This window comes from Corvus moneduloides, chromosome 2 (assembly GCF_009650955.1).
Source record: "Corvus moneduloides isolate bCorMon1 chromosome 2, bCorMon1.pri, whole genome shotgun sequence".
Taxonomy (NCBI): domain Eukaryota; kingdom Metazoa; phylum Chordata; class Aves; order Passeriformes; family Corvidae; genus Corvus; species Corvus moneduloides.
The window spans coordinates 17,325,101-17,594,156 of NC_045477.1; the positions used below are offsets into that span (position 1 = coordinate 17,325,101).

The 269,056-nt window shown below is 55.9% G+C and overlaps 13 protein-coding genes across 34 annotated transcripts; 6 read left to right on the forward strand and 7 right to left on the reverse strand.

Moving 5' to 3' along the window:
- The first annotated feature begins 155 nt into the window (after nt 1-155).
- Nucleotides 156-6,122, forward strand: WDR73 (WD repeat domain 73). 4 transcript variants are annotated; one of them, XM_032097911.1, is made up of 8 exons: nt 156-226; nt 303-370; nt 744-832; nt 1,507-1,595; nt 2,735-2,802; nt 3,483-3,647; nt 4,780-5,154; nt 5,720-6,122. In XM_032097911.1, exons 1-8 carry the CDS (start codon nt 186-188, stop codon nt 5,956-5,958), a joined length of 1,134 nt encoding a protein of 377 aa, XP_031953802.1. In that variant the 5' UTR covers nt 156-185; the 3' UTR covers nt 5,959-6,122. The 4 variants fall into 4 exon arrangements, with proteins under 4 accessions (XP_031953802.1, XP_031953811.1, XP_031953821.1 ...); XM_032097930.1 differs by lacking the exons at nt 156-226; nt 744-832 and adding exons at nt 892-981; nt 1,073-1,199 and having other exon boundaries at nt 1,693-2,802; XM_032097920.1 differs by lacking the exons at nt 156-226; nt 744-832 and adding exons at nt 892-981; nt 1,073-1,199 and having other exon boundaries at nt 292-370; nt 1,507-2,802.
- A 3,524-nt stretch (nt 6,123-9,646) lies between these two features.
- Nucleotides 9,647-22,740, reverse strand: ARRB1 (arrestin beta 1). 5 transcript variants are annotated; one of them, XR_004237966.1, is made up of 18 exons: nt 22,651-22,740; nt 17,516-17,546; nt 16,853-16,913; nt 16,356-16,400; nt 15,795-15,991; nt 15,145-15,204; nt 14,957-15,024; nt 14,377-14,512; nt 14,211-14,295; nt 14,041-14,113; nt 13,560-13,697; nt 13,281-13,364; nt 13,060-13,083; nt 12,123-12,193; nt 11,698-11,749; nt 11,464-11,474; nt 10,958-11,065; nt 9,647-10,856 (listed from the first exon to the last, which is right to left on the reverse strand). XR_004237966.1 is itself a non-coding variant. In XM_032097881.1 (17 exons), the coding sequence occupies exons 1-17, from the start codon at nt 22,668-22,670 to the stop codon at nt 10,817-10,819; spliced, it is 1,293 nt and encodes a 430-aa protein (XP_031953772.1). In that variant the 5' UTR covers nt 22,671-22,740; the 3' UTR covers nt 9,647-10,816. The 5 variants fall into 5 exon arrangements, 4 of the variants coding, with proteins under 4 accessions (XP_031953772.1, XP_031953778.1, XP_031953789.1 ...); XM_032097881.1 differs by lacking the exon at nt 11,464-11,474; XM_032097898.1 differs by having other exon boundaries at nt 10,810-11,065.
- A 2,397-nt stretch (nt 22,741-25,137) lies between these two features.
- PDE2A (phosphodiesterase 2A) lies at nt 25,138-66,833 on the reverse strand. The gene is made up of 31 exons (XM_032097870.1): nt 66,599-66,833; nt 48,113-48,164; nt 37,121-37,210; nt 36,474-36,562; nt 35,884-35,993; nt 35,380-35,435; nt 35,239-35,298; nt 34,980-35,139; nt 34,840-34,892; nt 34,277-34,351; nt 34,125-34,166; nt 33,970-34,038; nt 33,720-33,850; nt 33,480-33,591; nt 33,356-33,395; nt 32,832-32,895; nt 32,661-32,739; nt 32,400-32,577; nt 31,468-31,580; nt 31,138-31,215; nt 30,813-30,935; nt 30,518-30,588; nt 30,004-30,126; nt 29,813-29,900; nt 29,647-29,694; nt 29,465-29,539; nt 29,208-29,307; nt 28,865-28,977; nt 28,563-28,601; nt 28,315-28,421; nt 25,138-28,105 (listed from the first exon to the last, which is right to left on the reverse strand). Exons 1-31 carry the CDS (start codon nt 66,664-66,666, stop codon nt 27,880-27,882), a joined length of 2,832 nt encoding a protein of 943 aa, XP_031953761.1. The 5' UTR covers nt 66,667-66,833; the 3' UTR covers nt 25,138-27,879.
- Nucleotides 66,834-76,702: 9,869 nt separating this feature from the next.
- Nucleotides 76,703-115,246, reverse strand: ARAP1 (ArfGAP with RhoGAP domain, ankyrin repeat and PH domain 1). 12 transcript variants are annotated; one of them, XR_004237984.1, is made up of 35 exons: nt 114,911-115,245; nt 107,086-107,837; nt 100,762-100,910; nt 99,205-99,272; nt 98,205-98,308; nt 97,495-97,665; nt 95,905-95,974; nt 95,545-95,665; nt 95,224-95,429; nt 94,745-94,851; nt 94,463-94,662; nt 94,281-94,366; nt 92,935-93,117; nt 91,822-91,996; nt 90,246-90,380; nt 89,849-89,984; nt 89,255-89,357; nt 88,972-89,167; nt 88,615-88,660; nt 88,242-88,405; nt 87,726-87,938; nt 86,723-86,828; nt 86,353-86,500; nt 86,066-86,149; nt 85,839-85,907; nt 85,559-85,676; nt 84,626-84,739; nt 84,062-84,204; nt 83,500-83,532; nt 82,536-82,618; nt 82,028-82,078; nt 81,581-81,644; nt 80,849-81,389; nt 80,263-80,300; nt 76,703-80,081 (listed from the first exon to the last, which is right to left on the reverse strand). XR_004237984.1 is itself a non-coding variant. In XM_032097974.1 (35 exons), the coding sequence occupies exons 2-34, from the start codon at nt 107,757-107,759 to the stop codon at nt 80,270-80,272; spliced, it is 4,419 nt and encodes a 1,472-aa protein (XP_031953865.1). In that variant the 5' UTR covers nt 107,760-107,837; nt 114,911-115,245; the 3' UTR covers nt 76,703-80,081; nt 80,263-80,269. The 12 variants fall into 12 exon arrangements, 4 of the variants coding, with proteins under 4 accessions (XP_031953865.1, XP_031953854.1, XP_031953873.1 ...); XM_032097974.1 differs by having other exon boundaries at nt 81,322-81,389; XM_032097963.1 differs by having other exon boundaries at nt 81,234-81,389.
- A 1,586-nt stretch (nt 115,247-116,832) lies between these two features.
- Nucleotides 116,833-123,937, reverse strand: STARD10 (StAR related lipid transfer domain containing 10). Its single transcript, XM_032097998.1, has 6 exons — nt 123,654-123,937; nt 119,695-119,842; nt 119,370-119,473; nt 119,066-119,183; nt 118,278-118,330; nt 116,833-118,200 (listed from the first exon to the last, which is right to left on the reverse strand). Exons 1-6 carry the CDS (start codon nt 123,834-123,836, stop codon nt 117,973-117,975), a joined length of 834 nt encoding a protein of 277 aa, XP_031953889.1. The 5' UTR covers nt 123,837-123,937; the 3' UTR covers nt 116,833-117,972.
- Nucleotides 123,938-127,003: 3,066 nt separating this feature from the next.
- CLPB (caseinolytic mitochondrial matrix peptidase chaperone subunit B) lies at nt 127,004-200,426 on the forward strand. Of its 3 annotated transcripts, none has more exons than XM_032098020.1 (16): nt 127,009-127,752; nt 128,631-128,682; nt 142,378-142,464; nt 154,430-154,533; nt 158,716-158,844; nt 172,436-172,527; nt 178,673-178,787; nt 185,620-185,697; nt 187,891-187,946; nt 190,945-190,989; nt 192,829-192,990; nt 194,704-194,860; nt 197,737-197,810; nt 198,303-198,422; nt 198,845-198,949; nt 199,721-200,426. In XM_032098020.1, exons 1-16 carry the CDS (start codon nt 127,077-127,079, stop codon nt 199,970-199,972), a joined length of 2,304 nt encoding a protein of 767 aa, XP_031953911.1. In that variant the 5' UTR covers nt 127,009-127,076; the 3' UTR covers nt 199,973-200,426. The 3 variants fall into 3 exon arrangements, with proteins under 3 accessions (XP_031953917.1, XP_031953911.1, XP_031953902.1); XM_032098011.1 differs by having other exon boundaries at nt 127,010-127,752; nt 172,436-172,533; XM_032098026.1 differs by lacking the exons at nt 198,303-198,422; nt 198,845-198,949; nt 199,721-200,426 and adding an exon at nt 196,451-196,610 and having other exon boundaries at nt 127,004-127,752; nt 172,436-172,533.
- Nucleotides 200,427-204,103: 3,677 nt separating this feature from the next.
- On the forward strand, nt 204,104-209,088 carry PHOX2A (paired like homeobox 2A). The gene is made up of 3 exons (XM_032098050.1): nt 204,104-204,333; nt 206,431-206,618; nt 207,571-209,088. Exons 1-3 carry the CDS (start codon nt 204,126-204,128, stop codon nt 207,997-207,999), a joined length of 825 nt encoding a protein of 274 aa, XP_031953941.1. The 5' UTR covers nt 204,104-204,125; the 3' UTR covers nt 208,000-209,088.
- A 531-nt stretch (nt 209,089-209,619) lies between these two features.
- INPPL1 (inositol polyphosphate phosphatase like 1) lies at nt 209,620-225,707 on the reverse strand. Its single transcript, XM_032098038.1, is given in 27 exon segments — nt 209,620-211,801; nt 212,269-212,387; nt 212,479-213,202; nt 213,274-213,423; nt 213,804-213,888; nt 213,959-214,114; nt 214,207-214,294; nt 214,392-214,480; nt 214,593-214,706; nt 214,819-214,908; nt 215,002-215,083; nt 215,163-215,251; nt 215,335-215,434; nt 215,509-215,647; nt 215,739-215,835; nt 216,388-216,505; nt 216,867-217,063; nt 217,142-217,244; nt 217,496-217,602; nt 217,814-217,964; nt 218,150-218,248; nt 218,590-218,679; nt 218,887-218,977; nt 219,052-219,397; nt 219,482-219,632; nt 220,315-220,378; nt 225,515-225,707. Coding segments are annotated over 27 exon segments (3,912 nt in total). The 5' UTR covers nt 225,697-225,707; the 3' UTR covers nt 209,620-211,710.
- Nucleotides 225,708-226,886: 1,179 nt separating this feature from the next.
- On the reverse strand, nt 226,887-229,544 carry LOC116439008 (folate receptor alpha-like). Of its 2 annotated transcripts, none has more exons than XM_032098069.1 (5): nt 228,605-229,544; nt 228,281-228,434; nt 227,876-228,064; nt 227,666-227,801; nt 226,887-227,300 (listed from the first exon to the last, which is right to left on the reverse strand). In XM_032098069.1, the coding sequence occupies exons 1-5, from the start codon at nt 228,649-228,651 to the stop codon at nt 227,026-227,028; spliced, it is 801 nt and encodes a 266-aa protein (XP_031953960.1). In that variant the 5' UTR covers nt 228,652-229,544; the 3' UTR covers nt 226,887-227,025. The 2 variants fall into 2 exon arrangements, with proteins under 2 accessions (XP_031953960.1, XP_031953953.1); XM_032098062.1 differs by having other exon boundaries at nt 228,281-228,467; nt 228,605-229,543.
- Nucleotides 229,545-229,667: 123 nt separating this feature from the next.
- ANAPC15 (anaphase promoting complex subunit 15) lies at nt 229,668-231,550 on the forward strand. The gene is made up of 4 exons (XM_032098096.1): nt 229,668-229,862; nt 230,877-230,936; nt 231,017-231,154; nt 231,290-231,550. Exons 1-4 carry the CDS (start codon nt 229,743-229,745, stop codon nt 231,335-231,337), a joined length of 366 nt encoding a protein of 121 aa, XP_031953987.1. The 5' UTR covers nt 229,668-229,742; the 3' UTR covers nt 231,338-231,550.
- Nucleotides 231,551-231,567: 17 nt separating this feature from the next.
- On the reverse strand, nt 231,568-233,330 carry LOC116439022 (transmembrane O-methyltransferase homolog). Its single transcript, XM_032098081.1, has 3 exons — nt 232,986-233,330; nt 232,350-232,546; nt 231,568-232,156 (listed from the first exon to the last, which is right to left on the reverse strand). Exons 1-3 carry the CDS (start codon nt 233,245-233,247, stop codon nt 231,836-231,838), a joined length of 780 nt encoding a protein of 259 aa, XP_031953972.1. The 5' UTR covers nt 233,248-233,330; the 3' UTR covers nt 231,568-231,835.
- Nucleotides 233,331-237,560: 4,230 nt separating this feature from the next.
- LAMTOR1 (late endosomal/lysosomal adaptor, MAPK and MTOR activator 1) lies at nt 237,561-242,039 on the forward strand. Its single transcript, XM_032098108.1, has 5 exons — nt 237,561-237,717; nt 239,450-239,595; nt 240,559-240,636; nt 241,027-241,153; nt 241,444-242,039. Exons 1-5 carry the CDS (start codon nt 237,676-237,678, stop codon nt 241,534-241,536), a joined length of 486 nt encoding a protein of 161 aa, XP_031953999.1. The 5' UTR covers nt 237,561-237,675; the 3' UTR covers nt 241,537-242,039.
- A 6,037-nt stretch (nt 242,040-248,076) lies between these two features.
- NUMA1 (nuclear mitotic apparatus protein 1) lies at nt 248,077-268,670 on the forward strand. The gene is made up of 21 exons (XM_032098122.1): nt 248,077-248,133; nt 249,088-249,176; nt 250,901-250,980; nt 251,699-251,781; nt 251,870-251,950; nt 252,230-252,314; nt 252,713-252,839; nt 254,237-254,391; nt 258,419-258,536; nt 259,989-260,106; nt 260,451-260,591; nt 260,929-261,051; nt 262,426-264,531; nt 265,295-265,336; nt 266,286-266,354; nt 266,457-266,567; nt 266,649-266,867; nt 266,968-267,113; nt 267,209-267,452; nt 268,166-268,435; nt 268,540-268,670. Exons 1-20 carry the CDS (start codon nt 248,092-248,094, stop codon nt 268,244-268,246), a joined length of 4,260 nt encoding a protein of 1,419 aa, XP_031954013.1. The 5' UTR covers nt 248,077-248,091; the 3' UTR covers nt 268,247-268,435; nt 268,540-268,670.
- The last annotated feature ends 386 nt before the right edge of the window (nt 268,671-269,056 follow it).

Consider the following 269,056-nt stretch of genomic DNA (forward strand, 5'->3'; position numbering starts at 1 on the left):
CCTTCCCACGGCAGGGGAATGGAACTGGATAAGCTTTGAGGCCCTGCCCAGCCCACCCCGCCATGCGGGGTTCCCGCACTGTCACACACCGCCCTTTTCGCGCATGGCGGCGCCTCAGCCCCGGTGACGTCACTGCCGCGCGTCGGCAGGTGACGCCACGAGCGCGCCGGCGGGCGGGCGTTGCTATGGAGGCGGCGGACGAGTGGCTGCTGCAGTCGCTGCGACTGTGAGGGACCCCCGGACCCCCGGCACCCGGCACTGACCTGGGCACCGCCGACCTCATACCCGCCCTCTCCCTGCAGGTACCGCGACCTGCACACCTTCGAGCTCCAGGCGCCTACCCGGATCATCGAATGGGCCCGCGGGAGCCGTGAGTGCGAGGCGGGGAGTGCTGAGGGGAGGAGAGGGACTGGGCTGGGGTCTGTCGGGGAGGGGTGGCTGGGCCTGGTCGGAGAAAAGAAGGAGGCCCTGGGGCCGGCCTGGGGCGCGTGTAGAGGGAGAAGGGGGAAAGGAGGATGTAGGGTTGGGCCAGGCTGGGGTCCCGGAAGGGAGGCCAAGGTGCAGGGCCAGGACCCCAAAAATGGGGCTAAGTGGCTGGAGCTGTACCGGTTTCGGCCCGGGCTCGAGTTCTGGGTCTGGGAGTCCATGGACTGTGCGGTAACTCAGGTTTGCCCCAGGGACGGTGGGCTGGGCAGGGGGGTAGCCCTCACCGTGTTTCTGGCTCTTCACGCCCTCCCCCCAAGGTGTCTGTGTAGCTGGCTATGGACAGTCTGACGGGAACGAGATCCTGCAGCTGATCCCACCACCAACGCTGCTGACAAAAGAGACCCAGGTGGGTGTTGCAGCCATGGTGGCACCCAACCTCTGACCTCCTTGGCCTGATATTTTCAGAGACCAGGTCAGGGCTTGGTGGCCTTCATGAGGTGTTACCTGTTGCTGTGACAAGGACATGGCCAGGGACTGAGCAGCTTTGGTTGAAAGGTAAAGCACATAAGTCACCTGGTTGTTGTCCAGTCATGTTATCTTGCAGCTGCTCTGCAGACAGTTTGGGTTGTGGACACTTCATTTCTAGGTGTGTGAATGAAAGCATTTCATGGGGAAAGAGGACACATGAGAACAGTAAGGCAAGTGAAGAAGGGACTTGCTGAGCAACCCAGGCCTGGGGGACCACCCTGCAGAGCACCAAGGCTGGCCCTCGGGTGCGTGACCCCTGCACTAGAGTAGAAGGTGGTGTTTGGTCACTGGGTAAGCAGAAAGCTCCTGAGCCAGATGTGCACAGATGGCAACAAACACAGACAGAGCTCTTGGCAGCAGCTTTCTCCAGATTTTTGTTCTGACTATTTTGGGATCCTTCAGTCCTCTATCTCCTGTTGCAAAAGGCAACACTGGATGGGGAAGAGCTATACCAAGCAAGACTGTGCCTTGTGTCTCTGTCATTTTTTTGTGCTAACTGCGCACAAGTTGTGCACCATTGTGTGAAGAAATTACTTTGCCTCTGATTTCTAGGGTCTATGTCCAGAGAGAGATTTCAAGGTAGAATGTGGTGGATTTTCACAGCGCCCAGTATACAGCCTGAAATATGTGCCGGACACCAGGTATGACCACAAGGCCCTTCCCAGGGTGTATTGGAGATGGAGAGAGGACTTACCCACTGAGAGAAAACTCCTTTTCCATACCTGCTTCCCAACCCAGCTGGTCAATCCTGCCAGCTCTGAGACCAGTGTGAGTCTGGGCCAGTGACACACCAAGAACTTCTGCTGCCTCACCAGTGATCCCTCCCTACCCCACTTCTGAGCAGCAGGGGCTGGTAGAGTTTTCCTGCTCTACCCTTCTGCATTTGGCACTGTGTGGAAGTGCTCTCCAGCAGAGTAGGACACTGGTGGCTGGTGCCACTGCTCTGCAAGACTCTATGTATGCAGGTTCAGAAGGTTTTTTTCCTGCTCTGGATTTAGACCAAACAAACACCTCTGGCTGATTTATATCCCTTGTTCAGTCTCTCCTACACAAGTCCCCATTGACTACTTTTGGGGCTGTCTGCATCATTCTTAATCTAGTCCTTCTGGAAAATGTGATAACTAAATCACAGAATCACGGAATCATTTAGGTTGGAAAAGCCCTCTGAGACCACTGATTCTAGCCATTCCCCCAGCACTGTCAAGCCCACCACTAACCTATGTCCCCAAGTACCACACATGACTTCTAAATCCCTCCAGGGATGACTTCTAAATCCCTCCAGGTGACTCCACTCCTGCCCTGGGTAGCCTGTGCCAAGGCTGGACAACACTTTCAGGGAAGGAATTTTCCAATATCCAACCTAAACATCCCCTGGTGCAACTTGAGGCCATTTCCTCTTATCCTGTGCCTTGTTCTTTGGGAGCGGAGCCCAGTCCCCACCTGGCTGCACTCTCCTGTTAGGCAGTCATAGAGAGCAAAAAGGTGGCCCCTGGGCCTTCTTTTCTTCAGGCTGAGCCCCCCAACTCCCTCAGCCACTCCTCATCAGATCCTCATAAAATATCGTCATAAATGCCGTTGCCTGGGACTGTGTTTGTATCGGCTGTGTGGAGCATCCCTGCACAAGGAGTTCTGGGATTATGGTCCTTCCAGCCACCACTCTGCTCCAAGCAGAGGCAGGAGCTCTGCTTACAGAAGCAGCAGAGCATTTTGTCCCAGGCTGGGGAAAACAAGAATGTTCTCTGTTCTTGAGAAGTTCTGTGAGACTCTTCTGTTTCCTCAGCTTGCTGGTAACGAGTGGCCCACCTGACAGCTCCCTCCAGGTCTGGCAGGTGTCAGCAGAAGACTCTGGTAAGGGTTTCTGAGCTCAAGTGGTTTCTCAATGTAGTTGTTGCATCACACATTTCTAGCTTCCCCTTCTACCTTTGTTTCAAATGGGGCGAGGAGTGCCACTTCCATGTCCTGAGTGACCAGCCTTGTGTGGCACAGGCTGAAAAAGGGTACAAGACAAGGATCTACACCAGTTTTGGTGGTTTGGACTTAAGAGCACAAACCTCGTCAGGAAATCAGTATGTTTAGGCCTGTCACAGCAGCCTTGTACTGCATGTAGTTGGCACAGTGTCCCCCTAGTAACACCAATGGTTAGAAATAAAGGAGCTCCATCCATTGCTTTTTGTGATAGACCGTGATCCACCTTACTTCTTTCAAAAAGGATCACCATTGTTGAGGCTGCTACTGGGAAATACTTGTAAACCACCAGAAAGGAAGTCATTAGAAGAAAAAAACTTCTTCATTGAACATAAACATCTTGATTCACAAATTTTCATGTATTTTGCTGGGCTTTTTGTCAGTCCTCGTTGAATGGGTTGGAAAGGGGTTTTATCCTGGAGAGGGGGTTAGGCATAATTAGATTTCTTACTGGTTTTGTAGGTCAGTTTTAGCTTTGTGAGGCATTGTTGTGAAATGGCTTAATCTGATGGATTGCTTGGCTCTCAGTGTGTTTTACAGCTGTTTCTGTCTCTTCCTAATAGATATTATCAAATCTGTAAGCCCCATAGAAACAGAAAATGACACTGGGCAATCCTGGGCTAAAATTGCCACCATTTCAGCCAGAGCCCCATGGGTCCTTCACGGCTCAAGACTTGACAGAGTCCAGATTACAGAGGTTGAATCAAGGAAAAATGTCTACACAGCAGGTATTTGAGGCAAGCCTAATGTCTGATTTATGGAAAGGTGGGGTTTGGGTAAAGCAATGCTAATTGCTTGGGTAGCAAACATTTCACTGAGCAGGTACTTTCAGACATGTGCAAGTGGTTATAAAGATATTTGCCACAAGTATATTGTCTTGAGGAAAGAGGTGACAATGGTCAGGTCCATCTCCAGCTGCTTACCACTTGCATTACACTGATTTATCACGATTCTGCCCCAAATCTTGGCACTACCAGAGTGCTGCAGATAGTTTCAGTATGGAGAACTGGGTTCACAGAGGGCTGCTGTGTGTGCTATCCCAAACAAGGGGGGTGACAGCCTGGTTATGACAGGTGGTGGGTGCAGGTCTGGTTTCCTTGGGGATCTGAGGACTCTCTGCCTTCACCTACACAGTGAGACTCAGTCCCCACAGAGCTCATCCCTGGGGAGGGAAGAGGGGATGTGTGTGTCCAGTGGCAGTATCACAGTGCTGAGGAAAAAGAATGTCTGTTTGTCATTGTCCCTGTGCCAGAGGGACTCACAGAAATCTTGGGAGTGGTTTTGGCTTGGAAAGAGACATTTAAAGCTCATCTCATTCCAACCCCCTGCCATGAGCAGAGACATCTTCCACTAGACGAGGTTGCTCCAAGCCCCAACCAACTTGCAGGCATGGGGCAGCCACAGCTTCTCTGGACAACCTGTGTCAGGGCCTCACCACCCTCACAGCCAAGAATTTCTGCCCAATATCCCATTTAACCCTGCCCTCTGTCAGTGTGAACCCATACTCCCACGTCCTGTCACTCCAGGCCCTTGTCCAAAGACCTTCTCCAGCTCTCTTGGAGCCCTGTTAGGCACTGGAAGGGGCTGCTTCTCTTCTCTCTGTAGCCTTCTCTTCTCTAGGCTGAACACCCCAAGCTCTCCCAGTCTGTGACCAGGGCAGAGGGGCTGTAGCCCTCAGAGCTTCTCCATGGCCTCCTCTGAACTCATTCCAGCAGCTCCATGTCCTTCTGATGCTGAGGGCCCTGGAGCTGGATGTATTACTCCTGAGCATACATCCTGCTTTCTTTCTCAGGCAATACTGCAGCACAGAAATCCTGAAAATGCTCCTCATTTGACCTGTGACCTGCCTCTCTTTTCCAGCTTTCGGAGGCAGCGAGGAGCTCAGCAGCCTGGCCTTCCTGGACTGCAACACACTGCTTCTGTGCTGCACCACAGGCCGGCTGTGCCTGGCCGACGTCCGGCAGCCTCAGAGTCTCGTGGAGGCCGTGTCAGTGCCCTCAGCGCCATGCAGCGAGCAGTGGTGCATGGGCACCAGGCATGGAGCTCAGGGCTTGGAGCCAAGCTCCCAGCCTGTAGCTTGCCTCTCGAACAGGGGGCTCCTAACCCTGACAGACCTCAGGAAAACATCTGAGTTCTTGGCCTTGGCAAAGGCCAGAGTCCCCTCTCCTGGCTCAGGTGCAGAGTTCCTGTGCGTCTCCTGGGCTCCTGCTCTGGAAGGCTGCCTTGCCATTTCAGGTAGGTGCTTAGGGCAGATCTCCTTTTCCGGGTGCTTTTTGATTTATATTTTTGTCAAGGCCCAGTTCACTCCACCTAAAACCCCCATGACAGGGTGGCTTTTCAGAGCTGCCCCTGGAGCCAGTGGAAATGCCAGCTAATCGTCCTCTGCAGCTGCCTCTTTCCAACAGCTCCGGAAGGGGCCTGCGGGTGGGTTCTGAGAGATGCCTGCTGCCCTTCTGTGAGATCAAAGGCCCCAGGCTGACCATAAGCACTGCCATGATAGTGCCAGTGACAGCATGGCTGCAGGCTACAGCATTGATAACGCCAGCTGGGCAGCTAGGCTGCCTCTTGACCAGAGCCTTGCAAGTTCACACTCATAAATCCACAAACTTTAGGGATTTGGTCCGGGCTCTCCCCAGCAGCTGTTTCCTTGAGACATGCTCCTCAGAGGCAGACCTGCTCTCTTCTCACAGGCTTCTAGTGGGGCCATTTCTCCTTGTTCCTGCTGGGAGATGATCCGGAGCCCAGCTGAACTAGAGCAAAGCAATTAATTTCTGCACTCTCTAATTCCATTTTATCCAAGGTTTTGATGGCACCGTGCATGTGTATGACACACAGAGCTGGGACAGCTCTGGCAGGGAAGCAGAGCCCATCTTCGTTCACAAAGGCCATGCATTTGGCGGAGCAGGTGGCAGCGGGGACCCTCCTCTGGTCACTGTGCACACGTGGCATCTGCAGAAACCCAGAACTTTGTTGTCAGCAGCAAGTGATGGTTCCCTGCATGTCCTGGACTGGGTTCAGCCCTGTGGGAAGGGTGGGTAGATGTGTTTTGGGTGAGATGAGGCATTTCCTGCCTCTGCTCTAGTTTGTGTTGGCTGCAGGGTGTCTGTTTGCCTGCAGATACTGTTTGGAGACTGTTGCAGTGAGCAGAACCAATTGTAAAGTTTCTATTTTAATAATAGTAAAAATTTTGGCTGTTACTTGTTCTCCTGTGTGCCAGCCTTCAGATGAGAGCTGTGCCTGTGGTTCTGACTGTGGCTGCTGGCAGAGAACATCCTGCTGTTGTTTGATCATAGGCTTGTGTCATGTCTGCAGAAAGGGAGAGGGTCAAAAAGGAGACTTGACAAGGGCCGGGAGTGACAGGACAAGGAATGGCTTCCCACTGACAAAGGGCAGAGTTAGATGGAATATTGGGAAGAAATTCTTCCCTGTGAGGGTGGTGAGGCCCTGGCACAGGCTGCCCAGAGAAGCTGCTGCTGCCTCATCCCTGGATGTGTCCAAGGCCAGGTTGGATGGATCTTTCAGCAACCTGATCTAGTGGAAGGTGTCCCTGCCCATGGCATGGAGTTGGAACTGGATGAGCTTTGCGGTCCCTTCAAAACCAAACCATTCTCCGATTTCATGAAAAAAACAGGAGTTTGAGGAAACAGGCTCTTCTGTGGGATACCCACTGTATTCCAGGCCCAGAGCACGAAGGGGAAGCTGCACCCCCCGCGGGTTGTTGACATTTATCACATGCACGTGTGTCACAAGCAGCAGCCTGGCCGCTACTCAGGAAGTCTCAGTGTAACCACTTGTGTTCCTGCTTGCAGCCTTCGGAAGGAACAGGAACAACTTTTCCAGCCCCAGCCTGCTCCAAGCTCTGCCCCTCCCCCTCTAGATCCTGAGAGCACCTGATCTGAGACAAGGCATTGGTGTCCTTTGGCTCTTTTCCCACCAACTGCAAGTTTAGATTTGATGGAACTGATGTGATTTTCTGGGCTGAGGAAGGAAGCGATGACTCCTGCAACACCCATGCTGTCACCAAGGTGTTGAGAAGTAAAACCCTGCCTGCAAAGGGTTCCCTTCTGCTCTGGGTGTCAGCTGAGGTGAGGAGGGGTTGAAGACAGGTGAGGTGGGGTGAAGGCTGTACTTCAAGAGTACCTGGGGAAACTTTACACTGGGAATGTGCTGTACTGACTCACTCTGTGCCATGGCAACAGCTTTCTGCCTGGCAGCTGAGCCTGGAACCTGCTCCATTCTTCTCCCAGGACAAGCCATGTGAGTGCTTCCACTCATCCCAAAACTCTGCCCAGCAGCAGATGAAGCAGGGGCAGTATGTCCTGCCCAAGACTGGGGATGTTGATGCTTTGTCACTTACTAAAGCCATGGGTCTGTGTCACCACCATCAGTTAAGGCAAAAGCCTGTTTGAGTCCTGGAGGAGCTGAGCTCTCCTGCGGGAGTGCCTGAGCATCCTTTCCACTGCCCAGGGCCCACAGCCAAACCAATCCAGCTGAGCCAGAGCCGAACTGGGGGAAATGGGTTCTGACCAAGAGCCTGGGAGCATTTCTGCCCCAGTGCAGGCAGCAGGGAGGGCTCCTGGCTCTCTAGTCTCTCCATCTGTTATTGAGTCAGTTCCTTCCGGTTGTGGTAAAGCTGAGTGTGCCCTTCCCCTGCACCAGGACCTGCAGGTTATTGCATTTAGGAGGTGGCCTTTCTGCCCCATGACTGGGACCTGTAACAGCCCCAGGAAGGGCAGTATAGTACACAGACATGAAGGGTTCCTAGGGAGGGATCCTGGAGCTCAGTGAGTTTTCAAGCACCCTGGGAGCAGGCAATTTGGCAATCTGGTGCAGACTCAGATTGTGCGGCTTCTCCTTCCTGGGGGAAACACCCCCCAGAGGGAGGGTCTCACCTTGGAGGAGGTGGGCTCTGAGGAGGAGAGAAGACCACTGGAGCCTTCCCAGTACCCCAGCTACCTCTTCCTCACTGCTTCCTTCGCTGGGACATGTGGAGAAGCTGACCCCCTCCCACATCACAGTGATGCAGATAGTGTAACCAGGACAGGGAACTGAATTTGCTTGGCTTTCAAAACAGGGCTTAAGCAATAGCTCAGTTTGTATCCATCTGAACTTCCCTTTTTTTTCCTGAAATAACTTAAGCCTTCTTGTTCAGCTTGAACCAGATTTGACAGGGGACTGGAGATATCAAAAATATTAAGAACTCACAGATGCTGTGGGAAGGGATTATGCACACAGGAGGGATCTGAAAAGTTGCAGCAGGCAATAGGGACATTGCTCCCAGGAATGCACCGCATGGAGCCTCTGTCAATGCCCGTGTGGGATCAGAGTCTGGTTGTGTGACTGTAGGGACTTTGGCTTTGCTGGAGCCAGGTTTGTCTTTGGTGGGGAAGGTTGGGACAGCCTGTGGCACAAATGCTGACACCCATGAAGTGGACCAACTTAAGGACAGTCTCTCCCTCCCCACAGCATCAGCATAGCAAGGGGAGCTCAAGCTGCAGGGGACACAAATGTGTCCAACCTCTGCTCTCCCTGGGACCACAGAAAGGTCCTCCAGAAGGCCTGTCTTCACTGAGACCACAGAGTTTTAACCCCTGGGCAAGGTAACACAGCTGGGGACATAGACTCATGGAATCATTCATGTTGGAAAAGCTCGTTAAGATCATAGAGACCAATCTTTACCCACACACAGCCAAGCCCACCACTAAACCATGTATGTCCTCAATTGCCACATCTACACATCTCTTAAAATCCCTGCAGGGATGGGGACTCCACCACTGCCCTGGGCAGCCTGTCCCAAGGCTGGACAATCCTTTCAAGGAAGGAATTCTCCCTAATACCCAATCTAAACCTCCCCTGGCACAACTTGAGGCAGGGCTTCTCCTTCCTTGCCTGTGAGGGAACAAGCCAAAGCCCTTCCGTGAAGGTCTCCGAATTCAGGCCCATAAATAAATGGAGGTGTTATTTGGCTCATCCCCCAGTCCTGGCTCCTGCTGCACTCAAAGAGGATGAGAGCAGCATTAACAGATGTTTGGATGTGGCTCTTGGAGACATGGCTCAGTGGCCGTGGCAGAGCTGGGGGAACCATTGGACTCTATGGTCTTAGGGGGTTTTTCCAACCTCCATGATTCTGTGATCCTTAAAACAATCAGCCCTGAGCAGTTCCTCAGCAAGACACACGCTGACATGGCTTGTTTAACAAGCAGCTCATTAGTGCCCTGTGCTCATCAGGTACTGCATGGCCATGCATTTTCATTTCCAAAATAATGCCCAGTCCCTGCTGCAGACTACAGAATCCTTCATCTCCTCCTAGGCTCCTCTCTACATGTCTCTGCATGCCAGGGAACTGTCCATCAGTGGGAGGGATGGGGTGGCATGAAGCGGGACAGGTGCTGCTGCTCCTGGTCCTTGTGCAGGAGGGAAAAAATTCCCCTGTGAGGGTGGTGAGGCCCTGGCACAGTTGAGAAGCTGTGGCTGTCCCATCCCTGGAAGTGTTCAAGGCCAGGTTGGATGGGGCTTGGAGCTACCTGGTCTAGTGGAAGGTGTCCCTGCCCATGGCAGGGAGGTTGGAACTGGATAAGCTTCAAGGTCCCTTCCACCTCAAACCATTCCATGGTTCTGTGACTTTCTGCCTGTGCCGGCTCCCCTGTCCTTAGCCAGCAGAAGTGTCCAGGCATTGGGACTGTATTTTACTATTTTTTCTTTTTTTCTTTTTTTTTTTTTTTCTGAGTTTAATAAACTAGAATAATTTATTTGACAGAACACAGAAACATCACAGACAGGGTGGAGAAACCAAAGCAGCAGGTATCAATGATCAGTACAAAGGAACCACTTTACAAAAAGAAGTACCACGCTGCCCATCAGCTTTACCCAAAAATTACGGGGAAGGGGGGTGGGCTCAGCTTAGCACCCCATAAACTGGGTGTGGGGGATGGAGCTATCCCCACAAAATGCTCTCGGATGACAACGCTGACTGCAACAGCACAATAAATAGTGGGAATGGCCTCTCAGTGGGTGGTGAGGGACCAGAGACCCTTGGAGGGGGGGAGGGAGTCCAAGCACCACCAACCTGGGAGGTACAAGCATCTGATCAAACACTGATTAGGGTGGCAAATGGCCTGCTTCTCCCCCACCCCCAAACAGGTGCTAGATCCCATGCAGGCAGAGAGAAACATCAACCAGGAGGGCTTTGCAGCTTGGCAGGACAGAAGTATCCCTGGCAACATCCTGGTGGGGAGAAGGCTATTCCATCATGACCCTGCCATGACTGCGAAGAGGCATTTGAGGCCTCTCCCAGAGCAAGCAGTGTGTGGCCAATGGCACAGACCCACAGAATCCCCTCTGCCACCTTAACCTGGCCCCAGCAGCTCTCAGCTCTGAGCTGGTTTCCTCCAGGATGATTATACTGGTGTGATAATGAATGCAGCTGGGAGGACCCCTGGGGTGGCCACTTTGGGGGTACTTGGGGGAAGAGAAGGGTGGGTGCTGCCCACCCGCTTTGGAGCAGCTGGGGCAGGGGCCAAAGTCAAAGCCAGGCTCGTGCATCCCAGGGAGGGAACACATGCAGCAGGGCCGGACAGAGGGGGACTGGCCGTGGGTGAAAGGAGGGGACACCGAGGTGCACAGGTGCCTTTTCCCATGAGAAGGCTGCCTAAAAAAGACACCCCCCCTATTCTGATGCAGCCCCCCTCCCTGTAGCAAACTGGTGTTGAGACTGGGCTTATATAAAACACATAAAAGAGGCAGCTCATAGGAAAGGGCTCTGGTAAGTGGCAGGGGGCTGGACAGGGACGGGGTTATAGTGAGCCCCACTGCCTCCAGTGCCCCCCTGGCTGTGCCCTGCACGGGAAACAGCAGCTCTGGCAGCTGGATGAAGAGACAACACGGCACAGCTGGACGGTTATAGGTCCTGTGGCCATCGGGTGATCCGTAGGCTCCCAGTACAGGTAGAAAACAAAATTAATTAATTATAGAAAAGAGAAGCAGCCTAATGTAGGGGTGTCCCTGGGCCGGGGCAGCGAGCAGGGTGGGGCTCGCTTATCTGTCATTGAGCTGCGGGGAATTTGTCCGCTCCTCCTCATCCTCCTTGTCATCCTTCATGCCTTTGAGTCGCTGGCGGGCGAAGTCTTCAAACACAATGTCATCATCACTAGTGGGGACACAAGGGAGAGGGGTTTTAGGTGGGGTGCAAGGTGAAACACCCCCTGCCCCGCAAAGCTGTCCCAGCTTGCCTGGTGAACTCAACCTGCACCGCCACGACATTCCAGCAGCTCAGGGGGCCCCAAAACCCTGCACCCCTCAGCAAGCAGCCTCAGTTTTCACAGCCTTATTAATACTTGCCCAATGCACCCAAAAAAGAGCCCTCAAGCTCTCCAGCAGGTGCAGCATTACCAGGGCCATTGGCATTTGCCCCACTCCGGGGGAACCGCAGACCTGCAGGGAGTAGCTGGGTGGATAAAAAACCTCCCAAACATATCACCAGCCTGGGGAACACTGTGGTGACAACCTCCCCCCCCCCCCCCCAACACGATCCCAGCAGGCTCTTACTGCAGTTTCTCCTGTTTTTTGGAAAGCCATGCAGGGAAGGGCAAAGGAGGAGAGAAGAGAGAGGGGAACAGCACGCGTCATGCATTACAGGTGACATGTGTGGGGTTAATCACACGTGTCAATCCCATGGCACAGCGGGTGTTAGCAGGTTGGGGGGGTGCCATGCAACCGCCACGCTTCCCATTCCCACATGGAATGTGGGAATTGGGGGAGAAGTGTATTTTAGTCTCTTACTTTGTATCGAGTTCTATCAGATTTGTATCTATGGGCACTTCATTCTCTGGAACTGAACAAAGGGATGACACAGGGTTAGTCACAGGGTGGTGACTGCCATCCCACCGAGGTGGGTGACACCTTCCCCAGGATCATCTCTGCCCTCCTAGCAGGGTGGGTGAGACCCCCCTGCAGTCATCACTGCCATCCCATTGGGGTGGCTGAGATTCCCCTGGGGTTGTCAGCACTGTTCCAGTGTGTGGATGCAACCCCCCAGAGTTTGGCTGCATTGGGGTGATGGGGGCACCCCCATGGTTTTAACACTGAGGCCCTGTGAACAGGGTCAACGGAAACCAAGAATCTCCCTCCCCACAGCCTCACTGGCCCCTTTTGCCCCCACCCACCCCCAGGGATGCTGGCCCTGTTACCCAGGCCTGGACACTCACTGTCCCGGTGTACTGGTTCCTCCCTGGGTTTGGGATGCATCAGCGTGAAGGGCAGCTCCACTGCAACGTCGCTGCAAGAGACACCAGGGTAAAGCATGGGCCTGCCTGCACTTTACATGCAGAGCAAGGCAAATTTGCAGGGGAGGAGTAGAGCAGCACCCCTCATTACAGCTGCTGTAGGAGACCATAAAGCTGGGCAAACCCCTGTGTTATCCTCCATGGAGCTGCTCAGCAGCTCTCATGGCTCTTGGCTGAGCTTGGACCCCAGGGTGGGGGATCAGCACAGGCCCCCTGGAAAGTAGAGGGGCATCAGGAGGGAGAGCAGCACGGCAAAAATCTTGTCTTTAGAAGCTATGGAAGGGATCCAAATCCCTTGTCCTTAGGCTGCAGCCAGCAGTGCCATGGGAATGGCAGGAGGTGCACCAAGTTTCCCAGTGCTCGGTGGGCATGGTGACATCAGGACACGACAGCCTGAGCACAGCCCCGAGCTGCCCCGGGGCAGGTAGGACAGAACTCAGACAAAGAAGTGCCCCAAGGGAGGACGAGTGGTCCTGTGGTCCCCATAGGACCCTGTGGGAGGGGAGTGATGTGAGGATGAAGACCTGGAAAGCCCCAGAGACTCATGTAACCACATCCAGAGATGCTCAGCCCTATGAAGCCACCTCTGTGCCCTGCTCACTCTCCCCAGCAGCACCCACAGGCCTCTCACTCCAGTACAAGGAGGAGGATGCAGGATTCAAACCCTGCCAACATTCCCAGCCTCACTAGCCCAGCCCCACCTCTGCCAGGCTTTTCGCTTTGGGTGAGACAGCATCCCCAACACAGTGGAATCCCAAGGACAGGCATGGGGTCAGAGTGGTAGCACCCTGAAGGGCTGAGGGGTGCAATGCGGGGCTGCAGTGAGGATTGGGGGGTGCTGGGGGGAGTGGAGTGTTACCTGGAGGCGAGGTCTCCCAGCAGGCTGGCATGAGTCAAAGGATACAACACATTAGTCACTGTCCCCTCCCAAGGACACACAGCCCCCACACACATTTTGTCCCGCCTGTGCTGCTTAGTCCCAGGGGAGCTTTAAGGGTGATGGGGCCCCACCTGCAGCACAGACCAGTCCCAAGGTTAGAGAGAAGGTGCAGCACGGTGTGGGGGGTGCCCAACACTCACCCTCCTCGTGACACCACCAGCTTCACCTTCACCTTGTAGGAGACAATGATGCCCAGGATCTCCTTGTTGGCTCCATCTCTTAACCTGGAGGAAGGGGCAGGTGGGCATCAGTGAGGGACTGGCCATGGGGACCAGCCCCCTGTCCTCCTGAAGGTCCCCCCCCGGGGTCTCCTCCACCCCAAGCATCACCCCTGGAGCAGGGGCTGGATGCCCACCAGGGCCAGGTCCTGCCCCCCCACTGCAGGGGGGACAGGAGCCCTGGGGGGTGGAGGGGCTCACAGCGTGCTGGAGGCCAGGTTGGTGTCCTCGTGCTTGAGCTTCCCATCCAGCGCCAGCCCCCGCTTCTCCCGGTTGTTGGCAAGGAAGGGGGTCAGGGTGTAGACTTTGCAGAATGTCGAGCTCGGGGCCACCATGTCACTAGAGATGACAGCCACCATCAGCCAGAGCCCCAGCTACCCACAGCTCCCACAGCCCCACAGGTCACCCCAGACATCTCGATCTTAGCCTGGTGAACTTCTCCACATATTCCCATCCCTGCCCCAACCTGATGAACATCTCCTTCCCAGGGGACGCAGAGCGTGGCATCCCCAAGACGCCACCAGAAAAAAGGTCTCCATCTCCCTGTTCCTCCCACCATTCCCTGCTTGCCAAGTGCAATATCCCACTGGGGCTGCACTGGGGCAGGAGACCTCCAAGGTTCCTCCAAGACCACCCCCCGAGGTCTCCAGGGCTCCTCATGATGTCCCCAAGGAGTACTCACTCAGCATCCTCCACAGCCACAGGGCACTTGTACTGGGCAGTGTTGAAGAGGCAGATGTCGGCATACTGGCGCACTGGGGTGAGACACAGAGAGATAGGGATCAGGGTGGGCCCCCAAAGGGATGGGGACAGGGACACCAATGGAGTGGGGGACATGGCCCTGCTCCTCACCTGAGATCTTGATCTTCTTCACGGTCTTGTTGGTGTTGTTGGTGACATGCACGTTGACACTGATGGGCTCCCCATGGTAGTAGATCTGCAGGGGAGCAGGGCAGGGGGGATGGTGAGATCCCCAGGGTCACCCCACCAGTGTGCCCCCCCCCCAGTCCTTGCCCACCTCCTTGTCCAGGGATGCCTCAAGGTGCAGTGGCTTATCTGACATGAGGAACTGCCGGGTGGTCTCTGCCATGGGCTGGGGGCCGGGTCTCTCTGGTGCGTACTGGACCTTACGGATCACCAGGCGCACTGAGTTCCTGGGGGAAGACAGTGAGAGAACTCAGGCTGCCCACAGGCTACCCTCTTTCTTGGCCCATTCTGAGTCAAATCCTTCTTCTGGTCTGCTGGGTCAGAAGGATGCCATGGAAGGTCTCGTCTGGATGCCCACCAGGGCTACAAGTGGGAAGCCCAATGGCTGGGCCAGGTTGCCCACAGCAAGTGTTGGGCTCCTTGCACAGTGGTGTTTATCTCCATCCCAGCCCCAAGATGTTCTCTGACCCATCCCTACCCTGAAGAACACTTCCATCCCAGCCCCATCCTGGAGAGCACCCCCATTCCAGCCCCATCTTGGAAGACAACTCTATCTCATCCTGGAAAACATTCTCATCCAAGCTGGGTAGCAAACTGGGGTGCCCCTTTCCTGCTGCCAGCCCCAGGAGCATGCCGGTTCCATCCAGGCTGGATGGATCCTCTCTGCTTACCTCTTGTGGATCTTCTCCTCCAGGTTCTCGGCACAGAAAGCTTTGACCTCGTAGTCCACCCCACAGGCCTGAAAACCAGGAAGGGAGGAGAAGGAGGCAGGGAAACCTCTTTGCATTCCCCAAAGAGGTGACCCCAGCAGTGCCCACTCATCACAGCCTGGTGGCACGGGAACATGGAGGGATCTTACCTTCCCTGTGTCCTCTGGGCCTGGCTGCAGTGTGACGGAGCAAGGCAAGTTGGGGGGGATCTGGAGGGGAAAGGGGGGTGAGGAGCTTTTTGAGAGGCTACCAGCACTTCCCTTTCCTGTCCACAATGAAAACAAGTAAATCCAGGAAGGATTTCCTCATTTTACTATTGCATTTCCCAAATCCCAAAGTGTTACAAAAATACATTATTTTAGAGGGCTTTAATTAATCAGGGGAATTTTGAGAAATCAGGGCCATTTTTGAGGCCATAGGATTGAGCCCTGTAAAATGTCATAGAGCTCCAGAGTGGGTGGTCACTACTGCCAAAGCTGCGCCGGGGAAATTGAAGGAGCAGGTGCATGAAGCAGGGGGTCTACCCCCCAGCCATTCCCTGCCAGAGCTGTCCAGTGCTGGCATGGATCCCCAGTGCCAGCATGAACCCCCCAGTGCTGACATGGACTGGCAGCTTCCCTACTGATGGCTGCTCTCTGCTCACCAGTTTGAAGATCCACCACCAAAAGTTGTGTCTTGATCACAGATAGCAGCATCTCACCCCCAACCACAACCCCACAGGGCTAGATGGGACCCTGATGTCCCCATCGCAGGGCTCACTGTCCCTTCAAGCACGCCAGAGCACCCGCTGTCACCCTACCTCAAAGGTGAAGGGGTAGGCGTGCTCGCCCAGCTTCTTGATAAGCCGCTCCTGCAGCCGCGTCAGGGGCTTTTTGTCCTCGGGGACCGGGGGGAAGGCCTGGGAGTTGGCCACAAACAGGTCCTTGCGGAAGGTCAGCCCCAGAACATCCAAGTCCTCACGGCCATAGCGGAAGGCGCAGGTCAATGTCACAAAGACTGGAGAGGGTAACAAGGGGAAGTTGGTAGCAGGCTGTGGGTCATGGAAGGGACCATGGGGACACGAAGGCAAGGTGGCATTCTGGCTCATGCCAGTCCCACCAGCACTGGGAAGTAGTGGTGGCTTGAGGACATGCCATGTTGAGAATATGGGGATTCAGCAGCCAGCTGTGCCTTGGGATGCCCATCACAGCACCCCCATTCTCCACAGGACAGGGAACCTGCCGTGGGGACAGGGGGGCTGGAAAATGTCACCAAAGGGCCCAGAGATGCCAGTGCCTGGGTAGGACTACATGGAGATGCCAGCATCGCCCTGTGGCAGTGCCACTTCTGTGGCCCCAGGGATCCCAAAGGTAGACATTACCTTTTCTCTCCTTCAGGTATTCAGGATCCACCAGCACTACTCCATCTGCAAGGGAACGGCCGGGACAGAAATGCGTCACAGGAATAGGGTGACGCACTGGCAGGATCAGGGAATGCAATGGCAAGGTTAGGGGACACAATGGCAGGGTCAGGGGACATGCTACTGGGATGGGGGGACACCACTGGCAGGGGGACACACACTGTCAGGGTCAGAGGATGTGCTGGTAGGGTTAGGGGGGAATGTACAGGCAGGGTTTGGGGTGACACCAGCACAGCTGAGGGGGGCACATGTTCCCCCTTTACACTGAGAGTCATCACCTCCAAGCTGCCAGCCAGTCTGTACCTACCACACCCAGGGCATATGCAAAGCCACAGCGAGACATGAATATTATCCCAAATCGGCAGTTTTCTGCTCCCCAAAATCTTTCTTCCCAGACAGCCCAGCCCACTTGGCATGCGTCTCCCTGCAACTGAGGTCCCTCTCCTGCCACCACATACCCACGGGGTCCACTACATCGATGTGGTCCACGAAATCCCTCTTCCCAAGGTAGACAGTGAGCTGCAGGGAGGAACAGTGTGTCAGGGGTGCACAGAGCAGAACCCCAGGGCCCCCATGTTGTCACCACCCAGTGAGGTCCATATTCCTCATCATCCCCAGTGTCACCCTGTACCTGTGGTACCCAAAAGTCAACCCCACCCCATTCCAGGCAAAGCCTGGAACCTTTCCAGATGTCCCCAGACCTGGAGGCACTTAACATCTGGGGACCCTTGGGTGTCGCCCCAGGGGTTTGTACCCCACTGTGGAGCAGGGATGAGCCCCCCAGTGTCACCCTCTCATCTCTCTCCTGATGGGGAAACTGAGGCACGGGGCAGGCAGCTGCCTGGCGGAAGGTTTTCTGCCTCAGCTCCTGCTGCCAGACCCAAAACCCCCCCAGGCAGGGTCACCTGCACCCCAGCACTCCAAAACCTGTCTGCTTGACCCCTGACCTTGGGAAAGCCCCACCCAGCCCCACTGTGCCTCAGTTTCCCTTCCCGCTGCTGTGGCAGGATGCTGAGGCAGGCAGCAGTGCGCAGGGTGGATCTGGGGTTCAGGGACATGCCCATCCCCCACTCCCAGCCATGCTTGTGACCCCATGGTTTCCACCACCACGTCCCCCTTACCTTCCCATTAGGACTGGCTTTCTTAAACACCCTGCAAAACAGCAAAGGGGGGTGAGTGCTGGAGCAGGGGGCACCCTCCACTCCTGAACCCCCCACTCCGCTCCTGGCTCCCTGCCCATGGAGCTGTCCAGCTTCCCCCCAGGAAGGATCCCTGGGGGAAGAAGCACCCACTGGCACAGTCCTGTTGGGTGCCAGGTGCATCCAACCCTCAGCACCCAATGCCAGGACCCAGCTTTGGATAAGGGAGGCATCGGGACCCCAGCCCACCCCTTCACATGAGGATGGTGCCCAGAGACTACTGTGAAGGGCAGCAGCACCCCAGCACCCAGCTTGCCCTGGGGACCAGAGTGTGGGACCATGGGGTCAAGGCACACAGGATGGGAGCATCCCCTGGGGTGAACCCACCTTAACATCACCTCACATTGATGCATCCCAAAGCCACTGGAGAGGCAAGAAAAGTCTGGGGTGCTCCTGTCCCCAGAGCTTTTCATTCCCATTCCAAAACATGGGACTAGCCCCCAGACACCACTCTCAGCTCCCAAAATCCCTCTGGAAGACTCCACAGAGGAATGGGAGAAAGGGTGTGGGTCCAACATGCCACTGCTGGGAAATGCATGTCTGCGGCAGGCAGGGAGCAAGCAGAGGCAAGTAGGGTGCCTGGCGCTGCCAGATTTTTTGGAGCCTGCCCTGGCACAAAGCCACCCATAATGGGTTCTCCTCAGATAATCCCTCCTTGCCTTTAAATTCCATTAAAACCATCCGGGAAGATTAGTAGTGGTTTCAGCTGGTAAAAAAAAAAACAATTTCCCAGGGCAGCTGCTTGGCTCTGCCAAAGTGCCCCAGGCTGCTACGGGGTGATGGACCCTCAGCCACACTAGGAGTAGCCCTCAGTCACCTTGGTGCCTGCAGCTGCCCACACCCAGCCAAGGGGCAGGCAGGGAAGGCAGCAGCCAGTGAGTGCCAGCTTGGGGGTGACCACCACCCTGGCAATGGGGTAAGATGGATCAGGAGATGTGTGGGCACACCCCTCACTCCCATATCCCTGAAATCCTGTGTCCCCACCTCCCTGTGTCCCTGCATCTCCATATCCCTGCCTATGTGTGTTCCTGCACCCCAAAGTCTCCACATCCCACTCTCTTGCAAGCCATGGGGACCAGCACAGCCTGGCCAAGCTCTGCTCAGGAAGCAGGATATAATCTGGATAAGGGGCTGAAGCCCCTCATTCCCTTGTCCCCAGACAAGCCCCAGGAACCCTCTGCCAGGCACATAAAATATTTGGGACATCCTTCTGGGTGTCCCAAGCCACTGGGAACATCAGGAACATCCTGCTGACCCTTCCTGGGTGGCTTTTCCCTGTGGGGGTTGTGGGATTGATTTTTCCCAGTCAAAATGGGAAAGCACTTCTGCAGGTGGATGTTTGTCATGAGGGTTTGCTGGTGAGGGTGTGATCCCGCACTGGTGCAAGGAAAGATGGAATTAATGGGAATGCTGCTCCAATTAAATAACTGGGGGAAATAAAGGCCTCAACGTGCCATGGAAGGGCATCAGCATGCCACAATTTTTGGGGTTTGAAAGCCATGGCAGGATCAGTCTCCAGAGTCAGGAATGGAGAGGCAATGGATGCATCCTCCTGAGAGCCCAGAGCAACTAACAGCAGGATTTTCATGCGTAATTATTGAAGTGTTACATAAAAGCAGGATGAGGAGCATCCCCTGCCAGCCTGTCACCCCCTTGTCACCCTGCGTCCCACAGACCAGCTCCCAAGGGAGACCCCAAAGAGGGTCCAGCATGCTGGATCACAACCTGAGGCGTGCTGGGAAGCCCCAGCACGCCTCAGGCAAGGCAGCCAAGGCGGTGATGTTCCTGCCCAGCCCTGGGGACACTAACAGAGCCGCTAATGAACCCAGTGCAAGCGAGATCGATGGCAGGCGATGGCAGGCGCTGCGGGAAGCCATTTCTCACCACTCTGCCTGGCACACACTCATGCTGGCCCCACACTGGGGCAGGAGCCCCACAGGGCCTGAGACCTGCCCAGCCCCACACTGCAGGTGCAGAAGCCCCACGTTATGGGTGCAGAAGCTCCACAGAATTCGAGACCCACACAGCCCCACACTGTGCATGCAGGAGCCCAGGCTGGCTCCACACTGTGTATGCATGAGCACAGGGTGCCCCCTCATCCTGTGGGTGCAGCAGCCCTGCCTGGCCCCACACCATGGGTGCAGGAGCTCACATCTCCCCAGATGTACGTGCTGGGGGCCAGCTCTCTCCGGAAGCACCAGTGGGGGAAGGGAAGGGGCACATGGGGACACGGTAGCCTGTTGCTGCCAGTGGGGTGACCCTCACCCGCCACCGGATCTAGAGGGAGGAAAGGAGGAAGTGTGAAGCCTTCCCTCCCCCTCCAGCCCTTCCTGGTGTCGAAACACAGGAGACACAAGGCAGGAAGTGGCCTCCGCTGCTGCCCATCAGGAGCTTGGGGCCTCATGCCGTGGGCTGGCAGCCCCAGTGCTCCCCGAGCCCCTGTCATGCTGCTGCACAGCCGGATCCCATTTCTCCTGCTCTCTCCCTGCCAGGGATCCCATCCCTTAATGAACTTGTTAGGCACCCAGCCAGGGCTAATGATGGCTTTATTGGGTGGCCAATAATTGAATGGGGTCCACTGGATCTTGGTTGGGAAGATTTATGAGGATTTGATTCCCCTGGGCATTGGAACAGGATCTGACAGCAATGCCATTGATTGCCTTTGAACCCAGGGCAGAGAATCCAGGGGTTTTGCCAGCTCTCACACTAACAAGGCTGGATGGCGGATCTAATTAGCTAGAGCCACGTTAGAAGGGACCTCCGGGGATAATGGAACCGCCAGCAACCACATCATACACTTCAACACAACCCCGTGGTGGCGGCCAGAGGCTCCCTGCCAGCTGTGCCAGGATGAGCCTGGAGCACCATGCCAGCCGATCCCAAAGCAAGAGCATCCCACAGGCCCAATGCTGCATCTTGCATTCCTGCTGCATCCATCCATCTACCCCTGCCAGGCTCAGCAGCAGCATCCCCCAGCCAGGTCAGAACTCCACAGACTTTCCTGGCAAGGAAGTACCTCAGCTGTGGGATCTGGGATGTGTCTGGATCCTGCTGTTATTACCAGAGTTTGCTCTTCAAACAACATCCAGGAAGCAGGAGTCTCCCTCCTGGGCCACCTTCCAGGGCTCTTTCTCTTCCCAGTGGAGATCCCTGTCCTGCTCCCAGATCCTATGGCTTCATCCAGAAGGATGAATGGGATGGTAGAGGGACTGAGCAGCAGATCCGGTGGTAGGTGAAGGTCACCCCCCTGGCAGCAAGATGCTATGGTGGAATGCTACAGAGGGGCTGGATGGGACTATGGGGTCAGAAGAAGGGTGCAAGGGGAGCTTAATGCCAAGGTGTAGGCTCTGGTGTACCAGGACCACTGCAGCACTTCCCAGACACCAGGAAACCACCCTCAAGCCACAGGCTAGGAATCCCAGCAGCCAGGAATTCCAGTAGCTGTGCATCCTGTGTGGGGGTTGCAGCTGCCCTAGCTGGGTGCTGAGTGGGAAGAGCAGGGAAAGGTGATCGATGGTGCCAGTAGCCATCAACTCAGCTGTTTATTCCAGCTCTTCCCACTGCAGGGCTTGGTGACTCCCAAGAAAAGCGGGGTGCCACTGCAGGAATCAGCAGAAATGGGCTTTTGGGGTATCAGATAGTAAATCAGCTCCCACAGCTGAACCTCCTGATCAAACCAAGTAGATTTGGGTTTGGAGATCCAAACTGGAGAGGAAGAGGGATTTGTCAGCCTAATTCTTCTCCCTCCTGGCTCCCTCCGTACACACTGCGTAGGCAGGGAGATCAGCTCATGCCTCTCCTGTCAGCATGCCTGCTGATGGGAATGCCGCTCACCAAGCTCCCCCCAGCACCCGAAAACCTCTGGAGGCCAAATCAGCTGCATCCCAAGGACTGCACCCAGCAGTTGGGGGAAACTCAGTGGGTGCCCCAGCCCCCTGATCTGTGGGGCTGTCCACCTGCTCCAGGAGTGCAACATGAATTCTTAAGAATGCAGGATATTGAGTCGGGGGGAAGCGGATGCTGTCAGCCACAGCTGGGGCACCAACACCCGGGCAGGCTGGCAGCAGCAACAGCCCCTTCCCAAAATGCTGGGTGAGTCCAACATGAACCCACAACTCCCATCCTGCCACCCCAAAACACTGCAATGTTTCTGGAAGGTTCTGCCCAGGCAGGGCCAGACCCCCTCATCCTTCTCTCCTGCTGTGGCCATGGCGGGCACAGCGGCTGCACCGAGGGCCCCTCACCCTGATGCCCAGGGGACATGGAGATGAGCAAGGGGAGGGCGATGGTGTTGTGAGGTGAGCAGGAGCACCCTGTAATCCCTGATTAATGGCCACTATTAATGGCCAAGAGGACAGAAAGGGAGTGGGGTGAAGAATGGGAGTGTCAACCCCTTGACCACTCCACTGCCACAGCCAGAGCCAGCCAGCGAGTGGGTGTCACAGGAGACCCCCCCAGGCCTCCCTGCAAGGGCTGGCAGGAGTCACTAGCCTCTCCCTCAAATCCCAACAGCACCTTGCAGGATGTGCAGCCCAGCGGGTCCTGCCACGTTCTGCACCTGGAGCCCTGGGGAGCACAAGGGGGGTCCCCAGCCACCTCGGCACAGGGGTCCCCAAAAGACAGCATCCCCATGGCAGAATTCCCATGGGATGAAGGCGTCGCACGCCCGAGCTCCAGGGCTGGCACGTGCTCCCTGACACCCCCAGATGTGCCGCATGCCGGGAGTGACATCAGGGCCTGGGTCCCCTGGGGTCACCGGGGTGACAACAGCCTCCCCCACCCCAAATCCATCCAGGTTCCAAATCTCATGGGGAGGGAGCAGTGACGCCCCCGATAACTCCACGGACCTTCGGTGGGACCCGCCAAACACCCCCCCTACCACTCCCAGTCGCCGGATCCTCACTACCCCCCGGGGGGGCCCGTATCCCAGCAGCAGGGCGACCCCGGGGGACCCCCGGCAGCTCCAGCGGAGAGCACGGGCAGCGCCTGTCCCACCCACCCCCCATGCCCGGGGATGCCCCCCCGGGATGCTCCGCTCTGTCCCGGTCCTCACTCACCGGGTGCCTTTGTCTCCCATGGCCCCGCCGATCCTGCGGGCTCAGCCGGGAAGCGCCGGCTGGGCTTGGAAAATTACTGGCTGGATGGTGGAGGCAGCAGTGGCGGGGCGGGCGCGGGGCCCGGTGCGGCCCTGCTCGGGCCCGCTCGGAACCGCTCGAAACGCTTGAGCACGCTCGGAAACACTCGGAACCGCTCGGCTCGGCCCGGGCGGACGCCACGCCGGCCGGTTCGGGGCCGCTCGGAACCGCTCGGGCAGGTTCGGAACCGGTCGGAGCCGCTCGGAGTCGTTCGGACACGCTCGGAGGTGCTCGGCAGGGCCCGGTTCCGGTGCGGACGCTGCCGCCGCCGCCGCCGCCGCCGCCGCCGCCGCCGCCGCCGCCGCCGCCGCCGCCGCCTCCGCCCGCCTCTGAGCGGCGCGGCCCGGGGGGCGGCGGGGCGCGCGGGCCGCACGGGCGGGGAGAAGACACGGGGAGAGAATACGGGGAGGGGGCACGGGGCGGACAGGGGGTGCGGCGGCGGGGGAGGCGGCGAGGTGGGAAGGTGGGAAGGCGGCGAGGGGTAGGAGAGTGTGGGGCAGTGCGCGCGCGGGGACACACGAGCACGCGCCCACACACAGAGGCGGGAGCACGCGCGCGGCTCAGGGCGCCCCCCAGCGGCTGCATGTGGACATACAGGGGCGGGGGGAGCCCCGTGTGTGATCATACAGAGACACGTGTGTGTGAACAGAGACTTGCGTGTGAGCGGAGACACGTGTGTGGACACATGGAGGCACGTGTGTGGACACAGACACACCAGTGTGAATACAGAGATAGGAGTCTGTGAACACAGAGACGTAACTTGCACATAGATGCGCGCACACCTGCATACAACCGCCATGCGCACACACGTGCGCACACACGTGAACTCACACAGGCACACGCACAGATGTGCACACGCACACGTGCACATACATGCATGCACAGACGTGTGTGCACGCATCCATGTGCGCACACAAACACACATGCACACACATACGTGCACATCTGTGCACACACACACCCCATGTGCATACACACCTGTACACGTGTGCGCACACACCCCAGGTATACACACACACTTGCGCGCACGCTGCCCCCGAGGTGTCCATCCGCTCCTCCAATGGAATCCAGCACTCCCTGCAGGAATACGTCGGTACTCCTCCCCCCCACCCCAGTTGGCTGCGTCCCCCTCCCGCCCGCCTCCTGCTGCAGAGCAGCCCATCATTAACGGGCTTCAGGTGGTTCCACTGGTACCTCCATCCCCGGCTGAAACATCTCCTCCCTATCCCGCCCCCACGGCCACTGTGGGGCAGATGGAGGGGACCAAGGGTGGACACATCTACCCCACCGTGGGGACACCTGCACCTCACCCACGGGGCATCTTTATCGCATCCTTGGGAACACCTGCACCCCACCTTAGAGATGAACTGGGACAAAAGGAAAGAAATGGGCAGAGGCTGCGGTGAGGGTCTGGAGGGGTGGCTATGATACCCTAACGTATCCGGGAAGGGATGTCACCCAAGGGCATGGAGCCATCGGTGGCAGAGGCAGAAGGGGGGCAGCTCCTGGCTGGGGACCATAAGCAGAGCAGAGTCCCTGCTCTGGGACTACTTCGGAGGATTAAAGGATTTAATCCCAGGATTTGAACTGGCGCGTGGAGCAGGATGGGGACATTTGGTAGTTTGGGCAGTTTTTCACCCCCATTTTGGCAGCTTGTGGAGCTCCAGCATGTGCCAGCACCAAAGCCTCTGGGGACTCTTCCTCTGGGTATCAAACGCCACAGCCCAGGATGAAGCTGTCAGATTGGGCTGGGATAAAAGTGCTGCATTGATCTCGGATAATAAATTGCTCCCTAGCAGGACGGCAGGAATGAAAAACCACGGCCCTGATGCAAGGATGATGGGCAGACTACAGGGTACCCTCTGGGGCTGTGCAAGGATGGCCATGGGAGCCAGAGGAGCAGCTGGATTCTTCCCCAGTCCCAGCGCAGGCACAGAGGGGTCCCAACACAGGCCTCATCCTGCATCCCAGCCCAGGATCCCACTGCAGCCCCAGCCCAAGCTGGATCCTGCCCCAGGCCTAGCTCCCCCTGCTGCCAGGCTGGATGGGTCCCAGCATGGTTCCTGTCCAGGCAGGGGGGGTCCCAACTTGGCAGATGGGGATGGAAAGAGCATCCCAGGGTATTGGAGCATCCTGGGATTCTGGACCACTTCAGGATGGAACAGGGCACAGGGAGGGGACCAGAGCAGCTGGAGGAGCTGGAGCACTCAGAGGGGATCAGTGAATCCTGGGGCATTGGAGCATTCCATGGGAGTGGAACATCCAGGGAGAGGCTGGAACTTCCTGACGGGTCACAGCTACACAGCCCACCTGGATTCCACCCCGCCCCCCCCCCCCCGAGGGTGATTTGTGGGTTCCTAAGTCTTAATTGGATCTCCCCAGTCCCCAACAAGGCCACCCACCAACCTGTCACAGGGAGGTTGACATATGAAATTTATTTAGGAAAACCAAAACCCACCAAAAAAAGAGAAATAATAATAAAGGAGGAGGAGGAGGAGGAGAAACAGTAGGGGAAGGAGGAGGAAGAGGAAGAGGAGAAGGAGGAGGAAGAGGAGAAGGAGAATAAGAAAAGCTGGAGGAGGAAAGGAAGAAAGAGAAGTCATCTCCTCCTCAGGCTCCATTGGAGTCCAGAACAACCAGTGCCGCAAGACAGAAGGACAGAAAAGCTGGAGGAGGTTTGCACACCCACACACGCCTGTGCACACTTGTGGGTGAGCTGGGCTGGGTGCCAGCTGCACTCCCCAGTATCCAGAGGGGTATATACAGGGGCAGGAGCTAGGAAAGCATTGACTACCTACACACACCAGCAGCAGGGGCTGGAAAAGTGGGATACGGCTGGGAAATGGGCATCCCTGTGTGCCCCCATCATGGTGTAGTACCCAGGATGCAGAACCCAAGTGCAGGACACCCCCGCATCTATCAGATGGAGAGATCCCTGCATCGTCAGGCATCTCTGGGATGCAGGGATTCTCTTTGAACAGTTGTACCTACTGGCACGTTGGTGCCAGCGCTGTGCCAGCATCACAACAGGGATGGAGCTGCTATCCTCTTGCAGCTTGGGGGTTTGCTGCCTTCTGGGACCATCCCTACCCCCTATGGCAGTGTGGGGAGGGGGAAAAAGGCTTAAGGGGCTCTTGGAGGAAAAGCCATGGGCCAACAGACAGACTCGGTCACCAGGTGGGTCCCACCAGGGTTCAGGCAAAGCATCTCACTAAAGGCATCTCCGAGTAGGTAAGGCAGAAGGAATTCAGGTCACTTCATCCACGTGGAGCAGCTCAGCATTGGGGTCTCCCATTGCTCCTGCAGAGACATGCTCCAGGTATCCTAAGAACATAGGCAAGTCATGCTAACAGACTAGCCAAGGAGTGAAGCAGCCACTGTGTAGCCCAAATCCAGGAGGGACCTGCTGTGGCACCATTTGGGATAGTGCCATGGGATTCTGCAGAGGAGTGGGGATGGGGCGGCAAATGGCCCCATGTCCACTCTTGATCCCAATGTGACCAACACTAATGCCAGCAGTGCCAGAATTTTCCCATGCTGCTCCCATCGCCTTTTCCTGCTGTGGTGGTGGACTCATTCAGCTCCCATAAGCTGGATGATGCAGCCTGGGGGCTCAGTGCACCCTAATCCCTCAAGGCTGAGCATCCACCCTCAGCCCCAGCTCCCTCTTCAGCTCTGCCCCAGCAGGGTGAGCTGCTCACCGCAGTTCCCCTGCTCATGGGTGTTTCAAGTGGCTTTGGTTGGGGTGACAGAGCCCTGGGTTACACACAGCTGGTCGGACCCTGGAGGCTGGTGGAGCCCCTGGGACTGAGGGGGTCCATATGGGTTGGGTTGTGGGACTGGAGAGACCACAGGAAGGCCAACAGGGTCCATGCACAGTGGTCTGTAGGACAGGAGGAACCAGAGGAGAGCATCGGGGTCCATGCATGGTGGTCTGCATGACCAGAAAAACCACAGGAGATGGTGGGGTGCATGCGTGGCAGTCAGGACAAGAAGGGAGTGGTGGAAGACCACCAGGATCCATGCATGACCAGATCAACCATGGTAGACCAACAGCATCCATGCATGGTGCCAAGTAGGACCGGAGGGACCACGGGAAAATGGCAGGGTCCATGCATGGTGGTCTGCAGGACCAGAGGGATCCCAAAATGTTGGCAGGATCCATGCACAGAAGTTGGTGTGGCAGGAGTTGTGAAGCCACTGTGAGCTAGGGATGTTCACAACACGGTCACCAGGGAAGCTGCTTGCAGTGAGGAGGCTCCCAGGTGGACACCTCAGAGGAACACCTACATAGTGAGGACACAGCAAGGACACAAATGGGACCAGATGGACCCCCTCTGGAGCACAGCCTCCCCTGTTTATGCAAACCACCAGCAGGACCCCACAGCCTTGGCATGTGTAGCCCTTGCAGGGGACGTGGTTGTGTGGTTGCATGAGACTGGGCTGTGTGAGAGATATGAGCCCTTCCACGGGTGAGTGGGTCCAGGGGTCCTAGGGAGGTGGGGCTTTTAGCCAACAGATGCTCAGCAGCTGCTGGGAAGAGGCTGGAGCTGGTTCTCTAGTGTGGAACCCAGCAGGGGATGCAGGCCATGGCCATCCCACTCTGGTGTCTCTTCCCTCCTCCAGCTGGAGCCAACCTTCTTCCGTGGACCTGATCCGTGGCCCATGGCAACACCCCCCATATGCTCTACAGCCACCCCCCAGCTCTCCCACTGACCCTCACCATCCACTGCCCACACCATCCCCCTCTGTCCTGCTCACCCACGCACACCCATGTCATGGTGACCGACCCCTCTAGGGGTGCTTCCACCAAAGACATCATTCCTATTGTCACCCCATGGGGACAGGACCTGCAGTCTTAAGGCAGCTTAAAGCACATCCATCCCCCAGCCCCACTGTGTCCCTTGGTGCTCCCAGCCACGAAGGCAGTGTCCCACTGGGTGGACAGGACACCTGAACACCTGCCCTGGAGGGCGGAGACAGTCACCCAGTGGTGGGGAAGGACTGGTGGTGGGTGCTGGCAGCACACAGCCCTTGCCGTGGTAGTCCAGAGTCACTGATATTCCCCCAAACCTCCTCCCATTGGCTGGGGGATGAGGCTTGGGGATGCTCCCGGCCCAGCCATGGCTGTGGCCCCCCCCATCGCCTCCGTCACTCGGCCTCAGCCTCAGGGGGCTGCCCTGCCTCAGGTTCCAGGCAGCCATTGAGCTGGGGGTCAGGGGCCTGTGGGTCATATTCCTCATCCAGAAAGTCCAGGGAGTTGTTACTGGGCAACCCCCGGATGGTGAATTTGTGGGAGACCTTGGTCCACTGCTCCCGGTTGCTGGCCACCCGCTCGTAGAGCTCCGCCGCCTTGGGGAAGAGGTCCTGCAGCAATCTGGGGAGTGGGGGATGCACTCCATCAGCACAGGGCTGCACCCCCTTACTTCAGTGCAACCCCCTTAGTTGAGTGCAACCCCATCCCCACTGCTTGGAATCCCCCCAACACCTGCAAGACCCCCCCACACACAGCACCCCCATCCCACCCTTACAGAGGTGGGGGTGGCAGGGGGTGCTCCCCACCCCAGCACCAGCACTGGGGCTCACTTGTAGATGGGCATGGCAATGTGCTCCATGAAGCTGATCTGCAGCTCAGGGATGTAGGCTTTCTCCCGGTCCATCATCTCCAGCGGGCTGTTCCCCATGGCTTTCTCCTGTATGGATGGTGAGAGGGGTCACTGCCAGTAGCACTTCCTCCTATTCCCAGGCAAGACCTCTCTGCTCACTGCCCATGCCCCCCATCCCATTGGTGCCTTGAGCATTGGCCAAGCCCAACCCTGCCAGCTGGTACCTACCAGGTCACCCTGGGAGAAGAATTCTTTGTAGATCAGCTCCTGCAAGAGACAGGCATCAGCAAGGGCAGTGCAGCCTGGGATGATCCCCCATCCCTCCTGCCCTCCAGACCCCTCCCCATGGCTCTGAGTCAACCAGGGACATGGTCCTGGCATGGAGGGACTGCTGCATGGTCCAGGGTCCTGCATGGAGGGACCTCCTCCATGAGGAGCTGGTGTGTCCCTAGTGCCTGGGGACATGCAGGTAGCCTGGGCAGGTTCTGAGATGGCATTCAGGGGGTTTAGCTCCATGGTGTGGCACTCACTGCAATCTTCCTGGTGGTCTTCCAGCCCTTGGTCTGGTCAGAGAGGTCACAGGAGGTCATGAGCAGGCAGAGCAGCAGGCTGCGGTGCTGTTTGTTCTTGGGGTCATATCCCACTGTGGGCAGAGTGTGGGGCAGAGGTTGGGATGCGGAGCTCAGGACAGAGCTCCATAGCCCCCATCATGCCGCACATGAGGACTCTGGGGACAGCCAGGACCTGCTGTGTCATGTCCCAGCCCTTATCACCCCCAACATTGGAACCACCTGCGCCACCTCCCAGCCTTGGTGGGATGAGTTCCTACCACCCCTCAAATCCCAATCCCCATCTCCATCCCAGGAGCTTCACCTTCTGCCATCTTCTGGAGATCCTTGAAGATGCGGAGGTGGTGGGCCAGGTCAGTGGCCAAGATGATGTCCCTCATCAAGTCCAGCATGCGCTGGTAGTCCTGTGGGCAAGTCAGCTGCCATGACCAGCTCTGTGCCCCTGCCAGCTCCCACATCCCCTAGGATCCAGGGATGGGGAGCAGGGGGTCTGGCAAGAATGCAGGGGCTCAGCATGGGCAGGGGGTGGCCTGAGAGGGGTGTTAAAGGTGGGGGGCTCACCTTTCTGGAGAAGTGGTCAAAGATGTTGCAGCCTTGGCTGTTGAGGATAGCAATGGCTTGGGCAAAGTGATGCCTCTGTGGGAGAAGCCAGGACCATGAAAGCAGGCAGGGAGCAGGCAGGGATGCTGCCATGCAGCCAGAACCCAGGACAGATGGGCAGTGAGAGATCTGGGGGATCTTACCTCCATGACAGAGCCCTCTGAACTGTAGAGTGCAGCCAGGACCGATTTCTGCAAGGTAGAGAAGCTGGAATGATGGAGCTATGGGGGTGAAGACCCCCACAGCTCTGTCCCTGTCCCCATACCCCCCCTTCCCCCTTGCCCCATCCCAGCTCTGGGCTCGGCTCACCGAGGCCACCTGAAAGGAGTTATTGGTGCCTCTGTGGTCCAGGTCGTGGCACATGCAGGAGATGAAGAGGGCAAAGATCTCGATGTCTCTGCGGAGGGGGAGGAGGGAAACTGAGGCAGGCAGGAGAGCAGGGAGCACCCCAGCCAGGACAGGGGATGGAGAACAGGGACAGGGATAGTGCCTGGCCTTACTCCAGGTAGTTAACGAGCTCCAGGTTCTTGTAGAGCAGGTAGCAGAAGTGGGAGACAGAGAAGGCGTGCATCCAGTTGTGGTAGGGAGGGTCACGGTACCCCTTCTTCACCATCAGGCAGAACCTGGACAGAGGGGCAAAGCCATGCAGGGAGGTCTCACCCCACAGGGACCTCCACCTGGCCAGGTGTCCACCAGGCAGCCACGGGGATGGAGATGAAGGTGAGGATGGGATGGGGAAGGGTTGGGAATGAGCTAGGGGAGAGGGATGGGGACAGGGAAGGTGGACAGTCATCTGGATGGGGATGAGGATAGAGACAGGGATGAGAATATGGACAGGGGACAGAGAAGGTGGATAGTGATGAGGATGTGGATGGGGACAGGGAAGGAGACGGAGGGGATGGGGAAGAAGAAGGAAATGGGGAAGAAGAAGGAAATGGGGAAGGTGGATAGTGATGTGGATGGGGATGGAGATGAAGATGGGGACAGGGATAGTGGACAGGGATGGGAACTCACCTAGTGAGCGTCTGACGGTCCATCTTGTAGTTGTTGATGAAATTCATGTCCTGCAGCATGCTCAGGATGGCCTGCAGAGGGGACAGAGTGGGTGGCAGGGAGTGACAATGCCCAGTAAGTTTCCCCGCGAGACACCCCTGCCCCTGCCCAGCAGGACAATGCTCAGGGGTGCAGCCACATCCCTTCACCCCAACACCCCAGCACCCCAGCATTGGGGTATATGACCTGACCAAGGCCAGGCAGGGGATGGTGGCAGTTGTCCACTGCTGTTGACAGTTGTCCCCATGGTCCTCACCATAGAGGTGTCATCCTCAGGCAGCGAGCGTGGCGTGTAGGTGAAGCTGGCAAAGTTGGGGTCAATGGTGGACACGGGCTGGATGCCCTCACTCAGCAGTTTGGTGTACTCATCATCTGACACCTGCAGGAGCCGTAGCCAGTGGCCCACACTGTGACCAGGTCCCCAGGTGTTCCAAAGGCCACATGAACCACAGTGAGAGCAAAGAGCCCTGGGGTATCACCACCACCCAACTGTGCAACCACCTCAGGGTAAAGTGTGGGTGCACCATGCTGGCAGTGAGGGTCCCACCCCTGTCCCCATCCCTGTCCTCATGCTACCTCACCTTCATGTGGTACATCATCATCTCGTTGGCCAGGTGGCTTCGGTACTGTGCCTCATTCACCTTCTTGTACAGCAGGGACTGTGGGGCAGGATCAGGTTATGGAAGTGCTGGGGGTGGGCAGACACCCTCCAGCAGCCCCAAGCTCACCCTGGCACCACAGCACATTCTTATGCCCATGAATTCCCTTCCCATCCTATGGCCACCACTTGTCCCCAAGGAATGGGGACCCCACACACACATCCCCCCATCCCCATTCCTCTGTGCTGTGGCAGAGTTGGGACCCCACCTTGTGTGTGACCCCCTCCAAGTAGAGGATCCCCCAGCACATACATGGGCGATGCTGATGCCGCAGTAGATGGAGAAGGCAGTGGCCAGGTCCTCGTCAAACTTGCTGAACCAAGGGCCATTGATCTTGTTGACCAGCTCCGCCACCCCAATGACCTCTGGAGCAGAGGAGGGACATCAGGGGTATCAGGCCCTTGTTTTGGGTACAGGGTCATGTCTGTGTGCTGAGGACAGCACAGTGTCCATGGGCTTAGGGCAGGGTTGTGCCCAAGTAGCAGGGACAGTGCTGTTCCTGTGGGTTGGGGACAGGATGACAGCCACATTCTGGGGGCAGTGTTGTGCCCAGGGGCTGGGACAGGCTCATGCCCAGGGACAATATTGTGCTCGGGTGTTGGCAGACAGGATCATGCCCAGATGCAGGGTACATGATCATGCCCATGTGCCCATGGGCTGGGACAGAATCATGGCCATGGGCTGGGAGACAGTGCTGAGTGTCTGCGGGGGGACATGATCACACCCAGGAACTGTGCCCTTGTGCCAGGAGACAGCACTGAGCCCAAGGGCTAGGACAGGACCATGCCCACATTCATGGGACAGAATGGTGCCCTGATGCTGGGGACAGGACTGTGACCATGGGATTGGAACAGGGTCATGCCCATGTGCTGTGGCAGTGTTCTGCCTACAGGCTGGGGACAGAATGGTGCCCATGGGCTGGGGACAGAACAGTGCCTGTGGGCTGGGGACAGAATGGTGTTCACATGCTGGGGACAGTGTTGTGCCCACAGACTGAGCCAGGACTGTGCCCCTTGAACAGGATTCGTGCCCACAGGTGAGGGATGATGCTGTGCCTGTGACTGCATGCTGGGGACAGTGTCATGTCCACATGATGAGTGACCAAACCACCACATGCTGACTGAGGCACCTCCTGGCCAGACCTGTGCCCCCCTCTTCCCAGTGTGCCTCCCTCACCCCCTCACCCTGGCTCTCATTCTTGATGGGGAAGCAAAGGATGTTGCGGGTGCGGAAGCCAGTGCTGTCATCCACCCCACGGTAGAAGAGCGGGTGCGAGTAGGCATCCTTGATGTTCAGGATCTTGCCGGTGGTGGCCACGTGCCCGGCAATGCCCTGGTCTGCCGGAATGCGGATCTCATAGCTCTGCGGGCAGGGGAAGAAGATCACCAGCAAGGCCTGGGGGGAGGGACACAACCCCAGGCCCCCCAACTCCATCCTGTGCTCACCTCGTCATCCACCACTCCACCATCGAACACCTTGGCCACCAGCTCATGGCTGAGCCGGTCCAGCAGGAACACAGAGCATCTGCAAGACACACCACTGCCATTCACACCCACAGGCCAGCTCAGTGTCCCCCCCGTGCCCCCTCACCTGTGTGCCCCACCACCACCACTCACATCTCAGCATTGCTGAGGTTCCGGGCCTCCGTAATGATCTCCTGCAGCAGGACGGAGACATCATCTGCAGGGGAAGCAGTGAAGGGTCAGGGACCCCCAGCCGGGCAGCACTGCTCCCTCATCCCCCACTCATGCAATGAAAGGGGGGGAGCTTTAGCTCAGGGCCCTGGCAGGAGGTCTGGGTGGCACAGAGGGATGGGGGCTGTGTGGGGCATGTGCACGCGTGAGCAGCACATACGTGCGTTCAGCAGTGCACACACGCAGCTGCACGTGTGCACACACGTTTCTAAGAGCTCTGTGGTCATGCCACATGCATGCCTGCATGCAGCCATGCAGCATCAGTGCGTGCCAGGTTCTGTGCCAGCTCATATCACCCTTCTGTGACCATTCCCCAACAAAGGGACAAGGTTCTCCCTGGCTGGGGACAGAGACCCCAGTGCCACCACCCTCTGGGGCTGGGGCAGGGGTTGGTCATCCATTCCCCATTCCACTCCCTCACCATGGGTGCTCTCCCATGCACCTACCCAAGTGGGTGAAGAGGTTCTTGGCCACCTGCAGCAGGGCCTGAGGGGACAGAGAGGATGTCATCAGTGACTAGTGCAAGATGGGGCACACACATGCATGTGACACAGCCCTACACATGCTCACCTGGCACTCACACTTGAGCTTCTGCTCCTTCTGGAAGGCCAGGGTGCTAGTGAGCACCGTGGAGGTGTAGCAGAAGCAGTGCTGGATCTTGTGCTCATCCGTGTCTGTGTAGCTGGCGGGGGCACACCTCAGTTCTCTGTCCCTATTGGTCCCCCCCTTTCTCCACAGCGACAATGCTCCAGCACCCCAAAAGTGAGGGAGTGCAGCCCCACAGAGAGTCCCAGCCAAAATGCTGCTCACCTCTCCCCACTCAGTTTGTTGAAGGCGCAGGCCAGTGCCACCACCTGGGAGGTGGCCCGGCTAATGACAGGGACACAGAGCATGGAGGTGACCTCGCAGCCCAACATGCTGCTCAGCTGCTTGTGCTCCTCCTGCAGGGAGAGGCGAGATGGGGCTGGAACCAGCACGCCTGGCCTCCCCAGGAAGCCCCATGGGACATTGGGGTGACACCCATGTCCCCAGTTGTGGGAGGGACACAGCTAGTACCCACCTCACTGATGTCCTTCAAGGTGATGGGCTTCTTATCCTCCACCACCTGCCCCAGGCGCCCAAAGGTGAGCTGCGGGGAGAGGGGACATGTTAGCGTGTGGCACCCATTGCCCACCCCCCTGACATCCCAACCCCTCACCACTCCCCCCTGCTCACGGAAAAGCTGATTTCCTCATCCAGGACACGGTCCCCCACCACCTGGAAGAGATGGGGAGAAGGGGGTGCCCATGAGGATGACGCCATGTCAGGGGGTGTCATGTAATCCTCTGTGGGGGTCAGGCTTGGGGGACTAGCCTGGTGGCACCTACCTGGCAGAAGAGCTGGTGGTTGTCCTCAGAGACGAGCAGGAGGCAGCAGCACAGAGACTGAGTTTCCTGCTTCAGCTGAGGAGTAAGGGGATGGTCAGCACCCCAGCCTGCCCCAAGCACTCCCCAGGTAGGATCCAGCCCCTCCTCTGCTTCCCTGTGCCCAGGGCACCCACACACGCCACAGGGAACCAGGTGCCCCTCTCCAGAACCTCCTTCCTGTGACCGAGCACGTTCACACTGGAGGCTACTGATGGCAAGGGCAAGGCTGTTCACTCTGGACACTACTGAGGGTCGTACTGAGGTACAGAATGATAGAGAGCAGGAGAGAAACCTGTACGTTCTCTCACAGAGTTTTTGTGGTGAGGGTGAGGGTTAACTCTGGAGACTATTGATGGTTGTTACAAGGCTGCTCACTCTGGTCACTACAGATGACTGCACAGCTGATGCTTGAGGCTTTACTCAGTTTTGGGGGATTTTCTTGTTTTGAAATAAAATGGGGCTCTCTGGTGTGTCCTGGGGCTGGGGGCAGATGGGGGTAGGGGGCTGGTGGAGCAACTACTCACATAGTTGATGACCTTGAGCTGCAGCGAGGCGGCATCCAGGTCATACAGCTCACCTGTACAAGGGTGGCAGTGCTGTGAGGGGCTGAGCATGGTTTCACCCTGTCCACACCCCCCACCCTTCCCAGTGTCCCTCCACTCACCACAGAGCTGTAGGATCTTGCAGTCCAGGTCACTATAGCTGCTGTCAGGTGCCTTCTCGGGCTTGGCCAGAGAGGTCTGGGAGGAGCTGGTGGAGAGGCTGACCTGGGGCCAAGGCTGCAACTTCTGCAGGGCTTGCAGGCGTCGGAATGCCACCAGGGCCTGCAAGATGGAGCAGAAGGGACAAGGAACAGCAGGGCTTGGGGAAAGGGTGGTAGGTCCCCAGGTGGCAGGTCCCACAGTTCAGAAGGACTCACTCACATGTCTCTCTAACGCACGCAGGCTCTGCTCGTCAGAGTCGCTCAGCTGGCCGCAGTGTACCTGGAGCAGGAGTGATGTTAGGACCCCCAAGTCCAGGCCCTCTCCCTTGCCCCAGAGCCTTGCCCATGTTCCTGCACTCACCAGGATGACGCATACCACGGCCCCACTGTTCTTGTCCACCAGCGGGATGATGAGCACTACAAGCGAGAGAGTGTCGGTCCCAGGTGGGCCCCAGGGGCAGCCCGGAACTGTGGAACTCAGCTCTTGGGGTGCATGTCTATTATGTCCTGATGTGTCATGACCCACCCACCCAGCCATCTATCCACCTTCCCATCCATCCATTATCCATCTGCCCACCTCCATGCTTACTTGTTCCTGAGAGCATCCCTCAGTCCCAGTGCCCACCTGTCCCTCATGCCTCCATCCTGCTTCCACCCACCTGTCTGTGCATCCATCACTCACCCACATGCTGTTGTCTCAGCCACTGCCTCTGACCACCCATGAACCATCCATCCATCCATCCATCCACTCATCCATCTTCTCACACCTCCATTCCCACCTCTATCCCTCCACCTACCTACCACCCAGCCCTATGCCCATACCCCCATATATGTCCCCCAAGACCACCCTTCCCACAGCTCCCACCTTGTGTGCCAGGGGCCAGGGGCGCTGCCAGGGGTCCCAGGTGCTGGCCAGGGAGCTCAGCAGGGAGCAGCCCCCCACATTCCAGCCGCTTCTGCTTCTGCACAGCATCCCTGTGGGGACAGGGATACTTTTGAGCATCCGTTGGGGAGGGCACCTGGGAAGGAAAACCCCCAGGAAGGGGCAACCCCCGGGGCGGAGACACCCACGGGATGAGGACAGGCTCAAGGACTGTGCAGCACATGTGCATACTTGTGTCCTGCACAGGCAGAGCCCCTATTCACATGTGTGTCCCTGCACACATGCACAGCCCCTGGGCATAAACGTGTGTCTTCCTGTACACACACAGCCCCTGTGCCAGCATGTGTGTCCCTGTACATACACACAGCCCCTGTGCACATGTGTGCACATCCAGGATGAAGATGAGGATGGGAAGGGAAAGGGGACTGGCACATGGATGGAGATGGAATGAGGATGGAGATGTGGAGAGGGATGGAAAGCCTCCTGCCTTCCATGTACATGTCTGTTCATGCACACCAGCCAAGCCACACGCATGTGCCCACGCCCAGGGCTGGAGAGGTGGCCAAGCTCACCTGAGCTTCCCGTTGGACGGCAGCTCATGGGGGGGGTCATCGCAGAGCAGCCGTGTGTCCCCATCCAGCAGGTAGATATAGACGTGCTCCTGGAGGAAGGGGCAGCACATGCGTGTGTGCAGACATGCGTGCACAGCCACACGTGCATAAACACCTGCACACCCACATTTGCACATGCACACATTCACAAATACACCCCTGCGCACACACAGAGTCACGCACAGATGTGCACGCTCACCTACACAAGTGTGCACCACTCACACCCAGCCATGGCCAGGGGCCCCGTGGAATGGCACTGGCACAATGTCCAGCCACCACCAGCACCAGGGTCACCAGGATCAGAGCCACCAGCACCCCCAGGGCCACCAGCACCCTGGGGCCACCATGAGCACCAGGGCCACCACAGCACCCTGGTGGTGACAGGTGGCCCATATAGGGGGAGAATTCTGCAGTGGGTTGGGGATAAGGAGACCCTGCCCCAGACAGAACCCCAGCATCAACCAGCAGAGAATCCACCCTCCAGTCCCTCCAGGGCTCCCCCCAACCCAGGGGGTCTCAGAAACCCCACAACTCCCACCTGCCCAGGAGGATGCTCTGCTCCCCATTCCTCCCAGCCCCCTGGGGGATGCAGATGCACCCCCACCTACCACAGCAGGCAGCAGGGTGACAAGGGCATGGCGGAGGGCATCACGCAGGGTGGTGGCATCAAGCGCAGCGCCCAGGCTCAGCAGAGCATCCTGCAGAGTGAGAAGAGCAGAACAGGGGGTCTCTGGGGGCCAATACCATGTGGAGGGGCACTGAGGCACCACTGTCCCTTACCCCTGCCACAGCACAGGTCCTCCTGCCACCAGACCCCTTGCAGTGGCCTCCAGACTGCCTGGTGCCTTTTTTGGGGCCAAACCCTCCTGTTTTGGTCAGCATCCATCATGTGGGGAGGTGGAAAGGGAGAGGAGGCTTTGGCACTGAGCCACACTGCCCTCATGCCATAAAGCACCAGTGGGAAGAGAAATGAGGCAAGGAGGTGGATAAAAGCTTATCGGAGGATTACAACCCCGTGGTGGGACAGAGGTGTTGGGATGGACACATGGAAAATCCGGGGGCACAGTGGGCTCTGTGGTGCAACTCTCCTAGCTCTGCTCCTGCCTCCAGCCCTTGTCTGGGAGAGTGGGATAAGGATGATGTTATGACAGAAATAGTAGATGCTCCAAATCAGACATTGCATGATGGCGTTGGGATTTGCTCTTCCTCTGGTCCCAGCTTTGCCAGGTGGCTCCAGGCTCCATTCCTGATAACCAGACCTAGGGGCTGTCATGCACCCCAAGACCCCATCCAGGACAGCAGCCCCGTGCAGGGCCATGCCACCTACCCACCCGGGGAGCATACTCAGCCATGGGGCCAGATCCAAGTGGCACTGGGAGTGTGGCTGGCGGTGAGGGTGCTTCCAGCTGAAGACATCGGCACTGAATGTTATTCCAACAGGGCCGCATCTCCAGTCACTTACTCACACTGGAGACACATGCACTGTAGAATACAGCCAGGCCTCAGCCAGGTGGCTGTCCTGCCATCCCTCTGTCCCACCAGATCCTCCACAGTGGCCCCCCTGGGGCAGGGGAAGATGGGGCAGAGCCTGAACGGGTCCCTTGGGTCTGCTTGGGGCATCAAATGCCAGTGGCATTCTTGGTGTGGGGACAGTCAGGTGGCAGCTGGACATGGGTGGAGGCTTTAACAGGGCTGGGAATACGGCTCCATCCCTGACACAGTGAGGGGAAATCTGCAGGAGCTAAAAGAAGATATTCCCAAGACAAGGACACAGCAGCAGAAGCTGGCAGGATGGTTTGCAGCCTAGGAAGAAGGTAGGGAGAGTGAGGGTGGGCTGGGAAGGACATCACACTCATTCCACTTGTCCCGCTCATCCCACTAAACTGCTTCTCCCACTCATCCTGCTCATCCCACTCAGCCTATTCACTATATTAATCCAGTTCATCCAACTCATCCCATTTGATGGCTCATTCCACTCAGCTGCTTGTCCCACTCATCCTGCACATCCCACTCATCCCACTCACCTTGCTTGTTCCATTCATCCAGCTCAGCCCACTCATCCCACTCAATGGCTCATCCCATTCAATGGCTTGTCCCACTCCTTCCACTTGTCCCACCCATGCTGCATATCCCACTTGCTCATCCCACTAATTCCATTTGTCTCACTCGTCCCACTCCCAGTCCAGATCCTCCAGCCCAGAGCAGAGGTTTACCCCAACACCCTCGCTCCCTGTCACCCTCTGTCCCTCAGCCCTGGGGATGCTGCAGACCCACACTGGGGGCTCTGCTGGGACACAGCCAGGGCCCAGAGCCAGCATAGCCAGAGCCACCACCATAGCTATATCCCAGTTATTGCCATAAACAGCCTTTCCCTTTTCTGTGGAGTCACCAGTGTCCTACTCCCAGCAATCCACACCATCCAGGCACTACCTCAGTTTGGGTGGGGGCTCCTCCAGATCCATCTCTACTCCGCAGATGTTGGGGTGTTTGGATGAGGCTGCATTGCACATGCATCCCCAGCACCAGTGGAGAGATGAAACAATCAGCCACCTGCTCTGCATCCCAGCTTCCATGGAGGGCAGAGCTATGGTAACACTTCCCAAGTGGGCACAGCGGGTTAATTAACTTCGCTGAAACAGGAGGAAACACTGAGGGATTGCAATTCCCCGCTCCTGGAGCAAAGTCCAACACCCTTATCCCAGGTGCTGCACACCCAGCAGCTCTGGAGGGAAATGCTGCCTGGAGATGAGCATGGAGAGAAGGCTTTGGGGACAGATCCAAGGACAGGGTGTGGGCAGGGGATACAGCATGGCATCACTGACAGCCCCAGGAGCTGAGGATGCTGCTCCTGTAGAGCAGGTGAACAGCACCCTGTCCCTGTCCTGTCCCCATGGTGCGCACACGTGGCCCTGTGGGACTCCCACCTGGGGACTGTTGTCACCTTTTCTCTGGCCTGAGAGGACAGGGATACTGGTCTCACCCTGCTGGACTCCTGAGCTGACAGGGTGACTCATGGGACCTCAATGCTGGCCAGCACCCCACGGTGCAGTGCAACACCAGAGCCATATCTGCCTCAATATTCCCACTGAAGCTGGTGGAAGATTAATGACACCATTCATCTTCTTAGAGTAAGGATTTGTCTCTGCTCCAACATGGACCCCCCCACTCTAGCAAAGCCAAATCCTGCCACAGGCCAGCCTCCAGAGTACTGCCTGCTCTCTCCCTCATGGAAAATGGCCCTTTTATTTTTCCCTGCTATTTTTTCCCCTCATTTCCCCTTTGGATAGCTGCAGCAGCATCCTGTCCCCAGACATGTGGTGGTGAGGACCCCCAGCACAGGCTCCCCGGCCCCCATCCCAGGCTTCCACAGATGCTGCTGGGATGTAAAAGCAGCTTTTTCTACCAGAGGAAATGACCAGCAGTGAAAACATGACTTTTTTCAAGAGGATCAGCCACATCTGTCCCCTGCCTCCCCCTCATCAGCTGTGGAAGCTTGGTTTGTCCCCCTTGGCACCCTCAGTTCTCCAGATGTTTATGAAATAGAGAAATCCCATCCTGGCCAGCTTCCTCTCCAGAAAGGTTCATTTTACACCTGCCATGTGGAGAGTGGGGGCCTGGAGGGGGAGGACACTGACCTCACAGGGTCTCAGGTCTCTGAGCTTGCACCCCTTCTCCTGGCCTTGCTCCTGGGAGATGAATGGAGGCCCCCCAAGGGTGAGGAGGAGGCCCTGGCAGAAGGCAGAGGCTGGATCCAGTGCAGTGAAGCACCCACTGGGAAGCTCAGCCCTGTTGAGGGTACCTGGAACTTGGGGTCTCTCTCTGGGTGGGGACACACCTAGGCACTCGGCAAGAAGAGTTTGCATTAGGCAGAGCTCAAAACCAGGACCTGCCACCCACTGGATTCCTCTTTAACCATGGGTAAACAGGCACAGAGAGCCAGGCAGAAATACCTGGTGCCTGGGAGCATCCTGCTCCCGGAGGAGCGCTGAGCAGGGCTGCAGGACCGTCACCCTGCCTTGCAAGGGGATGCTGGGCTGGGGAGGCCCCAGATGGATCTTGCCAGTGCTGCCAGAGCACCCATGGGTGCTGATTCTGCAGAGGGATGCTGGCAGCAGCCCAGGCTTCTGTGGCAGACTCCTGCCACAACCCTCCCCAAGGAACCTCGAGGAAATGAATCATCTCCCTGCCGAGCTTCCATCCCAGCTTTGCTGTAAAAATTCCAAGTAAATGATCTGCCAGAGGTGACCCCTTGAGCTTGAGGCACCCATGACGCAGTGAGCCCTCAGACCTCACTCGGCTCCTGCCCTCCAATGGGACTTTATCCATCTGGGAACGCAAGGAAAATGAGCCCAATTAATTTCGGCAGTGGATTAGTCTATTAGCCCCTGCCTGAGCAATCACCTTTGGGATGGAGCTGGACATCGCTCCATCTGGACAACTTCACCCCCAGTTGTGGGCCCCAAATCAAATTAGAGCATTTGAGATGCTGAGTGCGCAGGTCTCGGTGCCTGTGGGCAGCACATCCCAGTACCCAAACCCCATGCAGATCCTTCCCAATGGATTTTCCAGGCTCAGGTTGCAAAGGGATTGGGATGCTTGGGAGTGCAGAACACATCAAGGAGGGGTCTGGGGCAGAGCAAAGGACCCCCCTGCAGCCCATCTCACCAGCCCCTATATCTCTCACAGGGGGTTTACAGAATTCAAGGACAGAGGAGCTGCTCCCGAGGGAATTCCCTACGGAGCAGAGCCCTGGATGAGGAGGGTGACCATGTGGTCACCTCATTGCAAGGCTGAGAGCCAGGGCTGGAGGCTTAGGGCTCCCTCCCACTGTGGACTCTTCAGATAGGATGCATTTTTAGCCACTAGCCTCTGGATCTTGTTACATCTGACGGGCGAAAAGCAAAATCCCATTTGGATTCCTGGGAGGCAGACTACCTCACAGCCCCTCACCACTCCCTGTGTCCCACCCACAGGGTGCCTGGGTATGTGTCACTGTCCAAGGGTTCCCTGCCTGCCCCAACCCTGCAGGCAGAGACACCCACCCCCTCTCCCATGCCCCAGCTCTGCCTTTTCCTAGCCCTTTCCCCTTTCCAGGGGAGGTGATGGGGAAACTTCCTCCCCTCTGGCCTCCCCTTCAAGGTGGAAGATGCTGCTCCCGGACCCCCTTTTGCCCCCACCCATCACACCCAGAGTTGTTTCCAAGTGCATGGAGACAGATGTCCCTGCCTTTGTCACCTCTCCAATGCATGGCTGCAGGGTGACAGCACCACGGGGAGCAGCTGATCCCCCTAGGCCCCCCAAGCTGAGCCACAGCTGCCAGCAAACACCCAGCCTGCGCCCGCGCCGCCCTGCCCAAGCATTTGCCGAGCAATCTGGCAGCGTTAAAAATATCCCAAAATATCCCTGAGCCGTGATTCATCCTCCTCTCCCACCTCCAGCAAAGCCGAGCCCCCCCAGCCCCACTCCCCTCCTGGGGGGCTGCTCCCCCCGGCAGCTCGGCCTCGTGCTCCGGCCGTGGCGGTTAAATATAGCCAAGCTCTGGCGGTGTGTTGGCAACGCAGGGCTGACAACAAGCGGGCAGGGCCAGGCAGGACCAGGCAGGGCCAGGCAGGACCAGGCAGGGCCAGGCAGGAGATCACCAGCTTCTGACACTGGGGTGTGAGGGGCGAAACTGAGCTACAGAGCAGGGAAGTGACTCCTGAAGGCAGCAGGTTACAGCTTTGCTGTCACCAGCTGTACTATGGGCAGAGTGACACTGCTAAAGCCCTGTCACCCTCTCCCCATCCCTGGCACTGCTCCTTCCGCCAGGCCCAAAGCCACCGTTTCCCAGGGAATCCTCTCCATAGAGCTGGGGAAATAGAGGCAGCACCCTTGTTCCCACCCCCACAGGAGCATCCCTGATACTCTTCAGCTCTGCCATGGGCTGAGTGACACTGACACCCCGTCACCCTGTCCTTGTTGCCCCCCACACTGCTCCCAGCTCCTTCCCTCTGCCCCGCAGCCACAATTCCCCAGGGAATCCTCTCCGTAGGGGTGAGAAAACAGAGGAAGTATCCCTAATCCCCCAAAGCAGCACCCCTGATAAGCCTCCAGCAGTGTCCCTGGAGCAAGGTCCAGGGCAACAGAGGATGGAGGGATAGATGGAGGGTAGAGCTGGCAGCTCTGCCCAACTCCAGCCGGGAAGCCATCCATCCATTTCCTCCCAGCACCGCTCTCAGTCCCAAATTACATTGCTTTAATCTAATCAGGCAGCAACAACCTGTAACACGGTAGCTCCTTAATTACCTCATCTTTTCCAGGGGGATAATGAGGGCAAACGGGAAGGAAACACTTCTGGGATATTTCTTGTCTCCTCATGGTCGTTTGCCTGGGGTTCTGTTGCAATGTATGGATGGGAAGCAAGGGCTGGGGTGCAGGACTCCGTCATGGAGACACCCTGGCACCCAGCGATCCAGGCTGAGGCTTCCAAGGGCTGGAGGATGCAAGTCTGTGGAATCAGCCATCCCAAAAAAGCACGCAAGGAGCCCTGTATGCCTGTGCCTACCTCAGTTTCCCTTTCTGTGGAGGTTCCTTACCTCAGTTTCCCTTTCTGTGGAGGTTCCTTACCTCAGTTTCCCCACCTGCAAAGGGACATGGTTGTGCAAGATCTGCTTAGGATGGCACTAGAGTTTAGTCCAGGTAGAATGAGCCATGCTGAGCCCAGTGTCTCCCCGGAGCTCAGTGCATCCCTCACCCCATCCTCCTCCTCCTCACCCATACATCAGCCTCACTGGAGCCTGGCATGCTCACACTGCACAGGGCATTTGCACAGACCCTTTGCACGTGGAGTTTCTACAGCCCGGAACCAGGCAGATGCCACTCCCTGAGGACCCCGCACATTCTGAGTGGAATGTTTTGCTGAACCAAGCAAATTTCCCAAACTCTGGCAGCTCACAAGCCCTTAGGGTGCTCCTTGTCTGTCCCCCCACATCCTGGCCTGGCCTCCTGGGGCCAAGAGAACAGGGCCAGAGTCAAGGTTGCTTCCTGTTGATGTCCCTTTGTTGGGCAGGACAAATCGGGACAGCAGCCACACTCCTCAAGGATTTCCGTCCCCAGAACATCGTGGCCTTCTTGGAACAGCCGGCTCGGCCACTAGCCTAATGATCTGTCACTAATTTGTCACTAATTAGTTCACTGTTCTAAAAAAGAAGGTGGTGAGGACTGGGCATCTCACTGTCACTTGTCTCTAACCCATGTCAGAGAGGGGACATATGGACCCTCCTACAGCAGCTGCAGGGAAACTGCTCAATGTTTAGGAGAATCCCTGGTATGCGGGTGCCTTCACCCCAAAGGACAGAGACATCCTGGCACCCAGCTGGCACTATGCCTTGGGTGCTGACACTGGCAGTGCTGGGAGGGAGCTGGTATGATGTGCATTCCTGGGACATGGCATTGGTGCAAAAATTTCCCTGGCACACAGGCCCCTTCCCATCCACACTGGCCACCTGGCTGGGTTTCCAGGACTTTCCTAGATGTTTTCTGGTGGATTAGCCATGCAGGAGTCTCCGTGCCTGGCTCTACTTGGGAGCATCATGTCAAAGCTCTGGGGATGGAGCCAGAGAGGGGCTCGGGGACATCTAGGTTCCATGGGGAGATAGGAATCAGTGGGATGGGAAGGGAGATGCAGCGTTCCCCCATCCATTCCTGCATCCCCTCCTGGTATGGCTGGCACTAATGGGATCTGCACAGTGATTAGGGACCTCATTTATCAGCCTCTGATGGGATCTGGGAAAATTGAATTCCTGGCCATCTGCAGCTGGGGAGGAATTCGATTTGGGGCAGAGCTCCGGAGCAGGGTGTGGGGGGCTGAAGGCTGGCAGAGCTGCCTCCCCCCCCCTCCCCCAGGGGGTTCCACTCTGTCTATACAGGGACTGCTCTTATTTTCCATGTCTAAGAGGGTTCGGTGGTGGGATGCAGCTCTTAATTGCCGTGAAGGGGTCTAGGAATTGTGGGGGTCTCGCTACTCAGATGGGGAAATTGAGGCACAGCCAGGAAAAGCCCAAAGCCCATGACATGTAGGAAAGGATCACAGTGCTGGTGTTTAATGGGTCAGCACCCAGCCAGGGGTCTGGCCTCCAACCCCCCCTTGTCTATCGGGGGTCCCAAAGCTGTGGCCAGGGCATCCAAAGGTGCCGAACAACCTGCATCTGCCAGAGCCGGGCCAGGAGCAGTGATCTCTCCTGCACCACGAGGAGGGAGATCCGGGAGCTAGCTCTGCTCCCTGGCATTTTCCACCCCACAGCTCCCTTGGGCAGGTCCCCACCATCCTCCCCCCCACATCCATGGAGTGGCCAGGGTGGGGATGCAGTGGGATTCAGCTGCAAAGGTCCCAGGCCAGTCCCCAGATCCATGGACTCAGCTCCCAGAGGGTCACCCTTCAGACCCAGGCTTGCAGGGGATCCCAGTCCATCACCTCCCTGCCAAATATCACAGCTCGACTCCAAAAAGCCAAGGTCACCCAAGGGGCCTATCCCAGTCAGAGGGAAGATGCCATCATGTCATCCTGTAACAGGAGCATCCTGATCGCAGCTTTTCACTGCCCAGGGTGCAGCAGGACTAACCCCCTCCAATTCCTTCTGCTTGGGGTGCAGCAGGAACACCTCTATCCCAGCTCCCCTGCCTGGGGTGCAGCAGGGCACTTCCACCTCAGACGTCCCTTCCTGGGTGATGTCATGGGGCATGAGAGCTCTGGAACCTATATCCCAAACCCCACTGCCCCTCAAAAATCAGCACCAGGGCACTGCAGTGCCAGCACAGGCTGATTCCACACCCGCAAGCAGTCACTCCTTGAGACACCCACACCTATGGCCTGTGGGGACCACCTGGCTGGGAAACACTGGGGTGTTTTCCTCCCACCCATCCCAGTTTGGGGGTCTTGCTCTACCCCCCAGCCCTGCTGAGGGTGGGAGGAAGCCAGCCCTGCCGCATGTAATGGAAAGAAGCCGCCACAGCCCTTTCCTCCCCTTTATTGCCCTGCTGATATGTTTGTGTCCGCCAGAGGAAACACAAGGACAAACGCCTGCATACGCATGTCCCCTCACTGCCCTCAACGGGTCCTCAGCCCACTGAACATGGCCGGTCCCACATGGGGGGAAACTGAAGCAGGAGCAGCCCCACGATGCTGGCTGAGGCTCCCTGATCCATGGCAGGTCACTAAAGGTGTCCGAGTGTAGTCCCTCACAGCCCCCTCGCAACCCCTGGGGACAGCGGCGGCCCCCAACCCCTCCTGCTTCTCCAGGCTGTGAACATGTATCAATTAGGGTTTGATTCATGATCCAGTCTGCAGGTAATTGCATTGGAGCTGGTGGCAGGGAGGGAGAGGAGGAACAGACATTCTCAGTCTCACCCCACTACAGGGTGTTGGGAGGTAATAACACCCCAAGCCCTATATATATCCTATATGCCCTCCCAGGCTCAGGGATGGGAGTTCCAGATGCAGTCAGCGCTCAGGACACCAATGGGGACTGGGGTCCAGTGGTATTTTGTGGGGGATAAGCTGTTCCTCACTCACCCTGTGCCGGAGAAGGGACAGGATCCATACCCACCACTCACTTCTCATACATCCTGGGTCATATCCCACTGCCACTGTGGCCTCACACACCAGGGACAGCTAGGAATGCATCTCTGCCCCACCATGCGATCCATTCCTCCTCCTCGGTGCCACTGGGTTAAAACCAGTCTGCCCACCACCACCCCATCTGTGTGGGTTTTGTACTCCCCAGGCTGGAAGTTGTGGCTCCCTTGCCCCCACACCCCCAGATCCCCTCAGGGGGTTGTGTCCAGGGTTCAGAGCCTGCCCAGCTGCCAGCACCTAGGTCAGGCCCAGCTGGGTTCTGGGGGCTGGGACTGAGAGGGATCACAGGGAACCCCATATCACTGCATTGGGCAGTGAGGAGTCTCACATCCCAGCCCCAAGCTGAATGATAGTTCTGATGTCCTCAAGCCACCACCTTCCCATCCGGAAGGGGAGGGGGGGCTCATTTCCCCCCCCCCCACCCGGGGCACGCTGGCCCTGCTCAGCTCCTTTCTCTCCGTCAGCAGCTTTCGGCAATTTCCCAGACAGCGTTTCCTTCCCTTCGTTTCCCAGCTTGAATCTCCGGGTCCTCGCTCCTGTCTTGAAGCCGCTGCCCCCTGGAGCTCCCCAAGCCCCCCAAGTAGCTGTACCCCCAGGGGGACCAAGGCCACGCTTCTCACACCCAGAACCATCAGCACACCAGTCAGAGATCCATCCAGGCGAACAGACAGTCGCAAGAGGGGAAGAACCCCCCTCAAGTCATCCCCTCCCCAAATTTGGGTGTGCTCGAAGGCGCAGGAGCAGGAAGGACCAAGTGTTTTCCCACCCACATACTGGGATGCAGCTTCCATCTCCCTAAAATGTGCAGTTGGTGCAAGGAGGGTGGGGGGCTCAGAGCTGGGTCCTGCTGGGGGCTCCCTCCTTCCCAGCACCCCCACCCCGAGGTCTGGCCGCAGGATGGAATACACAGCCGAGCTCTTGGGGGTCCCACCGCCAGCGGGGCAAGGGGACACAGGGAAGGGGGAACTCCAACTGCCCCAGACAAACAGAACCCCAGACACTCCCAAGCACATCGCACCCCCAAACGCCCCAGGACAGAATGGACCCCCAGCCCGAGGCCACCGGTCCCCCGGGACCCCCTGGGTACCCCTTTCCCCGGGGTCGCTCACAGTGTCCTGGAGAGTCCCCATAGCGCGGCCCGGCTCCTGGGGCGGCTGCGGGAGGGCGTGGGGGTCCCCCCGGGACCGGGCCGACCCCCCTCCCTCCCGGTCCAGCCCATTTCCTCCCGGGATCCCGCCGGGATCTGCACGCCCCCAACCCGCTGCCTCCTTGCTACGTGAAACCCAGCGTGTCCTCAAGCCTCGGGTGGGGGGGCACCATCGTCCCCACCCCGGGAGCCCCATTCGTGCCTCAGTTTCCCTGTCGGGTTCTCCCCGTGGGGTTCAGAGCCCCCCACCGAAAAGGGGGAGACAAGCGGGTGCAAACGTGCTCGGGAAAGCCCCCTCCACCCCTGGTGCGGGAAGGGATGGGGAGTCCAGCAACCCCCGGTCCCATCGCCCCCTACCCCTTACAGCGCCGAGCACGGCGAGTCGGGAGCGCCGGCTCCCAACCCTGCCCCACAGCATAAACACGGGGACCCCCACCACCCCCGGGACCGAGTGGGAAGGGAGGCCGTGGGAATGGGGGTCCCGGGTGGGAGAGGAGGTGGGTCGCGTGTCGTGGTTTGGGAGGGGAGGAGGGTTGAGGGTCCCGGGTGGGAGGAGATGGCTTGGGGTGGGGGTCCCCAGAAGCAGGGCACGTGAATCGGGTGTCCCAGGTGCAGCGGACGTAGGTCGGGGGTCCCGGGTAGGAGCGGAGGCGAGTCTGAGTTCCCGGGAGGGAGGGGAGGTGGGTTGAGGGTCCCAGGTGGAACGGGATATAGCTGGGATGGGGGTCCCGAATGGGAGGGGACGCGGTTGGGGCTGGAAATCCGGGTTGAGAAGAGAAGGGTCCCGAGTGAGAGGGGGGTGCGGGGGACCCCTCGGGGTGGAGGTCCCGACGTCCCTACCTGTAGCGCCTCGGGGCCGGGAGCGGCGTCCCCCGCCCGCAGGAACCCGCGGCTGAAAAAGCGAAGGAGCGCGATGAGGAGCCGTGGCACCATCCCGGCACCATCCCGGCACCATCCCGGTCCCGCGCACCCGCGCACCGCCCGCGGGCTGCGTGCACGCCCCCGTCGCGACACGCCCCGTCACGATACGTCCGATCATGACACGCCCCGCACCTGCTGTGCGGGGCAGCGGCTCCGCGGGGTTCTAAGAAGCGAGGATGGGCGGGGGAGTGTGGGGTGGCGAGGGGGTCGGACATCACTCTCCAATATGAGGTGGGGGTCCCCGGCGTGGGGCGGGGGTCGAGAGGGTGGTCTCGATGTGGGAAGTGAGTTGGGATATCACTCCCCGGTATGGGGTCGGGGTGGGAGTCCCAGTGTGGGGTGGTGAAGGGGGAACCCGTGGTGGGGGTGCCCATGTGGGGAAAGGATCAGGGCATCGCTCCCCAGTTTGGGTGGCCTCGCTCTGGGGCGCGGGGCTGGCAGTGCTCTCCTATGGGGCAGGTACCGGGTGTGCCCTCACGGGTCTGGCATCTGGGGGACAACAATCCCCCTCCTTGTTAAACCCTCCCCTCGTGGGGATCGGGCCAGGAGTTGCCCCCTTGCCCCTTCTCCCTTCTGGGGCGTGTCTCACCTCCCAATCCGCTCTCCCACCCCGTGCAGTCTCCAGATAAAGAGACCTCTGCCTCCTTAAAGGCTGCGCCTCACGTTTGGGTTGGGACGGTCTTCCCCTCATCCTCCCTGATGGGGGGGGCCGAAATCTCACCCCGTCCCTTGCCCGTGGGTAATTCTGATGCAGGGCTCAGTACAGAAAGTCTTCCCTGCCCCCATCCCGTAGGATACTGAAGGGGTCCTACCCAACATTCCTCTCTTGGATAGCGAGGGATGCCCATCTCGGGGACCCCTGATAGGGTCTGTTCGCCCCTACCCTCCTATAATCCCCCACTGCCCTCAGTGAGGAGTGACACCTCCTCCCTTCCCCTCCCCCTTCCCCCCCTTCCCCCCCACCAGAGGCAAGTACCAGGATTTGGAGATGCTGCCCATACCCCAGAGGCCCCAGGGAATCCGCATGGAGGATCGACGTGCTCAGCCGTCACACGATGGCCACATGTCACGCGGTGAGAGGGACACAGGCAGCGCGACAATCTCCATCCCTCCCCCTCCTCCTCCTCCTCTGGGCAGAGGAGGAAATTCTGGTCTGGGGGAAGATGGCCTGCTCTTCCTCCACATCCCGGGACTCGCCTGTCCCCAGGCACTCCCGTGTCCCTGCACCCCTGTATCCTTGCTCCTCCATGTCCCTGTGTCCCACTCCCCTGTACCCAGGCACTACCGTGTCCCTGTACCTCTGTGTCCCTGTCCCCAGGGTGCTCTTCAGGGACAGGATGCTCTAGGGTTTGGCTGGTGGCTCGTAAGGACTCGACCTTCTTGCATTGTCTCGAAACCCTCGTTAGGACAAGTCGTGACAAGGAAATGCCACCTCGAGGCGGGGGCCAAGCAGGGGAGGATTTAGAGACACTCTGCATGCTGCGCCCTCCATCTCGCTCCCTGAATCCCGACCCCCCGGATGCTGGACCGGGCGTCCCGGAGGTCAGGGTGGCCAGTGGAGCCGTGGGGCCATCTAGTGGCCAAAGCCACCGGGGCCCCCCGGGTGGCTTGTGCCGGCCACCCTGCCACAGCAGCCCCGGCGTCAGGGTGGTCCTGCCCCTGGGGGTGACATAGGGCGACGGGCATCTCTCCCCGGGGTGGCACAGGATCATGAATACCTCAAACCAATGCAGCCCCCCCAGGGCAGCTTCTCACAGTGCCCATCGTCCTGACTAGAACACCACCAGAGCCGCCAGATCCCCAAGATCAGGGCATGGAATCCCCCGCTATGGGTTCACCCTGCTGCAGGGACCAAGTGTCACCCCAGCCTGGACAGGTCCTGCTGGCACGGATGCAGGTCCGGGGGTCCATGAATAAAGTAGATGCCCGGTAGGAATAGCAGATTCCCAGTGGGGCCGGCAGTGGGAACACCCCAAGGAGCCGAGTGTTGGCAGGATCCATGACAAACCTGGCACATTCCTGTCACCAGAGCCACCCACGGAGCAGCTCACAGCCAGCATAGCTGCCCAGGGAACACAAAGCCATTGCTGGGCACAAGGACACAGCACGGAGCTGTCCCCAGTGCTCGCCCCAGGGGTGCCTGGGGGCAGGGAGTGGGACAAAGGGGTGCAGGGATACAAGAGCTGCAGGGACATGGAGGGGGCTGGGAGCAGGTGGTGGCACACAGGGGTATAGGCACAAAGGCCTGGTGACAGACAGTGAGACACAGGTACAGGGACACAGGGAAAAGGGACACGGGTGCAGGGACATCGGGGTGGAGGGACACGGGCGCAGGGACACAGGAGCACGTGGAGACAGGGGAGTGGGACACGGGTGCAGGGACACACGGGTGCAGGGACTTGAGCTGCAGTACTGCCATTGCATCCATGCATCACTGCTCATCTCCCAGTCAGGTTGTTAATGACCCGGGGTAATTATGAGCTGCTCCCTGGCTCTTCTGTGCACCCCAGGAATGGCATCCCTTGGATGGGAACATCGCAGCAGTCAGATGGACACACACAGCCTCAGAACCAGGCCCTGGAGCTGCTGGGGAATAACTGTAGGTGCTGAGGAGAGGCAGCAGTGTGGCCTTCCCAGCCAGGCTTCCCATATTTCCATCCACTCTGTAGTTTTCCCTTGTTTCCAACCTGGGGTGGACCAATTGGTGCTGTGCATCCTGTCTCTTCCTGGGAACTTGGGGAGCAGTCACCCCGCATCCCATCTGGAGGGTGTCTGATAACATCAATGGGAGCAAAGTTCATGCAGGCGAGTAAATATTAACCCTTATTCCATGGTAATGGAATGTTCCACACCAAAGACACTGAGATAAACCCCACTCCAACTTTCCCCTGGGAGGTGCTGGCAGCAAATGGCATCAAATGCCCAAAGTTGAAGGATTTTGGGGGGTTAAGGCACCAAGATGAGCCTTTACACTCTGTGTAACCCTGAAATCCTGTTTCTCCCCATCCCTAGCAACTGCAGCAACCTGCCCCCAGAGCAGCATCTGTGGAGATGCTGGATATACTGGGAGCACTGGGATGGGAGGAGAGTGGGGCAGGAGGCAGCATGGCAGGTTGTTCCCAGCTGCGCCAGCACTGCTGTGAGTCATGTAGGATCAGCAATGCTCCGTTAAACTGTGGCACCGGGATGGACCCAGGGCCAGATCCTGGCTCTGGGGAGGCACAGGCTGGAGCATCCCTGTCCTCCGGGGAAGGAGGGGACACGCAGTGGCCAATGCAGGTGGCACATGGGGCTGGGGTCCTGCCCATGGAACAGAGACGACTGAGGCTGAACTGACAAGGCCACTAATGGACCTGCTGATCTGTGAATGAATTGGGCTGTTATTACTCTGGAGCTGCTAGTCCAAGGTACACTGACAGCTCTAAATCCCATCAGAAATCAATTCATCTGCTCTTCCACTCTGCACTAATCCCCACAATGGCACCTGATCAATATCCCATTTACTGCTCTGTGGTTTCCCCATGGATAAATCCCACCCAGTGCCCAGAACGCAGCTGCAGTGCCCAAGCGGGGCAGGGAATGCTGCAGGGCAGGGAATGCAGTGGGACAGAGAATGCTGCGGCATCCACTGCCCGAGCAATGCCAGGCATAATGCTGGGGGCGCTAGGAGGTACCAGGTGGGTTCATGGCATGGACCTGCTGGGAGCAGCAGGAGAGTTGGGAATGTGTGGAAGCAAAGAGCTGTGCCTGCAGCTGTTGATAGGTGTGCATGTGTGTGAGTGTGTGTGTGTGCACCACTGTCACCCCCAGAAATCTCCAGCACCCCGGCAGGGTGGGATCCAGGATCCAGGTGGATCCCTTGATCCACCACAGGAGCCACAGCCCAGAATGATCTCAGGCTGGGCAAGGAAGGGGGTGCCCTGGCACCAGCCCCTCTGTGGGGATGGCCCCCAGAGGTGCCAACTGCAGGGACCTGGATACATCAGGTCTGGGGCTTGGGCTATTATTGGGTTCAAAGCGGGATAACAAAGGGATGAGGAAGGGATGAGGAAGTCCTGTGCTCTTCAACATCTTTATAAATGACTTGGACACAGGACTGGAAGTTCGGACTAAGCAAGTTCACAGACAATAAAAAATGGGGCAGGGCTGTTGACAAATTGGAGAGTTGGACAATCACCAAGTGTGTGAAGTTCATCAAGGATCCTGCACCTGGGATGGGGCAACCCCAATGTATGTACAGACTGGGGAATGAGATGCTGGAAAGCAGTGTCGTGGAAACAGACCTGGGGGTGCTGGTCGACAGTAAGTTGAACATGAGTCACATGAGTCACACCCGTGTCCCTGGGGGGCATCAGGCCCTGCATTGCCAGCTGAGCGAGGGAGGGGATTGTCCCGCTCTGCTCTGCACTGGGACAGCCTCACCTCGAGTGCTTGGGGCAGTTTTGGGCATCATGAGATAAAAAAGACATTAAGCCACTAGAGAGCGTCTGAAGGAGGGCAATGAGGGTGGTGAAGGGCCTTGAGGGGAAGCTGTGTGAGGAATGGCTGAGGTTACTTGGTCTGTTCAGCCTGGAGGAGACAGAGGAGACCTCATTGCAGTTACAACTTCCTTGTGAGGGGAAGAGAAGGGGCAGGCACTGATCTCTCCTCTGTGGTGACTAGTGACAGGACCTGAGGGAATGGTCTGAAGTTGTGTCAGGAGAGGTTTAAGTTGGATATTAGGAAAAGATTCTTTACCCAGAGGGTGACTGGACACTGGAACAGACTCCCCAGGGAAGTGGTCACAGCACCAGCCTGACAGAGTTCAAGCAGCATTTGGACAGTACTTTTGGGCACAGGGTGTGACTCTTGGGGATGGTGCTGTGCAGGGCCAGGAGTTGATGCTCCTCGTAGGTTCCTTCCAAGCAGATTCTGTGGAGGGATGACAAAGGGATAAGGAAGGGCCCAGCTGATTAAGTGATACCGCTGATGAGTAAAGGATGGAGCCCTTAGAGGGTCTCTGTGAAGACAGTTCAGAGCATGGCAGGGGCTGGGGGGCCACCAGCAGCCCACACACACCACAGGGCTAATTAGGGGGATGAATATGATGGCAGAGCCCTGCTGGTCCCACTATGGTGGTCGGGTCCCTGTGGGGCTGAGATGGCTCTTGGCTCTGTTTCCATACCTCTCTCCCCATTCTTTGGCTGCTTTCCCAGCTGGCTCAGACAGTCCTCATGGACAAGCTTTAGCCATGGTGGCCACCAGCATCTTCACCAGCCCTGGCTAGTGGGATTTCATCTCCTGAGTCACACACAGCCTGTCTCATGAGAGTATCCTGTGTGGGTAGGGACAGAACACATCCCCACTGCACCCTTAGAGGGGTGAGGGAGAGGGGACATCCATGGGGACAGCCTGCATCCGGGGGATTAGCATATGCCATGGCGAGAGCATGCATCCAGGGGGACAGTGTGTACCCAGGGGGACAGCATGTGTCCATGGGGACAAACTGAATCCAGGAGGAGAGAGTGTATCCATGGGGACAGCGTGTGTCCAAAGGGACAGCATGTATCCATGGGGACAGCCTGCATCCACAGGGACAAGTGTGTCCATGGAAACAGCCTGAATCCCAGAGGACGGCATATGTCCGTGCGAGACAGCCTGAACCCAGAGGGACAGCAGGTGTCCAGAGGGACAACCCACATCCAGGGTGACAGCATGTATCCATAGGGACAGCCTGCATTCATGGGACCAGCATGTGTCCATACAGGTGACATCCAAGAGGACAGCGTGCATCTGGGGGACACCCTGTGTCTGGAAGGACACTGCACACCTGGGGACAGCATGTGTCTTGAGGGAGAGCAGGTGCCTGAAAGGACAGCACGTGCGCAGAGGGACAGCATGTTTGACAAGGGACAGCACTTGTCCATAAGGACAAGGATTGCCTGGAGGGATAGAATGTCTCTGGAGGGACACATGGATTTTGGGGAAAGCACGTGCCAGAGTGAGAGCATGCAGCAGGAGAAGGGACAGCAGGTGCCTGTGGGACAGCATGAACTGGGGGGTACAGCAGCCCCTGGACATACAGTGCCACACCACTATTCCAGGTGGCCCAGCAGCAATAAGGAAAATCCCAGCCCAGCCCAAGCATATGGAAGACAGGAATTTACTGCCAGATTAAATAAAAGATGAGGAGATGTTATCCTTTGGCACTGGCTGTGTCGCTCTGAGCTGACCCCACTCCAGCTGCAGGACACGAGGACTTGGCTCTCACTCATCTTTGCCACTCTCCTTGGCCTCTTGTTTAGGGGTGGGGTTGCTGCCAGGTGACAATGGAGTGTAGTGCCACCATGAGCACCCAGGGATCTGTTCAGGGACAGAGAAGCAGGCCTGGTTCCCACCAGCTTGGAGACCCCAAAGAAGTGTGGCACACAAGGAAGAGGGTCCCTGTCCCTGCGCTGGGGATTTTGAGAATCCCACAGGATTCCCAAAAGCGGGCATGAATGATAATGTCACTCAAGAAAGGGATATTCCAAGCCCTGACTCCAGGGATGTTATAAGCCCTGTTCCAATGGGTGCTCCAAGCCCAAAGCCCAGGGGTGCTCTGAGCCCTGACCCCAGGGGTGCTCCATGCCTCAATCCCAAGGATGTTCTGAGCCCTCTTCTTAGGGGTGCTCCAAGCTCTGGGCCCCCGAGGTTGGTCTGAGTGCTGATCCTGGGACACTCTGAGCCCTGACCCCAAGATGCTCTGAGCCTCTCTTCCAAATTCCTCTTCCAGCTTCCCACTCGTGTCGCCAGGATTTTCCTCCACACTCAGGACAGCTCTCCATGGGCATCCCTTGGCATCTGGATGCTTGCTGCCACTGTCTCGCCTGGCACCTGCCTGCTCCAATTCTCTCTCATCATCTCTTCTGTTAACAAAGCAATCACTCCCCAATTTAACCTGGATTAAAGCAGGATTGCTCACTCGCTCCCTCGCTACTTCTCTTCCAATTAATTTGTTCCTTGCTTTTATTTCCTAATTAATTCTTCAGGCTCTTTGGCAAGGAAACAACAGTGGTGCCCAGGGTCTCAGGAAGGGATCAGGATTAATTATCCCAGTGGGAATGAGCAGAGGGGAAGCAAAGCAGGGGCTTAGCCCAGGATGGGGACATGGATCTGGGGTGAGCAGTATTCCCTGGACTACCCATAAGCATCCCATACAAAGAAGGGCCATGGGATGAGGGACCCACAGCTTACATCATTTCCATCTTCCCTTGGGAATGTCACAGGGACAAAATCCTCACAGAAACCAATATGGTGCCTCTGGGGGTGTCAGCCTGGGGGCAGGGTGAAGTGGGGGGCCAAGTCCTGCAAGGGTTAATGCACAGTACAGCACAGGGTGTTGGAGCTAAAAATACTGTGCCTTTCTTGGGATTTGCTCCAATGACTCATTCCTTTCCGTAATTTATTGCTCGTTACATAATCACTTTCATTTTCAGCCAGAGAGAAATGGAATTTTTTTTCCCCTTTTCTTCTGTTTTTTTTTTTTAAATGAAAAGGGCATTTTAGCACATGAGCACCAGCCATTTTCTCAGTTCTTCCTGGCATCTTCCTGGCAAAGGGTTGGGATGCTGCCGCTGGCTCCAGCCTTCATCCAAAGACTCCCAAGACTGTGGTGGGCACTGGGGTCTGCTAAAGAGGGCATGGGGGGTGAGGGGCCTCTGGGTGCTGGGAGCACCCTGGGGGCAGTTCAGTGGGAGGTTCTGGGATGGGATGGAGGGGCCAGATCCACCCATTGTGCCCATTGCCCAGCCAGGGTGAACACCCACTGGGCTCCAGCTGTGTCCCAGCAAACCCAGTGCTGTGTCCCAGCAAGCCCTGATCTATGTTTTAGCAACCCTAGTGCTGCATCCCAGCAAGCCCAATATGGTGCTCCAACAATTTGAGCACCATGGCCCAGCAATCCCAGTGCCATATCCCAGCAAACCCAGTGCTGTGTCTTAGCAATCCTGGGGCTGCATCCCTGCAAGTCCAGTTCTGTGTCCCAGCAAACCACTGGGTTTGCTGCATCCCAGAAATCCCAGTGCTCTGTTCCACTGAGCCCAATATGGTGTTCCAGCAAGCCCAGCGCCATCTCCCAGCAAGTCCAGTGGCATGGCCTAGCAAGTACTGCATCCCAGCAATCCCCTTGCTGCATCCCAGGAAGTCCAGTACCATGCTCCAGCAATTCCACTGCTACTTCCCAACAAAACAATTGCTGTGTTTAAACCCAGAACTGTGTCCCAGCAAGGCCAGTACAGTGCCCCAGCAATCCCAGTGCCATATCCCAGCAAACCTGGTGGCGTGTCCCAGCAATCCCAGCGCCATATCCCAGCAATCCTAGTGTCTGCCAGCACAGCTGTCCCCACCAAACCAGGGCAGGGCACTCCAGTGGGGTATGGGGGGTTTTGGCTCAGGCCCTGGCTGGGACTGGGATGATCTGGCAGGGAGGTAAGAACCCCACTCTCTGCTAGACCCCCTGCCATCTCCACAGGGGGGCCAGGAAACCTCGTGTTTGGAGCTGCAGCCTTGGAATTAACTGCGCCAAATGTTTTATTTGTGTAGAAACGCAATTATGTTAATTAAAGCATATCTGTAATTACAGCACTTAGTGGCCTAGAAGTGCACAAGTGACTCTGGTGACTTTGGAGAAGCTGAAAGGCTGGAGGGTGGCTTGGCCCCGGCACCAGAGAGCTCTGTGGCAGGGCAAGCAGCAGTGTCCCCATGGGGTGACAGTGGTGACCCCGGTGCCTGTCCATTCTGCCAGGGATGGCGCAGCGAGACGGGATGCTCACTACCCACAGGCACATCCTGACCAAGCCACAGTCCTGCTGCTCTGGGAGTGAAGGTAAAAGGAAGGATATGCCTCCAGCCCCTCAGGGATGAGGGAACAGGAAGAAAATGGGTCCCTGAGGTGGACAGTAGTGCCTGGGCAAAGGGGGTTGTCCCAGTTCTGCAGGTGGCAGGGGCTCGAGAGTATATCTGTGAGGGGAAAATAAATGGGAAGCAGAGAAAGATGACAGGTGGAGCAGCACCCAACCAGCCCATGAAATGGCTGGGATCACATCCCACAGTCGCAAGGCAAAGGGAAGAGGGGCGGTGGCATCTGTCCCCACCTCAATAGAACCCTCGTTGTGGGCAGTGTGTTATGGGGGGATAAGGACCCCAGAGGGAACATGGTCTGGGGCAGAGGAGGGGCACAGGAGAGCCTGGAGCAAGGGAAGCAGCAATGGCAGGGTATGGTGCTCTGCCATGGATAGGGCGCTCCAGGATCCCCACACACCCAGACATCTTTCTTCCATCACCAGAGCAGCCAGCCTCCCAGACCAACACCTGCCAATGCAGTTTCCACCTTCCCCAGCCTCCAGAAGTGACAGAAAATTGCATGTTTCCTGCAATTGCTCAGTCCAGAGCCAAAATATTTCCCTGGAGCTGAAGGACTTCACCCTGCACATCCACAGGACAGATCCCAGTATGGGCACACACGGTTAAGCATCACCCTGGCATCTCCAGGCAAGGGATGGCTGCTGAGCTGCCATGTTTAATTTGAAGCCATCATGAGCCCTTCGTAATTCCAGACCTGCATAATAATGGGCAGGTGCTGCAGGATGCTGGGCACTGACAGACCAGTTGGCAGGAGCATGACGGGAAGGGGACCAGTGGCACCAAAGCTTTGCCGGGTGGGATTTATTTGCTGAGCAAACGTGAAGGCTGTTGATCCGGCTGCAGAAGGCTGAGCCCTGTTTACTTGGCAAACACACTGCTCCGGGTGCTCCACCCTGGAGCATCAGGTCCTATGCAGCCAGCTGCCCCTGCTGCCAGGCTGGGAGAGCAGCTCCCGGGGCTGCCAGGAGCCACAGGAATGCAGCTGGCCTCAGTGATAGGGCTGGAAAGCCTGGCAGCCCTGCAAGCCTGCAAATCCCTGTCCCCATTGCATGGCAGCCCTGCAAATCTTCATCCCTGTTGCATGGCATCCCTGCAAATCCCACCACCACGGGGACCTCCAAGCAAAGCCACCAGCACCCCAAGGGAGCCAACCAGGCAGGAGCATAGCAAGGCGAGAGAAAAAACACACAGTTACCTTGAATCCCTGGGGAATTGTCCTTGGATAAATGCAGCACTACAGATGCTGCCAACTCATCTTTCAATTAGTACATTTAGTTGATAACTAGAGGGGGGAAAAAAGCTGCCGTTGATGGTGGTTCAGCATGTGTTCATCATCTACCCTTTGCTTTTTTTTTTTTTTTTTCTTTTCCTGCATTTTTTTCCTTTAAAAATAGTATTAATAGAGCAGGAGCCAGGATCCTGCCTCTGCTTTCCATGCCCCATGCTTTCTGGGAAGTACAGCCCCCCAGAAGCAGGGATGGTCTCCCAAGCAACACCACAGATTTCTCACTGGATCCTCCATCTGTGAACATGGCACAAGTGGGAGCCACTCACTGGGCCAGAACCTCCTCCCAAATGATCCCAATATTCCCATGAGCCAGAGTTAGTGCAGGGAGTGGGGACCATCTGTGGAGAGACAAAGGAGGACACAGCTCAAAGCCACTCATGCCTTGGAGGCTCATCAGGGTGAGAGTGGCTCTGTCTGACACCTTCAACCTGTTTCCCAGACCTGAGTTGAGTTTTTAACTTCCAAAGCCTCAGCTTTCCCTGAGAGGAGGGGAGGGGGCAACTGGGGATGGGGATTGGCTGTGAGGACTTCCAATGATGGGGCTGGTGTGGGTACTGGGGGAGAGATGGAACCGGCAGAGAGATGCAGCTCAGCCCTGGGATGGGCATGGAGATGCCATGTGGAATCATGGAAACAGAATCGTTTAGGTTGGAAAAGCCCTCTGAGACCATCAAGTCCAACCATTCCCCCAGCACTGCCAAGGACACCACTAACCCATGTTAACCCATCCACACAGCTTTTAAATCTCTCCAGGGATGGGGACTGCACCACTGCCCTGTGCAGCCTGCACTGCACCCCTTCAGGGAACGAATTTTCCCTAATATCCAAACTAAGCCTCCCCTGGTGCATCCTTCTGGGTTGGTCCCTGGCACAGCCAAGATCCCACTGGTACTGGGACCAGTGCCGGAGCATGTCGGGCTTTTAATCTTGGATCACGCTTTCCATTAATTAATGGCTTTTCTGTGGTTGAACTGCTGGCTCCAGCTTCCCTGCCACACTGTGCCTGGACAGAGCGCTGGCAGGAGGGTTGGCAGCCAGGTGCCACCTGAGAAGAGTCCCTAGCCTTGTCCTCTTCCCTGTGTCACAGTCCCTGGTGACAGACAGGGACTGGTTCAGGAGCCAGGATCCAACTGAGCTGCACAGGTAAGGACAGAAACAGGGTTCCCAGAGTGTCACCGCGGTCCCTCTTGGGAGCACCTGGGCTCTCTGCAGTGCCTGCAGATTCGGAGTTTCAGGAGGAAGGGGACTGGGGAACATAACTGGGGTCCCCCTGCCCACGCTACGGCTCTCTGCACTCTCGGCTGGCACACGGAGCTCCCTCCAGGCTCTGTGCATGGCAGCGCACACCGTGCCTGACTCTGCACTTCTCGCCAGCCCACAGACCTGCTGTCCCTGTCCCTGCCTGCGCAGCAGGGGAGAGGGGGTTCTCCAGCAGCGCCAAGCCCCCACCTTCACAAAGCCCTCCATCTTCACCAAAACAGCATACCCACACACCCCAGAAGCCAGCTCCCACAGTATTGCTGGGAGGATGAGACCTTCTTTCCATCCATGCATTCTCACAGGAGCAGCACAGTGGGACAGGTTGCTTTGTGTCCTTGAAGAGGGGGAGATGGTCACAGCTGGACATGGGGGGCCCCAAGGACATGTCTCTGGCATTACCCTGAACCCTGGGTTCCCAAACCATGTGGAGCTACTGGCACTCGTGGCCCCTCCACCTGGTCTGCAGCATGGCACAACACAGCACAAATCCTACCCCAAGAAGTTCCAGGTGTGTCTTGTTGATCTGGTAGGTGCAGGATCAGAGACAGGTGCCTGACAGGGGCTGACAGCCATTCCCAGGAGCATAATTTCTGACTGGAGACAGTCAGACTCAACAGCAGGCCCCCTCAACCTCTTCCTAAGGCTCACGGGGTTTGTTATACCCAGCACCCACCATGAGCAACTCATTTCCTGCGGCATCCTCTGGAGTGAATGCTCACCCAACTCTGCTGCTGCATCTGCCTGCATCTCGGGTCTGATCAAAGGAAACCAGCACCCAAAAGGCACCTTAGTGCCCTCAGGCTGATTTTGGGGAATGTTTGGCCCTCAGCAGTTTGGCTGGCATTTCCACATAGACTCTTCTCAAGCCTCAAGACCTGCTCTGTCCACACCCAGCACCATTTTTCCTTGCTTGAGCTTTAGCAAAACATTCCAGTTTTGGGGGTTTCATCCAGCAGTGTTGCTGACTCAGCATCTGTCCCACTCCCCAGTGAGACCAGGACAGTTGGGAGACAAAATCAAACCACATGACCGGTCCCAGACAGGCTCTGGCTCAGCTGAAGGGGGAAAAACATGGATGGGAAGGCCACAAGGCTGTGCTGATGGGGAAAATGGAGCATATTCTGCTGAGGGAGCATGGAGGGCACTGCATGCCTTTGTCCTGGAAGACTCAACGCTAAGTCTAGTCTAGCATTAACCCTAACGCTAGTCATAGACCTAACCATAAACCTACACCCAGCCATAGCTCTAACCCTAAACTTAGACCCAGCCTAGCTCTAAATCTAAACCTAACTATAACCTTAACACTAAACTAAGCCTTAAATCTAACTCTAACACAAATGGTAACACTAACCTTCAGCACAGGTCTAACCCTAGCCCTAAATCTAACCCTAGGCTACCATTAACACTAAACCTAAGCTTAAACCTAAACCTAAGCATAAACCTAAAATTAGTCCTAGTCCTGATACTAACCTGAGCCTTAAACTTAGCCAAAGACCTAACACCAGTCCTAGACTTAACCCCAGCTCTAACACTAATCTTTGATCTAACCTGACCCTAAATTTTTTATCTTAGCCCTAGACCTAACTTTAATGCTAAACTTAGCCTTAGCCTTAACATTAAACCTATCCTTAACCCAATCACTAGCCCTAAACTTGATTGTAGCCCTAAACCCAGACCTAAATTTAGCCGTAACTTTAGCACTAGCTCTGACCCTAACCCTAATCTTAGCTCTACCCCTAACCTTAGCTCTGACCCTAACCCTAATCCTAACCTCAGGCCCAGTCCGAGCCCCTCATCAGCCAAAGGGAGGCCAAGCTCCACCCCTGAGGTGCTGCAGAAGGACCAAGGGGGTCCCCACATCCTGCAGCTCCCCAGGATGTTCATGCTCAGGATCCAAGACCCTCCTCCCAGCACCCGCAGGAGTTCCTGGCTTGAGCAGCTGACAATCAAATTCTTGAAAATTGCCATTATCCTGCTTGAGTCAGGAGATTAGGGACTCTGGCACTGGCACTGTTCCCCATCACTAGCACCACCTTCCCCGACCCCAATTTCTTACTTAAAACCTTCATGGTTTCCACCTGCTTTTTCCACTCACAGATCCAGCCGTCTGTGATCACACTAGTAAAAAACGTGGGGAAAGACCCCATTTTGGGGAGAGCAAGGGAAAACACAGCAATACGCATGGCCTGTGTCCTTCCACCCAGGCTCAAGCCAAGTATTGGCTTGAGGACAGGGCTGTGGAGACATCCTCGCTGCAGGAGTAGGTACACAGGACAGCTCTGGTGTGAGGAGAAACCCCAAACCACCAAGAAGCTGCACACACATCCGAGAGCATCACCACCATTCTCACCAGGCTGATCGATGCCCCCGCTTGGCAGGGCTCCATGCCTCAGAGCCAGCCTGGGGACCATCAGACACGCTGGGGCTGAAAATCCCTGTATTCCCAAATTCTGGCTCTCCTTGCAGGCAGTAGCATTAGGGCTCTGCTGCAATGGGGTGAGATTTAGTGTGCCTGTAAACAACAAGGGGTTTGCACGGAGGCTTTCATTGGAGCATCAGCATCCTCACGCCATAGCAAGCAGACACTGAACTTCAGGGAACATGGACAGGTTACCTACCAGACCCCACTCCACAGCCAAGCAAAGCACAGCCACATTCAGCTGGCAACAGCTCAAGAGAAGAGGAGGAAGTAAACCCTTCACCAGTCTCTGCCTTTCAAATGCTCCTTATAAATATCTTCTCGCTGTCTTCTGAGTCACCCAGCTGAAACGTGCAAGTTACTAACAGCCTGGGAAGGGGCTGAAAAGCAACTGGGAGCCAGGGGAGGCTTCTGGCTAAGTCAGCACTTTGTCCCAGGGCTGCACTGGCAGCTGCTGGCTGCTTTTCCCTCCTTGGGTGGAGAGCAGAGGGTTCTGGGGATGCCGAGACACATAGTGAAGCTGTCCTCGATGGCCGCAATGCTCAGGCTAAGCCCTAACCCAGCCCCAGCCAAAAAAGTCAGGGTTTAATATTTTCAGTGGGAAATGCACCCCACCCCACTTCCAAATGCCCCTCCTTGTTCTATTTGATTTATCATAGAAAATACAAACTGACAAAGACCCAGAAGGCTTGAACCCACTCAAGCTTCTCCGAAGTCCTTCCTCCCCTCTGACTCCACACACCAGTGATGCAGGCAGGGCTCAGAACATGGGTCCAGGAGCAGGATTTGGTACTGGGAGCAGGATCTGGGACAGGAGCGGATCAAGGGCTGCTGCTGCCAAATAACCAGCCTCGGGGACATTCCTGACAGCAAATCCCATAGGCTGCTATACTGGTCCATTCCCCGAGGATGCTGTGTGGATGACAAGGTTTGGGGACAGCCTACAAGGTGTTTCCAAACATCTTCCTACACCTTTGTAGACCTTCCTACACCTTTGTAGACCTTGCTAAAAGGCCGGATTGGATGGGGAACAACCTGGTGTAGTAGAAGGTGTCCCTCCCCATGGCAGGGACATTGGAACTGGATGGGCTTTAAGGTTCTTTCCAACCCAAACCAATCATCCCACAGCTCAGGCTCCAACTCCTCAAACATCAAATCTTGCTGTCATCGCCCATTGTTGCAAGGCGGGTGAGACTTTCCACCCACCGCTGGCACCCTGGCCAGGGGGATCTGAGCTCCAGGCTGCCTGTTGCCCACACTCAGCAGCCTGTCCACTGCCTGACCCCACTGCTGCTGCTGCTGCTGCACAGATGAAGCCATGGTAGCAGACAAAGCATCTCCCAACACTCTCCATCCCACTCACTCCCCCCTCCAGACAGGCCCATCCATTAAGGAGGACAGGATAAAGCTGGACAGGCAGAAAGTCCCACGCAGCTCCGGGCCCTGCTGGCATTTCTGTCTGCAGCCCAGCGCAGCTCCCGCTGAGCCACGTGGGAGCAGGGAATGAGACAAAAGCAAAAAGCAAGGACCAGGGTCAGAGGGGAGCAGGAGGAAAGAGGGATTCCCAGAAACTGCTGCTGCATCCACCGTTGCCCCCAGGGAATCCTGCATTCAGCCCTAGATGGATGCTCAGCCTCCCAGAGCCCCCAAAGCAGCACAGCTCACAGGGAATGTGCAGGGCTCTGCTGGAGATGATGGCCAGGGCACACTTGGTGAGGGTCCTCACTAACAGAGCCAGAATCTGGCCCAATTCCCAACACTTCCAAACAATTGCCTATTCTAAAGCTGAAGATGCTCAGGGAGATGCCCTGGGGTGATGGAGGGGAAATTTCTCACTCACCCTGGAGATCTCCCATGGACAAGTGCAGGGTGCTGGGAAGCTCCTGGCATATGCAGAATGCAGGAAGCTTGCAACCAGGAGCTTCCCCTCCATTTTCCCTGCCAGGCACCTCCAGGCTCCAGGGCTGGGTGCCCAGGCAGGTGAGTGATCCTGAAGAGCCCCAGTTACAAGGGTAGGAAGAGCCCCAGGCTTCAAAAAACCTGGAGAACATCACCTAAGAACCCAAACAATGGGGGACCAGGTTAACCTCATTCCACTGAACCCCTTTCCCTGGCAAGTGAGGGCCTGGGGAGGAGCAGAGCCATCCTGGCCAAACTGACAGGACAATGGAGTGGGTATTTTCCATGGCACTTTACACATGCAGCCTGGGGACCAGCAATAGCCATGAAGGGTCAGGGGGGTTCTCGAGGTGGTTTGGCAGCCTGCCCTCACCTTTGCAGGTGCTCCAAGGCCAATGCCCAGCTCACACCCCCTGCATCCCAGCCAGTGTTCTGCCCTGAAGGAAGCCCTGACCTGGGGCCTTTCACAGGGGTGCTCAGAGCAGCATCTCCTCCTCTGTGTTTTCCATCCCCAGGGCTCAGTAGCTTCTTCCCCAGCCCCAGCTGCTGTCAGATGCTGTGACAGCAGCAGCTCCAGGCACCCTGACATCCCACCCACCGCTAACCAGGTCAGCGTCCACCCACCCGGGAACACACTTCCCAGTGGGAGAAAAGGAAGAAATGGGTTAAAATGTGACCTGGATAATGCTGCACCTGCATCCCCTTGCAAAAAATGCACCATGCACATGGGAGAGCTGGGCCACTGGATCCCAGTCTCACGCATCATTGCCAGCCAGCATCAAACACCGCAGGGCTGGAGTGGAGGCAGGGAGCAGGCAGCAGCCCTCCCCACAGCACCAATCTCACTACTGCAACCCCTCCAGGGAGCACTGCAGGGCTAAGGGCATCATTCTCTGACAGCTCTTTGCAAGCTTTGCCACTTCTATATACCCCTTGGGGTTTACAGGAATAGGGACAAATGTCTATGAAGGACGTATCCTGGGTAAAAGGGGAAAGCAGCTGGACTCACTGTTCCTACCTTGCCTGCCTGGGGCAGCTTGAGGGGCACAGCCAACACAGCTACACCAATCTTTTCTGTCACCTACTTCTTTTAAAAGCCTTTAAACAGCAGCAGAGACAGGAGGGAACATCGGGATCGCATGGCATTTCAAGACCTTTGTGTGTTTTGCTTAAAGAAAAGGACACATGCACATGTTTAGGCAGCACCAGGGAAGGATCTCTGCAGGAAACAAAGCACACACAGCACCAGGGAGTGAGACAGGAGAACTGAGGGAAGGATGCTGCCTGCAGAGACAGACCCAGCACCCACGGAAGTGTAGGAGGATCGGCACCTACTGGGGCCTTGAGAAGACAGATCCAAGCCACACATTGCATGTAGGCAATGGAGATGCTGGAGGGTATTTTCTATGGAGAGAGACAAAGTCCTCATCCGAAGGTCAACTCATGAAGGTGCGAAAACCCGGTGAGGGAAATGTGTAGCACTGGGGCAGGAGTGGATGGAAGATTCCCTGCACCCCAATACTCCTGTCATCACCTAAAGCACCTGCTCCAGGAGACCCAAGGCTGCTCCGGGCACATCCCAGTGCAGCGATGTGCCCCCTGGTTCTGGTCGTCTTGGTGTGGGCTGCTGAGCCAGGCAGCTCGGCCAGAGCCTGAGCATGTGGAGCTGGCACTGCCAGACAAAGGAATACAAGCACTGAGAAGCCTTTTTGCCCTAAGACCTGTATCTCTTTCCTGTGGTTCAGCTCACCCTTTGACAATGTGGGATCTGATCCCGCTGGAGTAGGGGGAGAAGGGATTGGGAGCACCCCAATCTCTTGGTACCCAGGAGTCAGAGCACCCACATACTGTGAACCGCCCATGCATGGCCTGCTCCCCAGCAGCTGTGGAGCCTCGTGAGTGCTGCACATGCGTGCACACAGAGAAGGGGGTCTCCACCAGCCCCAGTCAAGCCTGTGGGTGATGGGAATTGAGACACTGCAAGCTTCCCGTTAGCCAGCTCAGCCCCTCTTCCCACGTGGGGTCTTCAGAGCATCACCCTTCCCTGCTTCCAGGGAGCACTGTCATCCCTCAGCAAGGTCACTCCATGCTCTTACACAAAGTCCCTTGTGTCTGCTGCAGCATGAGACCACCATGACCCATGGAGCCCCATTCCCACCTCACCATATACAGACAGGCACTGTGACACCGGGACCCCCAAATCTGTTTGGTGAGTGGGTGGGTGCAGGGGGTGGCTTCTCTTGCCCTGTGTGAAGCTGCCAAAACCACAATTCAGAGGCCTGACCTGAATTTCACAAAGTCACCCGGGCCCCCCCTGCAGCCCACCACTGGGCCAGGAGCCTTCCACCCTTGCAGGTAATCATCATGGGATGAGGGTGATGGGGAAACAGGGGGATTCTGTTCACACCAGCCCTCTGGCACAGAAACACCAGTGATGACCTGCCCCAGGGCTAACATAGGTGGCAAGTGGGAAACAGGGAGGGGTCGCAGCCTCTTGTCATTTCCCTGCCACCCCCTCGCTGACAGCTGTCAGGCAGGAGGAACTTTTTCCTGCGTCCCTGATGTCTCCTTCGCTCCTTTGCCCAGCATCACTCCCAGAGCATCCCTCCCTCCCGGCGTGGTCCCCCATCCCCGGCGCCGGCGGGAGGGAACTCACATGTCAGATGCGGCCGCCTGGTATGGCTGGGTCCGGCAGAGGATGGAGTGTCCGCAGCCCTGGCCCATGGCTCCGCATGCTTCGGCAGCCCTCCCAGCCCCGCCGCCGCCGCGCCCGACTCTCGGTGCTGGCTGGGAGCGGAGACTCCCGCCGCGCTCAGCTCGCTGCTGTCACCGAGCCCGATGCAGCGCGCCGAGGCGTGCGGGAAGGGAGGACGGAGGGGGGGCGACGCTGATTGACGGCGCTGCTGCGGCTCCGCGGGGCTGGGCGGGGGCCGAGCCGCTCAGCGGAGGGGCTGAAGGGGCCGCACCTGCCGCCCGCCACCGCCCACCCCGGGCCGCGCCCGGCCTCGCTCGTGCGCCGCGCCGCGCCGGGGAGCAGCCGCCTTTGTCTAGAGAGTGGCCACGGGCTCTACCCTCACCGTGCTCCCCGCGGGGGCAGCCGTCCCACCCGGCGCCTTTGGCTGGGACCGCAAGCCCCGTCTACTCGGCTACTGCCCTGGTGGCGTCGGCAGCACACAGCACTACTGGGCAACACTGTTCCCACTTGTCCATGTCCCAGGGGTACTGAGCAGCACTGGTCCCACAGGTTCCTGTCCCAGGGGTACTGAGCTGCACTAGGCAACACTCGATCCACAGGCAGGTTGCTTTCCCAAGGGCACTGAGCAGCATTGGTAATGTATTTCCTCTTCTGTAAGAGGAAATGGCCTCAAGTTTGTCAGAAGAGGTTTAGATTGGATATAAGGGACAATTTCTTCCCCAATACAGTTGTCAAGCACTGCAAGCACCATGCCTGGGGGGATTTAAGAGCCATGTAAATGTGGCACTTGGGGACGTGGGTTAGTGGTGGGCTTGGCAGTGCTGGGGGAATGGTTGGACTCAGTGGTCTCAGACGGCTTTTCCAAATCACAGTTCTGTGATTCTATAATATTGGACAACACTGGCCCACAAACAGGTTCCTGCCAAAGAATGGAGGCCCTGCAAACGGTCCCAGCTACATGGGCGATCCCCAGCTTGAACTTGCTGATCTCCTGTCCTGGGCCACATGGTCTGGAGTCTGGCAGAGTGAGCTGTCGGCAGGGTGGGACAGTGCCAGAGAGTAGCTGGAGAAGGGTAAAAGTTGCTGCAGCGCCAGTGCTGCCTGTGCTCTCCAGCCAAAGACCCGATGCATTGGAGCTGCACTTCCAAGAGGGACCCTGGAGAAGGACATCCATCCTACACTGAACCCAGGTCAGAGGTTTCTATCAAACCTCACACCTCCTGGCACAAGGGGAACGAATAAAGAAGGAGCAACAGCAACTTGAACTTTCAAAGATATTTAAGCATTTCAACTTCTTCCAGCACAAGCATTAGAGACAAAAGGTGAAGCTACTAGGGACCAGGTCCTGGACAAAGACTGGGAGGAGGTCATCCAGCTGATGAAGGTCTTGGCTCAGGATCATAGAACCACGGAATTGTTTGGCTTGGAAGGGACATTTGAAGATCCTCCAGTTGCACTCCACTGCCATGGGCAGGGACATTTTCCACTAGACCAGGTTTCTCCAAGCTCCATCCAACCTGGCCTTGAATGCTTCCAGGGATGGGGCAGCCACAGCTTCTCTGGGCAACCTGTGCCAGGGCCTCACTACCCTCACAGCCAAGAATTTCTGCCCAATATCCTACATAACCCTGCTGTCTGTCGGACTAAAGCCATTCCCTGTTGTCCTGTCACTCCAGACCCTTGTCCAACGTCCCTCTCCAGCTCTCTTGGAGCTCCTTTAGGCAATGGAAGGGGCTTTAATGTTTCCCCGAAGCCTTCTCTTCTCCAGGCTGAACATCCCCACCTCTCTCAGCCATAGCAGGGATGCCCACAGCAGACGTGCTCCAGTCCTCAGAGCATCTCCATGGTCTACTCTGGACTCCCTCCAGCAGCTCCATGTCCTTCTGATGCTGGGGCCACAGACCTGGAAGCAGCACTGCAGGAGAGGTCTCACCAGAGAAGAGCAGAGCAGAGCAGAAGAATCCCTTCCTTACCTGCTGCCCACACTCCTGGGGATCAGCCCAGGACACAGTGGGTATCTGGGCTGTCAGTGCACATGGTCAGGGCATGCTGAACTTTTCATCCATCAACACCCTCAAGTGTTTCTTCCGAGGGCTGCTCTCAATCCATTCTCCACCCATCCTGTGTTTGTGCTTGGGATTATCCTGACCTAGGTACAAGACCTTGCACTTAACCTTGTTGAACTTCATGAGGCTGGCACAGTCCCCCCTCTTCAGCCTGTCCAGATCCCCCTCAGTGCCATCCCTTCCCTACAGCATGGTGACCATACCACAGAGCTTGGTGTTGCCAGTAAACATGCCAGGGGTACCCTGAATCCCACTGCCTATGCTGCTAACAAAGATGCATGTCTTCGCCCTGTTCTTTCCCTCACCCTAGGCATCTCTGGGCCACTGGCAACAGGGAGACATGGACCTTTGTTTTGAGCTAGCATGGCCACTTAGGTGAATCCAGGAGCACCTCTGGGGTCTGCAGGCTCCGCTGCATCCCTCCACAAGTACTTGCATCCTCTGCACTCTCTCCCCATGCTGTGTGCTGCACCACAGGGCCAACACATACTCCCAAACTGGGAACTTGGCTTAGTGTATTGAGATTTTGCACCAAAAGAGCTATTTTGGTTGCTCTTCACTAGCCTTGCAGACCTTCATCTCTTCAGGGTCATTTGCCTGTGGGGAGAAGGGAGGAATGTACTTTAAAGTGACAATGGATGGGCTGCTGCTTCCCTGCTCCATTGTGAATCCACCAGCTGGGATGTTCAGGGCAGCAGTAGATACTAAGAGATAAGTGCTCACATCACATCAGTTCCTGTCAAATTCACCAGGATTAATATCCCCATGGTCTACAGATATAGGCAGTGGATTGTATCAGTTACACAAGATCCTCTGCCTTTGTTATCTGCAAGGGGAAACTGAGGCCCAGACCTGCAATTACTTGCCCAAATTTTCCCCCAAGAGCTGAGAGTAGAGCCAGGACTAATTTGAGATTATTTTAAGGACCATCACTTTAATCGAATCTCTATTTCCACCTGAGTCTCAGGTTTAATGACTTAGGTTTACATCAGGTGGCTGGGCTCATATCCTGCACTCCTTTGGGGAGGGAACCCACTGTGGGGCCCCATGGGATGCCCTGAGGACTGGGAGCCATTCCAGTGCTCATTCATCTTCTCCCACCAAAGTGGCTGGTGGCCAAGTTGGTCCCTACACTCTGCAGTGGCAGTGGTGGATGGTGGATGGTGGGAGCAAGGTGGCAGCCATGTATGGACCATCCCACACCCAGTGAGCTGCTAACTCCCATCATCTTGGCATGAAGACGTCTACAAGGAGTCCCCTCCTTCCCCGAAAAGCTGATTCCCATGGGTTTTTATCCCAGCCTTTTATTCCCAATAGATTTTTTTTTCTTGCAGTGGTCCCCAGGCAGAAGCAGCTGAGAAGATCAGAGCAGATTTGGGTGCAAGGACCACCAGAAGGAACCATCCATCCCCAGATGCCAGGCAAGGACCATCATGTCTGCATATTACCATGGAATCATGGAATTTGTGTGGGAAAAGCCCTCTGAGACCATCAAGTCCAACCATTCCCCCACCACTGCAAGCCCTCCACTACACTATGGACCCAAGCACCACATCCCCACCATCCAGCCTGCTCCAAACCCCCTGGGACTCCTTCCATGTGGCCAGTGTGATGCCCAGCTTTCTCCCCTTTTATTCCCCTCTCCAAATGTTATTCCTGGTATTTAAGAGATGTTTTTCTCAACTCCACACCTCTCTGTACTATTTTCTCCTCAAGAGAAAACTCTGCCCCATGTCCAAGCAGCTTCTTAGAGTCCTTCCACAAATAGCGGCACAGTGTGTGAAGCCCCAGGAGTGCCACAGAGGCTGAGAACTGGAAAAAGCCTGATGGAATGCTTCTAGTGCTCCTGGAATGTTTTGGTGTGCTTCATTAAAAATGCTCAGTTTGAAGTTGATTTTCCTGGTTTTTTTTCAAATAAATGCCTGCTAGTTCTTGCTTGGAAACACACGAGGCGTTTCTGGGTGGGCATTGCTGTGTGGATATTGCTGGGTGGGCATCGCTGAATGGGCATTGCTGGATGGGCATCTCTGGGTAGCCCCTCCACCCCATGGGGAGTAGAAGGAATGTGCCTGGTGGAGGGTGGCCTGTCCCCTCCCTGTAATGTTCCCTGTCTAGCAGGGTTGCTATAGAGCATGGACTTTCCTGGTCCAATCTCCTTCTAAAAAGCCACTCAAACCAGGGCTTCATTGATCCATCTTGCAGGAGCAAGGCCCTAGTGATGACCAGCGAGATCCACCAAGAAACTTTCTACAGGTGCATCTGATGGGGGCACCTTAGCCCAGCCTCCTGGCTGGAGGGAGAGGGTCCTGGGAGACATGACAACAGACACAATGTCTCCTACAAATCTCTCTTGTTTCTCTTTGCTGGACCTGCTGGGGATCCTGCACTGTGCACCAACATGGGCTGCATGTCTTTATTTACTGCTGGGAAGGTGAAGTGATGCCAGAGTTCCGTAGGCAGTGCTCCATCTCTGTGGTCTCATAGTGATATTTGTGGTGTGAATACGAAACGAGCCTTGCTTTGCTTTCTGCTGAGACTCCTCAGCCACAGGATTGAATTCTGTGAGCTCTGAATAGCCAGGCTTTGTTCTCGAGCATACATTGTGCAGGATACCAATTCCAGCGCTAATGGAGATGTATTTGCTGATACAAAGCAATTTGTTCCTTGAATACTTTCCCTACAAATGGGCTCTACATCACGCTCACAGCTGTGAGCTCCCTTGCTGTGCATGCAAGGAGATACTTTCCTTCCTCTGAAGACACCCAGTCCAGCTTCCTGGGATGGTGCGTGCCATGGTACACTTTCCTACTTGGAATCATGGAATCACAGAATCATTAAGGTTGGAAAAGCCCTCAAAGACCACCAAGTCAAACAGTTCCCCACCACTGCCAAGCCCACCACTAAAATACATCCACAAGTGCCACATCTACATATCTGTTTAATCTCTCCTGGTCCTGCCACATATACAGAAATATCCATGAGGAAATTCCATCTCAGCAAGTTTTGGGGATTTTTTTCCCTTTCTGATTTTTCCACCATTTTCCCTCACAAACCTGAGGAGTCTTTCAGGGAGGGAAGAAAACAGCGAGACAGAGAAAAGCTTTTCCATTTCCATTGACATTTATCCTGGGAACAGATAAAGAACAGAAAAAAAACACACAGAGGAACCTGGAGCCTTGTTTTTATTGCAACGTCGGTACAAGATGTTCTCAATGAAAAAAAGGAAATAAATTCACAGTGATCCAGAAAATTATTCCCCATGTCCACAGGTCCAACAGCTCACCTGTGATGGGGGCAGAACAGGGAGAAACACCTCATGTGTATTTTGGGGTGGGGATGGGTATCCCAGGGAGCTGTTTGGGGGCTGTTAGGGTGCAGCATTCCCACTACATCCCACAACCCACACTGGGGCAATGCTGTCACCACCAGTGCCAGCCCATTCCACACTGGCGCCATCCAGGTTTGGTGCTGCTGGCTGGAAAGGTGCTGGAGCTGGGATGGAGCTTCTGAACACCACAGGAAGGGTCTCGGGTAGCCTGAGGAGGCAAGGGCTTTCCTTGGCTTTGGAAATGGGATTTGGAGACGGAAGGGGAAAGAAGAGGAAAAGGAAGGATGGTGAAAAGGAAAGAAGAGAAAGGGGAAGGAAAAAGGGAAAAGGGGAAGGGAGAAGGGGAGAAAAGGGCAAAAAAGGGGAAAGACAGTGAAGGGGAGAGGGGGAAGGGAAAAGGGAAGAGGGAAGAGGAAGAGGAAAGAAAAGAGGAAGGGGAAAGGGAAGGGGAAAGGGAGGAGGGAGAGGAAGAGATCTGAGTCAGCCACCTTCTCCAGGGTTGTTTCACACCATCACAAGCTGGTCTCAGTAGCCCCCCCAGCCTATAGTCCCCCCACCCACAGCCCCCTCAACCTGCAGGCCCTTGGGATTGACAGGGCAGCAGGAGGGTGGCTGGTGCCAGCTCCTGTAGCCCCATCCAGCACTTGTCACTGAACTTGCCCTCCAGCTTCCCCCAGTGTAACCCTGCCTGGTCACATCTGTCAGCTGGGTGCGGGAGGGGACAGGGACCCGCTGGCTCTATCACACTCAGGACATCAGGCGGGTGACCTTCCCCAGTGCTGAGCCAGGGGAATGAGGTGCTCATGGACAGTAAGGGGTGTGGGGAGACCCTCTGCCCCCACTTTCCAACTTCAGTTTTCATTTTCCCTCAAATGTTTCCTTCCTCCCATGGTCTGATGTGTCCCCGAGACCAAAGTAGGGGAAAATGTCCCTGTGGTGCCATTCTCCAGGTGGCAGCATCCATACCTGGGCTGTGCTGGGGAGTACACTCAGCACACAGGCAGTGGGAAACAGGGATTTAAGCAGGGCTGCAGGATCAGACCCTGGTACTAAGAACTGTCAGGAGAAATAAGGATTCTCCCAGGGTGCTCCCAGGGCTCTACCAGGTACCACGATCCAGGTACCATCCCCATAGTCCTCCCTCACACCAAGGACCCACACCTGTCCCCCTCCACTGGTTCCTCATCCCAAAGATGTTCAAGGTTTTGGAGATCCTTGTTGCCACCCCTGAGCCCTTCCCAGCTCTCACATTCCTGCCTGTGGAAGAGGGCATGTGGGCACCAAGGCATCCAGTCCTGGGGTGGCACTGGGGTGCAGATTGAGACCAGAAGTCTAAAATCCCTTCTTCCCCCTTCCCATCACCCAGAGGCAGGGGTCCACCCATGCTTTGGAGATGATGGAGTGGAGGGGCTTTTCCTCTGCACCCAACACTCCCATGCCCCCAGGGTGGGTGGCAGATGAGCCAAGGGACAGGGGACAGGGCAGGAATCAGGCAGCCTTGGTGACACAGGAAGAGCAGGATGGAGCTCCATGTTCCTGGGAAGAGGTGTCCCAGTGTTCTGCCTTCCAACAGTTCTGGGGCAGATGAGAAGTGTCCCTGCACCTCCAGTAGGGGTCAGGGTCAATCAGTGTCCCCTTGTCATGGCCCATGGGTGCACCCAGAAGAGGGAATGGGGGTTCCATGGAGAGAGGCTGCCTTTAAGATGGTCCTCGGGATCATGGAAGGGATCTATGCGACCGCCAACCTGGGAACGCTCCTGCACATTATCCCTCCAAACCCAGCAGCAGCATCCCCAAGGGATGGCACGAGGCTCCAAAAGACTCTTCCCAAAGCTTTCCCAACCATCTGCCTCAAACCACGGCTGGTGAGCAGGAAGGAGAGGGCTCAGCTCCTCCAGGGTGGTGATAGCATGTCCTCTGGATGACAGCCTCCTCCCCACCATGTTCCAGGGTTTCTTGGGGTGGGGAGAAGCAGTGATGAGGTTTCCAGGGGTAAAGGGGGAACTCAGTGCTCCTCTGGGCAGCAGAAGTGCCTTGAGACATCCCTCCCTCCTTCCCAGGTGGGGGCTCAGCTCTGCTCCTAACACAGGGGGCTCTGCAAGGACACCCCCTTCCTGCCGTGCCTTCAGTGCCAGCCTCTAGTCCCTTGGGCATCTCCCCAGGTGGGTACCAACCCTCAGGATCTGAGCCTTCAAGGGCAGCACCTCACGGCGGGCCTGAGGGCAATGGTGTTCACTCGACACCAGCAGCATCAGGCGCCGGCGGTGCAGCACAAAGGTTCATGGCCTGGGGGACAGCAGGGACACGCGGCAAGGCACTTGGGGCTGGCATGCTGCCGCCCCGGCTGCTGGCTGCCAGGTAGCCATGGAAACCTCCCGGCGGGATGCTGCACCGATAAATAGCCAATTTGAAGTGATTCTCCTCAAAGAGATTTTTTACCCTGTATTTTTTATAAAGTCTCAGGGATTTTTAAAGTTCACCTTTACTTTTTATTATTTTCCCCTTATTTTATTGCTTCCCTTTATTTCATCATTTTTCTTTATTTTGTTATTTGTTTCTTTATTTTGCTATTTCTTTATGTTGATTTTTTTTCTTTATTATTTTTCCTTTTATTCAAGGCCTGACCTCCATGAACACTCAAGACTGAGGTTTGCCATCTTCCTTGTCTTCAATGAGCCAAAGCTCATTGCTATTTCAGTGGCAGCCCACATGGAAGAGGGGTGACATCATTCAGGGAGCTCAGGGCCGCATGTCCATGGAGCTGCTGCTCACCTGGGTACGTATTCAGGTGGGATAAATACACGTGTGTGCACCTGAGCATGTGTGCGTGTGTTTGGATGCATGGTCATGCATGGAATTGCAGATCCAGGCATGCCATGTCAGTGAAAGCATACGGGGTGCTCATACACACATATGGGAGTCACAGCCCAGCATGGGCTCCTCAGGAATCTCCCAGCAGGTGGAACAAGGGGAAGCAGAGATTTTGGACTCCTGGTGAACCAGAGACAGATGTCATCTATGAGTGGTTGGGCAGAGCTGTGTCTGCTCCTCTGCAGCTGCACCCATGTCTGGTGCATGCAGGACCAGGTAGGGGATGGGTGCCCAGCCTGCATGACATGTGGCACATCCATGTCACTGCTTGGAGCACTGTGGTCATTAAGCCACGCGTCTCCAAAAGATTGATTCCACAGGGATTTCACTGCCTTAACCTGCAGAAGAAATGGCTGGAGTCTTGTCTGTAGCTCAGGGAGCAGCACTGAGCCTCCACCTGGGGAAGAATGCTCCAGGGCTGCACCAGGGAGGCTCCAGAGATGCTTCAGATCCCTTCTGTGACCCTTCTACAGCCCAGGGGGCACGGAGTCCCCCCACCATCACTGAAAAGCTCATCCCTGTTTCTCCCCACACCAAGTCTTGGAGCACAGAGGGGAGCAGGGCTGTCACCCCAGGGACACACAGCAGCCAGGATGCTGACAACTCAGCAATTCTATGTATCTGCCTGTCCCACATTGCACACATCTCCCTGGGGATCCTAGCCCTGAGGGATCCTAGCTGGGCTCTGTGCCCAGCCCTGGACACGGATGCATCAGGGATGTCTCTGAGCTGACAACCCAGTAGCATTGCTGCTCCGATGCTAACAAAGAGATTGAAAGCTCTGTTATTTTTAAATAAATGCAAATTAACATGTACTTAATAGAGAAAGACAAACCCAGCTCCTCATCAGATCCAGTGCCACGACAGTGATGGATAAACAGCCATCAGCCAGAGCATCCTTGTTCAGATGCCAGACTCACATGCTCTGGAATGCAGTGACACCATTGGCTTCTGCTGGTCAGAGGGTCGGCAGCTGGCTGTGCCCCCTGGTCCTTGTGCCCACTGCAAAGGTCCCCTGACAGGGAAAATCCCAGTCTGGCTCTCACCTCTGCCACCCATCACCATCTTGCTTTAGTCATGTCTCCTTGCCCAGCTCTGGCCATGCGAAGCCAAGGGCAAACATCCCTTCCTAAACACCTTCTCCATTCCCCCAAGACACCAAGCTCCCAACACCTACCACCTGCACGTGACATTGAGTCCCTGGCCCTGCCAGTACCCCATTGGAGTTGGGAGAGGCAAGATCACCCATCCCATGGGACCCTTCTAGGCAAAACCCACCTCTGCAGCCTTTCCTCCCCCCATACCAGCCCGACATTTATCTAGCTATTTAAATTTCCTTTCTTTTTCTTATTAAGCCTAGTGGCGAGTGGGCGGCTGCCAGAGAGGAAGTTGGGAGTGTGCAGAGCAGGGGGAGGGGGGAGAGCACTGGGAAGGATAAAAGGCTTCAAGCAGCTGGGCCTTTCCTCTGCCCCTTCACTTTCTGCTTTTAAAACCCTCCCATGGGCTCTTCACTCCCTTCTCCAACATCCAGAGCCTCTTTCCATCACTCGGACAGGCTGAAAGTGGAATGGGGAGGGGGGAGGGGGGTTCCTGTGTCAGTTTGGGGAGTGGTAGATTTCCTCAAATCCTTCTCCAGCCTGATCCCATTTTCTGGATGGGTAAACTGATAGCAGAGGGATGTGGTGAACCCCTTGGGAGCATCCTGAGTGTGTTGGCAGCCACATGCTCTGATAAAAAAAGCATAGATGGAGAAAAGGCAGGAGGCAACAAAAAGAGAAAAATAATGGGAGAAAGGCTGGAAAAAGCCAGTGACAGTTTAATGGGGCTGTTGATGGAATAATGACTGGTTTAAAGTCTGCTGGAGTGTGGCTGCTCTCTAATAACCCAGGACCTGATAATCTGCTGAGTTCATTACTGAGGGGGAAGGGGGAGTGCAGGGGTAGAAGCCACTCAGTGGGATGCAGAGTGGTGGGCTGAGCTGCCATGGGTGCGGGATGCAGGGGAGAACCCGTGGAAACAACCTGTACTGATGCCATGGAGTGATTGTGGCATCATGCCGGGGTGTCCAGCCACCACCTGCCTCCTCCTCAGGGTACCTGAGATGAGGACGGTGAATGTCAGGTATCCCCACCACAAGACACAATGCCCAGGAAGGGCAGCACTCAGGGCAGGCAGCACCTCAGGAATGGCAGCATTCAGGAATGGCAGCATCAAGCCTGGCATTCAACTAATCCATGCGTCTGGCACACAAGGTCACTGATGCTCCCACCACCACCAGACCATGGGCAAGGACAGGGACAGTGACGGTTCCAAGGGCTCTGGCACTCCGGGAAGAGGCTGTGGGTCTCAGCCAGGTCCCAGCTGAGTCCCAGCCTGTGGCTGTGGAGGAGCCAGAAGACACCCTCACGTGCCCAACCCCCCCCCCCCCAATGCCAGTTTATTAAGTTGTTTGTAAATGTCTCTGCAATTAATCACTTGCCGATGTGGGGTGTCACATGGCGCTCGCCTCCGCAGCACTATGAATAGCGAGAGCTGGAGAGAGGCCCCATCCATCCCGCTCTGGAGTGACAGGCTCCTGGCTGGATCCATCCCTCCACAGGGCAATGCTGTACCAGCTCAGTGCAGCAGCAGTGCTGGTGCTGCAGAGTGTCCTGGCCCCTCCTCCTTTCACTGGGCTTGAGGACATCAGGGCAGGGGGGTCCCCAGTATCACCACTGCATCCTGGCTACCCTCAGATGGGCTGTCAGCAGCTCACTGCCCATCTCTTCCCTCAGAAAACAGTATGAAGTTGAGGAGAACCCAACTTCATGCTTATGGGATCCAGGGGTTCCCAGCACCACCATTGCATCCCTCCTGCCCACTCCCAGCTTCCCTCAAGTGGGCCACCAGCAGCTCCCTATCAATCCCTTCCCCAAAGAACATGGTTAGAGATGAAGTGAACCCCAAATCTCATGTTCATGGGATCCAGAAGGGTCCCCAGCATCCCCTGCTGCACCCACGCTCTGCCCCCAGTCTGTTGTGGGGTGCAGGGAGGACAGACCCAGCTCTGGCTGGAAGCTTGGCTGGCTAGGAGTCAGCGTTTGTTTGGAGCAGGGCAAGATGAAGTGGTTGGATGTCCTGGTGGTGAGTGGGAAGGAGGATAAGAGGGACAGTTGCATGACCAGAGACACAGGTAGGCTGCTGAAGGAGGGGGGGATTGAGGGAATGGTGGTGGGATGGGGGAGAGATAGAGGTGGGGAAGGAAGGAGGGAGAAAGGGAGGGATGGATGGATGGATGGATGGATGGATAAGTGAATGGATGAGTATCTAAAAAAGCTGAGCACTAACGTTATTTCTTGGCACATCCCTGAGGTTTGGTGCCAGGCATCTGCTCCCGGCCCACAGAGTCCTAGGCACCAGAAGCCCCATGGGGCAGCCTGGCACAGCAGAATGGGAGAGGGGTCATGAAACCAGGGGTGGTGAAGGTTCTTCCTCTCTCCCCAACACTTGGGTCCTCACCCTGCCACAACGAGGGGCCTGAGCCACACACTGGTGTAGTTGAGGCTTGTGGCGTGCTGTTTTAAGGGGGCAGTGGGGACACAGGTGCCTCCCCTCTGTCTCCCTCTTGGTGCCTCCTCCACACCTTCCAGCTCTACAGGTGACACTGCCAGCACTGTTGCCACCATCCTGCATGCCGGCAGTGCCTGCAGGTGATTGACAGCCCTCCTGCTCCCACGCATGACTCACTAACAGCCCCTGTGGCGGCTCAGCCCGAGGAGGGGGCGGTGGGACACCCCCATCCAGGGCTGCCGCAGACAACTCAGCAGGGAGTGATGCTCCCAGCCCTGCAGTTACACCCAGCCCCCTGAATCCCTCCATCCCTGCATCCCTGAGGACCAGCATCCCTGCCTCCCATCACCCCTGCACCACCACATCTGCAGGGGTTAGTATCCCCACATCCCTGGAAACAAAGGAAAGCAGAGGCCCAGCTGCCTTCTGCCACTCAGGCTGAGCTCCAAGGGTGTTCCCCGCCACGATGGCTGTGAGGTAAAGCTCAACGGGTTTCCATGGCAAGTTCCAAGGTCACAAGCACTGGCATGCAGCAGCAGAGCACAGCATCAGCCATGGGCTGTAGGGGGGAGTTCCCATGGCTGCCATGATCCATGGAGACAACTCCCAACCTCTGGCTTTGAAATGCCCATTGTGCCTCACACTGCAGGGGCCCAGGCCCTGAAACACACCTGCACACGTGTTCCTTGGTAGCTCCCACCCAGTCCTGGTGACCCACAGTGGCAGTCCAGCGCAGACCCCAACTCTAGCACTGGCACAGTGTCCTGGCTGCACTGGCAAGGCTCAGCAATGCCAGCAGAGAATTGTTGGGACTGGGGTGCTACTGCTCTGTCCCCAAAAGGGCAGCCTTCTCCATGGTACCCATTCTCTGGTAAACACCCAGTAGGTGCATCCAGGACCATCCCTCTGCTCTTCCGGGATGCCAGCTCCCAGTGCTCCCTACCCTGTGTGGCTGGCAGAGACCTGAACACTCCCATTTTGTTTCTTAAGACCTTTAATATCATCAAGAGGTGGCAGTGGGACACAGGGGCTGCTCCTGCCATTTCCACCCTGATGGATGGAGGACAAAGATCAGGGGCACCCACTTTCCAGTTCTGGGTGAATACTCAAGCTCTTGTCATCCTGCCCTACCCGGCATGGAGAGGACCCTTCCCCAGGAGTGATGGGAGTATGATGATGCCGGTGCCTGGGGCCAGGTGTGCATCCCATGGGAAGGGCTCGTCTGGCATCCCACAGGAAGGGCAGCTCCCACCTGCCTTATCATTTTAGAGGAGAAAGACTTAAAAATAGGGGATGGAAGAGGAAACGTAAAAGCCCTCAACTGCAGCTCCCAGCCAGGCTCTGCTTCTCCTCCTGGAGCTGAGAAAAGAAGCGGTGGCCAAAGGCAGCTGGGGCACAGAGTCGGGAGACTGACACCCCATGGGCTGTCTGGCAATGGCTCCCAAGCCCAGCTCTGCTGGGGTGGGGTGGGGGGTGGCCTCGCTGCCATTTCCCCTCCTGGCTGCCCTTGGTCCCCGCAGTGGAAGGTGAGAGGGCCCAGTGGAGGCTCCGGAGGCAGCAAGACCCCTGGCAGGTGCCAGGGTGCAGGGCTGGTGCAGGACCCCGAGGGCTGCCCCACTTGGAAATGAACCTGTGGCACAAGTGGAGAGTAAAGTGTCAGTGAAGGGGACAGAGCAGGCGCTTCCAACCCCTTTCCACCTTTGGGGACATGGCACATGTCCCCAAGCCAAGATGGCAATAGGACAGACAGAGCCATTGGCTCCCACTGCCACCAGATCAGGACAGAGGGTGCAGGCGGGGGGGAAACTCACTGGCATGTCAGTTCTCCAGCTCAGACGTTCCGCAGGAGCTGGGGACAAAGGGCAGACAGATCACCTTTCATCCTCAGCCTCCTCCTCTGTGTCTGGGCTTCACTGGCAGCATGGTACCCAGGGGGACACAGGGAAAACCCCCAGCAAGAGAAACCATGGTCCCCCCAGGGTCACTGCTGTCCCAGCACCCCTCCCCATGCTGGCCCCGTGGCAGGGGACACTCACCCACTGTCCCCTGGGAGCCCTGGTGCGCTGGTCCCCTGTACCAGACCACACAACCACATGCACACTGCGAAGCACAGCCCACAGCAAAGCCCCTGGAGGCTTTCCGGCTGCCCCCCGTTATAAACCTGAGCCTGTGCAGGGGTTCCAGGGCAGCAAAGATGCTGCTCTCTGCCCTTGGGGCATCCCTGGGCACCCATTGGATGATGCCCAACCGATGCCACTGGGGTATTCCCCTGGCATGGCCCTGTCCCCCAGTTTATAACAGCAACGAAGGCCCAAGCGACTGGCTTGGAGGCAGTGGGATCGTCTCTGTCCCACTGCCAGCCCCGTGGCTGGGCAAGACACCAGCACCCGCACCCACATGGTTGGGGGACACCCGATGGGTGACAGCCCCCAGGCAGGACAGCTGTTGCAGACAGACAGACACCAGGATGGGGAGCTGATCTGTGACCAGGACAGAAAATCCACGCCTGTTAGAGGAAAAAATCAGGAGCATGGCAGCATCCCCTCTTCTTGCATCACATGGTTTGGGACCCCCCTGGACACAGGAGACCCTGCCAGTCCCCAAAGGATCAGCCTGCCCCCCCAGATCCATCACTGGAGATGATGCAGTACATAAGGTATGGAAGCAGGAATGGGAGCCAGGATATCCCCCACCCAGGTTTGGAGACCGGGATCCTCTATCATGTGATGCAGGGGGGATGCAGCCCCACATGGAGGACCACCAGTGCCCCCAGATCACTCACAGTTAGGGGGTCAGTAGCAAAAGCAGCCACACTGTTCCTCATCTCGCTCTCATTGCCCCGCAGCGGGATGAGGGAGATGTTACCCAACCTGGCATCCTGCTGCGGCCGTGCCGCCCGCATCTTGGGACGCTCCGAGGGCCACAGGGCACCCCCATTCTGCAGACAGAGGGGACAGTGATGGAGACCGGAGACTCACCCAACCCAGGACCTCTCTTTTGCTCTGAGGTGCTGGTGTTTAGGGATGCTTGGATACCCCAAAGGGTTTCTGCTGGCTAAGCATCCCTGTGGGACTGTCCCCCATGGGGTGCCCCACTTTTACAGGAGTGATCATCTGGCCCACTCCCTACCTGCACCTGGAGGAAGGTGGCGAACCACTCCCGCAGATCGGCCTGGGTGTCACAGCACAGGTACCTGTGGAAACAGTGTCAGCAGCCAGAGGAGGTGGTGGAGGCAAGTAGGGTGTCCCCTCTGCCCACTCTGGGGACACCCGCCTGCTTCAGAGACCTCAGCTGCTGCTATGCATGAGACCCCAGGGGACTGAAGGGGACAGCCACAGGTCCCAGGGGGAACCTGTATGGGGCCATGGGTGCTCAGCCCGGCTGTCCCCACACATATGATGTCCCTGCCAGTGTCAGGAGGGCAACTGGATGATCTTCAAGGTCACTTCCCATCCAAACCATTTCAAGATTTCTATGATTCCCCATCTCCCCCTGCCATGGCAAAGGCTCCAAAGAGCTGCCACATGTCCATCTGTCCCAGGGGTAAGTTTAGTATCCCGTGTCGCCTTCCCTCACCATTGCTGCTTCTCGTGCTTCTCGTTTTCGTAGAATACTGTAAAGCCCCAGCTGGAAGAGGACAGTGAAAACATGAATCCTAACAGCCCATGCTGCCGTCCTCTGCTAGCCAAGCACCCCAGCAAACCCCTCTCATCCCTGCCAACCCCCATCCCTGCAAACCCCCCATTGTCCCTGCAACTGCCCCCTCTAGCCCCACAAACCCTCCCCCAGTTCTGCAAATCTCCCCAGCCCCACAAACACCCCCGGGGACAGTGCCAGAAACAGGGCTGGGGAGAAAGACACGGCAGGAACAGCACCGAGTACAGGGCTGTGGACAGTGCCAGGGACAGCCCGGTCCCTGCTGGTTAGACCAGGCTGCAGCAGCGTCCTACAGAGCTGCTCTGACACCTGGTGGCAGGAGGCCCGGCCAGCAGGGGTCGGGTCCGGCAGCCAAAACTGTCCCTGTCCTTGTCCCTGACCCCATCTCCACTCCTATCCTCATCCTTCGGCTCCACAGGCTGCTCACCACGTCGGGGGTCGAAGTTTCTTTTTAACGCCCAGGTAGACCTTCAGGTTTCGGACAGGCCACTCCTTCTCCGGCTTGTGACTCTGGGAAAACAGGGAACCGGCACTGGGTTGGTGGCTGCTAGACCTGTCCCCACTCACCATGGTCCCCCCACCAGTGCTGGGATAGGGTCCACCCCCCAGCAGGGAGGAAAAGCTGTAGTGATGTGGTGACAGGCAGGAGGGTGAAGCCCAGCATGCCCAGCATGGAGCCGAGCATGTGTCTGTCACCCATGGCAAGGGCCACAGGTAGCAGGAAAGGGACACAGGTGGCCTGTCCCCCCTAGACAGTGCCAGTTGCCTTCAGAGCTGGGACCCACACTGGCACATTGTGACAGAGTCTCGAGAACCTGGAACGAGACATCCCCCATGGGGATCCCACCTCATACCCCTCCTCAGCATCATGGCCATGGTCACGGCCACGGCAGTGATGGACCCAGACCCACTCTACCCAGAGCACACTCCAAAATGTCCCAGCGCCATCATGGCACAGCGTGAGGACCCTTCCAGTGCTGGCTGTGCCTTGCCATGACCCAAAAGCAGGTGCCACACTGGACACATGCCTCCATCCATGTTCACATGCAAGCAGTGTTGACTTACAAGAGCCCGATCCAATGCCCGCGGGATGGGGAAGCAGCTCAGCCCATCCCCATCCTCTATGGTCCCTTCCCCAGACCCAGCTCTGGCTGCCTGGAGTGAAAGACAGCAGGACCCCCAAGCCAGAGGGGCCAAACAATGCTGGGGGCTAATGGGGAGAGATGGTAGCACCAGGGACAGTTCCGGTGACTGGCACATGTGTGCTGCGGGATTGGATTTGGGACTGACCCTGGATTGGATCTGAGGTCAACCCTGGGCAGACTTGTAAGGGCAGAGGGCATGGGAGCCCCTGCACCCCAGCTAAGCCCCCTGTTCCCCTCCCTACTCACGCTCTCCAAGGGGGGGCTCCGCTGCCTCAGGCTCTGTTCAACAGAGGAGAGGGGTTAAAGCAGAGGTGGGGCACCCTCCCTGCAGCCTCCCTGTGCCCAAGGGCAGGGCATAGGGATGGAGTGGTGATGTGCCAGGGTGCAGTGTCAGATCAGGGCGAGCAGGAACGGGGGGGGGCAGGGAGTGGCTGTCCCTGCACAGCCAGTATGCCAGCATGTCCCCTCTCAGCCCTGCCACTGATCAGGAGCTCTGGGATCTGCTCCAGGTCTGGGTGACAGCACTTCTGGGGCCAGCTCCGGAACTGCTCACATTGCTCATGGCTGCCTGCACTGCCTGTGCCATGGCAACCCCATTGCTGCCTGCACTGCCCGAGCAATGCCAGCCCACAAGGGTCCGGTGTCATCAGGGAATCCCCACACAGCCACAGTGTGGCAGGGCAGGGCAGGGCAGGGCAGGGCCGGTCAAGGAAGGGCAGGGCAGGGAAGGGCCAAGGAAGGCCAGGGCAGGGAAGGGCCAAGGAAGGCCAGGGGAAGGGGAAGGGCCAGGGTGGGAGGCAGGACTCACCCGCACTTCCTTGTATAGGCGCAGCCAGGAGTGGTTGAGGATGAAGTAGCGATCGTGGAAGCCAGTGCTCAGCCCAAGCCCCAGCAGGTTCCTCTCCTCCCGGAATTTCATCATGCCATGCTTGCAGTCACCCACTCTGCTGGCTAGAGGCACATGCCTGAGTGGCTCTGGCCCCCCAGGGGCCGGTCAGGCCCCCCAAGGAGGGCGCAGCCAGACCCTCGCCCCCATCACAGCAGCCCTCCAGCTGCTGCGGAGCCCTGGCACTGCCCCTCAACTCCCAGGCCAGGCAGGACAGGCAGGACCAGCTTCCCCACTGCACCAGGCACAGCATTTGGCCATGACACCGTATCAGGGGGCTCCAAGTCACATGCTAACTGAGCTGGTTCCTACTTGCACGGATCCCATCCCAGCCTATCCCACCCTCTTCCCCATTCCCATCCCCTTCTCCATCCCCTCCCTTCCACTCCACATCCCCATCCATGTCCAATCCCCATCCCATCCCGTCCCACCCCACCCCATCCCCTTCCTTCTCTCCCTGCCCAGACCATGGCCCCTGCCTCTCACCAAGGTAGAGGAGCATATTCTCCATGGACATCTGCTTCTTCACCACCAGGTAACTCTCTGTCCCCAGGCAGTGCAGGATGGGCAGAACTTTCTCCGAGTAATGCAAGGGCCGCTCTGTCAGGGCACAGGCAGGTCTCAGGCAGTGTCCCCTGGGCCAGCTCCCATCCAGAGAGTGTCACACTTGTGTCCTGAGGGTCTGCCTCGGTCTTGGCACTAAACTATGTCCCCAAGTGCCACATCTAGATGTCTTGTCAATCCCTTCAGGGACAGTGACTCCACCACTGCCCTGGGCAGCCTGTGCCAGGGCCGGACAACTCTTTCATTGAAGGAATTTTCTCAAATATCCAACCTAAACCTCCCCTGGCATAACTTGAGGCCATTTCCTCTTGTCCTGTCACTTGTCACCTAGAAGAGACTGACCCCTACCCACTGGCAGCAGGAGCTCAAGGCACCAACAGGCAGGACCAGGGTCTCATCCTGCTCCTGTTGATCTCTCCCTTGCTGCCGCCTACAGGCAACTTAGGGCTGCTCCCTTTGGTGGCTGGAGAACCTGGACACCTCTCCCCATCAAACTTCAAAGGCACTTGAACTCCAAAGGACACAGACGGACATCCTGGCCCAAACTCCAGCCCATCTGCAGTACTCGGCCATGTGCGAACTGGATGTGGTGAGCAGCTGTGCTCAATCCCAGATTGCTCCATGGTGCAATCACAAGGAGAGATTTTTCATACCCATCCCTATATCCATTCCCATCTCCATCTGCATCTCCATCCCCATACCTGCATCACTCTGTCCATCACTTTTTCCATCCTCATCCCCATTTCATTCCCATCTCTAACTTCATCCCCATCTGCAGCCCCATCTCCGTCCCTAACATCATCCCCATCTCCATCTCTCTCACCCTCATCACCACCCTCATGCCCCTGCACCAACCTGCCTCTTCCCTCTCATTCACTTCGAAGCAGCTCCAGTAGTCCTTCTCCTTCATAACAATTTTCCGCCGGTCCAGGATCTCGAAGGTGAGCTCCTCAGCTGTCATCGTGGCTGGGATCTGAGAGGCAGGGGGCAAGTCTCCATCAGTCAGTGCCCAGGGCCCTTCCATCCTCACACCACAGAGGTGCCAGCTCAGCGTGAGTCTCCATGCCACTACAGAGGCTTGGACATACAACGAGGGGACCCCTGTCCCCTCTTCACCCTCTGCCCAACTGCTCACCTTGACATGCTGCTCTGTCTCTGTCTTCTTCTCCTCCAGGTAGACAGTGCAGATGAAGTCCCCAGCTTGCTGGAGGGCAACAGTAAAGTGCTTCGACCCACTGCTTCCCATGTGTGGGCGAAATCCCCCCCACCAGTGTGGACATCCCCTGCCCAGGGAATGTCCAGGAGATGATACAGTAGACACGGGGGGCCCCAGGAGAAGAGGTCTGCATGTCCAGAACCCACCTGTGTTCCACTGGATGATGCTTCCCGCATCTTCATGATGGCTGTGATTTCGTCCTGCTGCTTCTTCATCTCTTGGTCATTGACCTGCCAGGGAAGAGAAGCCATCAGGGCTGACCAGACCATCGTGGCTCCAGGCTTCAGGTTTCCAGGGTTTGAAAAGGTATGGTCCTCTCTCCCCTTGTGTCCAAAGCAAGAAGTCTGCAGACAGAGCAGACCCGACTTCCTCCTTCTTCCACCTCTGCATTCCCTGTGAATGCCCACATGCTGCGACCCAGGGGTGAACCTACATTAAAGATCTCCACATAGTGGCTGATGAGGTCCTCCACCACACGTCCTGCCTTGTAGTCCTTCCCATCCATCTGGAAGAGTGTGGGCCCAAAGACAATGGCCAGGTTGTGTGTGTTCATCTGGTTCTCTCCAGAGAAGCACTGGACCCTGTGGGGAACTCTGTTAAAATTCCTGCCCCACAGCCCCCCCGGGACCCCTCCTTCAACCCCCACGCAGGACATGATGCTTGGCATCAGGCACAGCTTGACCCCAAACTCCTCTCCTTTCCTTGCTGGGGACATGAGCCAAAGGATGAGGGCTTCCCCACATCCCAGAGCCCCTCAGGACCCCACAGTGGAGAGGTCAGTGCCCAGCGGGTGGATGCCATACCGGAAGAGGTGATTGATGAGTGCCTTCAGCGTGGCCCGGTTCACTGGTGGGAGGGCAGCCAGGAGCTGCCGGTACTTGCCAACCTTTGCCTCCTCATCCTCCAGCGCTGCCAGAGGGAGAGAAAGAACATGGAGGAGCACAAAGTGGAGATTAAGGCTCAGGGCCACACCATCCCCTCTGCACACTCCACTTCCCCTCTCCTGTCCCACCGTGGAGATAGAGCATCCCAAATCCATGAGGCCAGAGAGCATCCCAGGTCTGCAGAGCTGGAGCGTGCCAGGGCTGAAGCATCCCAGAATTATGGGACCAGGGTAACCCAGCTCCATGGGACTGGAATATCCTAGCTCAATGTGAAAAGAGCATCTCAGGTCCATGGGGCTGGAACCTGCCAGTTCCAAGGTGCCAGAGCATCCTAGGGATGGAGAATCCCAGGTCCATGGGGCAAGAGCACACCTGCTTTATGGGGCTGGAGCATCCCAGACCTGTGAGGCCAGGGCACCCCAGCTCCATGAGGCCACAGCACCCTAGCTCTGCAGGGCTAGATCTCCCCAGATTCATGGGAACAGAGTATCTCAGCACAATGGGACTGGAGCATCCCAGCATCATGGGGCCAGAGCATCCCAGCTCCACAGGGCTGGAGCATCACAAGGCTAGAGCATCCCAGCTCTCTGAAGCCAGAGCATCCCAGCTCCATGGGGCCATAGCCTGTGTCTGTTGGGTGTTCTGCTGGGTACATCCATCCCCAGTGACCGGATCCAGAAGGGAAGGGCAGCGGGATCTAGCTGTCTCCCCCGGCTCAGCCCCACCCTTGCCAGAGCACAAGTCTGCACAGGGGCAGCGTGAACACACTCCACTCTCCACCCACCACTTGAGACCCCAGCACAGGCGAACATGTGGAGCCCAGATATGTTTCTCCAACCCATGAAGTGGACAAATAGGCTGCACAGAACTGGGCAGCCCACGCCCCTCCTCCTGCCATCTCCAAGCAGCCCCCAGAGCTCACCTGTGGCCCACAGCCAGTCTGGGGCCCACCGCCGAGTGAACAGCCCATCCCCAAGGTCACGGAAGAAGCGTTTGAGGGTGTTGGCCACATCGTCCACCTGGTGCTCGCCCTCTTTCAGGCGGACGCGGCGCGCATCCCGCTGCAGCACCTCCAGAAGGCTGGTGGTCTTGGAGTTCTGCCCACTCTTGCGGTAGATTCCCTCAGACGTCAGCCCTGAGATGGAGCCAGTGGGGATGAGACCCCTTCTGCAGGAGACAGACCCCACTCCTGGCCCACCAGCTCCCCATCAAACACTGCAAGGTGCCACAGAGTATACCATCCCACAGGTGTTCCTGTGACTGGAGCCAAAGCCCTGCTGCAGATGGAGCCCTCCCACACAGCTGAAGCAGATGTTCAGGGAGGGAGGGAAACATGTACCACAAGCACATCGGGTTCTCAGCCTGCCACGCCACACCAGTGGGGTGACCCAAATGCCACGCTCTGGTCCCCACCAGCATCCCAGGACTTGACCCATACCGCACTGGGTGATGTAGTCAATGCAGCGGTCCACTAGCAGTGGGACGTCCGACTCTGTCAGCTGCTGCTCCGACAAGGTGTCTCCCGAGCTGCCTGCAGCCTTCTGGATGGCGTGGACCCAGCCCAGGAAATCTAGCTTCCGCTCCCCTTGGATGTACAGTGTCCTGCCAGTATGCCTGGGCTCAGCAGGGGGCTAGGTGTTCCCCCACACCCCACTGCATGTCTGCAACCCCCAAGAAGGCTGGCCCTGGGGGCCTGCAGGTGATCCCAACTCAATTTTGGGGGTCTAGAGCCATGGCAAGGAGGGCAAAGACACTCCAGAACAAGGAGGGGTTTTTGGCTGGGGGGGCCTCCCTCTCCCCCACCCTCTTACCTCCGCCTCTCCACCAGCACAAGAACTTCATGGTCCCCCTGGATGGCTGGAAAGGAAGGCAGGGAGCCCATTACCTATGGGAATATGCGGTGCCCCAGCTCCACTAGACCCACATGCTGTGGGAGGCTCTGCCAACAGGTTCAGCTCCTGACAAGCAGGGATGGGGAAGACGATGGAGAGGGGGAAGAGGATGAAGAGGAAAAATAGCAGCTGCATTTCCTCTCATTCAAGGAACACTCCATAGGAGCAATAACCACCAGACTCCCACCAAAAGCTAGGTGCACCCTAGAGCAGGATTTGGGGGACACACCCTCCCTCCCAGCCAGGGGGTCCTGCCAGCAGGGCAGGGGTGCTCACAGAGCTCCTGCAGCTTGCGCAGCTGGAGAGGCTCCTGCCGATGGCCATCCTCAGAGCAGACATGGAGCATGGAGCCGACCAGGGCAAACCAGCCCTCCTGGGCATGCTCCAGGGTGAGACCCCCCTTGTAATGCAGTCGGCCAAGCCGCTCAAAGTCCAGTGCCAGCAGCTCCTCAGCGCGGGGGTGGACAAATGACTGAGCCAGGGAGGAGAGGAATCCATCAGCACCACTGTGTCCAGTTGCCACCAGCACCCAGGACCACCCCAGGCCCCTGCATCCCACCTTGGCAATAGACTTGAGCCATTCTCGAGCAGAGTCAGGGCTCTCCACCCCAAAGAGATAGAGTCGATCTGCCTCGGTGTACACCTCAAACGTGCTCTCGATCCTTCAGGAGGGAGGAAAAAGGGAGCCTGGGTGCCCACAGGGGTGGGATAGAGCTGGGTGGGTGATAGGGGTGTTCCAGGGCTGGAAGCATCCTGCTGCATGGCGGCTGATGGCTCTGACAATGGCTGATCTAATGTGGGATCCCCTCACCATGGCCGTGGGCACTCCAGCATCCCAGTGCTGCCAGACACATTCCAACAGGGGATACAGGGACTGCACAGAGGCCACAAAATGGTTACAAAGGAGTTGGACCAGGGTTCCAGAGGGACTACAAAGCAGCTGCAACGAGGTTGCAAAGATCTCACTAAAGGGTTGGAAAGATGCTCCAAAGGGGCTGCAAATTATTTATACAGAATCCTTGCAAAGTCACTGGTTCAGGGGCCATTGGTGGGATTGGGGACTACAGCCCCCTCCTGCCACCCCTTGTGGATGCCACTGAAGCTGTGCCAGGCCCTGCAGGAGCAGAGGTGCTCCAGGGGAGTGCAGCCTTACCCATGGGCATGGAGTGGGTTGTTCACCAGGCACACGATTTCCTCCACCCTGATCTCACCATTGGGCACAGCGTTGCGGTCGTTCTCATAGTAGCTGAGCACACCATCCTGCAGCGTGCACCACCGCCGGCTGAACTCTGCATGGCACAGGAGAGCACTGAGCAGCCCCCCTGAGCTCTGGCCCACCCCACAGCACCCACCAAACCAGCCTGAGCACTCCAGCAGCACCCACTGGGTGCCCATCTGATGTGACCCCCCACCAAACCAGGCCACCAGGTGATGCTGTACTTCCCCACCCCTTCTCTCTGCCTGAGAGAACAGTGGAGGGTGCAATTTCCCCTCTCAGGGGAATTGCTCTGAATCTCCCAGCTCCCTTTTCCCTTGTCTCACACATGTACCTTCCAGGCCCTTCCGCTCACTGATGGGCTTAGCCATGGAGGGAGTCTTGTAGAGGAAGCCATTGTGGGTAATGGAGGGCAGGTGCACAGAGTAGGGCTTCTCCTCACTGCCCACCATCTCCAGGCGTGGCGGCTCTGCAAGCAGGGAGACCAGTCTGTCATGGGGAGCTGCCCTCCTCCCCCACCCCCACGAGGCAGCTGGGTTTCCCCCATTTCAGCACAAGGAGCATCCCACAGGCTGCACCCCGAGCTCCCACCACAGCACAGGTGGGGTGCAAGGAGCAGTGCTGGTCCCCAAATCCAGGGCTGCGTGGGAGTCATCCCACATCCTGAGCCCTTCCCAAAACCCCTCCCTAAGCACTGAGCTGGGACAGGATGGGAACAATGTGGGGAGTTGGGGACCAAGCTCCCCCACCACTGAGGTCCTCCCAGGCTGTCCCAGGTCCCTGCTGCTCTGCAGGAGGTGCAGGGCAGAGCATCACAGTCCTGCAGCTGAAATAACAGCACAGGGCTCTGTCACAGCCTCCTGATCTGATCACAGTCATGTCCCCTGCCTCAGTTTCCCTACCTTGCCAGCAAGAGGCAACCCCCACTCCTTCTGGGATCAAGCTGAGATAGGATGCAGGGACACTCCTAAATCACACCCAGATCAGAGTGTAGGGTGCCTGGAGCTCTACAGATGGGGAATCCAGGATGAGGCAGATTCCTGCTCCCTCAGTTCAGCCCTGCTTCATGCAGCGTTGGGTTCATGCACCCCAGCAATCCCAGGACACTGGAGATTGCTGGCACCAGCAGTATGAGCCCGAGCTTTGGATTTCTCTGGCTCACTGGGGTGGCTGGGAGGCCTCACAGCTCTCCCAGACACCTTTAGTGATGACACATCAGGAAGAGCTGGGCCAGCCCCAGACCTGGGCAAATTCCAACTTCTGCAGGACAGACTTGGCTGCCAAGGCAATGTGACAGCTCTGGCAGGCACTGGCCGGCCCCCCACACCTCTGTTCCACCTGCCCAAGTGTTCCTGCCCACCTGTCCAAAGTCAGAGGTTCACCTTGCATTAGGGTGCAGATCCCGTGGGAGCCATCAGCCCTCCTGGAGTCGAGCTCAAGGGCAGGGCACATCCAGCAGAATGGGACAGGTCATTAGGGGGTCAGCCCTCCCACCCCAGGGGCATGCCAGAGGTGGGAGATGCCCATCTGACAGGGGGATGTCCCTTGAAGCTGCCTGGAATGCCCCTACCATGCCAGGATGGTGTGGGAATACTCTCTCCTGTCCCTTCTGGTGCCTGCAACACCAGCCTGCATCCCCAGCTGGGCTCCAGATCTGTGCTTCCAGCTGGAATTGAGCCTCCAGGGGCGCAGGGGGCTCCCCAAAGCCTCTCTTCCCTCTCGCGGGGTGCACAGACTCTCAAGAGTGCCAGCAGATGGAGAGACTCCTGCCAGGAAGCTGCTGGGCAGGACACAGAGCTGGGATCAGCTCAAAACGCAGCTGTGTCCCCCAGAATACCCCAGCGGCAACTCCAGGAATGTTGTTAGTGGGTGTGAGCCCATGGCGGAGCTTCAAGGAGGTCCGCCCTTACCTGAGGTTTTGTTCTGGAGCAGGAACTCCATCTGCAGCCGCTGCCCACTTCTCTCAGCCAGGGCCAGGGGTGTTGGGCACTGGGGGTCCCCGGTGTCACAGGTCACCGATGCCCCACAGAAGAGCAGAGCCTGCGTCTCTGCCAGATCACTGGTGGTGACGGCCGCACACAGAGCCTGCAGCAGAGCCAGGAAGACAGCGGTGAAGCTGAAGGCTCCCACCGAGGAGGAGAAGGAGACCCCCAGCAAAAGGATCCGGGTGAGCGCAGTGAGCTGCCGGACTCCCGGCTGCCTCCCGGCCGCCTCCCAGCCGCCTGGTCAGAACAAAGGAGGCTCAAACTGGGAGAAAAAGTTTGGAGCCGGCTGCGAATCCCTCCCTTAAGGAGCCGGGGTGAAGTCATACGGCAACGGGGCGGGCCGGCCGAGCCAGAGTAGGAAAACAAACAAGCCCACATGCGAATTCCCTTGGCCGGCTGGGCCCCCCGTGTACCCCCACCGCTTGTGCAAACACTGGAGAAGCCCTGGCAGGGGCAAAGCCATGGCAGAGTGGGAGGCGAAGGTTGGCAGTCAGAGCGCCAGGATGGCATTCCCTGTGTGACATTCCCCGTGTGACGCTCTAGTTTGGCACCCTGCCAGCAGCCAGCACAGGGAATTCGTGCCATGGCTGGTGATCGGGGCTGCTGGCCAGGTACTCCTGGGGAGGGATTTCAAGCTGCCTCAACTGGGGTGTGCCCCCAGCACCAGCTCCCCTAAGCCCCATCCAGCCGAGTTGGACCCCAAACAATTTCCAAGCCAGGAAGAGGTTGCCTGGCTGTGGTAGGCAGATCCTGTCTTGGACAAGGCTCTCCAGCCTGGACATGAAGCTGGTTATGCCCCCTCACAGAGACATTACCCTGTCCCTACAGCTGGCTCATCCCTCCTGGAGACCCCAGGCTTTGTCTTGAGGTGCACAGTGAGGACATAGGATGTGCAATGGGGGCTAGGGGGATATAGGCAGAAATACAGGCAGGGAGGGATGGTGGGCACTCCCAAAAGAGCCTCAGAACCCTAGCTCAGCATCACTTTGCGCCCAGGCAGAACTCCCAAGTGGGTGCTCATCCCTGGGGGCCACTGACCCTGTCAAGCTCCTCCTGGTTGCCGAAGAGTGGGTGGTAGTGGCGGTACTTGCCCTCCCGGTATTTGGCGATGAGGAAGCGCCTCCTCTCCTGGCTGCCGCTGGTGGGGCCAATGGCCTCACTGGGAGGCACATTTGCAGCCCAAAACTGGTTGGCCATCATGTTGCCAAACTGCTGGAAGAGCTGTGGGGACAAGGACAAGGACAGGCCAACGTGACAATACTGCTGGGGCATGTAGGAGGGCTTTGCTGGGGGCAGGGTCCTGCCCAGAAGAGCAGTGGGGTGCAGGAAGAGCATGGGTGGTGTAGGGGGAGTGGGGAGTGTGAGTGGGCAGGGTGCAGGTGCACCCACCCACTCCAGGCACGCAGCTTCTGACAGCCCCCACGGCTGCCAATTCCCCTTCCTGCCCCGAAAAATCACATCTGGAAAGCAGCACCCAGCTGTGGGAGGTGGGGTGGTGCTCAGCATCCATGGGGACAGATTCAAAGTGCTTTTGGTGGCCTCTTACCACCCCACTACCCCCACTGAACAATGCCATTAAGAGGTTTAGCCCTGTCTCAGGGAGACCCACATCACCTCAACACCCACGGGAGACGCTGCCAGCACCCCGAAATTCTTAGGGGTGGAAGGGGTGCATACGAAGGTCGAGGAGGGGCGGTGCGAGCCGGGGCCCTAGGGATGCTGGGGTAGTTTCAGGCAGCGTTCCAAGATGGGGGAGGGGAAAGGGAGCAGCCGCAGGCAGCAGCTGGAAGCGTTTGGGAGCTCGGGGAGCAGGCAGTGCCGGAGGCGGGGGCTGCGCGGGTGGGACGCCAAGCAGGAATGCAGGATCTGAGCAGGATGGATGGGAAGAACGGAGCCAGCCAGGCTCTGCCGGCGGGAAATGGCTGCCAGGTTAGATCTTGAAATGAATCCCAGCTCCCCCCGCCCACCCATCCCGGCCCTGGCTGCGCCCTCACATTCCTCCGCGCCGGCGGCCATACCGCTCTGCCCTCGGCCCCACGCCAATCCCGCAGCCATGGCCCCACAGCCACTCCGGCCGCTCCACAGCCATGTCCCCATGGACAAAAAGACACCATCTGTCTGTGGCGGGGGCACATAAGTGCCGCTTGTCCTCACCGGTATGCTGAATTGGGTGCCAGGGGTCCACAGAGACAGAATGAAAGGCTGCTGGGGATCCTCTCCCCAGCCAAGCCACACCGTGGTGTCCCCCCAAGGGGCTGGAATCAGCCTGGAAGAGCCCTGCTGTGCTCCAGGACCCCCCAGCCCACAGCCAGCAGCTCTGCCATAGAGAGGGAACAGGGTGTCATCCCCAAAAAGGGCTTTTTGGGACTGGTCTGTGCCAATACCTCGATCAGCTCCTCAGTCCACACCTTCCTGTCCATCTTCAGGCTCCGGACTTTGGTGATGCCAGGCCCCAATCCCCGGTGTTCCCCTGCCAGTGAGATGAGCCATTGGGGACCCATTTTGGGGTGGGAAAGGTCTGGGAGTCCCCAAGGATTCCCATTTGTGCCCCTCCAGATGCGGGTACCTGCACATCTCTTGCAGATGACGACACAGAGGTTGATGGAGGCCCAGTCAGGTTTGGAGGAGCCACAGTCGGCACAGAAGCGGTTGGACTCCACTGCCCAGATCCTCTCGGCCACCTCAGAGTTGGAGAGTGCCTCAGCGATGGACTGCTGCATGGCCTCCACCCATTCCTCCTTCTCCTGCTCTGAGTCAGCAGAGAAGCTGCCAGCAGGGATGGGGGTGAGATACACCATGGCTCGGGGTGGGCAGCACCCTCAGCACCCCCTCATCACCCTGGGCTCACCTGAAGATCCTGTATGGTGTGGTGAGGTCAAAGCCCCGGCGATCCACCTCCTTGACGTTTCCCACATTCATCTCTATGTAGGTGATGCCAATCCCCAGCCGATAGTCCTGGTGGGGGAGGGTGGGCAAGGGATGAAGGGGGATGGATGATGGGATCCTATGCCTGGGAGGTGGGGTAACTGTGTCCCTTCCCCGCCCAGCTCTCATCCTGAGAGTACTTAGGGCACTGCAGACTCTGGAGCAGCTACAGTGGGTGTGATACTCCTGGGAGAGCCCAAGACTCAGAGCCAGCAGAGAGGGAGGGCTGCACCTCAGAGGTCAGCACTCCGTGGCTTCTGTGCTGTCCCCATTTGAGGGGTGGCTGGCCTGGGTGTCCTGGCTCACTGCTGCTCTGCTCAGGCTGGGAGTGCAAAGGGAACAGGTCCCCCTTGAAATAGCATCAGGGTCTCCCGTAGTGCCACAGCTCCCCCAGCTACCAACCTCTGCATTCTTGTAAAGGAACACTTTGTCTCCAGCCACCACCACAAAGAGCTTGTGCTTAAAGCCCCGCAGCTCCAGGAAGCCACTCTTATCGGCTAGCTCAGTGGCACTGTCAGTGGCTGAGGACATCAATGTCCTCTCTGGAGCTTTGCTCTTCCACTCCTCTGCAATCTGCTGCAGGGTTTGTATCCACTCGTTGCGGTCTGCTGTGGGGCCAGAGGCAAGATGCGTTAGGATCAGCCTGGGCCCAGGAGCCAATGGGACTCATCCCGTGGGCTGAGAAGGGAGAGCAGCTGGGGAACAGGGACCCCTGTCACTCACCATCATTCTCAGCCCGGAACACAAAGTTGCGGTTGTTGGTGACAACCTCAAATTTCTGGTCCCCGACGCTGCCGACGCGGGAGATGGAGGAGACAGGAATGAGCCGCTTGGAGTAGGTATCCTGGGTCAGGGAGTGAGGAGACATGCTGCTCATGGCTGTGGCCTCGGGTTCCCAATGCTCCAACTCCCATGTCCAGGAGGCTCTGAGCCTCCCACGTCTCACCCCCAGCACCCAGCCATGGCTCCTCCCTGGCACAGCCACGTCTCCCACTTGGGATCCCCAGAGGGAGGTGGTCCTGCTGGGGCAGCTCCTCTGCCACCTTCTCATCCCAAACCCCCAGATCCATCTTCTCCACCCACCTTTTCACTGTCAAAATAGCGGAGGTAATCAGCGTCAAGCTTCACCCAGCGTTTCTGGTAGATGTAGGACCTGGGAGGGGACCAGAGGGACCCGTTGGAGGGGATGTCCTTGAACTCAGGATGATTGTGCTTGCGTGTTCACGCCCCACTTGCCAAAAGCCTGGGGCTACCTCACCATTGATCCTGCCCTGTGTCCCCAGCCCTACTTCCTGTGCTATGTCCCCAGTCCTCTATCCTGCACAGTGATGAGAGGCCTGTCCCGGCCAGCCCTTGAAGTCCCCAGCCATTGATCCTGTGCCCTCATGTTGCTGTTGGGGACAGCAATGGGGACTTCATGCTTTCCTCCAGGCACCAATTAAAACATGGAGCTGAGAACAAGGGCTGCCCCTAACAACCAGGCAGGGTTCAATCCACATTCCAGGATGTGGAGGCACATTCCAGGCAGGATCATTGGCACCTGAGCAGAGGGAGAAGCTGTGCATCTCTAGCAGGATGGGGATACGCATGAGAGGCAGGACCCTGGGACTGGAAGAGAGCCCACCAGAGACCCCTTTGCCCTCCCCAGCTGAGCATGCAGACCAACCACGCACCACAGGGAAAGGCAGGACACTCTCCAGCCCATCCCTGGCTGCAGGAGAAGCCAAGCCCTTTCCAACACAGCTCCAGCAAGCCCTGCCATGCAGCCCCCTACCAGCACTGAACCCCCAGGTCCCCCTTGCTGGTGGGACTGGGGCCTGGTGCGGTGGCAGGGACACAGTGGTTGCTCAAGGGCTTGTTTACTCAGGCAAGGTTTGCTGGAGCAGCTTCCCAGGGACCTTCCAGCTGCTCTCACTTCCCCAGCAGCGCGGCTGCTCAACAGAGCTGAGCTTTCTGCTCCTCCTCGGTGGAACTGCTACCTTGGGGCTTCCTCGGAGCCCAGATTAAGTAGCCCCCAAATATCCATCACATCTCCTGCTTGATCATTGCCTCCCAGGTAGTGCAGGGGCTCTTTGAGTGGGCTCCCTGTGCACACTGTGCTGATTGTGCTCACTGGGTTCACTGGGCTCCCTATGACTCCCTAGCTCACTCACCCTGGAGCACACGACACAAGCCCAGCACTTCCCCTGTTTTACTCCTGCACCACCCTGACTTTCCACCATGAGCCCAGGATTGGGGGCTGCCATCCCATGGGATAGGGGCCATCACCACCTCCTCCTGCAGCAAACCCAGGGATCCCAAAAGCACGGGTCAGCCCAGACACCCCATCTCATCCCTGACAGTTTCTCTTGTGGTCACCGCTATTCCAGGGCTCCCCCAGAGGAAAGGCAGCTGTTTTCCCAGTGATGCAGGAGGAGGAAGCTCGAGCTGCAGCCTCCCCTCCTACTCGGCCAAGTCAGTACAACCACTGGTGGCACCTGCTCTGAGAAAGGCTCTTCCATGAAAAATTGGTGGTTCTAATCTAAATCACAGGTTAGAAGGGAGTGGAAGGAATGCCTAGCAATGGATTTTCACCAAAGCAAAAGTACATCCCCATGAGCAGGAATTACAGGTGGGAAAAGGAGGAGACAATCACCCTTACATGTCACACAGGGACCCCAGTACATCACTCACCCCTGTGGTGGGTTCTTGTCCAGCCACCCTGCTCTGATGGTGGGTGAAAGCGGGGTGGTGGCACTGGTGCCATCCATGCTGTCACTGAGTGGGCCGAGGCTGCTGCCAGGGAAGCAGGCAGGTGCAGGCGGATGCAAGCTGGGGTCCCTGTCACTCCAGCTGCTGCCACCACTGGGGATGAGGAGCCAAGGGAGAGGGTTAAGAGCTGGCGGGTCCCGGGAGGGGCTGAGGCTCCCCCGCATGCTTCAGCCTCCCTGTGACCTTCCCTGAGGCACAGGCAATGCAGGCCAGCTGTATGCAAGTGGGGACACTGGGGACAGTCCCCTCAGTGGGGTCCCGGCATGTCCCCCAGCCCCAGGGACAGCCCAGGCCTGAGTCCCAGCTCTGGGAGGGGGGATAGGGGCACCCCCAAGACCGCAGCCCCAACCCAGTGATGTGCAGAGCTGCTCTCTGCTCACACACACTCACATGTGCTCCCATGCACAGGCCCTGTGTGTGCGCATGTGTGCACACTGTGGAGCTGTGCACACACAAGAAGCCCTGACCTGTGCACTCACCCGTCCTGCCACGCACAAGAGCTCTCTGCCTGTGCTCACACCCCCCCCCACAGAACCACTCCCTGGTACATGCACACATATCCCTTGCCTATACATGCACACAGCCGCACACACACATGTCCCCTGCACACAGCATGGCAGCCAAGCTCATACTTGGCAGGGGGTGCATCGGGGTGGTCCTCGCCGAACTCATCTTCACTGAAGAGGCTGTTGAAACGCAGGGACCGTGGTCGCCCCATCCTAGGCTCAGCATCCTCCTGCAGAGACACACACAGGTGACACGTGGGGTCTCCTTGGTGCACCGTGAGGGTGCAGGGTAGATGGAAGGAGAGGGGACACGATGCTATGTCACCAGCCCATCCCCAGCTCAACAGTGCCAGGGTGCCCAGGAAGAGGCATGCTGAGGCTCACAGAGAGAGGGAAGTACAGTCAAGGGAGGAGCTGAACACCAGGATGGTTATTTATAGCAGCTAAAAATGTCGGAGCTTTATGAGAAATCCGGCATCGCCTCCTTGGCCCTGGTGTTCCCTAGCAAAGGCAGATGGGGGATTCAGGTGCTCAGGGGGCTCTGCAGATGCTGGGACTCCCCAAATCCATCCATTCCCACCCCAGGGAGCAAGGGAGACAGATAGAAATTCGCAGTCCAGGGATTAGATTCAAGATGCAGTGCTGGAGAGATCTACTAGCGCACACTCTGAGCACGAGTGTGGCGGGGTGCTGCACAGCTGTGGGTGCTCCCCAGAGACCCCAGAGGACACAGTGAGTGCTTCCTCGGGACACTGGGGTGAGACCTGGTGGGTGCTCCCCAGGGACCCTCGAGTTCCAGCACCACTGAAAGACCTGGTAGGTACTTCCCGAGAACACTGAAGGACCCAGTTCCAGCTCTGGGGTTTCAACCCCCATGGGAGACCCAGTGGGTGCTTCCTGGGAACCCCAGGGTTCCACTCCCCATGGGAGACCCAGGGGATACTCCCTAGGAACCTATGGGACACACAGTGGGTGCTCAGTGAGGCAGAACCCCCTTTCTAGCTACTGCCAACATGCTCCTCCAGCCCTAACCGGTATCTGTGTAGCATCCCAAGGCCGGTACCTGTCCTTAGGGCCAGTCACCCTGCTAGCTCCTGCCCACCTCCAGCCCCATGGTGGGACAAACCTTGGCCATCTCCCCCGTCGGTCTGGCTAATTCCTCCTCCCACGCCGAGTCCTCGTAGTCTGAGTCATCTGACAAAAGAGAGGGAAATGCTGGGAATCAGCTGGGGTGGAGCAAGGGGTCCCAATTTCCCCTGCTACCCTGGAGCTTGTGGGGAGGGTGAGGATGCAGGCACGGCTGGCTTCCCCTTGCTTTGCCCTTGGCAAATAACCACCCCATCCCTGTGACAAAAAAGGTTTTATCAAGGAGTTTGGGGAAGAGCTGGGAAAGGGCAAAGTCTTGCTAGTGGCCCTTCCCAGCACTGTCACAACACTCGCCAGAACAGGACTTGGTGACACCAGCCCCAGCACTATGGTTTCATCCAGGCTCTCGTGTCTCTGCCTGGGAGCTCCTGCTGCTGGGGGTTCCCAGGGGCTTTTCCCACAGCTTGTTTTCCAGGGTGGACTCCCCTCCCTCCTCTTCCATTCCTTATCAGCTCCCAAGCTTGCGCACCATGGAAATGAGATCCCAGAGGATGATGGGAGCGAGTGATAGTTCCTCTCACCCAGCACCCACATCAGCAGGAATCCTGGTCAGGATTGTAAACCCATAGGGAACAAGTGCCCCCAGACAGCCTGGCCCTGGCAGACACCCACTCCCAAATCTCACTGAGAATCTGGAGCAGAATCCTCCCAAAACCCCAACCCAGATAATGGTGTTTGGGCCCTGGAAGAAGGTGAGGATGCTCCCAGGTTGCTGGGGGTTGAGGGGTGCAGGTAGATGCTCACCTTGGCACCACAGAAACCCCCTGCAGCCTCTGCATCCCAAACCCATCAGGGTGGGAGCAGCTTTCCTCCCTACAGCCCCCAACAGATAAGCTCCCTGTCCACGGCTTCTCCCAGCTTCTGAAACACACCCCAGCTCCCAGTTAAACCAGTGCTGCTTCCTGCAGGTTCGCTGGCCTTGAGAGGTACCCAGTACCCCACACAGCTCAGCCCTTCCTCCTCCTTCCAGCAGAGCTATTCCAGCTGAATTATAGTCCAACGAGGGCTGCACCCCAAGACCAAACCTTCACCCCTCCATGGGGGTCCCCAACTCAGCATTGCTCCTGGCAGTTGGCTGAGCCCCAGGGATACCCTGAGGAAGGGGCTGGGGGATGCAAAGGCACGGTCCTGGGACTTCAGAACCAGGGACATCTGCATTTCAGCCCCCTGATAGGTTCACTTTTCCTCTGTGAGTGTGTGTGGGCGCTTCCAGCACCCACAGAAACCTTTGCTCTGCCCTAGGAACATGCACCCAAACCCCCAGTCCACATCTTGCATCCCTGAAACACCCAACCCAGGTCTTACACCCCTTCCCTGAATCCCCCAGCTCAGACCTCACACACCCTAAATCCCCCAGCCCAGATCTTGCACCCCTGGCACACCCAGCCCAGAAGGCAAGAAAGAGGATAGAGAAGAAAGGGACCCCAGCAAGGACAGGAACAAATGAACAGGAAGGAAGGCACAGCACCCATGGGATGGAAATCCCAAGGGAAGATTTGTGACAGGGGAAGACTGGAGGGGCCCCCCTTGTACTCACCAAACTCCGGCACAAAGGGAAGGGTGGCCTTGGAGGGGAGCGCCGGTGGCGTCAGGGCTGGCGTCTTCGTGCGAGGCAGGGGAAACGGGGGGGACAGGGTGACACTGGGTGCTCTTTCAGTGATGGGGAGCTCCTCTTTGGCAGGGATGCTGTGCGAGAGAGGAGCAAGCACTGCCTTATGCCAGCTCCTGCCCCACTTCCCACCCTGATACACCTGCAGGGGGTCACAGAGGACCCCCAAAAGGGACCAAACCTCAGCAGACCCAAACCCACAAACCAATTCCTAAGATTCCATGGCAAAGCCTTTCCTGTGCTTTATATGACTACTTTTCTAACCTGGAAATGTTTTCCTGGCATCCAACCTCACTCTCCTGTGTGTGCTCCACAGCTCAGGATCCTTATCTGGCTCTGGGACACCCCAAGCTGCCCACAGCCTTGAAGCCACATCCCAGAGCAGGTTGTTTTCTTTCCTCCAGTCTAAACAATGGCAGAGCCACTTCCTTAGCTGGTTTGCTGGTGGCCACAGGGTTCCCTGAGCAGGATGGGGGTCCTAGGGATGCTCTGTGCCATTCCTTATAGTGGGGTGGACACTGGAGATCCGGGGTGGCTGGTACGGTAGCAAGAACTCCTGGAAATGGAGCTTCTCCTGGGTCAGTGAGCCATGCCCCCAGCCCCAAAACCTTGACCAGTGCGGAGAGGGACCATGGGGACTGTCCTCCTCCCCACAGAGCCCCTGAGCAGCTGGGCTCAGACACTCCTACCTCCTGTTCCTTGCTTCCTGCCTTCCTGAGACTCAAAGGTAATGGTGTTTTCAAGGGCAGGAAATTAAGAAGTTTCTCCAGGGTATAAAAATACAAGGCACCTTTGCAGCATCCCTGAATCCAGGGAGAGGGAAGAGGTAGTGGGCAGAATTTCCATCCCAAGCCCCAGGCAGGTGAGTCCCAGGAGACCTGCATGCTGGCACCATCTCCATCCTTGCTCCAGCTACCTCACACCGCAGCCACAAGAAGGAACAGCTGGTTAGATTGGATATTGGGAAGAAGTTCTTCCCTCTGAGGGTGGTGAGACCCTAGCACAGGTTTCCTAGAGAAGCTGTGACTGCCCCATGCCTGGAAATGTTCAAGGCCAGGTGGGATGGGGCTTGGAGCAACCAGGTCTAGTGGGAGGTGTCTCTGCCCTTGGGAGGGGGGGTGGGACTAAATGAGCTTTAGGGTCCCATCCAATCCAAACCAAGCTAAGATTCCATGATTCCATGGCTAAGACTGCCATTAGTACCCCATGGTTTCTGGGGATGTGCCTCCTAGCACCATGGCTCATTGCACAAGAGCTTTCCCTTAGCTTGGGGTGAGCTGGAGAGGAAACTTCTCCCTGGCCAGAGCAGGAAGCAGGGGAAGACAGGAGTGCTGGCTCTCCCTGGGTCAGCCTGACCTCATTTCTCAGCAGCTATTTCCATGGGAACCAGCCACAACCATCCATACATTAGGGAATGCTGGCAGGGAAGGAGGGGAGCATGGGCAGGGGAGTGTGGGCAGGGGGGCCCAGCAGCATTGATCGCAACACCACCAGGCAGGAGCTGCTGGGGCACCCAGGTGTGCAGGGACCCGGAGACATGGAGGTGACAGTGCACAAGCCACAGAGTCTCCAGCAAGAGCCTGGCTGGGGTCTGCATCTGTGCAGCCACCCAGGGTGGTGTTTGCCCCCTGGGCTGCAGTTGGGGGGCTGCAGCACAAGCCCCATGGCCAGCAGTGAGATGACAAGCCTCAAGCCTGGACAATCCTCATCTCCTGGATGGGGACTTCTCAGGAGGGTTTCTGGCCCAGCCCCAGTCCTGTCCAGCCCCTAGTTCCACTATCCCAGGGACCAACAGGATGGGCACTCACAGAGCTCAGGCACAAATAACACCCCAGTTCCCGAAAACACCCTCCCCACTGGTCTGCCTGCTCTCCATGTCATCATCTGCTGCTGTAGCATCCCTGGGCTTCATGTCCCCCCATGGCTCCGTGGGATAGTGTGGGTGCCCCATCACTTCCTGTACCCCCTGGCCCCCCATGCAGCCATGCCCGAAGGATGCCAGTCCTGCTCCAGGCAGGGTCTGGCTGGTGCCACCTCTGCCATTAGGGAAGTGGCAAACCAGTGCCTTATGTGCTGTCCCTTATCTGAGCAGCACCTTATCTGCTGTCCCTTATCTAGGCCTCTCTTCTAAAGGGGGCAGAAAGGGCTGTTCTCCCACAGGCACCACCCCAAAGCCAAACCTCTGCCCAGGCCACCACCCCTGCCCAGCTCGCCCAGCTCTCCAAAAAGGAGTCTTCTGTCATCACTTTCTTGGACATCACTTTCTACAGCCCCCACCCCCCCCCACCAGCTGCTCAGGGGGTTGCTCTAATCCCTAGACCATCCCCTGGGCATGCAGAGGGGGTGCCCCTCTCACTGACAGCCTCCCCCCACGATCAGGGTGCAGACATGAGCATCCACTGCTCATGGGACCCTCTGTGGGGTGTCTAGGTCTGAGCCATCAGTGGCCAAAACTGGGGGGCTTACAGCCCTGCTGCTGGCATTGGGAGGGGGGCATCAAGTCCGGAAGTGGTGAGAGAGAGCTCCTGGTGTTGAACACGGTTGCTGTCATCAACCTGTGGGAGGTAGTATCTCAGACATCCCACACCCAGCAGGGCTGGGATGATCCTATCACCTCGTGGCACAGGGGTGCTTGGGGTGGCCCAGGGTTTGGGGTGATGGTGAGAACCCGGAGGTGAACATGGCCTGGAGGAAACCACAGTATGGCTCTGCAAGCAGCTAGGAGGAAGCACCAGGGACCACAGCAGCACAGCCGGAAGCGAGGGGAGATGGGTGGGTGGCGTCACCCCAGAAATGCCCAGGTCACTTGCTCTGCTCCCGGGCTGTCTGCATACACAGGGGTGCTCTGGCTCTTCCTCAGCCCTCATGCTCGGAGGTCCCTCCCCTGTGGGCACTCCCACCTCCACAAGGGATTATGGTGGGGGCTCATCCCCACCCAGAGACAGGGCCAGACCAATGCAGCTGCCTCACAGCTGCTGGCAAAGAGCCCCAGCCCCAGCCTGGATGCAGCGAGCATCACCCTGATGTGGGCAAGTACCATCCAGACCTGGGCAAACATCACCCTAATGTGGGCATCACCACAGCATGGGCAAAGATCATCCAGATGTGAGCAACTATCAGCCTCAATATGGGCCAGCATCCCCCACTGTTGTTGGTCCTTGGGCAGCCCAGCAGTATACCCCCCACCCCCAGGCCTTTCGTGTTCACTGGCTGCAGGCACCCAGGTCAGGTCCCCCCATGGGGGCAGGAGATGGGTTTGGGGCTAACAGCAGCACCCTGGGGCTGTGGAGCTCCCTCCAACCCAGCGCAGGGCACTTTAGCCAGTCACCCATCACTCCAGGGAGCCCCAGTGTGGGTAGCTTCCCAAGCTCCCAGCACATGCTGCCCCACACGCAGAGCCAGGACCCAACATTGGCCACAGGGTGACTCATACCCTCATCCTCTGAATACCCTCATCCTCCTGAATGCACTCCTTGTCCGTGCTAGCTGTCCTGCATCACGGCACCTCCTCCATCCATGGGCATGGCCAGGCACTGGCACTGGCCAAAGAGTCATAGAATCATGGAATGGTTTGGTTGGGAAAGGACTTTAAAGCTTATCTCATGCCATGGGCAGAGATACCTACAACCCCAGGTTATTCTAAGCCCCATCCAACCCGGCTTTGAACATTTCCAGGGATGGGGCAGCCACAGCTTCTCTGGGCAGCCTGTGCCAGGGCTCACCACCCTCAGAGGGAAGAATTTCTTAGGAGATGATAGCTCTTTATTTTTAAATAATTATTTTTAAATAATCCCCAAATGTTCTCAAAACAAGAACCCACCTGTAGCAAATATATTCCTGGTCATACAATTAAAGTAACTTTTGAGATGTGTTTTCGGGTTCAGCTGGTTAGTCCTGAACTCCCCAATATATCCATATAATACACATATAACATATATATGGATGCACAGATATACTCCTGTATATACTCACTACAACATCAAGATCTATGTGAGAAATACATATATCCACGTATACACCCATCTATACACACTTACACCCATACATACTCCCTTCTGTCGCTGCCAAGCCCCAATGCATACATGTAATCTATATGTTACGAGTGCATGGCACACCAGGTGCCAGGGCCCTACGGCCACCCACCAGGGCTCTGCCATGGTGACCCCAGAGTACGCCAAGCCACTGGAGCACCCTTGAGTCCTGGGGGTGCTGTTCAGCCACCGCCACCTGGCGAGGCCCATCCCCTCCTGACTACCATGGTCCTGCATTCCGCTCCCAAGGGACCCTAATGCACCCCCAAATCCCTCGGGGCAGCTCCAGGGGGGAATCCCAGCCCCCGAGTTCCGGTGCACAGCCTTCGGGGTGCCTTGCCAGGGTGGGCAGCGCCTGTTCCGCGGCAGAGCGCCCGTCCCCGGGGCAGCAGGAACTGGGGGACCAACAATGCCTGTGCGCACACAGGTCAGGGCAGGAAACACCCGCTGGAGCCGGCAGAGCGAGACTCGCACCCGGTAGCGCCGGCAGCGCTAGATCCCATCCCAAAAATCCCTCCGCCCCGGCCCCCGCCGCCTGCCTGTGTGCGGCACGCCTGGCACTGTGCCACCCGTGCCCCCTACCTGGGCAGGTGACGGGACCCCCGGTGGGACCGATCGGCAGCACGGGGAGGGCTGGGGGAGGCCGGCGGGGAGCGGAGCTTCTCACCCCGGCACTTCCTGCACTGCAGCAAAAACTTCCTGAGCTGGCCGGAGCAGCGGCATGGCCGGCACCAAATCCTCAGCACAGCCAGTACCAAATCCTCAGCACGGCCAGTACCAGAACTCTGGCACAGCTGGCACCAAATACCCAGCACGGACGGCACTAAACCCACGGCACAGCTGGCACCAAACCAGCACGGCAAGTACCAAACCCATGGCACGTCCAGCACCAAGCCAGCACAGCTTGCACCAAAGTGGCAGCCGTCGGTCTCATCATGCCCGGCGAGCCTCCTGGCCAGGGCAGGATGGAGAGTGGCTCCAGGAGGATTTGGGTGACTATCTTGGTGCAGAAATGCAGTGGTAGGAACAGTTCCTGGGGTGCCAGGATGGACACTGTTGATCCGGAGTCCAAGGAGCCCTAGGGACAGGTGCTGCCCACCCCATGGCATGCCAGCACCCCACATCAGCTGCCTGAGCCCCCTGCCCAGCTCAGCATCCCAGGCCACTCCCTGATGCATCAGCACCAGGTAGGGGACAGAGCACAGGCAGAGGGATCACCTCCACCCACCTTACCACAAAAAGCCCTCTGGGGCAGAGGGATGGGAAGCTGGAGGGGGAGCCCAGCCACCAGCCCTCCCATTCTCATCCTGACTACACACGAGGTCCCATCCAGCACCATCACTCAGGACAAACCCAACCCCACTCCCAGGACCCCCTTAGGGCGTCCCTTAGGGGACCACCTAGACACCCTAGCTCCAGGATCATATCCTTTAGAGTGCTGGGAAGTCTGTGGGTCCTGGGGAGGTTGCAGGGAGGACTCCCTGGAGGGGGCCACACAAGCTTGCTGACATTTCCCCACCTCACCCTGGGAGGGTGCTGGCACGCAGGAGCTCCTCTGCCCCCTCCAAACCGCACTCCCAGTCCTCACTCCACACCTGCCTGTGCTCCGCAGGATTTGGGAGTGCACTGGGGAGGTTGGGACATCAAAGGGGGGGCTGCAAGCACTGCTGTCCCCAAATTCCAGCCTGCTCCGATGTCATCTGGCCACAGCAGCTGACAGCAAGTTTGCCCCACGCTGTCTCTGCGCTGCTGTTCACTATGTTGCACCGACTGGTGAGAAGAGTTCCTCAGGCTTCAGCACTGCCCACATTGCAGGTGTGGGCAAGGCAGGGCTCTACATTGTTGCAGGGACTGCGCCCCAGCCCATGCCAGGCTTGGGTGACCTGGGTGACTGGAGTGATCAGAGTGGGTACTCCAGCCACAGCCAAAATAAATATCTCAGTCACACCCTGGTGCTGGTAGCCCTGGGAAATGTGCTGTGGCCTGGGGCAGGGATACCCCCAGGGGTTGTTCTGGGGTTAGGGGGAGGATTAGTACCCTCATGGGATGTGCTGAGGCTGGGAGTACCCCCAGGAGATGTGCTAAGGTCTGGGGAGGGTATAGGTACCCCAGGCAACATGTGTCGTGACCCTGAGGGTCCCACCCACATGACAGTAGCCCCCCCCCACAGACCCTGCCACCTTTGGCCATCCCCAAGCCCATGCCCCTGCCACCCCCTTACCTCCTCTGGGACACAGCCCTGGGGGGGAGCACAGGGGGGCGGTCGGGCAGTGGGGGGCCCTTCAGGCTCTGGCACTTGGTTTCCAGTTGGTGTCGCTTGGCTGGCAGCGGTGGCAGTGGGGGTCTCACCTGGCTGTCGGCAGGGGGCTTATCCCCAAGGGCTGGTGGTGAGGGGTCCTCCAGGGCTGGGAGATGGCTGCAGGGCGGAGGGCAGGGCTCGGGGCTGCCCCCCGATAGTGATGGCGAGAATTTGAGGGGGGGGCGGCAGCCCACCCTGGGTGGGATGGGTGGGGGCAGCTGGGCGAAGCTTGCACTCCGCTCCGGCTCCAGCAGTGGGGTCCCACTGGGCACTGGCAGGCACCGGGGCTCCAGCTGCTCCGGCCCTGTTGCAGTGCTCAGGCGGAAGATGTGGCGTTTCATGGGGACAGGTTTACTGGCAGGGGGCTGCTGAGTCCTGGCGGGCAGTGGGGCCTCAGCGAAGGCTTTCTGCAACCCCAGGAGGATGCGGCGGCGGTGGCCGGGCAGCAGCACCCCAAGGCGGGTGAGCCCCTCATCTGTCAGAGCCCGGCAGTCCCACACTGACCACAGCTCGCTTTGCTGGAAGCTCTCCACGTACTGGTCGAGGTGGAGGGCAGACAGCCAGGCGGCAACCGGCAGAGACCCCTCCTCCTCCATGGCAGGGGGCTGGCCACAGAAACTTGCACCACTCAGTGCATCTCCTGTTGCCAGCGAGGCTCAGGATGACATCAGGACCTGGGAATGGAGACAACAGGATCAGGATCAGTCCCAAGACACACACCAGTTGAAGCCTGGGGTCCCAAAACCAACATTCCCAGTGAAGCCACTTGGTTTTCCTATGGCCTCCAACCACGCTGTGTCCCCAGGATCACCCAATCCTGAACTGGGGGGCTGCAGGAGTGTGGAAATGCTGGAGGGTCCCACTTTAGGCATTGAAACATAGAGGCCATCCCCTTAGAGGTGAAGGCACCATGGGGCCCCAGCATGGTCCCACGGGGTGACATTTGGGCTGGGGGACAGAGCAGTGGAGAAAGGGGGTCCCACATTGTGGATAATCAGGGAATATGCCTGAATATGCCTGATTCAAGGGCAGAGGAACTGTTGGCTGCACCTCAGGGCTGTCACCCTCCGGGATGCAGCTCTCCAGTTTACAGCAGCAAGCCAGGATGGAGTGACATGGACAGTTGGATCCAGAAGGCTGTCCCCTCTTCCAGGCTGTCCCCATCACAGCAGTGGCAGGGTGCTGCTGCTGGAGCCCCCAACCCAAATGGCACCAAACCCCTCCTCACAGACCATATGCCCACCACAGCATTGTTCCCAGCTCCAGAGCCCTTTCTGTCCTTGGCATTGCTCCAGCATGGCACCCTAGGGTGCTGGCAGAGCACCTGTGCAGCACCTTTGGTGCACACACCTAGCAGAGTGCCCTTGTGGCACCCAGAGCTTGGGACATGGGGGCTCGCTTGGTGTCCCAGCTCCTGCAGCAGAACACCAATCCCACACCATAGCTGTTGGCGGGGCAAATCCCTGTTATCCCAACAAGCAGCAGATGGAATATCCTGCCCTTCCCACCCACCAGCATCACAGCCTTGGCAGGCTCCGGGCAGGAGGCAGATCCCATCATGCCGGCACACACAGCACTGGTAGTGACCCCGGCACCATCTTATTTTGGGTTTGCTGGAGGTTTTTTTAGACCTGCTAAGAAGGAGCCAGAGGATTTCCTGGAGCCATAAATAGGCTGGTCTGATCTGCTGTCAGAGTCACACTTTCTGTGACTCAGGCAGGTCCCAGCCCTCAGCAGCACTTGCGGTTTCAGTGCACAGTGCATAGCTGAGCAAGGCTCATCCTCCACCCAGCACTAACTGGACACTGCCAAGCCTGAGGCACCATGGGGTCCCCACAGCCAGTGACCCCTACACCTCCAGACACCAGCATCCCAGTGGTGCTGCTGGGATCTGGCCATAATGCCACTTCCCTGGCACAGTTTGACTTTCCTTCAGGCTTCAAGGACCAAGCATCCAAGGAAGGAGCAAGGGGACCCAGGGCTGGCTGAGCCCTGTGGCTCCTTGCTGGCAGCACCAGCGAAACCAGCAGTACCAAGGACCTCCCACTGGTCCCAGCAATCCCAACCAGCAGCACAAAAATCCCTGGATCAGAATAAAATTCCCTCTCCCACCTCCACACCTAGAAAGCCCTCATCTATTATTGAAAATGGATAAGTGATGGTGCTGGGTGACATTGCTGTCACCAGATCCCAGTGACACCGACACAGGCAGGCTCAACTCCAGCTGGGTGCTGCCTGCAGAGGCAAAACACCATGGAGGAGCAGAGAGAAACACGGTGACACCAGTATGGGGCTCCCACAAATGTTGCCCCTCCTGGCTAGAGCCAAGGAGTCACTGCCAGTGTCACCCATTGACACCAGTGCCAACATCCCCAGTGTTGTGCCTGGACATCGACGCAGTGGTGGGACAGACCTATCAGGAAGGGACAGCTGCACCAGCACTCACCACTGGCACTGTCCCAGCATTACCTGGGGTGGCTGAGGGCCCTCTTAGCTGCTCACCGGGGACAAGGATGGGGACAAAACTTCAGCAAGGGAAGCGCAGGGTCCCCAGTGTGCCAGGCTAGCAGCTCCCCGGCGCTGTCAGGCCCTTTGCCCTCACCAAGTAAATCATTCATCAGGCCCTCGCTAGGTTCCCTACTTCAATCATTAATCATTTAACCTCAGTGCTTAACAAGATGAGGATATTCCAGAAGCAAAATCAACACAGGGAGATGCCTTAACCCAGCTGGCTGCTGGGGATCAGGGGGTAACCCTGGCTGTGGCCCCTGCCAAGCGCAAATCCTCCCAGTGCTGACCCACCACATTCCTCCCCGGGATTAGGCAACACCACAGGGGCTGTTTTGTAAGAGACTTAAAGGCTGGACAAGTGGTGTGAGGAGGGAATGGTGAGGGCTGCTAGCACCCTGGCACGGTGGCACTGCTGCTCTGGGGGGATAAGCCAGGATGCAAAAATACATGAGCACCAGACCCCTAAGCCCCATCCCAAACCCACACAGCCCTCGCTCTCCAAGTGCTGGGGATGAAGGATCTGGGGGTCCCTGGTGCTGGTCCCCTTTGTCTGGACCAAGGGGCTCAGCAAGCCCCTCTACCCCCAAACTTGGGTGCTGGCTGCTTTTTGGGGGACTCCCACAGCCACCCCAGCCCACTTCAGATGCCCTCAACTCAACAGAGGGTTTAGGATGCACCTCTTCCCCCAGCAGAGCTGAGAATCCTGGCACAGGGAGGAGCCCCCTGTGCTGCAGGGGTGTGCCCACCCTTTGCCCACTACATCCCACCACTGCTCTCCGGGCCGTGGGTTTCCCAATCCTCAGGTGGGGCACTAGGGAGGGCTGGGCTTGTTCGATTAAGGAGCTGTGTATGCCATGGGGAGGCTATGGGTTCTGACTGGGAGTGACAGGCAAGCATGCTCCCTTCACTGGCTCTGGCTTCCCCCAGGTAAGCAACATTACCCCTAACGAAGTGCCGGGGATCGAGTAGTGTGACCAGGGCCATCAGTATGTCAGTGACAGAGCTGCACTCAGCACCCAAGCACCAGATAGTAAAGTGGTGGGCATCCCACAGCTCTCCCCTGCCTGTCCCTTCAATGGCACCCAGGATAGTGGCCAGGAGACAGGAAACTCCAGCATAGAAGCCCTGTCAGGTCTCTGGCACCCGCATGATAGATCTAGTTCCCATTGCAATTCCTCCTCCAATATAGGCAAACCCTGCCTGCACCCCATGTTCCCCTTCCCCAGGTCTGTGGGCTCATTAATCAAGGAGAGCTAGTTACCAGCACACGGTCCCTCGGCTCAGCAGAAAGAGGTGGCCGACCTGCCTGTGGTCCAGCTGGCGCGGTGGAAGTTTGCCAAGGGGTCTCTGCCTGCCCCAGGACTTCCTCAAACGCCACCTCAGCAGTGGGAACTTTCCGGAAAGCCGAGCAGAGTTCTGAGCTGGGATGTGGTGCAATAGCCACCCTGGGCCCCAAGAGAACCGTGAGGCCTCAGTGCGGTGATGCACTGACCACAGCTGCCATGGGGAACGAGAAGGCCGGATCCTGAGGCTGTTTGAGCCCTGGGTGACAGAAGGACGGGGCAGGGCTTTCATCAGGAGAGGAAGGAAGAGCCAGGCAGGGTGATCTCAGGGAAGTGAGAGCTCACCAGTACTGTGGCAGGAACCAGGCACCAAGGACAGGGCATTGTGGGGCAGCAGGACAAGCTGAGCTCTGGCCACTGGACAGAAAGGGACGAGCAGGCAGGTGGCTGCCATGTCCCACCACCCCAGGACCCCTGTGGATCCCCAGGGAGGGCAGTAAGCTGTTACCCACCAGGGCTCCTGTGGGCACAGGGGACAAAGCTGGGTGGAGAAGGACCTGTGGGAACTGGGCTGGCCACCAGTGGGAAGGGGGTTCCTCGGCTGCCATGCTCCAGCAGCACTGGGCAACCAGTCTCGCATCACAGCAATTTTTACCTTTCCTGCCTAAATTAAGGAAAGATCCTCAGCCAGGGGCCATGGCCAGCCCGAATGAGGCCAATGTCCCTGCTGGATCCAGCGGCTGAACCTGATGTCCCCAACAGACCTGCCAGGGCTACCGCAAATTCCCAGCCCAGCTGGGAATCAAAAGCACCACATCCTCACCCCGAAACTGCTCAAGCAGAATCCTCAGCAAGCAGCGAACACCCCAAAGCAAACAAAGGGTCCCGGGACAGCACCCAGCACTCCACAGACCCCCTCCCACCCAAACCCTCCACACTCCACCTCAGTGGATTCCCATCTGCGTGGCAGCGCCCAAGGTCTTTCCTGGGAGGGTGAAGCTTTTTCATTTTCAAGATCTTCTCAGCCAAAAAAACTGCAAATGATATTCAAACCGCCCAGGCACTGTTCAGGGATCGAGTTCAGGCTTGCAGAGTCACAATCCAGGAGTGGAATTGCTTCTCTGGGGCCTCCTCCCTCTGACATGCATTGCCATTTCCAGGTGGTTCATGTGGAGCAGCCAGAGGGTGCCCGGCCCCCTGCTCAGGGGCCTGAGGGCTCACACACACACACACACACACACACACACACGCCAGGGTGTGCCCCGACGTGGGAACTGCCCCGAGCCGGCTCTGTGTGGAGATGGGGGATGTGCATAGAGGTGGAAGGTGGACAGTGATGAGGTGGGTGAGAAGTCTGGGACAAGGGGGCAGGAAAACTGGGGGTTCCTCGTTTCCCCAAGGTCCCACTTGCATTCCCCTTCCCCAGTGGAGGTAAAACCTGGGAAGCTGAAACATGTCCCAGGCTGCGGCACCAACAAACAGGCGATTTTCCTGGCATTCCCTTCCAGAGCATTGCTGCCTGCCTCGCAAATCTAGCCAGAAAAGGGGCAAATACAGCCAGAAATTAGCAAATTCAGTGAAGAAGGAGATAAATCCGACCAGAAATGGGTAAATCCAGCCATAAAAGGGGTAAATACATCTGGCAATGCTGTCACTACCCACTGAGTTCCACTGGAATGCTCTCAGCTCCTGACACACTTTATGGAAGCTGCCAGCAAACTGGGTCAGGAAGCCAAACCGCATGTGCACAGCCACCCCAGAGGAGCCCCAATATCCCAGGGTCTGGCAATGCTGGGGGGGGGCTGTGCCAAGAGCTGCAGAGGATGGGTCCCTGATGGGTCCCCCTGCGAAGCACGGCACCTCCTTCCTCCATGGGAAATCAGCCCCATCACCCAACACCCCGCACTGAAACCATGTGGGCCCCTGTTTCACTTTCCCATAAGTGGGAAATGAAAGTCTCATAGGGAAGGGGTGACCCCTCCAGCTGTGGATGGGGTGTCCACTTTTCAGCCCTCCCGCCTCCTCTTCACGCTCATCGGGGTACAACCCCATGCACAGGCCCTGTCCCCAACAGCAGGGTCACACCATACCAGGGCCACCCCCTGGATCCCCCTGGCCACCACAGCACTGCAGACAAGCCAAGCCGAGCCAGGGGATGCTGCAGTAGGGACAGAAGTGCAGGGACCGCCAACTGCCTGCACCCACCCCCGCTTTGCAAAAGCCTTTCTACACAGCCAGCCCCCCGCTCTCCTGTAGATTTGGGGGGCCCATCTGCAAAGCTTCCCCAAGCATCAAATCCCCCATGGCCACAGAGTCCTGCCACAGGAGCTGCATCACTCCCTGCATGGGGGAGCATCACTCTCTGCCTCCCCTGAGACACCCCCAAAATCCCAAGGGTTCACCCTGTTTCTAAGTTCTGGCAGTAAAAGCATCCTTAATACTGCTCTAAATATCCATACCCCTGATGTCCTGGCTGTGGCCCATAACAACTCATTCCCAGTAGCTGAAAACCACCGGCAGCTCTTGTTTTCCTTGCCACCTTCCTCCCAGCACCCCAGAACAGCCACCCACCTCCAGCACTCAACCCTGTGCCTCCAAAAACTGGCTTTTTGGGCTGAATCCACAAATTAAAATTGCTGTCCCTGCAGTTGTGCTAGACCTAGGAACCCGCTGTGCAGGTGGAGCCCCTGGGCACCCCAAACACCAACCCAATGGCCCCAGCAGTGTGAAGGTGTCCCATGGAACCAGCTTGGCATTACTGGAGGACAAAGCAACCACCAGCCATCCCAGTTCCAGTTGCACAGCACTGGTAAAGCTCCAGGCCTCGCCAGACAGACTGGGAAGCAGCAAGGAAGAGGAGGAGGAGAGCGAGTGAAGCCCACTACCAGCATCACCCAGCATCTAGGTGCTATTGGTGGTGGTTGGTGTGGCTCGGGCACTGCTGGCAGGGGCTCTGGCACAGCCACAGCTGACGCTGTTGTTTGGCCGTGAACGGGGACATGCCAGGGTCCCAGCAGAAAACAAATCTGCCAGCTGGACCCTCAGGGTCCCCTTTTCCCAGCTTCACCCTGGCATCAGCAGCACCACCATGTACCCAGTATCCCCCAACATGTCCCTCACCCCAACCAGGCAGTAGGACCCCTGCAGTGGCACAGGAATGAGGGCTATCAGCAATGCCAGGGCCTCCTAGAGACTGGGGCTGAGCTGGGGTCTGCTTAGGGAAGCTGGGATAGACTGGAAGCGAACTGGGAAGGCTGGGGTTAAACTGGAGTTAAGCTGAGATGTGCTGGTATTGAGCTGGGACGTGTTGGGGTGAATTGGAATATACTGGGGAGGAGCTGGGATGTGCTGGGGGGAGCTGGGGAGTACTGGGATTAAACTGGGATGAATACTGGGAATATACTAGGTTTGAGCTGGGATGTGCTGAGGTGAACTGGGGTATACCAAGGTTCAGTGGGCCTGTGCTGGGAATGAGTTGGGGTCTGCTTGGGGCAGCTGGGGGGCAACTAGGGAATACCAGGGTTCAACTGGAATGTACTGGGGTTGAGGCAGGATTGAACTCGGGTGTGCTGGGGGTGAGCTGGAGCATGTTGCGGTTGAGCTAAGGTGTGCTGAGAGCGAGCTGGGGCATACTGGCATTTGGTTGGGGAGTACCGGGGCTGAGCTGGGTGGGGTATACTGCAGTTAGTCCGGGGCATGAGTACCCCAACGACGGGGGGGCACAGCGCTGTTGCCCTGAGCAGGGAAACATTCCATACTCCCCCCACTGCCCCAGCAGCTCCCAGTACCCCAGTGTCCCCGCAGCACTGTGCGTCCAGGGACCCACAGAAGCACGTGGAAAGAAATACGACCTTCCCCAGGAGAGAAACCGCGGCTGAGGAGGTGGAGTGCACCCCCCGCCCCCCCCCCCCAAGCTGGCGTTTCCCCTCCAGCCCCCCTGGAGCACCCAGTACCTCGGTCTGGTGGCAGCGGCGGCTCCCAGAGGATGCCGGGGCGCTTCCCGGGGCGGGGGCACTCAGGGCCCCCCTTGCCAGGCCCAGGCTTGTTCCCGGCACGGAGCTTTGGCTGCCTCATGGAAACAGGATTCAAGGGGAAGACTGCCAGGACTTTCCCCAAAAAAATAATACATGGGTTGTGGGGGGGGTTCTTGCCTCCCCACACAATTCCCAAGGTCTTGGTGGGGGGTAAGAAGGAGAGTGGGAGGGTTTGGGGACACAGAGGGGACGTGGGGTGTCCATGGCCAGCCCTCACGGCTGCCCAGCCTGGGACAATGGTCCTTTCATCCCGGCTCTCAGGGACCGGGACACGCTGGCTGCCTGCTCCGGGGGAGGGAAGGCCCCCCCGCGAGGCCCCTCGCCCACGCGAGGCTACGGGCAGGAGGGGCCGTGGCTCAGTCCCACAATTAGGGTATGGTGCTCGGTGAGGCTCAGCCAGGGGGACAGTGTGAAATATCCCAAAAAGCTCCTCTACTGCCTGCATCCCCCCTACTCCCAGAATTCCCACTCCCCCAGTCCATCACATCATCCTGCTCCCCTATCCCACTCCCCAGAGCCATCACACTCCCCACGTTATCCCATCCTGCTCCCCAGAACCATCACATCCCCCTGCTCTCCTATCCTGGACCCTCGGATCCATCCAGGGGGATCCCCTCCCAGTGGGATACCCTCCCAGAGCCTTCAGCAGAAAATAAGGGTGCCATGGCCTTACTCAGTTTTGGGGGTGTCACACAACCAAGTACTGTCCGAGACCCCAGGGGCCAGCGGCAATGCCCGAGCCTCATCCCTGAAGGGCTGAAGCCTTGTAGTCCTTCCCAGCAGCATTTCAGGGATCACCGATGTCAGCACCTGAGGATGTCTCCAGCACAGCCCCAAGATCACTGCCCCCCTCCATATATCTTACCTGAGCCCTGGCTCTGCTCAAACCCCCTGGCACCAGACGTGTGCCAGAGCATATTCCACTTCCCTTTGGAGTCATCTTCTCTCTCTGGTACCACAGCTCTGGGTCCCCGGCTGTACCTCCCAGAGCTGACAGACCTAAACCCCGCTGCTTTACCCCAGCACCTGCCCACCTCGTGCCCCCCTGGCTCCGGAGCCACTGAAGTACGTCCTGTCTGCAGTTCAGCTCCATTTTCACCCTGCCAGGGGGGTGGTGGCCAGGTTCCTTTTTAATTGGGTTGTATTTTTAATTGGGATCAGGGCGGAGGGGGGGGGAGGGGGGAGGGGGGAGGGCGGGGGGGTTGGAAGTTGACAGGAGAAATGGGAAGCAAATACCCAGTCCCCATTCCATCCCCACAGGTGCCAGAGACACAGGCACAGAGAATGGCACATGCTGGGCAACGCCACCCACCAACACCCTGCTGGGGTGCAGAGAAGGGCTGGGGCCTGCTGAGGTTTTGGGGTGCCCAGAGCACTAGGGGGGGCAGAAGTGGAGTGCACAAGTAGTTTTGCCCCTGCATGCACCCCAGGAGGAGACAAGAGTCCCAGGGCTCCACACAGGGCCCACAGTCCCTGGGGGTGTCAGCTCTGTTCCCCAGGATTCTCCTTCTGGAGAAGCCACGATGTACCCCCACAGAGTGCCCCCAAACTTCAGCACCCCATCTCCTCTCTCCCAGAGGTGCTTTTGGGGGAAATGGACTGGTGTTACTGGCTTGGCTGGGGCTGTGGGAAAACCCGCTACAAGTGCTTGTAGCCTCATCCCTAATTAGTGCCCAGCACAAATTCACTGTAGGGGTTTCTCTGTCACCCAGAGCCCCCCTGGAGGTCCCCATAACCCCTGAGGGTCCCACCAGGACCCACCATGAGCAGAGACCCCCTTCCAGAGCGCACTATGGGAACAGGGATGGCTCTGAAGTGGGACAGAGGCTGAGTCCCTCCCATGCCAGATTTAATTATTTTATTCCTAAATAATCGGCTCCGGTACAAGGTACAAAATCTCCCATCTCCCTTTGCACCCCCAGAAAAGGAGGGGGCAGGAGCATGGCCAAAGACCAGCTCCCAAACCCCCAGTCAAGGCCTCAAATTCCAGTGGAGGAAGGGTTCAGGCACCCAGCTTGGAAAGGGTCCCCACCCTGGAAAGGCAGGAGAGGGGACAGGAGCCTTCAGAGACCCACAGAACATCTCGAGGTGCCAGGAGCCCCCCCAAGTCCTCTCAATGTGCCTGAAGATGCTGGGAGCCCCCAGAGACACCCAGCACACCTGGAGGTGCGAGCTTACCCCAAAACCTCCCCCAAAAAAACCTGAAGATGCTGAGAGCCCGTAAGACCCCTGCCCCCCAACATGAATGGAGATCCAGGAGCCCCCAAAACACCCACCACAGCACATCTGGAAGTGCCATGAGCCCCTCAACTCCTCCCACATGCCTGAAGGTGCTATAAGACCCCAATATCCCCTCTAACATGCTGGAGCTGCCAGGAGCCCAGAAGCCTCCCCTCTACATGCCTGGACATGCCAAAAAACCCTGAAGGCCCTCCTTCCCAGCATGCCAGGAGGTGCCAGGAGCCCCCTAAACCCCTCTGCATGCCCAGAGGTGCAGGCAGGTGCCCAAGCAGCCCCTGGGGGTCTGTTGGGGGCGGGGGTCCCATGGGATGAAGGCAGTTCTGTTGGACCGTAACAGAGATGGGAAGCACAGATGGAGGGCAGATGGGGAGCACAGTGGGGGGGTCTCCAGGGCTAGGGAGCAGGCACAGGGCCCCCCTTTTCCTCTGGCCCCCCAAAAGCTGAAGGGCACTTATTGGGTTTGCCACCAATAGGGACAACACTGGTGTCCCACAAGGGCTAAGTGACCAGATAAGCCTCAACTTCCCACCCTGGGGACCCAGTATGTCCCTACTGTCCCCAGACAGGGGTACAACAATGGGGGGGTCCCCCCGAACCTAAAGTGGGGGTGCACATGTACAGGTGTGCGAGATAGAGAGACAAACCATGTTGGAAGTGGGGGGACAGGGAGAGGAGCCCCCAGTGGGGGTCATGTCAGGCTGTCCTAGCCTGGGGAACAAGGAGAGGAGTTCCTAGGGGAATCAGGTCAGGCTGTCCTCGTCACTGCCCTCGCCACGGTCCTCCTTGCTCTCAGCCAGGGAGCTCTCATCAATGTTTTCCAGGGAATCCGCATGCTGGAGGGAGAGCTCAGAGAGTGCCAGGGCTGGGAGTCGGCTCTGCTCCGGGAACAGCCAGGGCTTGAAGTGAGGATCATGCTTCTGCTTCCACTCAGGATACTTGAGGCATGCCTTGTACATCTTCTTCATTGCCTGGGAGGAGGAGCGCGATGGGCACAGGGACCCCTCACCCCCACACCAGAACCCCCCCCCCAGGGCCACAAACTCACCTTGGGGGCCAGGAACTGGGAGGATTTGTTCACCACCCACTTTGGTAAAGAACCTGGAGAGAAGGAAGGGGTAGCTGGGAGTGGGACCCCCAGCATCCCCCAGGTGCCCAAAAACCAGGACCCCCACACATGGGACCCCCACGGCACTCTCACCAAGGACATGCGGCTGGAGAGAGGGAACAGGGTTCAATCCACACTGCTCTCTGCTCTTGCAGAGGTCAAAACCAGTGATTTCAGCATTTTGGGTCCCTCTTTGACCCCCAAAATAAAAGATTTCAAGAGAACAGGCCCAAGATGTTTCCTCCTGACGTTGCTCCATGGTCTGTCTGGCTCTGACTGCGTCCTGAGATGCTCCTGCTGATGAGCCCTTCCAAGTCCACCTTGAGCATATCCAGAGGCCCTACTGAACCCACCCTGAGTCCCTCTGAGCTCAGCCCGAGATTTCTTGAAGCCCTACTGACCATGCCCTGAAGTCCCAGAGCCCCAACTGAATCCCCACGGAGCACCCATTAAGTCCAAGTGAGTGCCCATTCAGCCCACCCAGCCCACCCTGAGCCCCCACTGAGCCCAAAGCCCCCATTAAGCCCCAACCGAGACCACCCTCAGCTCCCAATGAGCCTACACTGAGAACCCATGAGACCCCCGGTCCAAGCCCACCCTGAGCCCCCAGTAAGCCCCCCCTGAGTTCCCCCAAGACCCCACTGAGTCTCCCCAAGCACACACTGACATTAGGGAAGGACTTGGGGGTGCCAAGCTCCAGGGCACAGAGCCACAGGTCCCTCTCTTACCTTTGGGGTCCACCTGCGCCAGGTAGGTGATGGTGCAGCTCTTGGCACCCGTCCCCTCGATCAGGTAGCCTGTCTGGATGGAGACTGCCCGCACCATGTCCTTGCGGGGGGGGTACTTCTGTGGTGAGGAACAAGGTGGGAACATGAGTCAGAGGCAGGGCAGGTGGGGTACAGCAGGCACCAGCCACAAGCAGGGCTGTCACAACCCCCCAGAGCAGCCTCTCAACTCTCCAACCCATCCCCCCAAGCTCTGAGTGAGCCCCAGCCCAGCACCACAGGACCCCTGGTGCCCTGCTAAACTCACAGGATGCTTGACAGAGTAGTTCATGATGATGTAGTCAGAGCCCATGGGCAGCCAGGAGCGGAGTGTGACCACGTCCCGGTTCTTCAGGGGCTTGGGACACCTCCCTAAGGGACAGCACCAGGTGGGATGTTCTGGAGTGAGACACCCACCTCCAAGCATGGACTCCCCTCCTGCCCTCCAAATTCCCCCAAGCCGGTGTCCAGGCCCTCCGTTCAATGCCAGACACCATGGATCCCCTAGATGCCAAACCCAGGGGTGAAGTGGTAGCAGCCCTGGGGTTCAGCCCTCCCCCAGGATCCCCCAGATCCCCCGGCCCCCTCCTCACATGCGTAGTAGCCCACATCAGAGTTGGCCGTCAGCCTCCCGATGTCAAAGGTCTCGATGACATTGGTGTCCCACTTCTTGCGGTACTCGATGTCATGGAGCACGTCGTACAGCGTCTCCGCCGGCACGTCCCTGCACTCCATCCTGCACTGCAAGGTAGGGGGCATGAGAGAACAACCTGGGGCCTCCAGGGTGGGAGAGTGGCCATGGGGACCCCTGGGCAGGAGGTCAGCTGTGGGAACCCCCAACAGGATGGCAGAAAGGACATCGTGGTAGAAGGGTAGCCATTGGGACACCCAGGTGGGAAAGTGGCTGTGGGGAACTCGTAAGAGGATGGCAGTGGGGACCCTCAGGCAGAAGGGAGGCAGTGGGGACCCCAACCAGCAACTCAGTTTGCCACCCAGAGCCACCCCGAGCCACCCCATAGCACTGGCATGCAGGGCTTTAAAGCAGTGTGTAGCTGAGTCCCGGGTACTAGGGGACCCTTCTTCCCACCTGCCCCCCCATCATTGTGCTCCCCTCAAAGTGGCATCCCTGCACAGGGGAGCCAGTACGTGGGGCTCTGCCTGATGCCTTGGAGCAGCATGGATCACACGGAAGGGGTTGGGGGGGTGCAGAGTGGGGAGCTGCTCTGTAATCATGGCAGCCAGATCCAGGGAAGGCAAGGAGACAAGGAGAAGGGAGAAGGTGAGGGGGGCTACCCCAATAGCAGGGATGCCATCTGCCGAGGTCAAGGGTGCTGGAGCCAAGCATGGGGCAAGGAGAGTAGCCAGCACGTGTCCCTGGGAATGCCACCAGCTCCTGTTTATCCCCAGGGATGGCACCAGCCCCTTCTGTCCCCCAGACCCTGGGGTTCAGGATTTAGGGGTGGCCCTGTCACCCCAGCACATGGTACTGGAGACCCCCCCAGCCCTGGGAAGGGGCACAGAAGCACCCAGCAATGGGGCACGGCCATGGCCCCACATGGCCCCTTGGTGGGACACAGCCACGGAGCCTGTTCCCCCACAGTACTCATCCTCAAACCCATCCTTGCCCCAGAGAGCCCAGCCCCACCCCCACAGTCCTCATCCTCAACCCCACAGATCCATCCCTGGCCCATGGAGTCTGCCCCCAACCCCACAGTGCTTATCCTCAATCTCAGAGAACCATCCCTGCTCCACAGAGCCCATCTCCAGCTCCTCCATTCACCCAAAAACTGGTCTGGGAACACCCAGCCCTGCAGGGCAGTTTTGGGGACAGCCTGCCTGGATGACTTGCTTGGAGAACCCCTGCTCCCACCTGCAGCCAGGCCAGCCCAGCACCATGCTCAGATTATTCCCAGAGCAGCAAGGCTAGTCAAGCCAGTAGTGCAGGACCTATCCTGCAGGTGACTCACATCCCAGGGGGTGCCAGGGGGGTCGCAGCAGGAGAGGGGATGGTGCCACCTGGGAAGCGCCCGGAGCTGCACGCCCCAGCCCTGAGTCAATATTGACTGATGGGGCGAGAAGGAGGAGAAGGAAGAGGAGGTGGAGGAGGAAGAGATGAAGTCCCCAGGGCTGGGGTTATGCTGGGCCCGAGGGAACATAGAATGGGTGCCAGACTGGGACAGGAGCAGATCCAAAGGGGAGACTCCCCCACCCCTGCCTGGGGGGAGTGGTCAGGGCTGCCGCCACCAAGGGGGTCCCCAAGCTCAGCCACACTGGCGGCTTCACCAACACCCCAGATCATTCCACTGCAACCCACAGGATGGCTCCTGGCCATCCTTCGGGAGCAGCCCATTTAGAGGCGAAACCATCTTCCCTGGGACACCTCAGATTCCCAGGCACCAACTCACTGCCCCACCGGTTAGGATGGGGTGTCCTGGCTGGGGTGCCCCAACCCGTAGCCAGTCCCAAGGCCACCAAATATCCCACTGAGGAATCAGCCATGGCACCAACTTGTTCCCAGCCTTCAGAAAACAGGTTAGACGAGAGCTGCATCCTTAATGGAGGGGGGCGGGGAGGAGGGGGCGGCAGCCTCAAAGCAGGGCGAGACTTTCAGGTTCCACTTAATTAAGCAAAGAATCCAGGATGAATTCAGGGGGAAACCAGCTCCTGGGAAAGAACAGCTCCTGCAGAGAACCCCCAGCACCCACACAGAGACCCCCAGCGTGAGGGGCAAACCCCTGGGCTGCACCTTGCCCTGCCACATCAGCAATGCCACGTGTGTCCAGCCCTTTGAAATCCAGCAGGAGCATCTTATCCTGGGTGGGATAGTGGGCCTGGGTACTGCTGGGGGCCACAGGGTGGGGACAAGAACTGTTACCCCACAGGGTCTCCAATAGCCAGTGGAATCAACACATGAACACCCAGCAGGATCTTTCCAAGCAGGATCTGTCCAGGAGGGCGTGGAAAGGGGCAGGACCTGGCTCAGGGACCCCCGCAGGCAAGAGACAGCTCCAGGTGCCGTGGCAGGAGCAGCCGTGCCAGGACATCCTGGAGTGGGCTGGGTCCCTGCCATGCCAACGTGGCACACTGGGATTGTGGGACAGGCAGGGGACGCACCCAAGCGTAACCTCAATCCAGGGGATGTTTTGGGATGCAACCCCCAAGAGCAAGCAGCAGGGCTGGGGGACACGAGGAACTTGGGGGGAGAGAGGAGGGGGGCCGGGGGGGCCAGGATGCACCGTCCCACAGAACCATGCCCATGCCACCATGCCCAGACACCACAGTGATGGATGGTTCACATCCCACCCACCACGGGTCCCCACCACTGTGGGGACAGGGTAGGGTGCAAATGGCACTAGAGAGTCCCTACACCCCAGAGACCACCATCCTCCCCTCCCAGGGTTCACTGCTGCCACAAGGGCATGACAGAGACCTGTTCCTTGGTCACAGCAGTCCAAACCCTCCAACGTGCTACGGTGGAAGCAACCCAGTGGTTCCATGGCAGGAGCCGGGCACAGGCAGTGCCAGTGCCCTAGGGACAGGTTTCTCCAGCAGTGCCAACTGCTCGCACAGCTGCTGCAGAGCAGTGTGTGAGCAGGCCGCATCGTCACTGCTGCCACCGTCACCACCACTGCCACCACCCGGGCTTGGCACCGTGGCAAGGGCAATGCCACCCACTACAACAGGACAGCTTCATGAAGGTGGCACCAGGAACAGGGACACCAGCCAAGGACTCCAGTGTAACCCCATCTGGACACTGCTCCTGTCTCAAGTTGTCCCTTGCCATTCCGGTGTCCCGCTTTGCAAGAGGGATGAGCCAGGATGAGCGTGCACCTGCCTGTGCCAGCACACTGGCACCGAGGAGGAAGGGACGCACTGGGAAATGCAGTGGGGACATAGGGAGCTCTGGGCAAGGGGAGCAACCCCAGTGACCACAGGCTGGCGGCCACAGGCTCCAAGGAGTCCCCCAGCCTAGCCCTGGTGTGCAGCAAGCATAGGAGGTGGGCTCCCAATGGGTGAAGTGGGGATAGGCAGCACCCAGGACCCATGGCCCTACACACCCTGGGGGCCTGAGTTCCCCGTGCCCCCTGTACAGCCCCTTTGTCCTCAGGGGTGCCTATCTGTCCCTGGCTCGGCCCTGGAGTTGTGTTTGTCCTGGGGTCCCCAATCCCCCAGACTGCCCATTTGTCCTGGTGTGCCAGTTAATCCCTGCTTGCCATCGGGGGCCAGCTCGGCGAAGTCCCCACTCGCCCCAAGGTGCTGCATCACCTGAGGGACCCCACTATTCCCTGGGATCCCCACTCACCCCTGGGTAGTGGTTCACCCCCCGAGTTCCCACTCACTGTGGGGTCCCCGCTCCCCTCCCAAGCCCAAGGTGCAGCATCGCCCCAGGGTCCCTCCTGCCTCCAGGTCCCCCGCGGGGTCCCCGCGCCATCCCCGTGCCGCTGGGTACCCCAGTCCCGAGGGGATTCCGGAGCGGGGGTGGGACCGGGGTGCCCAGGGTGGGTGGGGATGTCTCACCGTGTGCCAGGGTGTGCCGAGCGGGAGCTCTCACCTTGATCTTGTGGAGGGCGCGCTCGGGCTCCAGCAGCTGCACCCAGACCCCCACCCCGCCCTTGCTGTAAGTGAGGCTCCAGCCGCTCTCCGACTCGCACTGCGCCCGGAACGCCCCGAAGTCCCGGTCGTCGGGGATCTGCACGCTGTCGCGACCCGACATGCCGCCGTCGTGACCCGACATGGCCCCGGAACACCCCCACCCCGCCGGTGCCGGTGCCGCGGGAGGCGCCGGCCCCTACGGCGGCATTGCGGGGCGCGGGGCGCGATGGGACCGGGAGAGGCGGGCCGGGGGCGGGACCGGGGCGGGGAGCACCGAGGGGCGGGATCGGGGGGAGACCTGGGGGGAAATGGGGGGGGCCGGGAGCACCAGGAGGGAGTAGTTGGGGGAATTTCGATGGGGGAGGGCACCAGGAGAAACAGCTGAGAGGAGCCGGGGGGAAACCGGGAACGTCGAGGCTGAAACCGGGAGGACCAGGCGGGAACTGGGAGCACTGGGAGGAAGGGCAGCCCATGGCAGAGGGGAGCAGCCCAGGTAGTGGGAGGACCGGGAGCAGCTGGAGGACACAAGTGCAGAGAGTTGTGGCACTCGAAGGGACACCTGCACTGTGCACCAGGGTAGGTTTAGGTTGGATAGTGGGAAAATTTCTTCACAGAAAGGGTTGTCCAGCCCTGGCACTGGTGGAGTCCCCATCTCCGGAGGGGTTTAAAAAACCGTGTAGATGTGGCACTTGGGGACATGGGTTAGTAGTGGCCTTGGCAGTACTGGGGGAGTGGTTGGACTCAATGATCTCAGCGGGCTTTTCCAACCCAAATGATTCCATGATTCCAGTTGGGGTAGGAGGGGACACAAGTGCAGGACAGAGGCCCGCAGCCCTTCTCCAGGCTGCAGGTCACCCTTATGAGACATTGTCACTGTGACCCGATGCCCTGTACCCGTGCAGCACATAAGCATTATCCATCCTTTGTGCCAGTGCTGGGCCTTGCTGTGGCATCCCCACGGTACTGTGGCCAGGAGCAGGTGGGCATGCTGCCACTGGCAGTGCTGACTAGGATGTTATTTTTGGAAGAGCTCAGGCTCTGGCTCCCATTCAGCTCCGAAAATGCTGCCGAATCAGGATTTCTTTCTTTCCAGTTGGGAGCACCTAGGAACCCTCTTCCAGCTCCCATGAATAATTGTGTAAATGATGATGGAGCAGCATGGCATGTACCTAGACTGGCAAAGCAAAGCCTGTCTCGGCAGCGGGAATGTGGTACCGAGCCCCTTATTCAGGATTAGGCTCTTCCAGGGATGCAATAGTCAGAGGGATAGGGGAGCACAGGGATGTCACCATGCTCAGCACCTGTGAGGAGATAGGGACCTGGCATTGCAGGGCTTGCCATGCCACACCACTGCTCCCAGCATCCTCACCTGGGAAAAGGAGCCAAGGGAATCTCTGGCATCCTGTCCCACTGGAAGTGGACATTTGCAGTGGATGGCTGGGGACAGGGTGCTGTGGCTGGGGCTGGGGGACCCTCTCCCCTCGTCCTTCTCTCCCTGCCCTTTCTGGCTGCTCTGCGGTGGAAGCCTGGGATGTTCCCACCCTGTCTCCAGGGAAGTGGAAAGGTGAAAGCCATCACACCACAGCCCTTCCCAGCCCCCTACAGTCCTGGTGCTGGAAGCAGGAGCACCCGCCATCCCAGCTAGCCCAGCCATGTGGCACCACATGCCATTCCCAATTTGGAACACAGACGGGAGTCATGGGGTAGGGAGGACAGGCTGGGGGAATGGGGTATTTGGGCTGGGGAAGCCGATGAGCTGGGCTGGGGAGCTAGAGAAACTGGGCTGTTAGAGCTGGAAGAACTGGACTGAGCAACTGAGCAAGGGGAGTCAGCAGTCAGTCTGGGGGAGCTGGGCTGGGGAACTGGGAGCAGTGGGCTGATTGAACTAGAAGATCTAGGTTGGGGAACTGGGAGCACTGGGCTGATGGAGCTGGGGGAGCTGGGCTGGGGAACTGGAAGCACTGAGCTGATGGAGCTGGGGAAGTAGACTGGGGAACTGGGAGCACTGGGCTGTTTGTAACAACTCCCAGTCCTGCTAGCCCCAGTCTGGGCACAGAAATGCCCATTTCTGACACCCTCTCGCACACTCCTGGGTCTTTCCCAGTCTCCTGGCTCCCAATCCTTATCCCTGCTCTGCCATCCTGCATGTGCCAGCAGTGTGCAGAGCTAAATCCAGGAATCAATAACTCAGGCAATAAACCCAAGTCTTTTTTAAAAAAAGATTTTTTTAAAAAATCAAATCCCTAAAATGCATCTTCTTAGCAGCTCTGTTTAACCCAGGAGTTTGTGGGACCCTGTGGAAGTGCTGGAATGATGGTGGGATGGCAAACTGGGAAAATGGCTGCTGGGATAATGGGGGGAAATGGGGGAAATTGGGGTGAAACAGGAGGAACTGGCTGGAATGGGAATTGCTGGTGGCAAATCCTGGGGCAGTAAAGGGCTATGGGCAACTTTGGGAGGACAGCATGCACACACACATGTGCACTCACACACACATGCATGCTCGTGCCTGTGCCCACACAGGCGTCCCCCAGAGGCATCTGCTCTCAGCCCGGCCTGCAGCAGATGCCCAGGATTCGTACCACCACAACATGTGCAAGTCCTCCCTGGGGGTACGAGTGCTGCACACGTGTGTGCACGGCTGCACGGGAGTTGTGTACACAGGAGAGCATGCGTATGCACAGGTGTGCACAAGTTCCTGTGTGCACACGTGTGGCATTGCATGTGTGCATGCAGAAACACCCGTGTGTGCGAGTGCACACGTGTGTGTGTGCACCCGTGTGTGCATGTGTGTGAATACACGTGTGTGCATGCGAGTTCATGTGTGTGCCCGCGTGCATCCGTGCATGCGTGAGTGCAGGTGTGTCTGTGTGATGTGTACTTTTGTGATGTGTGTGTGGTGTTTCGTGTGTGTGTGGTGTTCGAAGTGCGTGTGGTGCGTGTGGTTCGATGCGCGTGCCCGTGTGCGTACGGTGCAAACACAGCCCAGAGTGTGCGGGCACGCGCGCCCGTGCTGGCCCGTCCGGGCGCGCCCGCGCGCGCTACCGCTCTGCGCAACGCGGGCGGGTCGCAAAGCGCTCCCCCGCCGCCCCCTGCGCTGCGCCCCCTGCCGGAGCCCGCAGCCACTTCCCTGCATGTCCCGTGTCCGACGCCTTTTTCCCGGCATGCCCCGGGCGGGCCGCGCCGCGGTGCCTCCCGGGGGTTGTAGTCCGCGGCGGTGGACAAGCGCGGCGCAGGGCGTGGTGGGGACTATATCTCCCGGCATGCCTTGGCGCCTCCCGCATCTTGCTCCGCCGGCCGGCAGCCGCCATCTTGGTCCACCGGCCTGAGCGACGGGGGGGGGGTAAGGTGCGAGCGGCGCAGCGCGGGGAGCGAGGGGACTATGCTGGCCTCTCTGGCGTTCCGCCCGCTGCCACAGGGGCTGGCGCGATTCCTCCGAGCGCGGCGATGGTGGTTGCCATCACGTGCGACCTACGGGACTGCGGCGGCGGCTGTGGCTGAGGGGGCCGGGACCGCCGGACCGCGGCTGCTCCCGATATTGGCCGCCAGGGGGCGCCGTGATCTCGCGCCGCCGCCGAGGGCGAGGCTGCCGTGGCGGATCGCGGCCTGCAGGGGGAGACAGAGGGGCCCGGGGGGGAAACCCCCGGTAAGGGGGGCCGTCCCCGGGGGGTCTCCGCCAGCTATTCCGCCAGGCCCCACTTTACCAATAGGGTCAGGCCCAGGGGGCTCTCTCGTAGTTAATGGGCCAGGCCTAAAGGAGACCCCTACAGCAGAGAAGCTAGGGCTGCCTGTTCCAGGTCTGGCCCCACTGCAGACCCCCCGGCCACCTGCCACCGGCCTGGCCAGCACTGGCTGCCTTGTGCCAGGAGCATCGTCCAGCCTCATGGCATCTCTCAGAGAGCCGACGCCATGGCCCTCAGGTGCAGAGAAGCACGGCTGTCATGCGGGAGACCCCGGCAGGCATCAGAGCGGCGCTGGGAGCTGCTCCGCGGGAGCAGGGCTGCCTGCCCTCATCGCTGCGCTGGCTTACTGCTACCTGCGGGACCGCCTGTCCAAGGGTGACTATCGCTGCTGGGGCCGGCCCCGGGGCGGGAGGGGCGGGATGCAGGACAGAGGGTCCTGTGCCCTTTGGGAGGGGATGTGGGGTCCCTCCTCGGGGAATGGAACCTGCCCACTGGCACTGGCCTGGGAAGCTCTCCAGGGAAGGGGTTACCCTTAATGCTTCAGGGGTAAAGGGGCTCCAAGAGAGCTAGCGAGAGACTTTGGACATGGGCCTGAAGAGACAGGATATGGGGGAATGGCTTCCCACTGGCTGGGTTCTTCTAACCCTGAAGCTAGGGTTAGGTGGGGTATTGGGAAGAAATTCTTGCCTCTGAGGGTTGGTGAAGCCCTGGCACAGGTTGCCCAGAGAAGCTGTGGCTGCCCCATCCCTTGGAAGTGTTCATGGACCTGTTGGACAAGGCTTGGAGCAACCTGGTCTAGTAGAAGGAGCCCCTTCTCATGGCAGAGAGGTGGAATGAGATAAGCTTTAAGGTCCCTCCCAACACAAACCATCCCTTATCTCATTTCCCAGAGCTGGGTGCTGCTCTTCCCATCTCTAGCCAGGGGGTGTCATTCTGACTCTGTGGTAGGAACACTGCTGTGGTGTCTGGAAACCTCTGACTGAGGCTGTGACACCCTGGGGTGACAGTGCCCACTGCCCTGGGATTCCTGCTGCATCCCACAGCCCCCTGTTCGCAGAGTGTGTGATGGGGGACAGGGGTCAGTCACCAAGACAGCAAGAAGTTTTTGGGTAACCTGCTCACGGGAATAGCCCCTTGCTCACTGGGCTGGTCAATGAGAGCTCTGAGCAGCAGCAGCCCCTGCACATTCCAGGTTAGGATGTCTGTGTGTGTGCCTCCATACTAACTCCCTCTCCCTTCTTTCTGCGTTTCAGAGGATGCTCTTCTGGAAGCTGCAAGGATTAACAACGTTTCAGAAGTCAAGAGGTGAGCAAGGTTCTGAGATGTGTGAGAGCAGTGTGCCAAGGGCTGGGAAGGCAGGAAAGCCTGTCAGCACTTGGGAAAGGAAGGGGCTGGCTGCTCCCAGCCCCCATGGGGTGCTCACCTCACCATCTCAGATCCAGAGTGGGTGGGGAGAGATGGGGAGCACCATTACTTGTTGAGTAGGAGGTGGATCGCACTTCCTTGTGCTGAGAGAGGGCAGTGTGAGGCTGTGCTGTGCAGATAGAACGTACCCCTGTGAGTGACATCCCACAGAGGCTCATTTGTTGGGGTCTGTCTCTGAACAAACAGCCCTTGTGGGCTCCTCAGCCTGAGCCAGGATTTCTCCAAGAGCCTTTTGTCCCACAAGGAGCAGAGGAGAGAGATCCACCTGCCCAAGGAAATCATGGAAGTGAGTGGTTGGGTGACCAAAGATATAGCTGTTAGGGAGTGGAGCATCTCCAGAGCTCCTCTCCCATGGCAGCAGGCTTTTTGTCACAGTTGGCTGTGCCTGTCCCATTGGGGTGGTGCCATGGCACCTTTCAGGAGCATCTAGCAGCATTACATTCCCTGAGGTGGTAACAAAAAGCCAGTTTCTCAGGCTCAGCATGTGACTGGTCCCCAGGAGGCATGTTCTTCCTGTGGCCAAACCTGCCAGGAGAGACTCAAAGGTTCCCAGGATGGTTTGTGAGCAGCACTGCTGTGTCACTGACCAGTTGCTGCACCCAGTGCCAGAGGACAAGGTCTGGGACTGTGGGAGGAAAGCAAGTCTCCCATAAAGTGAGACACGTGAGAACCTTGGAGTTGCTTCTTGAACAGAGCCTGGCACTCCTACCTCGTATCTCTCAGAATCCGAAAGGTCTCCCAGGTCCTGAGTGCTGCCCTCATCCAGTATGGAATTCAGATTTTTTTGACAGCCTGACAGCTCGTGTAAGATGGGAAGAGACATTGCTGCTCTCCTATGTACACCACACATGTGTTTCTGTCTCTGGCTGAGATCTCCCACCCAGCACAGGCACCTGGGGAGGTGGGAGCTGCTGTCTCTGTGTAGAAGGAAAGAGAAGAGAAGGATAGCCGAGGACAAGGAGAAGGAGAGGAGAGCCCTCTTGGCTTGCAGCCAGGGGATGTTCCATCCAGTCTCCAGGATCTTGGATGAAGCAGCCTGGGTCTGCTGCACCCTAGGGCTGAGATCTGGCCTGGATCAAGGGCCAAAGAGGATATTGGTGTGCAGCTAATTGGCACATGTGTTCTGCTGCTTGTAATTGCAGGAAGCTGCTGTTTAGGGATGTCTGGGTGATTTGTGAGCCTGGCCAGGCAGAACAGCAAGAGGGATGCTTTGTGCTCCAGCTGGTCAGGGCAGGGCTGGCGGCTGTATGCCATCCTGCTGGGCTGCACATCTACAGCTTCTCCCTTTGTTTCTGTGCTCTGTCACAGAATTACAGAATCATTTGGGTTGGAAAAGCCTTCTGAGATCATTGAGTCCAACCAATCCCCCAGCACTGCCAAGCCCACCACTAAACCATGTCTCCAAGTGCCACATCTACATGTCAGTTAAGTCCCTTCAGGGATGGGGACTCCATCACTGCACCAGGGCTTGACGACCTTTTCCATGAAGAAATTTTTCCAAACATCCAACCTAAACCTCCCATAGCACAACTTGAGGCTGTTTCCTCTCCTGTGAGAAGAGCCTGACCCCCACCTGGCTACACCCTCCTTTCAGAGAGTTGTACAGAGTGAGAAGGTCCCCCCTGAGCCTCCTTTTCTCCAGGTTGAGTCCCCCCAGCTCCCTCAGCCACTCCTCATCAGCCCCTTTGCTCCAGACCCTTCAGCAGCTCCACTGCCCTTCTCTGGATGCCCTTCTCCAGCATCTCAAAGTCTTTCTGGTCATGAGGAGCCTAGAACCGCACACAGGATTTGAGGTACCTAGTCAGTGCCTAGTACAAGCAAACAGTCATTGCGTCGGGCTTGCTGGCCACACTGTAGCTGATACAAGTCAGGGTGCCATTTGCCTTCTTGCCCACCTGGGCACACCTGACTTACGTTCAGCCGCTGCCAGCCAGCACCCCCAGAGCCTTTCCTGCTGTGCACTTTTCAGCCACTGTGCTCCCAGCCTGTAGCTCTGCACAGGGTTGTGGTGATCTAAGTGCAGGACCCAGCACTTGACCTTATTGAACCTCATACAGTGGCCTCAACCCATCGAGCTAGCCTGTCCAGATCCCTCTGCAAAGGCTCTCCAGAGCCTTCCTTCCCATCCTGTTCCCTGTGGGTCTGGCAGCCTTCCCACTGTTTGAAGCTTTTTGCCTAACTCTGCTTGGCACATGCCTTTGCTTGTGCAAAAAGCATGAATGGTGAAAACTACTGACTCGCCCTGCTGCAGGCAGTTTCAGCCTCAAACATGATGAGGGGGCTGGAGCATCCCTCTTACAAGGAAAGGCTGAGGGAGCTGGGGCTGTTCAGCCTCAAGAAGAGATGACTTGAGAGGGGAGCTCATCCTTTTCTGTCAGTGTTTGCAGGGAGGTTGTCAGAGGATCGACCAGGTTCTGCTCGATCGTGCCCAGCAGCAGGACAAGGGGCATCAGGAGAAACTGGTGCACAGGAAGTTCCATCTCAATATGAGAAAGAACCTTGTACTATGAATGTGACAGAGCACTGGAACAGCTTGCCCAGAGAGTCTGTGGAGTCTTCTTCCTTGGGGATATTCAAACCCCACTTGGACACAAGCCTGTGCAGCCTGTTGTGGGTGAACCTCCTTAAGGAGAAGGTTGGACAAGGTGATCTCCAGAAGTCACTTCCCACCCCAACCACTCTCTGATTCCATGCATCTCTTGACAACAAGCTTCCAGAGCCCAGGATTGCCAGAGCTACTGCAGAGCTGACAGAGGAGACAGAGTCTTGCCTTCAGTGCTCTCTCCACCTGCAAGGGGCAAAGTTCAAATTGAGCCTTGACAGGGCAGGAGTGTGACAATCCAGCTGGGCAGCACCATACATGGAACATGACCTGTCCTCCCTTCACACTACTGTCCCCTGGGGAGTCAGGAGAGGGGAGGCTGAGAGAGTGGTATTTCTAATACAGCTTCAGGCTTGTTTGAAGTGGGGTGCTGACCTTTTCCAAGTGCCTTCTTCAGCTGACAGCTGGTCATGGCCCTTTGCACATGAAAACATGAGAATATAGTGACTAGGAAATGCAATCTTTTAGGTCTAAAGTGTAGAAAATGGCCATGTGAGAGAGGGTGGGAGGTACCAAGAAGATCATGAGACCCCACCTGAAGTACTGATTCTAGCTCTGGGGCCCTCATCATAAGAAGGATGTGGCGCTGCTGGAGTGAGCCCAGAGGAGGCCATGAAGATGCTCCAAGGGCTGCTGGAGCCCCTCTGCTCTGGAGACAGGCTGGGAGAGCTGGGGGTGTTCAGCCTGGAGAAGAGAAGGCTTCAGGAAGACCTTAGAGCCCCTCCCGGGGCCTAAAGGAGCTGCAAGAGAGCTGGAGAGGGACTCCAAGGGCCTGGAGTGACAGGACAAGGGGGCATGGCTTCAGACTGACAGAGGGCAGAGTTAGATGAGATATTGGGAAGAAATTCTTCCCTGTGAGGGTAGTGAGTCCCTGACACCGGCTGGCCAGAGCAGCTATGACTGCCCCATCCCTGGAAGTGTTCAAGGGCAGGTTGGCCAGGTCTTGGAGCAATCAGGTCTAGTGGAAGGTGTCCCTGCCTGTGGCAGAGGGGGTTAGAACTAGCTGAACTTTAAGGTTTCTCCCAACCCAAACCATTCCATGATTCTGTAATTGTTCCAAGCAGTGATTTTTAACTCTGTTGAGAATGAACAGGCCTTTCAGGCATACCAGACGGACCTCACTGGAACACACATGTTTGTATTGCTGAGGGAAGAATGCAAATCCACAGGCTGGATCCAGCCCCTCTGCTGTAGGATTGCCTCTCCCTGAGCTCCTCTGAGCTCCCAGACAAGTTTTCTCATCTTTAACCACTTGTTCAATGCAGGGAACCAGGCTGAATTTTTCATTGAGGTGAAAGAACGTGTTAACTTCTGAGAGCATCCCCTTTGGAGCATGTGGCAAACCAGCTCTTCCCTCCAAGCCCTTCATGCTGTTAGCCAGCACAGAAGATAACACCTAATTAATGTAGATAATTTCCCTCAGCCTCAGTTGTTCTGTGCATTTGGAGAGAAAGCGAGAAACAAAGGCATAAAAAATGCCCACCTCAATCCCACTTGTGTTGATATTCAGAAATAATATTGATTCTTTGTGTTCCAGCTTTGTCTCCTAATAAGCCACCCCAAAAGCACAGGCTTTTAGCAGTTTTCTCACCAGATAACCATGATGGAGCAGTGTTTTCCTCAGCACTGTGCAACTGTGACTCATGGAGTCACAGAGTATGTGTCAGATGCCTGTTATCAGCCTCATTCCTAACAGCAGGCAGCCACCCAAATCTGTGTGGTAATGAGATCTGGAGCTGACCAGGTGCTCTCCTGCTCTCACAGGGGTCCAGAGGGACATGGCAGTGGGGCAGGAAACTCTGTGTCAGTTGCTGCAGCTGAGTCTGCTCTCCTCAAGCTGATTCTTTAGGTGGAGGAGATGCAGAAACAACTAAGTCAGGCTTGATTGCCCCAAACAGTGATCTCTCTGTTTTCAAGCAGCACCACTCATCTTGGCTCTGACTCATCGCAGTGCTGCTTCCTCCAGACTGTGCTTGTCTCTTCTCCCCTGTTTGTAAGCAGCAGAGCTCATTGAGCAAGATTTCCCCCATCCCTGTCTCTGGAAGTGTTCAAGGCCAGGTTTGACGGGGGTTAGAGCAACTGGTCTAGTGGAAGGTGTTCCTGCCCATGGGAGGGAGTAGGAACAAGATGAGCTTTAAGGTCTCTCCCAACTGTAACCTTGTCAATTCTCTCCAGTTTGGGCAGTGGACTGGGGGTACAGCAGCACCTTCTGTTTGCTTCCTGGCTCAAGGATTCGTTAAAGAATTCAAAGACTGCATTTGAATTCAGAGACTGGGTAAAAAATCCCTCTGTAGTGAGTCAGGCTTTGCTTACATGGAACATCAGATCATTGGAAGACACTGTGTGGAGGAGGTGGGCCTTTATGGGAGCAGGTATCCCATGTTGTACCTGTTGAAGCATTTTCTCTCACAGAATAACTGTGAGTGTCGTGACTGAGGCTCGAGGGATGCCTGAATGCTTTGTAGGGTGAACAGAAGAGTCGTGTCATTGGCTCCTGGAGCATGATGGCCTCTGGCCACTAGCCATCATGTACTTTATCTCGGTCCTGAACAGCTGTGACACATCTTCAGCAGGGAGATGATTTATAATTACATGTATTTCCATTGCTCCATGTTTATATGATGTTGAGCCTGCATTTGTCTGTGTGTATCTGAGTTACAGACATCTGGGGTTTTTAGAATGAAAAGATGTTTATCATGTAAATGTCCCCTTTAATCTTTTCTCCTAAATGGCCAAATTATCCAGGACTGGGTTTCAGTGGAAGTTTTGTTACTGGTTATTGAGTTTGATTTGGCCTGCGGCTCTGGGAATTCAGAGCAGATACAACAGCCCAGATTTCTTCACGTTGGCAATGAAGTATTGGGGAGACCTGTGTGTGCTGTGCTTTCCTGTACTACATAGCTGGAAAACTGCCCTTTTTAATCTGTTTCTTGGTGTATTTTGGCCTCACAGGATTGTTTGAGTTTGCACACTGAGTCACAGAGCAGTGTCACTGCTGTCAGCACCAAGCCAACCATGGGAGACAGGAGATCTCATGGTTCTTTCCCAAACAGCTTTAAAGCCCTTAAATCCCAGATCCCTCTCTCTGGAAGTAGACACCAACACACCTGGATGTGTGGGAGTTTCTGGATGTGTGGAATGTATCTGGGAACCATCATAGGGTTAATTCGAGTTAGTGGAGGTGTTTATCAGCAGGGCTGAGTGCAGGATAGCCTCTCTGTGCCGCTCTGGATTTGGAGGAGAAGCAGTCCACCAGCATGGATGTGGCCTGTACAACCAGGGGAGCAATTATTCCACTTTCCTCACAGCTCAGGAGCTGAGGGGCGCCTTGGAAGATGTCAGGCAGCAGGTTAAAAACATGCCGAGTGCTTGCTTACACAGCACATAAACTATGAATGTTGGTGGATGTGAGGGAGTCATGACACTTGAGTTTGGACCTGCGCAGAGTAAGTTGAGCAGGTAACACAAGCCACCTCCAGTGGAAGTGGATTGCCAGAAGTTAGTGTATTATGCTCAAATCCCTCTGCAAACAGTGATGACTCAGGGTCTTTTCCCACTTCTGCTGCTGGCCTCTGCCAGAGCAGGCTGGCAGGCTGGTGGGGTATTTTTCTGGCACACAGCTCAGCTGTTGCATTAGGGTGCCTGAACTGGGGCTACTCCATGTAAGGTTTCACATTCTCTTCCAAACCTGGTGATGCCAACTGTAGAATCACAGAAGGGTTTGGGTTGGAGGGCACCTTGAAGCTTATCCAGTTCCAGACCTCTGCCATGGACAGGGACATCTTCCACTAATCCAGGTTGCTCCAAGCCCCAACCAACCTGGTTTTGAACATTTACAGGCATGGGACAGCCACAGCTACTTGCATGTCTGTATTAGTCTTTTCAAGCTTGGGTTGTACCTCTGACTTTCCCCACTTTGTGTGCTCTCACCTATGGTGGTTTTGCCCATCCACTGTGCCTTCAGACCTGCTCTCCTTTCAGAGTTTGCTTTACGTCCTGAAATTTGGCCTTATAAGAGCTTCCCTTTGATTTTGAAAACTTATTTCCAGGAGTTTCTCCTTGGCCACTGGTCTCTCCACATGGCCTGTTTGGCTGTCAGTGTTAGGGTTACCAGGATTCCTCCAGGATCCCCCCATGTCCTGGGAGCAGCCTTCCTGCCTTGAGAGCTGCAGAGAAATGCTATTCCTCTCTGCCTTGCCTTGCCTTGCCTTGTCCTGTCTTCCCATCTCATCTGCATCTACCCTGCCCCCCAGTGTGCCAGTCCATATGTTTTCACGGAGCACCATGGTGTGTTACTGGCCCTGGAATGATGGTGAGGGGTGAGAAACAGCCGTGAGCTCTATGCAAGAAGACAGCAGCTGCATCAAAGGGGTTTTAGCAGCTTGCTGTGTCCTCCTGTCCAGGCAGATCCTTTCCCTGGCCTCTAGCAGGGATTGTGCTTTCGTGTTCCGAGATATTGTTCAGTTGGGATGTTTTTCTTCCCCCCTTCTTCTGCAAAGCAGAGGGCAATTCCCAAGAGGGTGAGCACATCTGAGAGTGTCCCCCACTCTGCAGTTAAAGAGTGACATATTGGGACAGGGCTGAGAGAAACAGAAGCTATTGTTGTTGCAAAAGTTCAAGTTTCCAGCTTCCTCTTCCTCCACCTGTCAGGAGGGAGTGCTGGGCATGCTCCCGGCACTGAGCACAAACTCAAACATGCCCTCTGGGCTCAGCAGTGTCACTGAGTCAGTCACCCAGAACCCCAGTGGCGGGGTGAATAGAAGGCACATCTGTCCGGGGGCAGTGGGGGGAGAAGGCTCATCGCTGCCGACGTGGGCTCTTTATCTCTTCTGCGGGGATCAAAGTGCTGAAGCTTTGGGAGCTGCTGTCTCGAGGTAAAATAGAGCATATGCACAAAGCAGTGGGTGCTGCTCTGCCCAGATTCCTCCAGCAAATTCCAGAGCAGACAGTGAGTTCATAGAATCAGGGAATCACAGAGTGGTTTGGGTTGGAAAGGGCCTTAAAGCTCACCCCCAGTTCCAACCCTCTGCAATGGACAGCGACACCTTCCACTAGACCAGGTGGCTTCAAACCCCATCCAGCCTGGCCTTGAACACTTCCAGGGATGAGGCAGACTCTGGGCAGCCTGTGCCAGGGCCTCACCACCCCTGCAGGGCAAAAATTCTCCCTAATAGTCAATCTAACCCTGCCTTCTGTCAGCTTTCTGCCCTGAAACCATTAAAAAAAAAAAAAGTTTAACTGGAATCCCTTAATTATGAGTACTTCCCCCGTCGGAAACAGCACCATCTCTGACTTGGGGTTCTTCTCCTGACTGGGTCTTGAGTCACAGAATCCCAGAAGAATTAGGGTTGGAAGAGACCTTTAAAGGTCATCTAGTCCAACCCCTGCCATGGGCAGGGACATCTTGGTGGCACTGCCACAGTCAAGGAACAGTTTGTCATTTGAGAACACTGGAAATGGCGCTAATAGAGCTGTATCCATGTGAGAAACTCCTTAGGAGGTGAGTGTCCTGGCTCTTACTTGGTTAAAATGTGGATAAACATCCTAAACATTGATCAGAGGATTTTATTTAATTAAAATAAAATACTCCTTCTGGTAAATACATTTGGCTGTCTGGGATCGGAGCAGTGGTCGTGGCTTTATTGATTGTCATATCATTAAATCAGGCAGAGAAAAAGTAAGTGATGGGCCTGAAGACCCTGAACATAAAGTTCAGTTGTCTGAAAATCTGTTAAGTTGCTGAGCATCCTGCAATGATTTAACAAAAAAAAAAAAAGGAATCCAGCTCCTAAATGAAATGTCAATGCATATTATGGTAGATGATGTGATACGAGTAATTCTCTCACTGGGCTCAGTGATGTGGCATTCCAGATGCTTATGGTGATCTAGATTCCTGAATGGAAAACTACTTGACTGATCCTAGTACCTTTGCTCCAAGCTGTAACCTAATCCCACAGGAGAGGCTCCAACATCCTTCCTGTTGGATGCACAATGGTTAAACAGGTTTGACTGCCAGACTAGGATTTTTTTTTTTTAAAGGAATGGAGATAATTCATTATTCAGTATGTCCTTCCACTGTGTCTGTAGAGAAAAAAGCCTTTCAGTGAGTTTACAGGTATTTTTCAGTGACTCCAAAGAGCCTTGAGAATTCTAAAATCACAGGATAACAGAATGGCTTTGGTTGGAAGGGACCTTAAAGATCATCTAGTCCCAACCATTCTGCCATGGACAAGGACACCTCCAACTAGACCAGGTTGATCCAAGTCCTTTCTAAGCTGACCTTGGACACTTGCAAGGATGGGGCAGCCGCAGCTGCTCTGGGCAGCCTGTGCCAGGGCCTCACAGGGAATGTGAATCCCAATACCTAATGTAAATCTCTCATATTTTAGTTTAAAATGTCATATTTTTATTTTAAATAAAGGCTGATGTCCTGTCCTTTGTCTCACAGGGAGATGCTGAAGAGTTTCACTGCAGGTCCCATTTATGAGAAAACAAATGTAACAGGAGAAGGGGGACTTCACACTGACACAATGTGGGGTTAGATTGTATATTGGGAAGAAATATCCATCCCTGTGGCTGCCCTATCCCTGGAAGTGTTCAAGGACAGGTTGGATGGGGCTTGGAGCAACCTGGTCTAGTGGAAGGTGTCCCTGGCTGTGGCAACGGGGTTGGAACTGGATGATCTTCAAGGTCACTTCCAGTCCAAACCCTCCCATGAAATGTTAAATCTCATGACAGATGAAATTAAGACTGACCCTTTGCAGCAGAGCAACCCAGTGGCTGGCAGAAGGTGACCAGGATGGTCTCTCTGCCCCTTTAATGTAAAATCATATAAATACCATGGCCAAGTGCAAATAGGGCTGATACTTCGCAAAATTACATTAATTAAACTCTACTGAGGATGTTAATCAGTGATTGGTGTTGGGCTTTAAGGCTTTTATTGCCAGGCAAAAGTTCCCAGCCTGTAGGGGTTTGTGTGCCTCCATCCTGCAGAGTTTTGGTGTTGGGGTTGCCTTGCCCCTTCTGGGTTCCTCTTTCAGGCTCCCTCTCCCTTGTCATCAAGCTGCCTTTATTTCCTGGCTTTTCTGTGGCTATAGGCTGTCACACTGACATGCTGTAGGAAGGGAGTGATGTGAATGTTACTGCTTTCAAATGGACAAGTAAATACAATGAAATTCAGAAATAGCTTGAACATGTTGGTCCACACCACTCTGAGAGACAAGTGGAAGGGGACTAGGCATCACAATGTCTGGGAAAGGATTTTTGGAAGCAGCTGGGGTGAATCAGGGGGAGACAGTAAGATGTCTGCCGTTGCAGCATCCTGACAGCTCTGGTGCTGGTGGGAATGGCTCCTCAGGGTCTGCGGGAGCTGGAATTGGTTCCTGTAGTGGCAGTGAGCGTGCAGCTTTCCAGCTGGGGGAGCAACTCCCTGTGCCTTCACAGAGGACACGGCACAGATGGAGCTGTGGTATGGATTTCTCCCGCAGGCAGTGTCCTTCCAGCTGGAGCAGGTGATGGTGTGACCAGCAGTGGCCGTGGGTCTGAGTCAGGCTGTCTTATCTCTGTTGTGAGTGCAAACACCTCTGTAAGCGGAGCTGCAACGGGAGCTGATCTCTGCAGATAGCAATCTGCTATCCCTTGTGTGTCTGGGCACATCCAGCCTCACCAGGATGGAAAGCTTTGGGGCTGCACAGGAATATTTCTCCTTTCAGCAGACTGTTGTCTGAGAGGGCTCTTCAGACAGCAGAACTGGCAACATGCTCTTAGTGTTCACTTGCAGGGATGTGGTGCTGGCAAAGGAGAAAGCATAAGGATATTTTCACAAATTCTTCATGGAGAGGGTTGTCCAGCCCTGGCACAGGCTGCCTGGGGCAGTGGTGGAATCCCCATCCCTGGAGGGATTTAATAGATGTGTGGATGTAGCACTTGGGGACGTGGGTTAGTGGTGAGCTTGGCAGTGTTGGGGGAATGGTTGGGCTTAATGGTCTCAGAGGGGCTTTTCCAACCCAAATGATTCCATCATTCTATGCCATACCTTGTGGGGGACCAAGGCTGGTCTTGTGCAACTCCCCAGATGAGTTTACTGGACCATTGTATAATGCAGGAGCTGCAGCCTGACCTGTGTTAGTCATGTGCAGGGCAAGTAGATCCAAACCCCCATAAGACTGTAGGTGAATCATCCCTGCTCTCCATCACAGTGCTGAGTGGGTCTTCAGATATTAAACTGCATAGAAAAAAGAAATAAAAATTGGATCTGATATGGATTCTATGTGAAAATTTGTTCTCAAGTATCAAACTTCTTTGGACCAAGGTCCTGTTGTTGACCTGCCAGATAGTTCATTACCATTAAACTTCAGCTTGTAACCCCGGTAAAGAGAGCATAAACCTTCTGTCAATGCTGTGATCATTTACAGTGGTCACAGCCTCCTGAATCACAGTTGGGAGCTGCAAATGAAGGCTGCCAGTTACGATTCTATTCTTTCAGCTATTAGGTCTCTGTCCAAGTGCCTGATGAACAGTTCAGAGCATCCAGAACCAGGACACCAGTGCTGGCCATGCCTTCTGTCAAAAAAAGGGTGGACAATTAACTGTATGTCATACCACCACTTGAGTCAGAAGAGTTCACCAACACGCTTCTGTGTAGAGCTTGGCTGAAGCCATCTGCCTGTTGTCTCTCATGCCCCAGTCTCAGTCAAATAAGGCAAGTAGTCCAACTGGAGAGGAATACAGGCTTTTTATTCAGATGATGTTTATCTGGGTAGTTTCTCCAGTCAGTGGGGTGAACTGTGTTCAGCTGTGTTCAAGATATGAGCCAAAGTTTAGGCAGTGGTATTGCTGGTTGGACATAACTTTAGGATTATCATACCATATATCATAGCATCGAAGGGTTTGGTTGGGAGGGAGCTTCCAGATCATCTAGTTCCAACCCTTCTGCTATGGGCAGAGACACCTTCCGCTAGGCCAGGGTGCCACAAGCCCTGCCCAACCTGGTATTGGACACTCCCAGGGATAAGACAGCCACAGCTTCTCTGGGCAACCTGTGCCAGGGCCTCACCACCCTCACAGCCAAGAATTTCTTCCCAATATCCAGTCTAACCCTGCCTTCTGTCCATGGGAAGCCATCCTCCCTGTCACTCCATGCCCTTGTCCAAAGTCCCTCTCCAGGTCTTTTGGAACCTCTTTAGGCCCTGGCAGGGGCTCTAAGTTTTCCCTGGAGCCTTCGCTTCTTCAGGCTGAACACCCCAGGTGCCTCAGTATATAAGAGTATATTTCTTCCTTGGGATAAGTTTCTAGTGAAACCGCTGTGAAGGTTTCCAATGAGGTGGAGGAAGGTTGGCAAGACACCGTAGGTATAGCTGTGAGTGTTCCCTGGACCAGCATTCCTGCTTTCCTTTTTTTTTTCCAACTGTAGGAAGAGGAATATGGTTCGTTTACCTCCTTTTCACTCATTCCATACCAGCACTCTTAACCATCTGACAGCATTGCCACCAGAGCAGACCGAGAGCAAGGAGTTTGGAAAGGCTGTCCGAGTTCAGATGTGTACCTCTCCAAGTCCTTAAAGAGGAGATCTGACTTGTTCAGTGCATGCAAGCGGTCACAACTGACCTTGACTTCCTTGCCTGGGATTCTGGGCGGAATTTTGAAACTTCAAGTGTGGTGCTTGCACAGGTGGAACATGGCTGGTGTCTTCACTTGTGGCTCTCCCAGCAGGAAGTTTAATGACAGCTCTTTCCTGTTACACCTGTGTGAAAGATGCACTGTGCAGGGACAGCCTCACCCAGAAAGGAAGATGGAAAAGCCTTAATTTGCAAAAAGGGAGAAGGATAAGCCAAGGGGCAGAGAACTGCTGACGCCTGCATGGTCCACCTTGCTTTCTAAAGCCTGACCCATGGCTGCCCTGCCTTGATACCAGCAGCACCTTGCTCCTGCAGGAAAAATGGGTTTGTAATCATGGATTTGGTTGTGTAGAGGGACCTTTTACACAGGCAGACAGTGGCAGGACAAGGAAAAATGCCTTCAAACTGACAGAAGGGAGATCTAGATTAGATATTGGGAAGAAATTCTTCCCTGTAAGGGTGCTGAGGCCCTGGCACAGGTTGCCCAGAGCAGCTGTGGCAGCCCCATCCCTGGAAGTGTTCAAGGCCAGGTTGGCCAGGGCTTGGAGCAGCCAGGTCTAGTGGAAGGTGTCCATGCCTATGGCAGAGGGGATGGAAGAAGATGGTGTTAAAGGTCCCTTCTAGTCCAAACTCTACTGTGAATCATTCAGTGATTCTATGATTTGAACATGCAGGGTTTAGAGTTTGTCTCATTTAACTTGAGCACTGTAAAATTTGTGTGTCAATTCTGAACTTCCCCCTTTCCTTGTGGTCTGCAGAGAGAACTATCATTTCATTTTATTTGGGTTCAGCACTTGTTTTAGGATGAGCTAAATTATCTGTTGCAAGAACATGTCCCTTGCCATTATCTTGCAAAAGCTGAGAAAATTTTGGAGACACAGCACTGAGGATAGTTTGGTGCCTAGTATTTTTGTGGGTTGTCTTATTTGTTCTTATGCTATATGAGAAAACTGCAAAGTATCTGCAGATGGCATGGGCTTTGGAGGTCCACTGAGCCGCTTCTGAAGCCTAATGAGTGCTTTGCAGCCAAAGGATCCAAATGTCATTGAAATTTGGGTTTATCCATTTTGCTGCTGATTGGTTCTTCAGGAATTAGGCTAAATAGAATAAATAAAGAAAGAAAGAAAAGAAGATGTTGGCATTGCACCCTTTGAAAGGAGTGGGATTGCCATCACCTGGATGTTTAAGTTTGGTCACCTGTGAGAACTGTACTGAATCAACTTCATGTGGGGTCTTCTGGGCTGTGCTGGAGTAGGTGCCTGCACAGTAAAACATTCTGCTTTCCCTCATTAGCTCCAGGATACTTGGGGTGCTCTCTTCATACCTGCTTCCTGACCATATTTCTCCCCTCTCCAGGTTGTTGGAAGAAGGTGCAGATGTGAACACAAGACACAAGCTTGGCTGGACAGCTCTCATGGTGGCAGCCATCAGCAGGAACTCCAGGTATGTGCATCTCACATCCTTCTGACTCACTTCAACCTTTTCCTAAAGCCATACTGAGCTCTGTAGAGAGTTCCCATAAAGTTTGGGATGTGTTGTAGAGCTTAACTCAAGGGAGCTTGTCACTTTCCTTATGGCCAGTATGTGGTGTGACAGATCAGGGCAGGCTGCTCCCGAGTTCTGCAGATGGTACAGCTGAACTGATGGTGCCATTCCGCAGCAGCTCTCAGGTTTTGGCCATGGATGAGCCCATACCTGTAGGATGTTGTTGTGGTGGGTACCCCACCAGCCAAAATCGCTCCTGTAAGAGATGTCCCATCCCTTCTCACTAGTGGGGCTGTGGCTGGGGCTTTCGTTCAAGCCTTTCTGGCGCAAAAAGGCTGAATGCTGTGCCCTTGCTCCACAGTTCCCATGATGATCACTCTGGCTTCTTGTAACCTTTTAAAGACACTCCTAAATATATTCAGTCTACAACTAAATTCAATTAGGGTTTTTTTATTTAAGGAAAAAAAAAGAGAAAAAGAAATCCAATTTTGGAAAATGTGGGACAGACGGGAGAATGAGCTTTGATGTTACAACCTCTTGGGGATGCTTTACTTAGTCACAAGTTCATAAGCAAAAAAGCTTAATTACTTGGGAAAACACAGGATTAAAGCAGTGCACAAAGGCTGAATATCCGCTCTCGGGTGACACTATTCCAATCCATGTGCTGAGTTCGTGTGTGGTGCAAACTTTGATGTGTGCTATGACAAGCTGAAAGTCGTGACCTCCTCAGGGAGCTCCTTAAGACAGGCCCAGAGGTGGGGGCTCGGGACTGTTTGTTTAACTTTGATGTCCGAGCAGCAACGGGCCCTGTTATTTGCCTGTCCACGAAGGGATGGGCTTGGGAGCCTCCCACCTTTCCCAGTGGACAATGGTCAGCAGCAGAGTGTGACGACTGTTGACCATTCCGAGTGACTGGTGAAGCAGAACAGGGCTTCCCGGGTTGCAAAGGCTAAGGGGAGACAGGGAGAAAGGCTGTTCATGGGACAATAATTACCTAAAATCAGGCCTAAAATCAAGTGGAAATGCTAATGAAAACATCTTGACAGTAAAAAATGTGTGGACTCCAGACTGATCCTTGCTGAGAGGGCAGAGCCATCACCGCATCTGTCTTTGTTGTGTACCTGGCCAAAAGAAAAAGGTTTTGGCTGTGTTGGGAAAATTCTGTTTATTTTTCCCACATTTTGGATGAATACTGACTTAAATTGAAAATTAAGAAGACCTTGAATACCTGAAGCTCAGTAGAACTTGTCTCCATATAGCAGAAGAGTAATTAGATACTGTTGGACTTGATGATCTCAAAGGTCTTTTCCCACCTTTGTAATTCTGATTCTGTCCTTTATGGAGGCAAACATAAATGCAACCCAGACTTATTCCGTCTGCACAATGCTCCGGCATTGTGCTAGACAAGGTTTTGACCCACAATCCTGTTTGTAGAATTGTAATGTCCACAATGCAGAGTGGGAAATGCTTGAGCTGGAACATGACCCACAGAGAGTTTGAAATTCCTTACAAATGGTTTGCTAATGGACCTAGTCCACAGGATGAACTGTGTAACTCAGACTAGACATTGTGGCCAGGGTGTACTGGGGAAGGGAGAAGTCACAGGCACAAGGATGCAGGATGGTTTTGTTTTTAGAGTGTGGTCCCTCTGTAAAAGGTTATGCTCTAAATCTGCTTTCTCCAGCCACAGCAACTGATCTCACAATCAGAATCACGGGTTGGAAGGGACCTTGAAGATCATCCACTTCCACCTCCTGCCACAGGCAGGAACACCTTCCACTAGACTTGGCTGCTCCGAGCCCTGGCCAACCTGGCCTTGAACGCTTTCAGGGATGGGGCTGCCGCAGCTTCTCTGGGCAGCCTGTGCCAGGGCCTCACCACCCTCTCAAAGAAGAATTGCTTCCCTATATCTAATCTAACCCTTCCCTCAATCAGTGTGAAGACATCCCCCCTTGTCCAAATTCCTGTGTAATCCACCTGATGTGGTGGATTTGACGGTGTTATGACTTCTGGTCCTTAGCTTCTCAGGCCAACAGCTGCTGGAGAGGTGAGCTGGGCTGTCCCTGGCTCAGAGATGGCTGAGGTGCAGCCAGCTGAGCAGGACCTGCAGGTACTGTTTGCCTGCAACAAGATCAAGGTCATTCCAATGTTTAATTTACTGGCTCTCTCACCACTTCCTCTTTTACTGCTGCTGATACCTGCACAGGTTCCTCAGCATGGTTTTGAAGGGCTGGGATGCTGGGAACTGAGATGAGTGTTTTCAGCTAAGAAAAAGGAAGCCTTCATCCTCAGATTACTGACTTTCCAAAGGTGTTTTTCAGAGAAGAACGATGTTTTCAGTCTCCACTGTGCCACTGGTGATTTCTGTGACCTGTCCTTTAGCTTTGTCATGTTTCCCAATTTCCACAGCCCTCACTCTTCCAATTAGACAGCCCTAGTCCATCTGTTTAATTTAATTCCAGAGGCACTGCTTTAATGATTTCTGTCAGTTGCCATCAGCTACAAGATGAAATCCTGTGTGCTGGAAGGCAAGTTTGGGTTCCATCTTTTCTTTTTACAGCAAAACAATGATCATCTTCTTCCTCTTGGAAATGTCTTGTTTCCAAAATGTGGGGAGGCATTAAGGCAAATTCCCATGGATAGGTCTCCAGGAGGACACTGGTGTCTACCTGGGAGGGGAGATACAGCAGTGGATCTAGTGGAGAGGGACATTTAGGATTCCTTTTTTACGTGAGACAGAGTCAATATCCAGGTACAGGTAGTAATTGGGTCATGGGCTAAAGACACATTCGCTGTGACCATGTTTACAGGAGCAAAGAAAGGTTTTATGCTGTAATTCCCGTTGCTGGCGGAATTACTATAGCATTGGCATATTTTTAGTATTTAATCTTTAATTAAATGCACACTCAGAGCTTTGTGGGGTTTGTGCATTTGTTAAAATAAGCAATAAAGCTATCATAAATGAAACCCCAAAGCAGGTAGGACTTCAGCTGTGTGTCTGTATTTTGTAGCATAGTGACCTTTTCTATATACAGCTACTCCAGTTTTTATCATTACCACAGAAATAAAGTCACAGTGAAATATCAAATAATCTTATCAGCCTCCTCTGAGGTAGAGAACTACTTGTGTGAAAGGGGAAACTAAGGCACAGAGCAGCATGGAAAGTCTGAGTCTCAGTGGGATAAGTTTGAGTAGTTCTAAAGAACACTGGAGCCTTCTTCTGTTCCTGTTCCACAGCACTGGCACAACCCCTGGGCAGCAATTCTGAAGGGGGGGGCTAGAGCATGAGCACGAGTCTGATGAGGAGTGGCTGAGGGAGCTGGGGGCATCAGCCTAGAGAAAAGGAAGCTCAGGAGGACCTTCTCACTCTGTAAAATTGCCTGACAGGAGGGTGGAGCCAGGTGGGGGTGAGTCTCTTCTCCCAGGGAACAAGGGGCAGGAAAAAAGGAAACAGCCTCAAATTGTGCCACGGGAGCTTGAGGTTGGCTATTAGGGAAAATTCCAAGCCTGAAAATGTTGTCAAGCCCTGGAAGAGGCTGCCCAGGGCAGTGATGGGGTCACCATCCCTGGAGGGATTTAAAAGTCATATGGATGTGGCACTTGGGGACAAAGTTTAGTGGTGGCCTTGGCAGTGCTCGGAGAACAGTTGGACTCAATGATCTCAGAGGGGTTTTCCAGCCTAAATGGTTCTGTGATTTTAGGGTTTCCAAAGTTTACTACATGGCTCAGGCAGTGGGGAGGAGCACCTGGGTGCACTCATAGGGGTTCCTTTCTCAGAGGTTCATGCCTGTGCTAGGCTCCATAATGGCTTTCACAGTAGCAGCAGCAGCAATACCCATGTCTTAATTGGGCAGAGGTGCTCCAGCCCTTGGAGCATCATTTTGTCCTCCTCTGGACTCACTCCAGCAGCTCCACATTGTTCTGATTTTGGGAGGCCCAGAGCTGGAGGCAGCACTGCAGGTGGGCTCTCACCTGAGAGGGGCAGAGGGGCAGAATCGCCCCCTCCTCTGCTGCCCATACTGTGGGATCAGCCCAGGGCATGGGTTTCTGACAGCGCACTGTCAGGTCATGTTGAGCTTTGTCTTCCTGTTTCACTGGGGGCTTTAGCCTCCAAATCCCTCTTGACATTTGCCCACATCATCTACTCATCGTCATTTTCTTTTTGCAGCTTTGGCTTCCGGCATACCCTTTCTTCTTCTACCTTCCTCTTCAGGAACTCTTTGCATTTCTTCACCTTTGCTTCTCAACACCTTTCTTCTGGGAATTACCAATGTCAAGTGACTCCTCCCTGAGCCTCGGCTCTGCTTTTCCTTCTCTGCCTTTCTGTATAGATCAAAGGAGCTGTGGGTCAAAGGCTCTCCCATGGAACCAGAACCAGCAGAGCTTGGCCCAGCGTGGCCTTGTCCCATCCCCTGCCCTCCTCCAACCCTCCTTAGGGAGAGGAGTCAAGAAGTAGTTTTCTCCTTGCCTTGGTGTACATTGCTGGGAACTGTGCCTCTTCCACATGTGCATTGGAGGTGCTGTGTGGCTGTTTTATATTGGTAATGACAATTCCTCATGCGTAGTGATATTCTAGTGGGTTTGTTCTGAGATTGGTGGAGGGTGACTGATCTGGAGCTGTTCCCTGTCTACAGGCAGTGACATGATGAACCGGTGCAGTCTTGTTATCTATATTAGGTACATACATCTGTTCCATGGGGTTTTTTTCACTCCTTTCACTTTAGGCAAGTCATTCAGAGCTGTCTGCAGTGGAGCTGGAGAAATATCTGAGTACCTTGGGAAGAAGGTATGGCGCAATGCATCACCTGTCAGAGAGCTGAGGAGTTGGGCATGGGTTTCAGCTGTGATTGACAGAATGTTTGGAGGGTCTGATCCTACAAACTGGGGCATTGGCTTTCAACCACTCCCTTTCTGGGTGACCACTTGGCTGTTCCTGCAGCTGTTACCCATGCCTCTGCCTTGGCAGCACCCCCATCTCATCCTTCTTTTCAGGGATGTACACCATCTGATGTCTTGCAGCTCAGGCACAATATGATATTGTCAGTTTAGCAGGTTCTTGCACCTCTCCAAGCCACAGAAATGGCTTCTCTTCACGTTTCCTTACTGCTCCAGGCAGGGAGCAGGGCTTCTAACACTCCTCAACTCCCTTGCGTGCCTTCACCCTGCCTTTGAAGCATGATTCACCTCATCACACTCTTAAAGAAAACTGAACAATATAACAATTACCACCCTTTTTTTCCCTTTTTTGGATTCCATAATCCCTTTTTATCCCTGTTTGATGAGTCAGTCATTTTCACCTGGGTCAATAATAACACATCACAGCATGAAGGATTGCTGCAGGTGCCTGGCTTTCTGTGCCATAGGTAGATGTAAACATGCTCCTGGGAAGGCACACATCCACATTTAGCCTCATCTGAGCAGCAGCTCCTCCCAGCCCTCCTGCCCTGCTGAGTTTTACACAGTTAAGATATAACCACACAAGGATCTTCTTTGTGTCCAGGCAGGACATGTGGCTCCTGCCAGAGCTCAGGGCAGCCGCATATCAAAACCCGCCCAGGCATTTGCATTGTGCTGATAACACACGGTCATGGGGATCACCAGGCTTCTTGGTTCACCAACCCCAGCTGCCGGCGCCTTGGTCCAGGCACAACGTCTCTCTTGACGCAGCCCCAGTCACCTCCTGCCACCTCACCATTGATTTCCCCACCCCCTGTATTGTATATATGTATTTATTTATTGAACAATATGTTAGTCCAGCCATTACAAGCAGAAAGCACTTTCCCCAATCGATTGAATTGCCCAGCCAACTCTAGCTCAGCATTGCCCTCTGAGTCATCACCGGGGTCAATTTAGATTTATATTAATGCTGATGAATAGGCTCTGTCTCTAATCCAATCAAAACTTGATCAGCAAATTAAAACTCAGCTTGTTGAGGCTGTTGAGCACAGGTGAGTTATGGAGGGAAGCTGGAGCAGCCCAGCTGGACAGTGGCGTCCCACTCCTAGGATCTGGAGTGGGGTGTTGTTCTGCCCCAAGGCCTCACAGCAAGAGGAGGAACACAAAAAGTGTATGGGCCAGAGAATCCTCTGTTTGAAACTCACTTATAATGGGATGATTTGGGTTTGGGAGGGCCTTAAAGCTCATCTTGTTACAATCCCCCTGCCATGGGCATGGACACCTTCCTCTAGGCCAGACTGCTCCAAGCCCTATCCAACCCGGCCTTGAACACTTCCAGCGATGGGGCTGCCACAGCTTCTCTGGGTAGCCTGTGCCAGGGCCTCAGCACCCTTACAGGGAAGAATTTCTTCCCAATATCCCATCTAACCCTGCCCTCTGTCACTTGGAAGTCATTCCCCCTTGTCCTGTCACTCCAGGCCCTTGTCCAAAGTCTCTCTCCAGTTCCCTTGGAGCCCCCTTAATCACCCGCTTTTGCAAGTCCCTTCCTTTTTTCCAGGGACATTCACATGCTTTGAGTATAACTGCTGAGTACAATTCCTGTGCATTTTCATGTTGCTGTTACTTTTCCTACAGGGTAATTTGCTTGAATGTCCCATTACCTGCAGATTGGATAGGTACAACCAATAGCTGTGATTCCAGGAACATCTAGCTGATGGAGAAGTGCCTGGAGGGGTCGGCACATCCCAAAAGCAGGAGATGAGATTGAAAGATGATTGGAAAGGGAGGCTGGATGTGTGATGTGTTGTCATTAGACTAGTGCCAGGATTTTGGCACAACAGATTTTGCCAGGAAGCAATGATATCTGTGCTTATTAGTAAACTTGAGCCTCCTGGCCATCATAAGAGCTATGAAAATGTTTCTTACCACAGGGAATATGGTGCAGAGGGTAATTCACAGGGAGAGCAGAGCAGTTCTGCCACCACCGCCTGCTGCATCACTCTCAGACCACCTTGCATCTAGCAGTTGTGGTCCTCTGCTCAACTTCTCACAGAAGGTCACTTCCCAGAGAAGAATGCTGAATGTGTAGACAGTGAATGAAAAGGAGAGGGCTTCCTGAGTATCCAAGAGCACAAGGAGGTAGTATCTGTTGGAGTGCCTGGGAAGAACACTCATTTCAATGTAGTCACTGAGGGCAGGAAAGGCAGATGGCTGGAGTTGTCAAGGAAATGACAAGTTGTATGACTCCCTCAGTACCTGGAGCTTACTCATGGGCTAATGTTGTGGATTAAAGTCCTACACTGGGACTTGGGATCATTTCCCTTAAAATGAGGCAGATTCAGGGACCTGAGGGTATATCATAGCCTGTGAGCTAAAACTGAAGTAGAGGGATCTCTTTGGTGATGATAGCCATGCAAATGGGGTACTAGAAGGGTGGTTTGACCATATCAGAACCTGTGCTTCCAAAGACTTGAGTGATCCATGAGGCCCAGCTGCCTGGTGGGGATGCTGGAAGCCCTAATTGCAAGGATCACAGTAAGTCAGCTGCTAGGGCAAGATCATCAAAGGCTTAAGTGCGGCACATAATTTCTTGCCTGAAGGAGTTGTCCAGCCCTATCACAGGGTGCCCAGGGCAATGGTGAACTCCCCCTCCCTGGAGGGATTTAAAAGCTGTGATTCCATGATTCTATGATGGTTTCTGTTCAGTAGGTAGATGTCCATCTCTAGGAGCATGGAGGTTGTCAACACAGGTCCCACAAAAAAACAGGACAGAACCTGCCCTGCCGTCTTCCATCCTGCAGCTCCTGTTTTCATGGGGACCTCCTCTTCAACGTCTTTGGTGCAGTTCTCTTGATGACTGGGTTGACCACAGCAGCACCAAGTAGTGGAGATGCAGGATGTTTCCAGAGGAATCCAGCACTGGATCTTCCAGAACTTTGCACAGATCAGTGACCTGGATGTGGCGCGTCTCCCTGTGTTCCACAGTCTTTGACAGACGGTACAGTGCCAGACAGATGCCAAAGATAGGTCTGACCTACCTAATGACCAGAGGTGGGAGAGCCTGGGCTGGTGGCCTGCAGCTGCATCTATTCTGGATGTCCAAGGCCATGCAATTGGCCTCACAGGGCTTTTCTTGGAGCCAGACTGCTCCCTTGCTTTGCATTTTGCTGCAGCCAGAGGGCTGGTAAAGGTCCAAGTTCTGAAGCAGAGGTGGGACTGGAGCTAGGCATGCTGAGCAGCCCTTCCTAGAGGTGCTGGAGGAATTTCAGGATACATTTTGTGTCCCATGCCTTATCAATGCTCCTAAGGTGGTTCAGAAGGATCTACAGGCTTGTTGTGGCACTCCTGCTTGGTATTTCCTCACTGATGTGGCCTTAAGGAGCAGTGTAGCAAGAGAGTGTAGACATGTCTCTTCTGAACATGGAGCAGATATTTAGATCAGTGTCTTTTCCCTGGCATCACACTGTCTGTTCTCAGATCATAGTGTGGCCTGCAGAGGATGCACCACCACAGAGGCCTGAGGATGAGACAGGGAGATTATGTCTCACTGGAACTTACTGAAGATCATGGGTCATCTCACACACTTGAAACAAGATCAAAACTACTTAGTGAACTGAGAGAAACTTCAGGCTCATTTAAGAGATTTGGGTGGTAGAGAGTGAGCACATCTGTGATGAGAGGCTGCTCTGGGCTTCATGGATTCCACTGCTGAGGTCTGTAAGTACGTGAGGTGATCCACCATCAAGAAAGATGTCAACCTGTTGGAGCAAGTACACAGGAAGCCATGGAGATGCTCCAGGGTCTGGAGACAGGCTGAGAGAGGTGGGGGTGTTCAGCCTGGAGAGAGGGCTCCAGGGAGAACTTAGAGCCCCTGCCAATGCCTAAAGGGGCTCCAAGAGAGCTGGAGAGGGACTTTGGACAAGGGCCTGGAGTGACAGGATTAAGGGGAATGACTTGAAAGTGACAGAGGGCTGGGTTAGATTGGATATTGGGAAGAAATTCTTCCTTGTGAGGATGGTGAGGCCCTGGCACAGGCTATCCAGAGAAGCTGTGGCAGCCCCATTCCTGGAAATGTTCCAAGCTGGATTGGATGGAGCGTGGAGAAACCAAGGTCTAGCAGAAGGTGGTCTAGTGGAAGGTGTCCCTTCCTATGGCAATGGGGGTTGAAATGAGATGAGCTTTAAGGTCTCTTCTAACCCCAAGCATTCCAGGTTTTTATGATCCCCAACCTTAGTGCCTGTTCTAAGCCATCAAATATCTAATTTGATCATGGCTGTGCAATTTGATCCATTCAAGAACCTCTGCATTGTAGCATGCTCTTGATGACTGAAAAGGGGAAGGGTCATAATTGGAAATTGCTGTTTGCAGAATAAGAGCCAGAACCTCTCAACCTAAATATTATGGAACAAATGACGTTGTTGAAATATGGATTTAAATGAAATATGGATATAAATGGAGTACAGATGGAAATGAGCTCTGTATGCTCAGAGGGATTGCCTGAAAGGAGAGTGGAGCCAGGTGGGGGTCAGTCTCTTCTCACAGGTAACAAGTGACAGGACAAGAGGAAACAGCCTCAAGTTGCACCAAGGGAAGTTTATGTTGGATATTGGGAAAATTTCTTCCCTAAAAGGGTTGTCCAGCTCTGGTGCAGTCTGCCTTGGGCAGCGGTGGAGTTCCCATTCCTGGAGGGACATGGGATGTAGTTTAGGGGAGAATGATGCCTAAGATTTTTAGCTTTTTATATTTTTCATATATTTGTAGCTTTGTAGATTGCTAAAGCATAGCTGTAGCTTCTAGTATTTTTCCTGTCTTTCCTCCCTACGTTTGGGTACAATAAGCTAACCTTATAAACACATTCCTAAATATTGTTTAGTCTTATTCCAAGAAGAGAACCAACTACAAGGAGGTTCTCTTTTCCAACCAGAATCTGGACCAGACTTGACAAAAGTGGGGCAAAAGCAACCTCTGGACTGCTTCCAGTGAAGCAAAACCCCAGGAATTATTACCTAACCAACTAACCTTTTAATTGGACAGTATATGATAAGTATACTAATCAGCTAACCTTATAAAAATTGTAGAATTACTATACCATGTACAATTTTCACCATATTGTGTACCTGAAAGCTTTCAAGTAAAGGTTTTCTTTTATATTCACTCTAACATTGTTGGGAAGTTCTATTCTATTTTCTAGGCAACAGTGGGCTTGGCAGTTCTGGGGGAACAGTTGGACTCGATGATCTTAGAGAGTTTTTCTGACCTAACAATTCCATGATTCTGTCTCCTGCCCCCACCCCCCATCCTGGTGCTGTGCTCACTAGAGGTGATTCTGTACATGGTGAGGAGCGCATCAGTGCCGGTAAGGAGCCGGCCTCTGTTGTACCATGCTCAAATAATAAAATCACCACCTTTGATTCTGCTAATGCATTTATAGGGTAAATGAGAGAGGAGCTTAAGTTAAATTCCAGATGTGACTTGACAAGCCACAGCCTGCAGGTACATGTCAGTCAGGCTGCGGCGCATATCGTTGTCAGCCTGTGAGCCATGTCACTGGTGATGAATGCTAACAAATGAGTTACTGTCTAGTTGTCATGAGAAGCCTGCACGCTGGAAAAAAATTTAAGAATTAACTGGCTTCAAGCTGCTTTCAGAAAGAGTGAGAAATCTAATTCTGGCCTGATGATTGTTTGGATTCAGAAGCACTGAGTGAGAATTTCCACACCAAAACCGCCTGGGCAGTGTGTCCCGTGTGTTCTGTCCTGCTGCAGCATGTTCATAATATGCAGTATTTGCTGGCAGCCCAAAATCCATGTACTGGACTGATCCCCAGCACCATGTGCAGCAGGGCAAGGGAGAAGATTCTGCCCCTCTGCTCCACTCTGATGAGACCCCAGCTGCAGAGCTGCATCTGGCTCTGGGGTCCAACATCAGAAGCTGCTGGAGCAAGTCTAGTGGATGCTAAGGAGATGCTCCAAGGTCTGGAGCGCGTCTGCTCTGGAGACAGTCTGGGAGAGCTGGGGTTGTTCAGCCTGGAGAAGGGAAGGCTTCAGGGACACCTTAGAGCCCCTTGCAGTGTCTAAAAGGGCTGTAAAGTTCAAGTCATAGAATCACAGAATCACAGGATTGTTTGGGCTGAATGGGTCTTAAAGCCCATGTCATTCCACCCCCTGCCATGGGCAGGGACACCTTCTGCTAGACCAGGTTCCTTCAAGCCCCATCCAGCCTGGCCTGGAACACTCCCAGGGATGGGACAGCCACGGCTTCTCTGGGCAACCTATGCCAGGGCCTCACCACCCTCACAGGGAAGTATTTCTTCCCAATATCCCAATCTAACCCAGCCCTCTGTCAATGGGAAGCCATTCCCCCTTGTTCTGTCCTTCCAGGCCCTTGTCCAAAGTCCCTCTCCAGCTCTCTTGCAGCTCCTTTAGGCGCTGGCAGGGGCTCCAAGGTCTCCCTGGAGCCTTCACTTCTCCAGGCTGAACACTCCCAACTCTCTCAGCCTGTCTCCAGAGCAGAGGTGCTCCAGCCCTCTGATTATTTTCAGAGCCTCCTCTAGACTGCTTGCTGTAGAAGTTGTTTGCACTTCTTGTGGTAGGATGGCACCTTTAATATCAGAGGTTCAGGTGCTGTACATTGCCTCCCAAAAGCAATGTAGTTTTGTGTCCTTTAATCTTCAGAATGTTACAATAATCTTCCTTTTTGCAGGGACAGGGGTGACCTTGAAGCCAAGGTCTGTGTCTAGGAACATGCCTTGTGCTAGGAGCATGTTCTGTGCGCATCTCCTCAGGAGGATTGCATATCTCTACAGTGTCACCCCTTCCTCCAGTGCCTCCCCATCTCATTCATTTTACCATATGCTGGTGGAGCTCTACTTGTCGAAATGTTCAGTTATGGTTGTGGGTTAACTTCCCTGGAATGTTAGCATTCCCAGGAATATTTGAGGAGGGCTTTCTGAGCACTTCTCAGTCTCTGAAGGGCTTCAATTCCTTATCTACTACTTCTGCCTTACTTTCCTTCTGTTTTGTGACAGTGTGGTAAAGGCTCTGCTCACAGCTAATGCAGATCCAAACCTTGGGGATGATTTCAGCAGTGTGTATGAGATTGCCAAAGAAAAAGGCCTCCATTCCTTGGAAGGTAAGATGGTTTGTGTGTAGCTACTGACATCTGCTTTTCAGGTCCCAAAATTTTGTTTCCTGATCTGACGTCATGGGATTTTTTGAGCTCATTTCATCTTCTTCTATTTAAATGCAAAGTAATTGATGGTACTTGGGTGAGTGTGTGTCTGAAGGGGAAAGAAAATTTATGTAGGTACTATATAGAAACAATAATTCAATTTACCAGAGATAAACTGGTTTTATATAGCCAGAGCATAATACAAAGTCATAGATAGGAATGTCATTCCATTGACCCACATGCAGCCATGTCTTGGGGAAGGAGAGGGGTTCAAGGCAGTGTATTCCACTGCATTCCTATTAAGCAGCCTTAATCCAGATCTTATGAGAAGCTGTGAAATGCAGAAGGACTTGGCCAATTGAAATAAAGCTGAATGATGTAAGTGGTTGCAGTGACTGCTGCTGGGTATGGGCAGGCATCAGTACCAGCTCTCATCCCCAGAAGCCTTTCCATGGAAACAAGGTCATTTTCTGCAGAGTCACATCATCTCATTATGGATATTCTTGGCAGATCTCAGGTTCCACTCTCACCCCTTCATTATCCTCATCACTGGGTTGTTGATGCAGACTCAGAATCATAGAATCATGGGATGGTTTGGGTGGGAAGGGACCTTTAAAGCCCATCCAGTCCAACCCCCTGCCATGGCATGAATGTGTTCCACTAGGCCAGGTTTCTCAGACACCTGCTTTGTTTATTCAGACCTATTTAAATTTCCCAGACTGTTTCTACTTTTTCTGACAATAAATGGTGGTAAAATTTTCTTGGGTTTGTGATTATCAGGATATGTCTGGATTCTTGGTGCCCAGCTGTGCGTTGGAGCAGCCAGCTGCATGTTCATTCTTCTGTTCCTCACACTGGCAGGAATGCTGGTAGAACTCAATCCCTCTGTCTTTCCTTTCCTATTCCAGAAGCCTTTTCCCCATCCAAACACTGTGCTGACAAGCACTGCCAACCTCACCTCTGAGCTAGCAGGCCACAGGATATTTCCCAGACATCTCCCTTGCCCTGCCAGAGCCCAGCGAGCCATTGGGGCTTGCATTCCCGAGTACAGCTACATTTGTGTGTGCCTGCACAGTGACTGCATTTGTGTGCTCTGACCTGCTTGGAAGTTAAACCTTGTCCCAGCTGCTCTGAGTGGAAAATGGAAGGAAGCCACACAGTTTGTCCAGAGCCTCACCCCGCACAGCATGGTTTGCAGAGCCTGAGTCATAGAGTCATGGAATAGAATCATGGAATCATTTTGGTTGGAAAAGCCCTTCCAGACCATAGAGTCCAACCACTCTCCCAGCACTGCCAAGGCCACCATTAAACTGTCTCCAAGTGCCACATCCACATGACTTTTAAATCCCTCCAGAGATGGAGACTCCAACACTGTCCTGGGCAGACGGTGCCAGGGCTTAACAACCCTTTCCATGAAGAAATTTTTCACAATATCCGTCCTGAACCTCCCCTGGCACAGCTTGAGCAGTTTCCTCTTGTTCTGTCCCTTGTTTCCTGGGGGAAGAGCCTGACCCCCACCTGCCTCGGCTCTCCTGTCAGGGAGTTTTAGAGAGTGAGAAAGCCCCCCCGAGCTTCCTTTTCTCCAGGCTGAGCCCCCTCAGCTCCCTCAGCCACTCCTCACCAGACTCATGCTCCACACCGTTCCACAGCTCCATTGCCCTTCTCTGCACATGCTCCAGTGCCTCAATGTCCTTCTGGGAGTGAGGGACCCGAAACTGAGCCCAGGTGTGGCCTCAGCAGCACTGAGCACAGGGTCACTTCCCTCGTCCTGCAGCCACACCATGGATGCTGTTGAGACACAGTGACATTATCCACGGGCCTGTCTGTGCTTCTGGCTCAGTGCTGAGAGGCAAAAGCTCTGTGAAAACCTAATGAAGGTGTAATATTTGAACCTTTCATAAAGCACAGGTTGAGTTAAGAAAATGGAACAGTGAAGCGACAGCTTTGACAGGGCGTTATTCTGTATCTGTAAGAGCTCCCTGCTCTCATCCCTCACTGTGACCCACCCGTGCAGCAGACCTACTCCTTGATGGGAGAGAGAGCATACATAGATCACATCCCTATAGCAGGGAATGTAAAATGTATGAAACTACATTAAAAAATGAGCAATAGAATGCCAATACATAATGCATGTACATAGACTTTATTTAAGATAAAGTATATCAACCAAGAAAGTTAATTGTTTTTGTCTGCATTCATCCCTCTATAATGTTATATATTTTGGGGTGAAGAAAAGATAAGGACACTCCATGAGAAGTTGCATTAATTCTTTGGTTGACATGTTTTATTAAAAAGAATAAATTCAGTTGCGTTTTTAAAAAGAGAGAGAGAAACTGCCTTTGTTTTTTCCTTTTTTTTTTAGACATTTACATATTTCGTGTATAAATATTTTTTCATAAAAACATCCAAACAGAGAGGGTGTGCTCCACAACCACTGCACAAAATATATTACAGACATTTATATGGATGGCAGGAAGGGAGACAGAGGGCTGAAAATTTCCAGGCACCCAGTGATGGATGGTGGACGAGGCTTCCCCTGACGCTTTATTGAGTTTCCGATGATTATCTCTCTCAGAGACATTTTTTACAGATGACGGCCGAGCTGTCACAACGGACCATGGGGGAAAAAAACCAACAATAATAACACTTTAATCTCTTTACTGCACTGCTCCCTAGTATCTCAGATTCATCTTCCCTGACGCACGCAGTTCATTATCCTGCTCCTCCCTGGGTAGGAAATGACGACAAATAAATAAATATACATACTCACCCTGTGTGCTTGGAGAAAGGACCCAGGGAAGAAAAGGAGCCAGGGCATTAATTGATCTTCCTGGAGGGACTGTGGTTCATTAGTGGACTTGCTGGGCTTGGACAGCATCAGGTATTCATCACAGCATTTCTCTCTTCTGAACTTTTCAAATCTCCTGGAAATCTTTTGATGGCTCTTAGGAGGGACCGTGAAGAAGTCCCTGTGGCACACCCGTTTTCCAGCTCTGCTTGCTTTGCCGTAGCACAGAGTAAGGTGCTCAGAGCACTTGGAAGCTCTTCCTGTCCCTGAATCTGGGTTTGCTGAGTTTTGGGTACAGACCCTTTCACCAAGGAGCTGGACACACCTCCAGGAGCAGAATTTGGCCCACCAGGTGGGTAGTGTTCATTTGAATGGAGATAACACATGACAGTCCCACCATCACTCATGCTCCATGGGGCAGGGTATTTATGGGGCTTCCTCTGGGCAACCTGTGCCATTGCCTCACCACCCTCACAGGGAAGAATTTCTTCCCAATATTCAATCTTATCCTGCCCACCGTTAGTTTGAAGCCATTCCTACTTGTCCTGTCACTGTCTGCGCCTTTAAAAAGTGACTCTCTCTTATTTTTTTTTGCTGGTGACTAAAGCAAAGAGTTTAAAATCCAGGTTTTCTAAAGCCTGATCCTTAGAACAGCTACAGGAGAGCAGAGGTGCTGTAGACCCTTCCTGCAAAGCTGTGCTCTGCGACACATGGACTTGTGTGCTGGAGACTCCCAAAATCAGGAATTTGCTTGAAGGTCAAGCCATAGCGGAGCAGCATTCTTTCCTGTCGCAGTTTCCTTTCTGTTTGCTAAAATCATTATTTAGATTGGATATTGCGAAGAAATTCTGCCCTATGAGTGTGGCAAAGCCCTGGCACAGGTTGCCCGGAGAAGCTGTGGCTGCCCCATGCCTGGAAGTGCTGGATAGAGCTTGGAGCAGCCTGGTCTCTTGGAAGGTGTCTCTGCCAATGGCAGGGGGGTAGAACCAGATGAGGTTTGAGGTCCCTTCCGAGTCAAACCATCCTGTTATTCTACAATAAATGGTTGGGAAAAGGCTGAGGTATTTGCTCAGGTGTTCTCCACCCACCTCCTCCCCTGCCTGGGCACTGTGTAGGCAGTCACTGGGATACATGGAAACCATGTTGTCTTTATCTCTATTGCTGCTCAGTGGAGTGGGGACAATGGCCACCAGAAACCCCCAGTGGGGTCCTGGTCGTCCTAGAAAAAGACACGAAGCCCTTAAGAAGCTTCCTGCCTGGTAAGGGGTGGTGAGTCCATGCTTCTGCTGCACATCCAGATGAGCAGTTCTGTAGTTATCTCAATGAGCTGAGCTTTCACTCTTTGTCCCTTGCAGTCCTTGTCACCCGGGAGGATGACTTCAACAACCGTCTCAACATCCGAGCCAACTTCAAGGGCTGCACAGCTCTACACTATGCAGTTCTGGCTGATGACTACCTGACAGTCAAACTGCTGCTGGATGCAGGTGAGTTTTGTAGTTCCACCCAGCTCGTGGGCCAGGAGCACTTCTGAGTCAGCCCATCCCACAGAACTGTCAGGTTCAGACACAGGCCACACACTCTCTGTCACTGTCACAATTTAGTGTGATTTGCTGTCTGCTTTCATCTCTTTACTTTTTGGTTTCTGTGTTCCCATTAATTTCCAGTGTTTTTTCTCATGTGCTTTTGGTGGCTCTTCTCACCTTAGTCATTGAGTTTTCCCTTTCTTCCTGCAGTTCAGCAGCCAGAGAATCATAGAATCCTGGAGTGGTTTGGGTTGGGAGGAGCCTTGAAGATACTCCAATTCCAACCCCCTAGCATGGGCAGGGACACCTTCCACTGGACCTGGTTACTCCAAGCCACATCCAACCTGGCCTTGAACACTCCCAGGGATGGGACAGTCACAGCTTCTCTGGGCAACCTGTGCCAGGGCCTCACCACCCTCACAGGGAAGAATTTCTTCCCAATATCCAATCTAACCCAGCCCTTTGTCAATGGGAAGCCATTCCCCCTTGTTCTGTCCTTCCAGACCCTTGTCCAAAGTCCCTCTCCAGCTCTCTTGCAGCTCCTTTAGGCCCTGGCAGGAGCTCTAAGTTCTCCCTGGAGCCTTCTCCTCCAGGCTGAACACCTCCTGCTCTCTCAGCCTGTCTCCAGAGCAGAGGGATTTCAGCCCTTGGAGAGCTTCTGTGACCTCCTCTGGCCTTGCTCCAGCAGCTCCACACCCTTCTGATGTTGAGGGCCCCATAGCTGGACTGGGTGTCCAGATGCCCCCATTGGTCTCTGCTTAGATCATTTTCCTCTTGCAGTATTTAGTCAGGTCACCTGTCATGTCCCTGATGTTCCTTTGTGGAATGGAAGAGTCCCTGCTGTGCCAGAAACAGATCTGTTCTGTGGACAAGGCACAGGATAGGTGCTGGTACCCAGGTAAAATTGTGGACGCTCAAGTACAGTTGGCACCAGGACAATGCAGCTCTTGTGAGAATTGGTAGGAATTAGCTTATGCAGTTACTGGTCCTCCTGGTTAAATCACAGGGCCCTTCTCCTTATGGAGCCTGCTTTGCTCTCATCTGTTGTATACTCACCTGGGCAGCCTGTTCAGTGCTCAACTGTCTTCATGGGGAAAAAGCTTATCAGCACTAGTGGAGTAGAATGAGATGCATTTAGCCACCACAATAGGAATGTGCTGCCATGACAACGGTTTTTATATGTACCTTCCTGCTGCTCCTTCTGGGATGATATTTGTGACTGCTGTGCTGTTCTCCAGAGCTGGCATCTGCTTAGTGTGTACCTGCACCTGCGCAGTGCTTTTACCTTGTTCCTCAGACCACCAAGCTGGTTCATAGTTCTGGTCCATAGTTGTGACATCCTTTGTCCTCAGCATTCCTTCTCCTCCAGCAATTTCAACAGCTCTCTTCCCTGCAATATCCCCAAGGTCACCTGGAGATGAACCAGCTGCAGCAATGCTGTGCCTGCCTCAGGTGTATGCTGCCAGCAGCCTCTGCCAGGTGGAACATCAAGTGGCCACCTTTCCCAGCCTGGCCCTGCCAGAGACAGGCTTACTAGGGTCTGGCTGGCCAGATGCTGATTCTTGCGAAAATTTGAGGAATGTTGTAGTCTTCGTGGTGTGGGCATCTCAGAAGTTAATTTTAGGGAAGCAGACAAGTATATAATGGTATGACGTGCTCACATAAGGCTCATTCCTTAAGAAAGCAGCTAAAAAGATGATGGAAAGTAGCATCTGTGGTGCAGATGGGATGAGGAAAAATAATTGTGGCAACACTGAACTTTGATACTCATCTGTACTATATGCTTATTATTTTTCACAAATAGAAAATAAGAGTGAAAGGGTGAGATTCTGTAGCACTGAACTCCAGGTGAGGGTTTCTCTGGGAGCCTTACAGATACCAGAACCCCAGCTTCTGGCCATAAATTAACCCAAAAATAAAGGAGCCAATGAAAGAAAATCTATTGCAAAGGGAGGGTTCCATGGGAATGCTTGCAGGGAAGAGAGCTGAAAAAGCAGGCAGCTGCTCAGGAAGCTGTGGGGATATGTGTAGATGGTGGCTGGGAATTCCTCAGACAAAAATACTGGCCCAAATTGGGTCCTGACGTAGAAGCCCCTCTCTGTGTTCGCAGCACATGTGGACATTGTGTGAACTTGGAATCTGGAATGGTCCCAGAGCATATGTCTGTCTGCATGTCTGTTTCATGGACCGACAGCATGTGCTCAGTGGTCACCTGGCCATGGGCACTGGCAGTCAGAAGGAGCTGCTCCAACAAGACCTCTGGGATCCCACAGTTGTGGGCAGGGATGCCCACAGGAGGAGTGGAGTGGAGTGGAGTGGAGTGGAGTGGAGTGGGCTTTACCTGCTTGAGCAATGGGTTGTGAATGCGCAGACCTGGAAGGGCTTTGCAGGAGAATGCAAGGGGCCCTGGGGTGTTACAGAGAGCACCCCAGGGCAGTGGGGTTGAAGTGCTGGAAGAGTCCTTGTCATAGAAATATTGGGAACAGATATGTGCAGACAGAGTCTGCACTTCTTGAGGCTGGAGAGTGTTTCACATATGTCATGGTGTGAGTCATAGAATCACAGAATGGTTTGGACTAAACACCCTCAGCTCTCCCAGCCTGTCTCCAGAGCAAAGGAGCTTCAGCTGTCGAAGCACCTCTGTGGCCTCCTCTGGACTCACTCCAGCAGTTCCAGGTCCTTCTGATGTTGGACCCCAGAGCTGGAGGCAGCACTGCAGGTGGGGTCTCACCTGAGTAGGGCAGAATCATCTGGATAGCATTTTCTACAAAGATACCTGCTTCTCTTTTCTGCCTTGGAAAGCCTCCTTGCATGACACATATTATCAGTTGATTGTAAGTATCAAGGCAGCTCCTTGGTTATCCTAAGTACAGGTAAAAGATGGGTGCAAATAAGTGAAGTTGGCACTAAAGAATTTTTCCATCCTGAATAAATCATTGTAAGGAGTAAATGCATCTTATTTCTCCAATTGTGCCCTGCTTAGCTCTCTGAGTACTGTTCTAATCCAGGCCTCACTTCACAGAGGCAACTGTTCTTTTTGTTCCAGAGATGTTTCTGTATCTCTGTATCCTGGATCCACTGCCATCCCTGTGAGTGGCCCTTCCTCTGCCTGATGCCCACAGAGAGTTCTTTGTTTGTAGCAAAGTGTCTCAGCTCAAAAGAACTCACTTGCATCTCAGAAAAAAAAGACAATCTGTGGGACTGTGTTTGTTTGGGTACAAATGGAAGGACTGTGTGAAATCAAAGTGAAAATTCAGAACTTAGCCAGAAAATGTGACACACACTCATCACTGTTCCATTCTTAATCCAGCCCCACAGAAATTCTTCTGGTTCCGTTTCAAGGGCCTACACCAAGAGTTCATTTCCAAGTGGAAGTCCTTGTCTTGCAGAGCATGTCCCAGTGCTCAGATCCTGGAGACAGCAACCCACCGGTGGGAATCTCCATTCGGTGATGGTGTGAAAGATCCCGTTGGAGCCCTGGTAGAACCCCAAGGCTGAGTTCACAGTGTTCCTCAGATTAATCCCTGTTCACCATCCACAATACCCACTTACCCTTTGCAGTCATGGTTAGGATGAGGATTTATGAGGATTATTTGCTAAATGCAATAAGCTTCACCTTTCTGTCAAGTGGACTCTGAGCTGCTGGGGTGATAGCAGACCCTTTCCTGCCCTTTCAACAAGTTTTGATTTCCTGATGGGCACATGATAGGAGGATTTCATGGCATTCAGTGGGGGCATTCCCCTCCTCCCAGTTCCATGCAATAATAAAGCAGGGCATCCCTGCCTCCTTGTCTGTGTAATCTGGGATGAATATATGGCCAAGGGTCTTGGCGTGGAGATTGAACACCGTTCAGCCCTTTGTGAGGATAATGTCCCTGTGCTGCCATTGACATCCGTGCACAGGGTGGCTCCTGGTTGTTGACATGGAACAGGCTCCCCTTGCTCCCTTCCTACACCTGCCTTTTACTAACTCTTCATTTAATCTCCCTCTAACTTCCCTCGATGGTACCCTGCCCTCAGGCCAAAGCCATTAACCGCCCAGCCCCTCTCTGCTCCAGCCACTTCCCTACCCCCCTGTTGTTTTTTAAGGGAAGCCCCCTGCACTTGCCCCTCACCCCATGTCCCTAGCCTTTTGTGGCCCATTCAGTGACTCGCTTGACCCCTCCAGGACCTTATAGCCCTGTGGTCAGCATGTGTGTGCCCAGCAGACCGCGAGACGAAGTGGCGGCTCTGTTGTCCTTTCGGGCAGTTGGTGACATTTCACAGTCCCCTGACCTGAGGCGACACCATAAATATCGGTGTTTGGGGAAGGGGTGGGTGAGCACTCGCATCCACAGAGTGCACCAGTTGCTACTGCAGGCACAATCGATTCCAGGGACTTTGTGTGTGGCTCGGAGGAAGGAAGGCAGGCAGGGTCACCAGCTTGCTGGTGACAAAAGTCTCCTTGTTTCAGAGGGAGCTTTTATTATGTCAGTATTTAAGTGAAATCAGCAGTATTAGAAGGTGCAGCTTTCTGGCAATGGCGTAACCCTGCCATGGAGCACAGCCAACATCAACCACCCTTCTACAAATGGACTGCTCCAGAACCTGTCTCTGAAGTGCAGGGAGACAGAGGAGCTCAGGCAGGCACTGATTCATGTGTCCAGAGCAAGTCATGGAGATTGTCCGAGGGCTGGAGCCCCTCTGCTCTGGAGACAGGCTGAGAGAACTGGAGGTGTTCAGCCTGGAGAAGGGAAGTCTCCGGGGAGACGTTAGAGCCCCTGCCAGTGCCTAAAGGAGCTGCAAGAGAGCTGGAGAGGGACTCTGGATAAGTGCAGGACAAGAGAGGAACGGCTCCCCACTGACAGAGGGCAGGGTTAGATTGGATATTGAGAAGAAATTCTTGGCTGTGAGGGTGGTGAGGCCCTGGCACAGGTTGCCCAGAGAAGCTGTGACTGCCCCATCCCTGGAAATGTTCAAGGCCAGGTTGGATGGAGCTTGGAGCAACCAGGTCTAGTGGAAGGTGTCCCTGCCCATGGCAGGGGAGTGGAATGAGGTGGGCTTTAAGGTCTGTTCAGCCCAAACAATCTTGTGACTCTGTGATTCAGAGCTAGGGACAGCACTGCTGCTGCTCAGGGATTTGCTCTGCAGGTAAGTGACCCCTCTCCCAGCATGAGATACTGTTCCACTTTCACAGCCTTGTGCTGGGGGAAGAGTTGTCATAGCTGTGGTAACCTTTCAGTAAACTAAAATTACACTAGACAGAGCGCAGAAGAAGATGCTGCAGGATCTGTCTTAGGTTGGAGCTTACAAAATGCAAAATCAGAATATTGTGAGCACTTCCTTCTGTATACACCTGAGAAACTAGGCACAGGAAGAAGCGTAGAAGTGAGGTTTTCCCTGGTGCTCAGCTGCTATTTTTCTTGGATCTCAAAATTCATTTCCAGGTGCTTTTCCAAGGTGTGTTTGGTGTGCGTGTGTGTCCATGCAGCAAGGGATTGTCTGAACTGTCATCTGCTGATATGTGGAAGTGTTATTTTCACACGGTTGTGTGGCAGTGCACTACTCTGCTTCTGCACATAAGTGGGTAGAGGCTTCTATTTCCTATTCTTGCCTAAAAGAACAGTTCCTTCCCTCAGAGTCTGACCCATGCCAGTTGGTGGGACTTCCCCTTTCTCTATCCCCACTGCAGAAACCAACACATGCCCTCCTGCCAAACCTGAGCAGGCTCCATATGTGTCCCATTCTCCCCAGTGCTCTCCTCATCCCTGACTGCCCTGCTTTCTACTTCCCATCTTCAGAAATCATCCTCTCTGCTCCCAGCTCCTCCTAGAGCCATCACACAGGCTGACCAGGCTGTTACTGCATTGGAAATGTGTAGATGCTAAAAGAGCTAGCAGAGAGATTTTCCTGTTTTTTACAGCCGCTTGTGAAAGTCTCCTTTCTCACGCAAACTAGCTGGGAAAACAGTTTGAAGTTTTGTAAACTATCTCACATGTGCACAAGCTGTTTGTGTTTTGTTTTCCACACTGGGAAAAATATTTTGGAAATGGCTGTTATACTGTTCAGCCAATCGCTCTGGGAGGCGGATGGTCAAGCACCCAGTAGTGTTATGACACTCTTGCAAACAAAGCTATATAAGCTGATTTATATAATTAAATATAGCCACTTCTGGCCTTTGAACCCAATCCTGGACGGTGTTGTTCTTGGTGCAACAGCAACAGAAATGCCTCCTGCAATACATCCTTAGTGGAATCACAGGATCACAAAATGGTTTGGGTTGTAAGAGACCTTAAAGCTCATGTCATTCCACTGCACTGCCATGGGCAGGGACACCTTCCACTAGACCTGGTTGCTCCAAGCCCCATCCAACCTGGCCTTGAACATTTCCAGGGATAGGGCAGCCACAGCTTCTCTGGGCAACCTGTGCCAGGGCCTCAACACGCTCACAGCCAAGAATTTCTTCCTACTACCCAATCTAACCCTGCTGTCTGTCAATGGGAAGCCATTCTGCCTTGTTCTGTCACTCCTTGCCCTTGTCCAAAGGTCCTCTTCAGCAATCTTCGAGTCCCTCATCTCTAATTAGATGGGAAAGAGAAGGAGGAAGAAACAAACATATATTTGTGAAAACATTTTAGCTGAAGCTGCAATAACCTGGTCTGCTGAACTCAATTTGCTGGTAAATTTAGCCCAGTGCATTTGTTCATAATGTTGCGCACTCCTCTCCTCAGTGCAATGTAATTGCAGGTCTTGTGACTAGGGTGAGTGATGGGTAAACAGATTATGGAGCCAGCATTGCAAGGGATGGGCTTTGGACATCAGAAAGCAAAAGTGCTTATAGTATTCTCTGGAAAAATCAGGTTCTAATTGGGCTTTTCTAACCCAATTAATTTCTAATTAATTACTGCATAATACGTCAGAGTGTTTTCTGTTGCATCCCAGATGAAAAGGGTCCTTTCTTCAAGAGGGAGAGTAAAGGATATCCCCAGAGAGTAGTGGGCTTTCAGGTCCCCAGCAGCCAGTTCCTGGTGACAGAGAGGAGATACCTTTGGTTTTAACACATCTGAGAAAGTGACATTGAGGTCTTGCTGCAGTCAGCAGTTACCAGAGTAAACACGCGCTCAGGGCAGAACTCCTCCCTCTCTACAACTCCCTGAGAGGAGGGTGGAGCCAGGTGGGGATCAGGCTCTTCTCCCAGGTGACAAGCAACAGGATGCGAGGAAACTGCCTCAAGTTGTGCCAGGGGAGGTTTCCTCATAAAGTTTGTCCAGCACTGGCACAGGCTGCCCAGGGCAGTGTTGGAGTCCCCATCCCTGGAGGGATTTAAAAGCCTTGTGGATGTGGCACTTGGGGACATGGGTTAGTGGTGGCCTTGGCAGTGCTGGGGGAGTGGTTGGACTCTATGGTCTGGCGGGGCTTTTCCAACCCAGAAAATTCTGTGAAACTATTCTATGACTCTATGACTCAGGCTCTACAAACCACGCTGTGCAGAGTAAGGCTCTGCACAACCTGTGTGGCTTCCTCCCATTTTTCCTTTAGAGTAGCTGGGACAAGGTTTAGCTTGCAAGCAGGTCAGAGCATACAAATGCAGCCACTGTGGATGCAGCTGTCCCCAGGAATGTCCCAGCAGCTGGCTGGGCCCTTTTTGGTGAGTCCAGGCATGGTAGCTGTCCTGGGTGGTCTGCTGTGTAGGTTTGCTGCCCAGGCCAGCTGTCATGCCAGAGTGCCTGACTGTCTCTCTCTCTCTCCATGCTCATATTTACAAGGGAATGTGATAAATTCCGTATTGATTCCTTCTGTTGCACTGTAAATTTTGCAAAAGATGATTAAATAGTGCAATAGCATCTGTGAGTGCCGAGGCTCAATATGTTCTGGGCCGGCGTATCGATCCTTCGTCTGACCACAGCCAGTTCCACTCCCCACCATGCCAGACCAGTAATTAAAATCCTATGAAACTGGGATTTACAAACCAATCATCTCCCAGCATCGAGGCATCCAGCATCCCGCTGTAGTGAGAGTAATAAGAGTCCAAAGTGCCAGCACATTTCTGTATGTGTTGGAGCACTTAGGAGTAATTTTCCCTTAGGGCAGGGGAGTAAATAGATCCCTCTTGAGGTGTTTCTGGGGACAAACTTGACAGTGACATCATATTTGGCATGAACTTAAGAGCTCTGCACACATGGGTATAGGGAGAGAGGGTGATGGATATATGGGAAGAGTATGATTCTGTAGTTTCCTCTCTTACCTTACAAAACAAGAGTCCAGAGTCAGGTGGATTATTTTCACACACAGTTGTCAAGTAGGCATAGACCTACTTACACTCAGGCTCCAGTAAAGCTACAGTGAAAGGTGCACACATTCAAAACATTCATTCACTCATTCTTTCCCTACTTCTGTTGCAACTTTCCCATTTGCCGTAGAATCAGAGCACAGTTTTGGGTTGGAAGCAACCTTCAGGCTCATCTTGTTACAAATCCTTGCCATGGATGGGGATACCTCTCACTAGATCAGGTTGCTCCAAGTCCTTTCCAGCCTGGCCTTGATCTTTATCACTTATGGAAACTCACCCCCTTAGGCTGACTTCCAGCTTCTGATAAGGCTCAGAGGTCCTAGCTTTAATTCCTAAAGCAGGGGCTTCTTTTAAATCCTTTATTACTTGTGGGTTTTTTTTACATTTCACTTGCCAGACCAAACACTTTATTGTGTTTTCTTCATCTCCCCTGGGCTTGGAAGGATGATGGTGTGGTTTATTCCTAAGATCCTAACTCTTCTTATGATAAGGACTTTAATAAATATCACAAGTTTCTTCAGTCTTTAACATCCATGTTTCTGACAGTTACCTGCTGCTTTGTTTCTAGCAAGATCCATGTTTTTCCCTTGTGGAACAAAGTTCCTTGACCATGGATTCTTTGCTGGATTTTCTGGTGAGGAAGTTTGGCATGAACATGTGTCCCATTGCAGTGTGGTGCTTAGGAGCTGAGGTTTGGAGAAAGCCTTTTGCTTTGTCCAAAGCTGAATTAAGGCTTGTGCCTTGTCTTGGGAGCTTTCTGCCTGCCAGAGCTCTTAGTCTCTGGTTTTTGCCAGTTTAACAATTTATTGGTGTTGTGCTCTTTACCCTTGCAGTCCCCGGGCTGGTTTTCAGTGTGTTGCAGTGCCCTTCAATCTCTCAGAGGGGTGAACCTTGTGCTGTATTTTCCCTGTTCAGTCAGGGCATTTCATTCTGTACAAATCCTGTGTCACTGGCTCATACAATTGCTTTTCTTACCTTCTTTTTGTTTCCAGTCTTTAATACCTGACCTCACCACTCTACCAGTGGAGCTCAGTCCTTACCTGCAGTCCCGCTTACATGCTGCTCAGACCAGCCTCCTCCTCTTCCTCTGTTCCAGCTTGCACATCCTGGTCCTGAACATTACGCATTACTGTTGTATTTGTCCAAGTACTTAAAGATTTGTGTTCAGTCTGGTTCACAAGGTTTGGCAGCACTGGTTAAGCTGCACCTCCAAGAGGACCTCTCCTTGCTGGTTGTTACGTGCCCTTGTCAGCATCTGACCTTCATCTCAGAGCTCTGGGTGTTGCTTTTCCATGTAAACTCTACTCCAGAAACATGTAATTCTTAGTTAAGTCTAAATCCATCCTTCATAGAATCACAGAATGATTTGGATTGGAAGGGACCTTAAGCTCATCCGATTCCAACTCCCTGCCATGGGCAGGGACACCTTCCACTACACCAGGTTGTTCTAAGCCCCATCCAACCTGGCTGGACAAACTTAGGTTGGAAAGGCTTCTTGTTCTTTGAGAGTGAGACCACTGGACCAAGGGAGCACAGATCCTGCTCCCCTAGAGCTCTGTGAGAGCTGCTGCCAGCCCAGGGCTGTGCATTAGGCAGCACTTGATGTGGTGGAACTGGAGCTGGTGCAGGTGAAATGTGTGTGCCCAGGTAGACAATAAGACCAAGGACATCTTGATTTGTGTCACCAGTAGTGTGGCCAACAGGACCAGGACAGTGACTGATCCCTGTACTGGGCACTGGTGAGATCGCACCTCAAATCTTGGGGTCAGTGTTGTGCCCCTCACAGGAGGAAAGAAGTTCAGGGGGACCTTCTCACTCTCTACTGCTACTTGAAAAGAGGTTGTAGCCAGGTTCTCCCAGGCAACAAGTGACAGGACAAGAAGAAACAGCCTTACATTGCACCAGGGGAAGTTTAGGTTGAGTATTAGAGAAAATTCCTTCCCTGAAAGTGTTGTCCAGCCCTGGCGCAGGATGCCCAGGGCACTGTTGGAGTCCCCATCCCTGGAGGGATTTAACAGATGTGTAGATGTGGCACATGGGGACATCCTGGTCTGGGGTCATGGCCATGCAATGTGTCCACTTCCAGCATCCTCAGCAGCAACCACCATGGGCTTTGGCACTTCCAGGCTCCTCTTTCTGGGATTTAGTTCCCTTCAACAGAAAAATTAGTTTATTTCCCGCCCAATTCCGGGATATTGGATCCAGCAGAATCTGCTGCAGGGAAAGGGATGCTCCCCAAGTCCCCCCAGTGTGCTGGAGCACAGGATGGGTCCAAGATGGTGACCTAGCAGAAGGGGTGTTCACAGAGCCTGCTGAAAGATCTTGAGGTACTGCTGTTTTCTGTGCTGGAGACTTGCCCAAGCACTTGGTTGCCACCTCCACCATACTGTACCTTCTGGACACCAAAGAAGGAAGAAAAGAGACGTTGAACGTTTTGGGGTCTTGTCTTTTCGTACCACAGATCACCACAGGCCACTGCTGCTGCCCATCTCATTTGCAGGCAGGACCTTCGGAGGGACACCGGGATAGGGACTGTCTCATGCCAGTTCTCTGTCCCCACACCCACTCCTGAGAACAGCTCAGGACCCAAACACTCAGCTGAAGGCTACCTGTGGGTATGCCTGGGAGCAGGAGTTTTCACACCATCTGGCTGGGCTATGAAACAAGGTCCTCAAGAGTGGTTTCCTTGTCCCAGTGCTCAGGGCTTTCTCAAGCTGTGATCTGTCCGATCTTCAGAGCAATGTCATTCTCTGGTTGTCCATGTGAGGCTCCAATGCCACTGTGTGCCCTGTCCTGTTAGAAGTGTGAACCTTGTTTTGGCTGCAGCAGGCTCAGATCTGCTGCTCTTTTGCCCTGGCAGGATGGAGTGACAGGAGCAGGGTCTCGGGGCTGCTGAGGACACAGGAAGCATTACTGGGATGTTCCTCCAAGTTCTGTCTGTGCCCTTTGGCATTCTCCTTTCCCTCCTGCCATCTCTCTCTCCTCTTGCCGTCCCCATCCCTATCCTGACAGCAGTGGGGGACCCAGGTACCAGGGTCCGCTGCATCACCAGCTCTATTGACAGTTATCCAGAATCTGAAGGAATTCAAGACAAATTGTTAAGAGGATGGAGTTAATAAAATTTGAAAAATCGAGGCCTGTCACTCCACTAAACTTTTTTCGATCCCACTGACAGAAACATATTTCCCCAATGAGTGACCTTCTGCAGCTGCTGCAGCACTACAACACTGGGCGGGTGAAGGGAGAGAACCCCCACGCTATTTATCAAATATTATCAGCCGGGGCCTTCTAATATGAGCATGGAGGGTGGGAGGAGGCAATGGGCTTGCACAGCCTGAGGTGCTGCCCAGGTGTCCATCTCCAGCTACAGACAGCGAGTGGGAGGTGACAAATTGCCTTCTATTAAGTCGTGGAAGGTTGACATCCCCTTGGATACTGCTGCAGCGTGTGGCACAGGGTGGGAGAGGGCAGGAGAGGAGGTGGGGATGTGGAGTGGGGTCAGCCGGGGCGCTGACAGACCGGTGGCCCTTTTACCTTCTATTAGCAAGCCAAGTGATACTGTTATTTATGGCAGCATAATATTTTATTGCTGCCGGTACTCGAGGTTGGAATCGACCAGTTATAGGAGTCGGGTTCTATCAATTATTGCAGCAATTAGTCAAGTCGTCAAAGCCATTAACAGGGGGATTAGGCCAATATTGGAGAGCCATTATTGATAGATCCAGGGCAAAGCCAAACAAACCCTCCATCAGAAATGAGAGCAGGCCTAGCCTCGAGGATGTCATCATTTGGAGAAGTCAGGAACATGCCCCACTGCTCACTGCACAGACCCAGGTGGGTTTTGGCGGGGGGGGGGGGGGGGGGGGGGGGGGGGGGTCATGGGAGCAGTGTCTCTTTAACATATATGGAGCAGCCGGCCCCAGCAGTATGTAATCTCACCTGTCTTGATCATATTCTTTATTTGTCAAGACAAGGCTTGCCATAGAAATTAGTCTGTGTCGAATGTTTATGGAGCACATTTTTCATTCTGTAAGCAAATATAGTTCCCTGATGCCAGTGCCTAGGAATGGCTAATCTCTCTGGCTCCGCTCCCACAGACTCCCCTTACTTCATTCATCTATACTGATTGCTGCTCACTGTTACTGAGCACTCCTGGTGCTTTGCGCTGTCTCATGGCACAGGAGCAGTTTGGCCTGCCTCTGCCAAGGTACTTGTCTCACTCCCATGTTTACATCAGGATCACAGAATTGTTCAGGGTGGAAGTGACACCAGTGAAGTCATCTGGACCAAGTGCCCTGTGCACACAGGAGCACATTGCACAGAATTGCAGTGGAAGGATTGGGATGGAAGACATCCCGGACCTGCTGAGCACAGTTTTGGGCTCTTCCTCCACCAGGCTGCTTTCCAAGGCTTGATAACTGGTGGGATGGTCAATTTCAGCACCAGTTTTGGGGGTTTGGAACCAATTTGAAGGTTCATTCTCATAACTGTCCAGGTTAGGAGCTGTTGTGGGGTCATGGAATGCACCAGTGTTAGTGACAAATCTCTGCCTTGGAGAGAGCTCCTGAGATGCTGAGAGTCAGAGATGAATCCCAAGGCCTTGTTTGCCCCTCTGGCTATTGCCCATTATCCCTGTCTCCTGGTATCACCAAGTTTCCCTCCATATACTTCTCATCACTGCAACTGGACCAGTTTGACATAGAATGCTCTTCTGCAATCCAGTGTATCTTGGAGGGAGAGCTCTCTCCGTGTGCGTGTGTTTCTGTGGGGTGCCCATCTGACTCACTCCGCTTCAGTCCTTGGGATTTGTTTGGGTTTTTTTTAATTAAACTCCACGGAAGGGTGTGGTTTCCCTCAAGAAGTGCTCCAGGGACTCAGTGGGGCAGCTGGCCTGCAGGCAACAGCCAGCACCAGCTTCAGCTCCAGCTTCAGCTCCAGCTTGCACAGGCAGTGTGTCCAGTTGAAGCTGTAGTGGTCCTATGTGGCTCCCACAGGACTGAGAGTGGGTGCTTTTGTGAGACTGTATTTCCTTCTGGTGACCATGTGCTCTCATCCCCCCTCAGCAGCTCTTCCCTGACAAGCCAGTTGTTAGCAGTGACAATCCCTCTTCTCCGTCCCTGGAGACCCGCACTTGTAACCACTGGTTGTACATTCTCTCTTTCTGATTCAGACACCCTCCAGAGAAAATGTTAGGAGGGAACACAGACAGGATGTGCTTCTTGCTCCTTCTGCCCTAAGACTGAACTCTGAGCTCCTCATCTTACTCATTTCTTGTGCCATCAGGTGCCAATCCCCTGCAGAAGAATGAAATGGGACACACACCGCTGGATTACGCCCGTGAAGGGGAAGTCATGAACCTTCTGAGAGCATCAGAGGTAAAGGTGAGCCTGAGATTCTGGCCAATTTGGATTTCCTTTCCCACTACAAAAACAATTTTAAAAGAGATGTCATGTGGATGTGGCATGTGGCATGGATTAGTGGTGGCCTTGGCCGTGCTGGGTGAGCAGTTGGACTCGATGATCTGAATAGCTCTTTTCCAACCCAAATCATTCTATGATTTTATGGTGCAAGTGATGGAAGACCACCTTAGCACCCCTACAGCTTCATTCTTTTCCAAAAGAAGTCTGTAAAAATTAACGACATGATGCATAAGAAAAAAAACCCACTTCTGTAGTATTTTAACTGTGGCTGTGGCTGTGCCCTCATCTTCCAAGTTACCATTTCTCACTCAAGAGTGACCTGCCCAGGACCAGTAATGCTGCTCTGTAACCCCTGGATTCAGCAAAATCCAGAGCCTGTTTTTACTGTATTTTCTGAAATTCTCTGTCAAACAAGCAGGGCTGAGAATCCAGAGTCCAGCTGTGGCCTGGGATCCAGTGTGTTCGTGTGCACCAGTCTAAGGCAAAAGACACCCATTTCCATGGTGGGGTCTCATCCCGTCAGCCTCACTGTCTCCTCGAGCAGCTGGAGCACACCATGTCCCATTTGCTTTAAAGAAGGAAAAGAAACATATTTGCCATCGTGGTTCCAATAAAAATGCCAGGAATCAGTACATTTGCAGAGCAGTGGGCTATTAGATAATGAGGGATGTGCAGCTAGATTTCAGGGATATTTTAGTTTAAAATTCCTGGGCAGAGGCCTTGTTTGGTGAATTATCAATCAGTAGGAGAGGCCATCGCAGCAGTGATGAGTGATGCCTCATCCCTGGAAGTGTTCAAGGCCTGATTAGATGGGGTTTGGAGCAAGCTGGTCTGGTGGAAGGTATCTCTGTCCGTGGCAGGGGTTGGAACTGGGTGAGCTTTAAGGTCGCTTTCAACCCAAACCCTTCTGTGATGCTTTGTGAGCATCATCTCTCCAAGCAGCGCAGATCAGCTAGGGCAGGGGACTCCCTGCATCCCAGAGAAGGGGCATTCTCTTGTCACCAGACCGCAAGAGCAGGAGCTGAGGCACAAGGGGACCAGGTTTGTTCCTGGCTGCAAAGTTCCTCTGACATTGTGCACCTCAGTGTTTTTTCTATGGGTTTGGAATTTAAACTTGCATGCCATAAACCTGAGGTTAAGAACTTACCCACAAGTGGAGGATGAAGGTAATTAAAACTGTGTCAATTACTGCACTTAGGAGGTATTACCATGAACTAAACCCACCAGGTGTCAACTGCTGCACTCTCTGTGCTCACCTCTGAAAGTCATTGCTCAGACAGGACTTCAAAACCTCATTCCCCAGCGCTAAACCTCGGTCCTAAGTAGGGACAGAGTGATCTTTCCTCTGGGGCTCTCCATACTCCTTCCTGGCAAAGGAAATGCTGCCATGGCTGTCCTCTGTGGCCCTGATGGCTGCTTTTGTAGCCAGCAGCACTATGTGGTCACTTGGGCAGTTCTGAGAGCAGGTTTTCATAAACTCATGAAGGAAGGAACATTAAAGCTCATCCCATTCCACCCCACTGCCATCGGCAGGGACACCTTCCACTAGACCAGCTTGCTCCAAACTCCATCCAACCTGGCCTTGAACACTTCCAGGGATGGCACAGCCACAGCTTCTCTGGGCAGTCTGTGCCAGGGTCTCACCACCCTCACAGCCAAGAATTTCTTCTCAATATCCCATCTAACCCTGCCAAGCCATCCCCCCTTAACCTATTTCTCCAGGCCCTTGTCCAAAGTCCCTCTCCAGCTCTCTTGCAGCCCCTTCAGGCCCTGGCAAGGGCTCTAAGGTCTCCCCAGAGCCTTCCCTTCTTCAGGTATACACCCCTAACTCTCAGCCTGTCTCCAGAGCAGAGGCGATCCAGCCCTTGGAGTACCTCCGTGTTCATCATCTTCATTATCCATTATCCCTCCGGCATCCCTCCCAAGTATGGTTGCATTTATGGGAAAACATTCCAAGGGAGGAGGTCCATGAGCACAACACCAGAAGAACCAACCCTTGGCATAAAACCTGCAAAGGGTGACAGTGTCTTCCACCTTACAGGAAAAAGAATTTGAAAGATTAAAGGAAAGCAGGATATAAACTGATCAGCTCAGAAGATGTCAGGGACGTGAGCTGTGACAGCTTTGTGGAGGTCTGGAGAGGGGTTCTTCCATAGGAAGGGCAAAATAAATCCTGAGGTAAGTCTTGCAGGTTTAAAGAAAGGTTAAAATGAGCTTTCACTGCCCCAAACTCCACATAGAAGGTTGTGCCCAGATTAACCAACAGCCAGTTTGCAAATAACCAGAAGAGACATTTTTCTCATGAAATATGCTTAAGTCAGCAACCTGAGGATGTTCAGGATGGGAAAAGAAGCATGTAAGTCACAGCTGGAGGCTTGTTTTCTTGGAAAGGTCTATCAAAGGTGACTCACTGGGATGAAGCACACCAGTTCCTGGTCAGGAGGTCTCACACTGCTGCTTCCAGAAGGGGGTTAGGGAAAGGGCAACTGTGTGCTCTTCCTGGCTGAAGTATTCCTTAAAAATCCTTCAGCAGACAGTGATGGAGACAGGGGAGGTCACCAGATGGGTCTGACAGGGTGCAAAGAGGAGCTGAATGGCAAAGATAGATTTGCAAGAGCCAAGCTCAGTCCAGAGGCTGCTACCCCTCCAGTGACAGAGGAAAGACACCAGTTTCAAGGGCTTTTCCCTCCCTTTTAGTCATAGATGCACGAGTGCTTATTTAAATTTCTTCAGACTGTTGACCACTGTGAACCAGCTTAAGAGTCCTCAACACAAGGCAAGTGTGGTCTAAGCTCAGGAAAAGCACACACACAGTTGTGGTTTGATTTTTCTTTTAAGGAATAAAGGAAATCAAAATAAATTAAAAATACATATGAAAACTCCTTGTTATTCTGTCACAAGGATATGTAAATAAAATCTATGGGATATGTCCATCCCATAATAGTTCTGCCTATTCATTCTCTAGCAGTGATTAAAATGAGCAATAAATTCTCAAAGACTCTCGGTGGAATGTGGCTGCTGGGGAGGATGAAACCCCGGGAGCACCAGTTCCCCCCCAGCTGAATATTCATCACAGGCTGGCTTGGCAGTCTGGTGGTTTATATACAAGTACAATCATCTTCCTCAGGAACAGCTCCAGAGATATATTTCCTTTCTCTCCTTCAACTATTACTTAAGCATAAAAACCAAGGCAAGTTTCAAACTGTTCAGGGCAGCTTTCCTTACTGGTGCTGGGCTCGAGAGAGCATTTACCCAGCAGATAATTCTACCTCTCCTGCTGGTAAAAGGTTCAGTTATTTTATTCTCCACTTTTCTTCCTTAAAACAACATGTGCTGGCAGCCCAGAAGCCCCCTGCGTCCTGAGCTGATCCCACAGCATGGGCAGCAGGGAAGGTGGGGATTCTGCTCCTCTGCTCCGCTCAGGTGAGACCCCACCTACAGAGTTGCCTCCAGCCCCAGGACTCCCAACATCAGAAGGACATCGAGCTGCTGGACCAAATCCAGAGGAGGCCATGGAGATGCTCCAAGGGCTATTGGAGCCCCTCTGCTCTGGAGACAGGCTGGGAGAGCTGGGGGTGTTCAGCCTGGAGAAAAGAAGGCTCCAGGGAGACCTTAGAGCCCCTGCCAGTGCCTAAAGGAGCTGCAAGAGAGCTGGAGAGGGACTTTGGACAAGGGCCTGGAGTGACAGGACAAGAGGGAATGGCTTCCCACTGCCAGAGGGCAGGGTTAGATTGGATATTGGGAAGAAATTCTTTGCTGTGAGGGTGCTGAGGTTCTGACACAGATTGCCCAGAGAAGCTGTGGCAGCCCCATTCCTGGAAGCATTCAAGGCCAGTTTGGTTGGACCTGGAGCAACCAGGTCTAGTGGAAGGTGTCCCTACCTGTGGCAGTGGGGTTGGAATGGGATGGTCTGTAAGGTTTCTTAAAGTCACCCTTCTGTGACTCCATGACTTCCATGCCCACCCCAATGACAGGCAGACAGCTGTTACCACCTGCCGAAGCACAGACTGAGTCCTTCTCTTTTTAAAAATTAAGATTTCTGATGCTTTTGACCTCACATCAGGAGGTGAGTGCAGAAGTCCAGTTGCCTCCAACATAAGAGCAGAGCACTCCTCCCTGTGTTGCTCTACAAGCAGGTAGCACCACTGTGCTCCACTTAAGTGCTAGTGCTGAGCCAGACAAGTTTCATCAGGACAATGGAAGATTAGCTGCCAGAGCGTGAGGACATGGTCCCCACCATCACCATTGCACACCACAAAGTGAGGAGGTGGGAACGGCTAGATATGTATGGAGAGAGAAACAGATGAGAAAGGAGTGCAAGTTTGTGTCTTGTGTAAAGTCCAGGATTAGTGGGGCTTTTTTTTAGAGGTTCTGTCATGGATGGATCTAAAATACATTTTTCTTGGTGGGTTTTCTTGTCCCGGTGTCCCCTGCACAGTGTGAGCTCAGGATGCTCCAGGCCGGCAGCATGACCCAGCTAGGAGCTGTCTGGTAGCACTTCAGGCCCACTGAGTAGCTGGCATTAAGAGCAGGGCTCTCCAGAACAGATCCTGAGCAGAAGACCGTAGTGGGACAGCATGGAAAAAGCTCTAACACTGGTCTTTTACCCATGAAAGGGACTTTCTTCCTACCCAGGACTTGTACTATGTCAGTTTTCCAAGGAGGGAGGGAGAAGGCATTGCAGAGGAGGGGTGTCCTTTCCTTCTCTTCCTGCACATCTTCCCCACTCTCCATGAACCCATGAGAATCACTGGGTGTCCTAACATCACTGATCACATCCCTGCACCTTCCAAAAGGCCAGAGAGGAGGGAGAGAAAAGATTTGTCAGGATCCTACAGACAGACACAGATGTATGGTGAGATCGTACCCAGCGCTGGGGGGGATCAGCGCAGGCAGAATGTCTGTCCCAGAGCTGCTCCACTGGGATCTGCAGGGAAGTTATTGCTCTGTGTGAGGATCAGGGCTGATGGCATCTCTGTTACACAGGAGACTGATAGCACTGGCCAAAATTGGATTGTTTGCTATTTATTATTTTTTAACTTCTGTCAGAATCGCTGCTAGCCCAGGAGACGTCAGCAGCCTGGCTGGGTGTTATCCACTCTGGCTCCAGCAGCTGGATCCTGCTGCAACTTTGGCACCTGCCTTCTGGCTTTTTTAGAGGGTGTTTCCCCGTAGTGAGGTGGGTTGAATGACAGGGACTGTTCTGTGGGTGCAGTTACTCACTTGGCAAATCCCATGGGCTCTTTCTGTTCTGTCCTCATCTGAGTCTGGTTTTGGGGGATTAATCTTCCCAAGGCAATGGTCTCAGTGGGGAGTGGCCAAGCTCAGCTTGTGGCAGGAAGGGCTCAGCAGCACTTTCTAAAGATCTTAGAATCGCAGAAGGTTTTAGGTTGGAAGGGACTTTACAGCTCACCTAATTTCATGGGTAGGGACGCCTTCCACTAGGCCAAGTTGATCCAAGCCCCATCCAACCTGGCCTTGGACACTTCCAGGCATGGAACAGCCACAGCTTCTCTGGGCAGCCGTGTGCCAGGGCCTCACCACCCTCACAGGGAAGAATTTCTTCTCAATATCCCATCTAACCCTGCCCTCTGTCAGTGGGAAGCCATTCTCCCTTGTCCTGTCACTCCAGGCCCTTGTCCAAAGTCCATCTCCAGCTCTCATGGATGTAAGGCATGGTGATACTCTGTCATCCCTGCAGGATCTGGTTGGAGTCTTTGAACAGGAGATGTGTGGAGGGTAGGAAGACAAATCTAGGTGAACAGTCATGGCTTTATTTCCCAAAATAAACAGCTCCTAATGGTTAAGAGCTATTGAGCAGTGCCATTGTTCCCTCCGTGTCACCAGTACAGAGGTAGTAGCACAGGGTCTGGTTTCCCATCAGCAGAGCCGGATCCCCATTCCCACTCACCCCAACCTCCATCCACAACAGATCCAGGAATTTTCCCTTGCTAGGGCTGGTGCATCCAGACCAAACTGCATCTGCCCTGGGGATGCTCTGGCTCCATGTCAGAGAGATCCCCATACAGGGCTCTGACATCTGTGTACTGACCCAATGCTTCATAAAGCCTCTGATCCCTATGTTTTCTTCCCTCCACAGTTCCAGGAGGAACAGCGCAGGAGGGAGGTGGAGGAACGGCGGAGATTCCCACTGGAACAGCGGCTAAAAGAGCACATAATTGGTCAGGAGAGTGCCATAGCCACAGTGGGGGCAGGTAGGACCCTTCACATGCTGGTGACTCTGCCCTCCCACACCTCTTCCACAGGGAAGACAAGCTGTTCCCTCAAGCCTTGATCTGAGGCTGCCTCTGGGCAGGTCTGCAAGGTTGCTGGGGAACTGACAGTGGATGCCCCATCCCTGGAAGTGTTTGAAGTCAGGTAGGATGGGGCTTGGAGAAACATGGTTTAGTGGAAGGTGTCCCTGCCCATCGCAGAGGGTTGGAATGAGATGAGCTTGAAGCTCCCTCCCAACAAAAACCATTCTGTGATTCCATGAAATCAAGGCTCCAGCAAGCTGGGCTGGGTTTGATTTGCCAGTCCAAAGCCTCTGGATTCTGTCAATAATTCCTGACCCATCCGTGCATCCCAGTTAATGCCTGAAAACGGGACAGCAAAATAAGAGCTGTTGAGGCCAGGGCAGAATGACAAGGAGCATGCTGTCAGAAACACAAACCCATTGCCTTTAGTTAACAAAGAGGAGCCCAGTGTGAGCTGGGAGCTGGGAAGGAGCCGGGAAGGAGCTGGGAAGGAGTCTATACTCCTGCAAAGACAACAGGCACCCTGTGTGTTCAGAGAGCGGCTGTGCCTGGGGGCAGCAGCCCCAGCTAATTGGGGAGCTGTGATTAATGGGCAGTGCCTGTTCCTGACACAGGTGGTGTTTCTGCGCATTAACGTCCCTGCCTTTATGGAGGTTTTTCTTATTGAATTATAGGGAATGTGCTTGATACCCCTGCAGCCTCGGGATATTGGACCAAAAGGTAGCAGGAGACTCTCTGTCCCCTCCTCCCTCCTTCCCTTCTGCCCTGTTTTTCTTTTCATTTTCTTTTCTGTTTTTTGTCCAGAAGGATGAATTTCAAGGCAGGACTTTCTCTCTCAAGCACTTCCTCACTATCTTTGTTATTTATTTTGTGCCCAGCTGGTTTTCCTGCCACTTTGTGAACCCTACATCACTCCGCTCTGCCCTTGCCACTGCCATTTGCTGGTGAGCAGACCTGCCACACACCATATCTTCAGATCCACTGAGCCTGGCTGATATGTTTAATTTATAACTGGTGCCTTAATTGAATAATTGGATTTAATCGTCACTCGGTGCATGATCCAAACAGTCTCCAGAGGGGCTTAGCCAGGAATACAAAGAGAACGTGTGATCTGGGGTTAGAAGCACGGATCTGGAGTGATGGGGATAGAATGGAATCACAGAATTATGGAGTCATTTAGAAAAACCCTCTAAGATCACCAAGTCTAGCTGTTATCTCAGCAACCCCATGCAAGGGGATGCACCGGGAATGCTCACTGCAGCCACAGCCCTGACAGCATGGCATTACTGCCACAGAGGGAAAATCCTTCCCTGTTGCCTCCATAAGATATATCCAAGCCCTGCATCACTCTTTTCTGCTATGTGGAGCAGGACAGGACTGGGAGAAGGTGGATGAGGGTTAACTGATAGTAACTGAGCATCTCCCAGGGCACAAGGTTGTTACCAGTGCCTGACTGGGTGATGGTGGGAGGCAGCTTGGCCACCCCCCTCAGTGGGTGTAGATGTTCAGTTCATCTTAACAAAATCCCCATTAAATATTCCATTTCCTGGCATCAGAAACAGGCAGGTCATTGCTGCTGGCTCAGGAGCTGCTGGGATTCTCTAACTGGTACATGCAAATGAGCAGCTAAAAGGCTTAGGGTTCTGTTTCCAGGCACTTCCATAAATGGTTGAGCTTTGGATCTGGTTAGGGCTGATTTGCCTTTTCACTAAAAGATGCGGAGGCAGAAGGGATCAGCAGGATCTCTCCTCTCTGAGATTAGTATATATATGTATGTGTATTTGTTTTGTGCTCTAATATCCTAAATATTATGCCAGGAAAGAATACCTTTTTTTATATGGATATACCATGTTTGCCAGTCAGTGCTTACTTAGAGGTAGGGTGGTTCAAACCCACCACTTCCCCCTTTTAGGGTGAATAGACCTTGAGGATTGAAGCAATCTGTTCCAGCTCTTCCTGAAGTTGAGGAGGGAGGAAGGAAAAGTGTTGTTTATTTTTTAGGGATTTTGAAGAAAGGGTAGTGCAGAAAAATCTACATTTTAATGATAAAATTCCCAATTTTGAGCAGGTGTGATGTTGAAATCAGTCAGTATTTCAAAGCTGTAGGAAAATGGATGAGCAGGACTATCATCCTGCTCTGGCCCAAAGAAAATTTGGGTTATTTTGGACAATATAGGATCCTTTATGAGGGCTGTTTTTTGATGTGTGTTGCTGCCTGTAGGTCAGGTGAAACTTTGCAAGGATGCAGCTTTGGTCTAATTTGGAGTTCCATAACCCTGAGCTGCCAGCAGCAGGGCTGGAAGAGCACTTCTTTGGGAATGCTGCAGACCCTGGAGCATCAATGCAGAACCTCGGTGGAGGCAATGATCCCACAGCAAGTTTGGCCCCAGAGCCTTCACCCCGTGGTACCCCAAACCTGTACGGGCCGAGGAGCCCTGCAGAATGAATTGATTTGATAAATGGACATTTATTACACTCACAAATTGGCTGAAACCAATTTCAGTCACATCAAGTGCTGATAACTGCTGGGGTATTGATTTGTGTAAAGTAATACAGTGAATTTATCAGTTCAATAGCAGGCTGAAGGGCCTCTCGGAGACGTAGGGCTGCAGTCACACCGTTACAGATGGACGAAATAAAGTGAGAGCACGGCAGCAATGCCAGGAACAGCTCCACAGAAGAAGGCCCCAGCGTCATCATCATCAGGCTCTTGTTTTGGACATTGCGGCTGAATGTCATAATGAGATTTCAGCACAGCAGTGTGACCTCCCTCCTGGTATTTATTTATTTATTTATTTATTTACTTCTGCCAGGAGGAAGGAAGGGGGCAGCTTTCCCAGAGGCAGAGCATGGATTTCATGCTTGGGTGACAATGAAGAACAGTCAGCGTGGCCAGCAGCTACTTTGGGAGTACAAACTCCAAGGAGAAGAGTGCTCCTGTGGCTTTCCTAGCTGAGACTTTCATCCTTGGAACTGGCATTGATGTTCTGCCCTGGCCCAGGGTGGGGCTTCTGTTGCTGCTGCTGAAGCTGAGCATTGCTCTGGCCTGGGATGGAGCTTTTGTTCCTGTTGCTGAAGCTGAACACTGCACTGGACAACCTGGGAGAGCCTCCTCCAGCCCCAGTCATGGAACCTAGGGAGTAGTATCCCTTCCCTAGGGATATCCAGATTTTTTCAGTTTTTCCAAACAGTTTTTTCAAGAGTGCTGTGTGCTGGAATAGCTCATTGTTTTAAGGCTGCTTGTAGAAAAGCGTTTACACCTTATCACTCTGATGGTTTGACTAACCTGCTGACTAGGGATCAGGGAATGGTTTGGGTTAGAAGGGACCTTAAAGCCCATCTCATTCCAACCCCCTGACATGGACAGGGACACCTTCCACTAGACCAGGTTGCTCTAACCCCAGTTCTGGCCTCGCCTTCCAGGGATGGGTCAGGCACAACTTCTCTTGGCAACCTGTGCCAGTGCCTCACCAGCCTCATAGGGAAGAATTTCTTCCTAAATATGATGCTCAGCATCTTCTGACAGAGATCACATGCTGAATCTCCAGCTCTTAACTTTATGGTAGTTTTTTAAGGGGTGCCTTATATCCATGGAGTTGCTTTGAGCATTTATCCATAAACTCTGGCATCCTGCTGCAGAGGGGAGGGAAAGAAGGCAGCACTTAACCCCACTGTCTTTGGACCCTGAACATGCTGACCCTGTGAGTGGTCACTCCATGCCCCAAAGCAGAAGTTTATTACTTTTATTACCTTTATTACCATTATTATCTTAGCTGAGATAGCTGCAGGAATTATCGGCAGTTGTGTTACTCCCCATCAATTTTTATGAAATATCCCCACCCCAGGTGTTTGACCTCCCGTTCACTGCTGTAAAGCACAGAGAAGGAGCATGTGCAGCACTGGGAAGGGCACACAGAGGGATGCAGCACAGACGCTTCTGTGCACCTCCCTGCCAGTGGCAGAGCATTTTCTCCTCTTCATCTCCTGCGGTGGCTGTTTCCAGGGGTGACATGGCCAGTGAGCAGCTGAAGGGCAGGACGGGATTCCCACCAGGCTTTGGCCAGGATTTTGGACAGAGCCAGATCGCTGGCTGAAGCCAAGCTGGTCTGTTGCGCTGATACGCCCAGGCAGGGTGAGACAGAGCCAGGCACCAGCCAGTGCTGCATCTGGCCCTGTGCCCAAACTAATTTAGACTTGCCAGGAGTCAGGACTCATTAACATGGCCAAGGGGACAGGTAATGCATCTGCCTGTGTCCAGGCACGGAATGGCAAGTTCTTGCAGCACTGGGGTCCAGCTCCCACTAAATGCACAATCCCAGTGCTCAGTCCCATTTCCGAAGGGGTTGGAACTGTGGGTCTTCCAACCCACACCCTTCTACAATTACGTGATTCTACATGCCTTAGATTTAAGGTTAAACTGGGGGTTTTTTTATATTTGGGCAGCGATGCAAATCTTTATCTTCATCCTGAGCTACCACTGCCTTTTGGGAAGCCCTCCTGGCTTTCCCTGCAGACTTTACAGGGATTAGGAATTCAGTCCCACTCTCTTCCTAAGTGGCTGCAGTGGTTAATCACCCTCATTATTAAAACTGTTCTGCTTTATTTGTAGTTTGATCCTCTTGCTCCAGCCCCTGGAGCACCTTAATTTTCTCTGTAGCTGAGCGAGTTCGGTGCCTTCTTGGGGAGATCCTTAATGACTGTGGTCAGGTCACTCCTCACACCCCTCGTCATTAACCTCAGCTCATTGATTTGTTCTTGCAGTGAGGCTTTGCTCTTGTTTTCCTAATCCTCACTGGGTGTGCTGGCTCCCATGCTGCCTGGGTCTCCTGGAATACAAACATGGACTCTGAGGAGCTCGGTTTCATGCAGATCTTGCAGCTCCAAATTCCCATGAGACCCCTCCATGCAGCTATACAATCCAGCTGCTGGAATATCTCACTTGAGCTGCTGCTGTTTAACATCATCCCAGCGTGTCCCTACTGGCAGAGGCAGCATTTCCCTGTCAGGCTGTAGGCTGTGATATTCCATTTATTTTTATATGCAAAATGGAAATATTGTTTAAGTATTTTTATATGCAAATCTTTTTATGTGCAAAATGGCACTATTTATTTCCCATGTCAGTTTGCTCTCCCCTGCAGGAAGAGCTCTTGGCATACCATGTCTAGGATGCCTTTTCTTAGGTGTCTTCTATTTACCATACCCCATCAAGAAAAGGGTTTTATGGACTGACTTTGAGATGGAATTGAAGAATCCCCCAGTTTTAAAGGCCACTCTTGTGCTCTCCTGCCAGCTCTGGGAAGAAAACAAACTGACAGCTCCACACAGAGCCAGCCAGTGCCTCGTTCCAGGGAGACATGGGACTGAGGCACAGGGACAGAGGCTGGGACCCAGGATAGTGGCCAGAAGGAGATGAGGGAGCTGTGTTTTGAGGGTGACAGTCACAAAGAGAAGTGGGTTTATAGTTTCTTGGCTTTATTCCTGCTTTTGCTCGGGGCACCACTGAAAGGCAGCAGAGGCCGAGCTTTGCCATGCCTGTGTGCAGCAGCATTCCAAGACCTTTAAGCCACAGCTCTCCCAGTGTTTTCCTTCTGCTCATCCCACCTCCAGTGCTGCTGTTTTCCCCTGTTACCTTCAAATTCCTGTTAGTTATAATTTTCAGGCATCTTGCTGTTTTCATGCCCTGCTTCCTAATGAGCCACATTCTGGGTTCGGCTGCATCTGGGAGCGCCATGCGCCAATCATGAGACCTTGCTGGGTCTGAGGGGTCCTGAGTCTGTACAGTGCATGTTCTCTCTTACAAAACACCTTAGAAAATTTCATGGGGAAGGAATAACTCCGTGTAAGAGCTGTAATACAGGCTGGATTGAAATACTGTGGATAAAGCAGTAAGGCTGGGATGTCAGTTAATCTCTCACATTGAACTAGATGCTGGTCTGATCCAGGAGAACCACTTCTGTGTTCCAGAGACCAGATCCAGCCAGTGGAGGATGAGATCTGATCCTTTGGACTCAAAAGCAGCTCCTCCTCCTTCAACTAAGCCCAGTGCAATGATGTTACTGGCTTGGTGAGCACGCTCACAGAGCCTGAGGCTGCTCCAGGAGCTGAAGAGCACCTTGGAGAGCTGTGGGCACCCATGGGGGTAGGAGCCATCACCCACTCTGCACAGCAGATCCATGTCTGTCCTGAGAAAGGGTTGTGCTGGTTGGACTGGGAGTTTGGGAGGGAATCCGGGCTCTTGCCTTTTGTAAAATTTTCCACTGGGATCTCACCCAGGATTCACTTGGATGCTGCTGTCCAGAGAGGCACTGAGATAATCACCACACTTTTCCCAATCCTTGCACCAATTCAGAGTGTTTGTGACCTTCAGCCACCTCCCTCTTCCCATTCCATGCCAGAAATAACCTATAAACCTCTTTAAAACTGCTGTTTTTTCCTCACAGAAAGGCTGCACTTGGGAGCTGGCAAGGCGGTGTGCCTCTCCATCCCTCTGTCCATCCATCCATCCTTGTCCCCCTCCTCCGCCGTCTCCCTGGCAACGCTGAGTGCACATCCTGGAAAACTTTATCCGAAATCTGCTCTGGGCAGCTTTCCAAATCCATGCTAACCTTATTAGGTGTCTCTGGGGCCTTGGCTGGCTAATCAAATTAGAGAGCACTAATGGCAGGGAGGACTGGGAGTGGGTAGAGAGCAGTAAAACATAGTGTATACTTAGTGATAATTACACTTGCTTTGTGGCATTGATTTATATGCTTCCCCCCCTCTTTTTTGTTTTCATTGTCTTCAAATACAGCTATTCGGAGGAAGGAAAATGGCTGGTATGATGAGGAGCACCCACTGGTGTTTCTTTTCTTGGGATCATCTGGAATAGGTAACGTTTGGGTTGTGGTGAGGGGGATGGAGAGCCCCGAGGGGAGGGGGTGGGAGCTGTTGCAGGGCTGCAGGATCGGAATAAAATGCCAGTTAAACACACTGTCATCTTTCAGCAGGTCACCCATCATCCAGCAGGGTGACCACAGCTGGACACCTGCACACCCAGCCACATCCAGCCTCATGCTGAGTTATCCCAGAGGACAACCCCCACTCTGAGTCTCAAAAAGGGGCAGTTTTCAGAGTAAAAGTGTTACATTAACAACTTTCCAGTGAAAACCCCTCTATTCCAGTGGGAATGGTGGGATAATAGTGAAAATTTGCTGCCTGCAAACTGAATCTCTGTTTGTCTGCTCCTGTGGGCACAGATTGCTTTGAAACGACAGGATTTTATTGACACCGATAAGATTTGTCCTCTAGCCCAATCAAATGCCACATGACAGCTGATCAGTTCATGAAATGGTCCAAATGACTTTTAGTTGTGGAAAAAACCCCAACAAAACAGCTTTAAAGTAACTGATCTGTGACATTTGGAGCAACCTCAGAGCTTCTCCTGCTTCCACTGCCTCCCACAGGGCTCAAGAAGGTGCTGATGCTCCAGTGCTGGAGGGGTTAAGGGGCACAGGCGAGACCATGCACTGCCACAGAACAGTGCCAGGACAAGCATTAACTCCAAATAAGTTGCTATAAAGCTGTATAAAATCAGAATAAAATATTTTTGATACTTCATTGCCCTGCTACAGCAGACCTGAAGGCTCAGGGATGTAAATTGTTGGTTCTTCCACTCCCATGGCCTTCCATGGGGGCTTTACTCTTCCTTTCCTTCCCTCTTTTCTTTTTTCTTTCTTTTCTTTTTCTCTTTTCTTTTCTTTTCTTTTCTTCTTTTTTCTTTTCTTCTCTCTTCTCTTCTCTTCTCTTCTCTTTTCTTCTCGTTTCTCTTTTCTCTCTTCTCTTCTCTTCTCTTCTCTTCTCTTCTCTTCTCTTCTCTTCTCTTCTCTTCTCTTCTCTTCTCTTCCTTGCCTTGCCTATCCTTTCCAAACATAGTTTCTTGCATCCTTACACATTAGGAGCTCTGATCCAGCATCATCCAAAGTCAGCAAAGCTCTAACTGAAATCAAATGCAGAATTTTGGCAGAGATTTATCAGGTGGAGTAGAATTAATTCCCCATGAATTCCCATTTTTTTAGCCCTTTTCTTGGTGATTTGCTGATCTGACCCACCAGATCTGTTGTGACTGCAATACAGCTGTGGGCAGATGTACAATACTCCAGTAAGAATGTACTTTTTAATCTAATTTCCTTTTAAAAACACATGGCTTTTTTTCTTCAGAATAGTTATTTCTGTGCCTGCTCATTTATTTTTCAGTGTGCAGGTAAATCCCACAGGCATCCATGTGCAGTGCACTGCTGATGGGTGTGCAAGGGACAAGTGTGAACCCCCAGAGCATCCATCTTCCAAAGGGGTGACAGGCTTCACCTCAGCTTTGCTGGTCACCCCAGGAGTCAAAATCAGCCCAGTCCTTCCCCTGATCAACCTGACAAAGTCAGCAGTGTCATGCTGGGGGGTAGCAGTATGGAAGAGAAGTTTTCTGGCACCCACACTTCAATAAAACTGCCTTTTTAAGTTTTTTCCCCAGATGGATGGGCTGGGAGCACAGGACATGGCCTGGCATGAGTTGATGCATGTGTTTACCCTCATCAGGGTGGATTTGCTTCATTACTGATTGTTTCTAGTCCCAGAATTTTTTGACCATCGTCTTATATAAAGTGAAGAAAAAACACCCCATTTTCTTGAAATTCTTTATTTGGAGATTACAAGGCATTGCACGAGGAACTTGAAATATTGAGGGTAAATATAGCAAAAATCTGATCTATCCAATATAGCAAAACTCTGATCTATCCATATCTTTTTGTTCTTTGGGATGGGAGCTTTGTTCCCATCATGTGAGAATCAATTAAAGCTGAAGGAGCCAATGCAGAGATGCTGCTGTTCCAATGCACCAGTTCACCCTGCCCAGGCTGGGAACCCCAGTGGGGTGTGATCTTGGAGATAAAACAGCAATACCCACTTCCCAAGAAAAATATACGTATTGGTTGCCGGAAGTTCCAGCCCTGGTGTTAGCAGAGCTGATGAACAGACAGAAGATGGACAGACCTGGTTTAATGCAAGTTTCTTCTTTCCCTCTCCGGAACAGGTAAAACAGAGTTGGCCAAGCAAACAGCCAAGTACATCCATAAGGACGTCAAAAAGGTAATGGCTCATCCCAGCTTTGTGTTGGCAGTAATGGGGCAGGGGGGTTCATCAGGGGGTTCACTGTGTGGCTGTGCTGCCCTGAAAAAGGGCTTCTGCTGCACTGAGACAGACTTGTGGAGGTCATGGAGTCATAGACAGGTCTGGCTTGAAAGGGCCTTTTAAGCTCATCCAGTTCCACCCCTCCTGTCAAATACAGGGGCACCTTCCACTAGACCAGGTTGCTCCAAGCCACATCCAACCTGGCTTTGAACAGTTCCAGGGATGGGGCAGCCACAGCTTCTCTGGGCAGATTGTGCCAGGGCCTCACCACCCTCACAGCCAAGAATTTCTTCAATCTAACCCTGCCCTCTGTCAGCAGGAAGCCATTCCCCCTTGTCCTGTCCCTCCATGCCCTTGTCTTGAGCCCCTTTAGGGACTGGAAGGATCTCTATGGTCTCCCTGGAGCCTTCTCTTCTCCAGGTGAACACCCCCAGCTCTCCCAGTCTGTCTCCAGAGCAGAGGGGCTCCAGCTCTCAGAGCATCTTCATGGCCTCCTCTGGACTCTCTCCAACAACTCCACACCCCTTCGATGGACTCCAGAGCTGGAGGCAGCTCTGCAGGTGGGGTCTCACCTGAGCAGAGCAGAGGGGCAAAATCCCCACCTCACCTGCTGCCCATGCTGTGGGATCAGCCCAGGACACTGTCTGTGCTCCTGTCTATGTCACCAGAATATTGGAATTGTAAAAATTTAAGCGGATGTAACATTTGTGCTCCCTGATGGATTTTGCTCTCATTTTGACATCCTATGTTGTGAACATATTTTTTTGCCTCTATTACTAATATCACTGTAAATTGTTAGAAGGATAAAATTCCAGGAATCTGTTTTCCATGTCCCCAGCTCCACCACTTGTCACATCCTGCCGATATGGACTGTAGCAATGCAACATTGATTTCCTGCTCAGAATTTTAAGTGCTGAAGTGTTTGGTATCCAGAAGCAGTTTGAATTATTTAGTTTGTTACCCAGTGGGCAGCTTTTAGAGAAGATGAGTTGGAATTATTTCATGGAGGTGGTGGCTTTGCTGAAGGACACTTCAGTGATAATCTGGGGTTTCCATTCCATTCCAATCTATCCTATTCTATTCTGTTCTTTTCCATTCCATTCTGTCTGTTCTATTCCATTACAATTATTTCAATCCATTCACTTCCAATCTATTCTGCTCTGTTCTGTTCTATTCCATTGCAATATTCTGTTCTATTCCATTCAAATCCATTCCATACCAGTCTTCCATTCCATTCCATTCCATTCCATTCCATTCCATTCCATTCCATTCCAATCTGTTCCATTCCATTCTCTCCCATGTTTCACATTTAAGCCTCTGCCTACCTGTAAGAGGTGCTTAGCTCTCTCCTACATGGAGCTAGGGAAAAGGAGGAAAGACAAGCAGAGCTGTGCGCAGATGAATCCCTCTTCCCCACATCCTCCAGCAGTGAATGGACACAATGCAGCGACACATGTAGAAAGAAGACCAAACTGGAACCAAGACTGTAAAAACAGCTGTTCCGGTTTCTTTTCCTCATCCCTCTATAACTGCCTTCCAGAAGCCATAAATCCTGGATCTCAAGCACCCTCATCCCTAATCCCGCACGTGGAACTGCTCCATGGCCAGACATCCAGTGGGGAAATCAGTTAAACCCTGAGTGTTGTGTTACTTTGATAGCAGCAGGAATCTGCGATTTATTAGTAATGAACCAGCTCAGCCATTGGTGCCCCAGTGAGGGATGAGAGGGGGTCATACACCCCACAGGCTCTGATGAGGGGCAGCAATTCACAGGAACTGATGGATTAAGAAAGGAAAACCTGGAACTGTCCCTTTTTCATCTGAAAGATGGAGTCAGTTTTTTCCATCTTGCTCTGCCCTGGGTAGACATTTTAATAATTTTCAGGGAAATTATTGCATGGGAATATTTTTCCCAGAGAACCTGTAGCTGTCACATCCCTGAAAGTGTTCAAAACCAGGTTGAATGGGGCTTGGAGCCACTTGGTCTAGTGGAACGTGTCCCTACCCATGGCAGGGGGGTTGGAACGGGATAGTCCTAAAGGTCCCTTCCAACCCAAACCATTCTCTGATTCCATAATTTTCCCAGGTAACAAATGACAGGACTAGAGGAAACTGCCTCAAGCTGGAGCTAGGGAGGTTTACGTTGGATATTAGGGAAAATCCTGTCTGTTCAGCTCTGGAAAAGGCTGCCCAGAGCAGTGGCGGAGTCCCCATCCCTGAAGAGGTTTAACAGCTGCGTGGATGTGACACTTGGGAACATGGGTTAGTGGTGGGATTGGCAGTGCTGGGGGAACAGTTTGGCTCTGTTGTCTCAGAGGGCTTTTCCAACCCAAACAGAAAATTCTGTTCTCTAATTCTGGGATCCCCATGTAATGGTGTCCATGTGTGTGCCACATACACATGTCCAGATGAGATGTATTCCCGGACGTATGTCTCCTTCTCTACCATGGACAGTGGTTATGTCCAGCTGACCATGTCCAGGATGATGCTGGGAAGTTAAGGCTTGGCTTTTTCTGCGTCAGCTGGATGATCACTGTAGGTCCTTTCCAACTGAAATATTCCTCTTCCCTCCCCTTCCCTCTCCTTCCCTTATTTTCCTTTCACCTCCAGGATGTGGATTACAGCTCCGTGATCAGGACATTCAGTACCTGCAGTCAATCATCAGCTTTTCATATGCAAAATGGAAACTTGGGTGGAAGCTATAAATTCACTAACACTATTCTCTGTTACAGGTTCAGTTCACTTCAGCCCGGTTCACCTACAAGCCCAGTTCACCTCAGCTTTATGACTTTTGTTGGATTTTTGTGGAGGGGTGTTGCATTCTTCTTGTGATTGATTTCTAAAAAGCTGAACCACAAAAATTTTCTATTTTATTTAGAAAATTTCACCTCTGTCAGTACCGCTCCAGCTCTGGCAGTGAGCAGATTGATCAAATCTCATCTTAAGTCTCTTGCAGGGTTTCATCAGACTGGACATGTCGGAGTTCCAGGAGAGGCATGAGGTCAGTAAATGGGCTCTGAAAGGGAGAAGCTTCAAATTTAATCCAGAAAAAATGGGCATTTTGGGGTGTCAAGGTGGGAGCACGGCAGAACAGCAGGAGTTGTTCCAAGTTGTGAATTAAATTGCAAGTAAGTTGCCAGAAAGCAACTTTAATTGAGTGTCCTGGTTTAGGCATGGTACTCCCCAGTTTAGTGCTCCCATTCCAAACCACGAGTCACTCACTCACGCCCCACGTCCCCTTGTCCCTCCCCATGGCATCGGGCTGGAGAGGGGAACTGGAAGCTCAAAAGGTAAAGACCATGGGTTGAGATAAGAGCAAGTTACTGGAAACAGAAATGAGATAAGAAAACAAACAAGCAACAATATTAATTACACAAGTATGTAAAAGAGAGAGAGCGATTCACATGCAAAATGCCCACTGACCCAACCCAGCCACACACTCCAGCTCAGAACCATGTCCTTCTACCACTCTTATTTGACCAAAAGGAACCCGTTCTCCCCAGAAGAGACTCCTTGCCCCTCCTGGCTACTGCAAAAATTAACCCTGTCCTGGCTGGAACCAAGACATTGAGGCAAATTAGGAAGAGAGACCAAGGAACAAGGAAAAGTTTAACAATATGTGTCCAGTGCTGTGGGTTCCCTTGGGGTGGGGTCTGCCCTTGGGGAGAGAGCACCTGAGAAGAGATGGTGGAATCCAGAGGATCTTCTTGTGCATGAAAACCTGCAGCCACATGCTGTTCAGCACCAACCAATGCCCAGGCAGGCACAGCTTACCCCAAGCCCCTTATCCCCAAAACATTGCTAAGTCCAGTGTGGGATCATTGCCTCAGCCTACCTTCCATGGAGGAAAGGGGGAGAATCCAGCAGAAGACAGGACAGTAGTGCCAAGTCCACCCCTGCCATCACAACTCCTGCCCAATTCTGGTGCTACAGGAGGGATGGAGTATCTCACCAGGGTCACCCCTGGAGCTGAGGGGGTCCTAAATCCCTTTGGAGGGCTCTGTCTCCCCAAAAAGCATCAAGGTCCTAGCAATGACAGTGGTAAAACACTGGCACAGGCTGTCCAGAGAAGTTGTGGCTGCCCCATCCTTGGAAGTGTTCAAGGCCAGACTATATGGGGCTTGGAGCAACCTGGTGCAGTGAAAGGTGTCCCTGTGTATGGCAGTAGGGCTGGCACTACATGGTCCCTTGCAACTCAAACCATTCCATGATTCTGTGATAACGGACTGTGGCTTCAGATGACGCTCAGACATGTAAGATAGATGTAAGGTAGATGTAAGATGCACCAAGCTATATGTCAGAAATTGTCATTTTGCCAAAACATTCCTGTTGTCAGAAATATTATTCTATATAACCGTCTAAATTTCTAAACTTCATTTTAAAAAAACACTGTGTCAAGCAGTGATGACATAGGAAAAGTATTTTACTTGTGGCCTCTTCCCACAAAGGCTACTTGTGGCTTTGATTCTGCACCAGAACCACCTGCCACTCATAATCCTTTGAATCCTTGCTCTTAAAAAGGCTAAAAGGGATGAAAACAAATCTTGGACATCTGGGACAGATTGCTCAGACCCTGCATAGCAAAGCAGGGCTGGTGCCTTCCTGCCTGTCCATGCTCTGCTGGTTCGAGATCTGGGCAGGGAATTGCTCAATCTTTATTTTGCTTAATTGTTGCTTATTAAGCTGATTTTGGGATACCTGGGGTGCAATAGGTGTCACAAAGAATGTAGAACCTGTTTTGTCAGCAGCAAAGAGCAGCGGTGGCCTGACAAGCTACCAGAAGGGCTTCATTTGCACTGTCCAGGGACCAGCCTTCACCTTTCCTGTTCCTTCCTCCCAGGTGGCAAAATTCATTGGCTCGCCGCCCGGCTATGTGGGCCATGAAGAGGGTGGACAGCTCACCAAAAAGCTGAGGCAGTGCCCAAATGCCGTGGTACTCTTTGACGAGGTGGACAAAGCCCACCCTGATGTGCTCACCATCATGCTGCAGCTGTTTGATGAGGTAAATCCACATTTTGGGTTAGAGTCGACACAAGGGACATGCAGAAGGTGACAGTGAGGAGTGAGAGGGATGACAGGTGGAGGAGTCAGGTGATTTGGGTTGGGAGGGACCTTAAAAGCTCATCTAGTCCACCTCTCCTGCCATGGGCAGGGACACCTTCCACTAGACCAGGTTGCTCCAAGCCCCATCCAGCCTGGCCTTGAACACCTCCAGGCATGGGGCAGCCACAGCTTCTCTGGGTAACCTGTGCCAGGGCCTCACCACCCTCAGAGGGAAGAATTTCTTCTTAATATCCCATCTAACCCAGCCCTCTGGCAGTGGGAAGCCATTCCCCCTCATCCTGTCTCTCCAGGCCTTTGTCCAAAGTCACTCTTTAGCTCTCTGGTTGATTTTGAAGGTCCCAGTCTGTCCTCAGAGGCCACCAAACTCCAGGGCAACACGCTGGAAGGTTTTGGAGGGGTTTTTTTTGTTTTTCTTTTAAGGATTAATAACACCATTTTTCTTGCATAGATCATCACAGTAGCAGTTCAATGTGAAATCAATTCCTGTACCAGGCACTTGACAGGGCAATAACCCAAATGTTAATCTCAAGCACCCAACAAGGATTTGTGTCATTGTGCTGGATCTCTGCTGTTGGAGATGGATTGAGGAAAGAAACAGCCTGGGGAGATGCTGCTTTTTTCCTTATTTCCCTCTCTTTTTTATATTATTAATCAAGAGCACTGGTACTTTGGAAAGGTTCCTGGGTTGGTTTGGGGGGCTGAGGGTTGATGCCACTGCAGCAGTGGTGGTGCTGGGCAGCCCTGGTTTGCCAGGTGATCCCACAGGGATGAGGAGCTCTGCTGCTCAGGTCACTCTGTTACAGCCATAACATGGTTATTTGTGGGCTCTGCCCAGCCCAAACCACAGCCACAGGCAGGGTTAGGGTCAAGCCTAGGATTAGCATTAGCATCAGTCCTGAGCTGAGCCTGGGGCTTGTGCCAGACCTAAAACCACCACAGGGAGGCAGGCAGAGGGTCAAAGGCTGGGGAGTTACATATGGGCAGCCACACGGTCATGGAATCACTGAGGTTGGAAAAGCCCTCTGAGACCATCAAGTCCAAGCATTCCCCCAGCACTGCCAAGCCCACCACTAAACCTAAATGCCACATTCACACAGCTTTTAAGTCCCTGCAGGGATGGGGACTCCAACACTGCCCTGGGTAGACTGTGCCAAGGCTGGACAACACTTTCAGGGAAGAATTGTTTCCTGATCTCCAACCTATACCTTCCCTGGTGCAACTTGAGCCCGTTTATTCTTGTCCTGTCCCTCCTCCCCTGGGAGGAGACCAAGACTCCCGTACCAGATCCAACCTCCTGTCAGGGAGCTGTAGAGAGCGAGAAGGTCTTCCCTGAACTGCCTTTCCTCCAGGCTGAATGAGGACATGGACTGGCCCAACCCTCCTCCTGGCAAGGCATCTCCCAGCGCTTCCATCAGTTCTGTCCTGGATAGGGCACACTGGGACCATATGCAGGACAAGTTCCTGCCATTCCTAGGAGAGACAAGGACTTCTCCAACCTCATCCTTGCTTCCTTCCACCTCAATCCTTGGGCATCCCTTCAAAATTAAATCCACTCTGGGGAAAAACGGGACCCATGTTCTTTTTCCTGGTGGTTTGGCCATGTCCTCCAGCACTTGCTGACACGGCTGGTGTCATCTTGCTGTTGTTGCAGGGCAGGCTGACAGATGGGAAGGGGAAGACCATTGACTGCAAGGATGCCATCTTCATCATGACCTCCAATGTGGCCAGTGAGGAGATTGCACAGCATGCACTGCAGCTCCGGCAAGAAGCCATGGAGATGAGCAAGAAAAGGATCGCAGAAAACTTAGGTACTGGAGTTTCAATCTTCAAATCCCTAAAGAATCTCCCTCCTTCCTAACACAACTTTGTTTGATACCAGCTCAGCCATCCTTCGGCAGGGGGCACACCCAGACCCTTCAGTCCCCTCTCCACTGGTCCTAAACTGGTCCACATGACTTGGGAATGCTCCTCTGCCAGGAAGTCATGAAATCCCAGAAGGCTTTGGGTTGGAAGGGACCTAAAAGCCCACCCAGTTCCAACCCCCTGCCACAGGCCAGGACACCTTCCACTAGACCAGGTTGCTCCAAGCCCCATCCAACCTGGCATGAAACAAGAAGTGAGTACAAGATGAGAAAGGCTGAGAGGTTGGACAGAGCCTCAAAGACACAATCTCCCTCTGAAGGATGCAGTGTCAAATAATGAGGATTTCAGAGGAGGTGGATTGAAACTGGATAGTCTTTATGGTCCCTTTCAACCCAAACTCTTCTGGGATTCCATGATTCTCTTTATCAAATCCCCCTTTTCTTTAGGGACCCTTCTAAATGCTTCCTGCAAAAGACTGTGGCTGGTTCAGGTGCTCATATTAAAGAGGAAAAGTTTTCTTTCCGCTCAGTCCTTCCCAAAAGGACTGAGCTTAATGAATTTTACTTCCCCATGGAATGGGAGCCCTGGCCTCACATACCAGGCTGCTGGAGAAAAATTTCCCAAAATGTGAATTTGGTAATAAAAGGGGAATGAGGAGAGCAAGGGCAGTCTCTGATATTGGAAATTAACAACTTGATGTGCAACCTCCAGTGCCTTTGCTGGTAACTCTGAGGATGGACAGATGAAAAGTGATGCTAGCACCAGGGACTGTCCCTTTTAGACAGTGTTTGTCACATGGAGCAGAGGGAAAGCCTGTTTCCATCAGGTGCTGCTGTGCCTGGATAACCAGGCAGCCATGGGCAGTGACTGCATCCCTTCTTTTCTCATCAATCTTAAAAAACTTACTTTGGGGTTTTTAAGATCTTTTTATGGTCTTAATTGTCTGGACATCACATCTTTCTCAAGGTATCCAGCAGCCTGTGCCATCTCAGATACACCATATTCCTTCATCAGCTCCATAGGAGTAGGAAAAAACATTGGATTTTGGCATCAAATCTGTTTTCCTGCTTCTTTCTCCCTGTCTCTTCCTTTTACTTTGGAGAAGTGGCCGTCGACGCTGACTTAATTCAGAATCTTTAAACTTCTATCAGGCTGGGTAAAGGACAAAACACATCGTCAACTGAACTTTCCAGAATAACATTTGAAAATGCCAAACGTTTCCCTGCTCAATGAGGAGAGCATTGAATTTTAATTTCTGGGACAGTACAGCTGCAGCAGGAGAGGAGCGGGGGAGGGCATTTGGGCACAGCAGCTGCCCTCAACTGCGTTTAGAGGAGCTCCTGCCCATTTCCTGACTCTCAGTGTGGAGATGCCACGGCAGGAGGTCACTAAAGCGCCTGGCAGGCAGATAAATGGGAAGATAAAGGGAAAGAGCTGCTTCCCCAGTGGGCTCTGCATCCACCAGTGGCAGCAGCAGGTATTACATGTGGGAAGTGGGAATGCTGGTAGCAGTGCTGGCTCCTCTGCCTTTCCAGCTCTCCTCTGCCAAAACACTGGGACAGACCTACTGGCATCCCTGCCCGTGAGAGAGGGGTTGGAACTGGATCAGGTGATTCCAGAGCACCCTGCACCACTTCGGGCATTAGGGGGAACCTCCTCACTGCCTACAACTGCCTGAACAGAGGATGTAGCCAGGTGGGCATCAGTCTCTTCTCCCAGGTAAAAAGTGACAGGACAAGAGGAAACAGTCTCAATTTATGCCAGGAGAGGTTTAGGTTGGATATTGGGAAACTTTATTCCCCAATAGGTTTGTTCAGCCTTGGCACAGGCTTCCCTGGGCAGTGGTGGAGTTCCCATCCCTGGAGGGATTTAAAAGATGTGTGGATGTGGAATGTGGGGACATGGTTTAGTGGTGGGCTTGGCAGTGCTGGGGAAATGCTTGGACTTGATGGTCTCAGAGGGCTTTTCCAACCTAAACCACCTATCCAGTGGAGCCTGAGAACCCCTTCTGCCACTGCTGGTGAGGGGCAGCAATCTTCATCTGGGCTGCATAGCTGGGATAGGCTCCCAGCACCCAACATGGGTCTGTGTCCCCTCCCTTGCCCTGCATGCTGGGATCCAATCCAGAGCACAGGAATCTATCTTGCTGTGAGCACCCTGGTGTCAAACAGCACATGGAGGCGAATGGGTGCAGAATGGGTGAAGCTGTGGGAAGAACTGGGATGATGAAGACAAAGAGGAATGTGGCACTGGGAGGAAGATGGGTGATGCTGCAGCCAAGCATCCAGAGTGGCTGGGAGCCAGGATTCAAGAGCAGCCAGACCCTGGCTCCATCTGCAGTCAGCAGAGGGAAATAGACTGCAGCCAGAGCAGTGCCGCAGGCACCCTGAACATGAGATTGGTGTTTGCGGGAGAGACCATAGACTCTTCCAGTGCTCACAGCCCCAGAGGGCCAGTGTGCTCTGTGTGTCAGGTCACTGGCAGCTGTGGAGCCCAACTTGGCACCTCAGCTGCCCAAAACCTCTGGGAGCAGCTCCTGTGGGCACAGAGCAGGGAGCAGAGGCAGAGCCAGGGCTCTTTGGCCATTCAAGGGAGCCACATCAGCATAGGATGTTCCCCTGGAGCACCACAGGACACCCAGAACTGCTGTCCACAATGCCAAGTGCAGGGACACCACACTGCCAAAGCAAACTGCTGACACATGTGGAGGTCCCAGGTCTGTCCTGCAGTACCCCCCAGACCCTTCCTTGCCCTCAGCTCTAGCTTGTGAAGCCATTGTCCCACTGCCCCTACTGACACCTGCCATCCACCTCTCTTCCAGAGGACGTCCAGATGACTGACAAGATCACCATTTCCAAGCAGTTCAAGGAAAAGGTTATTCGCCCTATCTTGAAGGTATGGACAGTGTTTTCATGGCTGATGTTTTAGGTGTCCTGAGCTTTGGTCCCAGACTCCTTCCCTGTGTTTCTCTCCCAGCTATGAGAGAAGGGATGTAACCCCACTAAAAATGTTGGAGGGACCTTTCAGCAAGGTCAGAGCCCAGCAGAAATAAAGCACAGCTTCTTTACTCTTGGAGTGGAGCCACGATGCATGGTGGGAAGGGGACACAGGACAGGAAGCGCTGCAGTGCAATTTGGGGGCTCTCTGCTCTCCCAAGGTCAGGAAAACCTGACTGCAGTGACATCGCTGTGACCTTCAGTTTCTTTAAGATGTTTCTGAAGCACCTCTGGGTGCTGTCCAGCTCCATGGCATGGGGTTGGATGGCTGCTGGGAGCTGTGGGAGGTGGGACGATCCCTGGGGAGCTCCTTCTGCAATGCCACTCTCACTGCTGTTCCCATCGGGGTCACCATCCCTTTCCCTGCTGACCTCCTCCCTTGTCCCTGCAGGCTCACTTCAGACGGGACGAATTCCTGGGCAGGATCAATGAAATTGTCTATTTTCTCCCTTTTTGCCACTCAGAGCTCATCCAGCTGGTCAACAAGGAGCTCAATTTTTGGGCCAAAAAGGTAAAAAAACATCAAGGGCTTTAGAGGGGACTTCTCAGAATAACTCTGTAAGAAATCCCTGGTGCAGCATCTATCCTTGGGTAGACACAATGATGTGTATCTTTACTATCATTATACAAGCTGTTGGACTTGGGGTGCTGGGGAGAATCAGGACCTCTGGGAGCAGCAGAGATGGTTCCTCTTGGACTGGAGCTCCAGGCCACCCTCAGAGATGTCATTTGTCTGATTGGTCTTTGCATGTCTGAGCTCTCTGGGGGCTAGATGGGATTTTGGGGTCCTTTTGTTGTGGTGGAACTGGCCTGGTGGAGCTCAGCCCTTCTCAGCACTGCAGTGCAGCATCCTCGCTGCTCAAGGAGAAGGGTGCCAGGCTTGCTGCGGGGCATCCATAATTCTTCCTCCTCTTCCTTCCCTCCCCCCGGCAGGCCAAGGCAAGGCACAACATCACACTGCTATGGGACAGGGAGGTCATGGACGTGCTGGCTGATGGCTACAACCTTCACTATGGTGCCCGCTCCATCAAACACGAGGTGAAGGCAAGAGGGAAGTTGGGGTGAAGTTCATGTTGTCACCTCCAGCCCCACTGCCCACGGAGAGCCAGGACTGGAAAGGCATCAAAAGAGAGATGGAGTCACTGGAGCAAATTCAGAGGATGTCATGGAGATGCTCTGGGGGCTCTAGCCCCTCTGCTCTGGAGACAGGCTTGGACAGCTGGGGGGTGTTAAAAGTGGACAAGAGAAGGCTCCAGGGAGACTTTAGAGCTTCCAGTGCCTAAAAGGGCTCCAAGAGAGCTGGAGAGGGACTTTGGACAAGGGCCTGGAGTAATAGGTTAAGGGGGGATGGCTTCAAACTGCAAGAGGGCAGGGTTAGGTGGGATATTGGGAAGAAATTGTTGTCTGTGAGGGTGGTGAGGCTCTGACACAGATTTCCCAGAGAAGCTGTGGCTGTGCCATCCCTGGAAGTGTTCAAGGCCAGGCTGGACAGGGCTTGGAGCAAACAGGTCTAGTGGAAGGTGTCCCTGCCTGTGGCAGGGGGTATGAAATGTTAACAAACTTTAAAAAGTCCTTTTCAACCCAAACCCTTCTGGGATTTCATGACTGTGGGTCTGACCCTCCTTGTCTCTGGAGAGATGTCAGTGGTCTGGGGGAGGAAGTGTCACACCCACACTCCAGAGACAGGGCATAAGTGGGATGAAGAGAAGGTTGCATGATTCTGCACTACCTGAGGGTGGGAAGGAGCTGGCCATCTGCATGGGAGGTTTTCCACAGGGTTTTCCTGTCAGGATCTGGTCTGTCCCTCAGGTGGAGCGGCGTGTGGTGAACCAGCTGGCAGCTGCCTATGAACAGGACCTGCTGCCACGGGGCTGCACCCTCAGGATCACCGTGGAGGATTCGGACAAGCAGCTGCTGAAAACCACAGAGGGGTCTTCCTCCAGCACAGGAAAATCCAAGGTGCCCACCCTGCGGCTGGAGATTGTAGAGAAGGACAGCAAGGCCCGAAAACTGGAGATCCAGGCACCGCTGAACCCCGAAAACATCACTTACTTCTTGTAGGCAGCACTGGGCGCTCACAGTGGCAATGAAATACCCCAAGAGCTGGAGTGAGCAGTGTCAGAGAGGGCAGAGCTGCAATCCTGCCACCTCTGGGCATGGACACAGGCACAGGCACGGACACAGATATGGGCAGGAGCTGCCCCGGGGTGGGCATGAAGGGCTCTGGGGGTGCAGCTGCGGGTGACAAGGTGCCCTGGTGCCATTCAGGGATGGGTCAGTGGAGGTCCTGGGGTTTCACAGGGTGTTGGAGTTTTTTAAGGAGGGGGGAAGCAAATTGTGGACCATGCAGGAGCTGGGATGAATTTGTCATTCCCATGGGAGGGGGCTTGCTGGGATAGCTGGGCTGGCAAGGTGGGGGATGGGAACTGAGTGTGAGTATAAAAGCCACCAGGCACGCACTTGCTCTGTATTGTCCCTGTTTCTTTATGGCAATAAACATGCTTTGCGCATCCAACCTTTGTGTCCCCAGAAGGAGCGGCCGTTGGGACCACCATCCTCATCTTAGGGCACTCCCAGGTCTCCTGCTCGTCACCAGGAGCCAGGAATGTCACCAAGAGTGGGGAACACCACTGGGAGCTGGGACCCACTGTCACATCTCCCCAGCCCAGCCAGGCAACATCCTGGTGCAAATCCCTCACTGAACCTTTTTCTCATGACCACCTTCCAGGAAATATTTAATATCTCAGGTGGAACTGAGCTGTCCAAGTTGTCTCCATGGGGACATGGAGGCTGTGGCCCCCCCATGGGGGCTCCTTCAGGGAGCTGCTCATGGTGGAATAGGAGACATGGTCACTAATGGGGCCACCCCAGCCATGGGTTTCAAAGAGGAGAACATGAAATACATATGGAAATCAAGCCCCCTCAGGATTAATTAGCTCTGAATCACTGTCCCTTGGGATGCAGCCAGGATCCTCATCCCACTGTTCCCTCCTACCCCGATGTCCTCATCGGCATTTGGTTCTGGTGCTGGTTCTTGTCTTCCAGGGATACAAGGAGGTGTGGTGGGGGATGCCTTGAACCCCCTTCCTATCCCAGTAGCTTTTTTCTGGCTTAATGCTGGGGCCTGGAGCAGGATCCCATCCCTGGAGGGTTTGGGAGTGTCACCAGGCTCCGCTGGAGCCTCCCAAGGTCAGATTCACTTCCACAGGTGCACACAGGTGCACGTGGGTGTGCAGCTCTGAGCACAGCTGTTTGCTGGGGCGTGCCCTCACTGTGTGCTCAGGTGTGCAGGGGGCTACAGGTGTGCCCTGCCGTGCCATGCTGTGCTGGGTCACGTCACACCGTGCTGTGCCATCACACTGTGCCACGTCATGCTGTGCCAGGTCACACTCATGCCAAGTTACATCATCCTGTTCCATGCCATGGCATTCCATTCCACACTGTGCCACGCTCTACCATGCCATGTCACACTGTGCCAAGCTGTGCCAGCCCCATGGATCGTAGCTCCGCACGCAAGAGCCAGGACCACATGGGCCCTCCTCAACCCTTAGAGATCGCTTTCTTGGTGCCAACACAGGTAAATGGGCTTCCACTGCCAGGAAGAGTGCCTGGGAGAACGGGATCTGGAGGAAGGACCACTGGGCTGTGCCAGACACATTCAATTCCCAGCATCAGAACCCCATGCTGGCTCCTGATCCAGTCAGGAGGGTGCAGAGGGTGCCGCCAGTGGGGGCTCAGGACACCCTGGAGCACCCCATCTTTGTCCCCAGGAACAGTGTGGCAGTGGACAGAGGCCTCCGGCACCATTGGGAGCAGCTGTGGGGCTGGGGGACCCACCAGGACCCCCTGACACATAACCTGGGGGACTCCATGGGGCGATGAAGGCTGGAGAGTGTGGGAGATACAGGGATGATGAGGTGGGTGCTGTCATTCCAACCAAGCTGGGGCTAGAGCTGGGGGAATCTGGAGTGTGACCAGAGGGGATACTGCAGAGGGTACATCAGAGAGGGTGCCATCGGCATGGGATCCATTGGAGGGGTTCCATCAGAGGGGGTCCACCCATCAGAAGGGTCCCACTCGAGGAGTCCCATTGGAAGGAGTCCCCCATCAGAACGGTCCCTTTGGAGCAGTCCTATCAGAGGGCATCCCATTGGAGAGGGTCCTATCATCTCCCCCCACCAGCTCTGGAGGGACCCCAACCCACCCAGGCACATGGACATAGCTCCAAGCCCACAGGCAGCCCCCAGCACACAGAGGGATGGAGTGACAGGGGTCCCTGTCCCCATCTCCCCCACTGTGCCCAGCCCTCCCCGCTGTCCCATTTTGGGGGCAGGGGGCGTCAGCCTTCACCCCCCTCCCCATTCGGCAGCACTGGGGACAGCTGGGCACTCTGCTGCCAGCACCCATCTCCCTTCATCCACCACAATCCGCAGGGATCACCCACATCCACATCCCACGGGAGCCGCGGGGATGCAGGACAGTTCCCTGGCCGTACCCCTCGTCCCACTCCCCTCCGCGTTCCCCTCCCTCTGCTCTCCCCCCTGCATCTCTCTCCTCCTCCTCGCCCTCCCGGCTCCCCCCGGCTCTGGGTAGCACCAGCAGCTCCTTGCGTGGCAGATTGCTGCCTAATTAGTTTAGAGGGAAAACTTAATTGAATTAACTTTTCACAGCTCCAGCAGCCCGACAGTGGGGCCTCGCTCCGCGCCAGCCCCACGCCCTGATCGAATTAACTTGTTTAGCAACCTGTCCGCTCGGCCGCGCAGCTGGGGTGGGCGCGGGGGGGGAGGCACCACCAGCACCCACCGGGGGCTCGGGCGGGGGAGCGGAGACAGAGATGACCAGCCAGGGGCGGGGGGGGCTGTTCCCAGGGAACGGAGTCCAGGAGAGAGCAGGACCCTTTGTGGCTTGAGACGTGGGGCAAAATGCGGGATGGGCATGGGGCAGGCCATAGGGCAGGACAGATGGCAGGACACGGGCCAAGAGACACGGCAGGACATGGGGCAAGATGTGGGGCAGGACACAAGACAGGATATGGGATAAAACACAGGGCAAGACACGGGGCAGGATGCACAGCAGAAAATGGGGAAGGACACAGGTTAGGACAGGAGATGGGACAGAATATAGGGTAGAAGGTGGGACAGGGTGCGGAGTTGGATAAAGGGCAGGACATGGGGCAGGACAGGTTCGAACCGATCCCACAGGACGCAGCCAGAGTTCGTTCTTCCCCCGCCCCCCCGGCCTCCTGGGGGGCCCAAAGCCCTTCATTGGACACAATTAGACTTCTAAATCCTCTTTGGTGAAAGTGTTTGTCTTGAAAATGTCCCAAATCCCGCCAAATCCTCCCCAAATCCTCCCGCATCCCCCCTCCCCGCATCCCCCTCTGGTGCCGCTGAAAGGGGCGAAAGCCTTTTCCTTGGTCCCTGCAGGGGGCTGGGGGGATGGGGTGCTTTGAAATTCATCCGGGCTGAAAATTGGGGAGTGGGATTGCAAAGGCCAGAGCCCCTCTAGGAGAGAGGGGTGGGACTGAGTACCCCTCCAAAGCCTCCTGCTCTCCGCATGCACGCGGGGACAGTGGAGGACACCCAGGGATGGGGTCTGGTGGCGTTGCTGCCCTCCTGCCCCTGGGATGCTCAGTCCCAGAGGCATGGCATGGCGACAGGGATGGAGATAGGGATCAGGATGGAGATGCATGTGGGATGGAATGACATGGGATGGGGACAGAGACGGGAGTGGGATGGGGACAGGGACAGGACTGGGATGGGATGGGGATGGGAATGGGGATGGGGATAGGATGGTGATGGCGTTGGGGACAGGGATGAAACAGACGGATGGGGACACGGGGGGAAGGTCCGAGCGCTGGTCCCAGAGCGGGCCTGCCGAGTGCTGCTCCGGGGGGTGCCCAGGGGCCGCTCCCCCTCCCCGCCCCGAAGTGGCGGCTGCCGGAGTCGGCCCGAGGTGGGGGGTGCGTGCGCCCACGAAGGGTTAAGGGGGGCGGGGGGCTGCGGGGAGGGGGGGTGTCGGCTCCGCCCGCTCCCGCCGTCCCCGGGAGATATTGTCATGCAAAAGCCCCCGGCGAGCGCAGCCTTTGTCCGCGCTCCCCCCGCCGGTATATTAACGGGCCGGGGCGGCGGCGGCGGCGGGGGCGGGCGGGGGCCCGGCGGGCAGGAGGCGGCGGGGACGGGCGGGCGGCAGCCGGGGCCGCACCGGACTCGCCATGGACTACTCCTACCTCAACTCCTACGAGTCCTGCGTGGCCGCCATGGAGGCGAGCTACGAGTTCAGCCCCTGCAGCCAGGCGGGCTCCTTCCAGTACAGCCCCATGCGGGGGGGCTTCGGGCCCGCGCCCGCCTGCGCCCCCCTCGCCTCCGCCAGCTGCGCCCTGGGCGCCCTCCGCGACCACCAGCCCTCGCCCTACTCGGCAGGTAAGGGAGAGGGACCCGCCGGGAGCCACCAGGGACATCCCCCGGTTCCCTGGACGGGCGTGAGGGAGCGGCCGCGCCGTCGGGGCTGGCAGGGATCGGAACTGGCGGGGACCCGAGCTGCCGGGGCTCGGGACCGGCGGCTGCCGTCGATGTCAGGGCTCGGTGCCATCGGTTGCCGGAGCCGTCGGTCTCCCGTACCGTCCGTCAGTGCTCGGTGCCGTCGGTGCCCGATACTGTCGGTTCCCGGAGCCGCCGCTGCCCTGTACTGCAGGACTCGATGCCGACGGTGCCCATTACTGCCGGTTCCCGGTAGCGCCGGTGCCCGATCCCACCAATTCCCGGTACCGTTGTTGCCCAGTACCGTCAATGCTTGGTGCTGTCGGTGCCCGATACCATCGGCTCCCGGTGCCGCTGGTACCCGGCACTGTCAGGATTCGTAGCCATCGATTCCAGGTACCGTTGGCGACCGATATCATCGGTTCCCGGTGCCCCCAGTGCCCGACACCGTTAGTGCTCGATGCCGCCTATTCCCGGAACCGTCTGTTCTCGGTGCCGCCAGTGCCCGTTCCTGCAAGGTCCCGGTACTGTCGGCTCTCGGTACCATGAGTGCACGCTGCCACTAGTGCCCGGTGCTGCCCGTTCCCGTTGCCGCCGGTGCTCGGCACCCTCAGGCTCGATGCCGTCGGTAACGGCTGCTGTCGGTCCTCGGTGCCGTCAGTTCCCCATGACATCGATTCCCGGTGCTACCGATTCCTGGCATTGTTGGTGCTCGGTCCCGCCGGTTCCCGGTGCTGCCGGTGCCCGCAGCCCAGGCTGGCCCTGCCTGGCTCGGTCCCCACCGCCCCCTGTCCCGCGTCTCCCTGCTCGCCTCCGCCGGTGGGGATGAACCCTCCCAAGCACGGCCGCGGATCGCCGGGGATCCCTGGAGCGGTGGTGGCCCCAGAACGGGGCTGGGGGAAGGTCCTCGCCGCTGGGACCCCGCTCCCCGCTCCGCATTCGTTGCCACCGCCGAGGCGCTGCCTGTGGTTGCGCCGACAACGAAGGAGCCGCCGATTGGTACCGGCGGCCCCATCCGTGCCGGCACCGCATTGCCCCCCCAGCCCCGCTCCTGCCCCGAGGCCCCGCGTCCCGCCGGCAACGAACGAAAGGGACCGGAGGCGCAGCGGGGGCAGCGATCCAGCCCTGCCTTCGTTCTACCCGCCCTGCCCGGTTCATCCTGCCCGGTTCATCCTGCCCGGTCCATCCCCTGATTCATCCTGCCCGGTTCACCCCTTTTCAGTTCACCCCAGCCCAGTTCATCCTTCCTGATTCATCTGTCCTTGGCCGGTTCCTCTGCCCAGTGCATCCCCTACCCGTTTATTCCCGGTCTGTTTCTTCCCAGGCGATCCTTGCCCAATCCTTCCCTGCCCCGTCCTTCTCTTCTCGGTGCATCCCTTCTCAAGTTCCCCCCTACCCAGTTAATCCTCCCCGGTTCATTTATTCCTGGCCAGTGTCCCCTGCCCAGTCCGTCCCTTCCCAGTCCATCCCTTCCCGGTTCATCTGTGCCCGATCCATCCCTGTTCAGTCCATCCTTGAGCTGTGCATTCCTTCCCAGTTCACCACTGCCGAGTTAATCCTCCCCGGTTCATCTATCCCTGGCCAGTGTCACCTGCCCGGTCCATCCCTTCCCATTCATCCCTTCCCAGTCCATTCCTTCCCAATTCATCCCTTCTCAATTCATCCCTGCTCAACTCATCCCTGCCCGATCCATCCCTGCCCCGTCTTTCCCTTCCCGGTGCATCTCTTCTCAGTTCACCCCTACCCAGTTCATCCTCCCCGATTCGTCTATCCCTGGCCAGTGTCGCCTGCCCAGTCCATCCGTTCCCAGTCCACCCGTTCCCAGTCCATCCCTTCCCGGTTCATCCCTGCTCAATTCATACCTGCCCGACCCATCTCTGCCTAGTGTCTCATGCCTGGTGCATCCTTTCCTGGTCCCTTTCTTCCGAGTCCATCCCTTCCTGGTCCATCCCTGCCTGATGCCCCCTGCCCAGTGTGCCCCAGTGTCCACCACAGCCCTCCCGCTGTACCGGCCGCACTGACTTCCCGTTTCTCTCCCAGTTCCCTACAAATTCTTCTCGGACCCGTCGGGGATCAACGAGAAGCGGAAGCAGCGGCGGATCCGGACAACATTCACCAGCTCCCAGCTGAAGGAGCTGGAGAGGGTGTTTGCCGAGACCCACTACCCCGACATCTACACCCGCGAGGAGCTGGCCCTCAAGATCGACCTCACCGAGGCCCGGGTGCAGGTCAGCTCCGGGGAGGGAGGAGGGGGTGGGGGGTTGGGGATGGAGGTGCGGGGCTCTGATCCCACCAGAGCGGGGATCCTGACCATGGGACGCTGCTGCTCTGCTCCCTGCATTGGGAGGGGGCACAGGAAGGGACTCGGCCTTGGCACCAGCGCAGTCAGGGGACATACTGTCGACACAGCCCTGCTCTGCTGGGAGCTCGGGGGACAGCCTGGCTCCCAGTAGTGTGCAGGCATTGGTTCATGCCACAGCACTGTCACTGTCATCAATGATTTAGTCCAGTCCCAAACACCTTGAGGTTGGTGAGAGTCCATGGAGGACAGAGAGTGGCCCTTTGTGGGTGCAGATGTCCCCTGCATCAGTGCAGATTTCTCTTGTGGGATGCAGACACCCCGTGTAGGTGCAGATTCTCCTTTGTGAGTGCAGACACCCTGTGTCAAAGGAGAACCCTCTCTGTGGGGTCCTTCTGTGTGGGATCCCCCCCTGTGTCAGTGCAGACCCCCCTTTATGGCTGCAGACCCCCCTCGGTGGGTGCAGACACCCCCTTTGTCAGAACACCTGTCCCCATAGGAATGTAGGGACCCACAGGAGTGGGGGTCTTGGCCCCCTCCCTCCCAGGGGGAATGGTGAGTGAAGCAGACCCCACTGTTGGCACCATGGGGATCTGGGGGGTGCAGGCTGTGGGGGTGGGCTCTGACCCCGCGAGGTGCAGGTGTGGGTGCAGTGTGAGGATGTCCTCTCCCCATTTCCCTCCTCTGCCAAACACCAGAGCACACGCCTGTGCCCGGCGTCGACCTCACAAATCCACATTATTGTGGATACATGGATCCCTCTGGTGATGTGGAAGACATTTCCCCCGAGGGAATGGAGGGTTGTGGGGGGGACCCCGGAGCCTGGGAGGGCTCCCAGGGACCATGGCAAGGGGTGCTCCCATCCCCTCCATCCCCTCCAGGTGTGGTTCCAGAACCGTCGGGCCAAATTCCGCAAGCAGGAGCGTGCGGCCAATGCCAAGGGTGCCAGTGGCACCGGCAGCACCGGGAAGAAGTCGGAGCCGCGCTCCTCCTCAGAAGACGACGAATCCAAGGAATCCAACTGCAGCCCGACTCCAGACAGCACGGCGTCCCTGCCCGCTGCTGCCATCGGCAGCCCCGGCGGCAGCCTGAGCCCCAGCCCTGGCGCGGGGGCACCCCTGGGACCCGGCCATGCCCCCCAGCCCCTCAAGGCACCCCTCTGGGCAGGGGTGGGGGGCGGCAGCGGTGCCCCCAACACGGCCGAGCTGCTGAAGGCCTGGCAGCCCACCGAGGCTGTGCCGGGACCCTTCTCCGGCGTCCTCTCCTCCTTCCATCGGAAACCAAACGGCATCAAGACAAACCTCTTCTGATCGCTGAATCGCCGGATCCAGCTGCCCCCCAACCCCCCTTCGGCCCCCACCCTGCACCCTCCACCCACCGCCCCCACCACGGACCCAGCCACGATGCTTCAGCAAACGGGGAGAGGGAGCAGGGACCGCCCCCGCCACCTCCCGGACCCTGCGCTGATGGGACGGACCCGGAGTGGGGGCAGCTCCCACCGCCACCGATGGGTGCTGCGGGACCATGGGGTGCCAGGCGGGGGGCACCACCCCCACGCTCAGACAGCGTGCCCCTGGCAGAGCCTTCGGGTTTGGGGGCTTCCGGCGCACTCCAGGTTTGGGGGTAGATGCGGGGCTCCCCACAGCACTGCGGGTGCTCCAGCATCGCCCCAGGAGACCCCCCCCCCTCAATGGGCTGTGCCGCTGGGCTGGGGGCGAGGAAGCACTTTATGGGGGGGCTCTGGGGGCCACGGGGTGCGCAGTGCCGGGGAGTCCGGCACGGAGACGCCCCTTGGGGTGGGGAGGAGTTGATTTCCACCAGATCCTGCCTGCTGACATGGATTCCCCCCCAGCAGCACCCCGGCGGGAAGAAGACACACCCCCCCACCCCTTTCCCCCCCCGAAGACTTTGGGGAGTAAACGCAGGGCTGGGAGGTTCAGCACTCACCTGCATTGCTGCAGGCATTGCCAATGGGGACGGGGCACCAAAACTGCTGGGGGTGAGGTGGCCTCCTTGAGGGGGCTGTTGTGAGATGGACCACCCGGAGCAGCCAGTGGGATGTCTCGGAGTAGCCACGACCCCTTGCCAGCAGCAGGCTGGCGGGAGCTCGGGTGCAGCTGGGACCCCCCCGCCCATCCCCGCCCAAAGGGTCCCCGAGGGGCGGTGGTGCTGGTGGGCCCCTCGTGCCCAGCCACCCACTACACTGGTGCTGCCATGCTGGTGGGCTTCATGGTGAGGATGCTGGCAGCCCACCCACGTGTCCCTGTTCCCCCTGTATCCCTCCCAGTCCCCCCCGAGGTGGGTTCCCCACTGTTTTTTGTTTTTTAACCATTCTGTAATTTATTACCCACATTTGCAAATGCCACCAATCCAAATTAAACTTAATTTATTGACGCTGCTGCTGGCCCTCAGCCCTTGCTGCACCCCACCCCCACCTAGGGCTGCAGGGGTGGGGGTGCTGCATAGTCCCCACCCCTAAACCCTCTGAAACCCACCAGAACCCCCCAGGTGATGCCACAGACCCCCAGCACCTTAGGGATTATTTTGGCTGCTCCCCACTTGAAGACCCCAAGCAGCTGCAGGAAGGTGAGGGGGCACCCCATGGGAAACGCCCTCAAGTGGGGTGAGGAGAGGGATGCCCCACACAGGCCCCTGGCCTCTAAGGACCTTTTGGGCGGTGATGATGAACAAGGTCTTGGGGGCATTGGGATGGGGACAAGAAGCATGCGAGGCTATTGGGGGAGCAGTCTGAGGTACACAAGGTGGGCAAGGAGACAAAGGACCTGGTCCCCACCTTGCTGGGACCAGTACAGCCAGCTTGGGAGGGTCACAGATCATGCTGGGACGCAGTTCTTCACCCTGGTTCCCCATCTTGCCCCCCTCCCCAGACCCTTCCTCGCCTCCCCACACTGAGAGCTCCATCACACCCATTGCAAGAAACATGACAAAAATCACTCCAGATTTACCAAACACTGGGCACAACAAGATGGGGGTTTAGTGGGGGAAGTTCACACCGAACACCCCAGTTACAAACAGAGGGGGGACGCTGGGGGATGCCAGGGGGGCCTGGCCCATCCTTCATCTCAGCCGGAGTGGGGGGATGTGGGGTGTGGGGTAGCATCCCCCCCATCCCCCCTGGGGACAGGGAGAGCCTGGGGGGGGGCATCCCAGTGGGGAAGGCACGGTGGGAGGACCCCTGTCCTGGGGACCCCCACCCTGGGGGCCCTCCCAGAAGGACACTTGGCAAGGCTGGGGCTGAGCACCCACAAGGGGACCCGGCTGCCAGCCCTGCTGCCCCCAAGGGCAACACAAACCCCGGGGGGATGGACCCAGCAAGTACCTAATGGGCAAACTGGGTGGGAGTGGGGGTATGCCCCGGAGGCACTGGTGGTGTGGGGTGGGCTCTGGGGGAAGGCACTGATCTGGCTCTGCTCTGGCAGGATTCCTGGGCTGGGGATGGGACTCCCAGCACAGGGACAGGCACTCCCAGAGTGGGGATGGGGACCCCACCACACAGGAATGGGACCCCTGTGGTGGGGACAGGGACCCCGGGGGTGGGGACAACACCCACCCAGGTGAGGACGGAATCCCCAGTATGGGGAAGATAGGAGCCCTGGGGACAGAACCTCTGGGTGGGATGGACCCTCAGGGTGGTGATGGGACCCCTGGGGATGGGAGCAGCACCCCCAAGGTGGGGACAGGACCCCCAGGGTGGGAACAGGACCCTCAGGGATGTGGGACAGGCACCCCTAGGGCAGGTCCCATCCCCATGGTGGGGATGGGACTCCCAGGACTGGCGACAGGGACCCCTGTGGTGGGGACAGGGACACCTGGGCTGGAGATGGAACCCCTGGAGGTAGGGGCAGGGACCTATGGGGTGAGGACAGGAACTCCCAGGGATGGGGACAGCACATCCAGGGTAGGGATGGGGATCATCAGGGTGAGGGTAGAACTCCTGATGTGCAAAGAGAATGTGCAGGGTGGGGACAGGATCCTACGGAATTGGGACAGGGACCTACAGCAGGGGGATGGGACCCCCAGGGATGGTGACAGGCACCCCCTGGTGCCACCTTCCAGGGTGGGAGTGAGACATCCACGTTGGGAACAGGGACCCTCGGGGGGATAGGTGCCCTGGGGTGGGGACAGGGATGCCCAGGGTGGAGACAGGAACCCTCACAGTGGGGATGGGATGTTCAGGGTGGGAACAAGATCCTTAGAGGTGGGGATGGGGACCCTGAGCTCTGACTAGTGTTGTCCATGGCGGCAGGCTGAGCTATCCCATCCCATCCCATCCCATCCCATCCCATCCCATCCCATCCCAGGCATCATGAAGGCACTTGGGTTGAGACACGACTTTGCTCAGAGCCTCCTCCTTCTAGCTGTGAAGGGCCATGGGGGGAGCCAGGATCCCAGGGTTACCCTCAAACACCCCCTCCCCTATCCCTTCTCCCAATAAATAAAAAATAACTTAAATATGAGGGCACCCTGTAGGAACCCTCATGTGAAATTATCTGACCAGGACCCACCACCCTGCTGTCCCCCCATGCCCCCTTCCCATGCCATTACCCCACATCCAGGGTGGGGGGTGGGCTGTGGAGGTCCGGGGGCTTCCACTGGCTGCTGGTGATGGTGGGATGAATGTATGCAGGATGTCGGACTGTGGGATGAAGGATCCTCAGCTGCAGGATGCACGGCTGCAGGATCTGGGATGCATATCCATGGGGCCCAGGATATGTGGCCGCAGGATACTGGGCAGCGGACACACGGCCACAGGATCTGAGGGATCTGGGATGCACAGCCGCAGGATCCGGGATGCACGGCTGCAGGATGCTGGGCCACAGGGTCCGGGATATGTGGCAGCAGGATGCAGAATGCACAGCCACGGGATCCAGGATGTGTGCATCTGTGGGACGCAGGATGCTGGGCCGCAGGACACAGGACTGCAAGGTCTGGGATGCATGGCTGCAGGGTTTGGGATGCTGGGCCATGGGATGCACGGGATGCTGGACGTGCGGTGGCAGCTACTTGCGGAGCTGGAGGCTCTCCAGAAGGACGCGCTTGTGGCCAGGCTCCAGCACTCCAGCCTCCTCCAGGTCCTCCTCTGTGATATCACTGGGAATGAGACACAAATGTGGGGCTCTCTGCCCCCGAGGGGCACCCCAGCCTCGGGTGGGGTCCCCACCTGGGGGTGTTAAGAGCCCCCACTTGGGTTGCTGGGTGCCCCCTCAGGCTCCATCCTGTCCCTGCTGTGGCGTTTTGTGACCCTCAGGGGGCAGTGGGGATCCCCAGAGACAAAGGGCACCTTGGGGCAGCTGGGACCCCTGAGAGCAATGGGGCCCCCCTCAGGGCAGCACAGAACCTTTGGGGGCAGTTGGGACCTCCAGGGGAAGCAGGGACCCTCAGCGGGTAGTGGGGAACCCCCAGGGACAGTGGGGACCATCAAGGGCAGCACCCCCATGGACCTCCGCAGAACCCAGGCATCACTGACACCCTGGGGAAGACACAGACCCGCTAGGTCGGCCAGGCTGGTGGTGGGAGTGGGTGGGGGTCCCTCCCCGCCGTTTTGGGGGGCTGCTCACCTGAGGAACTCCAGGTCATCCCAGCCATTGCGCACCAGCCCCTCCTCGTACCGCTCCAGCCCCAGCGCCCGCAGCCACTCGCCCACACCGGGCACGGCGCCCACACCACGGCCCAGCGCCTGCACCCCAACAGCCTCAGCACCATGGGGCCCCCAAAAGGGAGCCCCAGCTGAGGTGCTGAGGACCCCTGCCCACCCTGTTATCACCCACCTCCTCAGCAAGGTCCTCCTGGATGCTCTCCTGGATGGAGTGGGGAGGGAAGGCAAGGGGGCGGCCATAGTCGGGGTGCAGGCAACGGGGAGGCAGCCCCCCCTTGGCCAGCAGTGGCGGTGGGGGGACCACTCTCCCCTTCCCACCCCCGTAGTCCACCTCACTCAGCGTCTTGGCCATCTGCAGCACGGAGCAGGAACGGTCATCCAGCAGCCCTCCTGGCAGCCCCCCGGGAGTGGGCAGGCCCCCAACTGCAGGCAGCCCCCCGGTAACAGGCGTCCCACCAGCCCCCTCCATCCCAAATCCAGCCCTGGCGGCTGGGGGTGGCCGGGGGTGCAGCTTGGGTAGGGGAGCCTCTCCAAAGGCAGGAGGGTGGGATTTGGGGTCCTCACACCCAGTGGACACTGGCAGCTCCTTGGGGATGCCAAAGAAGGTGTTTGGGGGGAGCTCCAGCTCCCGCGGCAGTGGCGGCGGGGGAAAATCCGGCGGCGGCAGGTTGAGGGTGCCAAGGTCCTCTTCCTCATCACTCTCACCACCCCGGCTTGCCGAGGGGCACCGGCAGCGCTCCGGCACTGCCAGCTGCACCTTGGCCTTGGGGGGCTTGCCAGGGTCCCCTGGCACCAGCAGCTGGTGGGGGACGCCCTCCAGCACGTAGTATGCTGGGTTGTTGAAGCTGTTCTTCAGGGGACCCCCTGACAGCTCTGGCACTGCCTCCGCCTTGGACCTGCGGGCACAGGGGTGAGCATGGCACCCCCAGACCGCTCCCCCTCCCTAGCCCTGCCCATACTCCCTCACCGGCTTGGGGTAGCCTCATCCCTGGGGGGGCCGCGGTGTGCGGCAGGGGGCCGCGGTGCTGCTGCAGTGCTGCTCTTCTCAGGCTCCTCTGGGAGCTTTGCCAGAGTGGTGGTGGGGGGCTCAGCACTGGTGGGCTTCCGCCCTGCAGACCTGGCAACAGGAGGTGTTGGGTGGCCCATGGGGCTTGAACCTCCGCAATGGGTTCAGACCCTGAGGACACCCAGGACAAGGTTCAGACCCCGTGGAATGAGTCTCAGCAGCCCAAGTCAGGGCTCAGATGCCCAGGATGGGGCTCAGCCCTTCAGCACAGGGTTCAGTCACCAAAACACAGCCAGCGCCACATTCGGAGGCTGAGAGCCCCATCCCTGCCCTGTATGGCACAGAAGTGACACCTGGACTGTCCCCAGTCACATCCCACACACCAACCCAGAGGAATGCTCTGAGCAGTACCTGTGCTCAGGTGAATCCCTGAGACCTCCTGGCCCATAGGAACCGGTGCCCCCCACCCTGCCGAGCCCTGTCCCCCATACTTGGCATAGTCCTGGGTGGCCCTGGCACCTGGCGGCACCTTCCCTTTGCTGGCTGTCGTCTCATCCTTATCGACGCTGATCCACTCTGCCAGGGGACAGGGGCTCAGCAGTGGAGTCCTGTCCCCACCATCCCCCCTAGGGTGAGGGGTCCTCACCATAGAGCCTCTCGCGGGTGCCCAGGCGCTCCGTGGGTACCCGGACCTTCATGGAGCCACGGATGTTGCCTGTCTCCTCACCGCGGTGGGACAGGTAGGTGAGGAACTGCTGCGCTGTGCTGCCAATCATCGACTTCAGGGCAATGACACACTCCCCTAGGGGTGACAGTGGGGGAAGTTGGGCGTCTGTACCCCACAGACCCCCTGGTGATGGGGCAATGCTAGGGGGTGCTGGAGTGGACACTCACCGTAGGACTCGTAACCGTCAAGGGATTTGACAGTGAGCAGGAGGTGCTGGTCCTGCAGGTACTCAATCTCGGAGAGGATGGGCTTCAGCTGTGGCCAAGGGGATGGGGTGCTGGCACTGAGTGGGGGTCTCCCTGCCTGCAGCTTTCCCCAGCACCCACCCTGTCAGCCCCCAGCCCCTCCTCACCGTGGGCAGCTGCCGGGAAGACCACTGCACCTTGAGGAAGTTGATGTTGTCACTGCTCTGGCTGTCGTTCTCGAAGCTCTTCTTGAACTCTGTGGTGGTAGAGGGAGATGGCATCACCACATCAGCCTCCCAGGACCCCATGAGCTTCCTGGGACCCCTCTCAAGCCCTTTGGGACCTCCCACTGCTATCCCAGCTCTCACCTTCCAGGCAAGTAGAATAGAACTCGATGAAAAACTTGGTACGACTGGATGTCTTCACAATGGCCTCTATGCTCTCAAACTCGATGTATGCCTGCTCTGAGGACTTGGAAAGCCCTCCATGGAGAAGCAAGGCATTGGAATCCCCCTGGGACCTCCCCACTTAGAGGGAGAGGTTGGACCATGGAGGGGTGGGGGGACAGCAAAGTATCCCCATGGGCATAGGCACCTTTCTTGGAAACGAACTGGGATGTCACTCCCACTTCAAAGGAGCCGAAGACGGGCGAGTGGTCACTGGTGACAATGTCATCTGTGCACCCTGCAGCCAGTGCAGATGGGGAAGCAGTCAGGATGGAAGGGGGACTGTCCCCAGAACAGGGAGGAGGGTGCTGGGGGTGGTAACACTGCTCACCGTAAGCATTGCAGTTGACGTGAGTCTCAGGGTAAGACTTCCAGAGGATGCGGTCGCACCAGGATGGCACGTTGGTACGCACCTGGCGGGGGGGGGGAGCGGGTGGGGGTTCAGATTGGGGTGTCCTCCACTCCCCTGACTCCCCCTGCCCCAGCACCTACCCCCGTGGGCTTCTGCTTGTGCCAGACATAGGTGTCCCGGGAGCCTCGCTCATAGCGGTATGTTGGGGGGAAGGTGATCTCCTCCTCACCTGCAGGGACAGCAGTGGGTCAGGACAGTCCCAACAGCAGGGGCTGCACCCCCAGACCGTCTTGGAGCCCCCCTAGTCCTCACCGAAGCGCAGGAACACTTTGTGCTTCTCCTTCTCCAGGTTGAGCTGGTCCACCTTCAGCAGCGGCTCCAGCTCCTTGCGGCTGATGTAGTTGAGGATCTCCTGCAGGACAGAGGGGCTGGCACTGGGCTGGGAAGGAGACCCTGACACCCCCACCCCCACCCCCTTTCCCAGACCTGGATGTCCATGTCTAGGCGGTAATTGAGGTCCCCGAACCAGAAGAGGTGGGTGAAGCGAAGGGAGATGTCAAAGGAGCTCAGCTGCTTATCCCCCAGTGAGAGCAGGCGCAGGATGTCCAGGTAGTTCTGGTTCCTCCTGAAGCACAGGACACAGGGATAGCGTATCACAGACATGGGGACAGGGGCAACAGCCCTCTCCTGGCCCAGCCCAGGGTGGGGGTGCTCACCGTGCAGTCTTCTCATTGCCGGAGGTCAGGTGGCAGTTGACAAAGCCAAAGGAGGTGCCATTGAACATGAAGGAGACACCCACAGCGCCTTTGTTCCCTGTGAGGAAATGGGGACATGGGATGGGATCAGGCAACCCCTGATCCTCCCTCAAGGATGGGCACCCAGCTGGCTCCAGGTCGCGGTGATGGGGCACAGTCCCCACCTGGCCAGCCAGCACGAGCACGTGCAGCCTGGCACACACCCAGAGCCTTCCTCACGAAACACAGCCCCCCAGAGTCCCCCTCGTGTCAAGCACACTCATGCACAGCCTCCTCATGCAACACAAACGTTCCCAGAGCCTTCCCTGTGCGCTGCACATAAAGCCCTCCTCGTGAGACACACACACAAACCCCTCCTCATGCAACACACATGCTCTGGGACCCCTCCCTGTGCATCAACAAGACCCCTCCTTGTGCAACACACACACTGGGACCCCTCCCCATGCAATGCCCACATACCAGGACTCCTCATCATGCAAGGTACACATGCTGAGACTCCTCCTCATGCAACACATGCAACAACAGAACCCCCCCACGAGGCAGATACCCCAGGACCCCCCCAGTGCAGTGCACACTCCCTGTGTCCCTCTAGGCCCTGCTGTGCCCCTACCCAAGGTGTTGGCGATCCCTGTCTTGACGCTGGAGGTGCTGACGTGGCTGATGCGGTTCTCATGCTCTGGCTTCACCAGCACCACCACCTTGATGTTCCACAGGGACTGCATGGCCACCTGTGGGTGCCAGCACCCTCAGCCCCCTGCCAGCATGTGCTGGGGCCTCTGGTGCATCCACAGTGGATGCTCATTACTGCTTCATCCCAGCCTCTCCCACCAAAGGCTGTTCCCCAGGGAATCCCACCACCATCAACCAGTATCCACAGCTACCCAGCACCAGGAGAGCACCCCAAAATACCTGGTGTCAGCAGACCTGGAGCACCCACAGCCACCCAGCACCACGAGAGCACCCCCAAACAGCCAGTGTCACAGAGCCAGAGCACAGCGAACCCCGGGACACTGAGCATCACACACCTCCACCACCCACCGGTGCCTGCACCCACAGCCCCCAGGGTCCCCTGGACCCCCTGGTTCTTACCGGGCGGTATTCAACCTCTGTGAAGTCCTTGAGGACAGTGCGCAGAAAGTCCACCCACTCCTTGTCCCCCAGGGAATTCTCCTGGGTGCCGAAGACGTAGATGTCATGCGGTATGGCCATTGTCACCTCATCCAGGGTCTTGCCCAACCCCTTGGAGGTGATCCACGAAGTGATGTTCTTCGGGGGGGGAACGCTGCCTGCAGGGGGTACAGCACAGTTAGGGGGGACCCCAGGGCCTTGACACCCCACCGTGGGCCGCCCCCGACCCCGCTCACCCATGTTCCAGGTGCCAATGAAGACAGAGATCATGTCAGGCTCATCCTGGTGAGAATGCTTGTTCTTCATCAGCTGCAGGAGCTGGCAAAAGGCCTCGCGCTTCTGCAGGAGGGGGCAGTGAGGGGGGGCAGAGGGGCCACCCACAACCCTCTCCAGCCCCCCTGCTTTGGCTCAGCCAAACTTGGCATCTTCAGGGCATGGAGGATTGCCTCAGGGACATCACCCAGCCATCAGACACCAGTACCCAGCGCCTGTCCCCAAGCCTTACCAGGGCCCAGGGGTTAGATCCTGCCCCACCCCATCCCCACAAGGGACCCCTTGTCCCCTGCTACCCCCAGCTGAGCATTACCCACCCGGGCACTGACAAAAACGAAGTCTTTCCGTTGCGTTTTATCCTTTTCCTTCTCAAAAACGATGCCCAGTTTGTTCTGCACCCGCTGCGACTTGATCAGCTGCCGGACTGGCAAGGAGTGGCAAGAACTGGGAGGGTGCTGGGTGCCAGCTGGGTGCTGCAACCCCCCCAGTCCATGCTTTGGGGGACCCCCAGGATGGGAACACCCCCGGCATGAGGAAATCCCCCAGATTCCAGCCCACCGAGCCCCACAGGGATGCTCCCCTGCACAAAGGCAGTTCCACGCGTGCTGGGGCCCCCCAGATGCCTCCCCACTCACTCTTGTCATGGGTGAAGGTGTTCCAGTCCTCCTGGGAGTCCTTCTGCTTCTTCAGCACCACTAGCTTCCCCCCCTCCACATCCACGCTCAGCGTGTACTTCTGTGACTTCCCAATCTTGGTCAGGTCTCCCAGGGTGATATCCAGCTTCACCTGCCAGGGGACACTGGGATGAGGGAGGACACAGGGGAGACCCCAGCACCCAATCTGGCATCTGACCTCCCCCAGAGACACCTAGGAGTCTGTGCCCTCAGTGTCACACCAGAGGCACTCAGCTGATGCCGAAATCCCCTCAAAACTCCAAAACTGGGCAGGGCAGAGGGTAGGGTAGGGCTCACCTCAAATGTCTGCACTGGGATGCTCTTGGCCTTGCGGGACAGGGGCTGGGGGTTGGTGGCGGGGGTGGCCGAGCTCATCTCCTGCAGGGCTTTCAGTGCCTGCCAGAGCCCCCAGCAGGGTCAGCCAAGAGTTCACCAGTCCCCCCAGCTCCACCAACCCCTCCAGTCCCACCAATGTTCCAAGCCCCGCCAGCCCTCACAGTCCACAGGGCACCAATGGCCCCCTCAGCTCTACCAGCACCAGCTCCACTGGCCCTCCCCAGTCCCTCTGGTGCCTCAATCCCACAAGCCCATCTCCAGACCCCCAGCTCCACCAGCCTAGCAATCCCTGTCAGCTGCCCCAGTCCCACCAGTGCCCTCAGCCCCACAGCCCCTCCAGTTCATCCAGACCCCTCAGGACACCCTCATCAGGCCATCCACTCCTGCATCCCCAGCCTCACCTTCTTCTCGATGGAGGACAGGAAATCTTTCAGCACAGAGAGTTTCAGCACCAGGCTCTCCAGCTCCTGCTCTCCGCTCTGCCCTGCTGTCTGGAACCCCCAGCAGGTCACCCCAGCACTGGGATGTGAACCCCACACCACCACAGATCCTCCCTCCCCACCCCAAGCGGCAGGGTCCCTGGGATGGGGTAGGATGCTGGGTATTTCTCCACAGGCTTTCCCACCACCCATGGTGGGGTCTGTGGGTGCAGACCATGGTGGGGGGTTGCCACTGCTGTGTCCCCATACTCCCCTCACCTGCTGCAGGATCTTGGAGACCATGGGGGAGCTCTGCTGGTCAAACACCTTGGAGAGGATCTCCAGCCCTGCCAACACCTTGTCCACCTCACTGGAGGGGCAAGAGGAGCCAGCTCAGTGGGTGGCACAGCTGTCCCTCCATCTGCCCCAGCGTCCAGCACCCACCTGTGCAGCCGTTTGCAGGAGGTGACGAGGGTTTTGTTGAGGTGGGGGAGGCTGTTAGCCCCTCCCTTCACCGCCTCCAGGTCCAGGGTGTAGCTGCCCTTCAGGTACTCGTGGGAGATGCTGCTGAGCCCATTGGTGCTACAGACAAAGCACTCAGGGGGTAAGAGCCAGCAGGGAGGAGCAGGGGACAGAGAGGGCACAGGCAGGAGACAGACAGACCCTCACCTCTCCACTGGCCCCTCCGGCACAGATGGTCCCAGGCCAGTGGGGCTGAGCCCCGCCGAGCTGCCAGAGAAACTGGTGGAGCCGGAGCGCGGTGGCAACGGCGGCTTATCATCCTCTCCATCTGCAACGGGGCAATAAGGGGCCAGTCACCACCACCCCAGGGGCCTCAGGACGCTATTCACCCGCCCATGTCACCCTGCCATACCGGAGTAGTCCCTGTCCTCCGCGGTCTCCTTCTCTTTCTCCCTCTCGACAGGGAAGAGCAGGGTGCAGACCAGCCCCTGGTTGGGCTGCAGGTACAGGGCAATCAGCTCGCTGAGCGTCTTGAAGCGCCGGACCTGCACCCCCTGTGACGTCTGCGGGGACGTGGAGACACTGGGGCCATCAGTGCCTGCAGCCAGCATCACTGGACCCCCCAGGTGGAGACACCACCAAGCAGGGAACCCACCACCCAGGGATGCCACCATGCAGGGACCCCCAGGCAGGGATAACACCTTGCAAGGATCCCCTCATGCAGAGCTGCCACCATGCAGGGATGTTCCCATGAAGAGACGCCCACACAGGGACCCCCTCATGCAGAGACTCCCATGAAGATATCCTCCCACACAGAGATGCCACCGTGCAGGAACCCCTCCATGCAGGGGCCCCCATGCAGGATGGGGGGCTGACCCCACAGCCTCCCGGTGGAGAGCAGGCCCTGGTGCAATGGAGCCTGCAGGGCTGGTAGGTGGGCTGGCAGGGTGCAGGCAGCAGCCATCCCTTGGCCTCCTCCCTCCCAGGAGCAGCTTTTCCTGCCCGCCTGGCCAGCACAAAGAGGGTTCTGTTGCTCTAAAAATACCCGGTGCCACAGCCAGCCAAGACGAGCACAGCCAAGCCATCCGGCACAGTCGGGCACGCATGTGGCACTGGGCCAGGGCTGAGCCCAGCACAGCCAGAGAGACAGGCAAACTCACGGCATGAGGTCAACACTGAGCACTGCTGAGCTGGAGACCCCCACTGCCCGTGAGCCACAGGGTGTCCCATGCCTGCGCTGCCCACCTGCACAGCCAGGAAATCCTCCTCGTCCGGCAGGATGCGGTAGGTGTGGACGTGTTTCTGGAACCTGTGGCAGCAGGGAGGGCATCAGGGTGCTGGGGGTTGGGTGGCATCCCCCCACCTGCCTGCATGGCCCCCACCAGCCCCAAAGGGATGCCCAGTACTCGTCCAGCCAGACCCCTACTTCACCAGCACTCACAATGAGGAGCTCCAATACCGCTATCCCCCATGGCATGCAAGGAGCTGACAGGGAAACCCATGGAAAACCGACGGGAAAATGCTTGCAGGATGGGTACCGGGAGTCCTGGATAGGTGCTGAGAGTCCCAGAGGGACTCCCCCACTTGCTCTGACCCCACCATTGCTGCCCTGGCCACACTGCCTGTCTGCGCCAGAGGCACTGTCCCCAGCTCACAGCACAGGCAGGAGCTGGCAGGCGCAGTGTGAGGAGCCAATTCAGTTTTAGTTATGCCTCAACAATGGCTGTCGGAGGCATGTGGAGGAGAGGTGCACATGTGCCACGTGCAGGAGGCAGCTAGAAGAAGCCTTGGTCTCTGGGAGGACTTCGCCTGGCAACACCTCCCATGAGGCAGGCAGCAGGAGATACTGTGGAGGGGCTTCTCCAATCAGGTCACGAAAAGGTCTCTGCCAACAGACGGCAAAGAAAGGTTGGTTCCCTGTCCTCGGGTGGACTTTGGGAAGGGCCAGAGGGGTATAAAAACCGACTGCGTCACAGCTCGCTGGGTCTTGCTCCTGCTCGCTGCTCCCGCTCACTCCCTCCTTTGCCATAGCCTCCGCCTGCCTTCTGGCTCTCCTGCCCTCGCTGGCTCGCTCCCACACCTGTCCTGCCTTCCTGTGTGCCTGACCGCCGCCTTGCCACTTCGCCCCGCGTCCTTGCCTGGGCTGCCTGCTTCCAGCCCTGCCGCGCCGATCACTGCCCGCCCTGCCGCCCCGATCCAGCCGGTCGCCATGACCCTGCCCGGGGTCCTGCTCCTCCCGTCCCCAGTGCCCACTCACCGCGTGTCCGGCGCCGTCGCCGCGGGAGCCGCGCCCCGCCGGGAGCCGCGCAGGCCCGCTAAGAGCCAGCCCGGCCACCGGCAGGCAGCGTGCACACCCCCCGCCGCCTGGACACCGACAGCACTGCCCTGCCTCGCTGGGGGTAACACCCTCTTTTCCTCTCTGTCCTCTCTCTCTCTCTCTCCCCTCTCCCCTATTCCTTTTCCATTTTCCTTTCTTCTTTTCTGTCTGTTCTAGCCCTCTTTTGTTTGGGCAACTCCTTTTCCTTCTCCTTTTTGTTACCAATAAACGGTTTTTCAGATACAACGTTTGCTTCATTTGGCTTAATTTCATCCCGACCATCCATTTTTAAAAGAAGTCTCCGCAGTTCCCCACAGTGGAACGTGACACACAGGCAGGAGCTGGCAGGAGCAGGCAGGACCTGGCAGCCAGGACGCCAGGAAACAATTTATTTTCCAGTGGAAGCTGACAGGAACCAGGGACGTGATCCCGGGGCAGGGGTGACGGGCAGCGCTAAGAGATGGGGTGACAACATCAGGGGCTGCAAGAAGCAGGATTGGGACCCATCCCCATCTCAGGGACTCCAGGAGACAGGGAGCCTCGGCACTGCCAGACCTCCCCACTCCAGTGCTGTCAGCAGGGATGGTGGCTTCTCAGCTGGCCTGTGGCCACAGAGGTCACCATGAGCATCGAGGTGGCTGTCACCACACCAGAGCCACTGGTCCACTCGGCTGCTGTGCCCCCTGGCCCGGTGGCACCTTGACACAGGGCTGGAGGACTGGGACAAGGCAGCATCCCTCCCCCCATGCTGTGCCTGGACAGGGTGCCATGCCCCTACATCCTACCCCACAGTGTCAGGTCCCCTGGTGTCACCCCACAGTTCTGGTTACCCTGCCACCACCCAACAGCACCAGGTCCCCTGGTGCTACCACACCCCCTGCAGTGCCAGGTACCCCATTTTTCCTCCCTCCTCTGCAGGTATGACCCACCCCAGCACCGTTGGGGTCTTCCCAGGTGCCCCACGCCCAGTCAGAGGTCACTGGGGGGTGGGACCACAGGGAACCCTCCAAGCGGTAGGGTAGCTGAATGGGAATCCACTATGGGGGGCCTATATGGAAAACCCCGCTGGGCTGGGTAAGGGCATCAGGAGCTCCCAGCTCAAAGGAGTCTGTGGGAGAATCCCAGCTGGTAGGATGGGGGGGCACAAAGAGACAGCCCCAAATGAAGGTAGCATAAGGGGTCTCTGTGGGAAGTCCTAATGTTCCATAGCAGGAACACCAGTGGAGGTGCGATGGGGGGTGCAAGCACAGCACCAGCACAGCACCAGTATGTAGAACTCCAAATTGGAGGGGGAAGGAGCAGGACCCCTAGAAGGAACCTCAGCTGTGGGGGAGGACAAGGGGTTCCCTATGGATAACCAACAGGGGGCTGGAGGGACACCCAGCACAGGGCCCCCCTGGCTGCCTAGTCCCGCACCATTGGTGGCTGCTATTTTGGTGAGCCATGACGGGGGGGCCAGAGAGCACCGGGCTTGGACACAAAGAGCCTTTATGCGGGAGCAACGGGACTCCCCTGTCAGCTCTGACGCACAGCCAGCACCCTGCCACAGCACAGCAGGCACCCCCATGTCCCCAGTGCCCTGTGGCGCACAGAGGGGCACCTACCACCCTACTCCACCAAGAGGGAGGTGTGGGCACTGTGCCGAGGGGGACACCATATGCCCACTGGCAGCACCCTGGCACTGGTGTCCCCATGAACTGGCAGTGAGCCAGGATGAAGGCTCCAGCCCCCATGCTCCTGTGGGACACCACACCAGGACTGTCCCCGCTGGCACTGCTCACCAACCGGCAATGTCAGCATGCCCTGTGGTGCCACTGCCACAGCACTGTGGGTTCCAGTGATGCCCCAATATGCCACAGTGAGGCCACAAGTGAGACACCCCGGTATGCCACGGTGAGACACCCCAGTGTGCCATGGTGTGGCATGTGAGGGCACAGTGAGAGGGCCTGGTTTGCCACATCCAGCCCGGTGAGGCCATGATGCACCGGCGGGAGGGTTAAAGGAAGCCGACGCTGCCGGGATCCCGCTGCAGTTCCCTTTCCTCCTCCTGACCCTGCAGCTATTTTTAGGGCTCCAGCAATAGCCGGGGCCAATGGCCCCACAGCCCTGTCCACCCACTCACTGGCAATGGGGGTGCCTGGTGCGATCACACTACCAGGGACTCCCAATAGTCCTTATTGGAGTGCAGCCTCTCAACTTGACATCCCCATGACGGGTTTTGCCATGCTGCGTGGTCCCATCCCACAGCCCAGCCATGTGGCATCCATGGCCTCCTCGCCAGGCAGTGATCCCGCGGGGGATCAATGAGAGACACCCCTTACCCAGGCACCTGCACCACCATGCTCTCTGCAGCCCCCTGTCACCCACACTGGTGCCACAATGACCTCCTGCCCCATGGCACCATTAGGTGCCAGAATCGCGTGCTCTCCCAGTGCTGTGCCCGCTGCTGCTCGCCAGCCCAGCTTTGTGGTGGGGAGCCAGTGCCCAGAGCCATGCTGTGCCCACGTGGCTGGGAAACTGTATTTGCCACTGTCCACGGACAAGAACAACCATGCCACCATGCAGACTGAATGCCTGACGCCTGCATGTGGCACCAGCACACAGCAACCCCAGGCCAGGGCAGGCCAGCTCACAGTGCACTCCCAGTTCTCCCACAGGCTCTCAGGGCACAGAAAAGCTTTGAGTTGATGTGCCCTTACCACCACTCCACAACCACATCAAGGTCCAGGTGCTGGCACAGGTAGCCAGCCTCAAGCAAAGCCAGTGGCATGCCCTGGGAGCTCCCCAGGAGCACCCCAGCACATGGAATGTCACCAGCACACTGAGCTGCCAGAGGCCCCAGGTATGGTGGGGTGCTGGGATGCACCACCAGGCAAAGGCACTTCAGGACCCCCAGGGCTGTCAACACTCACACAAGACCTGGCACAAGCTGAGAGCCATGGAGTCCCATGGCACAACTCAAGGGCACAAAGCTGTCCCCCCTCCCTAAGTTGCGGACCCCCACACATGAGGGCAGGAGCTGGGGCCCCTCAGTGCCATGGGTAGGCTCGGGAACCCCAAGAGTGTGGGGGAGGGGCCAGGCCCCCCATCTCATAGACCCCCATGGTAGCAATGTGGGTGTCACAGCCCCCCTGGAACCAGCCCAGTATCCCCCCAGTGCCCAGAGATCCCCAGCCCCTCCAGCACCCCCCCATCTGTTGGTGTCTGGTCTCCCGGGACACCCAGGCCAGAGTGGGTGCCATTCCCCTGATGCCCTGTGTCCCAGAAGTGCCCAGGTCCCTCTGAACCCCCAGGTCTCCTCATGTCTGTGCCCCGCCAGCACCCACTGACCAGAGCTGCTCCAGTCTCCCTGTACCCAAATTCCTATCAGCCGAGTTCTCCAAATTCCTAGCAACCCCCACAGTACTGGTGACCCCCATGGACGCTGCATCACCCCAGGTGGGTCCCTGCCTCTGCCTGCTGCCCTCTTGGTGTTGCTACCCCCCCAAAGCTCCCTGCGTGCTCCCCTGGATCCGTTCTAGTGATCCCTACTGCTTCCCCTGCCAGTGCTCCCTTGGAGCCCTCCCTCCCGCCCTCGGTTCCTCTCCCACTGTTCTTCCCGGGCCCCTGCCAGTGCTTCCCTGGACACCCGCCCTGTGTACCCCAGTGCTCCCCTGATTCCCTGAAGTGACCCCGCCACGACGCCCCAGTGCTCCCCTGGTACCTCGCTGGTGCTCCTCCAGATCCTCCCCGTTGTTCGCCCAGGACCCACCCCCGGCTCCCCTCCCGACCCCCTGCTCTCCTCGGACCATCCCCGAGGCCTCTTCGGTGCCCCCCTGAATACTCCACTCCTACGCCCGGATCTCCCCCGGTACCCCCGCCCCGTTTCTCCCGGGACCCCCCCAAAGCTCCGGCGGTACCTCGCCGGTGCTCCCCCAAACTCCCCCCTGCTGCTCCCCCAGGGTCGCCCCCGGTCCTCCCCCCGACACCCTGCCCGTGCCTCCACAGCTCCCCCGGCCCCAAGCCGGTCCCCTCCCGGTGCCCCCCCCGCTCCAGCCACCCCCGATGGCCGCTCCCGGATCTCCCCCTATGCCCCCCCGGTACCTCGTGGGTGTCCCCCCGGCACCCCCCCGCCCGCACCCCACTCACAGCAGGCAGAGCGCGTAGGCCCCCGCCACGCTCTCGCTGTCCCGCACCAGGAAGCTGCCGTCCCGCCCGGCCCGCGCCAGCTGCTCCTCGGCCGCCGCCCGGCTCAGGTCCCGGTGGTACCAGGGGGGCACCGGCACCGGGGCTGCCCCTCCCGCGCCCCCCGCGCCCCCCGCGCCCGCCATGCTCCGCCGCCGGGGCCGCGCCGCGGGGCCGCGCTCTGAGGGGGAGGGGGGACCCGGGGGGCGGGCTCCGGGGCGGGGAAAGGTGGGGGGACGGGGACATCCAGGGGACACGCGGGGGCTTCGGGCGTTGGGGGCACCGGGGGCCCCCAGGGGGGCACCGACCAAGTACCCAGGGGCGCACGGGGAGATCCGGGATGGCCACCGGGGGGGCGGTCGCGGGAGGAGACCCGCGGGGGTGGAAGGGGCACCGGAGGGGACCCGCGGGGGATCCTGGGGGAGCAGCAGGACGGAGCTTGGGGGAGCAGCAGTGAGGTGACGGGGGAGCATTGGTGGGGTCCTGGAGGTCGCACCGCGAGAGGCACCGGGGCAGATCCGGGGCCATGAATAGGATGTTCAGGGGGGCATCTGGAGGTCCGATCGAGGGGCACCGAGGGACGGAGAGCACCGGGTAGCGGGCAGCAGTAATGGGGAGGATGGGGAGCACCGGGGGGACGCACCAGGGAGGGGGGAAGCATTTGGAGAGACAGGGACACCAGGGGAGCAGCGGGGGATTGGGGGTACCCAGGGGCGTACCGAAGGGAGAGGCGGGGGCACCGGCAGTGTGAGGGTAGCAGGGAGCCGGGCACTGGGGAAAGGGGGGCTGCTGTGAGGCAGGCCTGGGCCCGGGCTGGGACCAGGGGCTGAAAAAGTGGGGGGCACGACCGGGTTTCGCCATCAAAACCGGGGACTTCTCCATGGCCCAGGGATCGGGACAGTGCCACCCCACAGCTGGGATCACGGAGCATGTGGGGAAAAGAGACCCCTGGGGTGGGCTCCGGACCGGCAGAACTCCCTTGACAGCTATGCTCTCCCCGGGATGTCCTCCCCTTTTTCCCCATAATTTTCCCAGTCCCATCCTGTGCACCAGTGAGGTAATGCCCAGTGTCAGTGATCCCCGGAGCTGTGTCAGGTGCTGGGACACATTCAATGATCCCATCCCCCTGGGCCCCAGTGGCAAGCAGCCCTGTGCCTTCTGCTTTGCCCGACACAGTGGTTTGGGGGAGGCAGTGCCAGGGAGCCAGGTTGGTCGGTACAAATGAATGGGTCTGCTTCATCTCCTCACCAGAAGTAGGATCAGACAATCAGACACTCCCAGGTCCCTCAACCATCCTATTGCCCCCCCAATCCCCAGCCCCACAGCACCCCAACACTAAGCAGGGCAGGAGTGTTTATTAATGAGCCCCATGCCTGTGGGGGACATAGCTTGGGGACATCCCATGGGGAGGCACAGGGCAGCTTGGTGACCCCCCTGACCATCTACTCCCTGCTCCTGCCTGCAGCCCCTCCTGCTCAGAGTGGGGCCAGGAGGGTGAGGGGCAGCAGGGCCAGCAGGATGGAAAGCGGGGAGTTTGGGGGAGCATTGCCACGGGCGTAATATTGGGCAACGGCAACATTGGGGTTCCCCTGCGCAGGATCGAACCACATCTGGATGCAGCGACCGCTGCCACGGTGGTGGGATGTGTAGCGGTAGGAGCCAGACCAGATCTGCTCACAGAGTGCAGCCGCCGTGGGGAACACAAACTTGAACTTCTGACACATGGCACCCTTGGGACACTGGTTGGTGCCTGGGGTGGGGCAGAGGGTGAAGTGGGGGCTTTAGGAAATGGAGGGTGATGCTCCCCTGCGCATGGGGTGCAGATGGGTCCCCACTGGCATTGCTGGGGAAGACAGAGTTGATCTCAAGGTGGCACAGGGTCAATCACCACATCCCACACCCCATGAGGACCCTCACACCCCCTGACCCACTCACATGCACAGAGGATTCCCACCTGGCTGCCACCCTCACCCCATGGGGACCCTCCACCCACAGACCCACTCACAGCCACCAGGGAAGGTGGACACAACCTCCCCTGCAGCAAGATGGAGGGTGACTGGAGACCCACCAGAGGGTCAAGGCATGATAGGGGAGTGCCCTGAAACCCCCACTCGCCTGTAGTCCAGTTCCAGCCCTTGTGCCAGTTGACCTTGCAAGTGACAGCATCCTGGCAATCCTCCCACCACTGCTCGCAGTCCTCCTGGCACAGTGGCACATCCCGGATCCGCTCCTTCCGCCAGCTGTTGTCTGCCTGCAGGGCCCCCAGTTTTCCCCAGTTCACCCCAGGGATCCTGGTAGGTGGGTGAGGGGGGGGTCTGCACCTACCTGGTCGATCCATGGCCCCAGGTTGGGGGAACACTCATAGAGACACGTGTCCTGGATGAAGTGGCGCTTGCACTTCTCTGGCATGGCCCCACAGTGGTCCCAATTGAAGTTGTACAGGTAGGACTGGTCCTGGTGGGCTTCCACACTGGTGTTGGCAGTGCAGCAGGCATTGTCCTTCCAGAGGACACACTGCACCAGGGCAGCCAGGGCTCAGCTGGGACCCATCAGGACCCACCAGGGTTCAGCTGGGACCTGCTGTGGGTCCGTGGAAAGCACCGGTGCCCACAGGTGGGTGACACTGGGTTATGGAATTCATGTCAGGGCACAGAGCCCCCCAGCCTCCATTCTGGTGACCCCACAGCGAGTGACACCAGTGGGTGCTGGCGCAGTGGGTGAGGACCGTACCTGCCCATAGAGCTGCCCCTCAGGGCCAGGCTCTGTTTTATGGTGCTTGGCATCCATGCAGACGTTGAGCAGTGAGTCCTGCGCCACCGCCACTGCTGCGCTGGCAGCTGGCCAGGCCACCAGCACCAGCAGAGCTAACACCGCTGCCATTGCTCTGCCAGGGCGACAGCCAGTCAGGACGGCAGCACTGAGAGACACGGTGACAGCAGGGACAAAGTCCCCCACTGTGCATGTGCGAGTGTGGCAGCACTGGTCACTGCCCAGGACCACCAACAGTGGGGTTAGGGATCTTACCTGGGGGGTGCCAGGGGTCAGGGCTCTTACCTGGTGGGAAGCTGGGCTCCAGGTGCTATGGGACGAGCGCAGCTCATCTCAAAGGTCGTGGCGCAGCACAACCCTTGGCCACTGATCACGGGACGTGGGAACGCGATGGATTGGGCAGCACTGAGGGCACGGAGGAGACAGTGCACCCCGCCCTGGCACCCCGCTGTGTCATGGATTGACACTCGTGCCCATCCTGGCCCCCTCAGCCCTGCATGCAGCTGGGATTCATCCTCCTGGCGCCAGGCTGGGGCCAGCACCAGCCAAAATCCACCTGTGGTTGTTTTTCCTCCCCTCCCGTGGGAGGTGGCCTGATTCCCTGACACCAGCACAAGGGGCAGGACCTGGCTCCCCAACACCACAGGGTGCCTGTAAGTGAGCCGGGGGGTAAGAGATGTTGCTGGTGGGGACAGGAACCCCTGTGGGGTCACAGATGGCCAAAGGGTAAAGCCAAGTACCCCTCATTGAATTGCAGATACTCCACGGGATCACAGATGCCCCATGGAGGGGAAAGCAGATACCCTGGGGGAGAGCAGTCACCTGTGGCTCGGGGGGGACAGAAACCCTCCAGTGTCAGACATGCCTTGGGGCGGGGGGCAGGAGGGGGGGGGGAAGATATCCTGGAACACATGATGGGTGGGCGAGACATGCCCCGGAGGTCACAGATGCCCTGAAGACGGGGGAAGATACCTCCTCACAAGTGACAGATACCCCCACCCATGGACGGCAGTTGCCCCCAAAGGAGCAGATACCCCATGAGGATCACAGATATCTCCCCACTGGGGTCACTGGTACCCGTGGGGGTCACATACCCACCATTAGTCACAGATACCCCAAGGGAGGCACAGGTATTCCGTGGGGATCACAAATACCTCCTCACGGGGGTCCCCGATCCCTCGGGGTTCCCAGATAACTCCGCGGGTGGTCAGTTTCGGACGCACGGGGGGGGAGGGGGAGCCCATCACCTGTCAATCAGAGGTCGCCCCGCCCCCGGGCGGCGCCCCAGACCACGCCCCGCCCGTTCTTCCCCCTGCGGGCCTGGGCCCCCTCCCTCCGCGCATGCTCCGTGCGCTGGAACTGGTTCCGGGTTGGACTCCACTTCCGGCTCGGCGGCCGGCGCCGGCCTGGCGCTGCTCCCACCATGTCCACGCTGTTCCCCTCACTCCTGCCCCGCCTCACCGAGTCCCTCTGGTTCAACCTCGACCGACCGTGCGTTGACGAGACCGAGCTGCAGCAGCAAGAGCAGCAGCACCAGGCCTGGGTGGGCACCGGGGCGGGGGGAGATGTGGGGCCGTGGGTTCGAGTGTCAGGAGGCCGGGAACGGGTTCGGGGCTGGGGAAGCGGCCCTTCCTCCTTCAGCGGGCACGGCCGCGGTGCTCGTTGCAGCCCCGAGGCAGTGCCTGGGGTGGGGGGTCGCGGGGCTCCTCCGGTGCGTCGCTCCCCCCGCGTGTCCATCGACTGTGCCCGTTCTTCAGCGTCCTGTGCCGGTGTTGCCGGCTCGGGCACCGCTGGTCCCGTGTCCGTGATCTGTGTGCCACCCTGGCTCGGTGCGGGCTGTTCCCGGAGTTCCCCGTTTACTGTGTGGGGGTTAATTAACAAGCTGCTGCTGAACTGAGGCTCCTGCACCAGCTGCCAATTAATTAATTAACTAATCTCCCGAGGGAGTCGAGGAGCGATTTCTGATCCTGGTAACTGACAAGTGTTTGCGCTATGAGCGTGGTTTGGTGCTGCAGTGCCCCGAGTGTGGGGGGGAATATCTATTTGATTAAAGTTTTTAAAAAACCCTCAGTAATTAAGTTTTTATAATTAAGTAAAAAAGTTTAAATCAATTAAAACCCCAGCACTTAGAAGAGGTTCCAGGTCCCTCTGGGTGGGAGGTGCTGACGTATTTTAATTGAGCTTTAATTGTCTGCTGTGTTCGTGTTTGTCTGGCTGATGAGGTGCCTCAAATTTGATTCTTTTTTGATAAAGAAATACAGAAACTTTGTGTTTGAGCTCCTCACACCACATATGGGGACACCTTGAACCTTCTCAGCCCCAGAGCATCATTGGGACCACCCTGCCTGGTGCCAGGGTGTTCAGGCAGATGTCTGTAGCTGCTCTTCCCTGCCTGGCTGGGGGATGCCAGGGAGACAGCAGGACTCCGTGAGCAGCTGCCAGCTGGAAATAGGCATGGTCAGGAAGCGACACAAGCCAGCAGCTGAGATAGAAGGGCCTGTTTGCCAGGGTATTGTGGAGCTGTCGGAGTGCTCACCCACCTCTCTCCCTTCCCCAGCTCCAGAGCATCGCTGAGAAGGACAACAACTTGGTGCCCATAGGAAAGCCAGCATCCGAGGTGGGTGTGTGGGCTGGGAACTGGGGGGTTGCCACAGGGCTTGAGGGGCAGATGGGATGCTGGAGCTGTTGTGTCCACAGCACTATGATGAGGAGGAGGAGGAGGATGATGAAGATGATGAAGACAGCGAAGAGGACTCAGAAGATGATGAGGACATGCAGGATATGGATGAGATGAATGATTATAATGAGTCTCCTGATGATGGGGAGATCAATGAGGTAAATAGACCCCAAAGTAGGGGATGTGCAGTGTGTGGGACCCTGAGCGTGAGCTCTGGGGGCTGTCTTCGATCCTTCACTCCCTCTGTTGGGTTCTCTCTCTGGTGGGGGATCTCAAACCTCTTTCTTTCCCAGGTGGACATGGAGGGGACAGAGCAGGATCAGGACCAGTGGATGATCTGATTCTGCCACGACCACACCAAACTGGAGGCTGGGGTAGAGCCTTTGCCCACCATGGCTCTGGGGGACAGTTCAGTGAAGCTCCTCCTGCCATAGATGCTGTGTAGGATGGGGGGCTGAGAGGGAAGCCCCCCAGGGGAGCCAGAGGGGAGACTGCCACCTGGCACATTGGAGCTGACACATCTTTTCTAATAAACTCAGTTTTCAAGAAAACAACCCCAAATCTGTGTGAGGCCACCAGGGCAGGCAGGGGGTGCCACCCAGGCAGGTGCAGGGCTGCTCCCCACCATCCACTGGGGTGACTGGCAGACCTTCCTGTGCAGTGCAGGCAGGAGCGCTACAGGGAATGAGCCATGTCATTACCACCCACTGCACCCCACCACAGACCACAGCAGCCACCGTGTTTCCTCCAGAGCCCATGTTGAGGCCGAGGTGGGGGGTTGGGGACCTGGTACTCCCGCAGTAACCGTGGCCACTACGAGGCAGGAGCTTGCCGCCTGCTCAGCAGGTACCGGTGTAGCGGAGCTCGGCAATACCATCAGGAATGGCGCGGAAGTACTCCAGGCTGGCGCGGTGCACCTTGCAGTGGTATTTGCCGCAGGTCTTGGCGTACTGCAGGAAGTGGGGTGCCCCAGGGAAGAGGACATTATCGGCAAGGATGGTGGCCCCCTCAGCCAGCAGCTGGTGGCTCTCCAGCAGCCGTAGGTCCCTCAGGTAGCAGCGTTTCCAGTGATCCATGAAGACCAAGTCGGCTTTCATCAGGCCATGCTTCTCCCGCAGGTGGGGTATCACCTCCTCTGAGGGGCCCACGATCAGCTCCACCTGTGCTGCAGCACCCTCAGTCGCTGGGGCAGCGTGTCAGGGTGCCCACCCACCACCCTGCTTCACAGGGTGGTGACGGGTCCACATGGGACAGGACGTTTCTCTTCCCACATATGCAGCAAAGGACCCCCACCCATCTCCTCCCTGGTTTCAGGTGCAGACCTGGGCTTTCTCCCAGTGCCCGGGTGCTCACCGTCTGCTCGCTGAAGCCGGCCAGGCGGATGACCTTCTCAGCCACGGCAGCATGTCGGGGGTCCCCCTCGATGGTGTAGAGGCGGGCACCTGGGGGCAGCCCTTGTGCCAGCAGCACGGTGCCATAGCCACAGTACGTGCCCAGCTCCAGCACCCGCAGTGGTGCCCGCTCCAACAGCACCCGCTCCACGATCCGCCCTGACATGGCATGTGCCTCTCAGCACCCACAAACCTGCGCCACCCAAGCCCTGGGCAGGACGAAGGTGCCAAGCAGTTTCCCAGTGCCCAGAGGAATGGAGGAGAGCCATGCCAAAAATGCCACAGCTAGGTCGCTGATGCCATAGCCATACCAACAAAGCCATGGCTGTGCTAGCAGTGCAATGGCCATGTCAAAGGTGCCAGAATCATGCTAATGATACTATGGCTATATGAACAATGCCACCGCCATGCCAATGGTGCCATGACCACACCAACCCTGTAATGGCTATGTCAGTGCTGCCATGCCTGTGCCAGTGGTGCTGTGGCCATGCTGGCAGTGCCACAGCCATGTCATTGGTGCCATGGCCATACTAATGGTTCCATGGCCGTGCCCAGTGTCATGCCCAGTGTGGTGTGGGCAAGCAAGGGTGGCACTCACCTTTGTCAGGCCCCACACAGCTGAGGTGCTCACAGTGGTAGCACCACTGATCGAAGGTCTGGAGGATGTGGTGGGGGTCCCCAGGGATGGCATGGGCCAGCAGGTACTGGAAGGCACGCTGCTCCCGCGAGGTGCCGGTGAGCCGGTCCCGCAGCCAGGCCACCAGCACTGCCCGGTACAGCAGCATCAGGTAGTGCCGGTATCGGATCAGCAGAGTGACAATGAAGGGGAGGAAGGCCAGGGCAATCACCGGAGACACCATCACAAGCGAGTGAGGCTGGTGATTTCAGCACAGTTGCTGAGTTGATTTTGTTTAGTTTCCTACTTATCTTGGGAGTTCTGCCAAATGGGAAGTTCAAAGCACCCTTTGTGTCCACTATCAGTAGCATAACCTTGAGCCCAGGCTTTGAAAATCTCCCCTGTGCAGAGATTGTTGAAGCATGTGAGCCCTAAACGATAATGAGGCAAATCTATCCCATCACAGGGGACGCTGTGGTGGGGCATCCTCCCAGAGTGCCAGCCTCACAGCTCCCACTCATGCCACGAGTTGGCTGTGCTGTGCACCCCCTGGAAGTACCTCTCCCTGGGCTCCAGTGCTGCTGGGCCTGCAGGGCTGGGGCACCCCAGGATGCTGTGGGGGTCCCTGTGCCAGGGCTGGGGAGTGCTGGGAACCCATCTGCTGGAGTCCTGATATTTGGGTTGGCAGGGCTGGCATCTCAGGGGGTTGGGCTGCTCTGAGGGGCACCGTACAGCACAACCCCTTACACCCCCCTTGGTCCAGCTTTTCTGCTCCCACCTCCCCATATCCTGCACCTCAGACCCTGCTTCCCACACCCTGCTCCCCACACCCTGAGCTGTTGGGGGTCCCCAGCCATGGCAACAGGATAGGGCAACGGGAGTGGCACCTACCTGTCCTCACACTCCAGGCAGGCAGTGGCAGGCAGTCCTGCGTGGAGCCCTGCTGCCACTCAATTATTGATGGTGTCACCTCAGCTGCAGCTGAGAGCTCCAGTTACCAGCTCAGTGGGGCTGCCAACGGAGACGGGGCCAGGCTGGGGCAGGGAAGTGGTCCTGGGCTGCAGAAAGGGGCCTGGGGCTGGGGTGCTGATACTGGAGCCTGGGGTACCAGTACTGGAGCTTGGGCCCCAATACTGGTGTGTAGTACTAGGAGCTGTGGTCCTGATACTGGAGCTGGAGTCCTGTCACTGTGCACTGAGAACACTGGGTACTGGAAACACTGGGTAACAGGAGCACAGGGAGTCAGGAGCACTGGGCACCGGGAGGACTGTGAGCCAGAATCAGTGGTCTTTGGGGACACTGTGGGGCCTGGGACCATGGGGGTATTGGGAGCACTGGGGGTGTGGAGGGTTGGGGCACTGGGATCTGTTGTGGTTTAGGAATGGTACTCCCCTGTTCAGTGCCCCCACCGAGACCCTGAAAACCATACCCATTCTCTCTCTCCCCCACTTTCCTCTCCCTCTTCCTACAGCAGCAGGATGGAGAGGAGAATTGGAGGCGCAAAAGGTAAAGACCTCAGGTTAAGATAAGAACAATTTACTGGATATAAGAAAACTAACAGTAACAGCAACAATACTAATGACAGGGGGTACAAGAAAAGAAACTATTCACATAGAAGACCCTCTTCCTGACAACAGACAATACCAGATGGCTCCCTCTGCCAATTTCCTTGACAATGAGTTGGTGTATGACAATGGTGTGCTCTGTACAAACTTGTGCCACAAGGATTGTGTCCACTGGACACCTGGTCCTACAGGGGACTGCTCATTATTTGAATCCCTACAGTAGATTCAACCCCCAGCACAGCTCATTCTCTCCAAGATACTGGATACCTTGCTCCATGGTGTTCCAACTTGTCTCGGTGCACTACTCGATCACCCTTGAGAGAATGCCTTTCCCTCGTGCTTGACCTGAGAGTTTCTGTCCTCTTCCCAATCCCCTTGTCAATATTCACATCCCAGCACAGGGATCCCAGCTGCTTGGCTTCACTACCATCCAGTTCCATATCAAGGGCTGGGATATCCCAGCACTGGAGCAGCCAGGTCACCAGGGGCTCATCTAACTGGCAGCTGAAACCTTTTCACACATCTTACCGCTCACCTGGGGACATGGATCAGGTGATTTTTTCTGGCCCTGCCTCCTCCTCCTGTTCTGAGGGTGCTGATTTTTCATCGCTCACTAACTGAACTGATCTTGTCTTGGATTCTCTCTTCTGTGCAGGGGTGACTGCTTCCAGCGTGGGTTGTTCACCAGATTCAGCTGCAGGTGGTGTGGCCACGGTGCCTGTTGCTCTGTTTCCTCCTCCTCCCCGAGGGTGCTCTCTACTGACCACCAATGTCCAATAAAGAGTAGCCAGGGCCCAACACACTGCCGTAAGCTACTCACCTCTGGAGTTGCCATAGCATACTCCTTGCAAATATTCTGTCACTTTATCAGGGTCCTGGAGTTGTTCAGGGGTAAACTCCCAAACCACTGGAGCAGAGAATTTCTCAAAAAATTGGCCAATTTTCTTGTACATTCCATGCCGCTCATGACTATTCCCCCTCACAACACGTCTCTGAATGGCCGCCTTGGAAATCTCTGCTCTGCCTCCAAACATGACTCTAAACAGTGTGGAGCGCACTGAGACATAGCAGACATCGCAACAAGAACGTGCTTTCCTTAACATCCAAAGGCAATTCAAAATTCTGAAAAGCTGTTGCAACAGGCCCAAAGGAGGAAAAGGGGGGAAAAAGGGGGAAAATCATCCTTCCCCCGTTCCCCCCACAGACTGGGTACAGGTATTAATGGACTCCCAAAGGTAGTGCTGAAGTAAGGGCAGCAGGAGAGCAGCACAGAATACACATCCCAAAGTACCCTCATTGCCCTTGATGTTATCATGTCATAAACTCATATCCACAGTACAGCAACAGAGCAATGCCGATCCCTGTCCCTGCTCTGTAAAAGGTCACCCTGAGGAGCACATACAGGAATACATCCAGGGTTAGGCACCATACCCACGTGAACGGACCAAGCAACATTGTGACCAGTGGCTCTGGACCTAATACAGCAAATGCTGAGATCAAGTTTGTTTCCAACCTACTCTGGACAGATCTATTGTTATCTCAACCCTCAGTGCCCCACACTGGGCGACAAATAAGGACAGTCATGGTTTAACCGCAGCCAGCAACCAAGCCCAATACATTCGCTTGCTCCCTCCCCATCAGCAAGATCAGGGAGAGAATTGGAAGAATAAAGCTGGAAAACTCGTGGGTTGTGATTGACATAGACAGATTAATAGGGAAAGCAAAGACCATGCACACAAGCAAAGCAAAACAAGGAATTAAGTCACCGCTTCGCATGGGCAGGCACCCCCCACTTTATATTCTGAGCACTGGAAGCACTGGGAACAGGGGGACACTGGGAACACTGGAGGTACCGGGAACAAAGGCGACATGGGGACCACTTGGAACTCTGGGAGCATGGGGTATGTGGGAACACTGGGAGCACTGGGAACACTGGGGACAGTGGGAGCACTAAGGGTGTAGTCCCAAAACAGGTTCTTCCCCCAGTGTGCAAGAAATGAGGTATTTGGTTATTTACAGTTGTGCACAGAGAGGGGGGTTGGGGAGCCAGCCAATCTACAAAGCCAGCACCACACCTATTGAAACTTTTCACTATTTATACATTTAGCAAACAAAACTATTTTTCATTGGCTGTGAGTTACCTAGTTCTGTCATTAATTAGTGTTCTACTTTCTATTGGTTATATGATTCCCATGCTTTGTATGTTAATTAGTCTGCATGCACAGTCTTTCTCCCCTTTTGTGTTGGTGGATCTCTTGGGTCAGTGCTTGTGAATCGGTGGTCCCAGTGCTAGAACTACCTGTCAACTGTCTGAGTTGATTTCAGCACAGTTACTGAGTTGATTTTGTTAGTTTCCTACTTATCTTGGGAATTCTGCCAAATGGGAAGTTCTGCACCCTTTGTGTCCACTATCAGTAGCATAACCTTGGGCCCAGGCTTTGAAAATCTCCCCTGTGCAGAGATTGTTGAAGCATGTGAGCCCTAAACCGTAACAAGGCAAATCTATTGACAACGAATTTATCCTTCAAACATCTGGACATCAGGAACATTGTCCCATTGGGACACTGGGAGCACTGGAGGACTGGGAACACTGGAGACATTGGGAACACTGGGACCACTGTGGCACAGGGAACTTGACGGCACCAGGTACATGGGGACACTATGAGCACTGGGGACACTGGAAGCACTGGGAGCACTGGTAACATGGGGAGTGTTGGGGGACTGTGAACTTGGGGGCATTGGAAACACTGGGAACACTGGAAGCACAGACAACGTGGAGCCCTAGGAACACGGTGTCTGAGCACGGGAGCGCGCCCGGAACACACGGGGAGCACTGGGGGGAGGGGGCGGTGCACTGGGAGCAGACACGTGACCGCGCGCTAGGCCGCGTGACGTAGCCCACGTGCGGGCACCGCCCCGTCCCACGTGACACCACGCGCGCCCCTGGCGGCGGGCGCGGCCGTGTGCGCACGCGCGCGCGCGCGCGTGTGTGTGTGTGTGTGTGTGTGTGTGTGTGTGTGTGTTCCCCGCCGCTCACGTGACCGGGGTGACTCGGCGCTCACGTGACCGCGCGGCGGGGCCGTGCCGGAGCCGGGGCCGCGCTCGCCATGGGCTGCTGCTACAGCAGCGAGGCCGAAGCCTCCGACCAGGTGGGCCTGGCGCCGGGGGGACGCGAGGCCCGCGGCGGGGGCGGCGCCGGCGCCGGGAGGGACGGTCGGCCCCACTCCCGTCTCCCCCGGGGCTGCCCGGTCGCGGGGGGGGGGGGGGGGCGCAGGCGGCGCGTCCCCGGTGAGGCCTGGCCCTTCCCCGCTCCCGGGGCCCTCTGAGCGCCGCTCCCGCCTGTCACCGCCTTCGTGTCACTCGTTCCTCGCGTGTCTCGCGCCGCCTCGTGTGGCCTCCTGATGGCGCGTGGGGGCTGGAGGCGGGGGCTCGGGGATCGGCCCAGACCCTTCCCCCGTCCCGCTGCAGGTGTAAGTCCAAGGCCTCAAACGGCGCCGGCGGGAGCAGCGCCAGCTTTTCCTTCTTGGGACAGCCTGACTGCCGCGAAGCTCAGGGGCCGGGGCAGAACTGGGGCTGTCACCTGTCCCGCGAAACTTAATCCGCGGGTGCGGTGAGAGCTCGGCTGCGATAGCCCGTCCCCGGGGAGCCCAGCCGGCTCGCACTGTGTCGTGAGAAAGGAAGGAGAAGGGCCTGGCCTAGAGTATCGCAGCAGCATTTCCCAGGAGGAGAAAGGGGAGAGGAAGTTTCTGGCTGGAGAGGAGCTGGAGATGCCACCGACGGCATGTGTGAAGGAGTGGCTGCACTCCCAGCCCACCATGGGTCACAGGCTGAGCGTCCTCTTGGGACAAGACAGACATGGAAGGGCTTGAGCATGTCCAGAGAAGTGAACGGAGCTGGAGAAGGGGCTGGAGCACAGGGAGTAGCTGAGGGAACTGAGGGCCTCAGCCTGCAGAAAAAGAGGCTCAGGGATGACCTTCTTACTCTCCATAACTCCTTGACAGGAGGGTGCAGCCAGGTGGGGGGTCTGTCTCTGCTCCCAGGAAACAAGCAACAGGACATGAGGAAGGGGCTTCAGGTTGTGCCATGGATGGTTTAGGTCAGATATTCGGGAAAATTTCCCTAAAAGTGTTGTACAGCCCTGGCACAGGCTGCCCGGGGCAGTGTTGGAGTCCCCATCTGTGGAGGGATTTAAAAGCACCTGGAGGACCTGGGGCACAATTTGGTGGTGGGTTTGGCAGTGCTGGGAGAATGGTTGGGCTCAGAGGGCTTTTCCAATTTTACTGATTCTATGATCCTGTTCTCTTGCGTGTTTGTGCCCATGATCTCCCTATTGGGCTCTTCTCACAGCCCCTGCAGCACCATTCAGAAAAGCCAGAGGATTAAGGGCTGAGCTGCAGCTCTGCACCTCCTGGAGTGAGTGGGGAAACATGCCCTGTGACTCTGGGAACCCCCCACACCACGGTGTCCCTGGGCTGTGGCAGATGGGGCTCAGGTGAGCCCCCACTGTTGCAGGGTGGGGTGTCTGTGGTGCCCAGTCAGGAGTGGAGCCACAGTAGATTGTCATTAGCTGCAGGGTTTTCATGCAGGTCGATGCTGGCTGCAGACTCCTGCCTGCAGGATTGGCCACTCCAAATGTGCTGCCCGATTTCAGCCACACTTGCTGTCCTTGTGGCTGGGAGGACTTCAGCTGGGAAAAAGCAAAAGAATTGGGTAAAGAGGTGCCTGGCCATTGCCCCAGCAACGCTGAGGCTGTCCTGGGTTACACTGGGATGCACAGGGAGCTCTCCTGGCAGGTGGAGGGTGAGACTTGCCTCATTCCCTAGGGTTAGTGGTGCTGATGTGGGGAAGCTAGGGCTGATTTTCCTCTTGCCTTTCACTTAGGAGGAAGAGACAAAGCGGCTGCTGGAGCCGGCAGCCAGCCCACCCAACAAAGTGCTGAATGGAGCGGAGCAGAGCTACCACAACCTCCCGTCGGCACGCACCGATGAGCAGGCCATGCTGTCCTCCATCCTCGCCAAAACAGCCATGTAAGTCTCAGGCCGTGCCCATGGGGCAGGCAGCATGCCTCGGGGACCAGTGGTGACCCTGGATGTGGCATGCAGCTGGGGGGCTGCCTGGCTGTGGGCCCCGGTGATCAGCCATATGTGCTGAGGGCAAGGGAGGAGCTGTGGCAGAGCCCCCTGTGTCCCTCAGCCCTCAGACAGCCCCTTCCCTCAGCTTTGAGCCCCATGGGAATACAGATGTGAGGTGACCCCTCAGCTGCTGGGTTGGAAATAGGGGCAGGGTTTGGATAAGAAAGTGAGTCCATGGGGATGTGGAGAGGGTGGCTGGGGGGGCAGCAGCACTGTATCCCCTTCCAAGGAGGCTTTTCCTCAAATGCATAGGGGCAATGTGGGGAGAGGCCTGTGTCCAGCCTGGCTGGGAGGGCTTTGGGATGCTTGAAGGCCCCTCTGCTCCCTGCCTGGCATTGGGGAGCTACTGGCCACTCGTGTGTGTCCAACATGCAGGGCCACAGCAGCTCTGAGTGCTACTTTGCTGTGGGGTGCACACAGTGGGGCTGTGGCAGGGCCCTGGGTAAGAGCCCAGTTCTTCTGTGAGCCCAGGGCTCGGTACCGGGGCTCTCAGGACATCTGCCGAGTGTATTGTCCTCCCAGCAGTCCCTGCTTTTTTCCTCAGGTGGCTGCATGCCAAGGTCCCCAGAGCCCAGACCAGCCCTCAGCTTCCTGCAGATTCTGCCTGCCTCTGCCCCAGGGCAGCTGTGGGCAAACATTCCCTGGCATTTCCCTCCTGGAGAACAGCCACTCCAGCCTGGCACACTTGTGTCCAGCTGGCAGCATTCACTGGGCGAGTTTGGCCTTGAGATGTTTGTTTTGAGGTGCTGGTGGGTGCTGGATTTTGTCTGCCCTGGTCAGAGGATGCTCTGAGATGGGGAGGGAACTCAGGGGGAGCAATGAGCCTCCAGTGGGAGCCACTGTCTTGTGTCTCTGCAGCAACATCATCGACGTGTCGGCAGCAGATTCCCAGGGCATGGAGCAGCACGAGTACATGGACAGAGCCAGGCAGTACAGGTGGGACCTACGCTTCTCCCCTGGGGTGCCCGCAGTCCCTTCACAGCCATGTGTGTCCCTGGGCAGGTCCCAGGGGCTTTGGCCTGGCCTCAGCATGTAGTAGGGCTGTGGCGTCTTGGAGAGCAGGGTGCAGCCTGCTCAGGGAAGGCCCATGGCAGTGCAGGCAGCAGAGCCCAGGACAAAGGGTTCCTGTGTTCACCCAGCCCTTGGGGCAGATGGTGGGGGGCTGGATGTGACTGCTTCTGCTTGACAGGTTCCTGTGTTGGAGAGCTGGATGCTGGGAGTGCAGCACCACTGCTCTCCCTTTCTCCCCCTGGGGGTGCAGCACCCATCCTCTGGGTGTCCCCATGTCTTGGCATGGCACTGATGTTCTCTGCTCTCCCCTCACAGCACACGGCTGGCCATGCTCAGCAGCAACCTGACGCACTGGAAGAAGCTCCCACTGCTGCCGTCTCTGACTAACCAACCGCACCAAGTGCTTGCCAGTGACCCTGTCCCCTTCGCAGACCTGCAGCAGGTGAGCAGGGCTGGGGTGAGCCCTGGGCCCCTGCGATGCTCCCCAGAGACACATCCTTATCCTAGAGGAGCAGTGGTGCCCTGCTGGCTTGCCCAGAGCTCTGGCAGGACTTGTTAGAACTGAGGGCAAAGCCTAGGTCAGGTTTAAGGCCTTGTTAGAGCTGGGGGCAAAGCCCAGAACAGGCTTAGGGATTTGTTAGGGCTGGAGGTTAATCTCCTGCGATAGTTTATTTGGGATAACCAGGAGCTGCAGGAGCCATCGGTGACGCAGCCGTGTCCTTGTGCCCGCAGGTGTCCCGGATAGCTGCCTACGCCTTCAGTGCGCTCTCACAGATCCGTGTTGACGCCAAAGAAGAACTGGTTGTACAGTTTGGCATCCCCTGAGCCTGCCCCCACCACCTCTGCTCCACCGCTTTGGGTTGTTTTTGATTTTTTCCCTATTTTTTTCTCTTTATATCCCTTCCCTCCCCACGGTGCTGCCACAGAACTTGGACAGATACCCTGTTTCCTACTAAATGCCAAGGCGCCCATCATTGGCACATCGAGCCCACCTGCATTGCTTGAGGCTTTCTCCTCCTCATGGGGGGGTGGGTGGGTGTGCGTGGGGAGGAGGCTGTGTCAGCTGGACGCTGCCTTGCACAGGGATGAGCACAAAGGGAACAGCCGGTGCAAGAAGGCCCTGGTGTGGGTCAGCACTGTGTGCCAGGTCACCAGGATGGGTGGGCTGGAACCAGGCAGATGTGATGCTCTGTGTGGGGCCTGGTGGCTCCAACACCATCCCTTCTCATTTTTACATGTTTAGACCTTTATTTTGGTTTTTGTGTTGGTTTTTTTTTTTTTAATTACTATTATTTTTTGCCACAGTAGATAAAGCCACGTTCATCCAGTGCCTGTCTCCACTGTTCTCCGTCGCACGCAGCATGGACGTGATGGGGGAGCTGTGCCATGGTGGGGAGGGGTACACACATCTGTCTGTCCCTTGTCACCTCTTCCATCATGTCCCACAGGGCCAAGAGGACAGGGGGACAGGGAATGTGTGATGACCCACCCTTAAGGGGAAGGAAGCACCTAAGATTTTGTAGCGGGTTTGGTTCTGTAACCAGGCGGAAACACCAATTTAGTGTAGTGGTTTGGTCCAAAATACTCATTACTGTTTACCTTCTGTGAGATAAGAATTAGGAGAAATGCAAAGCAGGCACCAACCTTGAAAGAATATAAAGAAGTTTATTAACAGACCTAAAAGAAGGAAAAAAAAAACTATACCACACCTTCAGAGCTCTTCTCCTCCCCCCACCTTCCTCCCTTCTCCCACTGACAATGTAAAAAGACAACCCTTAAGATGTTCAGTCTGTTTACCACTTCCATAATAACCTTGTTCAGTCCATTTAGAAAGAGAAGTCTCTTCTTGCTCATGCTATGAAAACATTATCACAATGAGACAGCCGCCCACTTCCAAATATTGTTCAGTCCATTTAGGAAGCGGAGTCTCTCTGCTCGCATGTGAGTCCCTTTCCCCGACTTGCAGCTTTTCCCACAACTGCTTTCGAGGGTCCACTCTTGAAATTTTTTGGGGTACAATTTTAAGGTTGAGCCGTTCAGAAACAAAAGTTCTCTTCACCCATCTCTGGGAGCATTTCATCTCTAAGACAGAGGCCCTTCTCCTTCCCTGGGAGCAAAGGGTCTTCCTCATCTTCATCTCTAGGACTATCTCTGGGAGCATCTCTAGGAACTGAGGTTTTCTCCTTTCCCATTTGGAGCAAAAGTCCTCATCTGGTCCATCTCTCCCTGTCCAAACTTCTCATGAAGTTACAGCTGCATCAGCATCTCAGCTGCATGCCTATCTCAGCGCAGGTGCTTTTGCTTACGAGTTGAACACTCCACCCCCCATATCTTCATGGAATTACAACGGGATACTCTGATATATCATAGCTTCACAACAGAATTTCAGCTTTAAGCATCTCCTCCTTTCTCTTCCCTCAGGTTTTCAGCTCTTCACAGCAATAAAAGGGTTAATCTCATCTCAGCCTTGCAGCTGGAATGTGGCTTATCCCAGTGGAGAGTGGAGGGAGCTGGGCTGCTCTGGCTGCCCACAGCAGGGCTGTGGGGGGGTTCCGCGGGCGGAACCGGGCCCATCAGTTCCAGGATGGCCGTGGCCCGGCCCGGCCTGGCCCAAGCAGGGCCTGGGCCGCGCCCACTGGCCCCCACACAGGCCCTGCAGCCACCTGTCCCAGCGCCGGAAACGAGAGAGAGCTTGGGGGGAGTTTGTCTATTCTTAAGTGTGGATCACAGAGGCGGTCACAATTTTAAGTGGCTTAAAGAATTGTCCATATTCTAACTGGCCAGCTGATAGGTTCTGTCAGGTCATAGAGAAAGCTGTAAGAAGAACATCACTTCCAAGACTTAGCTTGCTAACCTATGACAGATTTATAAATGCTTGTGGTTGGAAAGAATGTCAAAAGTCAGAGGGTTTGCAAATAATCAAGAGTTTTATTAGTAAATTACACACTTGGCATGGAAATTGCAGGGTACCTTTTTATGGATAGGTTTCCCCATCCTAAAGATGGATTTCTTGTTTTCTATGCAAATTAGTCATCATGCAGTCTGCTCTTTCAGGTCTTCCTGGAAATGGGTCGGAGGGGTTTGGGGGTCTTTGGTGGTCTTAATCCCACCCTATAGTCCATGCCCGCTTCCTGCCACTCATTCCTGTGCTTATGCTGTACTGTCTTGTGCTTATCAGCAGGAACTACAACAAGGATTTTTTTCCGGTGCTGGCCTATCTCACCTTGCCCCCCTTCTCCAGCCATATCTTGTTCTTTCTCATGGTGTGTTAATATCAACAATCCTTGTTTATTACCAACAGTCCTTGATTGGTTCAACAGCCATCCAGTATCTATATTTGAGACATACAAGTTAGCTCTCTTATATTCTGGGAATAGAATGCTCTGTGAGACTTTGGACTGCAGTTTATAGGATCATTAGAGAGTGGGCTTCAGTATGCATTAGCCCCTTATAAATGAGAGCTGAAATGGTCTCACGTTGGATTGCTGTCTAGAAGGTTGCAAGCGAGCGGGCTTTAGTCATAGTAATTTTCCATCCTGGCCATAATTTGAGTTGGTTGAAGGTTCAATAACAAAAATACTGTTTCACCTGGGTTGTTACTCAGGCAAGAAAAATGAGTTTCCAAGTTTGTTCCTTAAAAAACAGATGCTCGTTAAACATCTGTTAGTTCCTTGGAACAGATTATATCTGATAAGCTCAAAAGGGGCTTAGCCCAGATGCTGTTGGTGAAGGCGAAGGCCTAACAAGCATTTCTCAGGTCTTGATGGGGCCTGGGCAGTGGCGGGGGGATGCACCACCACAGTCCAGTCCATGACTAAACTCAACTTCTCTGGGCCTCTACAGGATGAAATAGGGCTGTGGGTGTGGGGACAAACCCAGGACCCCCCAAGTGAAATGAGGCCCCACTAGTAGGTCAGGGCAGGTTTGGGGGCTGGTGAGGACCCCTGCCCAGCTGGCACTGCAGGGCAGAGTGGGGTGTCTGCATGTGACACACCTCCAGAGTCCCCCCCCTCCCCCATGTCCCCTGACTGACTGGGGGCTTCCATGTACTCCTTGCCTTGCATGTGGCCCCACACAATCCCTTCTACGAGCACCCAGGACCCCTCGTGTGTCTTCGCCTCTGAGTGGGGGCCTGAGATTCACACTCCCACGCATCCCCGTGGTCCCACGTGTGTCACTATGCCTTCACGGGAGGCCCCTGTCTGTGTTCCCCTTGGCCCCAGGCAGCGCTATAACCCCCTTACACTAGGGCTTCCCTCGCTTGGATTCTTGCATGAGTTCCCCAGGAGCCCATGGCCCCGCGTGTGTCCCGGTGACCCGCAGAGCGCTCCCCTTACAGTCCCACGTGTGTCCCGGACCCCCGCGTGTGTCCCGGCGACCCGCAGAGCGCTCCCCGCTGCAGTCCCGCGTGTGTCCCGGACCCCGCGATTCGCGGTCCGCCCGCCTGCGTGACGCCCCCAGCCCGGCGGCGCCCAATGGGCAGCAGCGGGGGCGGGCGCTGCCGTTCGAATAAGAGCGGCCGCGGCCCAGACCTTGTCGGCTCCGGTCTGGTACTCGACCATCAGTACGACTGCAGCCCCGGCGACCCCGGTGACGCCGAGGACGCCGAAGACGGACACGATCCTCAGCCACGGTACGAGGAAAGCTGAGGTCACCTGCGGGGAGGGGGCGGGCCCCGGCGGTTCCCTCGGCGGGGGCTCGGGGCCGCAGCGCTCAGCGAGGCTTTGCCACAGGCAGGCAAGGCACGAAACCCTCGGGCCGGCGGGGCACGCCTGTGGCACAGCCTCCGTCTCCGGCCAAGCTCAGTGACGTCCTCCTCCCTAAGGACGGGGGTGGGTCCCGGCCGGAGCGTTGGGGCTCGGGCGTGTGATCCTTCGTTTCCCGGGTCTTGGCTAAGTCCGAGCCTTCGCCAGCGGCATTCGGCGGGCGCGTTCCTCGCGGGTTCCTCTGCTGCCCCCAGCGCCGGTTTGAAAGAACCCTCTCCTTGTGCCCTTCCTGTGCCGTGCTCGGGGCAGCCCCATCCTGCGGCCCCGAGCCTCCTCAGGCAGCCCAGACACTGCGGGGATGACTTCCGAGGGTTTCCGGAACAGCAGCGAGGGGTGAGCGTTCCTTCCTCGCCCGACCCCTGCCAGGTCCAGTTTGCGGCCCGTAGGGTCCGGTTCTCGTTGAATCCATGGCCGCGGGGTGTGTGCGTATCGGGGGGAATTTTTCAGGGGTCAGCTGGGATGTGACTCCAGTGAGGTTAGAGGGAGACGTAGCATCGGGGGCCATTCTTTGCCGAGCCCCCGGCTTTTCCTGAGCTGCGCTGGGGCCGGGAGCGGGTCTGTGCCGGCCCCAGCAGTTCTCCGTCACCCGGGGCCGGGGCAGGGTGATGGCAGTGAGCGCGTCCATGGCCAGGGTCGGACGATTCCCCTTCCCCATGGCGCGGCGCCGGAGGTTTCTGTGCTGTGCGCCTTTAACGAGCGCGGCCCCGGCGCGGTGACGTGGGGTGGCCCAGGGCCAGGAAAGGGAACCGCCGCCTGCCAGCCCCGCCGAAGAGAAGCTCAACAACTTTTCTTTTGTGCGTGGCCGCTGGCTCCCTGATCCTCCCCGGCTTGCCAGCGCTCATGGCGGATTAACCCCAGCTCGCCGACGACGGCCGCGCGGCCCCGGTAAGGCCCCAACAAAGACTTTCTGCCTCTTCCTTGTTTTGTTTTCCACGGGGCTGGCGCGGAGGAGGGGAGGCGGGGGAGGCGAAGCTCAGCTTGCCCAGCTCCCCCGCCCCGCCGCAGCGTAGGGCTCCCGGCCCGGCGCTTCGCGAGCGCCCGAGGTGCGGGTCCCCGGGGCCGCGGGTGGCCGCGTCGGGCTCGCCAACATCCGGGCGCTCGGGTCGGCGGCTGCTCTCTCCCTCCGCCCCGCGCTAGCTGCGGGCCCGTCCGTGCGCGGGGGCTGCCGTGGGTCGCTTACCCCGCCTGGGTGCTTCCCGCAGCCGAACCCCTGGCCTGGGACAGCCCGGAGCCCGCGGGTGCGTCCCCCCGGCACGTTGGCACTTCGGGAGCTCCGGAGCGCGGGCTTGCGTAACGCCGTGCTGTGACCGGAGCGGCGGAGGGGAAAGCGGGGAAGGACAATGCCGCCGCGGCCGCCGCCACCTCCGGGGCTCGTTCCCCGGTCCCCAACGCCCTCCTGCAGCTGCTCTCTTCGGGGATGCGGCTGGAAGGCGCTCACGGCTGCTGGCGGGCTCCCCAGCCACTTCCCGCCTGCCATCACGAATGGCACGTCCTCACGGAGGGTCATGGCGTTTTCTCAGATGTTCAGGGTGGCCAGTGTCACCAGTGACGAGCCAGGCTGTGACCGCGGCAGGAGCAGGTAGCCCAGTCCGTCCGGATCTCATGCCAGGCACCAGCGTGTCTGCAGACTGGTTCCAGTAAAACCCAGCTCGACGGTGGTGGAGCACGGTTTTCTCCGAGGGTCTGCATCCAGTGCTGCACGAGTGCTTTGCCCGCTGCTTTTGGGTGGATTTTTAGGGAGAGGTCCTGGCTGTGTCACCGGGTGGAGGGACAGTAGGTGCTGAGTGACCCAGCCATGGGACAAGGAGCTGGGTTTTAGCCAAATTGGAGGGAGGACCTGTCCTGCTGAGGATCCTGTGCTTCCCAGCTGGACTGACAGCAGTGGGAGCTCCGTAGTCCCCAAAGCCACCATGACTGTTTGGCTGTGCTGTGCTGAGCAGCTGCAGATCCCTACCAGGCCCCTGGCCCATCATGGCGGGGGTGTCCAGATGCAATACAGGGTAAGGAGCCCCCTCCTCATCTGGGTGACTTTTTGGCTCCCAGCAGTCCCCTCCCCTGGAAGACTACCAGGGTGGCACTGGAGCGTGGAGGCAAAGGTCACTGTGAAGGGGACCTGGCAGTGATCCCAGATCACGTCAGGGCAGCTCATCCCTGCTCCCACCCAGTGCAGCGATGCCTAGCGAGCTCCCTGTGCCCCCAGCAGGTGGTTCTTTCACCAGCAGCAGTGGGAAGGGGAGCTGGCAGCGCTTCAATGGCTTGGCCACTGCCTTGCCAGGCAAGAAGTGTTAGTGACATTTGGAGGTGAGAAGGGAGGAAAGGAGGCACGGCAGGAGGATGAGGAGCCCGAGCAGCAGTTTTCCATTGACCCCTTGTCAGGATCCTAATCTGTGGGAGTAGACCTGGCTGCCGCTCAGCATTGCTCCCCACTCTGTGCCTGTGGGGAAGCAGGAGGATGCTGGCTGCTCCTGCGCAGCTGGCCAGATGCAGGGGCGTGTCCTCCCTTGGTGGGCACAAATGCCTGGTGCTGGGTGCATAATTAATTTACCTTTTTTATCACCCCCCCACCTTTGTTGGTGTCTTTAGGTCTAGGCAGTGACCTGGCAGGCTGGCCACAATGTCTCTTCACGGTGCAAGAGTTGCTGCTCTCCTTGCTTGGGTAAGTCCCCCCTCCTTTGCTGGAGCTCACTGCATAGGTGGGATGTGCTGCTGGCAGCATCAGGGCACAATGCTTGGGCTGGTCACGGGAGGGATTGTGGCTGGGGCAGGTCCTAGGGTAGCCCAGTTCCCACTGGTCCCGGGCAGGTGGGTGTTTGCAGGAGAAACCTTGCTCACCCTTCCTGTTGAGTAACCAGAAATGCTGGAATGGCTTGGTCTGGTCATGGAAACTGCCTGGGAGATGGAGCTGAACCTGAAGCAGGCAGCAGCTGTACTATAAAGGGGTTGTTGTATCTGTCTCACAAAGCACTGCTAAGTCCAAGCAAAGAATCATAGAATGGTTTAGGTTGGAAGGGACTTTTAAGCTCATTCAGCTGGAATCCCCTGCCATGGGCTGAGACACCTCCCACTAGACCAGGTTGCTCCAAACCCCATCTAAACCTGGCCTTGACCACATCCAGGGATGGGGCAAGCACGGCTTTTCTGGACAACCTGTGCGAGGGCCTCACCACCCTCACAGGGAAAAATTTCTTGCCAATATCCCATCTAACCCTGCCCTCTGTCAGTGGGAAGCCATTCCCTCTTGGTCTGTCACTCCAGGCCTTTGTCCAAAGTTCCTCTCCAGCTCTCTTGGAGTCCCTTTAGGTGCTGGCAGGTGCTCTAAAGTCTCCTTGGAGCCTTCTCCTCTCCAGGCTGAACACCCCCACCTCTTCTAGCCTGGCTCTAGAGCAGAGGGGCTCCAGCAGCCTGATAAATGGGACCTGTGCCAAACTCACAGATGTGGAGCTGTAGGGCTCATGTTCATCTGTTCCCTGGGCAGGGGTGGTTGGAAGGGGTGTTTTTACTCTCACACCCAGACGAATCTTACTGTCCCCTGCCAGGACTGGAGGTGGTGGGTGGCACAGCACAGTGTTGTCTTGGCTTCTGCCTTCTGACTGTCCCACCCCATTTCTAGGTGAACAGCACAAAGGTTTGTCCCGATCCCCTCAAGGATCTGTCCCAGCTCCAGGACTGTAGTGTCTTCATCAGAATTATCCACAAAATGTGAGTATGGGTAGCTGTGTGCACATTTCAAATGACCCAGCTAGGTCTGGGCTGCCTCCTGGAGCCATGGCCTTGGCCCCCAGGAGCTAAGGGGCTCTTTTCTTGAGCAGGGTGGGAGTGGGGGTCTTGGGGTATTCATTCATTCCTCCTCTGGCATATGAGATGCTGTGATCTCCATCTCCTGTGTGCCACTCCACAGCTGGGGTCTGCCTGCAGAGCCCTGGGCAGAGCTATTTGGTCCCACAGAGCTGCCCAGGGAGTGTTTTGGTCAGAGTTCCTGTCATTTCAGACTTGTTATCACATCTGGCACTAACATCTAGGTTTGCTCCTGGCATTGAAGAAAAGACCTGAGTGCTGCTGCCAGTGGCACAGGGGTTCCTGCAGCTGCACAGGAGATTATTCATTTCCGTTGATGCTGCTCTGATGAGGGAACAGCCCAGCAAGTTTTCCTGAGTGGCAGCCTTGGGATCCTGAGGAAGCCTTGTATCTGGAAAGCAGTGTAAAGAATGACAGTTTCTGCCTCATGAAGTGCTTCTGTTGCCTGTGGATGTCAGGCTCCTGCTGAGAATAGTGTGGTTAGGATGGAGCCTGTTTGCTCCATCCTGGGACCTGAGGTGGATGGGCAGGGGTGGGAGGAATGCCTCCTTCAGAAATTGCATTCGTTGCCTGGGAGCAAGGGGCAACTAAAACCTACAGACCATAATGGCCATCAGAGGTAGGATGAAGCCTGGTGGTTAAGGAGCTGGCAAAACAAATTGAGAGGGTGTGAGGCTGCCATGCATTGCTTTTGAACCCTTCCGGTGGGAGGCTCACTGGGAGCCCGTCTGCTATAATTACCTCCTGCGCGGGGTAAGAAGAGCCTGCTTGGAGCAGGGATCTGCTTGCAGTGGGTGGGGAGGAAGGAGCTGCCTGCACCACAGATATATTTAGTCAGACCTGGTTAATCTCCTGGGTCTGTGCTCCAGCTCGGATTAGTAGGGATCCCGGTGGCGTGTGCTCTCTAAGGAGGCCTAGCCATTGCTTGATAAAGTGGGGTGGCAGCAGGGCAGCCACCACAGCAGCTGGCTGAGCTGCGGAGCTCCCAGTGGCACCAGGGGAAGTCCGTGAGGAGGGGCAAATCCTCGTGGCAGCCCCTGTCCCGGGCCAGGTTCCTGGTGTTGGCACCTTGGGAGTAAGTGCCAGTACTGAAGCAGTGCTGGTCAAGCATGATTGGTGTGGGGTTTCAGCATGCTGTTTCTGGGCTGCAGTTGGATTCAATGATCATTGTGGGTCCCTTCCAACTCAGGATATTCCGTGAACTGGCACCTGCTCAGGAAGAGTGTAGTTGCAAATAAGTGCAAGAGGAAGCTTCAGCCTCCCCAAAGTCCAGGAAGAAAAGCCTGAGGCTCCATGTATGGACTGGCCCCTGTGGTGCCTCGTGGCTGGTGGGGCCACCACAAGCTCCCTGTGCTGTGCTGGATGCCAGGGCTGGCAGGCAGAGGAGGAAGCAGTGCCGGGGGGGCGTTGGCTGCCCAGCTCCAGCTGCTTTCCCAGCAGGGAGATTCCAGGGCATTCCGCTCCCATGCATGGCACGGCCGCCCCTGGCTCTTCTGCCCCTGGTGCGGGGGTGGAAGGCAGAGCAGTGCCCCAGAGCCAGCCCCAGGCTCAGTGAACCCTGTTGCACAAAACTTGGCATTGGTCTAATCCCTCCAGTAAGAGTTAACGCAAACCCTGCACTCTTCCAGCCACGGGAGCAAGGAGGGGGAGTCTGTGCTGGACCAGCCGCTGCCAGAGAGGATCTCCTTCATCCATGGTTTCCTGCAGAGTAAGACTCTCCGCTGGTGCTGGGGAAAGCAACTGCCCCTTCAGTGCTCCTGACCCCTGAGGGGGTCTGCTCTGCTGTCTGCAGCTTCCCCCTCCACAAAGTGACCCCCCCATGCTGCATCGGCAGCTTTGTGAGATGCCAGCAGCTTTCCTGCAGCAGCCTGTGGGAGGGAAAGCTTCCTGATGGGAAACTTCCAGATGGAAATCCTTGCCAGAGCCTGGGTTCAGAGCAAAGGAGGTCCTGGGTGTGAAAGGCAGGGTGCCAGTGGCTGCTCTGGTGATGCTGCCTTGGAGCAGTTTTCTTAGTTGGGTACCTGGACTCAAGCTGTTAAAATCCCAGTGGAAAACCTTTACCCAAGCAGAAATCCTGGGAGGGGAAATGGGAAGTACCTCACACTCTTGCTCAGCCTTTCCTGGGGGCAAGAAACCATATCCCACCTCATATCCCACCCTCCAGAGATGGAACTCTCTGTTTGTGCTGATGTTGGAGGGGAGATGCCAAGTTGGGGAGGCTCGGATTTAGGGTGGAGTTCAAGGGAGTTCTATAGAAGTCGGTCAGAGTTAATTGCCAAGGCTGACCACTGGGATCTCAGCCTATCCCGCCCCATGTCCCTTCTCCTTGGGGATGCATTACAGTGCCCTCCTGGCCATGAGTGTCACATCAGGGGAGGCAGTGTGCCCAGTGGCACCTGTATGATTAGGAATTCTTCATGTTGCAGAGCTCTGCAGACACAAATTGGCTGCAGAGAACCTGGTCTCTGCACAGAAACTCCTGGATGGAGAGGAGCTGGCACTGGCCAAGGTAACTACGTGGCATGTTTTAGTCCCAGCCGGCACCAATGTGCTTATGACTGGCCTGGGGTCAGTGGTGCTTTTCCTGCCTTGCTCAGGTGGCTGTGCTGCTCCTGTATCACACCTCTATGAGCTGCAAGAACCCTGGGGACTGGAATGAATTTGACTACAAGACCCAGGTAATCCCTTTGGGGTTCCTCGTCTGGATCTGGGGTGCAGGGGGAAGCAGCAGTGCCTTTGAGGGGAGGTGGTCCGAGACTTGCCCTCCTGGGTCCCATTGAAAAAGTGTGGAGTGGGCACTGTGGTGCTCTCTGGTTTTGGGCTATCAAAAGCTTGTGGCAGCAAGTGTGGGCACCGGCACAGGCAGGCAGGGAGCTGCCCACTGCCTCACGCCTGCTGTGGTTGCTGCCTTGTGACCTGCAGAAGAGCTGCTAACTCTGCAGCTCCTCCCAACACAGGCTGAACTGGCATCGATCCTCAAATTTGTGCTGGATAACGAGGAGTGCCTGAATGAGAATCTGGAGCCATTTCTGCAGAAGAAAGGTGAGTGCTGGGCCCTGGCTTTTCCTCGTGTTTGTGCTGCTGTACCTGCCCGGCCATAAAGGCAGCTGCACCACCTGGATGCCCTCAGCTACAAGACAGCACCCTGTAAACTCCAAGAGCAGGGCTGCCTTAGAACTGCTGGCTCTTCCTATTCAGCAGTACCTCAGCCTTTCCCTGGAGGAGTGGAGCAGGTAGGATGCTGACGGTCTCGCGGTAGCAGAGTGCTTGGGGAAGGGCTGTGGAGCTGAAGGGATGGGGATGTAGGGCAGGTTTATGGCTTCCTCAGTTGGGCTGTTCCACCCCTACTGGGATTTGTGGTTCCCATGCCCCTGAGATTTCAGCTGCTCAGCCCCTCAGATATTAAAGATCCCAGCCTTTTTCTCCCTTTTTATTTCCAGCAGAGCCATCCTCGTCCAGTATGTCCAGCAGCAGCTTTGAGGAGCATTCCCCACTGTCCCCTCTCCCACACAAGCGAGAGGTGCATTTCCTGGAGCTGCAGAGGATCTCCTCCTTCCGCAGCACCAAGTACGTCCCCTGCCTCCTGGCTGCCAGGGGGAATGAGGAAAGGGGGGAGTGGATAGGGTGGCTTTTGGGACCTGCAGATGTAGCCAGGCTGCATGCTGACTCCCGGAATACCCTGTTCTGCCTTGGTGCTGTCCTGCTGTACATTGCTCTGGTGTGATGTGGATGGTGGGGGTGAGCTTTGGCTCTAGCTCCTTTTAGAATCATGGAATCATTCAGGTGGGAAAAATCCTCTGAGACCATTGAGTCCAGCTGTCCCCCTGGCACTGCCAAGGCCACCACTAAACCATGTCTCCAGAAACCATCTACATGGTTTTTAAATCCCTCCAAGCATGGGAACTCCACCACTGCCCTGGGTAGCCTGTGCCATAGCTGGACAACCCTTTCAGGGAAGGAATTTTCCCAATATCCAACCTAAACCTCCCCTGGAAAAGCCTGAGACCATTTCTTCTTGTCCTGTCCCTTGTTACCTGGGAAAAGAGACCAACACTCACCTGGCCCTATCCTCCTTTCAAGGAGTTGTAGAGAGTGATAAGGTCCCCCCGAGCCTTTTCTCCAGTCTGAGGTCCCTCAGCTCCCTCAGCTGCTCCTCATCAGACTCATGTTCCAGACCCTTCCCCACCTCTGTTGCCCTTCTCTGGACACACTCCAGTACCTCAGTGTCTTTCTTGTGAGGGGTCCAAGACTGAACCCAGGTTTGGAGGTGCCTCAGTGCCCAGCACAGGCGGGAAGTCACTGCTTTAACCCTGCTGGGTCACTGCGAGGATGCCCTTGGCCACCTGGGCATGCTGGTGGTGGTTTTTGCACAGCACTTAGAGGCTGGCATTAGTACAGTCAAGAGGAGGAGCATGGCTCAAGTGATTGGCATCAAAGTTTTTCCTGTGAACCTGATGCCAAAATGATTTTTGCTTTTATATTTTCTTCATATATATTCGTAGCTCTGTAGACTATTATTGTATAGTTATATAGTTCCTAACTGTCTCCAGTATTTTTCCTGCCCCCATAGACAGAAAGGCAAAACACATTCCAAAGACCCTCTCCTAATCTTAATTCTTCTGGGAACCAAGGACAAGCCACCCTCCCAAGACACATTCCCGTAAACAACTGGCAAAAGGGGGGCTCCAGAAGAGGGTTGAACCAGAAGGAGGAGGAACTGATGCCTTAAAAATCTAGGAATAAAACAACACACATACAAGACAATTTTAATATAGGAGGTAATATAAAAGCTGGTCTTTAATTGGAGGCCACCAGGGGCAAATATGGAAAAAATGGTTTTTAAGGCATCAGTTCCTTGGGGAGCCAGGCAGGAGAACCTGCCCCAGAGATGGGGGTAGCAGAGTGGTCTGGCTGCATGGGGCCTGCACTAGCTCAGGATAATCCAGCTCTGTGCTTCCCTCTAGCCTGCCCAGCACTCCATCTTCGCCCATGGGGGACATCATGCAGACCCCCCAGTTTCAGCTGCGGCGGCTGAAGGAGCAGCTGGTTTTTGAGAGAGAGAACCGGGAAGAGCTGGAGGTGGAGATGGCGGAGAATCACAAGCTCATCATGGAGAAGGGTGAGTCACAAGCAGGGTGTCCTGGGGTGCAGGTGTCTGTGGGGCACACATCTCAATAGCCAGAGATCTGCCGGGATGAACCACACTTGTCATAGAGATATGATGGAACTCCATTTATTCTATTGTCAGACCCATAGTTATACCCTAATTCCCCAAGCACGCATAAGCAAGCTCCATACTATTGGGTTACAGCTACTGTTCACACGGCCTTTAATAGCAAGCGATTGGTTACAGATTAATATGCACGCGACCTAACTAACATAAGTTTTTATCTTTCTATGGTCAGCATCCCCCTCCCCAACATCCTGTCGGCTTGCCACATCAGCATTGCTCCTCTCTTTTTTCCCTAGTCAAGGACAGTTCACTAATATAGCTTGGATTGTGCACGTACACATGTCCCTGTTCACTCAGCCATTTCTCTACAATTCCCCCTTTTTCTTCTTGCACAAGCCAAGCCCGATGAACAACTTTCTCTAAAGCTTTCCGTATGCACGCAAAAACACAACAAATTATTATTGCTACAATTACTAGTGTAGCTAGCAGACGTAATCCTTCTTGAACCAGGTTTCCTAACCACCCTGTCAGACCAAGCGAGGACAGCCACTCAGAGAAGCTGTCTGTGTGGATCTGTATCTTTTGAAAAGCATCCTACAGTTCTGAGAGCTGTCGATGGATACTCTGGGAATGGTCTGACAGGTTCATACAACACATACCTTCAAACTCTTTGCAACCATAGCTGTGAGCTAGCAATAAAAAATCAATCGCAGCTCGATTTTGCAGCATGCCTAATGCTATCTACATCAGTTAAAAGCTCATTTAATATATGGGAAGTCCTATTAAATTCCTTTTCTGACCAACAGGCCAACTTTTTCAGATTGTTATAGCCATGAGCTGCAGCACCCCCTGGGTTAAAAATAGCCAATGGTATAAATGCACTCAAACTCATAATATTTACCTTATCATTACAGTCTTTATCAAACATGGAAACACTACGCTGGTATCTATTTCGCATCCTATTTTTCCAACTTTCTGATGCCGTAATGTTTTTCCATGCTCGTATAGAAGGGGCAAACATAGTTAGCTTTCCCGGGTAGCAAGGACCCCCAACTGGACTATGCAGAATCCCATTCCATGCTCTATCTCCGCATATCAAAAACACTCCAGGAGGTAAAACCTTTCCTCCGGTTGTGTCAATAGACTCAGCTCCTCCCAACGTGGCCGGCACGTTCCAGCCTCCGATGGAGCGTCCTGATACATTCTGTTTCCGTGCAAAGGAGGCATATTGCATTGGAGGCACCACATTGGAACAGTTGGTCCATGGTGTTACGTTAACAAGCGTACTGGGAAAGAGGGACCCATAAAGCTGTAGCTCTTGAAGAGGCAAGGTTGCATTTTTTGTTAAATTGGCGATAATACGGGTTTGCTGCAAGGAGTGCTGGTAACTAGACCAACAACCTAAGCACTCGCCCCGGTTTCTTTTGCTTTGCATTTGTTGCTCCACTTCCTCATTGATTTTCCCTATATCTGTCACCCATTTTTGAAACGTGCCCTCGAGTGAGATCCATGGCACGCCAATTAGACATGTGGGAAATGGATCTGCTGCCGACCCCATGGCCAGACAGAAGTCCGTCTGGTTCGCCTGGTGAGCCCATGTTACCCACATGTTTTCTCTTTCTGACACTGAAGTTATCACAGCTTTACTCAGGGTGAAAGTACTTGAGAGGAGGAGCCACATGTAGGGCACCATGCCTGGGTTACAGTGGTCTTTTTACTCACTTGCAGACGACTGATGGCTTCCTTCCCTGCCCACACTTCCAAGCTTAGTAAAAACTTGTGTGGATCCCTGAATGAGCTAACTCTAATCCATTGTGGTGGAATTCCGAGCACGATAGACGCACACTGCCTAAAACTTCTTGTCTCAGGCACTTGATAACATTCTCGGCATAAAGTACCTCGCTCATCTACATTCCAAGTTCCCCTAATAAGCTCTTCCCCACAGCCCCCACAGCACAAGCGCAAGCACAAGCTATTATACCAGCATAAACAATTTCTGTGGCGATTAGCATGCACACTCGGTGACTGTTCCCAGACTCCGAGTGGTCGTCCAAATGTGAGGTTGTCAGCCACCAAGCGAAGGTTCACTTCCCAAAGGTTGGGAACATCTGCTGTACGTGCCACGTCCTGGCTCAAAGTCGGGAGGTGGAGCAGAGGGCTCGACTCGAGCCCATTCCTGTAGTTGCAGGGCCGTCTGGGCCACACCCTTTCGGGACTCGGTGGGACCCTGTTGTGGCTCGTGCTTCTGATGGAGCTTCTCTTCCATAGAAGACAGAGCACAATCAAAGTGTTGTTTCATTTGATTCATTGCCTCTTCTACTTGACGAGCCCATCTTTCCAATGCTTGTGGGTTCACACAAGATCCTGGGGGATGAGCACGTAGCTCATTTGTCACCTCTGTCATTGGTATGTCATCATCTGGCAGAGGAACAGTCTGTGGCTCCGGCTGAAAAGCAGTCTGTGGCTCCGGCAGGCAAACAGTCTGTGGCAGAGAAACAGTCTGTGGTCCGGGATGGATCTCTGCGGAGGGGGCGGGCAAGCAGGGTAGAGGCGCGGCTGACAAGAAGGACCGCCCGCTGCCCCGCCCATTGCCTGGCCGACTGTAACTTCCGCGTTTGCCTTCAGTTTGCTCTGAGGCACGGTGGTGGTAACTTCCTCTTGTGGCTCTGATTGCAAGAGCTCTTTCTCCTGCTCCCGCAGGAGCTCACTGACAGTCTCAAAGTGCTTCTCTACTTTCTGCCCTTTTATCGCGCTCGGGCTTTTAAACAGTCCACTCAGCCCTCTGCGCTGCGTAGTTCGGGCAGGAGTGACAACCCCAGCAGTGTTGCAATTTCCTCCACCGCAGCCGCAGTTACTTTTGATTCGGCTTGCATATTTTTCAAGGCATTTATAACAGTTCTCCAGGTGGGCCCTAAGTTTGTCATTTCTTTCCCTTTTCACTGGATAGTACAGTCCCAGAGGTGATCCCCTACTTCACTCGGCTGCATCAAAGAGGAGGGGGGGGACTCGCAAATGTCCATGCTCCCGCGCCCATAAAACGAGCTTATTTATATCCTTTTCCTTGACCTCCTCCCCTTGCTTAGCAAAGATACTGAGGAGTAATTTCCGTCCTGCCGCAAACTCTAAATCCATGCTAGCAGGGTATGACGGAGGGAAGGTAGCGACCCTTCTTACCGGCCTGACCGACATCCTTTGACTCGTGGTCGATACTCTCCACCTGCAGTATCTCTGTCGCTCGTCATCGTCACCCTCCTTTTGGTGATCGGCGAGTGTATCTTCCTCGAAGGAACTGTCCCTGGTTGGGCGCCAGAAATAGCCAGAGATCTGCCGGGATGAACCACGCTTCTCATAGAGATATGATGGAACTCCGTTTATTCTATTGTCAGACCCATAGTTATACCCTAATTCCCCAAGCACGCATAAGCAAGCTCCATACTATTGGGTTACAGCTACTGTTCACATGGCCTTTAATAGCAAGCGATTGGTTACAGATTAATATGCATGCGACCTAACTAACATAAGTTTTTATCTTTCTATGGTCAGCATCCCCCTCCCCAACATCCTGTTGCTTGCCACATCAGCATTGCTCCTCTCTTTTTTCCCTAGTCAAGGACAGTTCACTAATATAGCTTGGATTGTGCACGTATACATGTCCCTGTTCACTCAGCCATTTCTCTACACATCTCTCCTTGTTTCTCTGACTTTTCTGTTTTGACCCCACCACAACTCGGCTCAGGCATGGTCCATCCTGCCAGGCCTCAAGTGAGACTCCAGGTTCCTCCTTCCCTCTCGTATTCCCTTATATATCCTGGGCAACAAAAGCCATGACTGAAGCAACACCTATGCTGAGCAGCACCACTGGTAGCCTGGCTCTTGGATCTCCTGGTGCAGGTTTCTGTGCAGAAATGCTGTTGTGGGGGCTTCAGGTGGCATACAAAGTTGGTAACAAGCCCTTTCTTGCCCACTTCCCCAGATGCTCAGATCACCATGATGCAGCAGCGGATCGATCGCCTGGTTAAGCTCAACGAGAAGCAAGCTGAAGACCAGCTGGAGCCCAAAGAAATGGAGGAGCTGAGGGAGAAGAATGAGAGGTAGTCCTCCAGGAACATCCTCTCCTTCCTGCTAGGCGGGACCTTGTCACTCTCACATCCCCAGACCCCATGTTGTCTGTCTCTTCCCTAGCAGTACATGAAACGGGAGAAAGCAAACCTTCTTTTTGTTCCTCTGCTGCTGTGCCCTGGGGAGAAGACAGCAGGCACAGAATCAAAAAAGGGTCTGGGTCAGAAGGGACCTTAAAGCTCATTCAGCTGGAACGCCCTGCCATGGGCAGGGACACCTTCCACTAGACCAGGTTGCTCCAAGCCCCATCCAGCCTGGCCTTGAACCCTCCCGGGGCAGCCACAGCTTCTCTGGACAACCTGTGCCAGGGCCTCACCACCCTCAGAGGGAAGAATTTCTTCCCAATATCCCATCTAACCCTGCCCTCTGTCAGTGGGAAGCCATTCCCTCTTGGTCTGTCACTCCAGACTCTTGTCCAAAATCTCCAGCTGTCTTAGAGCCCCTTTAGGTGCTGGCAGGGGCTCTGAGGTGTCCCTCAAGCCTTCTCTACTTCAGGCTGAACACCCCCAAGTCTCTCCCAGCCTGTGTCCAGAGCAGAGGGGCTCCAGCAGCCCTTGGAGCGTCTCCTCTGGACTTACTCCAGCAGCTCCACTTCCTTCTGATACTGGGGACAGTATCAGAAGTAGCTGCTGGAGGCAGCTCTGCAGGTGGGGTCCCATTAGAGATAAGCAGAGGGGCAGAATCCCCTCCTCCCTTGCTGCCCATGCTGTGGGATCAGCCCAGGACATGGCTGTGCCACCATCGTGCTGCCCATGCCCTCAGGGCAGTTATGGCCTGCAGCCCATTTTTATTGCAGTGGGCAGGGATCCAGTCCCAAACCACGCAGCCTGTTCTAACAGCCCACTCTTAACCCAAATCCTGCATGGGAGCAGCTATTCCTATTATGTGAAAAGGGTATGCTGTCCATGTGGCTCTCACCTGCCCTGGAAAAGAGGAAGCTTTCAGGGTGATCCTGGAACTCCTGACTCCAGCCCCGTTCCCAGGCCTTCACTTTGATCCTATGTACTGGGCTTCGTCACACACTTGAAATCACCTGTCACACTGTGTCCTGGTGTTTGCCCTGGCCCTGTGCCATTGTTTACTCAGGAAAGGCATCCCAATCGCCACTGGAAGTGTCGTGTCTTTTTTGTCCTTTCCTCACATATGTCCCTTTGCAGGGGTGTGGCTGGAGTCCCACAGCTGCCTCTGCCCTCAGTTTGGAGTGGTTTGGCTTCTGCAAAGCACAAACATTGCTTATCTCTTCTCTGCTTTGCCACCTGTTGGGACCCAGTTTTAGAGCTGGGCTGATGGTAGAGTCACAGCAAGGCATGGAGATCCCTTGGAACCTTTAGTTTCCCTGGCAATATCTAGCATCACTGATTCCAGGTGATATCCTTGCCTGCCTCCAGGATGCACCCTCTCCTTAACCACCTCCTTTCCCACAGCCTGGTGGGGCGCCTGCACGAGGCCTTCAGGCAATGCCAGGACCTGAAGACTGAAAAAGCACAGATGGACCGAAAAATCAACAAGCTCTCAGAGGAAAATGGGGATCTTTCCTTCAAGGTATGGGGTCCAGTGTCCTCTCCGTGTCCCCACAGCCCAGATGGTTGTGATGGAACCCGGGGGGGAGGATTTGATGGCAGTGCCGAATGCTGGGATGTTTATGGTTCTGCTAATGCGATCTTTGACCCAGTGACCAAGCCTGCCTTTGGCGCTGGATCCTGATCCAAAGAGGAACTGTAGTGGGGGACTGGGGACTGGGTGGAGCTGTCTGCCTGTGGTGAGCACCCAGAACCCAGGACACCCATGTGTGCTGCAGCTCTTGGGAATGGGGAGTAGGCAGAGGCCTGGACAGCAAAGGCACACTCTGACCATCTTCTGGACTGGGGGGGATTTTCATTTGGCAGCTGCGGGAGATCGCCAGCAATATGGTCCAGCTGCAGCGAGCCCTGAATGAGCTCTCGGAGGAGCACAACACTGCCATGGCACAGTCGCAGGAAAAGCAGCGACAACTGGAGAAGGAGCTGCATGCTGCCCTGCAGGATAAGGTCAGGAGGCCCTGGGAGTGGTGGGTGCCCCTGTGTAGCTCCCCCATAGCCCCCCCCAGCTGGGGGCCATGCCAACTGCAAGCAGGATGCAGCAGCCAGGAGCTTCCTGCCCATTTGTGCCAACACACGGGGAGAAGCTGTGTAACTGCCAACTCCTGTGGGAAGCCTCTCCCTGTTCCTAGGAAGGGTTCCCCATGGTGGAACAGTTTGCTGACCTTGCAGTGGGGAGAGACAAAGCTGCTGGAAAAGTGTGGTGTCATTACTGACTGGGTGACCATGCCTCTCCTTGCTTGGCTCTTCTGCCTCGCACCGTGCTCAGTCCTGTCTCTGTCCCCAGAAATGCTCAGAAGAGAAAATCGAGATTCTACAGGGAAAGATTTCTCTGCTGGAGGACCAGCTGGCCAAGCTGGAGGAGTGCAGCACCCAGGAGAAGGGAGAAGTCATGGGGGACGTTTTGAAGGTACATTGGGGCTCCTGCAGCAAGAGTTTGAATGGTAAACTACTCCAGCTGGAGAGAGCAGCAGGTGCCAGGAGATGCATGGCAAAGCCATGTGGGGCAGATCCTGCTGCTCTCTGCTGCTGGATAGAGGATGTGGGGCTGAGCACTCTGCAGGGAGCCCCTTTTGGGCTGAATTTGCAAATGCTGCTCCCAGGGAGCTGCTGGCTCCCCCAGCCTCCCACATGACTTGGTTGTGAAGGGAGTATCTCCTGTATGGTGAGAAAAAGGTGTTTGGTCCAAGAGAGCAGAGTGGCACAAGGCTGAGGGAAAAGCAAGGTGCGCTGGAGGGGTGATGGGAGGGAAGGCAGGCACTGGGCAGCTCCCGGTGGGCTGCAGCTTGAGTGACACCTGGGGCTGCATGTTTTGTCCCTATAGTAGTCGGACCTTGGCTGGGCAGCAGGCACCCACCAAGTTCCTCTATCACTTCCCAGTGGGACAAGGGAGAGAAAAATAAGATGGAAAAGAACTAGAAGGTTGAGATAAGGCAGTTTACTAAAGCAGAAAAGGAAAAGTGAAAGTTTGTGTGTGCATAAGCAAAGAGAAAAGTTAATCTCTACTTCCTATCAGTGAGTGATGTTCAGACACTTCCTGGGAAGCAGGGCTTCAGCACGTGGAGTGGTTGCTCCAGAAGGCAAACACTAAAATAATGAATGGCCCCTGTTCCTCCTACGTCTCTTAGCTTTTATAGCTGAGCTGACATCATATGGTGTGGAATATCCCTTTAGTTAATTTGGGTCAGTTGGCCACATTGTGTCCCGTCCCAGGATCTTGCCCACTCCCAGACCCCTGATGGGGGGAATGAATAGCCAGAGATCTGCCGGGCTGAACCACACTTCTCAGAGATATGATGGAACTCCATTTATTCTATTGTCAGACCCATAGTTATACCCTAATTCCCCAAGCACGCATAAGCAAGCTCCATACTATTGGGTTACAGCTACTGTTCACATGGCCTTTAATAGCAAGCGATTGGTTACAGATTAATATGCACGCGACCTAACTAACATAAGTTTTTATCTTTCTATGGTCAGCATCCCCCTCCCCAACATCCTGTCGGCTTGCCACATCAGCATCGCTCCTCTCTTTTTTCCCTAGTCAAGGACAGTTCACTAATATAGCTTGGATTGTGCACGTATACATGTCCCTGTTCACTCAGCCATTTCTCTACAGGAATGTTAGAGTTCATTTTCCCTTAGAAGCTCTCACAGTGCTGTGCTTTGCATAGGTAGCAGGAAAGGTGTAGATACCACACCAGTGTTTTGGCTACTGCTGAGCAGCACTATCTCTCTGTCTCAGTCAGACCTAATACAGTCTCCCTGCTCTTCTCTTTGCCAGCTGGAGGAGCTGAAGCAGGAGCTGTCCAGCCTCACCGCCAAAGGAATGCGGCTGGAGGAGGAGAAGCAGCAGCTGGACAGCCTTGTCACCAGTCTCCAGAGCTCCCTCTCTGAGAGCCACCGGGCCCAAGAGAGGCTGAAGCGAGACCTACAGGCACAGGCTGCTGAGGGGCAGGCTGAGCGGCTGGCTGCCCTCAGTGTCCAGCACGAGGAGACCCTGCGGGAAAGGGATGCTGCCCTGCAGCAGCTCCAGCAGGCCAACGCATCCCTGAGCGGCCAGCTGCAGGCTGTGGATGAGGAGAAGGCTGCACTGAGCCACAAGGTCAGCGAACTGGAAGCCCAGATCCTGGAGCTGGGTGCCCAACGGCAGCAGGGAGTGGCAGCAGAGGAACTGAAAGCCCAGCTGCAGGAGCTGGAGGGCAGGCTAAAGGAGAGCCAGCAGAGGCTGGCTGAGAGGGAGAAGCTGGCCCGGGAGAACAGCCGCCTACAGGAGCAGCTGCTCTTCCTGGAGGAATCCCTGCGTAACACTGAGGGTATCTTGGAGGATGAGAAGAGACGGGCAGCTGAGTGCCTGGAGGGCAACCTGGCCAGAATCGCTGAGCTGGAGGCAGAAAGACAACAGCTGGTTCAGGAGCGGGAGTCAGCTCTGCTGGAGCGGGGTGAGGAGCTGGCCACACGCCAGGTGCTGGAGGAGAGCCGGGAGCAGCCGCTGGGAGCCTCTCCTGCTGCCCGAGGGGAGGACGAAGAGTGCAGGCGGCTGAAGGAGGAAATGCAGGCGCTGAGCCGGGAGCATGGCCGGGCCTGCCAGCAGCTGCAGGCTGAGCAGGAGAAGGTGGCTGCGCTGGAGGCCCAGGCGGAGCGGCTGGCTGGCCTCCAGGCTGACCTGTCCAGCGCTCAGTCATGGGCGAAGGAGAAGGAGACTGAGGAGCAGAAGCTGAGGGCTGAGATTTCTTCCCTGCAGGAGAAGATGGCTGTGGCAGAGCAAACAGCAGCCCAGCGCGTGGCCAAGCTGGAGGCGGATGCCCGGAGAGCTGCTGAGGCACTGGAGGGAGTCTCCCAGCAGCTCTCCCAGGAGAAGCTCAAATCCAAGGAGCTGGAAGGCACCATGGAGCAGCTGCAGATTGCAGAGAAGGAGCTGGTGTCCCTCCGCTCTGCCGTGCAGGAGAAGGAGAGCTGGAAGGAGCAAGTGTCCCAGTGCATCCAGGAGATGGAGAGGAAGAACAGCCTGATCAGCAGCCTGGAGCATGAGGTCTCCATCCTCCATCGCCAGGTGACAGAAAAGGAAGGGGAGAGCAAGGAGCTGAAACGCCTGATCCTGGCTGAGTCGGAGAAGAGCAAGAAGCTGGAGGAGAGGCTGCGGGTGCTGCAGACAGAGATGGCCACCGCAGCCTCCCGTGCAGCTGAGAGGTGCTCACTGATGAAGGTGGAGGTGCAGCGGTGCCAGGAAGAGATGGAGAAGCAGAGAATGACCATTGAGGCCCTGAAGCGGGATCGCCATTGCCAGAGCGAGCGGGAGGATGAGCTGCGGCAGGAGGCAAAGGTCTGCCAAGACAAGTGCCTACAGAAGGAGCAGCTCCTGGCTGCCCTGCAGCAGGAGCTTGACAGCGCTCGGGCTGAGCGTGCCTCCCTGGAAAGCCAGCACCAGCAGGACCTGGAGCAGAGAGCAAAAGCCGTGTCCACACTGCAAGTTGAGCTAGCGCAGGCCAAGCTGGAGGTGGCTGAGGTGCCGTCCCTGCGGGAGCAGTTGGCAGAACAGGACCGGGCCATTCAGCGGCTGCAGGCTGAGGCAGCAGAGGCAGGGGCACAGCTGGCAGGGCTGCAGCAGGCCAATGCTCGGCTGGCTGAGGAGAACCAGGGGCTCAGCAAGACTCGGAGCCAGGGGCAGCGGCAGCTTGAGGCGGAACTGGGCCAGGCCAGGGAGCGGCACATGCAGGAGCTGGAGCAGCTGCGGGCAGCATCTGAGGAGCTAGTGAGCAGCAGCAGGCAGGAGGCTAAGGAGGCAGTGCAGAAGCTGGAAACCATGAGTAAGGAATACGAGAGCAGCAAAGCAGCAGCCGTGGAAGAGAGGAAGAAACTCCTTCAAGAGAGGCAAAGACTGACAACTCAGGTAGGGTCCCACTCCCAGAAGAGAGGCTGTGGGTGGGGGAGCCCTCCTGGAAAAGGGGTGTGTTTGGCTTTGTGCACACCCCTGAATCCATGTCCTGCTCAGCACAGGGACTGGGGGTGTGGGACACTCCTAGGTGTGAAAGGGACTGTCACACTGAGGTGCTGGAGTGTTTCCAGAGAAGGGCAGCAATGCTGGGGAATGATCACCAGTCTGATGAGCAGCAGCTGAGGGCATGGGGGGGGGGGGGGGGGGGGGGGGGGGGGGGGGGGGGGGGGGGGGTGGGGGGGGGGTGGGGGGGGGGGGGGGGGGGGGGGTAAGGCACTAAGCCTGGAGAAAAGGAGGCTCAGGGGGGACCTCTCCCCTGAAAGGGTGAAACAGCTCCCTGAAAACAGGGTGCAGCCAGATGGGGGTCTCCCAGGTAAGTTGTTCTCCCAGTTAACAAATAACACGACAAGAGGAAATGGTTTCAAGTTATGCCTGGGGAGGCTTAGGTTGGATATTAGGAAAAAATTCCTTCCCTGGAAGGGTTGTCCAGCCAAGGCACAGTCTGCCCAGGGCAGTGGTAGAATCCCTATCCCTGGAGGGATTTAACAGACATGTGGATGTGGCACATGGGGACATGGATTAGTGGTGGTCTTGGCAGTGCTGGGGAAACAGTTGGACTCAATCTCAGAGGGCTTTTCCAACCTAAGTGAGCCTGTGATTCTATGAAAAACAGCCTATGTGCCGGCTGTGTACTCACCTTTACCTTTTATGCTTGCAGGTGGAGCAGCTGGAGATAATCCAGAAGGACCAAACAAAGCAGGTAACACACACCAAGTGCTGGCTGCTCAGTGACAGTGCACAGCCCTCCTTGTTGCCACTTCCCACTGGAACCACCCTCTCCACTTGTGAACTGGTCACCATATGGACCCAGCCATGGGGCACTTGGCTCCGGGTCTCAGGGCACCTTCACCCCCAGGGGAGGGGGTAGGAATTGGGGTCCCAACCTGTCACCTGCCCCCTCACATTGGTGTCTGCCACTTGGCATGGCTTCTCACATGCCCCATGGCAGCACACGCAGCAAGTGGCTGCCAGGAGCATCCAGGACTCCTCAATGTAGGACTGTCACTCCTGTGATGGCTTCCCCTTCCCCTCCCCCATCCCCTTTAACCAAGGCCCAGCTCTTGGCACAGCTGGTAGGAGCAGCTGTGCTCAGACAGCATGGGCCAGATGTAGCTAGAGCAGCATTGATCTCAGATATGGTAGGAGTTAGCACTTGGGAAACAATGCTGGAAAAGCCCCATTTCCCTGTCTAGTCCCAGCCAGAGTTACCCAGGACTCTGCAGAGGCCTTGTGGCTGTGACCAGGGGCCGGGGCCTCCTCAAGCATCCCCTGGAGCAGGGAGAGCATGGCCAGGCCAGAACTTGCAGCAGCTATCTACCTGTGTCAAGAGTGCTGGGTAACTTGTGGGACTCCAGGCCGCAAGCATTGGGGCACTGGGAACTTAACACTGGCTTTGCTTCCAGCACGTGGCTGTTCCTTACACTTGGGTAGTTCCAACCAACCTTGCTGTAAGAAGTAACATGGGGTGACTGTCACCTTGCCCTGTCCCAGGATCTTCCTTGGCAGTGGGTGGTGCTGAACAGTCACCGCATGGCAGGAAATTTCCTCGTCGTGCCCTAGAGCCGGCTAGAGAGGAGGGGATGTGCTCCTCCGCAGAAAGATTGTAGTTTTGTGCCTGGAGATGGTCTCACCAAGCCATGTTCTTTCAGGTGGAGGAGCTGAGTAAAAAGCTGACTCAGCATGAGAAGGCCACCTGGACCCAGCAGCAGAGAGTTAAGGTAAAAAGGGATCGAAAACCTGGGGGCTGAGCCCTGGAGCTGTTGGAGCTACCACAGGGCTCACCTGGGTTGCCTCTAAGCTGGTCTCTCCCCTGCCCACAGGCACTCGAAGGGGAGCTGCAGGCAGTGGTCACCAGCCATAAGGAGAAGGTGGCAGAGCTGCAGGTGCAGCTAACCCAGAAGGAGCAGGCAGCTGAGTACTACAAAGGGCAGGTATGCTGGGGGCTAGTGTGGCCCCAAATGTCCCTGACACTGCTGGGAAGCTTGACAGGATTCCTCTGCTTGACATCCTAGATGGAGAAGGCAAAAAGTCATTATGATGCCAAGAAGCAGCAGAACCAGGAGCTAGCAGAGAAGCTGAAGGCCATGGAGCACCTGCAGAAAGAGAACACAGAACTTCAGAGCAAATCAGAGAGGCTGACCAAGGAGCTACAGCAGAGCATCCTGCAGGCCAAGGAGTCTGAGATGAGCTGCAAGAATCTTACCAGCCAGATCCACAGCCTGGAAGCTCAGGTGGGCATGGCATAGTGGGGCTTTACCCTCCTTGTCCTCGTCTCCATCACCACCTCACTTGGACGATAGATCCATCCATTCCTCCCTGCTTCCCATCCAGGTGGAGGTTGCCAAACAACAGGTGCGGGAACTTGGCAAGTTCCAGGTGATGACTGCCACAGTAAAGGGACAGGAGACTTTCTGTCAGAACGTGGCCGACCAGAGCACTGATAGCCTCGATGAGGCACAGCTGCTTGACTCCACCAGGTACCAGATTGATCTGCTTCCAGCACCCCAAAAATCCATTGTTCCTGATGGCCTGGTAAGCCTTCTGGTGCTACCCTCATCTCCTGTCTCTGCAGGAAGGCTACCAGCTCTCAGTTGGAAGTCTCAGTGGTGCAGTCTGACAGTGAAGAGTCACTGCTGTCTCAGCGGCTGCCCCAGAAGAAGTCGTCCCTGGAGAGTCTCCACTTCACCCCCATCCTCCGTGAGACACCGTCGCAGCTGGAGAGCAGCGCCAACTCCCCGGGTGACTTCTCGCTCAGTTCCGGGTGCAAGACCCGCTCAGCCCGGCGCCGCACTACCATCAACATCACCATGACAGATGTGAGCGGGGGCCCCTGCTGGGGAATGCAGGGATTGGGAGCAGCACTGCACAGGGACCCAGCATGCTGGGAACAGAAAAGCTGAACACGACCTGTCAATGTGCACTGGCAGCCTAAAGTCAAACTGTGTCCTTGGCTGATCCCCAGCACAGTGGCAAACGGGACAAGGTGGGAATACTGCCCCTCTGCCCCACTCTGGTGGGGCCCCCACCTGCAGTGCTGCCTCCAGCTCTGGGACCAACATCAGAAGGACATGGAGCTGCAGGAGCAAGTCCAGAGGAGACCACAGAGATGCTCTAAGGGCTGGAGCCCCTCTGCTCTGGAGACAGGCTAGAAGAGCTGGGGTGTTCATCCATGGAGAGGAGAAGGCTCCCGGGGCTCTAAGAGAGCAGGAGAGGGACTTTGGACAAAGGCCTAGCAGTGACAGGACAAGGGGAATGGCTTCCCACTGACAGAGGGCAGGGTTAGATGGGATATCAGGAAGAATTCTGGGCTGTGAGGGGGTGCTGAGGGCCCTGGCAGAGAGTTTGCCCAGAGAAGCTGTGCTGCCCCATGCCTGGAAGTGTTCAAGGCCAGGTTGGATGGGGGCTTGGAGCAACCTGTCTAGTGGAAGGTGTCCCAGCCAAGGGAAGGGGGGGTAGAAGGAGATGAGCTTTAAGGTCCATTCAGCATAAGCCCATCTGTGATCCCTCATCTCTGAATTTTCTCTCCCAGAAACAGGCAGAGTCTGAGGAACTGGTCTGCATCAAGAACATCCCATTGGCTCAGTCCACAAAAAACTTCTTCCCCTGCTAAGGGCCATCTGCACTCAGATGCCTCCCACCCGCTCCCTCACCAGCTTCCCCTCCCAGGAAACTCCTATGAAGCTGGAAAACCTCCTCCCCAGGGAGATGCCTGGCACTTCAGCACTGTTGGGCCTCCCTGGGTACCGGCCAGTCACCCGTAGCTCCCTGCGCTTGCAGGGGAGCAGCAGCTCCAGCCTCGGTGTGTGTGGGCAGGGTAGGCACTTGGGCTGTGGGGTTCTGCCCTGGCTTGAGGGGTCAACTCTTACCTGGGATCCCCCTCATCCTTCCCTGCTTTGGATTTAGGCCGGAGCACCATGAACCTGGGCACATGCCAGGAAGAGCCGGAGCAGCTGGATGACTGGAACCGCATTGCGGAGCTGCAGCGGCGGAACCAGGCCCGCCCCCGCACCTGAAGAACCAGCTACTCCCTAGAGAGAATGGTAAGGCGGGGACAGGGAGGTCAGGGCAGCTCTTTCTCCAGAACTGGAGTTTGGGAGGGGGGTCTAGGAATGGACAGTGCCCCTCAGCAACATTCCCCACATACCCTCCCCAGCCCTCCACCTCCGTGGGAACCATCACAGATGAGGACGTGAGATGGGGGACCCAGAAGAGACACTGCGACGTGCCAGCATGCAGCCCTCCCAGATCATCGCCGCCAGCAGCACGGCGGGTGCCAGTGCAGCACCCCAGGCCCCCACCCAGCCGAGCAGCATCACTACCCGGCAGCAGAGGAAGCGCCTCTCGGAGGAGACCCACCAGGGCCCTGACCCCCCCCCGGTGAGCTCAGCCCAGCCCCCCATCACAGCACCCTACTGGGGAC

Coding starts and splice junctions, on each gene's coding strand:
- WDR73 (XM_032097911.1), top strand. CDS start 186: ATGGAGGCGGCGGACGAGTGGCTGCTGCAGTCGCTGCGACT. Junction 2,803..3,482: donor GGTGTCAGCAGAAGACTCTG/GTAAGGGTTTCT, acceptor TCTTCCTAATAG/ATATTATCAAATCTGTAAGC. Junction 5,155..5,719: donor AGGCTGCCTTGCCATTTCAG/GTAGGTGCTTAG, acceptor ATTTTATCCAAG/GTTTTGATGGCACCGTGCAT.
- ARRB1 (XM_032097881.1), bottom strand. CDS start 22,670: ATGGGAGACAAAGGCACCCG. Junction 14,296..14,376: donor AGGCATCCCTGGACAAGGAG/GTGGGCAAGGAC, acceptor GCTCCCCTGCAG/ATCTACTACCATGGGGAGCC. Junction 14,114..14,210: donor GAAGAAGATCAAGATCTCAG/GTGAGGAGCAGG, acceptor GTCTCACCCCAG/TGCGCCAGTATGCCGACATC.
- PDE2A (XM_032097870.1), bottom strand. CDS start 66,666: ATGGGCCAGGGCTGCGGACACTCCATCCTCTGCCGGACCCAGCCATAC. Junction 35,140..35,238: donor TGCGTGCGTTAGAGAGACAT/GTGAGTGAGTCC, acceptor TCCATCTTGCAG/GCCCTGGTGGCATTCCGACG. Junction 30,936..31,137: donor TGATGATGTACCACATGAAG/GTGAGGTAGCAT, acceptor CGGCTCCTGCAG/GTGTCAGATGATGAGTACAC.
- ARAP1 (XM_032097963.1), bottom strand. CDS start 107,759: ATGGAGGAGGAGGGGTCTCTGCCGGTTGCCGCCTGGCTGTCTGCCCTC. Junction 98,309..99,204: donor CGACGGGGGAGATGGCCAAG/GTTTGTCCCACC, acceptor GTGTCTCTGCAG/GAGGATGCTGAGCCTAGGAT. Junction 86,501..86,722: donor CTCATCAATCACCTCTTCCG/GTATGGCATCCA, acceptor AGTTCCCCACAG/GGTCCAGTGCTTCTCTGGAG.
- STARD10 (XM_032097998.1), bottom strand. CDS start 123,836: ATGTCGGGTCACGACGGCGGCATGTCGGGTCGCGACAGCGTGCAGATC. Junction 119,184..119,369: donor ACTACTCTGTCAAGCATCCT/GTGAGTTTAGCA, acceptor TCCTCACCACAG/AAGTACCCCCCCCGCAAGGA. Junction 118,331..119,065: donor GGCGCAGGTGGACCCCAAAG/GTAAGAGAGGGA, acceptor CCTTCTCTCCAG/GTTCTTTACCAAAGTGGGTG.
- CLPB (XM_032098011.1), top strand. CDS start 127,077: ATGCTGGCCTCTCTGGCGTTCCGCCCGCTGCCACAGGGGCTGGCGCGA. Junction 128,683..142,377: donor AACGTTTCAGAAGTCAAGAG/GTGAGCAAGGTT, acceptor TCCCCTCTCCAG/GTTGTTGGAAGAAGGTGCAG. Junction 154,534..158,715: donor AGGCCTCCATTCCTTGGAAG/GTAAGATGGTTT, acceptor TGTCCCTTGCAG/TCCTTGTCACCCGGGAGGAT.
- PHOX2A (XM_032098050.1), top strand. CDS start 204,126: ATGGACTACTCCTACCTCAACTCCTACGAGTCCTGCGTGGCCGCCATG. Junction 204,334..206,430: donor GCCCTCGCCCTACTCGGCAG/GTAAGGGAGAGG, acceptor TTTCTCTCCCAG/TTCCCTACAAATTCTTCTCG. Junction 206,619..207,570: donor TCACCGAGGCCCGGGTGCAG/GTCAGCTCCGGG, acceptor CATCCCCTCCAG/GTGTGGTTCCAGAACCGTCG.
- LOC116439008 (XM_032098062.1), bottom strand. CDS start 228,651: ATGAGCTGCGCTCGTCCCATAGCACCTGGAGCCCAGCTTCCCACCAG. Junction 228,065..228,280: donor AGGGGCAGCTCTATGGGCAG/GTACGGTCCTCA, acceptor GCCCTGGTGCAG/TGTGTCCTCTGGAAGGACAA. Junction 227,802..227,875: donor TGGGGCCATGGATCGACCAG/GTAGGTGCAGAC, acceptor GGGGCCCTGCAG/GCAGACAACAGCTGGCGGAA.
- ANAPC15 (XM_032098096.1), top strand. CDS start 229,743: ATGTCCACGCTGTTCCCCTCACTCCTGCCCCGCCTCACCGAGTCCCTC. Junction 229,863..230,876: donor AGCAGCAGCACCAGGCCTGG/GTGGGCACCGGG, acceptor TCCCTTCCCCAG/CTCCAGAGCATCGCTGAGAA. Junction 231,155..231,289: donor ATGATGGGGAGATCAATGAG/GTAAATAGACCC, acceptor TTTCTTTCCCAG/GTGGACATGGAGGGGACAGA.
- LOC116439022 (XM_032098081.1), bottom strand. CDS start 233,247: ATGGTGTCTCCGGTGATTGCCCTGGCCTTCCTCCCCTTCATTGTCACT. Junction 232,547..232,985: donor CTGTGTGGGGCCTGACAAAG/GTGAGTGCCACC, acceptor ATGCCATGTCAG/GGCGGATCGTGGAGCGGGTG. Junction 232,157..232,349: donor CCGGCTTCAGCGAGCAGACG/GTGAGCACCCGG, acceptor GCTGCAGCACAG/GTGGAGCTGATCGTGGGCCC.
- LAMTOR1 (XM_032098108.1), top strand. CDS start 237,676: ATGGGCTGCTGCTACAGCAGCGAGGCCGAAGCCTCCGACCAG. Junction 237,718..239,449: donor AGGCCGAAGCCTCCGACCAG/GTGGGCCTGGCG, acceptor CCTTTCACTTAG/GAGGAAGAGACAAAGCGGCT. Junction 239,596..240,558: donor ATCCTCGCCAAAACAGCCAT/GTAAGTCTCAGG, acceptor GTGTCTCTGCAG/CAACATCATCGACGTGTCGG.
- NUMA1 (XM_032098122.1), top strand. CDS start 248,092: ATGTCTCTTCACGGTGCAAGAGTTGCTGCTCTCCTTGCTTGG. Junction 264,532..265,294: donor GGCAAAGACTGACAACTCAG/GTAGGGTCCCAC, acceptor TTATGCTTGCAG/GTGGAGCAGCTGGAGATAAT. Junction 267,114..267,208: donor CAGCTGCTTGACTCCACCAG/GTACCAGATTGA, acceptor CTGTCTCTGCAG/GAAGGCTACCAGCTCTCAGT.